General features: G+C 37.2%; 1 protein-coding gene across 2 annotated transcripts; it reads right to left on the bottom strand.

The window, feature by feature from the left end:
• Window positions 1-71,838: 71,838 nt before the first annotated feature.
• LOC131060360 (uncharacterized) lies at window positions 71,839-246,326 on the bottom strand. Of its 2 annotated transcripts, XM_057993539.2 has the most exons (10): window positions 245,852-246,325; window positions 211,968-212,042; window positions 166,139-166,192; window positions 165,750-165,828; window positions 165,532-165,659; window positions 165,057-165,140; window positions 126,768-126,851; window positions 111,375-111,526; window positions 92,650-92,800; window positions 71,839-72,467 (listed from the first exon to the last, which is right to left on the bottom strand). In XM_057993539.2, the coding sequence occupies exons 1-10, from the start codon at window positions 246,224-246,226 to the stop codon at window positions 72,003-72,005; spliced, it is 1,647 nt and encodes a 548-aa protein (XP_057849522.1). In that variant the 5' UTR covers window positions 246,227-246,325; the 3' UTR covers window positions 71,839-72,002. The 2 variants fall into 2 exon arrangements, with proteins under 2 accessions (XP_057849522.1, XP_057849523.1); XM_057993540.2 differs by lacking the exons at window positions 165,532-165,659; window positions 165,750-165,828 and having other exon boundaries at window positions 245,852-246,326.
• Between the last annotated feature and the right edge of the window lie 42,032 nt (window positions 246,327-288,358).

Below are 288,358 nucleotides of genomic sequence, written 5' to 3'. Positions count from 1 at the left end.
TGTTTGTTGAAGCTATGCAAAATGAATTTGAAATGTCCATGTTAGGTGAGTTGTCATTCTTTCTTGGTTTGCAGATCACTTAGACTGACAAAGGTATTTTTATTTGTCAAACCAAGTATGTGAGGGAAATGTTGAAGAAGTTTCAGATGAAAGATTGCAATCCATCTGACACACCCATAGTGATAGGGTGTAAACTAAGCAAAGATGTTGAATCTTCATTGGCAGATTAGACAAGATATAGATCAATGATTGGAAGTTGTTGCATCTTACTACTTCTAGGCCTGATATAATGTATGTTGTATGCATGGTAACAAGGTTTTAGGCTGCTTGAAAGGAAACTCAATTGATTGCAGACACAAGGATCTTCAAATATCTACAACATACAAAATACTTTGGTTTATGGTACCCTAAAGGCAAAGATTTTAGCTTACATGCCTATACAAATGTTGATTAAGCAAGGTGTGTTAATGATAGAAAGACCACTAGTGGTGGTGCATTATTTCTTGGGAACAAATTGGTTTCCTGGCATAGCAAAAACATGATTGTGTGTCATTGTCAACTACAGAGGTAGAATATATAGTTGTTGCTTCATGTTGCACTCAGCTATTATGCATGAAACAAACCTTGAAGGACATCAACATAGAATTCAAATAGCCAGTAAATTTGTAGTGTAAGTGTATTTTGAGGGAACAAAGGAAAAAGTAGATGAAGAAGGAATATCTTGTGTAGGGAGATTTTCCTTTCTATCATCATGCATATCCTCTTTGATGGGTTGGGAAGGATGATCCTTATCATCCAAGGCCTCATCTGTACTTAATGTTATGTGGGGAAATAGATTATGAATGAAATACATAACATCATCTTCTCTATAATTTTTTTGACGATTTAGATAGGATCTAGGAGAATAAGGGGATCTAGAGAGATTGAAACACCAATATTTTGACCTTGTCCCCCTTGTGCTAGGGTATGTGTGTGAGAAGAAGATGGTGCCATGTTGCTCTTCAGTGCTTTCTCTCATTTAGAGAGATCATTGATAAGACTATTATCTCTTTCCTAATTCACATTAGGTACCCTAAGAGAGGTACAAGTATTAGGTTTTTCATTAGCATCTCTAGGATTAGGATCTACAAAAAAAATTATTGCTGATTTTGGTATAATAATCTTGTCGTTAATGTCATAAGGATATGCATTGAAGGAAGCGATCAGTACCGAGATGGATAGGTCAACATGAAAAAGAGAAATTGAGATGTTTTTGAGATGCAATATAGCTACACATAGTAGATGTGCACCTTCAGGCAAGAACAATTCGAGCTGAACAAACAGATTGTGTGCAAAAGGAATAGACCTATGCATGTATTGGTTTTAACCATTTATCCCACATTGGCAATATGGTGACAGTATCAATTTTTTATACTAACTAGCAAAAATAGGTTAAGTGAGCATTGGCTCACATGCTTTTTGCCATCTGAATTAGAGTGTGTGTTGAGGTGACATAAACTGCCAGGCGCAAGATCGTAATCATCAGAACAAACTATCAAAAGAGGCTACAAAGTTACAATGGAACCATGGGAGTTAACATGAAATGTTAGGTACAAGATCACAGTGGTCAGGACAGACCGCTAGGGGAGGTCGTGATGTTGTGGTGGATTTTCAAGTGCATGATCGTAGTGGTTGGGATTAACCGCTAAAGGTGGTTGCAATGTTGCGATCAAACCGTAAACAATCACAACAAATGTCAAGATGCATCGTCATGGCTTAGAGTTAATAATGGAAAGTTATCCTGTGAAGTAACGAGAGACTCTCACATGTCACTTAAATTGCACTATTGTATGGAGAGGTGACACCATCAAGAAAGGCTTCTAATGAAGCAACCAGGTACCACGTATTGTGTTGAGGTCAATGAAGCTAGAAGGAATGGAGAAAGCGTAGCTTCAAAAAGTTTTATGATGTGATCAAAAGCCAGGTCGCCATGTTGCAACCCATCACCATGTGTCCTTGACAATTTATCTCCAATGTGACATAGATAAAGACTCAAGGAGATTGTGTTGACAGTAATGTGATGTGGTGTGTGGAACCATCACAAAGTCAATAATGACCAAATATTTTTGGTCAAATCATGAGGATTAACAGTCTAGATTTAAAGATTGAGAACTTGCTTTGGCACAATAATAGTGTTTTGGGAACTTGCACAAATTGACTTCAACAACTATCTATTGAATGCAATTGGACAATTACAAAATGGGGTAGATTCTCTATGTTGTGATGATAAGAACAAAATGCAAGTTGATAGAATGAACGATCCTAATACAACATAGAAAGTTGTACCGATCATGGTGTATGATAACAATGCAAACTATGTTTTGTTTAATCCATGATGAACTAAGTTTTGGCCGACTTTTTGGAGGTTAATATAGAGCATACAAATAGAATGAAGATTGATATAGATTGTGAAGTTATTGTTGCATTAAGAGTCAAAAGACCCAAAAATTATAGAGAATAAGAATAAAGTGTTGATATTGTTTTATCAATCTGAGCAGCGGAGGAGAGTTGCAAAGTTGAAAGGTTGTGAACCAAATTTCCGAAGAGATAGAGAAGAACTACAAAGGTTCTTATTTATTCATTATCTTACATCAAGATTGTAATGTTGTATGTTAGCGTAGGGAATTGGTGTCTCCTAAAGGTTGGTGCCTTCAAATTAATTGATTGTAAGGGGGTTCATGCTGATAGCCCTAAAAATTGATTGCATAAAATTTTCAAATTTTAGCCCAAAAATTTTATTTTCAAGTTGTCACTTATATCCTCTGAGAATAATTCAAGCCTTAGGGTTTAGGATTTATCGAGACTTCTTACATTCTTGTGAAGAAAACCCTAGAAAAGATATATTTCATTGTTACTTTTACCACTTAAACCAAGGGTACCCTTTCCATGAACGGGGCCATTTTATTCCCTAAGGTGAATATTGGTTAACCGGTTCGTAAAGTATGCTTTTCCTAAGTCATCCACATAACATCCCTATTACCGATCCCCTTCTAATGTTTTAAATATACGTGCTTATTTTTTCCTAAGTCCGGCAAATACTAAATACCCCGACCATTTGTTAAAGAAAGGATAGATCCAATGGCTAGCGCTTCCCCGCAATCCGAGATGTGAGGATTTTAATGACCACACCATCACGAGATGATGTCGCGTGTTATCAGGGAAACCGGAAGGGTTAGTAGCACAACGGGTCAAAAGCTTTGAAATACCAGTTTGCAGGTTGTAAAGTTTGGTCTACTAACAGTCCCATCAATTTGCACATGCTCAAAGTGAATGAGGATGATTTATCCTAAGGTAAAAGGTGCTTGAATTTTAAGTCTTGAAAGAGTTGGCGGGCAGTATGCAAAGTGGTAAAGATCGAACAGATCGGACGATCCTCGTATTCCCGCAATGGAATTTGCGAGGTGGTTATGGACTGCGGTATCACAAGATGATGTCATGTGTCCATGTCTGATCAGGAAGGCTTGCAAGGAGGTTGTTGACGGAGCTAGGTCGAAGGACGATATGGCGCTATCCAGTCAGGATTTTGCGGGTCCACATATACAGTTGGAAAGTCAAACTGCTAAGTTGGCAAGAAATGACCATTAGATTTGCCAAGTTAGATGAGATCTACGGCTGAGTTTCAAATGAGAAGTTTGGAGGGATTTTGGAGGCACTGGTTATAGCTCACAGGAAAGGGAAAAATGAATGGGATTTAGACTTGTCGATTCAGGGTTTGATTTGACCGTCAAAGATGATAGCTCAGAGATGTGAAAGGATTTGGATAAGATTAAAATTTAGGTGTGATGAATCATGAGTTCTCTGATGAATTCAAAGATTTGGTTGTTGCCAGAAATCCTGAAGTAGGAGATTGTACACTGAAAAGAGGAATAAGATCGGAATAAAATCATTCACATAAGGTAAACGCATGCCAGTAGAAAAGGAGTGAGCCTAGGAAATGGTGGTGACTTGATTTATAGGCATAATTGCTAGAATCCGTAGCTGACAGGTTGAGTAGAAGATATCAAAGTGATGATTCTTCACATGGATTAACACCACTACATTGAAAGGAATTTATGGTTATAAATTCACTAGGCAGATGATAGAATGGGTAGAAACAAATATAAGTTTTTTCATTTTTCTGAAGATAGTTTTTCATTTGTAAGAGGATGGTATTCAAACAGAACTATGAATGGAGTTGCTGTGTATTTTATGACACTGGATGGATGATCTTTCTCTGGTTTGACGTTGTTCATTGCTAGAGGGGATGCGAAATCTCAGGGGATTGCGAGAGGTGGTGTGAAATCCTTTTCTTTTCAAGAAAAGTCACCTAAGGCCTATTCCCCACTCTTACTCTGCATTTCATTGGTAGAGTGTTCCAAGAGGGAGCTCATGAGGATCTGAAAGAAGGATTTGTTCAGGTGAGGACCGACAGCCAGTCATCTCTGCAGCATCAGGGAAGCTGCAATGCCTTCTCAATAAATCATATTTACCCCCAAGTTCCTCGTTCCATTTTCTCTGATCTAGGGCATAAAGGTTGGAGATTTTCCTTTAATTTGGAGGAAAAGTCTTGTTTCATGTTGGGATTTGTTTTCCTTTTCAGGAAGATAAATTCTATGGAACACAGTGAGCATCTCAGAGTCCATCCAGGAGTGTCTGGGTGATATCGACACAACTCAAGTATTTTTGTTTCTACCAATAATCAGTTGGAAATTTTGGTTCCACCTCATCATGGGTGCTAGCATGCAAGTAAGGAATGATTTGTAACAAGAATTGTGTACAACCTTTAAGGCTCAGTTTTATTGATAAGTGTTTAATGGCCTAAAGCTTGTCACTCCCTTGTTTTCTATAAAAGGGAATTCAAGGCCATTAGTTATGGTCCAAATTTTTCTGAGAAAGATCTCTGTAAAATAGATCTTTTCTGCAGGGTTAGGTCCAAAATAGTTCTAGAGAGTCATAGGAAATAACAGGGACTGTAATGTTATTTTGCAGAGCGAAATTGTAATAGAATAGTTGCAGTTTCCCCTTTTCAAATGGGTCACTTTGTATTTGAATTTGTGGGCTATCATCTGATAAAATATAGCTTATAATATTAATCCAAATATAGTTTCCTAATCTTTACTCTCCTGTGTGTGATTTTATCTTCTTTTAAGCAAATGGGATCAAGGGTTTCTTTTTTTTATTGCATTGTTATGATGTATGTACTCTTTTATTCAATGCTTGAATCCAAGGGGTTAATTAAAAATTCTTGAATAAGATTACAGAGAAAATAAGGCTCGCCATAGGATTTGATAAGTAGTTCAGATAAAGGATCATAAGCAGAGTAATATTGTAAGGCATTATTATTTTAGGCAAGACCGGCTATTAGATGGTGTTTATTAGATTTTCAGCAACACTTTTCATCGACTCTATAGCCCAAATGAATAAGGCAATATTAGCTAGAAAATCTCATTAGGTTATCAGTTTTCCAATTTTATCTTCTTCATGATCTCAGAACGAATCTTATAAACAATTAGAACAATCATTTGCTAAGATTTATGTATTTTCTGAAAATAGTCTCACCATCTCTCATACTCCAGGTTAAGGTTGAGGATCACTGTAGGATTTTCCATCCTTGAGCATTCTCCCTTTCTATTGAGTTTTATTAATGAGATAATCTTCTTTGTTTGCAATAAGTTCTTGAATATCCTTACGAAGAGCGGGAAATTTTTACTAAATGGATCACCCTCCCTTGATTTGCAGAGCCTAAAGTACAGAAGGACCCTCCGTCCTTGTTATTGTTGGTCCAAGCCTGACACATATTGATAGTTGGAGGTGGCTCTCCATAGATATTTGGATGAAATTAGCTTGGTTTCTGCCCTGTAAGAAGTGTAAACTCGTCGTCCATTTGGAAACCAACAAAAAATTGGCAACTCTGTTGGGGATGAAATGTAAATAGTCTCTGGTTAAGAAAGATTTACTTAATATATTGTTGAGATTTCGCCCATAGAGTGAGGAATCTTCTTAATCTGTCCCTTGTTGGTTTGAGTCAATTCTTATAAACGTCGTTAAGAATCTAATGTAGTTCTTGTTATATAAAGAGTTCAGACCAGATCTATCTGTTTTTCAAGATTATGTGTAATACGTTACGATTATGAGTGGCGACTCTGAGACTCTGAGATCTATGCACCAGTGTGTGTCTCCTTGAAAGAGAACCAAGAAGTTTGCAGGAAGAATGAAGCAGATTTGAGCTCTTATGATGAAGTACCCCAACAAGTTGAGGATAGAATCAGTAGCGTCATTTGATGTTAAGGAAATGTGGTAGTGTTGTGTTGAAACAAATCTGACCTGTGAAGAAATTTTAGTTGTTTGAGTATTGGTCCTCTACAAGGAGGTGGCGACTCTGTCAAAAGATCGGTGTTAAAGATTTGAAGAAGTGAAGGTGATTTTGCAAATCCCAGGTTGAAGAAGGTAGCAGCATTTCCAGGTATTTAGATTTTCATGAGTCAAGCGTATTTTCATGAAAGTTGTAAAAAATGTGTTCTCTAAGTAGTGAAAGAAGCACTAAGGAAGGGAATGGTAGTGATTATTTCACATGCTCTTGTGATTTTATTTTCATCTTTTTGTATAAGATTAGATGGAGTATGTTTTGAGCCTTATAGTGAAATAGTTCAAGAGAAGAGAAAGAGATAAGGAAATGAATGAAAATATGTATCATATGTCTGCATTTTCTTATGAAATGTCAAAAATGGATATGCAATCTATGTCAAGTCATCATAGAGCTTTCTTTAGGGAAAGATATAAACCATTGAATTTTGATGGTATACAAGGTTTCCCAAATCCTTTTCCTGTAGGGGTTAGGGACCAATTACCAGGGTTTAATGGGAAAAAGTTAGAATCAACACAATAGCATTTACAAGAGTTTTCTAAATTAATGGAAGATTTTGAAATAAATTAGGAAGATGTTTTCATGAAGTTATTTGTTCAGTCTTTGAGGGCAAATGCTAGAGACTAGTTCTCCTACATGCCAATATGTTTTATCTCATCATGGGATGAGTTGAAGGTGGCATTCATGGAATAGTTTGGTGAAAGAATTGATCCAAGCTCTGTTATGAAAACATTCATGGACATTCAAAAAGAAGAAGATGAGATAGTACCTGTTTTTAATCTCATGTTTGCTAGGGCACTGGATAACATTCCTAGCAGTTACAAACCAAATGATGCAGTATGCCTAGTTATTTATTTGGTTGCATTTGAAGAGGAGGGGAATTATTTGCTAAGAGATAAGGAGCCTAAAACCTTACATCAGGCTTATAGGACAACAATGGTGATTGAAAACAATTTGAAGTATGGGATACCTATCTGCAAAGGTATATTATCCTAAGATGATAGGGTACAAAGCAAAGCATGAATCTGAAACAAAAGGACCATGTCAAGATTTTTATATTCCTATTGATTACATTAGCCTTGTTATTGATTATGATATGAACCAAAATGTGAGTGAAGAGGACTTGTCCCAGACAGTGGTTATTCCTCATATTGATGAAGAAGAGCCTAATGAGAGAATGCCTAACATATTAAATAAAGAGACGGATATGGTGTCAATTACTTTATTGAAGGACAACAATAGTGATTTTTCCAAGGAGAACACCTCATGGGAAATTGGTTTGCAATCTTGCGTTTCAGATAGATATGACAATGAGTATGAAGAATTGGAAAGTCTTATGTCTGAAATGGTTGTAGGTTTGCAGGACTGTGATAATAAAAATTCAGATGATGAGATACCATCAGTTTTTGATGAAAAAACTTGTGAGGATTGTATTATTGGGTGTTGTTCCAGTTCAAATTCTGATTCCCGATTTCTTGATAAACCTGAAGATGAGATCAAAAATAATTTCAGTGAAAATATCAATTCATTATTTGATGAAGATTCAGATGAAGATCAATTGGTGCTCTATTACAATATTTTTGAGAAGGGTCTTCATGTTATTTTTAACCCTTTATATGAAGAAACAAATGAGAATCTAGATATTATTGCATCAAATTCTAAAATGGAATATTGTGAAGATGAAGGTGCAATATCTAATTCAGAAGTAGGTAACATTGAACGATTTTCCCCTGTTGCTGATATTGTTGACATTAGATTGGAAACAAAGCAATAAAATGTAACATATGAAGAGGTCATTTATGATCCTTTCCTTCCCCTTGATAACAGCTTACTAGATATGATCAGTAAGAAGGAGGTTTCTTTGGAGAATCCCCATTTTAGTAGGCAAGTTGATAATGCAAAAGAGGCATGTATTTTTAGTTATATGCTAGAATATGAGATTTTCCTTTTCCAACACGATGATGTATTTGCAGAAAAGGATATTGGTTGCAGTTAGGGTGTGTGCTATATTGAGTACATAGCATATATGTCACAAGATTGCAGATGTACTAAATCATTGCACAGTTTTCAGGTTTTCAATAGTAATTGTAGTGATAAAGTTAAGCATAGTGGATAGATAGAACTAGCCAGCAAATTTGAAAAATGCTCTTCCACTTATGTTATTAGATTATATTTGATGCTTTCAAAATAAAATCATGTTTATGACAGAGGCAAGAAAAAGTTGACATTGGTAGATGGCTTTGAGCCATCACACTTGGTTTGATCCTGTAGGCCACAAGTGGATTGGGATAGAGAGGTTTTCTTTGACTCTATGCCCGATGGAGTTATGAATAAATTCCCTCTTAATTGCTTGTTCATAGACAATTTTGAGGTTCTACTTTTCTTAAAAGTAGTTGGTATCCATGAACATTAGTTAGGTTTGCCTTGTTAGTTTAGTTTCTTTTGTTGAAGTTACCCTATCTAGGTAATTTCTTCTTCGTCTTCCTGACAGTTGGTCTGCTTTACTCAAAGATTCAGGTCTCTCGCTTCATTCCTGAGAAATGAGCATCCCCAACTAGAGCCATTGATAGCCATGAAAATTGATTGCATAAAATTTTCAAATTTTAGCCCAAACTTTTTATTTTCAAGTTGTCACTTATATCCTCTGAGAACAATTCAAGCCTTAGGGTTTAGGATTTATCGAGACTTCTTACATTCTTGTGAAGAAAACCCTAGAAATAATATATTTCGTTGTTACTTTTCCCACTTAAACCAAGGGTACCATTTCCATGAATGGGGTCATTTTATCCCCTAAGGCAAATACTGGTTAACTGGTAAATAAAGTATGTTTTTCCTAAGTCATCCGCATAACATCCCTATTACCAGTCCCCTTCTAATTTTTTAAATGCTCGCGCTTATTTTTTCCTAAGTCCGGCAAATACTAAATACCCCGACCATCTGTTAAAGCAAGGATAGAGCCAATGAATAGCGCTTCCCTGCAATTGGAGATGTGAAGATTTTAATGACTGGCATCACGAGATGATGTCACGTGTTATCAACGAAACCGGCAGGGTTAGTAGCGCAACTGGTCAAAAGCTTTGTAATACTGGTTCGCAACTGGTAAAACTCTGTCTACTAATAGTCCCATCAATTTTCATGTGCTCAAAGTGAATGAGGATGTTTTATCCTAGGGTAAAAGGTGCTCGACTTTTAAGTTTTGAAGGAGTTGGCAGGTAGTATGCAAAGTGGTAAAGATCGAACAGATTGGACGACCTTGGTATTCTCGCAATGGAATTTGCGAGGTGGTTACGGACCGCAGTATCACGAGATGATTCCATGTATCCCTGTCTGATCAGGAAGGCTTGCAGGGAGGTTGCTGACAGAGCTAGGTCGAAAGATGATATGGCGCTATCCAGGCAGGATTTTGTGGGTCCACAGATACAGTTGGAAAGTCAAACTACTAAGTTGGCAGGAAATGACTGTTAGATTTGCCAAGTTAGATGAGATTTGTGGCTGAGTTTCAAATGAGAAGTTTGGAGGGATTTTGGAGGCACCGCTTATAGCTCGCAGGAAAGGGCAAAATGAATGGGATTCAGACTTGTTGATTCAGGGTTTGATTTGACAGTCAAAGATGATAGCTCGGAGATGTGAAAGGATTTGGATAAGCTTCAAATTCAAGTGTGATGAATCACGAGTTCTCTAATGAATTCAGAATTTGCTTCTTGCCATAAATCTTGAAGCAGGAGATTGTACACTGAAAAGCGGAATAAGATCAAAATAAAATCATTCACATAAGGTAAACACATGCCAATAGAAAAGAAGTGATAACCTAGGAAATGGTGGTGACTTGAGTTATAGGCATAATTGCTAGAATCCATAGCTAACAGGTGGAGTAGTAGATATCAAAGTGATGATTCTTCACATGGATTAACACCACTACATTGAAAGGAATTTATGGTTATAAATTCAGTAGGCAAATGATAGAATGGGTAGAAACAAATATAAGTTTTTTCATTTTTCTGAAGACATTTTTTCATCTATAAGAGGATGGTGTTCGAACAAAACTATGAATGGAGTCGTGTATTTTATGACACTAGATGGATGATCTTTCTCTGGTTTGATGTTGTTCATTGCCATAGGAGATGTGAAAGCTCACGGGATAGCCAAAGCGGGTGTGAAATTCTTTTCTTTTCAAGAAAAGTCACCTTAGGCCTATTCCCCACTCTTACTCTGCATTTCGTTGGCAGAGTGTTCCAAGAGGGAGCTCGTGGGGGTCTGAAAGAAGGATTTGTTCAGGTGAGGACCAGCAGCCAGTCATCTTTACAGTGTCAGGGAAGCTACAATGCCTTTTCAATAAATCCTATTTACCCCCAAGTTCCTCTTTCCATTTTCTCTTATCCAGGGCATAAATGCTAGAGATTTTCCTTTAATTTAGAGGGAAAGTCTTGTTTCATGTCGGGATCTGTTTTCCTTTTCAGGAAGAGAAATGCCATGGAACAAAGTGAGTATCTCAGAGTCCATCCAGGAGTGTCTACGTGATATCAGCACGACTCAAGTATTTTTGTTTCTACCAATGGTTCCACCTCATCACGGGTGCTAGCATGCTGGTAAGGAATGATTTGTAACAAGAATTGTGTACAACCTTTAAGGCTCAGTTTTATTGACAAGTGTTTGATGGCCTGAAGCTTGTTGCTCCCTTGTTTTCTATAAAAGGGAATTCAAGGTCATTATTTATGGTCCGAATTTTTCTGAGAAAGATCTCTGTAAAATAGATCTTTTCTGCAGGGTTAGGTCCAAAATAGTTCTAGAGAGTCATAGAAAATAATAGGGACTATAATGTTATTTTGCAAAGCAAAATTGTAATAGAATAGTTGCAATTTCCCCTTTTCAAATGGGTCACTCTGTATTTGAATTTTTTGGCTATCATCTGATAAAAGATAGCTCATAATATTAATGCAAATATAATTTCCTAATCTTTACTCTCATGTGTGTGATTTTATCTTCTTTTAAGCAAATGGGATCAAGGGTTTCTTTTGTTTATTGCATTGTTATGATGTATGGACTCTTTTATTCAATGCTTTAATCCAAGGGGTTAATTAAAAATATTTGAATAAGATAACAGAGAAAATAAGGCTCGCCATAGGATTTGATAAGTAGTTCAGATAAAGGATCATAAGCAGAGTAATACTGTAAGGCGGTATTATTTTAGGCAAGACTAGCTATTAGATGAAGTTTTATTATATTTTCAGCAAAACTTTTCATCGACTCTGTAGCCCAAATGAATAAGGCACTGGTATTAGCTTGAAAATCTCATTAGGTTATCAGTTTTCTGATTTTATCTTCTTCATGATCTCTCAGAACGAATCTTATAAACAATCAGAACAATCATTTGCTAAGATTTATGTATTTTCTGAAAATAGTCTCACTATCTCTCATACTCCAGGTTAAGGTTGAGGATCACTGAAGGATTTGCCATCCTTGAGCATTCTCCCTTTTTGTTGAGTTTTATTAATGAGATAATCTGCTATGTTTTCAGTAAATTCTTGAATATCCTTACGGAGAGCGAGAAATTCTTACTGAAGGGATCACCCTCTCTGGTTTTGCAGAGCCTAAAGTGCAGGAGGACCCTCCATCCTTGTTATTGTTGGTCCAAGCCTGATAGATATTGATAGTTGGAGGTGGCTCTCCATAGATATTTGGATGAAATCAGCTTGGTCTCTGCCCTGAATGCAGTGTAAACCCTTCATCCATTTTTGGGAACCAACAGGTGCTCCTTTGGATTTGTGTCCATAAAGTTTGGGGATTAGTGTCTCTTGAAGGTTGGTTCCTTCAAATTAATTGTAATTAGTTGATACATATGTGAGGCTGGATTTGGACAATAGCTCCAAGCGACATTTCTCACAGTGGTTTTTCCCATCTTGGGTTTTCCACGTATATCCTGGTGTTGTTTGTTGTGTTATTGATCTTCACATTCTTTTTCTTTATATGTTTAATTACTTATGAATGTGGAAAAGTGTTTTTAGAAGTGTTAAAGTATACACTGATTTAAACCCACCCCCATTCTCAGTGTATTTGTGTGTTCAACATTTATGTGGTCTACACATGTAATGCATTTTCCTAAAAATGTCACCATAAAACAACATGCATAATGGATAAAACCTTTGAAATTTAATTGATTAATAGGAAGCAACTTGGAAATTATAAAAATGTAATATGCGAAGTGCTATGAATGAAAAGAAGCAATGTGAAGTGAAAGAAACCATTATCCAACACATGGTTATGATAAATATGAGTGAAAGTAATGTAATCATATGTGAAATGGCAAATAAATCAGATCTATTAATTGCCATTATTAATGTTTAAAATTAGATCTAAAAATAGAAGTTACGAATTATACAACCCACAAATCAAATTAAACTAAATAAACTAGGGTTTTTGTGAATTTAACCTCTAAATTATGTAATTTGATTAAAATAAGATCTATGAATGCAAAATTGAAAATTTAAATGTTTGCAAATCAGATCTAAAATAATTAATCCAAATTAGATAACCCACAAGTTCACTTTTAGAATTATAAATTAGGGTTTGTGTGAATTTTAACCTCTAAATTTATGTAATTCACTTGAAAATTAAACTTGTAAATGTCAATTTGAATTTCAAATGCATAAACAATCAGATCTAAAAACATATAAAAAATAAGGGTGTAAGATGTTGGGTTCACCAAAATGTAATGTGGTGAAAATTAGGGTTTTCGCCACTAGATATAGTAAAACCACTAATTTTGCTTAGGAACCAATCAGACTAGGTAAAGATAGGAATTTGACAGATCTAAATTCTAATTAGATTCCAGGGGTTTTAGGTGTGCCTCTTCTTTCACTTGAGTTGATTTGATTTAAATTTATTGAAGATGTTGAAATTAGGTTAAATGTGTGTAAATTGAAACAATTATGCAAAAACTGTGAGCTGCAATCGTCAAACGAAGCCACGAACCTAGATCTGAGCAATATGTGAGTGTTTGAATCTATACCCAAAAGGTCAACCTGAATTGTCTAGACCGGAATGCCAGTCGCTCTAGTCCTCCGAACTTTTTGCCATCCAAAAGGAAAGGTATTTGTCTCTATGAATAATAATGATCTTGAAAATTACAACTCTATACCTATTTCCTGCACATAAAAAGAAAGGGGGAAGTGTTGGGAATAAGGGTTTGCCTAAGTCAAACCCTTGTTCAGGAATTAACCTTGAATGAAATATTTCAAATACTGAAATAAATAATGGACAGGTATACCTCAGATCTGCAATTGTTGATGATGATGCTTTGCTTCTTGAATGTAATCACATATATTGTAAGAAATGGCATGAACATGACAAAACCCTAATCACACACATGCTTGCATATGAATGATGTAATTTTTCTCCACAATGGTTGAATGAAGAATATGTAGCCTTGAAAACTCTAAAAAAATTCTCGATGATCAATGCTTCACAGAATGCGAGAATTCTTGAGCATGGATACTTAAAACAAATAGCTTGGAGTCAGATTGAAATGAATTGATCAAATGTCTTTATATAAGGGTATCTAGGTCATTTATTGATTAGGTCGACCTCCAACGATCATGCAGAGCCACGAAATTGAATTCCTACCAAAGTGTTAGGAACCTTGCTCCATTTCAAGATTGGGCCCAACTAAGAGGGACTAGGACACTAGGTGCTCTAGTCCTCAGAAAGGGACCACAATATTCTTTGCATTTTTGCTAGTTCCAAGATTGACTATCTCTATTTCTTCAATCAAGAGAGATGCTTTCTCTTACAATGGGGGAACCATTGTAGGCAAGTCAATTCCCCCATCCTCAAGCACTCAATCTTGGTTTTCACTAGTGGATACATCATTTCTTTTTACTTTTTTCATCATTCAGTAATGCCTCATTGAGATTTTCACTAAGAGACTTTTAGCCCTAGGGAGAAGGATACCCCTCCAGGAAGTCCAATAGTGGGTGTATATGGCATCAAAATTGGAGATAAGGAACATAACGAACCTAGATAGGAGATGAGAATAGGACATGCTAAAGAAAGGGCACAAACATGTGGTGTAAATTGGCCTAGTGACAATTTGTGATGCTACAGCCTCTATGAGTTTGATTAACTCCTTTCTCATTAATGGATCTATTTAAAGATTTATAGGCCTTTGTTTTTGTTTGACTAGTTTGCATCAAGATTTAACTCTATAGTATGTTGGGATAAACTAGGATCAAATCTTTTTAAACCTTCAGAAGTCCAAGCAAGTATATCTTGATATTTTTAACAAATTTTGACAAAGGTCTCTTGTTCATTTATGGAGCATACCTTTCCCAATTTTAGTAACTTATCCTCAACAACGACGACTAATTTGTAATCACATTTCTTCACAGACAGATTCATTTTCTTCTTCTTTAGATCATCATTTGAGTTGAATATTCCCTCTAAGGTGACTAGACCTTTAGGAAAATCATTGGAATTGAGCTGTATGATTTGATCTCTATATATTGGTCTTGCAACATAGACTGATTTTTAGTAGAAAATGTTTCTTTATTTTGCAAGAAATTGTCAATTTGTTGATTGCTTTGAAATACCTACAAATTTACTTGGTTGTTTGGGATGATAGACCTCACAATGAGATTGATGTGTTGCTCCTTGTTTGCAACATGCACTAGTATATCATACTAGGTGTCAATTGTTGCAATTCAATCAACATGCTTGTTCTTATTTCTAAGAATTCTTTGGATATCAAATGCCTCAAATCCTTCAATCAAATCCCACACTCTATGTTTGTATTATTTGAGTAGGTTATTTTTGGCTATGCTTTTAGCACTCATATGATTAGCAACCAACTCATTGTGTCTAAATATTTATAAAGCTGCGATCTTTCTCTTTTGTGCAAGTTGGAGAACTTGGATTAGAGCTTCAACTCAACTACATTGTTGGTGTAGCTAAAATGAAACCTAAAAGAGAAGTAATATTTCTCTTGATTGTGAGAAACAAGCATTACACCAACATCAACACCATTTTTGTTTCTTGAACCATAAAAAAATATGCTTCATAATCCCTTTTAATCTTCTTGTGCCTTGATAAGATTAGGAACAAGAGTATTCTCCTAATGAATGCAATAGGTGTCAAGCCTAGTTTCTTCATCTTCACTTAATGGATCAAACTGAAAAACATTGCCCCATTCATCTAGTAAACAATCATCAACCTCCTCCAAAAGAGTAGCAGGCTCACAAATAATGCATTCCTCCACTTTTTTGTGTAAGGTACAATTCATATTTATAGGATTAGGAATGTATGGTTCAATGTGATTTTTAGCAACAAGATCTACTTTTATGGTAACCTTTGTACCATATCTTGTTCTAAATAGCATGTGGGACCACTTTGAGGATTATTACCCGCCTATCTTAGCTGTTAAGTCTCTTGACAAACAAATGCCAACAATGTAGTTGTTGAAAGCTCTTAGATAGTACAAGAAGGCATGATTTAGAGATGGCTTCATCAGAGCAAGGATCACATCCCATTTCTTTTAGAATCTAAGGTTGAAATATCACATGAATTCATAGGGTGTCCTCTTGATGGTAATTAATTGTTAAACAACTAATCAATGATCATTTTTTATGTTCAAACTGCACACATATTTTTTCTCCTAACTTGTCCCAATTATGAATGTAGTTAGGTTGCAACCCTCTATACCCTTGTAAGTCTTTTCCTTTTAATGATGTGGCCAAGAGCCTAACAAAAACATCATCCTTAGTATCATTATGGATCTAAAAAATGTTTGCAATATCTTGAATGTGTTCTATGGTAGTGATGGTTGTCTCACTAGTAAAATAGGGTATTTTTTAGTGTAACCACAAGTATGTAAATTCTCTTGGCTAAAATGTGAGGATTGCCTCCATCAAAGGTTACAAAAACTTGATTTCTAGGGACAACTATGTGAAATAATGGTCTATTCAAATGAGTAATAGGAACCCTAGATTGTGATGATCTATTGAATGGAAGAGTAGAATGAGATCTAGGACATGGGGTGATTACAACTTCAACTCCTTTGATTGGTGATAATGAAAGCCTACTTCTCGTTCTAGAGTTTGAAAATGAAAGCTCTGAATACTAAAAATTACCACTAGAAGATGCACTTGTTTGAATTTTGGGCATGAAATCAACAACACGTCTTGAACAAGAGACCAAATTTGTCAATAGAGTCACCAAGTGCTTAAAGGGGAGACCTCTTCAAGGCCGAGATGCTAAGTGCAACACTACATACTCAACATACAAGTTGAAATTCTTAAGTTAGCACCATCCAATCAGTTCGTTGATAAAACAATTATAATATATTCCCATCAGGCATGCAAAAAACTGTTGTCACAAAAGTTTGCATAATAGTTGAGCTATCAACTCAGCAAACTTGTCAAACATGGAAGCAACCTTGGCGTGTGGGACCTTCAGAAAGGGGTTGAATCTCTAGAGAAGGTTGGCTTCCTCCCTGATTTAGGTGCAAGTGTTGAACCAACCTAACACTTCAAATTCTACTTTTAAACCTAATCTACCAACTTACAAGAGAAAAGAGAAGAGAGAAAATACAAAAACAAAATTGTTGATGCACCATAATAATAGATGTGCCTCTCCTTGCCCTAAAATGACATAAAGAATCAAACAAAATATCATGAAAATGCATTAAACTCAGTTTCATCACCTCTCACACGTATGTATGGAGGCTGGAGTTTAATGAATGTAAGGAGATTTTTCACAAACAACACTCAAAAAATAAGTTCACATAGCATATATGTGAAAAAATGATGAAACATGCACTTACTATGAAGGTAAGGAAGCATACACAACATAAAAAAGCTAAAGGGAGGCAAGAATGATGATTTTGATTCATTTAAAGGCCAAACACCAAACTTACAATTGTAGATATGTAAAATATACAAGTCTCTAAGAGAAGTGAAAGAGTAAAAGAAAATAGCTCTAAATAATAAGGAGAGAAACCTTAGATAATGTACAAGAATTGCCTTTATAGATCAGACATAACTTGGATTTTCAATCTAAGGTGAAGTTCGAATCTAGCTCTTACAAGACCAATCAACTGAAGATAATCTGGCAATACTCATATCCAAAATATAATCTTACATGTGTATCTAATCTCTTTGAAACAAAAAGAAAGCATGCAATAAATGTGTAAGGATGAAATAGGAGTTTGCACAATTTGGGTGACTCTCGGGGCTATGATAATGTGGTTTCATTGGAAATAGGGACATTTGTAGGCCATAAATAGGCATGACACACTATGAGGTTGCGTCTGCAGGCATGGCAGAAAGATATGATGTTGTCCTTCATATCAAGCCAGGAGAGAAGGTCGCAGAGGTCATTGGGCATTAAATTGTCATCTAGGTCGAGTCCTATAAAATTCACTATCTACCAATTGTCATTGAAAATTGGTTGTTGAAATGAGAAGCCTTGGTAGCTTGATCAACATTTAGACTAGTTTTGATAACCTCATCAAACTTTGGAGGAGGTTTCAAAACTTCTTCCCTTCTCTAACGTTATCCCTGAGCCTTGAAAATATTCTTCACAAAGAGTTGGCTACTTTAAACATAATCACTTTTTGCAAAATGTAATTGTTGCCTTCATAATAGGAGACACTATTCATTAATTATCACTGCTCCTCAAACTATATTTGTTTCTTTTGAATCTATATTCTTTGTTCCTCAAACAATAATTGTTGCTCCATATTATAATCATATTCGCTATTCCTTATAAGAAATCTTTGTTGCTTTCACTTATTCTTGGTCAATCTATATATATATATAAAACTTTCAATGTCTTTCAAACTTCAATATTGATGTGGTCAAGGTAGGGAGGTCCAATGAAGCACAATGCCGCCTTGCAGCCTAAAACATAAACAACATGAATAATAAAGCAAACTGGTTCACACAACACAAGATATACCCGGGGAAAACCCCTCAAAGAGCAAACCTTATAATAATTTAATGAATTACATATTCTCTTAGGCTTTATAGATGCTAGGCCGCAGTCCAGGGTAACAAAATGATTCAAACAACTCAATTTCTTGATCCATTAGATCATCTGCCTTCAACTCTATCTAGTGATTCAGAACTTAGTCTGCTGGACCAAAATACCTCAGCGCCTCCAGAATCTACATCTTTTTTATTCTTATCTTTCGTGGATTCCCCCCCCCCCCCCCCCCCAAATGAATCTCCTTACTTCCCCTTTATACCATTTGCAAGCCTCAACAACTTAATCAAGTTGGCCAAAATGCTCTAGTTTATGATGAAATGTGTAAACAAAAACACGTCAGCCAAATCACCAAGAACACCTCCAAAAATGTTTTGGACTTTGAGTGGATCTCCACGAACATCAGCCAAGTCCAAAACAACACTCCCATAGGATCCACAAGTCATGAAAATGATTTGCAACCCAATACCGAGACAATACCGGAATTGATATCTGTAAGAACAACACGGTAAGGACAACCAACACCAGAACAATATCGGAATCGATATCTCACCAGAATCAAATCCAAATGCCATGAAATTTTGAATATGTTTAAGTCAAGGATCTCTAGATGCTAAATCTAGATCCATAGCTTTTAATTTGTAAATATGAAGAAATGCCACAATCTCCAAGGTCACCTCCTTGGTAATCAACAGCTCCACGGTCAACTACTCCAACCGGATGAATTTCCTAGATGCCCCTGCATCAAATATATTTCTCATTAGTCTATCATCTTTGCTTTTTAAATCTTCCTTTGCCATGTTTCATATAAATCAAACTTCATATTGTATTGCCTTCTCTTAACAAATGCATACCAATGTAAATCGTTGTATACCAATATGTCTTTTTTGCCTCCAAGCATTGCTTGTTCTCTTCTAATCATTTCATATGTATGCCTTTGTCTTGGACACAAAACATGAAACAAGTGAGTCTTCATACATATGCCATATGTATTCTTTTTAATTCTTCTAAATCAAACTTCTGAAGGATTAGTGGCCTTTGGCCATCATGCTTTCTCAATCACTTATTTTTTGACATCAATGAGAAAACTTCTATCAGCCTTATTCTTACATCATTTATCATAACCTTGTTCGTTTACTTTCACATCAATCATATCCTTCTTGACATCAATAAATACATTTCCAACAATCTCCCCCTTTGTCATTGATGGCAACATAGCCTCTTTTAACTCTCTAACTCTCCCCCTTTCTATATCTCTCTCACTTTGACATCAATGGCAAAGGGATGTTCATCAATCTTTTGTCCATGAATGAATCATTAGAAACATTTCATTGTATAATCACATTTAATACAATAGGAATATGCATCTCCCCTTGTTGGAGATTCTCTAGTGCTCCCCCTATCAAAGATTATTTAATGCTCCCCTTGCTCTGATATTCATTTTTCTCTATTTCTTGATCCTTTGTATCCCGATTTTCATGGGTGACATACTTCCTCCATGGTTGTATAAAAGAGTTTGCATCTTCTTGAGTTTCACAAGTGAGGAACATACTTCCTCTATTCATCACTTTCTTATGCATTTTCAACTCTACCTTTTCTATCCATGGTTGTTAGATGAAGATCATCTTTTAGTATCTTTGTGAGAGTCTTCTCATCTTCAAGATTTTTGAATGCCACAACTAAATGATTGCCCTTTATCTTTATGCTATCTTCTCGCATGGGAATTTCTTCTTCTGTCATTTGCTCTCAAATGGTAACTCCCTATTCTTCACTCTTCAAATCCTTCAATCTCTTTATGTACATGGGTTAAGAGTATGCAATCCTTCATCATCTAGGATCTTGAATATGTAGATGCCAATTCATTACTTTCTCTTGTTGATCTATTACACAAGTGAGATCTTTTATGCTTTAAATTTCATTTATAGATTCCTTTCATGATTCTTCCTCTTGAAATCAATGTCATCATTCTTCTTATTTGTGTAACTCTTCATTGTTGTGACATTCTTTCTTTGACATTAATGGTGAAGGGATGCTCATCATACTTTTGTTTGTGTCTTTAAAGGGATCATTACATCAAGAGGAACTCCTTTAATGTGAAGTTGAAATAAGCAGCCAACTTTCCTCTATCAAGTGTATTATTCATTTATCAACACATGCTTGTCAAATGTAAATATACAAGCACACTTCTTTGTATTGTTCTTATCCTCTCTATCCAACTTTTGAAAGACTCTTTCATTGTCTTAAGTATTCTAGGCTCTTTATCATCTTGACAATGATTCTCCTTATCATTATATGGTAACCTTTGTAATATGTAGTTTGGTATTACCAAGTCATAGTCACAAATTCTCCCATTGCTGCTACAATATAGTTCTCATTTTGTCTTCATTTTAGAGTTGTCTTTTCTACAAATTTGAATGATAGTTCAATAATAAGCTCCCCCTAAATTCATGCTCCTCAAAATTGTGCATGAAGTGCATAATACATAGTCATAGTTTTGTCCTTTTTATTCTTCTCATTATCTTGGTCGTGTTTCATTCTTCATACCATAGTAGGTCTTCTTTTTTGTTTGTTCATGATGTCTTTCATCTTGTACTCTCTAGGTGGTTTCACAAAACCACATCTACAATGTCGTGGTGTTTGAAATTTTAATGAGAATTGGGGGGAGGCTAACATTGGCTCTGACTAGGGACTGGGACAGTAAGGGACCAAGACATGAACCTTAGGATCTCTGGTTTCGCAAATGAGCCTTATATCAAAAGGACCAAAACAGACACAAAAACGGAACCGAAACAACAAACCAAACACAACAAAACTTATGTACAAGACTTACGGGGGACTCCCGCTTACAATTGATATAACTTCAGATCCTGCCCATTGTAGGTCAAGGGAAGAGCAGTACCATCTTGATATGCTAACTTGAAAGAGTTAGGGCCTTTTACCTTTTGAATTGGAAATGGTACTTTCCACAATGATTTGAACTTCGTATGTGCACCTTTTGGTTCTCTTCTTCTGTCCCAAAGCAAAACCTGATCGCCCAACATGAATTTTCGTGACCTGGCTTTCCTGTCAAATATTTTCTTGACCCTCATTTGATGTTTTGTAATCCGGTCAACCAATTTATCCCTTTCTTCATCAATCCTCATCAAATGGATAATCCTCTTCTCCAGAGAATCTTGAAAATATACATCTTCAATAATTGTCTGTAACTTTGAAGGTACAAGTTCTAAGGGAAGTGACACTTGAGCCCCCATGTCATACACCAGTTCAAAAGGTGACATCCCTATAGCTCTTTTTGGAGATGTGTGATCCGCCCAAAGAGCTTCATACAGTCGTTTGTGCCAGTCTTTGAAATTTTCACTCACCAACTTCTTCATAATATTTATCAGATTTTTATTACTTGACTCTGACTGGCCATTACCCTGAGGATAATAATTTGATGAGTGAGCAAGAGATATCCCATGATCATAACAAAACAATGAAATCTCAGCAGAGGAGAAGTTGGTTGCATTATCAGCCACAATTTTTTGAGGAACTCCAAATCGAACCAGAATATTTTCTTTAAGGAAATTACAAACAACCTCAGAAGTTGTCTTCCACACTGGAATAGCTTCAACCCATTTGGTGAAATAATATGTGGCTATTAGTATGTGTGTATGTCCAACACTTGAGGTAGGTGACAAGTGACCTATAAAATCTAAACCCCACTGTTTAAATGGTGCATCAATAACAACCGGTCTAAGAGGTAATGCTACAAGTTGTGGCTTTCCTGTGAATAACTTACATTTTTCACACTTAGCTACCCAAGCATATGCATCCTTAAACATACTTGGCCAATAATAACAATTTCTCAAGATTTTGTAGGTAGTTACTGTCAATGAAAAATGACCACCACAAGCTTCATCATGAAAGGTTTTCAACAATGACTCTTGAAGTGACTTGTCTACACAGTGTGGGAAAGTTCCATCCAACCGCTTTTTTGTACAATACATTATCAAAACTAACATATTTGGCAGCCTTTAATCTCAGATTTCATTTTTCCCTTGGAGAGAGATGCTCTGGACAATCCCTATAAGTTAAGCAATATGCAACATCTGCAAATCAGGAATCTTGAAGTCCAACAAATTAGACTAAGGGCAGCTCCTCAGTCACTTCATTCTTACTTTCTGCAATTAACTTACACAAACCTTGTCCCCTCACTAGTTTTGTTGGTTTAATGTCTAGATTAAAATCTTGTATCTTAGACACCCATGAGGCCCTGTTATTGATTCCAATATCTCGTTGTGCTAAAATGCTTTTAACAGTAGAATGCGGCACATAGACTACTGCATGAGAATGAAGAATATAATACCTAAATTGTTTTACGGCTTTCACAACTGCATGCGCTTTCTTTTCCATCAAGGAATATTTCAATTCATGCTTTTTAAGGGGAACACTCATGAAAGATATTGGAACTTCTTCATTTTCTTCATTCTTTTGTAACAAAATCCCTGACATGGTATGTTCTGAGGCATAACAATAGATGATAAATTTTTTCCTAAAATCTGGATTAACAAGAATAGGTGCTTGAGCAATAGCTTCCTTTACTAATTCAAATGCTTTCTTTCCCTCTTCATTCCATTTGAATTCTTTCTTTTCACTCATCAAGTTTACAATGTACCTAGTGATTTCTACAAAATCTAGAACAAATCTCCTCAGGAAATGTACCTACCCAAAGAAAGACCCAACTGCATTTTTGTTCGATGGTAAACTTAATTGTTGAATTTCCTTTACTCTCTCAGGATCCACTCTAACTCCTTCTTTAGAAACGATGTGGCCAATTAATTTACCTTATATAACCCCAAACATCGACTTATTTGGATTCAACAACACTCCATGTTCCTAGTACCTTTGCAATACCTGCCTCAAGTCTCTTAGGTGATGCTTTCTCCTCTTCGAGAAGACAGTTAAATCATCAAGATATACAACAATTATTTTACCTTTCAGATGACCAAAAGATAAATCCATAGCCCTTTGGAAGGTGGCTCCTGCATTTATCAGACCAAATGGCATCCTATTATAGGCAAAAGAACCCTAAGGATTGATGAAGGCAGTTTTATGTTGGTCACTTTCTGAAACACTAATCTGATTATAATCGAAAAAACCATCAAGCATAGACATCATTTCTGAACCTGAGACTGTTTGTAAAATATGATCCATAGCAGGTAATGGGTAATTATCTTTGAGACTGGCCTGATTCAGATTCCTAAAGTCCACACAAATTCTTATCTCTCCATTTTTCTTACGAACAGGGACAATGTTGGCTATCCAGGTAGAATGGTGAATAGGGTACATAATCCTAGCTTTCAACATTTTGTCTACCTCCTGAAATATTGCTTCAGCTACTTTGGGGTTAAAATTTCTAAGCTTTTGCCGGAAAGGACTCATTCCAGGTTTGAGAGGGATGTGATGTTGAAATCTTCTTTCCCTAAATTTCTTCAGGTCATCATAACACCAGGCAAAAACGTCTTTGTATTCCAACAAGAGAGTGATAAACCTTTCTTTCTCTAAAGATGTGCAACATTTTCCTCGATTTATATACTTGGGGTCTTCCTCAATTCCAATGTTAACTCTTTCATAACCACTAGCATCTTCGACTACAGGAATCTGTTCATCTTTTATTTTCTTATAGGCATCATGACAATCAAAGAGACGTTCTAAAGAGACCAACCCTTTAGGAATTTTATTCCCCTTTAATTGTATTACCCCATCATTCATTTCTCAACCCTGCTTTGGTCAAAACTCTTTACATTCAACATCTGATCCTTCAAAGAATGTAGTAGTGAATGTTTCTACACAATGCAAGAGGTTGTTGATTTGTTTGTCATTCTCGAAGACCTGCCAAAATTTAGAATTATCAGGTACACTAGGTATATCAATTCCACTCGATAGGTGTCATTTGTAAACTCAAGATGAGGAATCAATAGAGAAGCCGATACTGCTAAAGAATCAACTTTGGAGTTTTGTTCTCTGGGAATGGCTTCAATAGAAAATGCATCAAAACCTTCAATTTTGTCCCAGACTCTATTTCGGTAATGCTTCAATCTCTCATTCTTCACATTGAACAATCCGCTGACCCGTTTCACAATCAACTTTGCATCTCCCTTAGCTTGTAGAAGCTTTACTCTGAATTTTTCCGCTTCAGCTAATCCCAACAACAAGGCTTCATAATCAGTGGCATTGTTTGTGTTCTTGAATTTAGGTTTAAAAGAAAAAGGAATGTGTATACCAGAGGGAGGAATGACAACTACCCATGCACCAGAACCTAATGTTGAACAACTTCCATCGAATTCCATCAACCATAGATTCTCTTCTGCCTCTGGTTGTGATAAATTCTCTACAGCTTCATTATCAGATAAGATCATATAATTTCCAAATTGGCATTCATGGTACAAAATTTGAGCCTTCGGATCATCAGAGGAAAAAACTGTGAACTTGGATTTAGGTTCAGGCTGCAAAATGACTCATTGTTTTCCTATGGGAATGGTGGCTTGAGACCAATCCATGTTTATCTCACCCCCTAAGTCTCTACAAAATGTGTGACTTAATAACATGTCGTAACTTGCAGGGATATCAGCTATTAAAATGGTTAACTTAATTATTTTATTTCGATGAGCAGCAAGGACCACTTGAGCATCTTTGATATGTCCTAATAAGGGTATTTGTTTGGAGTCCATTGAATAACATCTGCCAAAGGTTTTTGTTAAGGATAATCCCAACGCCTTAGCTATTGCAGATGACATAATATTATCTGATGCACCTGAGTCTATAATACAGTTGTTTAATTTGTGACCATTTATGAACAATGATATATAAAAAGGCTCAGGTTTTGATTCAAGAATAGATAATGTATCATCAGTTTGAAGGGCTATTATTTCAGGGATAACATCATGAGTAATAGGATGAGTTGACACGTCACCTTGGGAAGACAATGTAGCATTAATTGACTGTTGTACCATGTTAGCTTGTGATGCTTTATTTCCCTTTACAAACTTAACTGGCCTATGAAGTTCTCTGGGATTTAATTTAAGGTATTCAGCTGGTGTAATTGAATCCGGGAGGATTTACAAAACTCTACAATATCAAATGAGCCTTCAATCTCTAAAAATTTCATCAACTGGGGTTCTTGAGGCTCGTGATCATTATTATGAAGCCTAGAAACAATGTCCTTACCTTTAGAGTTCACAACAAAAGACGAAGAAGCACCCTGAGGTTTTACATTCTATTGATTCCTTGTCAATACAACACATGAAGGATCCTCCAAAGTAACCAAAATATCACCTCCTCTTTCTGAATTTGACTCGTACTCCAGGAAGTGAATTTCAAAGTCACCAAGTTGCCTAAAAGATTCTTCTTCGCTTAGTTCATTTGAAATCTCTTTAGAACCAATCAATTGTGCATAACGCACCATTTCTGGACAAGAATTACCATCATGATCATCAATGAGATGAAAAACACAAATATTCCCCTTTGGTGGTGGAGTTTCAATTGCCAATCTTTGTTGGATCGGGGGTAATTGCAAGGCTTTATTCCCAATTCCCATAGATTGATTTGTATTCCTCCTTGGTATGTCTTGGTAAGGTGATGAATAAGATGTACTAGCCTTGGGTAATTGTCTTTTGAGCATTATTACATCATTCATCAGTCTCTGAATTACAGGATCTGAAGAAGTAGAGGGTTGCACATTGGGCACTTGTACTTCTCTCTTCCATTTTCCTCCAGTGATCAAGTCATCCTCCAATTCAATGGCAAGTGTTTTAACATCACTCAAAGTTGCAACTCTTTGTCTGCAAATCAAGAAACTTATCTCTGAGGGCATAGAATTTATAAAAAAACATTTCAAGTTATCATCTGAGGGTTTCTAATTTGCAGGAATTTTATGAACAATTTTATCAAATTTAGCCACGAAATCTAGCATAGATTCCAGAATTTCTTTTTTTAACTGAGCTAATTGAGCCAAAAGAGAATGTTCATCCTCTACTACCTTGAACCTAGCTTCAAACCTAGTTTTCAAATCTTTCCAGTTTGTTATTACACTGTTTGGCAAATGATAAAACCAATCTGCGGTTGCTTCAGTTAATGTTTGTACAAACAACCTTACTACAACATCTTCATGTTGGACAGTTATTACACCACATGCAATATTAAATGCATTCAAATGTTCATCAACTATGACCTTCCCATCACCACTGAATTTAGGCAAATGATCTCTCGCTCCTTTAGGTAAGGCATTCAAATTCAGACAAAGATTCAATAGACCTACTGCGGCCCCCCAAGGATTGTTGGTTGTCATTGGAAGAATGATATTGAAAGGTGTTGGATTGATTCCACTGAGTAAGGCAACACCATGCAAGGTTAGGGCTTGACAAACCGAGGATACAGGGAGTGAAGGGGATGGAGAAGGAGGTCTACTTTTTGCTCGTCTCTTAGGTGAAAAGGACGGCTAAAAATCTAGGTTTTGCAATTCTTGAAATATAGAGTCAACGATTCCTTCACGCCTCTGAGATCTAGTATATCTTCTTGGCTCCAGCCTATTTACAATTCAAAATTTAAATGGCACCGAATAAACTCTTAAATATTGACAAACCAATTCTTTGTATTCTATAACCAGGCGACCAATCTTATTATTCGACTCCCCAGCAGAGTCGCAAAAAATCTGTTGGTTAACAGATTTGCCTTTTCTTTGATTTTTATATGTTTTTAAAATAATGACTCGTGCGTATCCTTCATGAAAAAGAAAATACACCAACAGTTGGGTGAACCGAGTTTAGGTTTACCCTCTACATAAGAGTGCAGCTCTTCATAAGATGTTCATTAATTTTTTATATAGATTACTCAAAAACAAACACACTTTTCATTAGAAAGCGAGAAAAGTTTTCACATTCATTTGTCAACACAAAATAACGCTACAAAATATTTATTAATAAGTGTAAAGCTCACAGACTTTACTCCTACACATATCCATTCAATATAAAACTTATTCCACCCAAAATGCTCCAAGTAGTGTAGATGTTGATCGATTCTCGCTCATGCCTCACAGGACAAGGGGGATCAGAGCCATTTAAACAATAATGAAGCACCTTTTAAACAAAATAAAATCAATGAATTCATAGACTAAGAAAGAACTGATAATGAAATAGCATATTCCGCACATAAGCATACATCCCAACAGAGATTGCTAATCTTTCAAACACACAGATTTGAAGATCGTATCAAAATATCATTTCATTCAAGTACCAAAAATATCTATATTGAAAATCCAAAAGAAAATTAAGTCTGTCTCTTTCAATCAAAAAATTTTGGACCTTTAAAAAGACTTTCAGAACCATATAAATAGCCGCCAGGCTATGATAGTCTGTTACAAATAAAACCAAAGTTAATCCCATAGTTAAAGAAGTTTAGTTTTTTAAAATTGAAAAAGCAATAACTAAACTAGAAAAGAGGCATGAGCCGCAAGCAACAGAGGCACGATCAGACTCCAACAGATGGCGTGGCTTCAACCTGTTTGTCTTGTGATGTGGGAGTACTTCGAATGTTCCACCAAGTGAGCTGAAGAGAAGTTTAGAATGAGCTAGTAATGTGAGAGGCCTATATGTAGGATTCATTGCTTCCATACCTCTTTCTTTTTGCTTACCTGTAGGACCTTACCCTTATGCATTTCCAGATATCGAAGCAGACAACCAACATAGATTCAATTCTTGCAACCTTTGAGAAATCTGCAATTGTCAAGGACTTTGCTTCATGAATCTGTTGTACTCGATCTTTGAAAACTTGAATCATCTCTGATGAATCCTCAAGCGTTTGCTTATCCTCTTTTAGAAGTTGAAGCTCTATGCATTTCATGTCTTTTTGCATAGTGTTAGTCAATTACTTCAATTCTTTTAGAAGTTTGAGGAATTCCTCATGTCCTTGTTGAATGATTGAGTTTCTCCACTCAATATTTTCTTTGCAAACAAAGAGTACATTATCATCAAGGTTGTGCATTGGCTTCTCAGCGAAGAAGTTCATCACTCCATATCTTTGAGTATCTCTCATCCGCCTCAACATAGCCAGCCATTTACTTTTTTCTTTCTCCCAAGCAACTATTTCTGTTTCTAACTCTTTCCCAACAAACTCTGCATTCTCGAACACTTTGATCAAATCAGAAATATAGCTAGTTCCCTGTTGTGCGATTGATTCAAGCCATTCGCTAAATATATTTGTAATCATTCAGCTCCTTTGAACTTGATCAAGTAACTTCTGGTTCATGGGCAATTTCGGATCGAATGATAAAGAAACTTGGGAAAGAGGCTAGGGATTTGGATTCTGGATAGCATTGATATACTGAGCCATCTATATTATAATTTGCTTCATCTCATTCTTGTCTTTTTCATCCTTCTAAGTCCCAGTGAGGATCCTTTTGGTTGAAGACTCCAAATGTTTAACATCAGGAGCCCGAGAAGTTGCCCCTAGATCAATCTTTTCAATGATAAAATCTTTCTCAGTGATATTCTCGACTTATCTACCGAGGGTCTGGCCACTTCTGAAACCAGTGTCCTGTTTGTTCATCCACATCGATCATGGTTTCTGTTTTGAGTTTTTTGGACTTTGAAGTCCTTCCCAGGCATTTGCTAACCATGTCCTCCATTGGGATTGAAATAGGAATTACATTCCTCTTTTTAGTAAGTGAGGCACTCAGCCACTTAGGAGCGGTGGATGTTTCCCTTGGTAATGGTGATTGTTGGTTAATGGTGATAGCAGCCATGGTATTCTCAGAATCCTCAGGTTGCAGGATTTCCTTTCCTTTATCTGCAACATCTGTGATGGGTTGGTACTGCATCTGAGTATCCATTTCTCCTTTAGTTTCTTCCTCAGAATCTAAGTCCACTACCAGTGAACTTGTCAAGATTTTCTGGTTACTTTTCCTACTACATGATCTGGTAACACAGGCAGAGGCAGAACCCACAGAAGACTCTCCTAGACTTGCAATTTTGGCCTTCTTCGTCCTATGTTTCCCTTCACCTGCAATATCAACAGAAACTTTAGAAGAAGGAAGAGATGTTTGGGAAGCCGCACAAGTTCGACCAACTTTCTTATCCTAAGGTGCAGGTATAGGCTTTTGTCTGAAGTGACAATCTTTCAACCATTTTTGTATTCTTTTGATCACATTAAAGGTTCTCGCATGAATGCTATCATCCCCTTTCCTATTCCAATCAATTTATGGGATAGGTTGTCCCTGTATCCTTTCATTGAACTCAGGGTCAACTAATTCCTCATCTCCATCTTCTTGCACCACAGAAACATTCATGGATAAGCCCATTGTGACAATTTGTTGAACCGTGAACCTTGACCACGGCCTTCTTCTAACTTCGAACTCATCAGCACATTTCTCCCAATAATCCTCCAACTGAGGTTCATGCCGAAAATCACTATCAACCTCTAAATTCTCTATAGCAAATGCCCGAATATCAAATTTGTATCTACAAACATACAATTGCAACTTGAACTTTTTGAGTTCATTCAAGGTTCAATGTGTCTAAAATAGATGCACAACTATAGTGACCAAGTTCTACAAGAAATACCACCCCGGACTTCCCTCCACTCTTTTTGTCAATGTATGATAGTTAACAACAAATTTCAATTAAAACATAACTATCCAAAACAAATCGGGGTAACCTGAAAGGTTCACCCTAAAAACCGCCAACTCGAATATAAGTGAACTAAGGGAATTGGATAAAGTAACTACCATAAATGCCGATGAATTCCATTGCCTCCGTTGTAACCCTCTTATTTGTGTTTCTTGGCAATTCGTAAACCAATCTCCCTGCAAAAATGTCATTCCATCTCATAAAATTATTTGCATATCTTTGTTCCTACATGTGAGGGTAATATTCGTATACCTTTATTCCATCAATCTAGGATTCATGATACGGTACATGCAAGCATATAAAACAAATATGAAGACATAAAGAAACCACTTGTTCCTGCAAACCTGTTCAGACTCTCGTGCAATCTTTCTGCAATTACCTACCCTCAATCCAGGTAGGCGCTTCCATTCAACATGACTTGGATGTAGAAGTACATCCAGTCTTCCCAATAGAAGGCATGGGCATTTCCTTTTAACCTATTCAACAGAATGGCAATGTCCCACACCTTTGTTATGAAGTGTTCTCTAGTAAGCGGCCTTGGCAACCTAGACCCCCCCTTTTGAATCTTCAATAACCAATTCCTGGCAATCACACTTTTATAAGTATTCTTCTTCTTAGAAAAGAATGAGTATGATGTGCCAATAGTCCAGTCCTCATATGAATCCTTATGAGGTATACCCATGGCTTCCATTACGGTCTTCTTGTCAATTTTTAACAGCACTTCGCCATTGATGTTCCTAATACACCTATGTTTCGCATCATACCTATTCATACATTCCAATACTAACTCTGGGCATGGTGCAGCAATGGGAAATGTGGCGGCCTCAATCAAACCACTCTTCACTGTTCTCTCCATCATTGAATTATGAACTGGGTTTTTGGCTCTCTCAAGAAAATCGGAGAGGTCCGCCAAGGCTAATGAGGTATCTCCCATCTCTAGGAGTGCACTAACTAGGCAAGAAGTGCGGCCTAGTTTTGGTAGAGTAGGCCTCATAATGGCCCCTCTCATTTTAAACAAACAATTATAGGAATGCAATGAATTTTTATAAACATCAAAGGGGAACGAACAATAGCTACCTTCCAAAATAAGTAAATACAACATAAAAGAGAATGAATGAAACTAACTTGATCTCAATAGCAAATTCTCGAAAAACTTCTTCGTGCAAATACAATACCTCCAATTTTCCTCACTTGCATTGCTAGTGAGAAAATTCTAGAAATAATTGCTAGTTTTCGCAACAAAGATAGACAAAATCACAATCAAGACTTATCTAGTTGTACTAATTAGGTAAGTTCGTGTGAGCTAATGCCTAATTTGACATATAGCCAGAATGCATTTAATTTCATATCACTCCATCACACGACTCATGAATTATCATGATTGCTTGTCATAATTGTAGAAACTAACATTTTGAATCCTCTAGAATATTCTCTTTTCCCACCGCCACATTCAATTTATGATGCATGTATCAATTCTACATAAAACTTCGGCCTTTAAGAATTTGAACTTTGAACCAAGAACCAAAAACCAAGAGGTTCAAAGATTCAAGTTCAATATTGAGAAATAACACGGAGCAATGCAAAACACTGACTACATGACAAGACAAATAACAGTTAACGAGCAAAGACAGAACCGACACATGACTGACTTTGAACCTTGAACCTTGAACCGGTTCAACGGTTCAAGTTCAATACAAACTGCAACAAAGCGCTCGCCTTACCATAAAACAAAGTCGCGACGAAAATTCTTTAAAGTGTGTTTTGAACTTTGAACCTTGAACTTTGAACCTTGAACTTTAAAAGGTTCAATGACTTGGGTTCAAAGAAAGGAAATATATGACCGAAAGAGAAAAGAAACACCAAAAGGCAACTTCTGAGTTTGAAATTTTAATGAGAATTGGGGGGAGGCTAACACATATAACATTATAATTCACTTGAGGAGGATATGAATTATAGTTACTACTAGTCCACCCATGTTGATTTCTATTTTTGATTAATCTACCATTATATCTTGTTTTCTACACTCTCTTGCCTTAAGTCAAAAGTGATTGCATGAATAGCAACAATCATAAAAGGTACTCTTGAACCTAGATGTATAAGCTTGTCTTAGAGGAAAGGAATTCTTGAAATTGTCCTTGTTAACTTTAAGAGTCTTTGTCTTCTTCCTATCTTCAGTCTTGAGAGGGCTTTTGAATGTGTCTTCAAGTCTTTTTGTCTTTCCTATATTTGTCTTCATAGGAGTCTCTTTAAAATCTTCTTTGATTGTTTGATTTCCTTCATAGCCAAGTCCTATATTATCTAATGGTGATCTTTGACTATCAATGATATCACTTAGAATTTTAGAGCTCTTTTTAAACTTGAGACTAGTATTTACTTTGGTAGTGGTTTCCTCTAAATCCTTCTTTAGAGAAGCAATCTCAAATTCTAACCTTTCACAATTTTGTTCCTTAAATTTCCATTGGGTTCTCATTTGTTCTTCAATTCTGCTCCCTTCTTCAATTTGAGCTTTTAGAAATATGATTATCTCTTTAGATTCGTCAAGACTTTGTACTAATACCTTGTTAGGTTCAACATTCTCTTGAAGATGTAGCTCTAGTTTCTAGTTCTTTCTAATTTTTTCAATCTCATTAATGGCATGCTAGAGTTTTTTCTCAAAACTCTTCTTATCATCATTTTCATCAATGAGTCCCAATCTTAACTACACACAAAATAGGTTACTCTTTCAGGGAATTCATCAATCTCAAAAAATGTTCCTTTTATCACTTCATCACTTGTATTTGGTGTTTTGTTGTAAATACCCTTCTTGGTATTTCATTTCCCCTTCTTTGCATTTATCATTGCCATATGTGCTCACTTGATATACCTTCAAGTTGTTAAACTTTTTCAAAAGAATCAACTATGATACCAATTGATGAGCACACAATTATATTGAGAGAAGAGTTGGGGGGGCGGTTGAATCAGTATAACAAGTGTTTACTTTTTTTAGCTTAATAGCATAAAAATCTAACTTAATCTCATAAACATTTTCATTGCATATTAGCATTCACATAAGATATCATGTAACACAAATAATACAAAAGATATACATGGAAGCCTTAAAAGTATTATCATGTAACACAAATAGTACACAAGAAAACCATGACAAATTAATGATTTTATATAAAATCTTTTTCTACAAGTTTGTAAGCATCAACCCCTCATTCAATTCATGAGAACTTTCTGACTAGAGGCACCAACCCATCATTCCAATTGTAAGCACAAAACTCACTAGAGACACTAACCCCTCATTCTCTTAAAAGCACCAACCCCTCATTCAAATTGTCTTCACAAGAACTATAACTTCTTAAAATTTGCTATTATGGTGACAATAAATCTGCCACAAAACTGCTTACTATCTATTAGTGTTTTGTACCTTCGGGAGATATTTTTCCTTAAATATATTCATCAGAAGGCAAGTCGGCCAGGTATTTCCCTGAGAGAATTAATCAAAGGCAAGTCGATCTTTCTCTTTGTAAAACAAAATATTATTTATTCTAGATCGGCCCTAGAAGAGAGGTCACATAACTTCCTATATAAAGGAGAAGGTGTCTCCACATTTGGACATAATTCACTCACTCCAATTCGCATCTTCTAGCAGCAACAACAGTTTGCCTCCTAGTGGCAAATCCAATTTTTGTAGAAGTGTGATCATCCATTTTGAGGAGAAGTGGCATATCTGATTGTATAAGACTCGACCTATTCTAGGGCCTGATTTTGTATGAAGACTTCTACAATTATTCTTCTGATTTATAAAAGAATATTATTTGTCAGGTTTTTCTCCCTCGAGTAGGAGGGTTTTCCCAAGGTATCTGTTGTGTTCATTGCTCTATCTGTTATTGTATTTCTACTTGCTTACATTTTTTATCCTAAAACTAACTTGGTATCAAAGCAGGTCTAAGAAAAGATCTAATCATATTTGTTTAAGCAATCAAGTAAACTTTTCATCTAGGACAGACCTTGAAGGCAAAGTATTGCATATCTAAGGTTGCAAATTATTTCAGACTTAAGGGCAGGTCTTTGAAGGAGAATTTGTGAGGAAAAAGAAGATGATGAATGGTGTCAAGGTAGAAGATAGGCTTTATGGAGCCTCAAACTTTCACTCTTGGAAACCCAGGGTACTCATTGCATTAGAGGAGAATGATCTTCTTGATTTCGTGCAAAGCGATATGCTCGAACCTTCCGATGATACCGAGAAAATCCATTGGAAGAAAAATGGCACGAAGGCTAGAAAGATCATGATAGACTCTGTGATGAATAACCTAGTACCGATCATCTCCAAGTTGAAGTCAGCTAAAGAAATGTTTGATACTCTAAAAGGATTGTATGAGATCAAGAATACCAATAGAGCCCTTGCTTTGAGACAACAAATTCACCATGTAAAAATGGATAAGGAAGATTCAATCATCTCATTATTTATGAAGATTGTTGATCTCAGAGATCAGTTGAGCGCTATTGGGGACATAATTGCAAACAAAGATCTTGTTATGTTGGCACTAAATGGTCTTCCCCAATCTTGGGAGCCCTTTATCCAAAGCATCAGTGGGATATCTAAGTTGCCCAAGTTTGATTGTCTTCGAGATGATTATATTCAAGAAGAGTCCAAGTTGGCAGCAAGAGGACTTGGGCGAAACTATCATGATGTAGAAAATCAAGTTCTTGCTACACATATTCTAGAGAAAGAGGCAAAGGAAGAAAGAGGAATAAAGACAAAGAATCAAATTTTGCCCCATAACCAAAGAAGAAGAAGGATCTCTCTCACATTGTGTTTCAAGTGTGACAAGTATGGTCACTTTGCTCGATATTGCAAATTTAGGTCTACACAACTTGTTTCTACTGCAGAAATTGCCATGGGGACATCTCAGAAGGAGCCAAGCACTAAAGTCGATTCAGAAGGTTTCTTATTCTAAAGTCGATCAATTTCTTCAAAGAGGAGGAATTAACATTCAGAGGGAGTCTAACAAACCAACAGAGGCAACCTTGGACGAGGAGGTCAGGAGGTTGATGCTAGTACTTGGAGCTTCAGAGGGAGTCACATCATCATGAAGATTCCTTGTAGTGTATATTTCTTTGAGACGAAGAAATATGAGGTGAAGGCCCTTATTGTGTATATTTCTCTGAGACAGAGAAATATGAGGTGAAAGCCCTTGTAGTGTATATTTCTCTGAGACAGAGAAATATAAGGTGCAAGCCCTTGTTCATCTCTAAGACTGAGATGAGACATCATGTTGAGAGACTCCATGATGACATCACATTGAGAGACTCCGTGATGTACCCTTGTACTTGTGTTTCTTTCCACACATGGGAGTAGCCATGGTGGACGTCATGTTAGAGACTCCATGACGACATCATGTTGAGAGACTCTGTGATGAACACTTGTACATGTGTTTCCTTTCACACATGAGAGTAGCCATTATGGACGTCATGTTGAGAGACTCTATGACAACATCACGTTGAGAGACTTCATGATGAAATTCTCTGAGATTGAGATGTGGCTTTTTTTTTAATGGGTGTAACCATTATGAGCGTCATGTTGAGAAACTCCATGACGAGGATATTTGAAAATACCTCCCTAGCTAAGAGGGAGTGTTAGTGTTTTGTAGCTTTGGGAGATATTTTTCCTTAAATATATTCATCAAAAGGCAAGTCGGCCAAGTATTTCCCTAAGAGAAATTAATCAAAGGTAAGTCGGCCTTTCTCTTTGTAAAACAAAATATTATTTAGTCTTGGTTGGCCCTAGAAGAGAGGTCACCTAACTTGCTATATAAAGGAGAAGGTGTCTCCACATTTGGACATAATTCACTCACTCCAATTCACATCTTCTAGCAGCAGCAGCAGTTTGCCTCCTAGTGGCAAATCCTATTTTTGTAGAAGTGTGATCATCCATTTCAAGAAGTGACATATCTGATTGTATAAGACTTGGCCTATTCTAGGGCCTAATTTTGTATGCAGTCTTCTACAACTATTCTTCTAATTTATAAGAGAATATTATTTGTTGGGTTTTTCTCCCTCAAGTAGGAAGGTTTTCCTAGGGTATTTGTTGTGTTCATTGCTCTATGTGTTGTTGCACTTCTGCTTGCTTACATTTATGATCCTAAAACTAACACTATCTCCTTATAAATCTGTCATAAAAACTTCTCACAATACTCTCTTCAAAATGCTTCATAAAACTGCTCCAAAGTCTTCTTTACCTCTGCATGAAACCCTCTTCAAAAATCTTCACAACTAGCCTTATGGAGTCGTTATAAATCTGCTTATAAAACTGATTATAAACCTGCAAATTATCTCCACTAATAGCTCCTCATCAATTTGGGTATATGCTTGATTCTCTTCTTTATTCACCACACTCTCTTCTCAAGATCTTACCCTCTTTTATATCTTAATACTTTCATGAAAGGATGCAACTCTTAAAAAAGATAAAACCCTTTGAATGGTCATATCTCTAACGAATCTTTTTGTATTCCTTACAATCACATCAACAAATAATCTTCTTCAAACTTTGCTCTCCATAATATATGTCTTCCACAACTTCCATCCGTTTCATACAATATTATACTTAGAACATTTTTCACTCATCACTCTTCTCTTCACGCACACCTCAACCCAACACTTGGTATGTTATTTATATCTTCATATTTCTCTCACGAGAGACCATGCTTCCTAAGAGATACATCTTCCTCAAACAAGTCAACACATTTTCATATACGCTAATCAAACATTAGTTGTATCCTTCACAAACTCAGTCTTTTAATTAAAACATGCACCCTTTGTTGTTCTAACCCAAGTGTTGCCTTTGCTTTTACTCCCTTACTATTTCATATCTTCTTTTCACAATCTATTTATACCTTTATATTCCAAGGAATGTGACTTCTTTTGAAGGACACGGTGTTTCTTAATGGAACTTCTCTTTTTGATAAATCACACCTTTTGAAAGCTTTACAAAATACATCTCTTCAACACTGTTTATTGTTTCTTAAAGCATTGCTGCATAGTAAACAAAGTGTTTACTCTCCATAAAGCATAAGCTCTACCTTTTAAAGATTGCTCCTCTGTACGCATTGCCTTCAAACAAAATCACTCTTTAATTTACTCAATTTCTTATGAACATTGTTGTGCATTATGTTTTAATCGTTTGCTTGTCTTTAATATAAGCAATGTCTTTAAACATAATCACTATTTGTAAACTGTAATCGCTGCCTTAATAATAGGAGACACTACTCATTAGTTATCGCTGCTCCTCAAACTATATTTGTTGCTCTTGAATCTATATTCTTTGTTCCTCAAATTATAATCGTTGCTCCATATTATAATCAGATACACAGTTTCTTATAAGAAATCTGTGTTGCTTTCACTTATTCTTGGTTGATCTAGTGTAGGTATATATATAACTTTCAATGTCTTTCAGACTTCAATATATTTCTCATTAGTCTGCCATCTTTGCTTTTCCAAACATCCTTTCCCCCGTTTCATATAAAGAAAACTTCATATTGTATTGCTATCTCTTAACAAATGCATACCAATGTGAAATTGTTGTATACCAATATGTATTTGCTGCCTCCAAGCATCATTCATTGTCTTCAAATCATTTCATATGTATGCCTTTGTCTTGGGCACAAAACTTGAAACAAGTGAATCTTCATATGTATGCCATATGTATTATTTTCAATTCTTCTAAACCAAACTTCTGAATGATTAGTGGCCTTTGGCCATCATGCCTTCTCAATCAATTCTTAATTGACATCAATGACGAAACTTCTATCAACCTCATTCTTACATCTATAATCATAACTTTGTTATTTGCTTTCACATCAATAATAACCATTTTGACATCAATGACAACATTTCCAACAGAATTCTGTGTGTACCATCAAGTAAATGTCAAAGAAGACCAACCTAAAACTTCTTTTGCTGATAAAATGGGGATCATTCATGTACATCGTCATGCCCTTTGGACTAAAGAATTCTCTAGAAATCTTCAATCATATAATGAAAAACAACTTGAAAGACTTCATTTATGACTTCCTAGGTATTTGGATAATTGGACAATATACAGGTTAGTCAAGAATCATATTTAAACACTTTGGACCATGTTAGAAGGATGTAGAAGTCTACAACTTTCCGTGAACATTAAGAAATGCATCTTTGTAGTAAAGTTTGAAATACTACTAGGGAATATCAATTGCAAAGAAGGTTTAATGAATGATCTTATGAAGGTCATAATTATCATGACTTTGCCACCACCTAAGACAACACCAGAGGTAAAAACCTTTCTCGGATATCTCAAATACCAATACAATTTTATCTAACGATATGCGACGATAACGACACCATTAGAAAAAATATTGAAGAAGACGACTAACAAAATAATAAAATGGACTGAGCAGTGCCAACAATATTTTGAAACACTGCAACAAAAGATTATCAAAACACCGATTTTAAAATTTCTAGATTGGGCAACCCCCTATGTCCACATAGATTCTTTTGGGATAGCCATCAAGGAGCAATCTTAGTGCAATCTTGGGGAAATAAGGATATCCTATTGAAGTTGCAAGTTGGAAATGGGAAATAAGGATATCCTATTGATTTTGCAAGTTGGAAATGGGAAATATGGATATCCTATTGAATTTGCAAGTTGGAAATTTTTCACAAGCTAAGAAAAACTATACCACGACTAAAAGGTAGGCTCTAGTAACATGGTTTATAAGAAAATTTAGAAATTATCTCTTATCAACACCATTCACCTTTTACACTAGCCATGAACCTTTGAAATAATTTTGAATGGACCAGTAATCTAAGAAAGAATATGTCGATGGTGGTTGTTTTAGGAGTTGAACTTAAACTCATGGTCAAGCCTAGTAGAAACAATCAATATCTAGATTACCTTTCCTGAATAGACACAGGCAACGAGCTTGATGAGCATGAAGAGGACCTACTCAACACAAGCTTATTCAAGATAACTACGGTTCCCCAAAAGCTTCATGATGTAGCTACATTACTCTCTATAGGTGAATATTCATTTGACATGTCATTGCAAGATGAACAACTATTATTGCGAAAAATTCTCGCACTCATATTAATAGAAGGAAAGCTATAATATAAGATAAGGAGAGATGACATTATTCAGTTATGAACATGAAAGAGAGGATATATTGAGGGAAGCACATGAAGGCATATCCAGTGATCGTAATTCAGAAGATGCAATCCCTAAGAAAGTAAAATTAGCAGTGTTATGGTTGCCTACCATGTATAAGGAGGTGAAGTGGTGTGTTAAACAATGTGATATTTGTTGAAGTTATGAATTACCTATCACAAGAGATGGAATTCCCTTAAAACTAGTCTTAGCTCAAGAACGATTTAAAAAATAAAATATGGACTTTGCTGGACCAATAGACTCACCGACCAAATTATCCAAAGTTGGATTCATAATAACCAGTGTGGAATATCTTACCAAATAAGTTGAAGCAGAACCCACCAGAGATTGTACAACAAAAACTTTCACCAAATTCATAACTGAAAATATCATCACTAGATGTAGGTGTCTGCTAATTATAATTGATGATAAAGGGAAACACTTTGTAACTAAAGTACTCTCAAACTAACTAAAAAACTTTATGATAACACATAACAAAAAGTACACCCTATCACTCATAGGGTAATGGGGAAATTGCGGTTCTTAATAAAATCATAGGAGTTACACTAACCAAAATGTGCCACAACAACAGGACAAATTGCAACATAAAGACACAAGTGGTATTATGGGATTACAAGGCTACCTAAAAACAATCAACAAAGTTTACCCCATTTGAGTTGGTCTATAAGATAGAAGAAAATTTACTCTTTGAACTTCATAATACGTAATTTCCATACCGCCTTACCCTCAATTGACCAATGATAAATTCTTGAAACAAGGAATTAAAGGTCTAGAGAAATTGGATTAACCTCAATAACTTGCAGTATGCCATCAAAATACAAAATGGAAAAGACAAGAAGCTTGGCACAATAGAAACCTAAGAAATAATTCATTCAAGAAGAATCAAATGCCTTTGCTTTATAACAATAAGTTCAAAAAATATGAAAAAATTAGAAGTATGATGGCTAGGTCCATACTATATCAATGACATCCTAAAATCAAGAGCACTAGAACTTCAAAAACTCGATGAAACAAATATATAATGCTATCTCAATGGAGCAAGATTAAAGCATCACTATCAACCTCCAATAAGTTCAAGTGATTTCAATGTCTTGAAGACCAGACAATTTTGAAAGTGGGAATGATGTTGGCAAAGAAAAGAACAGAGCAGAGATACCACACAACAAATCCTACTACAAACCATCGCAAAAGGGTTGTGGAGATCAAAGCTGACATGACACCTCAAGGGAAAAGTTGTAATTTATAAGAGACGTGTCCCAATAGGAAAACATATGTATACCAATACATTGAGATTCAACAACTGTATATTGTGTTAAGAGCTATTCATTAACTAGCATAAGATACAACATTGAATGTGCCTTCACCAATATCAATTAAATTTTCTTCATTTAATGAAATATAGGTGTTATTCACCATTAGGATTGGTGGGAATGAACAAGGCCTACATGTGAAATAGTTCTTTGGATGTGGTCATGTGATATGATGCTCTCAAATCAAGTAGTCACTTTTGTGATGTGGTGTTTACAAAAGAAAGAAGTGCCATACCTTTTTTCTTATCTTTGTTTGAAGTTAAGGATGATTGATGCATGAGCATCCAAGTCCACGGGCAATCATGCATCGCCCAAAAATGTTTCTAGTTTTATTTTTCAATTTGTTTTATTTTGGTCGAAATGGCATCTCACATCAGTAAAACGTCTCTCACAGGTTCAGAATTGCAAAATTTCAATCGGCATGGAATCATCATTTTAAGACTCCACCACAGTTTTTACGAAAACAATTATTAAAAGAGTTTCATAAAGTTTGACAAAGAATCCCCTAAGAAGAATGTTCTTGAACACATTTCACCAATAGTGCTGAAAGTTTCACGCCCATTTCTCTCTACATTTGGGAGAGAATTAAATGCCAGTCGTTTATGCTGGCAGTTTTATGGAAAACTTAAATTTACAAAATTTACGAACGCTAGAGCAAAATCCTTTGGAGGGAAGCATTGTAATATTATTCTGCTTATCTTGGTCAATTTTCAAGCAGGACAGAACTTCTGAGTAAAAGTTACATCAAATGTCAACTTCTGAAACCAAGTTGCGCACTTTCAAAACTCCAAATTAATCTGGCAAGGTATTATAGTGTAATGTACCCAACCGCACGGTACCCAAATTTACACCGCACATCACGTACAACTGTGATGTACTAGTGCTCTCATACGACACCATACCCGAGGGCAAAGTACCCAAGGAAAGTATACCCGAGGGCAAAGTAGCCGAGGGAAATACCCGAGGGAAGAACCCGAGGGCAAAGTACCCGAGGGAAGTATACTCGAGGGCAAAGTACTTGAGGGAAGTACTTGAGGGCAATTATCAAGGGAAGTACCCGAGGGAAGCACTCGAGGGCAAGACACCTTTGGCCCTCAATCAACGGCACTCAACACCCTTCGGCTCCGGATGTAAAGTTCCACTCGTACGAAAAGTAGATCGTACACTTCCAAACACTCTGTACGACAATGTTACTTCCACTTAAGGGTCCAACTGTAGATAATTCCTCCGTCAATAAGATTATTGCAAATACGGGAATGAATTGTCAACACACCAACAACATTGAATGGCGAAGAACTAGATATTTGTAATTATATTCCACACGGTAGAGATAGATCCAACAATGAAGTACAAAATGAAATATCAGAAATGATATCTCCAATGGCATACTAGGGTGGCTGCTAACCACCGAAACTACGATTACAAAATAGGGAGGATCTTGCACCCCCGAAACTGCACAGTGCCAAACTCCAACAAGACTCGCAAGTACAATGAAAATATAAAATTCAGCATGCCTACAACTATGCCAAACTCGGCCTTATAAATGGGCTCCCGAAAGTTTCCCGAAGGGTTACAAACGAGCCGACACCAAAAATTTTATAACTAACTAATTAATAAAAAGGGCTCGAAAGATATTATTAAGTACAGGGCCGTACAATAAACTATTTAAATTGACTATTTAATTATATTGGGGACATTATAGTCCTCCTGGCCCAAGAATTGCTTGCCCTCAAGCAATTGCAGAATCGGATGCTCCCAGATCTGTTCGCTCTCCCATGTGGCATATTCAATAGGCAAGTCCTTCCATCGGACTAGGTATTCCTTGATGGTGCATGACCTCAGCTTTTTCTCTCTGACGTCGATGATCTCTGTAGGCTCCAAAATAAGTTTCCCTTCATCATCAATGGGTGGAAGTTCCTCACAAACCATGACACCTTTGTCAAGGAGTTCCTGGATCATCCTCTCTATCTCATCTTTAAACTTCTTAGGGTTACGATAGGGAGTGGTGATAACAAGCTTGGCTCCTTCCTCCAACTCGATGGTGTGCTCAAAACCTTGGTGTGGGGGAATACCAAGTGGAATGTCTGCGAAAACCAAACTGTGCTTGCCCATCACCACCTGAAGCTTGTCATCATGGTAGTATGCATGTTGCCCACACAATGGTTTGGTTGAGACCAAGCAGTGTGCCACCCATCCATATGGTCGAAATTTCCCTCGCGCCGCCAGTGGACATTCCTCTTAGTACCACCTTCTTGCCATCCACTTCGAATGAGAATTCCATCCTCTTGAAGCTTTGTGTGAACTGGTCGAGGGTCTCCATTCATTGAATGCCCAAGATGATATCTGTATCATCCACCCAATCACAAAGAAATCATTTGTCACTATGTAGTTCCCCATAGTGATGTTGAGTTGCGGAACCAGATGAGTACATGACCATAGATTTCCTCCCGCCACCTTCACTTCGAACCCCTCATGCTCCTTCGAACGCAAACCCCTCCTAGTGACGAGTGATGAGTTGATAGAGTTGAGGGTGGCCCTGCTGTCCAACATGACTATAACCCGTTGCCCTTGGAATGTACCACGAACCCGAAACACACTGCACCCTGGAGTGCTAGTCAAAGCGGCAATGGCACCTCCCCTACGAACCAGTGTGGAAATTCTCTCTACACGATTTATGTTTTCTTTACCCTCATCCATGCTTTCTTTACCATCTTCCTCATTTTCCTCTTTGCCGCCAGACACCATTTCAATGCCTAAGCATCGGTGCCCTAGTTCCCACAGCTCCTTACAGGTAAAGCAGACTTTCCTACTCCAGCGGTACATGACATCATAGTGGTACATGACGTGCGGTGGAAATTTGGGTACTGTGTGGTTGGGTACATTACAGTGGTATCAAAGCTGGTGATTTTGTCAGCCTATCGAGTAGTGGATGCGAAACGACCTCAAAGTATACACCAGAAGGAGATATTGTTTTGTGGATAGAATGGCGGATCCCGACGCTGAAATCACGATTTTGTTGACGGAGCTAGCCAGGAGCCAAGGTGAGCTCAACGAAGCTATGGTCAAAGGGGAACAATGACAAAAACTCATGGAAGAGACATTGCAAAAATTGGCAGAAAGTAGAATAAATGGAGAACACAATGGACATGGGGATGATTCCGTCACGGGAAGGTCTAACACATAGCACTCATATTCTCGACCTTTAATGCCGACATTTCCCCAAAGAACAGAAGCTCCTCACAAGGAATGAGAGTCCACTTTTCAGGAGATGCAGAGGCAGCTGAGACAAGATTGGAGAAATGCGGATCTTGAGGGGGATATATCCTTCAAGGATTATGTAGACCTACGGATGAAATATTTGGATGGCAGGAGCAAGAGTCGTGGCTACTACAATGATGACATCAAATGGAAAATTGGCAAGATACATTTATCGTCTTTTGATGGGACCGAATCAACATCTGCACAAGCATGGGTACAGAAAGTAGATATCTACTTCCAGCCCGACCCAATGCCTGAGGATGAGGCGATCAAGTTTGCAATGCTTCACCTGGAAGGAGTCGCTCACGAATGGTGGCATCACAGTATGGTCACCCTCAGTCACAATCAAGTAAATTCATATGTCGATTTCACGAAGAGACTTATAGACCACTTTGATGGAAAAGATCCAAAGCTCAACTGAAGCAATCTGGATCAGTGGATTGTTACATCATAGAGTTTCAGAGATTGTCAATGTTGGTGACAAACATCTCGGAAAGGATACTAGTTGTGTTGTTCATAGATAGGCTAATGGAACCCCTAAAGGGTTGGGTCAAGGGTTTCAACCCCAACACACTCACTGAAGCGATTAAGAAGGCTCATGACATGGCCACGTCATCTTCTTCCTCCAAGAGTTACTCGCATGACAAACCACCCCTAGCCCCAAAGAAGCCATCATTGGATGAGGCCACAAGGTGGGGACTTAGGAGAAGGAAACTTTGCTTTACCTGCAAGGAGTTGTGGGAACCAGGGCACCAATGCTTAGGCATTGAAGTAGCGTCCAACAGTGAAGAGGAGAATGAGGAAGATGGTCAACAAAGCACAGAGGAGGCTAAAGAAAACATAAATCTTGTAGAGAGAATTTTCACACTGGTTCGTAGGGGAGGTGCCATTGCCGCTTTGACCAGCACTCCAAGGTGCAGTGTGTTTCAGGTTCGTGGTACACTCCAGGGGCAACAGGTCATAGTCATGTTGGACAAATAGGCCACTCTCAACTCTATCAACTCATCACTCCTCACTAGGAGGGGTTTGCATACGAAGGAGCATGAGGGGTTCGAAGTCAAGGTGGCGGGAGGAAATCTATTGTCATGTACTCATCTGGTTCCGCAACTCAGCATCACCATGGGGAACTACACAGTGATAGATAATTTCATCGTGATTGAGTTGGCTAATACAAATGTCATCTTGGGCATTCAATGGATGGAGACCCTCGACCAGTACACACAAAGCTTCAAGAGGATGGAATGCTCATTCGAAGTGGATGGCAATAAGGTGGTACTAAGAGGAATGTCCAATGGCAGCGCGATTTTGGCCAGATGGATGGAAGCAATTTTAAGACATGATGACATCGTCTGGGTGGCACACTGCTTGGTCTCAACCAAACCATTGTGTGGGCTACATGCATACTACCATGATGGTGAGCTTCAGGCTGTGATGGTAAAGCATAGTTTGGTTTTCACAGACATTCCACCTAGTATGCCCCCACATCGAGGTTTTGAGCACACCATCGATTTGGAGGAAGGAGCCAAGCCTGTTATCACCACTCCCTATCGCCACCCTAAGAAGTTTAAAGATGAGATAGAGAGGATGATCCAGGAACTCCTCGACAAAGGTGTCATGGTTTGTGAGGAACTTCCACCCATTGATGATGAAGGGAAACTTATTTTGGAGCCCGCAAAGACCATCAACCGTCAGAGAGAAAAAGCTGAGGTCATGCACCTTCAAGGAATACCGAGTCCGATGGAAGGACCTACCAATTAAAGATGCCACATGGCAGAGCGAATAGATCTAGGAGCATCTGAGTCTACAATTGCTTGAGGGCAAGCAATTCTTGGGCCAGGAGGACTATAATGTCTCCAATATAATTAAATAGTCAATTTAAATAATTTATTGTACGGCCCTGTACTTAATAATATCTTTCGAGCCCTTTTTATTAATCATTTAGTTATAAACTTTTTGGTGTCGGCCTGTTTGTAACCCTTCGAGAAACTTCCCGGAGCCCATTTATAAGGTCGAGTTTGACATAGTTGTAGGCATGGTGAATTTTATTTTTCTTTGTATTTGCGAATTCCAGTTGGAGTTTGGCACTGTGCAGTTTTGGAGGTGCAAGATCCTCCCTATTTTGTAATCGCAGTTTCGGTGGTTAGCAGCCACCCTAGTCTATCGTTGGAGATATCATTTATGATATTTCACTTTGTACTTCATTGTCGAATCTATCTCTACCATGTGGAATATAATTACAAATATCTAGTTCTTGGCCATTCAATGTTGTTGGTCTATTGACAATTCATTCCCATATCTGCAATAATCTCATCGACAAAGGAATTATCTACGATTGGACCCTTCAATGGAACTAACATTGTCGTATAGAGTGTTTGGAAGTGTACGGCCTACTTTCCGTACGAGTGGAACTTTACATCTGGAGCCAAAGGGTGTCGAGTGTCGTTGATTGAGGGTCGAAGGTGTCTTGCCCTTGAGCGCTTCCCTCAGGTACTTCCCTCGATAATTGCCCTCGGGTATTGTGTCGTAAGAGAGCGATAGTACATCACAGTGGTACGTGACATGCGATGGAAATTTGGGTACCATGGGGTTGGGTACATTACAGTGGTATCAGAGCTGGTGATTCTGCTAGCCTATCGAGTAGTGGATGCAGAACGAACTCAAAGTATACACCAGAAGGAGATACCGTTTTGTGGATAGAATGGGGGACCTCGATGTTGAAATCACAAGTTTGTTGAGGGAGCTAGCCAAGAGCCAAGCTGAGCTCAACGAAGCTATGGTCAAAGGGGAACAACGACAAAAACTCATGGAAGAGAAATTGCAAAAATTGGCAGAAAGTAGAACAAAGGGAGAACACAATGGACATGGTGATAATTCCATCATGGGAAGGTCTAACACAACGCTCATATTCTCGACCTTTAATGTCGACATTTCCCCAAAGAACAGAAGCTCCTCATAGGGAACGAGAGCCCACTTTTCAGTAGATGCAGAGGCACTTGAGACAAGATTGGAGAGATGCGGATCTTGAGGGGGATATATCCTTCAAGGATTACGTAGACCTATGAATGAAATATTCGGATAGCAGGAGCAGGAGTCGTGGCTACTACAACCATGACATCAAACAGAAAATTGGCAAGATACATTTATCGTGCTTTGATGGGACCGGATCAACGTCTGTGCAAGCATGGGTACAGAAAGAAGATATTTACTTCCAGCTCAACCCGATGCCTAAGGATGAGGCAATCAAGTTTGCAGCACTTCACCTGGAAGGAGTCGCTCACAAATGGTAAATTTTATATTTTCTTTGTATCTACGAATTCCAATTGGAGTTTGGCACTGTTGCAATTTCGGAGGTGCAAGATCCTCCCTATTCTGTAGTCGCAGATTCGGTGGTTAGCAACCACCTGTTGTGACCATTTCACACATCGCCCCATCGCAAATGGGGACCCCCTCTTTTTGCTTGTTTTTTCGCTCGTTTTCGCTTTCGTTTTTAGGGTTTTGCTAGTTAGTTAGTCGTCTGGATTTAGGGTCAAGCCTTAGGGTTTTAAATTTTGTCTTTTCAGGCCAGAGTCCAGTCGTTTTGAGAGCTTTTGAGCTTCCTTTTCTAGGATGCAAATTTTGAATGCAATGAGTTCGCCAAAATGATCTAATTTTCAATTGGAATGTTAATGCAGAGCTTAAATTTGTCTAAGTGTTGACAGTCAAATGTGAATTTTTTTGTCCGGTTGAATATTTTGACCAAATTTTGACTTTTTTGATTTTGATCCTGGGCATTGGAATTGATTTGTTTTCGCCTCGTGAAGTGTTAAAATGTGAAAAATCATGTTATTTTGGCCTGTAGGAGCAAAATCGCTCCTGTCCCTCAGTGAAGGACGGGAGCTCATTTTCAAATATCTCATCATCCCTATAGAGTCCAGACAAATTTCAAATTGGAAGTGATGGAGAACGGCGATATCTTTCCATTGAATATAAATTGAAGATTTTCATGAGCACAGAAATGCCTCCAGGAGGAAAATCGCTCCTGTCCCTCAGTGAAGGACCGGAGCTACAAATCAAATTTCGCCTTGTCCTTGCAAGATTTTGATGACTTAGCAATTTGAAAGGGTCCAAAGGAAGGTGCTTTACCAAATGAATATAATTTGAAATGCCAAAGGTGAAGGAGAATGACCTAGAATGACCAAATCGCTCCTGTCCCTCTCCAAGGGACCAGGGCGAGGTACCTTGTAGCACTCGTCCCTCTCCCAGGGACCAGAGCGATTTCCTTCATTAGACAGAATCCAGGCAAATGTCAAGGCAAGTTCACGTTCAAAAACAAGGGAAAACATGAGATGGACGCATTGAATACAAATTGAAGATTTTTTTGGACGTCCACAAAGGTCCTAAATGCCTAGTTCGCTCCTGTCCCTCAGGAAGGGACCAAAGCGATTTTGATATAAATGATTTTCTTGCAAAGTTACAGATGATGTCAAGACATGAACGAATGGAGTGGAGCATGACGAGTCCGTTGAATATAAATTTCGAGGGACGTTTCAAGGCGTCTTTAGCAAGCAAAAGTACTCAAAGGTCGTCACAATGATGAAATTCGCATCCTAGGACATAGATCGCTCCTGTCCCTCTCCAAGGGACCAGGGCGATGTTAGATGCATTGGTCATTTTGTGCAAGATTTACGTAAGAGCAAGATTTCATAAGGTAATACATGCTCCAAGGCATCGTTTGAAGATAAATGCGAGAGTTTTTCAACGTCCAAACATTGCCAATCAAGGTGAAAAGCTCCCATCGCTCCTGTCCTTTGGACAAGGACCAGGGCGATACTATCAATAGCACTCATTTTCCTTCAAGATCCAAGCTAGGCGAGGTTAGGTAAGGTGAAGGACGACGTTTGAAGGACATCACAACGAAGATCAAGGTTTAAAGTTGACAAGGTCAAGGAGAAAACATGGATCGCTCCTGTCCCTCTCCAAGGGACAAGGGCGATGATCCCTTTAATACGCCCAAAACTTCATGCGAGCAAATGGAATAAGCGCAAAAGACACGAACAAAGGATGTTATTCGCCAACAATAAAAGATCGAAGTTAAAAGATGCAAGATGGACGTGGAAACAAGAAGATCGCTCCTGTCCTTTGGACAAGGACCAGGGCGATGTACACTCAAAAGGCACTTAAGCACACATGCAAGATGATCAAATGCGAAGAACCTATCAAGATGATCGATTTTTAACGTGGAGATGAAGGAGTTGATTGTGAAAAAATGCAAAATCAGGACAAAAATGTTGAATCGCTCCTGTCCCTCTCCAAGGGACCAGAGCGATGAGGTACGTCCCTTTGTCTTCCAATTTTGGCGCCAAAAAAAAAAACAAATTTAAATTTCCTTAAATGCTAAATCGATTAAAAAATTGAAAATCCATTTTTATTTAGCATTTAATATGGCGTTATCTTTTATTAATTATTTTTGCCTTAATTAAAAAATCAAAATTTGCAAACGCAAGGCATTAATAATTAATTAATTAATTAATATAAAATCGAATTTAGAGCGCTCAATTAAGCAAGTCGGCCTTGTTATTTTATTGCAAATCATTTAAAATCATTTTTAAAAATGGTTTTATTTATCAAGTCGGCCTAGGGGATGAAAAGGTGCGAGCGCTATATATATGGGGAGTGAAATTTTCATTTTTCACATCATTTTTTTTATCCTTCATACGATCTTGAGGAGAAGCGAAGGTGATGCGAAGTATATCATCAAGTGTGGAGTGCGAATTGCGTTAAGGACCAAAGGTGGTGCAAATTTCATTCATCCAAAGGTGGCGCTTTATACATCAAGGGTGGTGCGAACTTGAAGACCTTCGTTTGGGCGAATTTACCAAGGGTTAAAGATTCTTGTCAAAGGCGAACTTGGAGATCCATTTAAGGCCACGCCAAAGGCGATACTTGAAGATCACATTGAAATCCAAAGGTGGCGAAGTCGATTTTGAGGAGACCACATTGAAGACTGTTTTACTCCTCCAATTTTCCCTAGGCGATCTTTTCCTTTTTGCATTTTAGAGTTAGCTCTCTATCGAGGTATGGCGATTTTAATTATTATTGCTTTATTCATTCATCGTCGTATTTCAAATTTTGAAATTTTGAATTTTGAATTTCTCAGCTCAATCGTTGTTTTTTTAGGAAATGATAACTCTAAAGACTTATCATGAGGTTTCCTAAAAACTTTATCTCTCTAATCAACGTTATTTATTGCAAAATCTAGTTCTTATAATGAAATGTTGTGTAGGTATGGCGACCCCAAAGGCGGGAGCATCCACCAGCCGCTCAGCTCTCATGAAAGAAGATCAGAAGACCGAAGAAGTGGAGACCAAGATCGTGTCGAAATGGAGCAACATTGGAGATACAAACTTGGGGAACTTTAGCACGAAGAAGTTTCGAGAGGTCCCTTACATTGGCAAGCCATCACCTGTCGCCCGGAGAATAATAGAGAGTGGCATCATCAAAGCGGCCGGTTTTCCTCCAGCTGTTCAGTGCCACGAGTTGATGATCGAGTGTGCCCGTCACTACAATCCACAGTCCAGGACAATTGTGTCCAATGAGGGAAACACTTTGGCGTACCTTTCAGAGGAAGCCATAAGTGAGGCTTTCCATCTTCCAGAGCACAGGGACATGATATACAAAAGCATTGAAGGAGCCAGGTCAGTGTACGATGATGATCCAGATGCTTGCCTAAGCATAATCAACAAGAACTGGCTACTTAAGAGTCGTCCCCGTCTGAGCAAAGTACCGAACACACCGCATCGGATTGATTTCCAGGAGGAGTACAGAGATTTGATTACCATGCTCAACAGATTTACAGGAGCACCTCATGCCTTCTATTTTGAGAAATGGATGTTTTACTTCATCCAGGTGATTGTTCAAGGAAAGGGTACGATACATTGGGCTAGGATAATTAGCCATTGCTTAGACGTACAGTTGAGAAGACTCAGGGCTACTAAGTCCTTCCACATGAGTTCATACGTCATTTATGCTTTGATCAGGAGTGTTGAGTACGCAGGACTACCTCACAGAGGAGTGATTGGAAGAGGACCCGGCGAGGTCAGAGCTTGTGAATCCTATACCTACTTGCATCATCCACCAGGGAAGAACTACAAGTTAGTCAATGATACTTTCACGATGAACATCACAAGGACGTTGCAAGGAGGGATTCACAACAGATTATCTCAGGATGCCCAGGAGTTCATCAAGAGGTATGGTGCTTGGTTCATTCAGTTTCCCAAGTTCACTTACATTAGAGTGCATGGATGTCCTTTACCTCCATACATGTTGCCGAGGTATCCAACAGACAGAATTGTGTTACTTGAGGTAACAAGGCAGTTGGCAGCATATGTGAAGGCATTCAGACACAGACACCAGAATGGAGTTCAGGTACCTATTATTTTGGGTAATTCAGTTGAGGTATGTCCTAATGTCTTAGCCATGGATGACGCAGAGAAGGAGTTAGCCTTGTATTCTTTTTCATCTTTTGCTTGGAGGAATAGTTTTGATCCACATGGACATTTAGAGGAGACGGTCGGTAGAAGATTTAAACATGAACACCAAATTGAAGATTTTATGATGAATCTCCTAGATGATCTCGAAGTGAAACGAAAGATACATTCTAGATTGCCTTTGGATTTCATCAGGAAATGCAGGATTTACAGAGTGGCCGACCAAGCTCAGGACAATGGCAGGCACATCCAGTCTTCATATGATAGAGAAAGCAAAACGATAAGTTTGAATTGGAATGAGCCCGAGGTCGTGGATTTAGATGATTTGATGGCACCAGTCTTGTCTTGTACTCGCAGATGGGTAGACGTTCAGCATCAGAAGTTGAGAGAACAAGGCATAGCTATGTCTTTTACTTTGGAAGAGAAACCAGCCGAAGGTGGAGCCAGTGTTAGTGAAGGCAATCCTAATCCTAGGAATTCAGGTGAAGGTAACCTTCGGTGTGCCAGTGAGGGCAATCTCCATTCGAGAGGTTCGAAGAGAAAGGAAAGATCAGAAAAGAAAGAGTCTTCCAAGAAAAAGCAAGGTGCCAACAAAGATCAAACACCAAGTACTTCTTCCAGACCGGAAAATAGAACAGTTCGAGTGGAAGAGTCCATGGAGTCGATGGTACAGAATGACAGACAGGAGGAAGGACAGGCACAGCATGTTTCGTCAGATGGATCTCTCCAAGACTATGATTTAGAAGAAGATAATGAAGTAACATCTCCTCCCAGACAAGAATAAATAGTACATAAAGAAATTCAAGTTCAAGAAACAAGATCGAATATCCCAGATTGGTTGAAGGAAAGATTGACTAAGGTGATCGTAATTGAGGACGAGGACAGTGCAATTGATTTAGAGAGCCTTGTTGGGCGTTCACATGTGATAACAAAGAAGAAGAAGGCTACAAAGATGTCCAAGATGATTCGAGATGAGACTGGATTTAGAAAACTGCAGATAGCTACACCGGCAGCAGATAAATATGAGGGTGAGATCCTAGCAGAGGATTATGATGTACAGACTATTGAGTTAGGACCATCCACAGCAGAGCAGACTTTAGATGATGCCACCGACACATTTGAGGCATTGAAGGACAAGTTTAGAGAAGAAGTGGAAAAGAATAGAAAGCTGGAGAGAGAGGTCGATGCATGGAGGACATATTTCAGTCACATCAATGAACCTTTGGGACGTCAGGATCCAGTTAGATCACCAGTGCAAGCATTGCCCCTTCAATCGATCAATGAAGCAGAAAGATTCAGGAACCTGGTCCAGCGTACATGTAGTTGGATGGATAGATCTCATACAGTGGCCATAGAGTTTGTTACAAGGATGGCGAAGATCACCCATCAGGCTATCCAAGTTCTTGAGATAATCCACAGATTGATGGCAACAGTAGCTGCATTCGCCCATACCAAGGACGTTGTCATCCCTGTCTTGAAAGTAATAAGACACACATCCAGAAGAATTTTAGCGCAGGAGAGGATCTTAGAAGGTGATTCTCACAGTTTGTTTCAGTGGTCAACCTTACTCCATATAAAGAGTGTTCTCTTCGAGGACATCAGTGTTAGATGTGGTCAAGTTGAGGAGGTGATCAATCCGATCCAGGACAGAGTATTTGAGGTACTTCGTACCATTCTTGGCAGAAGGATCGAGGTCGAGACAGATGTGGATATACAAGAATTTGAGGATAGAATCAAGATCATCTTTCGCAAGGACGCAGATGTTACAGATGAACAGTATGATCAGATGTATGCCACCATGCTCCTGATTGACAGAACGAAGGAACTTGAACCTACTTGGGACGCAGCTCTTCTAGATGCATTCAATCAGGTCATCCACTTAGAAGAGAGTATCAAGAATCTTCCCGAGATTCCAATCACAGAAATCGAAGGAATCGTGACAAAATTCATTGCATATGCTAAGAAAGAGAATTGGAAAGGGAATAAGATTCTAGATGAAAGGTTGTTACAGATGACATGACATCTTATTTCTCATTGGTTGATACCTCCTAGATTTTTGTGCCAAATTTAATATTTGGCTATGTATTTAATATTGTTCAGTAAAAAGGAGGTCATTTGTAACAAACCCTAATTAGGGTTTAGGTGTCATGATCTTGTCCGTTGATTTATTTTCAATCTGGACCTTTCATTGTAACTGGGGATGCTATTTATACCCCCATTTTTCATTTCATTTAAAAATAGTTAATAGTCGAAGAATCAATAGTTGATGTAATAGAGAAGAGAGATTAGAGTTGTAAGCAATTTTATTTTGTAGCAAGATTGAGTCTTGAAGAGAGAAATTCAAGCAATTGTTGTATATGATGACTTGGAAATCAATAAAATATTGAAGTTATGGTGTTTTGTTGCAAATTTCTTAAGTTATCTTCATGGTTGTTGGATGTACTTGAAGCACGCTCAATCAAAGTAGTTTGTTAATTTGAAAGACTAAGTGTGGGATTTGATATTTGGTAGGATTCGCAATCCAAACCACTAGCTTCTTGCTGATTGTAGGAACGCCTTGCGTGGTCGACTGGAGAACATTTTGAGTCCTTAACCTTCAAGCATTTTCGTATCTAGGATATGTACCTTCGTAGTAGTGTCCTTGGTCTTTGATGCATTGAACATCATTATTACCTTAGAAGATCGCACTAATTTCCGTTGAGTTGTTATCTTATGGCAAAATTGAAGTTGGTTGAGTCTTGCCAAATCTCATTTATGCTAAGTCGTTCATAGGGTTAGGCTAGATTAGACTTCCTTAAACCCTGTCCTTTTGCTATTTTTGAAAGTTCCTTTTTAGTTTAGTAGAATCTTCGAGCCTTTGGAATCCGTAAGACGCCTTGGAGGAAACAGCAAATCACATCATACCACTAAAAAGCTTGTCCACACGTGGAGACCCCACTAAAAGAACCTTGGAGTCTACCTAACTGATCCATTACGCGAATCTTCAGCAGTTAGAGACTATTTTCTCAAGAGAGGATAAGATGCCTATTGGTATTTTATTCTGTGTATGATTGTGTACAAAATACACGTCAACACCACCCTAGTCTGCCATTGGAAATATCATTTATACTTCATTCTCGGATCTATCTCTACCGTGTGGAAATATAATTACAAACATCTAATTCTTGGCCATTCAATGTTGTTGGTGTATACTCTGTGTTGACAATTCATTCCCGTATCTGCAATAATCTTATTGACGGAGGAATTAGCTACGGTTGGATCCTTCAGTGGAAGTAACATTGTTATACAGAGTGTTTAGAAGTGTGCGGCCTACTTTCCGTACGAGTGGAACTTTACATCCGAAGCCGAAGGGTGTCGAGTTGTCGTTGATTGAGGGCCGAAGGTGTCGAAGGTACTATGCCCTCGAGTGCTTCCCTCAGGTACTTCCCTCGGTAATTGCCCTCAGGTATTTCCCTCAGGTACTTCCCTCGATAATTGCCCTAGAGTACTTCCCTCGGTAATTGCCCTCGGGTATACTTCCCTCAAGTACTTTGCCCTCGGGTACTGTGTCGTAAGAGAGCGTTGATGCATCACAATGGTACGTCACGTGCGGTGGAAATTTGGGTACTGTACAGTTGGGTACATTACAGTGGTATCAGAGCATTAAAGGTTGAGAATATGAGCACTGTGTGTTAGACCTTCCCGTGATGGAATTATTGCCATTTCCATTGTCTTCTCCATTTGTTCTACTTTCTGCCAATTTTTGCACTGTCTCTTCCATGAGGTTTTGTCATTGGTCCCCTTTGACCATAGCTTCGTTGAGCTCAGCTTGGCTCCTGGCTAGCTCCCTCAACAAACTCGTGATTTCAGCATCAGGATCCCCCATTCTATCCACAGAACGGTATCTCCTTCTGGTGTATACTTTGAGCTCGTTCCGCATCCACTACCCGACAGGCTGGCAGAATCACTGGCTCTTATAATTCATTTATCTATTGCATAAATAATTTAGAAAAGTTTGAATTTATAAATGGACCCAAAAAAATCATGTTTGAAGCTAAAATGGTGTTGAACTGTTGTACTTATCCCAAGCTGGAGGATCACATTAAATAACTCCAAAAAAGAGCAGCAAAAGAAAATAAATGCCAACTTCAGTGGTGGTGCCAAATAAAGTAAATTAATGTTGGATTTTTAAGGCGGAATAATGCATTTCAAAATAGAGAAGATGAGATGCCATGCTTGGCTGGAAAAGAACAAACTTCAGAGCGAGTTTTAGAAATCAATTTTTTTTTCAGATTAAAACCAAAAGGTTATTATCAATTGGAGCAGAAAAGATGTCAAGTTTGGAAGAAAACAACAGAGTTTATAAAGGAATTGCAATGCCTTCTTTGGCCTAGGATATTACCTATTTTGGAATGTCTTTGGGGCAGATTTTAAAATAAAAAGGAATGCTTCTTGGTGGGTTTACTATACTAAACAAAGAGGATTATAATAGCATGAAAGTGAGCGAATATGGGGCATGGAATTGTGAGAGTTGTTGCCCATTATTGGCCTCTTAAATAAGCAATTTGAAATCAGCACAGTAGTACAGAAAAACAGGGAGGATACAGGGTATGACAATCATGTGGAAGTCGTCCATTTTGGGACTCTTATAACAGTTGCAAATTAAAAAAAATAAAACAACAAAAAGGGATATAGAGAAGAAAAGCATAGAATATGGAAAACAAGTTGCTGGTTAAGGGTGGAATGAATGAGAAAAGAGGGCAATTCTAAAGACAAAGAAAAGAAGAGGTAGCAGCAAAGGAAGGATGGATTGAGATGAGACATGAATAGCCTTCTGTTTTAAATTTTGTTTATCAATAATCAGTTAATAAGTAATGAACTGAATAATTTATGGGTTTGTGGAAAAGAGCTTTGTGTGAAATTTGAGTTTAAGTTGATTGGCTGCATGGGTTGACTACTCCATTGGAGTTACTTGATCCACGACTGCATCAATGATGTGGATGGAGAAGGGGAACAACCACCTATCCTTGGTGTAGGCAACTGAAATTGATTTTGTTTAAGAAGATTTCTTAACTCGTCAATTTCCTTTGTATAATATTAATGTTTTTCGTACCCAATTTTCTTGCAATAACTATATATATGAACCTATCATTATAATTTTCCCTTTTAAAGGGAAGATGAATTAATTGGAACCTTTGATTTTGGTCCCTTAGCTTGATCCTTGTTTGGTTCTTTGCTTTAGATTTTGTAGCCTTTTGTTTTAATGCAACAAGAGCTTGTGGTTTTGAAGACTTCAAAGTACCTATTTGAATTAGCTTGTCTAACTTCTTTATGAGAGATAGCAAAACACGTAAGTGAAAGCAAAGTGAAATGTGCACCAATACTACATTTTGTAAAATGAAAAATAGGAACAAATATTGAATAGTTATAAACTAGCTTGGATAAGAGACTCAAGACAAAATGTTCATCTACATGAGACACATCCCCAACTAGAGCCACTATTGGGACTCAAATCTATGATGTCTTTTTGTTTGAGTCCCTTCCTTCTTATGTGTCTTAATATTTTGACCCATGTTAATAACCAACCTGAGATATTATAGGTGGGTAATCTTGCTTGATTGTATGCCTCTAAATATTCTATCTTCCCCCTTTTCATGTATTAGTCAAATACCCAACTTGAAAACATAAATTTGACTATGCTAAGGTTGTTGGATTTTTGAGCCATCAAGGTTTCCCTTCCATGCCTATCTATTTGATGCATCCCTAAACCCCAATGTCTAATGGTTAATATTTGCCTTTGTGTTATTTAAGTGGTTTCATATTTTCCCTTCAACTTGTGTCATTTCTTCACATCTCTAATCTTTAAAGTCCGAAGGTTAAATTTCCTAGGTGTTATGTTTATCAACCCTTTGGACTGCAGTGTTCTTATTTTCCCGTTGTTTCTTGCATCTCGGATCCCGCAATCCTTGACATTTCCCTTAGCCTTTTCCGAATTCATGTAAATCTTTCATACCTTCTTGCTTTCCCTTACCTTTGTACCTTTCCATCCACCCCCGAGAGTCTGAAGCTCTACCATACCTATGCTAACATCATAGTCGCTTCAAACTTTCATGATTCCTCTTTCCCCCATCCCATTGGCAAGTTCTTTGATGGAGGCTTGAGATCTAATGATATGGTGCTTTGTTGAAAATGTGGGCGGTGGACATGCCCATGTCCTTGTTTAAACTTGTATGTGATTCAACAATTGGTTGATGACCTAATGCCTTATAAAATGTTTGTATTGGGGTATCAATGGTTTCCTTGCTTCTCTCCCAAGTCTGATGGTCCAATGAATAGGCAGTGCCCTGATAGTCCAATAGCCTTTTTCTTTGCTTTGTTAGGGGTCTGAGAATTTTAATGCTTCATCATTCGAGGTTTAGATAAAGAAAGAGCCAAATATTTAAAATGCAGTAATGGCCTAAGGGCATGCTTCTCCTCCATTTGCTCTGCCAACTCACATTAATGGCAATCCTCATCCAACTACCAAAAGTAAATGCAAATGTCCTCCATCGATCTATAGCATCCATTTGAGCGAGATTCATCCCCAATTGCAAATTTTGTGTGTGCTAAGTGTCATGGATTAGGGTTTCAACCTAGAGGTATATTTTGTGTTATGAGATTCAATTCTAAACAAGTCATCACTCCAACATAGAAGTGTTAGAACTCTCCAAGGCCTTAATCATTGAAAGGTATTTGCAAAAGGGTAGTAAAAGTTGCAAAAAAAAATTAAAGCACTATGGGATGTGTGTTGTAGATGTAATGTCTCCAAAATCAAAGGTACACATTCAAGGTATTTCTGAACATTTTTTAAATTCCCCTTAGCATGTTTGCTACCATGAATGTAAATCTTGTTTGAAAAAGAGGCAATGTTTTCATGCAATTACAACATTGTAATCACCATTCAATGTTTACATGTGATTTTTTGCAATTTGATTATGGATAACTATGGTTTGTCTATAACACTCATTTGATGTATCATTATGCTTAGATCATAGTTCAGTATTTCCTTTCATTGCACCCCCTCTATCAACTCAACTTTGTTACACAAATAGGCACCAGCCTTGGATAGTTTGGCCACCACTATGGGTTGGCTACCCAGCGAAGCGGAGTGGGCTCCTCTCCTCATTCTCCTCTCAAAGGTACTAGCTGGTCATAACCTGGAGTGGGTTGTGCAATTTCCAATTATGGGATTTGGGCAAGTGGGAACTTCTCTCGAGGTGGGGACTATGCAGCTATTGGTGGCGCACCATTTATCTATGGGTGTTAGATGGAGGGAGGTAGCCACTCATTAAACAAGAAAATCATTAGACCAAGAATTTTAGTTTAGTTCGGATTCATGTTAAAGAGAGAAGCCTTTACAAATATTTATGAGTCGTCCATCTTGCCTATGCCCTGCACTCACTACGAAGGCATCAATCGGCCATACAAAGGTAGTAGGATAACTAATTGATCTCATGCTCAATGTCAAATCTTTGGAGTTGTATCAACAATATGGGTTTAATTACCATCATCCTTACTAATCTTTCATTCATTTCAAACCTCTAGGAACACCCCCTTGAGTTTAAACCGAGCTTGAAGCGTATGAGAGATAATCCACTCTCATTGAGTTGGCCTTAAATCCTCCATAATTCTATGGATGAAGTAATGTCACTCAAATAATGGCAACCTTGGCATTTTGGGTGAGATTTAGTTTTAGGAAGTGGAACAACAGTTTTGGGATCCAATATGGGGCACAAAGTTGTGGGATGTAGATCTAGAGTGAATTGATTTGGATTTTTCAACTACCACACAATCTTGAATTTTTATGGTGTTGGATATCCGACGTATTTTTAGTGCTAGTGTCAATAGAGCTGCAAGTGGTTCTTCTAGCCTATTTGCATCATCTAATGTCAATGATGATGTCGATGTTGGCCTTCATGATGACAGTGATTATCAATTATATTAATTTGATATTGAACCAATAAACAATGAATTCAAAATATGTATCATGACATTCAAATTTTGACAAATTAATATCAAATTAGTATATTGTGTGTAATGACCACCCTTGATTTTTTTGAAATATGTGTTTGCAAGTTTGGAACCAATGTGAAATGGTTTGCTGATTGTGTGCTTTCAGATTTCATTTACAATGAAGAACATACATAGAACATAACGGTTGTAAATAAGATAGAAGCAAAGTGCATTTAATCAACTAGTTCACCATTTTTTCAATCTCATTCAATAAATTGAAATCAGATTTAATAAAGTGCAGACCTGAAAATGGATTCTCTGGAATTCACTTTAGCTTGCATTAATAAACTCCTTAACATTAAGTATTGCATCTATGAAACATTACATCATTAAAATACTTCTTATTAGAAGCCAATTCAATCATTCTTAGGTCTGATATAGAGGCAGATTCGGAACAATTGCCAACAAGGACTACGCCAAGTCATCAAGTGACTGCAATATAGTTCCAGGTGGCTGCTATGATATCAATATCACCTTCTAAACTTGCAAGCAGGCCTATAAAACCACTCAGAAATGAACAACAAGAAGAAATACTCTTGTTATGAATGTCAACAACTCGAAGAACCTGCAAGATTCTCTTTTGTAGCAATTTGCTGCACTTTTCCTTGGACAACTAGCTTCATAACACCTCCAAACTCTCTCTAATCACCACCAAATACCTCCAAACTCCTATAACCTCTTCACCCACACTAGACATCACAAATAGTGGATTTTTAGACCTCCAAATATTGCAGATTTAAAACCCAAACTGAACTTTCAACCCCTTAGAGTTATGAGCAGAAATATGAAGAACAATATCTCTGAAAAAAGCACACCAACACTCAGCAAAATCACCTAAACTTTACCAATCACTAACAACACTTTGAAAACACACCACACCAAAACCACAATACCCACATCAAAATATTGTAAATATCTTCATTTCCAAACCCCAAAATGATGACAAATCAAAACTCTGTGAATGCAAATGTGATCCTTGAAGTAGAATCACTTCTTCCGGCTAGGGTAGATCTCTCACCACCAAAACCAACAAACAAAGATGAGGTTTTTTGTCCTCACCTAGTAGAAAATAAAACCTTGGAAACAATCCAGCAGCACTTTGTTATGTTGTCAAAAGATAGATGTCCAAATGAGAGCCCAAGAGGTGATTATATAGGAGAGGGAAGGAAATTAGGGCAACCAAATTTGAAATTACTTTTCCCTCCAAGAAACCCCATGCCCATTCAAGAAACTTTTTTAATTTATTTTTATTTCATATGCCTCCCTTCCTAGGCATCCACTTTTGGACACTAAGATTTAGCCTTTGAAAAAGATAAATTTCTTAATTCATGGGATCCCATTAAGATATAAAAGGCCCCCCTTTGAAAATACCGTTGTGCAACTAGGCCAAAGGGTACAGGTCGTGTAAGTCATAAAGTGACAATATACGAGACTTGGGTGATTAAAATCAAAATATATTTCTCTGAACATAATAAAACTTCACCCAACGTCCAAATATGAAATATCACACTACTGGAGAAACAAAGGCTGGCCCAACTACTAAAATAAGACACTAAAAATAGCAATTGCGAAAAATATTGCGTCCAAACACCAAACTGAGATACACTGAAACTCGCTATAAATAGTAAGAGCTAAAAATTTCCACTGCTATAAATAGTAACTTACTAAAAATATTAAGTCTCAGACAAGTCTGAAATCACTCTAGAAAGTGTTGTTCCTCTCCATTAATCCATCTGAACACAATGGCAACATAAAAATACCCCTCCGATCCCATTGACACCAACTTCGAAAGCCAACACTAGATGCACTACAAGAGAAAGCCTCTCATGTATACCATTCCTCTTGTTGGATGCCCTCCAAAAGGGGTTATGAAGACCTTAACAAGCTCATTTGTCAATTCCTATGGACTAATTGGGAAGGAAAAATGGATTTCAAATCCTCCTCTTGGACACACTACATACAACCAAAAAATAAAGGTAGACTGTGTCTCTTGGACCCTAGGACACAAGGAATTTGTGTAGCCGCAAAGTCGATAATAAGAGTTGTGTCTGGCAATGAACAATGGAAAATTTTGGAAATTTTGGTGCAGCACTAAATAGAACTTGCTGATATGAATAACAAGTAGTGTCTTCGGACATGTAGTGTCGCAGTTAAAACACTTCGTTGGTGAAGTGGCCACCAAGGTTCAAATCCCTGATGGGCCACTGTGCTCACAAGGCCTTGTGCCTTCACTAGGTCGTTGTGCTCGCGGATTTGAACAAGTGAAGTGTGGGGATGAGGTCCCCCGTTTGTGGCCTCACTGGTTCATAGCTCCAGGTCAAAAGCGTTCACGTGGAGCCGGAGGGTGTCTCGTGCCAGCGTCACCGGTCACGTTAAAAAGTTTACCAAGCATAGTTTAAAAATAAAAAAACAAGTGGCAAAATGTGGGATGGCTGGACAAAATTTTATTAGACCCCTTTTTTCGTGTTAAAGCTTCCTTTCCATTGCAATCCATTTGGAAAGCTTGGAAACAAGTCTGTCAGTTTCTTGATTGGAGGAAAGATTCATTGTTGCATGGTTTCAGCTTTGCTAACTCCTCTATTTGGTGGAACCGGCTGATACATTATCAAGGGCAACCATTGGTTGCTATCTTTCCTAAACATGCCTATTATTTTTTCAAAAAACAGATAAGACAGTTTGAAGATATTTGGGACTTCAATTCTCTTGACTAGACCAGCTAGCATATTTCTAAAAATTCTTGTTGTTTGAATAACAAATTAAAGGAGTTCTTGGTTTTTGTTAAATCATTGGTTCCTATGGAACTTCTTCTAAAACTTTGCACACCCCTACATTATAATTTCTTCACGGACTAGTGGTGGCTTGAGAATTATCCGTTTGCTTGCTTTCCTTTGAAGAAGATTTATCTTAGATTGTTTTGGTCATTGAAATTAAATCCAAGACTTCATATCAAATGGAACTATAGATTGAAAGAAAAGAATTGGAGGAGCTCAAGTGCTCAAATTTGAAAGATTAAGGCAGAAGCAAATGCACAAATACTGTCCTGGAAAATCTTGCATCATAAATTACCTGTAGGGGAGATTAAATTATTTGAAATTACAATCAGTTAACTGCCCTTCTTGTTAGAGCAGGGAAAGTTTAAAACATATATTTTGGGACTGTTTGAGAACGAAAAAGAAATGGAATATCATATTTAATCACTTTCCTTCTATTTTTGGTTTCTCTTTACGGTGGAAAGAAGCACTTTTTGGTTTGAGATTTAATAAGAATGTGATTCTTGATTCTATGAGGCAATGTATTTTGTTGCACATTTGGAAAAGTAGATGTTCTGCAGTGTTTTCTAATCACAGTTTACATCAAGAAGTAGATATTCTAATGTTTTATTGTGACATTATGCTTCATTTCGTCTTTTTATGTTCGCAGCTGAAGAAGAAAACTTACAACAAACACTTGGATAAGATAAAATATCAGTTTCTGCAACTTAACGAAGGAGACATCAAATGTGCTAGACAACTATAAGACGTTTAAATTTCAAATGTAATATGCTACTTTATTTCATGAGTTTGGTTCAGCTCTATGTGGCTGGTTATAATTGAGTTCTTATACATCTGGACATGATAGAGTCTTGTTTTTCTATGCTGTGTTGGATCAGCTGGTTGTAACTCTTTATAGCAGCCCTTGTTGTTAAGGTTCAGTTGTAATTGTGTTTCCTTTTTCTGTGCAGTCCCATTGGAGTTCCATTGGACTGTGTTGACGTGTATTTTGTACACAATCATACACAGAATAAAATACCCAAAGGCATCTTATCCTCTCTTGAATAAAGTCTCTAACTGCTGAAGATTCGCATGAAGGATCAGTTAGGATGACTCCAATGTTCTGGTTAGTAGGGTCTCTACGTGTGGACAAGCACCAGTGGTATGATGTGATTTGTTGTATCCTCAAGGGGTCTTACGCTCCGAAAGCCTGAAATTTTACTAAACTAAGAAGCTTTTCAAAAATAACAAAAGGATAGGGTTTTGCAAGAAGTCTAATCTAATCTAACCCTAAGAATGACTTCATGCGGACAAGACTTGGAAAGATTCTACCAACTTCAATTTCGCCATAAAATAACAACTCAATTGAAATTGATGCGATCTTCTAAGGTAACAAAATGATTTTCAACGCATCAAAGATCAAAGACACTACTACGAAGGTACATATCCAAGATACAACAATGATTGAAGTTTAAATGATTCAGATATTCTCCAGTCGACCACACAAGGCGTTCCTGCAATCAGCAAGAAGCTAGTGGTTTGGATTACGAATCCTACCAAAGATCAAGTCTCACACTTTGCCCTTCAAATTAATACACTACTTTGATTGAGCATGATTCAAGTAAATTGAACAACCATGAAGATAACCAAGAAAATTGCAACAAAACACCATAACTTCAATATTTCATTGATTTCAAAGTCATCATATACAACAATTGTTTGAATTCCTTTCCTCAAACTCAATCTTGCTACAAAAACAAATTGCTTCTAAACTCTAATCTCTCTAATCTCTTGACTATCTCTATTCTCTATTACCTTCTATTACAAATGAAATGAAAATGAGGGTATAAATAGCATCCTCAATTACATTGTATGGTCCAAATTGAAAGTAGATCAATGGTCGAGATCATGACAGCTAAACCCTAATTAGGGTTTGTTACAAATGGCCTCCTCTTTACTGAACAATATTAAATGCATAGCCAAATATTAAATTTGGCACAAAAACCTAGGAGACATAAACCAATGACAATTAAGGTGCCATGTCATCTATAACAACCTCTCATCTAGAATCTTATTCCCTTTCCAATGCTCCTTTTTAGCATATGCAATGAATCTTGATACGATTCCTTCGATCTCTGCAATTGGAATCTCGGGAAGATTCTTCATACTTTCTTCCAAGTGGATGACCTGATCGAATGCATCTAGAAGAGCAGCGTCTCATGAAGATTCAAGTTCCTTTGTTCTTTCAATCAGGAGCATGGTGGAAAACATCTGATCATATTGCTCGTCTGTGATATTAGTGTCCTTGCAAAAGATGACCTTGATTCTATCCTCTAATTCCTGCATATCCACATCTGTCTCAACTTCGATCCTTCTGCCAAGAATGGTACGTAGTACCTCAAATACTCTGTCCTGGATCGGATTGATCACCTCCTCAACATGACTGCATCTAGTACTGATGTCCTCGAAGAGAACTTCCTTCATCTGGAGTAAGGTGGACCACTGAAGCAAACTGTGAGATCCTCCATCCATGATCTTTTCTTGCGCTAAGACCTTCCTTGATGTGTGTCTAATTACTTTCAAGACAGGAATGATAACATCTTTGGTATGAGCAAATGCGGCTACTGTTATCATCAAGTTGTGGATTATCTCAAGAACCTGGATAGCTTGATGAATAGTCTTCATCATCCTTGTTACAAATCCTACGGCAACTGTATGAGATTTATCCATCCAAGTACTCGTACGCTGGACCATATTCCTGAATCTTTCTGCCTCATTAATTGATTGAAGGGGAAGTGCCTGCACTGGTGATCTAGCTGGATCCTGACGTCCCAAAGGTTCATTGAGATGACTGAAATATGTCCTCCATGCACCGACCTCTCTCTCAAGCTTTCTACTCTTCTCCATTTCTTCTCTAAGCTTGTCCTTCAATGCCTCAAAGGAATCTGTGGCATCATCTAGTGTCTGCTCAGCTGTGGATGGACCTAGCTCAAATGTCTCTACATCATATTCCTCTGCTAAGATCTCACCTTCATACTTGTCTACTGCCGGTGTAGCTATCTGTAATTTTCTAGATCCAGTCTCATCTCTAATCATCTTGGACATCTTGGTAGCCTTTCTCTTCTCTGTCACTTCCTGGGAATGTCCAACAAGGCTCTCTAAATCAATCACATTGTCCTCGTCCTCTATCACGATCACCTTCGTTAATCTTTCCTTCAACCAATCTGGGATGGCCGATCTTGTCTCTTGTACCTGAATTTCCTTATGCACTACTTCTTCTTCTCTGGGAGGAGATGTTACTTCGTTATCTTCTTTATCTTCATCTAGCTCATAATCTTGGAGAGATCCACCTGGCGACCCTTGAGGTACCTGTCCTTCTTTATCATTCTGAACCATCGACTCCATAGACTCTTCTACTTCAAGTGTCCTTTTCTCTTGTCGAGAAGATGTACCGGATGAACGATCTCGGCTGGCCTCTTGTTTCTTCTTGGAAGATTCTCTCTTTCCAGGTCTCTCTTTCCTCTTCGAGCCTCTTGGATGGAGATCGCCTTCACTTGCACTTCGAAGGTTGCCCTCATTTGCATTTCTGGGATTAGGATTACCTTCGCTTACACTAGCTCCACCTTCGGCTGGCTTCTCTTCCAAAGTGAAAGTCATAGCTATGCCTTGCTCTCTCAACTTCTGATGCTGCACATCAACCCATATGCGAGTACAAGACAAGACTGGAGCCATCAAAGCATCTAGATCCACAACCTCGGGCTCATTCCAATCTAACCTTACTGATTTGCTTTCTCGATCATAGGATGACTGGAGATGTCTGCCACTGTCCTATGCTTGGTCAGCCACTCTGTAAATCTTGCATTTCTTGATGAAATCCAAAGGCAATCTAGAATGCATTTTTTGTTTCACTTCAAGATCATCTAAGAGATTCATCATAAAATCTTCAATTTGGTACTCATGCTTAAACTTCCTACCGACTGTCTCCTCTAAATGTCCATGTGGATCAAAGCTTTCTCTCAAAGCAAAGGATGAAAAAGAATACAAGGCTAACTCCTTCTCTGCGTCATCCATGGCTAAAGCATTAGGACATACCTCAACTGAATTGCCCAATATAATAGGTACCGGAACTCCATTTCCATGTCTGTGTCTGAATGCCTTCGCATAAGCTGCCAACTGTCTTGTTACCTCAAGTAACACAATTCTGTCTGTCGGATATCTCGGCAACATGTATGGAGGTAAAGGACATCCATGTACTCTGATATAAGTAAACTTCGGAAATTGAATAAACCAAGCACCATACCTCTTTATTAATTTCTGTGCATCCTGAGATAATCTGTTGTGAATCCCACCTTGCAACGTCCTTGTGATGTTCATAGTGAAGGTATCATTAACTAACTTGTAGTTGCTTCCTGGCGGATGATGCAAGTGGACATAGGAATCACAAACTCTGACCTCGCCCGGTCCTCTTCCAATCACTCCTCTGTGAGGTAGTCCTGCGTACTCGAAGCTCCTGATCAAGGCATAGATGACGTATGAACTCATGTGGAAGGACTTGGTAGCTTTGAGTCTCCTCAACTGTACGTCCAAGCAATGGCTAATTATTCTAGCCCAATGAATTGTTCCTTTACCCTGAACTATCACCTGAATGAAGTAGAACATCCACTTTTCAAAGTAAAAAGCTTGAGGTGCACCTGTGACTCGGTTGAGCATTGTAATCAAATCTCTGTACTCCTCCTGGAAATCAATCCTGTGTGGTGTGTTCGGTACCTTACTCAGGCGAGGACGACTCTTGAGTAACCAGTTCTTGTTGATGATGCTTAGGCAAGCATCTGGATCATCTTCGTACATTGACCTGGCTCCTTCTATGCTCTTGTATATCATATCTCTGTGTTCTGGAAGATGGAAAGCTTCACTTATAGCTTCCTCTGAAAGGTACGCCAAAGTGTTTCCTTCATTGGACACGATCGTTCTGGATTGAGGATCATAATGACGAGCACACTCGATCATCAACTCATGGCACTGAACTGCTGGAGGGAAGCCGGCCGCCTTAATGATGCCACTTTCAATTATCCTCCAGGCGACAGGTGATGGCTTACCAATGTAAGGGACATCTCGAAACTTCTTCGTGCTGAAGTTGCCCAAGTTAGTATCTCCAATGTTGCTCCACTTTGACACGATCTTGGTCTCCACTTCTTCAGTCTTCTGATCTTCTTTCATGAGAGCTGGACGACTGGTGGATGCTCCCGCCTTAGGGGTCGCCATACCTACACAACATTTCATAATAAGTAACTGGATATCGCAATATATATCATAAATTAGAGAGTAAATTTTAGGAAACATCATGATAAGTCTTTGAGTTATCATTTCCTAAAAAAAACGATTGAGCTAGGGGAATTCAAAATTCAAAATTCAAAATTTAAGCTATGACGATCAACGCTTCAAAATCAAAACAATAAATCCATATCGCCATACCTTTCTAGAGAGCTAACACTAAAATGCAAAATAGAGGAATTCGCCTAGGTAAAAGATTGAAATTAGATGGCCTCAACGTGATTTCTCTTCAAAATAGCAACTTCGCCACCTTTGGGATGTCCTTGGCGTGATCTTCCAATGTCTTTGACAAGTTCGCACAAATGAAACTAAGGTTCGCACCCCTTAGATTGATGTTTACGCCTTCCCCTTGCTTGAAATGAAATTCGCACCACCTTGAATACAATTCGCACTTCCTTTGCCTTCCTCAAATCGCATGTGAAATGGTAAAATGATAATGTGAAAATGAAAATCTTCACCAACCTTTATAAGCGCTCACACCTCAATTACCACTAGGCCGACCTTGATAAAATTAGGCAATTAAAAATGATTTTTTAAATAAAAAAACAAGGCCGACTTCCATAAACCAATTAATACCAAGCACTCCATTTGATTTTTAATTAATCAATAATTAATTATTAAATGCCTTCGTTTATAAATTAATAAATTCAATTTTTTGACAAGGCAAAATAATAATTAATTAATGATCAAGCGCAAATTTTAAATGCCATTTTTAATTAAATTTTCAAATTATCGAATTTTCTAGCATTTAAATAAATTCAAAATGTTTGTTTAGCGCCAAAATTGGGAAAGTGGGAAGATTCAAACCTCATCGCCCTGGTCCCTGACTGAGGGACAGGAGCGATCCACCAACTTGGTCTTGATTCTTGCAATTTTGACGTTCAAAATCTTCATCCTTACGTTGAAGTTGGCGTTTTTGCTAGGAATTTCAAACTTGAGTGTCTTGCCTGCGTGAATGAGTGCCTCTAAATGTGATATCGCCCTAGTCCCTTGGAGAGGGACAGGAGCGATCCCTATTCTTTTACTTGAAATTTTCCATTCTTGATATCAACTCCACGTTCATTACCTTTCAAGCAACGTTTCAAACCCTTTGCAACTTTGTTTTGTCATGACCTTCGAAGGATAACAAGTGTTTTAGCCAATATCGCCTTGGTCCCTTGGAGAGGGACAGGAGCGATCCTGGTGTTTCCCTTTGATCTTGCTTTTTAAATCACCAATAAGGCAAATAATAACATGGTTTCTTCGTCCCACACTTGTCTCACTTGACTTCTACAAGGCGTATTTGATGTTGGGAGGATTATCGCCCTGGTCCCTTGGTGAGGGACAGGAGCGATCCTCATGTTCTAGTCAAAACTCGCCATCTTCCAACCTTTGTTCTTCGTTCATTGCCTTCCAAACGACGTCCTTAATCTTGTGCGATCCTGCCTTGTCTTGATTTTGAGGAAAAATGAATGTTTTAATAAAAATCGCTTTGGTCCTTGTCCAAAGGACAGGAGCGATATAGCTTCCTTGTTCAAATTGGTATTCATTTGACGTTTAAAACCCTTGTATATCATCTTGTTAAGACGCCTTAGACCTTGTACGACCTCGCATAACCTTGACTTAACGTGATTTTTGAGAGATTTGGCCAATATAGTCAATATCGCTCTGGTCCCTTGGAGAGGGACAGGAGCGAATTTCAAGGTTTTGAGCTCGTCCTTGCCTTCTTCAACTTGCCATTACCTTCATTGGGTAAAACGTAGTCCCTTGATCCTTCTTGACTGCTTAATACTTGGTAAACTTTCAAAATCTAGGCATTTATAGGAATTTCGCTCTGGTCCCTGACTGAGGGACAGGAGCGAACTTGAGTGTCTTGGTGCAAATCCTTCATTTTAGTGGTCTTTGTAACTTCGTTCTTGATTGAGACGCTTTAAAACATCCTCGCCACCTTGTACTTCGTTCTTGGAGTGTCCTGAACTTAGGTAGAAAGCAAAATAATCATCATTTCGCCCTGGTCCCTGACTGAGGGACAGGAGCGAACTTGCTCTTGTAGGCTTCATCTCACCTTGCTATCCTCAAAAATTATCTTCAACGGTCTTGTTATACTTCGTTTCACTCATCCATGCCTTGGAATTCATTGTAACTTGGCAAGAAAATCATCTAAGGCAAAAATCGCTCTGGTCCCTGACTGAGGGACGGGAGCGAACTTGGGCATTTGGATCCCTTGTTGGTGTTTGGTAATCTTCAATTTGTCTTCAACAAGTTCAATTCACCTCCTTTCTTTCCTTCAAACGTAAAACTTGCTTGATCTTTGCCCAGTACATGCCCTATGAGGAATTTCGCTCTGGTCCCTGGGAGAGGGACGGGAGCTACAATGGATTTCGCCCTGGTCCCTGACTGAGGGACAGGAGCGATTCTTCCCTTTTGGTTCATTTTTCTTCATGACGGCACTTCAAGTTATATTCATTTGATAAAACACATCTCCTTGGACCTTTTTAAATCGTCAAGTTGTTAAAATCCTGCAAGGACGAGGCGATGTTTGATTTTAAGCTCCGGTCCTTCACTGAGGGACAGGAGCGATTTTGACCCCTGGGGCATTTCCGTGTTCGTGAAATTCTTCAATTTATATTCAACGGAAAGATCACGCCTTTCTTTACCACTTCTACTTGAAAAATCATTTTGATCCTGCAGAGACAGTAAGATTTTTGAAAACGAACTCCGGTCCTTCACTGAGGGACAGGAGCGATTTTGCTCCTACAGGCCAAAATATCATGATTTCACACGTTTAATCACTTCACAAGGCAACAACAAATCATTTCCAATGCCCGGGATCAAATATCAAAAAACTCAAAATTTGGTCAAAATTACTCAATTGAATAAAATTCACATTTTCATCATCAACACTTAGACAAATTAAGACTCTGCACTCAAAATTCCAATTGAAAATAGACCATTCTGGCGAATTCGTTCCATTCAAAATTGCATCCTACAAAAGGAAGCTTAAAAAAGCTCTCAAGACTGACTGGATTCTGGCCTGAAAAGACAGTAATGGAAACCCTAAGGCTTGACCCTAAATCCAGACAACTGACAAACTACCAAAACCCTAAAAAGCAATGCGAAAGGCGAGCAAAAACGAGCAAAAAGAGGGGGTTCCCATTTGCAATGGGGCGATGTGTGAAATGGTCACAACAGACTGCAATTTGTTTTTATTGTATTTATTCCTGCTTTGATCAATACAAAAAAAAACATGGGGACATCACATTGTATTTCAAAATTGTAATATTTATGGTAGTTTTGCTTAGCATATGCATAATATGTTGTCTTTTAAATTTTAATCTTGTTTTTAGGTGGCAAATATGTATATATTTACTATTTTTATGTATTTTTTGTACAGAACTCTCAAACATACTCCCCAAAAAGAATTCTACTATGACTGGTGTACTGTACCCACGTATTTGTACCCATACCTATACCTGATTCTTATTTGGTATCTTAGCATTTATTTCTTATGTAAAGTAAGCCACATAATGAAATCAAAATCACCTCCAAAAGGATAATTCATGGCAAATAAATCCCTCTTATTCTTGACCTGGTTTGATCTATATATTGAGGGGTTTATGCAAAATATCTGTCTGCGCTCCAACTATTGGTTTCTTCTGTTCACTGATTTGCAAATTATGTTACCTCTTATCCTTAATATTAGGGTTAGAATATTAGAAAACTTTCATGAGCTTTTGTAAGTTGGGAATTTAAAAATCTAAAAAGGTGAAGATCAAACTTACTTTTTTAAAAACTGAAGCTGCTCATCTATTAATTATTAACACCAAACTAAAGAAAAATACTAATAATTTTCCAATTCAAAAGGTTAATTTTTATTTAAATCTACACAATTATTAATATTATACCGCAGAAGCTCCAATTAAACAAGAAAACCATTTATTTCAGGTGACTTAATTTTTTTGGTAAGTGAATATTATTTGAGTTCTTCTAAAGAAAAATGAAAAAAAAAATCTACTGACAAATCTTAACGTGAAACTAACAACAGGATTTCTAGCACTACCAAGAATTTTATCAGCTTACAACAGGCCTTGTTCAAGTTTTCAACACCAACAAAACAAAAATGGGAATTATATCAAAATAGGTGAATCATCCCCATGAGGGACCAACATTTTGAGTTTCATTCAGTTGTGTCTATGGGGTTGAACACTAACGCATACAGTAACTTTGTTAGGATGATATATTTTGGTTCAGATTATGTTTAAACTTTAGTTTAGTATTACCCTTGAAAGTGGAAGCATGATTAGCTCAAACGTATTGCCTTCGCCTTTCAGAGATGGTGAAGGTAATTTTTCATTAGTAGTGCCTTCAAACATATTTATGTATTTCAATCAAGCAAACTCTTTTGGGTTATAAACAGTTGTAAAGGTGGATGCAGAAATTTCCTAATTCTTGAACCTGGCACAATATGAGCATATAAAAATCTACTTTCAAAAATGCAAATAACAAATCAAGTAAAGCTTGCTAACTCCAAATTATTCATAAAAAAATTTAAAAAGAGTAGATTAGTTATGATACAGGCATTAAGCAGAAAAAACTCCCACATTACAGAAACCCCACTATCGTTTAGATTTAAATAGGGCCATCAATAACAGTTCATCTCTTAACTTTTTCAAAAATATTTAAACCAAGAGGCAATGAAGTTTACTGTATTTGTCAGGTTGACCCAGATTTGTCTCCCAGACCTACTTTCCATTACAGATTTGCTTGAAAAATTCTGAGAGCTTGCTTCATCAACTGGGTTACTTATCTTTACACTGTTTGATTTCCTTGCAAAAGAGCTATCACAATTTTTTATTTTGACAGGCTCCCTTAGTTCAGATTTATCTTTCAATCTTGCTATCTCTAGAGCCTTAGAGCAAACTGGGAAACTATGGTCTCTACAGGAATCAATAATTATTCCTGAGCCTAAACAGATACTTTCCTTGTAAAATGCTGCAAACTGTCCTACTGCAATTCCTTGATCATCTTCTGTTAGCTTCACAATAGCAACATCTTGTGCAGTACCATTTGGTTTGGAAAGGTTTCCTTTCACAAGCTCAATATTACACTCGTATAATTTTGGGCCATGACGCACCTGAACAATTCAGAAAACTCATAAGAGGACATACTTTTACTGCTATAAAATCCTTGTACTCTATTTAGTAAGCCAAGTTGAGAAATACATCCATTTCTTTCTAACATGATTGCAGGTGTGTATGCAATACACTGTACAGAGAATCTACTTGGATCATCATAATTGTATTTCCTATCTATAGAATATGGTAAGACTCATGAAAAAAACATAATAAATGTTGTTTGTTCAAACAGACAGGTAAGGATTAAAAAATATACATCACAAGCATAAACTTACAGGATGAATAGAATCTGTTATGGAAACTGTCATTCTATAAACAAATAGCAGTAGCACTGCCAAAACCATGGTAATCATGTTTGTACGAAAATGAAAGGAGGGTTTGGATAAACACAGTATATGTATGAGAATAACAATTTACAAAAGAAAAGTTTATGTCAAATATTCAAAGCATGGAGTCTATAACCAGCCAATTTATATAGAATTGTCAATATAAAGCAATAAAAGTTTATGGAGGTTAAGAGAAAGTGAGTCCCTTTGATCCCTTATTTTAGAAAAACAAACATTTTATATGTATGCCCTCCCCACAACGTGTGTGTGTGTGTGTCAACGTAAGATGCTGTCCAGGGGACAGCTCCCCTAAATTTGATAATATAGTACATAGCCTCACAATGAGGTGAATCATGATATACTAAAATTTATTCATCTGAATCACATCCTTCTCTGGTGTTATTGTGCATTATGTACAAAGAGCCTTTGATCAGCTCATGTAATTTCTCTAATTGTTGCTGTGAATAACAAGGAAAGGTTGTGGCTTAATAGGCCTTTAAAATCCTCTAGGTTGCTTTTCACCAGTCCTGTGGTCAATAGCCAAAAACACTCTGGACAGCTCCCTTAAATTTGAAAATCAAATATTGCATAGCCTCACAATGAGGTGAATCATGATATACTAAAATTTATTCATCTGAATCATATGTACAAAAACCCTTTGATCAGCTCATGAAATTTCACTAATTCTTTGTGCGATAACAAGGAAAGGTTGCGGCTTAATAGGGCTCTAAAATCCTCTAGTTGCTTTTCACCAGTCCTATGCTCAATAGCCAAAAAACAATCCTAGGGCTTGTTATTGTCCTCAATCAGCTCTCTCTATATATATATTATATATAATCAAAGGGTTTTTGCTACCATGAGCAAAAAATATTGCTTTAATTGAACCTTAGAGATGTAACACTTCCATAGACCATAATAGTGAGAAGATGAATATTGAGTTAAAACTGCCAGATTTTTTAACAAAACATTTCCGACCACTCAAGCAGTCAATCCATCATCAGGATGTATCAGTTTATTTAGTTACAGAATAGAATGGCTGATATAAATAATTCTTGTTGGGTACATGATTCCTGATGAGACTCAACAAAGAAAAAATTAAAATGCAATGAATTATTAAAACTAATAAAAGATACTTAGCAGTTGTGACATTAACAATCATACAAGCTCAATCCCCTGAGTTGAGAGGGGTAGCGTTCATGTTATAAGAGCCCTGATAGAGATAATAGGTTGGGTTTAAGTCACAAATGGAGACACATCATTACCAAGATGAAGATAACCCTCTCAACTTAAGTAATTTAGCCTTCATATTATTAATTCACTTGTCACTACTAATAATTTTTTCGTACCACAGGTATGCATCTCGGGGATCTGGGCAATGTCTTGAAGATGGAGGCAAAAGAACCCTACTGCATCTCATTAAGTAAACAGAAATGTCTGGAATATCCCCTATTTAAGAATGCCTGGGGCCAGTATAGTATACGTGATGGTAGGACATTCCTAGACATCAAACTCATTTATAGGAAAAATAAAAGAGGTCTCTAAAACTACATTAGGAGGTTGAGAAAGGAAGAAAAAAATTCAGAAGTTGCTAAGGAGGAAATCAAAAGCAATTAAAGCTCTCAAAACTAGAGTCACAAGTCAATTATTATAGAACAAATCAAAGTTTGACAGCTTGTACTTGGCAACCCAAAAGTTGGACTTGACTGGAAAGACAGCACGGACTGAGCAAAAAACTTGGCTGGGACTCAGAAAAAAAAACTGTAGTTTTACCAAAAAGAAGAAAGGAAATGAATGCAGTTAGAGAACATAAAAGCCTAATTTGACTATCAATTTGTCATAATTCAAACATTACACATCTCATATGATCTTCAAATGCTCAATATTTGAAATTTCATTATTCATACTCATAGTTTCAAACTTTCGAATGTATAAGAGCATCATAAGTTTATAAATGTCAAAATGAGAAAAACAACCAAATACAATCTACATCTTCCTCTTTCTCCTCCTAATGTAATTCAATTTGTCAGGCCTTGGACTAAATGGTGCTACAATATCAAAATAATGATGAATTGTTTCTTCAACATTATCTTTTTGGATCTCAAATGCTCCTCTTCTCCTCTCCTTCCTATCCTATTTTGCTGTTCAGACTTGTTTTGAACAAGATTGGACAAAAAAAAGGTGAAGAAAAAGTCACTTTTTTATGGCTTTTTACCTCCTAGCCGCACCCAAGCGGACCCAAGAGTCCACACCCAAAACACAGGAGTCCGAGTCTGGAACTCGAGGAGTCCTAAGGCGAAACTTGGATGAGTACTCCCCAGAACTCTTTCGGACTCGCCGCGGGAGTCAGTGGCAAGTGGACACAGCTAGAGATGGGACTCGGGAATCTAGAGAGTTTTGGAGAGTACTCGAAGATTCTTCAAACTATGGAACAAATGATGGAACAGAATCAAGAGAGTTATATCATACAAGATGAATGTAAGGATGTTTTGTTTAGAAAGGATATTTGATATTTCACTACCTTATAGCAAGTGTATATGCCAACAAAATGATAATAAGGTTGAAGAAGGGAAGGTATTACTTGTTGAATGCAAAGAACCTAAGATGGAAGAAAATACGCCAATCCATGAATTACCTAACAATCTTCCCAAAGGTGAGTCATTCTCACATGAATTTAATTTTATGTCGATGAGCATGCAATTGTAAAAAAAAAAATTGGTTGATCCTAATTCAGAAATCTTGATTCACAAGGATGATGGCATTGAGACCATCAATCTTCCAAAAGATGAGACATTGCCATATATAATTGATTTTCATGAGCACACAACTGAGGAAAATGTTTTCATTGATTCTAATTCAAAACTTTAGAGTAATAAAGATGATGGTGTTGAGATCATTGATCCTCTCTTGAGTGAGTTGGTACTGTATGTAACTAATTTTCAGACTAGGCATATTGATGAGAATGCAAGTAAAAAAATTGTTTGCATGGATGCCACTAATTCAGAAATTACAAATCAAAAGAATGGTTGAATTAAGGAACATCTTTCAGAAACTTCTAAATCAATAGTAAAAAGTAAGTACCTTGAGTATTCTTATGATTATGGTTCATAGGTGTAAGAAATCGATTGTTAAACCAGAAAACAATTCCAGTTTCTTTTCGATTCCACTGACCCTGAAATCTGAACCACTTGATGCTGCACAATCGGCATGAAATGAGTAAGTAGTAGTTTAGCATTGCAGATTCCTTTTCCCATTATTTCCCAATGAGTTGAAAGATCTTCACTCTGGAAGGTGATATACGGACTAGCAAAATGATACTTGAACATTCAAATTTGCATAGCACTATGTGGCAAGAGTTGCTTCACTCGACACAAATAGGATCCCAACTCTATGGATATTACCGTATAACTCACAATCTTGGCACTGCGATATTGAAGCATCTAAGTTTCCAATTACAGGAGGACAAACAATTTTGGGAAGAGTGGATTGTCAAATCCCCTTTTCAAAATAAAAATAATAGTATTTTAAGTGGGTCAATTATTTCATTTTCAAATAAGGCCACTTAAATATTATTTTAAAAAAGTGTTATAAACACTTAATTTAAAATATAATTAAAAAGGGGGCCATTGGATGTAATTTAAATGTATTTTTAATACTCGGAGAGAAAATGAAAAAAATATTTATTTCTTTTAAATAAGCACCCAATGTAAAAGGCCTACAAAAGAGAAATCAAAGCTCGTTATTTGGGATCATTTTTCATCTTCATTATTTTCAAATTTTTGAGAATTTAATCTTGGATTTGAGGACGAAAACCCTCACATCCTTTAGGGCAATTCTCTCAAGGATCACATTTGTACTTCAAGTGGGATAATTTGGACTTGCAAACAAATTTACAACAACATTATTGAGAGTTTGAATTTCATTCATATATTGTTAGTTTTCAATATTATTCCTGTTGTGAAAGATTTATTACTTGTGGAAAAGTTTAATATTATTTTTCCTAAAGCATGCAAAATATTATTTGCTGCTCTTGATTATTATTTTACCAACAAGGAGGAGGTTCGGAGCTGCCATGCTTAATCGCAGCATTTTGTAAGGCTGTCTTACATATTTACAAAAGAGATTACAGCAATTAATATTCTTTGGGTGTTGATATACCCACTTAAGTCATTGCAACTTTGTTATGGAGGAAATCACATGGGTTTGATAGGATTTCATATCATTGGGTCACTAAAGAATACTTGATCAAATAGAAGTTCACCCCTCCCCTCTCAGTATTCCGGTTATTCAACAATTGGTATCAGAGCCAAGTCCTTTAGAAGAGTCTAACCACTAAAAGGAGATCCGGAAAATTGAACTTATGGATTTGAACGATGATTTGAGAAAAGCTCTCGAAGAACTTGAGGCAACAGAATCTGAAAACAAAGATCTGAAGGAGAATGTTCAACTAGCAAATATTCTCAAGTTTTACATCTAGTGTCAATTAAAGTAGCAAAATACTCAATATCATTTGATATGTTTAATTTCGCAATTTTAAATATTAGGATATTGTTGATAAAATCTTTGGGGGTATTTGCAGGTAACTTATGGTAAGTTAATATTTATGAATTTTAGTGCGTATACATGTGTAAGGGGTTTGGTTAATATTATTTTGATTAAGTTAAATATTGTATATCGGAGCTATGAATTGGAGATGGGTTTTACTTTAGAAAGGACCCCAAAATCTTATACAACAAGATCAATAGGAAATGGAACAAGGACCAAATCCAACAATAGAACAATCCTAAAGGAAAACAAAACTTGTCACACAAAAGGATACAGAAACCAACAAAAACAACAGGGTTGGCAAGACCAGCAAATGCTTTTGACTGGAGCAAAGAATTGTGGGCTAGTTTGAAAAGAATTCAAAACCAACAACAACGCCTAGCAGAATGTCACAGCGGTCTGAAACCAAACTTCAGTAAACCTCTCAAAAGAGGAGAAGGTTGGGGATGGAATGTCTTTCCATCTTTCAAGGGAGAATTCACAGCATTATGTTTTCTTTTATCCTTGCATGGGCGCCCTTTACCCATATGAATGTGCTCATTTTCCATGGTTGCTAACACCTTCAGATCCACAACATGATAGCCAAGGGCTGTCCCAACTACCTTTGAAGAAGAATTTTCTCAGGTTTTACATCTAGTGTCAATTAAAGTAGCAAAATATTCAACACCCATGACATATGTGAGCTAGGGATGAACAATGAAATCTACAAGGGAGAAATGGACATGGAAGAAGCCTTTAGATTTCCATCTTTGAGTATCTTAAGGGATGACATAAAGAACATAGACAAGATGGATACTGTTGTGACCATTTCACAACATCACCCCATCAAAATGGGGACCCCCTCTTTGCTTCAAGTCCTGGAGTCCTTTAGCATGTCATCTCTTGCAAATTTGAGTGAGTGAGGCCAATGTCGTCATCTATGGTGGCAACAATTTGAATGGAAGGTGTCAAATTGAGTATCAGTTTGAGCATGACAAACGAAGGAAGTTCAATAGATGCATCCCTTGGATGAAGTATCACCAATCATGTGAGATTTCCTTGTCATCCAAGAGGTTTAATTGCTCTTGATTGAAGGACAGTTTGTAAAGGCAAAAATTTATCTAAGTACATGAAAATTTCCATTACCCTTTGACTGGAGCAAAGTCACTTCCTTTGCTCCCTGGCAGGAACTTCGCTCACTTCCTTTGCCAATGGAAGAGACCAATATGACTTATTTTACATGCACGAAGGGGATGGAACACAAAGTCTTAAGCATTTCTAATGCTTCGCCTTGCATGGAACCTCGCCTTTGTTCATTAGAAGGATTGAATTAAGGGAATAGTACTGAAAGTGCAAACTTCCCTCACTTCCTTTGCCAAGGGAAGGGAGCATGGTGACTTCCTTTGCCCTTGGAAGGGAGCGTTACCACTTTCTTTACCAATGGAAGGGAGCGAAGTGGCTTCCTAGGCATCTTTGATGATAATTTGATGAATCTTTGCACATGGAAGACTAAAACCTTAAGGCTTGAATTGGCGAGAAGGGTCAAATGGACGAAAAAAATTTCAAAGAGCAAGCTGGATGGCTACTTCGCTCACTTCCTTTGCCAATGGAGGGAGCGATGCTTGCTTCCTTTGCCATTGGCAGGAAGTTCGCTCACTTCCTTTGCCAATGGAAGGGAGCGATTTTCTCCTATAACCACGCCCAGCAGCAAAAGCAAACCTACTTTGCCGCTAAAATTTGAATTTGAAAAAAGAAAATCTGTTGAAAATCAATCAAGTCGGCCCTATAGGAGATAATGTTTTTTTTTTGCAAAATCTTACCAAGTCGTCCTAGGAGGGAAAAGACACACCTATTTCTTTGATGCCTATAAAGATTAGTCATTTGAATCATCATTTCAAAACATTTTCCTCCTCCAAACAGTGAATTCTCCTTCTAAAGTGCAGAGCAGCGAATTCTAAGAGCAGAAGTAGCAATCATAATCAGCAAGGGAAGCGATTTTGATCCTAAAAGAAGCAGATTTGGTCATCAAAGGAGTGATTTCATCATAAAGAAATAGAAAATTGAAAAGAAGTAGAGCAAATTTCATCAGGTTTAACGTGAATTCAGTCATCCACCTTCAGCACCAGCGAGCTTACTAAGTATTATCAATCACACCTTTTGAATAGAGGCATCAATATAAGGTTAAAATCATCAAAAATCGGAGGTACGTGCAAAATACAATTGGTGCAGGTCTGTTTTATGCTAATTTTTTATCATTTTTATTAAAATTAGACCTCTTTCATGTCATAAATTCAGTAGGTAAAGTGCAGATAGGCATACTGAAATAAGGAAATTGGTAATACTAAGTCATGCGTTTTCAGATTTTCTTAAGCTTTGCATATATCTTAATCAACGTTAAAGGCGTTAATTATCGTTCCTAAATACTCATAGACCTTGAAGCAATAGTTTGCATGCTCTTCACCATAACCCTAACTTAGACAACTCTCGTAGGTGAAGAATGGCAGCAAAAGTGGATCCGGCACACGTCAAGCACTTATCAAGGAAGATCAAAAGGGTGAAGTGCTGGAGACTAAGATAACCTCCCATTGGAGCAATGTGGGAGATACCAATCTTGGAAAATTTGATTTACAAGCAAAGCCACAGCGACAGCAAAGAAGATGATGGACAGTGGAATCATTATGGTAGCTGGCTTCCCTCCTGCTGTTCGATGCTACTAATTAATGATCAAATGTGCCAAGCACTATGATTCCCACACTAGGACAATAGTGGCACCCAATGGAAGAGTGCTTGCCTACCTTTCAGAAGCATCTATCAGTGAAGCCTTCCACCTGACTGAGCCAAAGGACATGATCTATAGAAACATAGAAAGAGCTAAGGCAGATTATGAGGATGATCCGGAAACGTGTTTGGGAATCATCAACAAGAATTGGCTATTGAAGAGTAGACCCAACAAGAGCAAGATGCCCAGAAGGTTACATAGAGTTGATAACAAGGATGAATTCACTCTACTCAATCGAATCGTAGGTGCACCTCAAGCATTCTACTTTGAGAATTGGATGTTCTTCATAGAGACGGTCACTCATGGCAAGGATACAATTAATTGGGCAAGACTTATCAGCAATAGCCTAGATGTACAACTGAGGAGGCTCATCTGCACTCAGACATTCTATATGAGCTCCTATGTCATTTACTCTCTTGCTAGGAATTATGAGTATGTCAGATTGGTGTATAGAGACATAGTTGGAAGAGGACCCAGAGAAATAAGAGCTTGTGAATCATATACACAGTTATACCATCTGACTAGGCAACATTATAGAAGAGTCAATGATGCCTTCACCATGCATATCACAAGGATTTTACGAGGTGGAATTCATCAACGGTTGTCTACGGAAGCACAAGCATTGATCAAGCAGTTTGGTGCCTGGTTCATTCAATTCCCGAAGTTTACCTACATAAGGATTCAAGGATGCCCTTCCCCTCCTTATATGTTGCCACGCTATCCGACGGATAGGGTAGTGCTACTCGAGATGGTAATGCAGTTGGCGACATATGTCAAAGCACAAAGGCATAAACATGGGCCCAGCATTGCTTTCCCATTTCACTTGGAAATTCGATAGAAGTTTGCCCCTCTCTACTTGCAGTCGATAGTGCCGAAGACAAATTATCTCTCTATTCACTCGCACCATTTGCTCCTAGGGATAACTTTGATCCTTATGATAATATAAGGGGAGTTGCTGGGAAGAAGTACAAGCATATATGGCAGTTGGAGGACTTCTAGATGAATGCTCAAAATGATTTTGAAGTGAAAAGAAGGATGCACTCTAGGATACCTCTTGACTTCATTTGGAAGTGCAAAGTCTTTAGTGTTGCTGGTCAAGCGTAGGATAGTGGCAAGTGTCTCCAACCCACCTACGAAAAGGGAAACAAGGAATAAAGATTAATTGGGTCGAGATGGAGGTCACAAATTTAAAAGACTTGATGATGCAAGTCTTGGCCTATACATGCTAGTGGGTAGATGTCCAACATCAGAAGTAGAAAGAACAAAATGTGCCATTGACATTTGACTTGGAAACAAAAGTGGATGATGAAGAAGATGCAAGCGCAAGTGGAAGCACTTCTCAATCAACCCACTCAAAAGGTTCCAAAAGAAAGGAAGATCATGAAGAAAGAGAATCATCAAGAAAAAGACATAAGTTAAATTCCGGTCATCCCTCTAGTACTTTTTCCAGGTGTGAAGAGGAGATGAATCCAAATGAAGGACATGAGAACCAAGGACTTGATAAGGGTTTGAGTCATGAGGTGAATGAATCCATGGAATCCACAATTCAGAATGATAGAAGTGAAAGGCAAAATAAAGGAAAGCTATCACAAGATCAAGAAGATCTCGCTGCTCACATTCAAGTAAGTGATGAAGATAAAGGAGAAGATAATGATGAGAAAACTTCCCCTTCTAGAGATGAGCAATTGCCTGAGAAAACACAAGTGGGAGAAGGAAGATCATCTATCCCTGCATGGCTTAGAGAGAGGCTTGCCAGAGAGGTGATAGCAGTGGATGAAGAACCAGTAGGTGACTTGGATAGTCTCCTAAACCGAACTCAAGAAATCACTGAGACGAAGAAGGCAACCAAAATGTCTAAAGTAATAAGGGATGATACAAGTTCTCGAAAGATACAAATCGCCACTCCCATGGTTGATAAATTTGAAGATGAAATCATAGCAGAGGAATATGACATGGAAACTATTAATTTGGGTCCACTTACCACTGAGCAAGCATTGGGTGATATGAATGATTCGGTAAAGACAGTTCATGATATGCTTAGGATGGAAGTGGAAAAGAATAAGAAACTGGAAAAAGAAATAAGTGCAGGGAGAAATTACTTCCAGCAATTCAAGGAACCATAAGGCAACATGATCCATCAGTTACACCACCACCATTGCTTCCTTCAGAATCAATGGATCATATGGAGAAGATAAGGAATTCAGCATGGCTAATGGATGCATGGATAGACAAATCCTTCAAGACAGCAAACAAATTCATAAGAGATGTGATGAAGACACTTGATAGAGTTATAAAAGTTATTGGGAGAACTCAAGCTCTCATGGAAGCATTTGACACGTTTGTCTACACTAGAGACATCACTATCCCAGTCTTGCAAGAAATGAGGAAGACATCTAGGCAAGTCTTGGTGAAGGAAGGGATAATGAAGGATGGGACATCACCGAGCTTTCTACATTGGGGAAGCTTGCTTCACATGAGCAAGGTCATTTATTAAGATATCAGTAATGGGTGCAATCAAGTTGAAGAAACCATTCACCTCATTCACGATAAGATCGTAGAAGTGGCACAAATCATTCTTGAAAAAAAGATAGATCCCGAAATGCATATAGAAACCAAGGAATTGGAGGAAAGAATAAAGGTCATCTTCCATGGAGCAGATGAGTAGATCACAGAGAAACAATTAGATGATATACATGCACTCATGGTACTTGTTAGCAAGACAAGAGATCTTGGGCCTAGATGGGATACTACCATCGTTACAGCCTTTGAAGAAGTCATCCATCTAGAAGAGCAATTGAAGAACCTACCAGCAGCTCCAACAACTGAGATTGAATGTATGATGACCAAGTTCATTGAATATGCCAGAAAGGAAAAGGAAAGAGGGAACAAAACTCTAGATGACAGCTTGATGTGATCCTATGTGGCAATTCATTTTAGTATTGGAGGATGCTTCCTCATTATTTGTGCCAATTGATGTCACTTTCTCATTGGTTGCTATTTTGATGATAATTATCTAAATCAAGGTTGCAAAACTCTGCGCGTCAGAGGTATACTCACAAGCACTCACGAACCCTAAACAGGTGCGAGTCACTTGCAGATATACTCGGTGCCGAGTATATGAAAAACTCATGGCGATTTTAAGAGGAATAAATCGCGGAAAATCACAAAAATAGGGGTAAAAAATCGGCGCGAAAAACAATATTAAGTTTTAACTTTAACAAAAACATAAATGCGTCTTTCATTTTCATTAAAAAAACGAGCGATGAAAGGCAGAAAAGACGACGCGACGAGGGTACAAATCGCAGGGCTTTTGATGCAACGAAAGGCGGAAAAGATGCGTGCGACTAGGGCACATCGATTGAAACAAGATTGCAGAGCAAGTTTTTTACGAATTTTTTTCAAACCAAAACAAGCAATTCGAATTTTTTTTGTCTACGATTCTGTTACAGTTAGATTAAATTTTAAATTATAATATAACAAATTATAAATAACAATTAGTGTTAATTGTTAACTATTATTTAGAAATAACAGTAATATAACAAATTATAACAATTTAAATTGTAATATAACAAATAATTATATTACAATTTAACAATGTTAACTGTTAAGAGTTAATTTGTTAATTGTTATTAACTTAATATATTTAATTTGTTGTAAATGTGTGTTTTTGAATAATATTTATAAAAAAAATGTATTTTCAAATGTTCGATAAAGTTGCCGAGTTTTGGCCAGTCCCAAGTTCTAAAAAAAAATTGGCCTTGCCGAGTCATTGCCGAGTCCGAGTTTTTCAACCTTGATCTAAATAGGTTTTTGATTGTATCAAACCCTAATTACGGTTTAGGTGGCAAAGTCTTAGCCCTTGATCTTCATTCGATCTTGACCATTCATTGTATTTGGGAGTGCTATATAAACTCCACTCATTTCATTTTTATCAAACCCTAATTACGGTTTAGGTGGCGAAGTCTTAGCCCTTGATCTTCATTCGATCTTGACCATTCATTGTATTTGGGAGTGCTATATAAACTCCACTCATTTCATTTGTAAAAAATTAGAAAGATATTAGAGATATAAAGAATAGGAAAGATAAGAGGACTTGAAGAATTGTTGCTATTTTTCTATTGGATTAATAAAGACATTGAATTTGTGGTGTTTCTATTCAATCCTTGAAGCTTCTCGCATGGTTATTCATTTTCTCAAATCACTCTTTCGAATTAGTTTAGGTACTTAAGATGAACGGTGTTATGTTGTGTTGATTCACGGTGAAACTCCTAATCTATACCACTAGCAATTTGTTAATTGCAAATTAGCCTTGCGTGGTCAACTAGAATCCTTGAAAGCACTTTAATTCAATTGCTATTCAATCATTGATATGCATTTAATTAATGGTGTCTGTATTTGGTATTGATCTAAAATTCACCTAATACCCTTAGAAGATTGCATTAGCCTTTGTGGAATAGTTTTCGCATGTCTAAGCAAAGACTAATTGAGTTTCACCAAAGTCATCCTTTATTCTTGCATTCTTAGGCATAGCTTAGTTTCCCTCAACCCTCATCTTGTGCACTTTTTTTATCAAACCAATAGATGTAGTAGTAAATAGAAGAGCTTTATTGCATATCATTTGTAAAGCATTCCTTCAAGTTAAGATATCCATCTCTTAAGAAGCACGTGTACGGCCCCTTGGAAGAACAGCAATCACAACGACCAACTGTGCTTATCCACACATCGTGACCTGACATTAGGAACCTTGGAGTCTTCCAATTGATCACGAAGTTTAGCATTTGGGAGGACTTTGTTCAAGAGAGTATAAGATACTTTTGGGTATTTTATTATGTGTTTGATTATGCCTAAAAAACACATCGACAAATACCAACGCCTTTGACCATTAAATTTACTTTAAATTGGTTAATAGTTTTAAGCATTTTGGCCTTCATCCCTTTTTCAGGATACAGATCACTAATTGTTAAGTTACAAAACTTAAAATGTTACATCTACATTGATTGAAATCTTCATCTTCATAGAAATTATCTAGGGTCATAACATTTGATGAAGTAGAAGCAACTGAAGATTTTCTGACCATATAATTTAGTTAAAGTATTAGAGAAATTCCTTGGAATTTGCGATAGAATGTGAATTTTTTTACTTTTCACAATTACACTTATACTTACTGTTGACCTTTAATGTGTGACCTTCTATGTTCTTGACCACTACCCAAAGTACTACTTTCACAAAATCTTTTATCTAGATCCTCACTTGTAATGTCCCCTTTTGGGAGTAATCCTAAATCTTGCCCTACAATCACAAGTTCAATTAAAATAAGAGACATAATATAGTTAGAATTATATCTTTACCAATAAAATGTCTTTATCAAGATAAACCCTAGTTTAGGCTCTACAATCATGTTAAGCAATATTTGAAATTAAATTCATAAGACCAATTATTTCTATTAGGGTTAGGGATCCAACAAATATAGATGCATATACATCAATAATAATCTTAATCTATTTAGATAAATCATGCAATAGCTTTTTGAACTTTAGAAACCAAGCATCAATAGTTCCATTTTCCATAATCAACCATAGAGGGTTTTGGAGAGGAAAACCACAAAAGGGTGCCCAAACACTGTTCAGCCCAATTAAGGCCTAGAGTGCACAACATCCAACTAAGACAACTTGCCCCTTGGCCCACAAATGGCAGGAATATCCAACTAGGACATGATAGAAGAAGAAAGGTTGTCCCCTCCAGAAGATGCTGAAGAGCTGAAGCAGTTCAAGAAAGACTCCCTCAAGGCTAGGAAGATCATAATTGAATCCGTCAAGAATCATCTTGTCACTGTCATATCAAAATTTGCGTCTGCCAGGGAAATGATCAAACACTTGGAAGGCATGTATGAAGTCAACAACCTCAACAGGGCTCTTGCTCTAAGGCAGCAGCTTCTTCACATGAAAATGAAAGAAGAAGGCTCAATCATAGCCTACTTCATAAAGATCAATGAACTAAAGGACAAGCTAAGTACTCTTGATTGTCAAATTTCAGATAAAGATCTTGTTATGATTGCATTAAATGGTCTACCTGATGAATGGGAACCATTCATTTGTAGCATTGGTGGAAGAGCTGATCGTACCAACTTTGAGCGTCTTCAATCTGATTGCATTGAAGAGGAATGTCGAATTGAGGTAAGAGGAAAACTCAAGAACTCTCACAAAAATGATAATCATGTTCTCTTAGCTAAATCTAGGAAATGTGGACATTGGAAGAAAGAAAAGAGAAGCAAAGATTTTAGATCCTCCTCCTATGATCCAAGGAAGAAGTCAAGAGATTCCTCTCACATTCGTTGCTTTATATGTGATAAGTATGGTCACTATGCCCGAGATTGTCAGAATGATCCCAAGGAAAGGGAAGCCAATTTATATGAAGTTATTGAACAAAGTGAGGATTATCTTCTTATCTCTGCTCTATCAAGCAATGTCCCTACGGACAATAATACTTGGATAATTGACAGTGGTGCCTCCAGACACATCTCAGGTTTTCGTGAGCATCTTTCAGATCTGATTGAAAAGGATACCAACCTTCATGTGGTAATCGGTGATGACGCTAGATACTCGGTAAAAGGCTCTGGCAGTACCTCTTTAAAACTAGATTCTGGTATTTCCTTACAACTCTGTGATATCCTTTTTGTACCTGGTATTAAAAGAAATCTTATTTCCATTTTTGCCTTAGAAGATAAGGGTTTGCAAATAGCATTTTCTGAAGGGAAGGTACTTGCTTGGTCTAAGAAATTTAATTTCAAAACTGGTCGTGTTATTGGAAATAGATGTGATAGTTTATATAAGCTTGCAGCTAATCCAATTCAAGCTCTCATCCATGAGGCCCCTGAATCATGAGAGCTATGGCATAGAAGACTTGGTCATCTACACTTTCAAGCTCTTCCCACTCTCGGTAAAATGGTTAAAGTTATGCCTAAACTTAGTTTATCTCATGATGATGGTTGTAAAGGTTGTGCAATGGGTAAGAATGTAAAGAACCCTTTTCTTAAAAGTGACAGTAGGACGAAAGAAAAGTTAGAACTTATTCATTCAGATTTATGTGGCCCTATGTCTGTAGCATCTCCTAGCGACTTCCTTTATTATGTTATCTTCATAGATGATTTCTCTAGGAAAACATGGATTTACTTTATTAAATCTAAAGAGTTTGAAGAAGTCCTAAACAGATTTAAAGAATTCAAACCTTAATTGAAAACACTACAGGGAATCGAATTAAATGTTTAAGATCTGACAATGGAGGTGAGTACACCTCAGGTAGTTTCTATGATTTTTGTGTTAAGGCAGGGATTAAGAGGGAGTTCTGTGTTCCCAACAATCCTCAGCAAAATGGAGGTGCTGAAAGAAAGAACAGGACCATTGTTGAAGTTGCAAGAGCCATGATTCATGATCAAGACCTGCAACCTTTTATATGGGCGGAAGCATCCAAAACAGTAGTTTACATTCAGAACAGATGTCCTCGTCGTGCTCTAAGGGATGTAACTCCTGAAGAAGCCTTTACAGGAGTCAAACCTGACATCAGCCACCTAAGGATATTCGGAGCCCGGTGTATGTTCATGTACCTAAAGAAAAACGAACCAAGTTGGATCCCTCTGGAAAGAAAGGTATCTTACTAGGATATAGTGAATCTTCCAAAGCCTTCAGGATCTACATTTCACGTCAAAGGTATGTTGAGGTAAGTAGAGATGTAACTTTTGAAGAAGATATTGCTTTCAAAAGATCTAAAGGTTCATTATCTGATAATAATGATATGGTGATTGAAAATCAAGATTCAAAAGTTGATACTAACCCTGAGATACAGAAGGAGTCCACTAACCTTCCAGATCAGGAAGTTCAGGATGACCCAGCAGAACCCATGGACTCTACAGATATACCTCGGGATATTGTGGTCTGCAAGAAGAGACCACTTTGGGTAAGAAACACGATTCAAGATGCTGAAGGATTTGTTGCTCCCAGAGGAACCTTTAGAGATAGCAGGAGACTCCAAAATCACACCAACTACATTTCCGTGATGTGTAATATCATTGAGTTTGAACCTCACAATGTCGAAGAAGCCATATCCCATCATGCTTGGAATCAGCCATGGATGAAGAGTATGGGTCTATCATCAAGAATGATGTCTGGGACATTGTACCCAGACCCAAAGGTAAGTCTGTCGTTTCTTCTAAATGGTTGTTTAAAATTAAACATAATGTTGATGGTAGTATTGAAAAATATAAAGCTAGGTTTGTAGCTCGTGGTTTTTCTCATAAGGAAGGAATAGATTATGAAGAAACTTTTTCCCCTGTTGCTAGATATACTTCTATTAGATCTATAGTAGCTTGTGTTGCAGCCAAAAGTTGGGAGCTGCATCAAATGGACGTTAAGACAGCCTTCCTCAATGGTGTCATTGAGGAGGAAGTCTATATTGAGCAACCCGAAGGTTATGTAATCCATAAAAGAGATTCTCATGTTTGCAGGTTGAAGAAAGCCTTATATGGGCTCAAACAGGCTCCTCGTGCTTGGTACGAAAGAATTGATAAGTACTTACTATGTTTAGGATTTTGCAAGAATGATGCTGATGCTAACATTTACTTGAAAATTTATAACGATAAGATGCTTATTTTGGTTTTGTATGTGCATGATTTATTTCTCACTAGTGAAAATAAATTAATCATAAGATGTAAGAAGGAATTAACCTCAGAATTTGAAATGAAGGATTTAGGTGTAATGCATTACTTCCTAGGGTTAGAAGTATGGCAAAAATCCAATGAAATTTTTCTAAGTCAAGGAAAATATACTATTGATATTTTGAATAGATTTAGAATGATGGATTGTAAACCCATGTATACTCCTATGGAATCTAACTTAAAGAAGTTAAGTGTTTCTGCAGCTAACTCTGATTTTGCAAATCCATCTGAGTATAGGCAGTTGATTGGATCCTCGATGTACCTAGTCAATACTAGGCCAGATATCTGTTATGATGTGAATGCCCTCAGTCAGTTCATGAGCTTACCTAAACTTCTTCACCTGGTTGCTGCCGAGCACATTCTAAGATACCTGTGTGGCACTATTGGTTATGGGCTGAAGTATTCACTTAATACCTCAATCTTATTGGAAGGCTACTCAGATTAAGATTGGGTAGGGAGTGTCAAGGACAGGAAAAGTACTTCAGGTATCTGCTTCAACTTGGGCTCTGCAGTGATCTCTTGGGCATGTAGAAAGCAATCTTCGGTAGCATTAAGCACTACAGAAGCTGAGTACATTGCAGCATCTATTGCATCCAGAGAAGCAGTGTGGCTTCGCAAGCTCCTTGTTGGATTATTTGGGCAAGCTACTGGTCCTACCACCATTCGTTGTGATAATCAAAGCTGTATAAAGATGTCAGTAAATCCTGTGTTCCATGACCGGTCCAAACATGTGGAAACACACTATCACTTCATTCGGGATTTGGTGCAAAGAGGCACCATTCAACTAAAGTACATTAGCACAGATGAACAGGTTGCAGATATCCTTACCAAACCTTTATCCAGAGTGAAGTTCGAATACTTTAGAGACAGACTTGGTATTGTGGAAAATGGAACCCTGATTGAGAGAGAGCTCTGATCTCAGTGACCCTACCTGCTGCACTTTGATCATTCTTTGCTTGTGTGCAAGAATGAAATGTGTCCAATCTATGCTTGTGTGTTAGATGGAAAATTGTAATTATGTAAAGACCCACTTGTGTATTACACTTTCTATGCTTGTGTGCTAGAACCATCCTGTGCTTGTGTGCTAGGTGGTAGATGTAATTCTATGCTTGTGTGCTAGATCCATTCTATGCTTGTGTGCTAGATGGAACTCTAAAGGTTCAGATTATGTATTCTCTTCTTCCCTAGTTAAGAGGGAGTGTTGTTTGTAACTAGGCAAGATGGGTTTGGATTGCCTTAAGGCAACATCTGAACCCATATAGGACTGGGTCCTATCCTAAAGGGGTAACGTGCCCCCAAGATAAGCTCAGGCCCTATAACTTTCATGCCACCCTAAAATGCTCCACGCCTCAAATAAATAAATTGGCGCCAAAAGGAGGAAGGCCGACTTGGATTTAACAAAGGTTAAAGACTCATATAAATAAAGTCAACTTGCAAATACAACTTCACTTCATATCACATGCAATCAAGGAACTATCTCTGCAATTAAAAGGTGCGAAACTTGAAGAGGATTGTGCAAACTTGTCCAAAGGATATAAGGCATTTTTGGTGGAGACTTGGTGTATCTAGAAGGGCAGATCTGATATACAAAAGAGGATCGGATCTGGAAAATCAAGGAACTATCTCTGCAATTAAAAGGTGCGAAACTTGAAGAGGATTGTGCAAACTTGTCCAAAGGATATAAGGCATTTTTGGTGGAGACTTGGTGTATCTAGAAGGGCAGATCTGATATACAAAAGAGGATCGGATCTGGAAAATCAAGCTAAGTATTGTATTTGTAAGTTGACTTTATTTATATGAGTCTTTAACCTTTGTTAAATCCAAGTCGGCCTTCCTCCTTTGGCGCCAATTTATTTATTTGAGACGTGGAGCATTTTAGGGTGGCGTGAAAGTTATAGGGCCTGAGCTTATCTTGAGGGCACGTTACCCCTTTAGGATAGGACCCAGTCCTATATGGGTTCGGATGTTGCCTTAAGGCAATCCGAACCCATCTTACCTAGTTACAAACAACATTTGTGACACTTAAATATATGAAAAGCAAAAAAACATTTTATTTTTAATTTTTATTTTATTTTATTTATTTTCTCCTCTCATGTACTCAATTAAATATTTTTAATTATTTAATGCTAATTATATATTCACTTCCACCTCTCAATTGCCACTCACTTTGGAGTTTAATCAATCGATTATGTCTATCTCCATCATGCAATCAATTAACTTTGTATTTATCTCAATCTAATATTATTATAATATTAATTATGGGCAATTGAAAGTGTCCCTACATAAAATCCACTTTTTTTCTCAAGAATAAGAATACGAATGAATATAAAATAAAAATATAATAATAAAAATTTGGTACTAAAAGCTTTTCTACTTTTGGAAAGAGTTTAATGGAAATTTAAAAATATAAAAAATAATAATATATTAAAACATAATAATATAATCATATTTTAATAATAATTTAATATTAATTACACTATCATAATATAATAATGACTTAATATTAATTACAATATAATAATATAATATAATTTTAGGTGGAATAAATGAACAAAGATGATATCTTTCGGTGTACTTTATCTATATTCTTCTAAAGATAGGTATGCTAGTTTACTTAAGAGTGATTTTATTTTACTTTAAAACTATTTAAAAAACATTTTATTTTTATTTATTTAAGAGTTATTTCACAATTTTTATGTCTTTTAAATATATGAGGATTGTTCTTCAGTTTTCATGTACACAATCATGACATACACTCTGTGCCTTGCTGCCACTTTAGTATGCCTCTCGGCATAATTAAAGTTATATTTAAAGTATCTCATTCAATTTTCCTTACTGAGTGAATGGAGACAATGAAAATAAATTTATTTATTTCAAGTAAATTCCTACATATATGATACCCTTAGTTCAGAAAAAATGCTTCTTGATTGGTAGGGTCTACATAGAAGTCACCAACGATAAAAATTAAATTTGTCTTTTTTTTGGACTAGCTGGTAATAATAACATTAACTTTAGTTTTAATTATTTGCCTTTTTTTTCCTACTGCACATGCATAACCCCCTATAAATTTCCATGCTATAACCAAAAAATTTAAACAAACGACATTATCTATAAATAAATCTGCTGATAAATTGTTATGGATTTTCCATGTTTTATATGTTCTATCTATATAAATTTCTGAATTATTTTTCCCTGAACCTTTTTGAAGGTTCCAGATTTCAATAATTTGAACCGAACAAATAGAATTTCATAAACCTGATAACTATGTTATCCACAAAGGTCCAAAAGTGCTCACTATTTTCTTTTAGAATTGTCCGACAAATCCCCTTAACTCGGCAAATTCTCCCTTGAATATTATCAGATCTTGCAATGGTCTTGTTATTGTGAGTGATGGTGATGTTGGTTTTCCTTCTTCTCTTCGAACACTGATATGAACATATGATTACACCTTTCCTGGCTTGGTCCTCCTTTTGCTCGATTATTTATATTTCTACTTATATTTTACTGCTAGGAGTTACCTGCTTGGATTTACCTCTTCTTTCCGTGATTTTGTTGTTTAGAGTTTCTAGCTTTAGCCATAGCCACTTTTCAGTTTCTGGAGTTTTCCCCTATCATATACTGCTGTAACTGGATACATTTTATAGTTGTATTGACCTACTTTGGTCACCTTTGGATAAAATTAAAATTTCTTTTCCTGAATAAAAATAATTTCTTTCACCCAAACAATCATACTAATTTGTAACAAACATGAATCTTACAATGTCACAGCAAGACAAGATCAGAAAAGAAATCCCTTGCCACACTAGTTAAATAGTGACAAACTACAAAATATAGTATGATAAGAGTACCTTGCATTGTAGCTCATCAAAACTATCTGGGGTAGCACCTAAAATCCAGTTTAAAGAGCCAACATGAAATATGCGCCTTCGCTTATCAAGAGAATAGTAATTTCTTGAAACAAACACAACATTGTTTTCAATGTCTTTTTCAACAACATACCTGCAAACACCATTGAAAGAGAATTATTCTATAGAAAGTTTATTTATGCCAACAATTATAATAAAAACTCAAAACAAGTACATAAGAATCAGAAATAACAACTGTCTAAGATTATAAAGGGAAGTATCTCTTGAAGATCGAAACCAGCACCAAGTACTTTCAGGCACAATTATTCAGCTTTACCAGGATAGAAGTAGCATCATTTGAGAAAATTGGTGTATTTTATAATAGAAATCTGTACGTATCATCTACTAAAACGAAAGCTATCTACATGCAAAAAGAAATATTGTAACCAGCAGCATTTTGCGTGCCATTGTCATACGAAAACAACAGAGGTTAATGAATCATGATATCATATGACAAGTGTAAAAAATATTAGTGATGTGTAAAAAACTTGAATTCCAATTAGGCACATTGGGCAAACACTTGAACAGTTCAATATTTTCTGTGATTGAAATATTGGCATGGCTCTTGATGGTAACATAGAAATTGGTAGAATTTCAACATAGGAATAACATTAATTGGCATAGTAACTACATATCTGCAAGGAAAATCCAAGCACAACTTTTTAGGTGTTTCTTGAAGTCTTTCCTTTCATCTAGAAAGGCAAAGCCCTTTGGCAAGTATAATTTCCACCTTGATGAAAATCAAGTGTTTTCCAAAACAAAATCCATTTTCAAACAAACAACAAAGACCTGAATGTTTTTGCACCAAAGTGGAAGGAGCTTCATGTGCTAACAAACCAGATAGCCATATGCGCTAGTTAGTTAGAAAGTAACGAAATTTTTATTTCCATTTCTAATGATATGGATGTAAAGTGCACCAACTCATCACTTTGTGCCATGAGTTCCCTAGTATCCCCATTCGTTGACCTCCAACATTTCCCTTATACTTTTTAGGAGTTAGAGATGCAAGAATACCTTTGACATAATACATTGAAGCATGTGTTATGATGTGTTATGAGGTCTCCCCAACATTTCACACTATATTACTCTTTCATGTTCACAAGTTCCAATCTATTCTTGCATGCCATGAGGGATGAATTCCTCAAGAACCCCAATCCCCAACTCCCAATATTTCCCTTCATGTATCCTTTCAAAGTCAGTGATATGGAGATACCTTAATTTCCTTGCTTTGGGCATTAAGTATGGAGTACTCCCAATCTCAAATCCCCAAGAAGTGGGTCTTCTTTTATTTGCCACATAATTCCAAAGTTCTAAAACTCCCCAAAGTGTGGACAAGCAAATTGGTAGACGATTTCAAGGTTCAAGAACCTCTGAAAACGCCGACAAGGTTCACTTTGAGCCCAAAGTATCAACTGAAAACTTTCAAAAGAAAAGATGTGGATGAGTTCATAAGTTAATAAGCTAACCAATTTGTCAATAAGTGGTATAGATTATGTGTTATCCTCGCTGCAACTCTCAATAATTTCCTTCATATGTCATTTTGAAGTTATTGATACGGGGTATTCCAATTTACTTATTTTTGGCATGGCTAATGAGGTATCTCAGACCTCTAATTTACAACATGCCCAAAACTCCAAAAGTTCTACATATGCACTTTTCACTCCCACCTACCTCCCTAAATGACCCAAGTCACCATTAATGATCAAATTTAATGCCGTAACTATTCCAAGAGAGCTTTCCTACCCAGAAATAATTATTCATCTCAAGGGACAAATTCAAATGTACTTACAACAATTGAAGACGAAGAGGGCCATGCCACTATTAATGCAATGATTGGGTTTTCCTAACATGAATGCTTTCCACACAAGCTCCAAGCCACCACTTAAGCAAATTTCATGGGATCTCAACTTTTTAACTTCATCTTTGAGTCAACTCCCCACAAGGATTGAAGCAACCAAATGAAGTGCTATAATTATGAGTTCGTTTGACATATCAAAGGTCAATCATTTCTCCATTTACATATGACTACAATGTCGAAGAACTTCTAGGGTTCCAAATCTTACATGTCTAGTCACAAAAAGAGCAACTCATTTTGCAAATCATGAAAAGGTAGCTAGTATATAGCAGATGTTTGAAATTGAATGTCTCCTTGCCCAATTGTAGATCTTCAAGGGAACTTCCAAATGAAGAAATGTGACAAGTTCTTCCTAGCTTAGGATTTTATCTCGCAACCTTTGTTGTTGTGAATGTTATATTGAATTGAGAAGTGTCACAACACTTTACTGCACAACACTTTACTACATTGTAGATATTATTTGTAATAGTCTTTCCAATATCACATATAGATTTTTGCATGTTTGGAGAGAGATTATTAAGCATGTTCAGTAATTGATATCATATCTCTTGTAATTTTTGTGTTGTTTCGTTTAGTTTTACTATGACTTTGTAGCCCAATATAAGGCATTAGTCCTAGAAACTTTGACCATGCACTCAAAATGAACAATATTAGTATTTAGTGGTTCGTGGTAGGAGTTACTTAATATGCACTTCATGATTCAATATCTAAAGCAAGTCATAACAGTTATAACTAATACCTTTGGAGAATCATGTCTTGCATATCTTTATTAACTTAATAGAGGTCATATGTGTAAATTGCAATAGATTAGTCATTGGCGTAGTGACAAATTTTGGGGCCAATGTACAATGGATACTATTGCAATTTGTTTACTTGCATAACTTCAATTGTGTTCAAATTTTGTTAAAGGCTATGTCTAGGAAAATCCTTCTAGTTGAGCCCAAAGCGAAGAAGAGATCATCCACTCTCATCAATTGGCCTATCGTCACTCACATTTTGTTGATGAGTTGATCAATCCACCCTCAGGATGGCATTTCCTCAACCATAGAAAGTGATCGATTCCCCTTGATTCTAAGCAATGATATTGGGACCAAACTGCTACCACCAACCATAGTTCAAAAATAATCAAAGAACAATAAATAAAATCCAACATGCAATTCCATAGATCCAAAATGAAATGCCCTCCATCAACTACCAAGATGACTATTGACCAAGTGACAACATAAAATCAACAAGCTCAAGGACAAAGAATACGGAATGGGGTCACTTGCTTTAAATGTAGTGAACTATACAAGGAGATAAGAAAGAGACTTGTGGTTTTTGTGGTGACTCCACAAACGATTCATTTAATTTTCCAAGAGCAGCACAATACCATAAGAATGGCCAAACACTAACAAAGAGTGAGGAACTCTCAGAGGCAAATGCAATAAGAGGAGCAAAATTAATAATGAAAATTCCAAAAGAGAATCCACCAAATGTCAAGAGATTCCAAAGGATAGATGTACAGGATAGGGAGGAAAAATAAGAGACTTCCTTTCTAAAGGAAGAACAATTAGAAAAAAAATATCAAGGGAGGAAAAAATGTTGTGTAGTAAGGTTATAGCAAAGTATAAGAAAAAGAAATGTTGTGTAATATGGCTATAGCAAAAGAGTACAAAAAAGTACATTAGTGATTCCGATAGTTTTATCATTTGGATTCATTTCCTTGGTGTCATCAGAAAAGCTAATAGTCTCAAAAACTTCATTGGATTGATCTAAATTTACAACCAAGGTTTATGTTTTGAATTTTCCATCATGCACAATCTCATCATCTATAGATGAATGCAATTCTATGAAGTAATTATGGATCTCTGTCATACATACTATTGTCACAAAAGTTTGCACCATTGTTGAGCAATCAACTCAACAACCTCGTGAAACATGGAAACAACCCCGAAGTGTCAGACCTTGCGCAATGGGGTTGAATTTTCGAACAAGGACGACTTCCTTCTCAATCCATGTGCAGGTGTTGAACCAACTAAACACTCCAAATTCTACTTCTAAACCTATCCTAACAGCTTGTTGAGGAAAAGGGAAGGAGGATATGCTAAAATGAAAGGAGGTGATACACCAAGATGAGAGATGTTCCTCTCCCCAGCTCGAAATGACACAAAGAACCAATCGAAATAACCCAGAGATGCACAAACTTCAGTTGCATGAATGATCCCAAACGCATGCATGGAGGTTATAATTTGCTAAATGTCAAAGGGGAGAAGGTTTCCCACAATTCACACTCAAAAACAAATTAACATAGCATATACATGAGAGAAAGACACAAAACATACACTTATAATGAAGGTAAGGAAACATACACAACATGCATAAGTTGAAGAGAGGCAAGAATGATGATTTCAATTCATTCTCAGTCCAATGGCCAAATTTACAATTGCAGAAACGCAAGAGAATATGCAAATCTTCAAGAGAAGTGAAAGAGCAAAGAGTAGCTCAAGCCAGTAGGGGGAGAACCCTTTATAATGAAGCTTAACAGCCTATATATAGCAAACTGGAAGCAAAGGAAAGACTAATGGTCAAGGAGAGAAAACCTTGACCCTGGCATACACAGAGGAATGTCAGTCAAGGAAGGCAAGGAAGTGCACAGGCCTGACATGGTGTGCATGCAATTAGCCTAGCCATACCCTGACAAGGCAATCCCAAGAAAAAAGGTACTTCTAGAAGTTGGATTGCCTGACATTCCAAAGTCAAAGCATGAAGACCTAACATGAAGGCCATCAAGTAACCATAATTAAGCATGGCCCTAGACTCCACTTGATGGCAATCTTGCATAAAAGCATTAAATGTACCCATGTAGCTCCATGAATGAAATAGACCAGCCACAGGGGTTGATGGAGCATTAAGAGCCTTGAGTGTTGATCAGATCATTTGGAAGTGTCGCAAGTTAACGGAAGTCGGATGTCGGGCCCTGCTGTAAGGGGAGTCATGAACCCCGAAATTTTGGGATTTTAGGTTCAAGGAGGAAAAGGCTTGGAACCTTGGAATTTCGGGATTTCGGATTCAAGGAGGAAAAGGCTTAGAACCCCAGAATTTTGAGATTTCGGGTTCAAGTAGAAAAGCCTTGGAACCCCAAAATTCCAAGATTTCGGGTTCAAGGAGGAAAAGGCTTGGAACCCCGGAATTCTGGGTTCAAGGAGGAAAAAGCTTAGAACCCCGAAATTTTAAGATTCTGGATTCAAGAAGGAAAAGGCTTTGAACCCACCTCCTGACAAGACAACACTAAAAATTTCATGATTCTATTGGTTTTGTCCTTATCAACTGGGGCACCGTTGGTCCATGGCACATATCTCTGATTTGTTCTCACTGATAGGGCCAAGGGTGTCATAAAATGACACATTTTGGCGACCTCTATGGGATGCTTGCCTACTAAGAAAGAAATCCAAAAGCCTTAAGCATCCATTGGGCACTGAGTCACTGGAAGGACCCAAAACATGTGCATGCCAACACTTGGGGGGAAGCTAGAAACTAGAACATACATTCTCTTCAGGAAAATTCAACAGGTGCAAAAGCACTTATGAAGGAAAAACAACCTCTGATCTAATATTTACATTGTCATCAAGACCCTCCTTAGAAGCAAGGCTTGAGATGAATCCCATTCACCAGGATTGGAAGAAATTCACCATCAAACCTAGAGAGATGAAATGCATTGGCCTCCTTGCAACTAGTGATGACATACGGACCACTCCAAATAGCATTAAATTTGGAGTGTCATCTGGTTTTGGCTCTATCTGCATCCCACTCGAGAACTAGATCTCCCTCTTTGAAGACCCTACTAGTAGCCTTTTTGTCAACACTCCTTTTGACTTGCTCTTGATGAGCCTCAAGCGTATGCATTGCCTAACTTCTAACCTCTTCCAGCTCCATTAGCTCCGCTAACCTTACTGTCATGGCATCAATCTCTCTTAATTCTAGCTAATGTGCTAGCTCAAGAGAGGGTAACTCTAGGGAAGATGGGAACCTTTCTTCTTTCCTGTATACCAGCATGAAAGGGGAGTGACCAATCGCCCTCTTTGGTGTGATCATGTCAACCCATCAGGCTGTCCTCAACTTAAAATGCCAAGACCTTTGTTGTCTTCAATTGTTCTTTTGGTGATCCTAATGAGGTTTTTGTTGGAAGATTCAGCTAAACCATTACCCTAAGGTTCATAATTGGATGGTGTCTTTAAGTATATACCATGCTTAATTGCCCAAGAATTGATTTGGGTTTCAACAAATGCCTTGGCATTATTTGATATGATGGTGGAGGGTACACCGAATCTCGTCATAATTCCATCAAGGAATTCCAACACTAAGGCCTCTATGGTGTCCTTCAATGCAACTACCTTTGTCCACCTGTTGAAGTAGTCTCTAGCGGCCAAGATCCACTTGTGACCAGCACTAGAAGGTGGATTTATCATGCCAATGAAGTCCAAATGATACAGAGGTACAGGTAACACAAAGACAACTCTAATAACAATCAACAATCACAAGGATAGGATGCTTATGACAGCAAGACTAGTTCATGACTTTTCCCCAAAACCCTTCTTTCAAGACCTATCTTTGGATTCTTAGACATATGATGTATTTGGTTCCATCCAAATCATTCCAAAGGCTTGACACATGACATAAATGTCTTCCTATCACTTTCCAATAGGGAATCCCAATCACACTTCTATCTTAGGACCTTTTACCCTTGTTTGACAAGTAGAGATGAGAACCATCTTGGGGTCAATGACCAAACAACTCACAATCCGCCTTGGGTTTACTATTCACAGACTTTGGAGAACCTTATCAATACTTATTATGTGGATAACAACACTTACAAACATGATTTAATATGACAAGAAAGGAAAAAGATGACTGTCCTCTCCTTGGCACACCTAGTCTCCCATGACAGTCCTAGGGCTTGGACTTTTGCTGAGCACACAAACCATTCAATGCTTTATGAATTTGGGGTCCTCCCTAAACCCTTCACATCCTTCCACAGCCATCCACCCTCAAACCCTAGCATTCATATCAAAATTTTGCCCTTTTCATGCTCTTGCCAGACTGATACATACAGATATCAGTCATACTGTCAATGTTTGGCACATGCAACCCTTGTCAAAACAATCTGAAACTTTGGAATATGAAAGAATACATATGTATAGGTCTTCTTACAAAAATTTAGCATTTTCCACCCTGTAAAACAAAAGATATTACATTTTTTCCCTCTCGGGTAACCCTAGGTAGGGTTTCAAATTGTTTTTTGAGAAAAATGCAATAACTTTCTCAATTCTCAACGGATTTGAATGAAACAAAAAACAAATCAAAGTAGATTCACCAAACTTTCATTCCCAATTGGTCTAAGATCATTTAATGCACCGTACAATCCGTACCATTTGTTGCAACAGCCTGCAAGTTCCAGAAAAAACAGTCTTATAGGGCTGCCTATGGTAAAATGGCAATAACTTTCTCCAAACTCAATGAAAACCACCAAACCAATTGCAAATGAAAGGTGATTCACATGAGAACCTTTTCCAATCAGTATCAGATCATGAAATGGAAAATACAGTCTGTACAAGATGAAATAGCAGCAAAAAATGTGATAAATGTTCAGAAATTTGTATTTTCCTTCACCAAAATCTCCTATACAAGTTCTCCAACCCTTGGGGTCGTGTGAAAAGGGCTTATGTATGCCTTACCAATTAGTTTCTCACCCCCAACCAACCTACAACTGCCCTTTAACAACATATTAAGAAGTTGTCATTACAAGTTAAAAGTTGTCATGACAACATTGACAACAATGACAACTTTGTAGCAACTTTTACATCTTCTAACCAAATGACCCACAAACTTCCAAAATGACTCCAAATATCATTAATGGCCTAAAATGACCTTATTAACATGAAACACCACAGAGCAAGACAAAAAATCAAACTTTGACTCTTGGAGGCATGATAGGCCTATGGGTGCTACTACACTACTAAACCCCATTGTGCAAATGGCTGGTCCACTTGAATAGAGTAGAGAGGAAGAAAAGCTAGCCTTTTCTTTCTAGAAAATAAAGCACATTTCTTGTATTTCTTCACCCATCTATGTGAGTCACCGAATAAGGTTGGCCAGTAATAACCAGCCCTCATTATTTCGATAGTTATAGTCCTTGCAGAGAAATAACCCCCTAAGAGCCATCGTGAAATTCTTCTGATAATCTGTTGACTTGATTTTGCTCAATACATCTTAACAAGACTCCATTAGAGTCTCTTCAGAAAAGGGTGCCATCTACTAAGACGTAGGGGATGGACTACAACCTGAAGTTTCTTCTTTTGGTCCAACCTAGACCTTGGCGGTATCTACCTTCCATTAAGAAGGTGGTCATATCGCCCACCCAACTGACATAAGTGTCGTTGCTAATTGGTTGATCCTCTTGTAACACAAGGGTGACCTCTGAAGGAGTCTCAAAAGATGAGACAAGCTGTTCACATAGGCCCCTGCCTCTTACAAGCTTTGTGATCTTGATGTTGACATTGTATTCCATGACCTTGGTTATCCATCCAGCCCTCTTCTCACTGATGTCCTTGTTTAGAAGGAAATCCTTGACACTTGCATGTGGAACTAAGAGTTGGATCCTATTGTTAGACAACATGTGTCTAAACTTCTTCAGTGCTCTTACAACAATGAGGACATGCTTCTCTACATAGCTATATCTAGGCTCATAATCCTTTAATCCCTCATTGAAGAAGGCAATGGGTTGCTCCAAATTATCATTGTCCAGTTGTGTTAGGACAGCTAAGATGTTGGATTCTCCTCTGAAGGTATAGAGGATAAAATCCTTTTCATGGTTAGGATTAACAAGAGTAGGGGCCTAAGCAATTTGCTTGCTTAATTTCTTCAAATCCAACCTTCCCTTCCTTAGTCTAACTGAAAACCAATTTTTTCTTTAGCATAGAGGTGAGGGGTTTTACCATGGTGGCAAGGTTGGGAATGAACCTCCTCACAAAGTTGATCTTACAAAGGAAACTTTGTAATCCATTCTTATGACTAGGGAGTGGAAGGGAAAGAATAGCCTCCACTCACTCTAGATCAATGGCTAAAGCCTTCTTTAGATACAATGTGTCCTAGCAATCTTCCTTGATCATTAGCAAATGCACATTTGCTTGGGTTCAAGAACACACCATATTCCTCACATTTCATGAACACCTACTCAAGCTGACCAAAATGATCAGCTACATGCTTCAAATAAACAGTTATATCATCAAGATATATAAGCACAAACTTTGCTAATACACCCCTAAAAGACATGTCCAATTTCTCTTTGAAATGTGGCACCTGCATTCATTAGCCCAAAAGGCATCTTACAATAAGCATAGGTACCCTACTTAGTAGTAAATGCGATCTTGTATTGGTCTGACTCTTGGACCAAAATTTGATTGTAGCCTGAATACTCGTCCAAAAATGAAAATCTTTCTAGGGCACTGACCCTTTGTAGAACTTGTTCCATGGAGGGAAGGGGATAATGATCCTTAAGGGAGGCTCTGTTGAGATCCCTAAAGTCTACTCATAGTTTGATTTCCCCATTCTTCTTACTTACAGGGACAAAGTTAGCCACCCAAGAGGAGTGTTTGATAGGGAAGATGATATTGGCTTCTATGAGTTTGGTTAACTCATTTCTCATAAGTGGCTCAATTTTGGGGTTTACTAGCATTTGCTTTTGTCTAACTGGCTTTGCATCTAGGTTTAGTTCTATAGTATGCTAGGCTAGGATAGGGTCAAAACCCTTCAAATCTTCATAAGTCCAAGCAACTATGTCATCATATCTTTGACAAAGCTCAACAAAGACTTCTTGTTCAGTTGAGGAACATACCTTTCCCAAATTTAGCGGCTTGTCCTCAATAACAACTAGCTTATAATCACCCTTCTTTGTAGCTAGGTTCATTTTCTTCTTCAGTTAATCATCTGAGTTGAAAATGCTTTCCAAGGTAACTAGACCTTTAGGCAACTTGTTGGAGTTGAGCTGCATGATCTGATCTCCATATTGATCTTGCAGCATAGGCTGGTTTCTAGTGGGAAACTCTGCTTCATTTTGCAAGAAGTTGATAATCTACTAATCACTTTTTAACACCTTCCAATTTGCTTGATTGTCTGGGATGGCAGAACTTACAACAAGCCTAATGTGTTGTTCCTTCTTGCTTGCAACATGCGTTGGTATGTCAAATTGAGCACCCACTACTACAAGTCTATCAACATGCCTATTTTGACTCCTAGAAACACTCTGGATGTTGAAGGTCTCAAATCGTTCAATCAAATCCCAAACCCTATGTTTGTATGACTTGAGTAGGTTGTTCTTTGTTATGTTCTGAGCTCTAATATGATTAACAACCAACTCATTGTCCCCAAATACTCACAGTATTTGATCTTTCTCCTTTGTGCAAGTTGGAGGCCTTGAACTAGGGCTTCATACTCAGCCACATTATTGGAGTAGCCAAAATGAAGCCTAAAAGACAAGAAATATTTCTCCTACTCAGAAGAAACAAGCAACACACCAGCACCTGCACCATTCTTGTTTCTTGAACCATCAAAAAACATGCTCCATAACCCTTGTGGGTCTTCTTGTGTCTTGATGAGGTTAGGAATAGGAGTATCCTCCTCATGAATACAACAAGTGCCAAGCCCGGTCTCCTCAGTCTCAACTAATGGATCAAACTGAAAAGCATTGCCCCATTCATCTAGCAAGCAATCAAGGACCTCCAAAAGAGTAGTAGGTTCATGGACAATATCCTCCTCCCTTTCTTCACGCAAAGTGCAATTCATGTTTATAGGGTTGGGGGTGAAGGGCTCAATGTGGTTTTGTGCAATGGACTCTACCTTTATGGTATCCTTTGTACCATACCTTGTTCAAAATAGCATGTGGGACCAATCAGAAGGCAAGTATCCACCTATCTTCACAGTGAAGTCTCTAGACACATAGATGGCAAAGAAGCAGAGAGGTCGATGACTGATATGTCTTGCAAGACAGTGCAATCAAGGCATGCGTGCAAGGCTAACTTCAAATTTTTAATAATCACTACTATCTTAATAGAAGTGTCATCCAATTGGACAACCCCCTTAGTCATAGGTTCATATTCTATACCAAGAAGGTCAGCTACCTTCTTAGGCATGACTGAACTACTAGCTCTTGAATCTATCATGCAATTGTGAACTATGTTATCTCCTATGATTAAAGAGAGATTAAAGGGGGGAGGCTTACTGATCTTGCTTGAATCTTCTTCCTCCCTGGGTTGTACCAAACTGGTGGAGACTGTCTTCTTGCCGACTGTTGCCTCATCACTTGATTGGTTGATGTCCTTCAATGCCTCCTTAAGCAAATCCCTTTGAGATGGGATGGAGAGGGCCTCCCACATAGTGACATTGAGATTGGCCTTCTTCATTTGGTCAACTATATTGAAAGGAACACCAGCTGACTTTGAATGCCCCTTTAAAGCAACAAGGTCTATCTTTGTTCTTGGGGCGACCTAGGGCTCCTCTTGCCTCTTGCTCCCTTGAATTGTATTTTGACTTGTATATTAGACAGCGACTTTGGGCATTGGAGCTTGGGCTGATTTTGAAGGTGAGGCGCCTTCTACTACTTTCCTTTTTGACCTAGTGTATTGTAGCATATTGTCACCATTTGTCTGGTTTATACCACAGAATTCCGCCTCTTGCCAATTGACAAAAGCGGAATCTCCTTTGATATGAGCTTAATTGCCAACACTTGGCTGATTTGGGTAAAATATTGTACGACGAAGATGGTTGGATCATTCTACACTACTAGAGCTTGGACATGTTGTGACGTTTTCACACATCACACCATTGCAAATAGGAACCCCCTTTTTTTGCTGAATAAACCAAGTCTTTTCGCAGCAATCCCTTCGGCCTACCCGGCTTTCAACTATTTTTGATAAATGTAAGTTTGGAGCTTGTTTTGTCTATTTTAAGGTTTTGCCCTTAAAACTTAGATTTGAGGTTATTTCCTTAGGATTTTGGAAAATTTGGACATTGCAAGGAAATCACAGCCCTTCAAGGCAGCTACTAGTGAAATTTGAGCAAATTTTGAGCACTTGCTATTTTTAGTAAGTCTTCTTTTAGTTTCACTGCATCCCGAGTTGGCCTAATTTTGCCTAAAAACAAACTTACTATTTTTAGCAATTTCTATTTTTAGTGTCACCCTGTCCCAGTTTGCCCTAATTTGATGTTTGAAAGTACTTAATATTTTTAGTAAGTCTATTTTTGGCAAGTCCATCTCAGACAATGGTCAGGACTGAAGGCACAGCATTCCTTAAAATACAAGTCCAAATTCGGAAAGTTGAAAAAGCAAGCAGTTGATCAGAAAAATGGCTAAGCATGGAGTTCATTCCTGAAATGGAAAGGATATGAAAATATTTCTAAGGCAAGAGAAATCCACTTCATTCCAAGAATGGCATCCAAATTCAGATGATGAGCAACAATGGACAAGTCAACGAAGAAAATACAAACTTCATCAAAATTCTTTTACCATGACAAAAATCAACCCAAGTCGAATAGGTTGCCAAAAGGAGGTCATGGAGGAATTCCCAATTCTTCAAGAATTCTTCTTGCATAGCAAAATCTCACCCAACGCATGATGTTGGGCGCTTAAGTGGGGTCAACAACGAATTTTCCTCCAAAGTTGAAATTCCTGCACCAAGGCAAAATAGCGCCCAACCTAGGAGAGGAGTGGCAAACAAGGGTAAGGAAGGAATTTCCTTCCAAATGAAAAAATCTTGCACCAAGTGAAATTAGCGCCCAAACTTGGAAGAGAACGCTAAAATGGCATAGAGGAAGAATTTTCCTCCAAGTGAAAAATTCCTTCACCAAGTGAAATTTCCACCCAGTACTGAAGGAAGGCGCCAAACAGGGGTCAAGCAGGAAAACATTCAAGTATCAAGAATTCCTCCTCCATAGTCAAATGGCACCCAAGGCAGGAGATGGGCACAAAATCAAGGTCAGAAAGGAAAACCCAACCTAGACAAAATTCCTCCTCAATTGAAATGTGTTCAAATATAGAGGTAGGGTGTGGAAATCAATATATGGAGGAATTTTCTATTTTTTCTCAAATTCCTTCACTTCAACAAAATATGCACAAGGCCTTGGAAAGCATGAAATTTGGCTAAGGCATGAAGAAATTCATTCCTCACGTGCAAAGTAGAATCAAGGTCAAGGTCGAGCGCCAAAATAAAGCAAAGGAGGAATTTTCCTCCTTATAAAAATTCCTTCATCATGGAGAAAATGATCTCTAGGAAAGGAATGGGTGTGCCAAAATGACATCAAGGAAGAAAAGTCTAATTTTCCAGAATTCCTCCACTTCCTAGCAAATGCGCTCTAGGATAGGTAGAAAATGCAGAAACATGGTCTAGGAGGATAATGTCAATTCCAAAGAAATCCTTCACCACCTTTAAAATGTGCCCAAAGACAAAATAGAACACGGAATTCAAGGCTAAGAAGGAAAATTTCAAAATTTCAAGAAATTCCTTCCCCAGAGAAGAAATGCGCCCAGGGTGAAGAATTTCAAGGCAAGAGAAAAATTGACTAGGAGAGAATTTTCTCTCTCCAGAATTCCAAAAAAGAAAAAATTCCTCAGACATGGAAAATTGGTCAGTTGATGGCAAACACCTTCCTTCGGGATGAGATGTGCACAAGAACACAGGAAAAATTCCTTCAAGCCAAAATCTCTCTAGAAAGAATTTCTCTCTCCTGGAATTTCAGACGTACAAGATTCCTTCATTAGTGAACAAAATTGTTAAAATTCTTCCAAAACGACATCAAGATGGGAGAAGTTTTTCTCCTGTTGATGTTATAGCAGCAAGAAATATCTTTCCCCTGACTATTATCTTTAAAAATATCTTACTTATCATTGACTTATCCTTAACTAATATTTAATTAGTATTCATCTCATTAGAGAGGGAGTGTTGATCAGATTTGTTTATCCTAATTGCACTCTTGTTTTGACGGGTTACCTCGTTTAGGGTCATGTCCCTTCATATGCTTTAGACGGATATATTATTTGTTCGATTCAAGAGTCATAGAATAGAGCGATAGTAGTTGAAGTATATACTGTGTGTATCCACAATACTCGTGAAGGCTCTATTGCGTACACACTTGTATTGCCCGTGAGAATATTGTTGTGCACATCCGAATCATCTATGAGAATTACATGTTGTTCTTAGACATGCATTAAATTTGGATAATCAACATGGTATCAGAGCCAGGTTCGATAATGGGGGTTGAGGAAGATTTTGTGCCTATCGGTGTTACAGATTGCAACGGCAGATTTGTTGGCAGCTTCTGAGTTCTTAGACTCCATCATTAAATTCTGAGATAAAGGAGGACATGTACAGCAAGATGAAATCCCTGGAGAGACAATTGGAGTTCATCGTTATACAGGAGGAGTATGTGAAGGAAGAATAGAAGAATCTAAAGAGGGAGCTTCTGAGAGCGCAGGAGGAAGTGAAGCGGATACAATCTGTGCCTCTAGTGATTGGGCAGTTTATGGAGATGGTAGACCAGAATAATGGTATAGTGGGCTCCACAACAGGCTCCAACTATTATGTGTGAATCCTGAGCACCATCAACAGGGAGGTTCTTAAGGCCTCCGCCTCTATCGCTCTGCATAGGCACTCCAATGCTCTCATCGACGTCCTGCCGCTCGAGGCTAACTCCTCCATTTTGCTTCTTTCGTAGTCCGAGACGCCCAATGTGACTTATTTTGATATCGGTGCATGCAACATTCAAAAGCAGAAGATCTGCAACGCAGTGGAGTTGTCACTAACACACCATGATCTTTATAAATAGATCGACATTGATCCTCCCCACGGCGTGCTGCTCTACGGACCGTCATGCACTGATAAGACCATGTTAGCCAAGGCCGTTGCTCACCACACCATTGCTGCCTTCATTCGCTTGTTGGCTTGGAGTTCATGCAGAAGTACCTTGGAGAGGTATGTTTGCCTCATTTCAGAAATACAAATTGAAAAAACACATAAATGCTTTTAAGAAATTAGATGTGTCTTCGAGAGACATGCCCTATCTATCTTTTAGAAAGAATTTAGTGCCTAGTTGTGTGCCAATCTTACCCCATTTTAAAATACTTGGAATTGAATTTGACATTACCAAACCCTAATTAGTACAATAGGGCGAAATTTTTTTGTGCATTCAATTAAAAATAAAGTCTGGGTTTTGGAAGCACCTCGGAAAGTTGATATATGCCCCTTTGCCTGTATTGAGGGGGATTCATTCTGGTGCGAGGTGAATGTAAGAGTGATTTTCACTTCGATAGAGGTGGAATTGAAGCGCCTGGCCGACGCCTTGCAGCCATGGGATTGAGTTGGTGGCTGGAGACATCTCTCGAAGAGGAAGAACCCATACAGATTGTCATTACGATCAGTTTCTTCGAAGAGGAGGAAATAAAATTCAAAGGGAGTCTGACAAACCAATAGAGGCAACCTTGGACGAGGAGATCAAGAGGTTAATGCAAGTACTTGGAGCTTTAGAGGGAGTCACATTATCACTTGTTAATGCATTTTTCTCTGAGACGGAGAAATTTGAGGTGAAAGCCCTTGTTAGTGTTTATTTCTCTGTGACGGACAAGTATGAGGTGAAAGCCCTTGTTAGTGTATATTTCTTTGTGACGGAGAAGTATGAGGTGAAAGCCTTTGTTAGTTTATATTTCTCTATGACGAAGAAGTATGAGGTGAAAGCCTTTGTGATGCATTTTTTCTCTATGACAGAGAAATTTGAGGTGAAAGCCCTTGTCTTTCCACCCTCTGGGAGTAGCCATGGTGGACGTCATGTTGAGTGACTCCATGACGATGTGTTTCCTTCCACTAATGGGAGTAGCCATTGTGGACATCACGTTGAGAGACTTCGTGATGATTCTCTTGTACTTGTGTTTATCCACCCTCTGAGAGTAGCCATGGTGGACATCATGTTGAGTGACTCCATGATGATATCACGTTGAGAGACTCCGTGATGGGCACTTGTACGTGTGTTGCTTTCCACGCATGGGAGTAGCCATGGTGGACGTCATGTTGAGAGACTCCATGATGTTATCACGTTGAGAGACTCTGTGATAAACTCTTTTCCACAGATGAGTGTAGCCACTATGAGTGTCATGTTGAGAGACTTCATGACATGGATATTTGGAAAGATACCTCCCTAGCTAAGAGGGAGTGCTGATGTTATAGCAGCAGGAGATATCTTTCCCCTTACTACTATCTTTAACTTTTACTAATATCTTACTTATCGCTGACTTATCCTTAACTAATATTTAATTAGTATTCATCTCATTAGTGAGGGAGTGTTGATCATATTTGTTTATCCTAATCGCACTCTTGTTTTGACGAGTTACCCCGTTTAGGGTCATGTCCCTTCATATGCTTTAGACAAATATATTATTTGTTTGATCAAAGAGCCGTAGAATAGAGCGATAGTAGTTGAAGTATATACTGCGTGTATCCACAATACCTGTGAAGGCTCTGCTGTGTGCACACTTGTATTGCCCGTGAGAATATTGTTGTGCACATCCGAATCATCTGTGAGAATTACATGTTGTTCTTAGACATACATTACATTTGGATAATCAACATCTCCAATGTGTAAAGAGGACATTTCATTGTTGGAATTCAAACTGGAGACTGTGCCAAGTGTTTCCGTAGGAGAAATGGAAGCCGACATGGCCAGATTCATTGCATTCGCCATAAATGAACAAGATAATGGTCGTCCATTTTTGGACGAAAATCTATTAATTGCATGAAGGCATGGTGGCGCATTTATTGCCAGTGGACACTTTGACCGTGTGGTGGCTTATTCAATGCATGGTGGCGCATTTATTGCCAGTGGACACTTTGACCGAGTGGTGGCTCATTAATGAATGTTGGGCGATTTTGGAGGTAGTGGTGCATTTAATGCATGTTGAGCGATGTTGCATGTAATAGGGTATTTAATGCATTATGGACGCCATTTTTAGAGCAAGGAGCAGTTAATTGGTAGTGGATGTGATTCCTTCATTTATGATTATTCCCACTACTTGGCGTCATGGTTGGGAATCTTTGGTCAAACCCTAATTAGGGTTTTGCATGCTTAATCTTAGCCATTGATTGGTTTGTAATCTCAACCATCCATTTTCCTCTTGAAGACCTATAAAAAGGGGTCACCCCTTCATTTGTAAAGCAGGGGGAGATTGTATGAAATTGTTGCAATAAGCTATTGAAGTAATAAATAGTGATATATGCTCTCTGATGGTATACACTTGTGTTATTTTGTAGCTTGCCTGGTTTCACTTTCCTAGGTTTAGATTTATTTCAAGCATTTAGATGAACAAAGTTGATTGCAAAGTTTCAACATGGAGATCGCTTGCTCATACCTTTTGTTAATAGATGATTTCTATTGACAGTGCAAGGTTGGACTGAGCTTTTACATGTGTGCGCTTAATCTAAATTGTTGGATGAACATTGTTCTTTGATGGTGTTCATCAATGGTTTAAAATCTCTCAAACACAACCTATGAAGATTGCACATGCTTTATGTAGTTGTCTGCTAGTGGCGAAGTGAAGTGTGGTTGATCTCATCCGAATCATTGCTATCTATTGAGTTCTTGGATTAGGGTAGCTTCCCTAAACCCTTTCCCATTTTACTTTCAGCATTATCCAATTTAAAAGTCCCTAAGAAAAGGAGTTATTTCATTGCCAAATCATTCGCAAGAATATCCTTGAAAGCTGTAAATTTGTCTAAGTCTTCTTCAAGTGTGCATAAGTCCCCTTGGATTACCAGCAACATCACCATACGAGTCTATATCCACAATAAAGTCACTAGTACACAATTGGAGCCTTGGAGTCAATGTATGATCTTCTTGAAATCTTAGCATATATCTAATTTTGATCAAGGAAGGATAAAGTGACCGTTGGAAAACTTTATTCGGTGTTGGTGTGGTCACAAAACACCAGCCAACAAAATTGGCGCTAGGAGGGCGGAACATCAAATCGTTCATTTTCACAAGTGAAGAAAATCAAGCTAGCCGGAACCAATATGAGCTTTCAAGTGCCAAATCAGAGATATGTCAAATCTTTTTTATGTCAGAAAATCCAAAATCCAAAAAAAAAATCCGAAAATAGAAAATCAAAAAGAAAATTTCTCAATGGATGGGTGACCGTTTCATATTTCTTGCTATCAGGACAGTCTCCTTGTGATTATCACTCAGATTCAAGAAAATTTTACATGGCTTGCACTAGAAAGGTACATAGTATATACAGAATATATTAAAGAATTCATGTATTGAACAGACAATAAATGAAATAAGATAGGTCAATAGATAAAAACAAAAACAGAAGTGAATACGATTAAGGTACAAGGGGTGTGTTGATCAGAAAGCACCTATGTATCGCAACAAATAAACAAAAAAATATTACTAGTTAGATTCAGTACATTAACATGCCTGACTGGTTGACTGAAAACTTAACATCTTATTCAGTGATGGCTTCATAGAAAACTTTAAGTAGCAATTTCATTCATAGCCATTATTATTCATGGTTTCTTCCCATCATGTACCCTGAGATATTAAAATTTTGATTTCCATCTGAAACTAGAAAACTATATGCAAAAACCATACAGGAACGTTTAGGTGACAGTTGAACATGAAATGACTTACAAAAAACTAAAGCATGTGAAAGATTCATCAAATAAACATTTCTGTATTTCTTCATACCTCGTAGAAACAACACTAATTGAAAAGATCTTTCAATATTGATAATTCTTACCAGGGCCCTCCAGGAAGACGGAGTCCTTGGCGTTGCCCAATTGTGTAGAACCAGAATCCTCTATGTTTCCCAAGAAAATCTCCTGTCTCTGCTTCTAATAGTATACCCTCCATCTCACCAATGTGTTTTGAAACAAATTCACTGAACTTTACCTGACAAATTCAAGTAAAATTTAGGTTGCAAACTAATTGACCAGAATATAAGATTACTACATATTTAACAATTTAAGGTATTACTAATTTCACCCAGTAGAAGAATTGGTGGGAATAGGCTGAAAAGAATCTAAGAATGCGTGGAAGACACCTCCTAAATATTGGATTGAGGTCCTCCTAAATATTGGATTGAGGTCAACCTCAATGAAGCTACAAAAGAAGATCCAAGATTAACAAGAGAGGAGTTATAGAGATAACAATGAACAGTCTCTGTTTCTGTTTTCAGTCCAACTGGGCATGGAATCAAATAATGAAGTAGAGATGGCTCTCTTAAAGCAAGGTTATCATATCTGAATAGATTCTGTTCAAATCTGAATGAATCTGGATTTTTTTGACTGATAGAACCTTTTGTGAATTTCTTGAGAACTCCAGGTTTCTGATTTTTCTCTACCACCCAAACAAATCAAACTAGGTAACTATGCTTATAGAAAGAATAAGAATGGCTAAAAGGAAAGAGATGGTTGAAACATTTGGTTAAAAAAGGGCAGTGTAATGATGAACAAATATGTAATATTGTGAACATAATCCTAGGTTATAGTATATAAGTTAATAATAATATTCAAATTATCATTACCAAAATTTGTTTTCTTGAAGAATCTGAACAATCATCCTAAAGATGAACTGAACAGTCATCTTGGAGATGAACTGAACAGTCATCTTGGAGATGAACTGAATGATCATACATTGTTGATAAATATGTACCTTGCATCTCATTTTGATGAATAGAACTTTAGGTTTGTATTTTCATTTCATTTTTGCAGTCCATTTCCTGACCTAACAATGGTATCAGAGCCTCAATCCGTGTTCAACTACCCCAAGTTAACTCAAAGCAGAGGGGGAGGTGTTGTTGGACTAACCACAGCATCTTTGGAAACTGATCTTGCGGACTAACCACCATCCTCGGAACAAACCACCCACTTGAGATAAGAAGCCAGGTTTGGAAGTCCAAATCCATTAGTGGTATCAAAGATTAGGTTATATTTCAGACCATTTTCAACATTCTCCCTTTTTGTAATCCTCTATTTTTTGGCAGACCATTCTGTTGTCACATGAAATTGCACCCTGTCGGACTGGGTCTACCATTCCAATGTCACAATGGAAACAACCTCAATGTGTGGGACCTTTTGCAAATGAGGTTGAATATTTGGAGAGGGCCAGATTCCTTTGTAATCTATATGCAAAGTATAGATGCAACCCAACACTTAGAAAAATAGTCTAATCCTATTCTGTCTATTTTCAGAGGGAAAAGGGGAGAGATTGAGAGAGAATACATGAAAAGAAATGGGGTGAGGATGCACCTAGATTAGAGTTGTTTCTTCCTGCTCAGAGTAGCACAAAGAATCAATCAAACTACCAAAAGAAACTTACACAATTTTCTATTATACGAGATCCTAGGAGTAAGCATGAAGAATAGGGTTTGGCAAATGCTAAGAGGGAAGAGAGTTTCCACAGTTAGCTTTCATAAACAAGATTAACACAGCATACATACATAGAAAGTAATAAACATTCATTCACATGAAGGTAAAAGAGCTTTTACACAACATATCATCATGGAGAAAAGGTAAAATGATAGTTTTTGTTCATTCAAAGACCAAGAGCCAATTTACAGTTGAAAAAAATGCCAAGGAAAATACATGTATCTGCAAGAGAAACTTGGGAGAACCATTTGTACAATGCGCACAAAAGTGCCTTTTATTCATCAATTGAGCGCCAGAAAAGATACGGCATGAAAAAGGGTCAGAAACCCCCATGAAATCAGCTACCAAAATCAAAAAAATGGACAACCCTCTGACCAAAAAAAAAAACAATGACCATGACTGCGAGTAGATCTTCTCTACAAGACATGGGGGAGAATAAAAGCTGCTGTTTTGCAGCCTCAAGCCCAAAAAAGATGTTGTTGGGGGTATTTGGAGCAATAAATTCATCTTGTGCACTTGGCTTTTGCTTCAGGCAAGTTCACTACCATGACCGTTGGCAAATTTGAATCCTGATCGTTCGTCCAGCTACTAGCAGGCTATCGGACAATGTTGCGGGCTCTAGACCATTTGTAATGCAAGATTAAAACCTAGCCGCGGATGAGAAAGATCAATGACCAGCAAATTGTCCTACAAGCCCTAGTTGAAAAGTATTCACTTAATGTTTTGGCCAATGAGCACATGCCAAGGTGTCAAGAATGACACACGTCATAATAGCATGCCATCACGCTCGAGAGGTAGGTCAATCTTCCTGCTTCTACAAACATGTGCAAACTTGCCACATAGATCACACTTTTGAAATAATGGCTTGATGCAGCTGATCAGTGCTTTCATAGGTTTTGAGAACTCTATCGGGCTCTGAAAGAGTTTTTTAAACCTTGTTAGGACACAACAAAGGTTTCAAAACCATGAAGTTTAACTGACAAGACTAATGACTTAGAGAAAAAGACTTTATGTTAACTTCATCGAGACTTAGAAGGGTTGTGGAAACCTTGTCGGGGCCCAACACGAGTTTTGAAACCACAAGACTTTTCTGCAACTGAAGATGGCCATTTTTTGATTTCTTTCAAGTGGATTCTTTACTGAAACCTAGAGGAGGAGAAAAAATAAACACTAGGGGCACATCTGAGCAAGATAACCCATTAGGATTTCTCAAATGGTTATAATTGATAGGTAATGTGGTAGCATGAAATGTCAACAAATTCATCTAGGGTTTTAATAATTTATTGGAAGTACATTTCAAGTTGTATAGAGTCAAACCATTGTTCACCATTTTTGCCTTGCTTCCTCTTATTTCTATTTTCTCTATTTTCCCTCATACTCTTGTTGTTCACCAGTAATTTTGCACACCAATGGATATGTTTCCCTACAATACCAATGTACCTGCTTGCAATATTCCACATTCATGTCACTTGTTTCTAAAATCTCTAGGTGCATTCCACTTGTTTCTAAAATCCTTCCTTCATACTTGCAATCCCTAGGTATTATCCATCATTGCAAAAGCAAGGAATACTTTACCCAATTCATGGTTCCCATGGTGAGCAATTTCAAAGCCTTGCAGATCAATACTAGCCAGCTTCAATTCTAAGTGAAGCAGGAAGTTAGGGTTTGGGATTTACACAAATTTAATATGAGACCGAACTGTAGTTCCATGAGCTCAACAAGAAGAGACTCAATTTCTTTTGGGGCCTATTGAGTTATCTCTATAACTATTGTACATGCCGCTATTTGCTTTTGGCCAGGAAAATCAAGATATGGCTGAAAATTCATTAAAACGATAGATTTCCTTTTTTCCAAGAGAAATATTTTGTTGAATATATTTACTTTTAAAATTCTGGAGCAAAAAAGTTTTTCTGGAAAAGAAAAAGTGTTTGTTTTGGAGAATATTTAAAAGATATTGCTTTCACTATGAAAAAAGGGGGGAAATAATTCTATTTGAACGGATTTTTTATTATGAATTATTCAAAAAATAAAAAATATGTTATTTAGGTCCAATCAAAATAAATTTTGCAATCTAAAATCATATTGCAATGTTCAATATATGTACACCTTTGGTTCATATTTAGTATTTACAATTAATATCATCACACTTGAACTATCGTATCCAACATCTAACATAACTACAATAATGGTGTATGAGGCATTGTCCCTATAAATTGCTAAGGAGAAACAAGTACACAATTTTTCATTTTCTCATTCCCTTTGTTACCCATCTATGAACTACTGTTCAACAACAAAATTTGCAGCAAGTCATCAAAAAAATATATAGGAAGCTTGTGTAATGCCCATCCCATTTGCTTTTCGGCATTTCATACTTTTATATGTGGATTTGGCTTTATGCCCATGGATGGTTTCTCCTGCAGTTGGATGTGAATCCTTTTTGTGGTGCTTGGTCTTGCTTTGGACTCTTCAATGTTGCAGTGTATGTGATTTCGAGTATTTATTTTATGCTCAATTTTGGTATATGTCTATGATCATTCTAGACCAGTAATGTGATGTATTGTTGCATGGTGATTTGATTATGTTGCTGCATTGAGATGCACGCTTGCATCCATGTGCCTAGATGATTGAGATAGACCTATGATGTGACTCAAGATTGCCAATTGAGAAATGTGGTTGTAAATGTTGATTTGATTAAAAACTAGAATAGAATAAGTGATGTTTACTACATCAGTTGATTTAAGAGTAATGAATCATATTTATGTTATTTTGATTTGCTGTGAGATATCATGTTACTAACGGTGTTATGATGTTGACCCAATTCGGGGATTATAGTATGTTCTCAGTGTTGCAGAGGTAAAATATTGATTATGTTATTTAATGTAGTTAATTAGATGAAATTGTTATTATGTGTTTAGTTGATGATTAGATGTGAAAGGGATGATATTGTATCACTCATTATGAGAAGCATATGATGTTAAGTTTCCCCATCAACGATTTGAGTTGAGTATTTATATATATGTATGAGCAGGTACACTTGATGTGTGAATGTTTTAGAGACTACAGGTACCAGGCATCAACTCCACCTGGCTTCACAAGTCTGAGCATGCCTACATTCGCCAACAACAGTTAACAAGAGATAGCACATTGGCCAAATACCCAAGCCTAAACCTGCATTCCTTGATTAGGGCAATCTTCCCTAATTTTGCTATTTTGATAATCTTAATTATTTTATGGTTTTGAGCCCCGACTACCGCATTTGGTAGCTTTTGGATACCTATTTGTCATGTTGAGTCGACCCATAATGACTGTTTGTTCATATTTCAATAGCTGGTCATTTACCGCATGCATTTATGGTAATTTTATATCATGGAGGTAAATGAATATCAAATGTGCATTGAGTTATGTATTTGAATTAAAGTTATTTGAGTGATTTTATATTTTGGGGCTTTTGAGGGAATTAGTAGTCTTATGAGTTTAACTTGTATTTTAAATATGATTTTATACCCCTCTTATAATGAGCTTATAACTTAGAATTTGGCTCATTCTTTATACACTTAGTGTATTTTTCCATGTTTGCTCCCAGAACCCTCATGGCAAATTGGTGTGTTGATGGGCACGGATGATTTTGGAAGGAAAATTTTGTGGGTATGGAGTTGATCTAACTAGATTGGGAAGGTCATTTTGTGGCTCAAATCTTGCACCCATTGGTGGAGAGTGCGGAATGCAATTTGAGTAGGAAGCTTCTCTCCAAGTTGAGATAGGAGACTCCAATCTCCTTCATGTCTTTCAATCCAATCTTCTTGAATCATTTCAATGTGTTTAATTACAGTTTTAATACACCTTTGATCAATGAAACCCAATCTCTTAGGTGCTTGATAGATAGATTTATGGTTTTGATTGTGGGTGTGGGAAATCTATGTGAAAATGGGGCCTCTTGGGAAATTGTTGTCAAAATCTTCATTGGATGCTTGCAAGAGTGTTTTTATGGTGTCTTTGAGGTGTCATGAGGCCCCTCTCTAATGGGTTTTGGAGCCCTAGTGTGTCTCCCAAAGCCAAACCCCTCTCTTGACCTAAAATGGTGCATCTACCATACAATGGCGCATCTAAAAAGCTAAATGGCGCATTTGATGAGGATTGGTGCTTTTGATGCTCAAAGTGACGCTTTTGATGCCCAAAATGACACCATTGATCACCAATGTGGCACCTTTGATCAATTTTGGTCCATAGATATTGTTTGGACCCGTTAGGCCTATAGGTTGACTTCCAGGACCTGATTGACCCTAATGAGAATGCAATATGATGGTTTTGACATGGTTTTTTATGTTGTGGCATGAAGAATTGTGCTTTTATACTTGATTCATGATCAATTCGGATCCATCTTTGTGCTCATGTGGCCTTATGATTTCTCCTTGAGCTATGGCTCATTATGCACCATGTTCATGACCTCTTGTGATGCTAATATGATGAAAGCATATGTATTTGTGCCTTGGTCTCTTCATGTATGGGCAATTGATTATGTTTATTGATGCTTGAGATGATGCATTGATGTGTGTATGTTGAGTTGCAATGAGGTTGTTATTGTTAGTTGACCTGTGCCTTTTCAGGTGCACTGATGTGTTAGCTCTTGTTATGAGTAATTGAAAGTATGCTTGTATGCTTATGGAAATCATGATATGTATACTTGTATCATCTTATGTGATTGTACTTCATTGTGTGATCATGTGGATCCGATTCTCTTGGTAGCATGACCAATTGAGTATGCCTTGTATTGGGTGATATGGCATTGTGTAAAAGAGACATATGATGTTATTAAGAATATGATAAATGGAACATTGCAATATGTTTTACCTTGATATGTCATTCAATTGAATGGGATGAACTTAGGTCTAGGGACTATAGTGGGTCTAGGGAGTGGCTCCCAACATGCACCTAGCCCAAAGTGGTACGCAAGCAATCATGTTGGGAAGTTTCTTAATCAAGTGATAACTTAATAACAAACTTGTGATGGGATAAAACATTAATTAAGATAATTGGTGCCCCAAGCATGCCTTGAGCGCTAGTATGAGGCTAAGGATGACTTGGGAAGGCATGCCCGCACATGGAGCGTTGGGACTTGTCTGGAGAGACATGCCCGCTCATGTAGCGTTGGGACTTGCATGATCATCATACTCGTCCGTATGAAAGAATGCTGGGCTCCGTGTGGTACCTCCTCACGAGAACACATGATGACACTCCCTACACTAGCACTCTAGTATCTGGGTTTTGATAGTTGAGTAGCACCCTATGGATTTATTGTTGTTGGATCTTTTGGTTATCTCGTTGTGAAATATTCCGTATGGCAGATTTGGTGTTGCTCTTGGGGGTGCCTCCTTGTTCTTATTATCGTTGACTGATGATGCTTCCTCGTACTTTTGGTATCTTACTTTTTGATTTGCTCTAGCACCTTCTTTTACTTGATTGTTCCTCTTTGATGTGAGAGATGCATTGTTGGCATTACCATCTTGATGTGGTTTATGACTTGTTTGATGTTATGTTTATATTGAGCATTTGCTTCATGGTTGAAGCATGTGTAAGGCATTGTTATCCTTGTATCCTTGTATGACTATTTGGGTCGCGTGACTATCTCCACGAGCACGAGAGGTGGACCTAAGGGTACCACATGGTTGGGTGGCATTGCCAACCACCGTTGGGGATCGAGGGACTTGTTTCGTGACTAGCTCAACAGATGCTACCTCCTTCCTCAATAGTGGATTCTTATCTTCCTCTTCTCGTTCTTTTATGATGTAATCATTTGTAAATTGTATCATGTGATGTATCAATGATCATGTTTGTAATGGACACTCCAATTGGAGATGGATGTATACTTAATATCGGATATGTATGGATATTGCCTTACATGCACCAGTGTCCGAATCGAGCAAGATGTATGGTCTCTTATGCTCCTTTGACCTTGGTGTATCATGATGCTATCGTAGGAACATTTCTATTGATGTTTTAAAATGAACATAGATATGTTGGTTTGGTATAGGAGGTTGATTTAGTCATCTCCTTGTTGGTTTTGTGTAGGAGGTCGATTTAGTCATCTCCTAGTAGGTCATGAGTGATTGGCTTTGTCTTGGATGCGTTGCTAAGGTAGTGTTACCTCCTATCTTCGCACTCATTGATTTTTCTTACATTGGAATATTCATGCTGAGATAATGTGTGTTTAATTCAACATAGTTAATTCTCTTAAATTGTTATCTTTTTGCTTTAAGTCTATCTCGGCCAATGCATCTTTATGTCTAAGTGTTCACGTCTTTGAACCTTTTGTTTGAACCTGGAGTTTAGTTCAAGAGTTTATCGGTTCATTGGTTCATCGAGTCTTTGTGTGTATTATGTCTTAGTTGCGGCAAGTCTAACTTGTGCAAAATAAAAAAAGCTCATGGGGAGAATGAACCTGACCTTTGAACCTTCGTTGGTTCAAGAGTTCAATGGTTCAATGGTTCAATAGTTCCACATTCAAAATGGAAGCATTGTAAAAGCAGAGGCCAAAGGAGGGAAATGACCGCTATGGAGGAGAATATTCTGGGAATCTCGGCGATTTATTTTAAGGAATTCTCACTTAAGGAGGTAATCATTTTCTTGATGAGAGATCGCGCAAAATGTTTTGTAATAAAAGAATGTGTCAGAAGTGTCACTTCAGTGGTAAACTCCAAACGAACGAATGAGTTGCAGTAATCATGAAACCGAATTTTTTGCCATTTATATCGATTTCAAAAAAGATTTGTATCTTCATGAAGAAGTTAAATTAGGAAGGGAGTAGGTTCGGCATTGGAGGTAATTTTCTCATTTCTCAAGATTAGCAGACACTCAGTTGCATGAAAGGTGAGTTAAAAATCTTCGTCGTCTCTGTCATTTTTGTGCCTCAAGGAAGAAATTGTTAATTTTGTTGTAGTAGTTGTAGTGGGTGTCATTGCAGTCTGTGTTAGTGTGCTGAATTTGAGTGAAATTTGAAAATGAGACCCGTTCCACCAAAGTTAGGGTCAGAATCGGGTCTCAGTTATTCTCTCCTAGAATTTGGGGACACGTCCTTAGCTCATGCTGATTTGGATAAATTTTTAGAAATAGCTAAGAATCCCTCTGGTTCACCCATGATGGAAAAGATTGTGGATAGTGGGTTAATAGAAGCTACTGTTTTTCCTCCTGCTATACAGTGCCCTGAATTAGTGCTCGAGTGCATGAATAAGTATGACCCATAACACAGATGTATTAGAAATGCAAATGGGCATGTTCTATTGAATGTAAGAAAGAAATTGTTATGACTGTTTTGAAATACCCTCCTAAGGAACCGATGAGGATTGGACGATAACCACGTCTTATGGATTCTTCTCAGAAAAGAAGACCCGGTATAGAAGTGTCATAGCCAGGAATTGGCTCTTGAAATTTCAGAAAGGTGGTTCTAGATTACCCAAGCCCTTAACCAGAGAGCACTTGATCAGGGAGGTAAGGGACATTGTCATTTTGCTGCACAAGGTGAAAGGGAGCCACCAGGCGTTCTATTGGGAAGACTGGATGTACTTTTTCATTCAAGTCATATTAGATGAGAAGCGTTATATAGATTGGGTAGAGCTAATTATTGCAAGGTTACATAAAGGACTCAGTAACTGCCTCAGGAGTAAAAAACTTCTATATGTCCTCATATTTGTTCTATTGTTTGGCGTGTGTCAGGCCTTGGCCCGGTTTGTATCATGAGGAATGGGTTGATGGAATGAAAATTTATGATTATGATCCACACCTTCAGCTACAGAAGTGCCATGAGGATTTCCAGAGGGTTCATGATATGTTTGTAGGGAGATTAATCTATGAACTTCAAGGGAATGTAAACAAAAGATTATCTAATGAGGCTATACAACTAGTGAGCACACATGGGAGTTATTTTATTCAGTATCCTCGGATCACTTACATCAGAGTTAGAGGGTTTGAAGGAGAACCGTTTGAATTACCGGGGTTTTCCCTTGATCACTTCGTACTGATTGAACTTTGTAGGCAATTTGCTCACATTGATAAGAGGACACTAGCTAGACAAGATTCAGGTGTTTCTTTCCCAGTTGAACTAGGTTATTATATTTGCCATACTATTTCTGATGCGTTGAACTTAGAGGTTGACTTCAAAAAGCTTAACCTTCAATACTATACAGCTCGACCTAATTTTGACAGCAAAGGCTATGCTCAGGTGCATCTAGCTCTTAAAGAAAGTTTTTCTCACATCTCACAACTTGAGGCCTTCTGGGAGGATTGCGGAGATGAATTTGAAGGAGGAGAACATTTTCTAGGTTCACGGTGGATCAAATTAATACCTTTCATCTCAGAATGAATGTAACAGGGGTTGTAGATAATGGCGAGGATTTGATTGATCTGCAGTATGTTGAGAAAGTACAGGGTTCCCCAATCCCTACGATAGGATGGGATAAGAAAGAGGAGGATCAAATTCAAATGAGAACATTCCTTGTTATTCGCAAGATTGAGCAATGGTTACGGAAGCAAAGACTGGGAAAGCTAGTAATCAAAGATTCTCCCGTTCCAGTTCAAAATGTTTTGTCTAATAAATTTGTTAAAACTTGTGTTGCAGGTGGCACCAAAGTTAAAGTTGAGGCAGATACTACCAAAAGTTCGAAGAAATCCCTTGTAAGCCAGCTTCCAACCCATGTCACCAGATCAAGAACCAAAAAAAAGGGCAAAAAGATGCCAGAGAACACAATAGTGGTTGATTTAGAAGGGTCCCCAGAGGCTGGGAATATAATGGCAGAACAAAACATTGAGATGTCCACCATGGAAGTTGGTGATACTAAGAAGCCTGAAGAAGTAGGCATTGGAGGTTCATTGATCTTAGCAAATGTTGGTGTTGAACAATCCCAAACAAAGAAGGATGCAGGTTCCAACGGTCCTCATTGGTTAGACACTGCTCTCAGCAGTAAAAAGAGAAATGTGGTTCCTGTTTTAGTTCCCATTGAGGATATGGTTAGTAAATGTTTGGGCAGAACTCCAAAGTCCAAAAAGCTGAAAACAGTTTCAAAAATGGATTTTGACCAAGATACTGGCAATTGGACTGCTGAAATAGCTCATCCTGTTTCAGATAAAGAAGTAGAAAATCCTTCAGCAAAGGATTTCATTGTTGAAAATATTAATTTAGGCATTGGATCACGAGTAGCTAATGTACACCATTTGAAAGCTTCCACAAAAAGAATTATAAGCAGGACATGGAAGGACGAAAGGGATAAATAGGATCTCAAGGAGACATTGAGGCACATGGCTGAGTATATAGATGCTATTCATAATCCCAATGCCCACTCAATTTCACAATTGCCCATGTCATTTGATCCTAAGTCACCTGCTAATCAGAAGCTCTTGGGTTAAATTCAAAAGAGCAAGATGGTGACAGAAATCTTCCTGGAATGGTTGAATGGGATCACTCAATCTGGCACAGAGTACTTCAAGAACCTAAGCACAGTATATGAAAATGCCATAACAGTAATGAGAGAGCTAGAGACAGAAATTGCTAACTGGAAAAAGGAGGAAACCAAGTGCAGAGTTGTGGTGGCTCAAATGAATGATGTGCAAAAGTATGGCATTATGAAGTTTTTGTCAGAAAAACCTATGCAGGTCTTGGATGATAATGTTCTCTATGTGTGCAAGAAAAGCATTAAGTGGCGTAACTCTGTAGTAGAGCAGGGATGTTAAGAGTCTGCCAAACTGCAGAACAAGTTAGCTCAACTTGTTTTATCCATGCAGAATGACTTGAAATGCATAGGAATCAAATGTCTGAAGGAAGATGGAAAAACAATAGAGAGTTTGGAAGTTATCACCCAATCCTTCGAGGTAAAAATTAATTATGTTAGAGAGGCAAAAACTCTAACAACATATGATTTATCAACAATGGCGAAGATTGAGTCCCTCCTTTTTCTATGCATAGAACACCTGGGAAGTCACACGGATATTGTGGCCCAAGTCCGGCGAGACAAGGAAGTGTGGCGTCAGAGGATTGCTCATATAGGACTCCCTAACTATGTTGTTATACAGAGTTTTTCAGCCGCTCATTTGGATTGGAAACGTGTCAACATTGCAATGTAGAATCAGCCCGAGGACCCCACTCCATAGCTTAAATCTCGACCGTGCAGGCCCCTTTGAAGTTATTTGATGATGAATTTTAGGACAGTTTTAGAAATTAGTTTTTTGGTTATGTTTCAAAACTGAATCTTGACTCAGGGGCAGAGTTATGTAACTCTGTGTTTCCCTAAACTGCAGTTAGCCAATTTGTGGCTATATATATATATATATATATGTTTTAAAAAGACTGTGAAGGTTCGAGAATTTTGTGGCTTTCAGACTTGATATACTTTATTTTGCAGTTGCATAATGTTTTGAAAAGAAAACACTCATTTATCTGTGAATGAATGAAAGTGAATGTTTTGGAGTTTCAAATCTGTGTGTTTGATGAATGAAAATGTTGGGGTTCATTTCTATCAAAATAGTTCCTTGTTTCTTTAAGAAATGTTATGCATTTGATGAAAAATCTAGTCTGAAAGTTTCCTTTGAATGAAAGGTGTGATACATAACAAAGTCTGTGAGCTTTGCTGTCTGTGAACTATACTTTTAAAAATCACGTTTACAACAGAGTGATGTGTAAATGTGGGAATGTCTTTCGTACTTTCTACTTAAAAGTATATGCATAGTTTATTTTCTTGTTTTCATTCATTGAAAATCTAAGAGGGAGCTGTACCTCAGAAAATTCAAAGGGAAACTTTCATAAGTTTACCCAACTGTTTGGTTACTGTTTTGTTCTTTAAAAGGGCAATAGAGTTGTGATTATTTCATTTTTATCTAAGGACAAATTTGTTAACTAACAGGTAGCGATGTTAGGAAACCCTTAGAGGTGACTTGAGTTATCTCGGTTGGTTTTCCAAGAGTTTAGACTTCCACATGTGCTTAGTTGGTTAACGATTAGTTGACTTAATCTTGAGGTTGAGCGTTATACTTGTATATGCAATGCATGTTGACATTTTATTACTTCAAAACAAAAACAAAAATCCATGCATTTCTTGTACATTTTGCTCTTATCCTCCAGGGTTTCTTGGCAGGGCATTACAGCTTGTACATTTGAAAGGATGAACAAAACAATGATGAATATGGTTCAAGCAATTTGTATTTCAAAGGAGTAAAATTACACTTCTGAGCAAAAGCAGCTCAAAACACAGCCTATCTCTGCAAAAAGTCACCTTCAGCAGCTCTTCAAATGAACTCCACATGAAATTTGGTTTGTTCGTTTACCATTAGTGCAGCATCTTACAATTTTTTGATACCCATACCATGCATTCATTCCCGAGAAGAAACGGAACAAGTTGGACCAAAAGAGTCAGAAATTCTTCCTTTTGGGATATTTAAAATCCTCAAAGGCCTACAAACTGTTTAATGAGAAAAAACAACAAATTTATCATTGCAAGAGATGTATTCTATGAATCCACGAAGGACATAGCTAGCATTGATGGACAGTTAAGTAGACTTGAGAAATTTGCAAAATTTGATGTTTTTAAGGAGAACGATATGGAGATTCCAAACATGAAAATGAAGCTTCAAATCAAGAAATTGATGCGCCAATTGCTCCATACGAAACACAAAATGAAGCACCTCTTGTTTCACAGAGAACCAAAAAAAAAAGATTCAAAGATGAGTCACGTAGGCATTGAAAGAGAGATTCTAGTGATTTAGTATCTCAGGACTGGAATAAGTGAATATATCTGCCTTCCTGATGGGATCACTATTCTAAACCGAGATCTTGAAGTGAAACTGATTATTGTAATCCTGAGAAAAAAATTCGAATTTGAAATTACTTATTGATTCACATCAAGGAGTATTTAGTTAGTCAAAGAAACATTAGTGTGTGAAACAATCAGACACTAAAGGTAATGTTTAGCTGCATGCTTGGATGTGCTGACTTCATTATCCGATTCTTCAAAAAAAAAAAGTGATCAGAATTTTGAGAAATCAGTACAGAATTTAGGAAATTGTAGATGAACCTGTCGTAGATCCATGCATGGCCATTTGTCAACAAACTTTCTCCAGTGCAAAATCACCCCATGAATGAAAAAGGCAACAAGTATTTTATCTTCGTTGTGGATCAAGTTGAAAGACAACTCTTTGAATGTCAGAACAGGTAGACTAACTTGAATCTCATAGTACCATACGTACAAAGATGAACTGACTTCTGTTCTCTAGGTGCATAAAATGAAGCCAGCAACTACAGTCATCTATGGGAATGGTTTGGAAAATCCCTCTCCTTAGTTAATAACTTGACACAAACAAGCTTGTAACTAGCTCAAATAGAAAATTGCACTTTGTATTAGGTTAATATACCTAGGACTGATAATAGGCCCAATTTTAATCTGAAGAGAGGTGATGTCATAGTGGTATAGTTCGGACTGTAGAGGATCGTGGGGATCTGACTAGGCAACTCAAGAATTATGCTTATAGATTTCAACTCATACCATGACTGGCATCCAGCTTTGATAGGCTAGGACCATCAACAAAATTAGTAGGTGGAATTCAATCTACAACAAGATCCATGGTGCAAAGAGTCTGACTACTTAGACAAACCATCACCAAATCACTGTCAGTAAATCCTGGATTCCAAGAAAGGGATATCTAACTCCTCCAGTCATCGCATCTAACATGGCAGAGTCTATGAAGCATATAACAATTAAATGCCTCAAATTCCACTAAGATCACTACTTGAGGACTCTTTTCTTGGCTTGAATGCTATTGGAGAGCATAAAAACAATATCCTTTCAGCATGATCTCTATAACATTTCAAAACCGCAATACCAAAGCTCACATACATATAACAGAGTAAGATAGGTGATGGTGTCAAAGAAGTGGAACTGAAATCTGGGCTGATCTCTATAACATTTCAAAACCGCAATACCAAAGCTCACATACATATAGCAGAGTAAGATAGGTGATGGTGTCAAAGAAGTGGAACTGAAATCTGGCATCTCAAGTCTCAAGTTGATAACACCATCTGGAAGAGCATGAACAGTTGTGAACTCAATCTTAATTCTGAAGCCTAATTCATGACAAAAGTAGGTCCACTAAAGAAACCTCAACATCGGTGTATGGGTAAACCAATTTGTCTAATTCATCCTTACAACTGAAGGTAACTTTCTTCACTTCCTTTCTAGATGTACTTACAAATTTCAGTGATTGATTTTTGTTTTGCTCTAATTTACTTCCAAATGGCCATATCCTAAAGACACTTTAAGTTTAGGGAATCTAGCTGATGCTAAAGGCATAGAACTGCATTAGTCATCAAGATAATGTCATAGGCCAAAATTTATTCCTTTGATATTTTATTATATCTGATAAATTAGCATCAAGCATTATAGCTTGCTTTCTAAAAGAATAGGATACAGTGGGCATCGACACTGCAAGAGGAAGTAACATTATTCACTTTCACTTAGTGTGCAAATTATCTCAATGCTCTAATCAATAAATGCTTATTAAAATGGCAGATTTATGAACTTATGTAATAAATTTCTCCTCTTGCTATCAATGCTTCCACACGCATGGTTGGCAAGCTTTCACAAATCATATGGTCCCCCAGTGCTTATGTCTTAAGAAATTCTAAATGGAAAGACCTGTTTGTTGGAAATTAAATAATTCTGTAGGTAGTGAAAGTTTTCCTGGGATTGAAACAAAATATGAAGCACTAAATAGTGGCAATCAACACTAACCTTGCCCAGAAAACAGATTCCTTGTGAATCCTTCCTTTCTTTATTTGGAAGACCCATTTCTGCTGCAAGTTTACGCACTTCTTCCTGCAACAAAATACAGAATCAAAAAAACCTTTATGAGACAACGATACCGAAGCAGAAACATATTTGCACTCTTATCTCCAGGCCCACAATACAGTAAATTTCAGCACCTAAAAAAGATTATTTCAGAATAGCAATAACTTCTTAATCCAAACAGTGAAGGCAGCGAAGGCATTTTATTCAAACCAGATTATTTACACTCGGTCAGAAAGCGGCTCATGAGTGTCAAAGCTGTCATTTCTCGTTCAGAGAAAAAAATTATGAATTAAATAGATGTATGGTGATGAAAAACTAATTTCAATCATACTTTGGAAAATAATAACAAGTATCGGCCATATAGCTATAAGCCTATAGGCATGTAAGGTGGATAATAAAAGAGCTGGGGTTTGATAAAGATCTAATGATATGAGCAGAAGAGAACTGCTCCCAACACAGTGAATTAAGAAATCAGTTTGTAGAGACTAAGGATGTAAAGAAAAGCATGTAGTCAATGAAACTGAAATGCATATCAGGACATAAGGTATATTTAATGAGGAAGTGCCAAAAGCATCTCTGAAGAAATACTTCTAGGACCATAATTAAAAAAGGAAGCAAAAAAGAATAAACAGAGGTGCATAGATACAATAGACTTGTTTCATGCATCTAAAGTGTGGCCCATGAAACAAGTATGAAGGTGCATTGATCACTACATAGTGACTAATCAGATAACATAGTTGGATAATAACTACCCAAAGCCAACAATCACTTAATACATAGTCGGATAACCAATATTATCAAAACATAATAATAGACATTGCACACTGACTACAGGGTCCCAAAAATGTAAATCAAGAAATATGAGGAAACAATAAAAAAAACATAATAAAGTGTGCAGCAGATAACCAATTAAATTAAAGTAGACACAAAAGGATGTGAAGCTAAAAAGTTGAGTTGAATGAGCTGTGACACATGAAAAGAATACGCTCACGAGTCACAGAAAACATAGCAGAAAGAAAAGGAAGATACAATTAGAAAGCTGGCTAAAATTTTGGGGATATTATCCCCTAAAACTAGGGTTGGAGTTGGGGCAAGCAGTATTAAATCTATGAAATCACCCATTAAATACTATTAATTAATCAGACCCATGGGGCTGCCACACTAGCTAATTTCTCTGCTCCAGCTCTTGGCAGACAGCATGTGTATTATGCCCCCCACACAATTATTGACTCAGCCATCTTTTGAACACGACAATTGGATTCAAGCACAAAATGAACAAGGCAAGGAAAGCTATTGGAAACTCGTGGTATTATTCTGATTTTCCCTCCAATACAATAAGATCCCTGTAACACCAAGCAATGGTTAATGACAATGGTATTCATGGTCTATGGTTCAATGCCTCTGGTTATAAGGCATTTTGAGTGAAAGTTTTGGATTTATGTTATGAAGGACGTTAGCAAAAGTAATTGAAGAGCATGAAAAGGTTGCACCATAAAATTAAATATGGTGTTAATATAATGTTGGAAGACACTGAAAATCATGAGTACATTAAACTGGCTTTGAACAAGGAAGCCCGTCACAAAATACATAACATTTTAAGACCATCCTTGGCCCCAACTTAGTAGAGCCATACCAAACAAAAAAAGCATGTTTAGATTACCATTACACAGTTTTCCTTGACCTTACAGCAATCTGTTGGAAAAGGCAATTTTAGAAAGATAATCTGCTGGCAAAGTGTTTCTTCCCATTCTAGAAAAGCTAATGGCATTCAAGTTTTCGAGTATGCATTTGATGAAATATTTTGGAGAACAGCTCAAGAGGTAAAAGATATATAAGAGACTTCAGTTAAATCTTTCTACTTAGTGGATTTAAACAAACCTCCTATGGCTTACATTTGTGATGCTATGGTCAAGAATGTAATTAGTACTTTATATTTGGTCAAAGTTAAGTTACTGGGTTCGGCCCCCTAGACCCCTGGTACTAGTCCGGTACAATCCGGGTTCGGGGTTCGGGTTCGGTTCGCCTGTGGTTCGAACAGGATTCGTGCTTCACAGGCCTGGTTCGAACCAGGTCGAACCCAAGAGGACCCAGGGTCGAACCCAGAGGTCTGACAGCCCAAAAATGGATTTTTTTTTTGCAAAATTTAATTTTTTTTGAATTCCACCACATAAAAAATTAAAATTCCAAGAGAGAAGCACAACTCTGTACAAAAGAACAAGTCAGAAAACACAATTCCCGTACGGGAGAATGCACCTTGATCAGAATTTTGACTTCTTTGGCCTTGTTCCTGACGTCTTAAAAAAGCAGAAAAATGATGCACGCCATGGAGTTCCGTGTGGGTTTGAAGGTTGTAATTTGGTGTTGGCGGCGAGGGCGCTGCCCCTCGACCCCGCAAGGGGCTCTGCCCCTTGACCCCACTGGGGGCGCTGCCCCTTGACCCTATTGGGGGCGCTGCCCCAAACCCCCATTAGAGAATCCATTTAATGATCAGACTTTAAATTGTTGAAAGTTGAAACAATGATACTTGAATATTTTATCATTTTGATATTAAACTTGATGTATATGATGCTGTTATGGTATGATCATGATGCTATGATTACAAGTTTATGTTGGTTTTGTTGTTTATATGATGCTATGTGACATGCTAATCTTAATTCATGCTTATAGGCTGCATATATATATATAATTTACTTGTTTTTGTACTAACGAACCCAAACCCCTTTTCAAAATTTTGCCGTACCGGCATACCCGGTTCTTCGAACCCGAACCGGTGCCCGAACCCGAACCGGTAACTTAGGGTCGAAGAAAACAAATATCAGCCTGTGTGGTATGTCAAGCAAGTGGCAGTGGCAGCTTCATTGGTCCCTCAAAGCCACATGCATTTGGGTTGTCACCATGATAGGACACAATGAATTCATCAACACAGTGGTGAAGACTCAATGCCAAAACAAGATGACTAGTGTTGCCTGAAATAGTAGTGAAAATATTGTCAGGTTTGGAGTCATTTTATGATGTATCCAAATTGTGAGGTAAAGAGTTGTATCAATGAATCTCCAACCTTGAAGAGAGAAGTTCTTTCCAGATGGAGAGTATAGTTGTCATAACCCCTCTTTGGACATTGGATTAAATAAATACGATAATTAAAACATTTATTAATTAACATTTAATGATATTGGAAAATCATCTCATTTATGAGACTTCACGATTTTCCTCTAATATATGATTATTAATGTTTATTATTTGTTATGATTATTATTTATTATTTTATTTTAATGTAACGTTCATATTTCAATTATTAATATTATATTAACTATTAAAGAAGTTTTACCATAAAATACTATTAAAACATAAAATAGATATATTGAATATATTACACTTACCATATAACGTGTTATTTAATAAATATAAAATATAAACATGAATTGTCAAAATACATTATAAGTATTATTTGGAATAATATCGTATTAATACAATGCCATTAATAGAACCAATATACAATATTACAAAGAGAATTCAACAGTGATCAGAATACTAATACTAAGCATCGATCAAAGCATCAACTAATATCGGTATCATCCAAGGGTGATTTAGAATGAAGTTGACTAATCAATTAGTCGTAATTATTTAAGATGACCACTAGAAATCGAAGCACTAAGGCAATCCTACCGTTTGGAGTGATTAAGCAACATTGATACTGTAGGTGTTAATGATACCGATGACAATATTGATCACAACCATCGTAAGGGAAGTATCTATGTCTGCAAATGCATGAACGTGGTTGACAAGAATGCGTTATAATTATTTATTAACGATTCAATCTAACAAGATTCCTTAATGGAATCATGAGATCACCGTAGGACATAGGATTAATTCCTAATACTAACAATTCGATGAAGTCAGTATGATTATGAATATCAATTAAATCGATAAGCATTAAAACAACAAATTACGCGAGTCATTACAAGCATCGGCAGTTATGAACAAACCGATTGTTATGTAGAAAGACGTTGGAAGGGGACATGTCTCCTTGATCTCGAAGAGGTGCGACTATTCAAGGAAGAAGTTATATGTGATCGTGGAAGTTTGTCTCTTATAAAAAGGCCATTTTTGGATCGCTCCTAGAAAAAATTACTTTGGGCATACTATCGGTTGCATAAGGAACAAAGTCACCAGTTAGGGAGGACACCATATCTTATTATACAGGAAGAAATACCATGTGGGGCCTTTGTGCTGACAGAGATATCAGAATTTAAGGAAGAAGACTTCAACAAAAATTCAGGCTTTTTAATATTAGAAGAAGCTTGCCAAAGTGCTTTGTGGGTCCATCCAATAATTATTCAGAATATTATAATTGAAGAATCTTCCAACAGTATTTGCAGAAATGGTTGAAGATTTCACAGCTTTTTTGTGTTTTTAGCAGCAGCTCCACTATGGAGAATGGGGCCCACTTTTAATATATCAAGGTTGAAGATTTCACAACTTTTTTGTGTTTTTAGCAGCAGCTCCACTATGGGGAATGGGGCCCACTTTTAATATATCAAGGTTGAAGATTTCACAACTTTTTTGTGTTTTTAGCAGCAGCTCCACTATGGGGAATGGGGCCCACTTTTAATATATCAAGGTTGAAGATTTCACAACCTTTTTTTATGTTTTTAGCAGCAGCTCCATTATGGGGAATGGGGTCCACTTCTAATATTTGGAGATATTGATTGTGTTTTTAATTTCAACACCACTTAAGCTTTTACAAGGAATTTGGGAATCTATGTTTGTGATTTAAGCAATCAATATTACCAAAGGGTTAATAAATTTTTAAGAGGAGTCAACAACATGCTGAAGAATTTTGTTTGGGTAAATCAGAGAGAGTGCCAAGATAAGTTCTACTCTTTTTAAATTCAATATTTTAATGAAATGTGTTCAGTTTCAATAAAGTTATGTTTATTAATATATTACCATTCTCATTTTAATTTGAAATTGATGTCTCAGGACTAAATTATTGCAAGTCTGAAAAGGGGACATTACAATAGTACCAGGTTTCTGACAGTAAACACCAGCCACCATTGTCAAAAATTCACTACCAACATCTGTGAATCTCAAAAACAGTCAATAATTCCCACAGCACAGAAGAATTGTAAGTTATGAGCATGATCAAGGATTCCAGGCTGCTTAATGACTTTCAAGCCCAAGCTCCACATTGTTAAAGTTCAGTAAGCCCACCACTCAAAAGTTGAGAAGCTTCTTGAAGGAGAAAAGATCAGACTTGTGCTTAGAGGATAGTCCAAGCTCAAAGCCTCAGACATAACTTGGAAACTTGAGAGATTACAGTTACCACAACACCCAGGCTCCAAGCCCAGCACAACAGTAGACCCCAGACCAACACTGGAGCTGGAAGTTTGCTCAGAAGCCACCATCAACTTATTGATGATCCATATCTCATGCACCTAGATCTATGCAGAGGAAGAAAAAAAGTTCACCAAAACTGGCTTCACGCATGAGTTTTGCAAAACCTTATTTCCGAGAATCCTTGCACTGTAACTGATACCAAGGGAGTTATATGGGACAGATTGTTAAGATTCTACATAAATATTGTTACAGCAATATGATTTTTTTCAAATATCTTCTCATATAGTTGGAGTCATCATAACAAATTACTCTGATATACTGATAACTCTTCAAAATTTTGCAGAACTGTTCAGAAATGCCCTCTATCTCTCTGCTGGGAAATCTGCAAACATCATAAGTTAACTCAATTAAGTAATTCTGTGTAGAGCAAAAACATAGTTTTCACCCTATACAAGTGAATATACAAGTTAATGTTGATTCTATCCCTGCAAACAGATTGATTAGTATTCCAGCATAAGATATTTGTGGTCATGAATAATACAGACCAAAATGCATGAATTTTCAGTTTAAGTAACAATCAATCAACTAAATTTTCCAATCATGCCTCATATGCAGACTTTCAAATTGGGGTGGTTTCGTTCCTAAAACAAATTAATATTTCAGCATAAGATATTTGTGGTCATGAATGACACAGACCAAAATGCAGGAATTTTCTATATATTTCGTGTCAAGAACCTCATCCCTTAAGCAACCATCAAGCAGCTAAATTTTAAAATCATACCTCATATGCAGACTTATGAATTCGGATGGTTTGATTCCTTCAACACCAAAGGTGTAGAAGTCACTTAACTGCCACTTATCATAATCTATCTTAAGTTGCCAAATCAGAATCCCAATCAGGTACGAGTATGTGGGTATTGTACATATTAGAATATTAATTTATTATCATAGGAAAATATAATAATGTATATATACACTGTTGAACAACAGTTAATATGCTGAAAATAACTTAGCAAAAATAAATCGCATAACACAGCCACAAAAGAGACACCAAAGATTTTTATATGTGGAAACCCAAAGAGGGAAAAACCACGGGGAGGGTTAACTCTCAAGATAATATAACCAGTTATATGAGATTACAAAACAAGCTCACTCCGAAAGGGCTCACTGCCTGAAGAGCTTACTACTCAGAATACAAATGACTTACTGTCAAAAGGAGTGAACTAAGAAAGTTGCATCTACGCATGCATGAAAACAATTCCAATTAAAGCTCTAACATCTCACTCTCTGCTTGCAGCAGATCCGATTAAGAATCTCTGCAAAATGCTTCCCCAACTTTTTGTAATACTTTGACTGTTTGCAACAAATCTGATTAGGAACCTCTGCAAATCACTTCACCAACTCTATGCACAATTCTACTTATACCGAACCAACACTTCAAATCTATCGCTTACCACTTCTATTCTTTGCTCATACGCTTCCACACACTTACTCACACGCATACACGTATATTCATTCATACACACTTCTCATCGTAAAGGGATCATGTATATATATATATATATATATATATATATATATATGTATATCAATTTGGAAATACATCGAGTCGGCCTCTAAGATATTTGACAAAAGAACTTTTTAATGACACGCTACCATCAGTGGAGTAGAATATCAATATAGATCTTCAAGGTCAGCCAAACCAAAAAAGAACATATCCTCAAAGCACCAAAACAACACGCTACCATAATGCCGCAATTACCAAAGCACAAAATGGAATAACCAAATCATAGCTAAGACCAAAAGTTTCAGAGCGCACTAATCATGATCCAAGTCAGCATCACATGATTCAAGACGTGAAAACCAAAACACCAATGAATGTTACCAACAATCAAAGAAACCAGAGGAAATCAAAGCACAAGAATCTGCTCACCACAGCATATCTAAACATACAACTGAAACATGACATCCGGAGAATAGCTTCCAAAGCACATGAACAAATGTCACAACCAATGTTGGCGGCATTATTGTACACGGGAATAACATTAGTTAATTATGTGTAATTGTTTTGGTTAGTTGGCAACCGAGGGGTGGAAGTTGCGGTGCGACGGTTGGCGCTCGCACCCCCTCGGTACCCTTTTATACTCCAGAATGTAACTTGTAAAACACACTGATTATGAATAGAACATCTGATATACTTTGTCTGATATTTACGACATTATTCTGCGTTATGTTCTTTATGTCTTAAGTTATTCACCCGAGAGGGCAAACATTTAGCGTCGTTGCCTAGACGAACTCGGGAACGGAAGACACGAATGGCGCACAGACACAATGGGCCTACCCGTTGGTGAAGTAAACTCGGAGGCCGACGACGCGCGGACAGAACTTTACACAGGAGAAGACACGACAACGTGAGAATTTTCAATTTTGCTCCAGGTAGCCATTCAGACATACGTTCGACGAGAAGCGGCGGAGGCAGAAATCCCACCAAGTGTCGTGTGGACAGCGCTGGAGGTTAGCCCGGCAGTAAACACCGTGCGGTGGGAGCCACCGAAGGCCACGAGAAAAAATATAAAACGCCGCACAAAAACAAGACACCCGCACACCGCCGAGGAAGGAAAGAAGACGCCAAACCCCGCACACCGCCGAGGAAGGAAAGAAGACGCCAAACCCCGCACACCGTCGAGGAAGGAAAGAAGACGTCGAACCCCGCACCACCACGCCACCACGCGACGCGAAGGGTAGAGCACGAGCCGCACAATCCCACGCACCGCACAGCCCAATCAAAACGCGCAGCAGCCAAAGGAAAAAGAGGGAGACTAAACCGCACAATCCCACACAGCCAAGCCAAACGTAAACTACACAGCCACAGGTAGACCAAGCAGCTGCACGAAGAAGGAGGTCGTTACGAAGGTACCTAAGCCGGTACGATTGTTTTACAGGAACCCAGTTATACAGAGATTCATGGATTCAGTAGGGAAAAGAAGTTGGAAGAAACAGCTGCATGCTTCTTCCAGTACCAGCCAGAGGGATAGGGGTAGCAATATCAGGGTTTTAGCTTTAGGAGTGCGTGTTGCAGGCGGTACCATGGATGCCAGCGCTCGGCAAAAACAAAAACAGAAAACACCACAGGTTGCCGCAAGTGCGAAAATCACAGTGACGCCACAGAATATTACTTTTGAGGGCCTGAATGGGTTGGAATGCCGAAAATGGTGGCAGGACACCCCCGATAATGACCTGTTAAAGCAAAACCTCTAGAAGGCACAAGTAGAGTGGGCTATTCGGATGCCCGTGTTCCCTATCCGGGAGTACGAGGGTGCCCTACGCTTCATGGTGGACACCTTCGACAGGCATACATGCACCAGCACGTTTGAATACCTCCGGAGGGATGTCACCATATCCTTCAAAGCAAGGGATTTCACAAGGGTATTTGGCATTCCGGGCAGCCAAGGCAAGAAAATAGACTTGAAGGCCAAGAAGATGACACAGGAGGAGAAGGAGCGGTGGATTAAATTAGTCTCCCGGAATTTGACCACAGCGGAGTTGGACAGCGTGGCTAGAGCCACGAAGAGTCGCGGAATCCGTAAGACTTTTGTTGCGGAGGGCCACTGGAGATGCATTATGGATGTCATCAAGAGCAGATTGACAAGGTCGGGTAGGGCATCGGACATTGCCCTCCCTCAGATTATGCTGATGAATGGGCTGATGAATGGTATAGTATATGACTGGGCAGCGTTACTGGCAGAGCGTATGTATGAGTTTTTGACACTCCAGCATCGCACATATGCCTCATTACGCTATAGGGTTATTCCTGGAGGCCACGCGGGAAGTAGTGCCGGAGGACGAGTTGGAGGTACGGCCACAGGGACCGTTGACAGCAGGAGAGCCTCCAATACATTATTGGAGGCACTTGGACATTGGGCACTCTTCCGCGAAGCGGAAACGGGCGGTGGATAGGGCCTCGGCCTCAGGGGAGCCTGACAGCGGGAGGGAGTCCAGCAGCACGGAGGATTCGGAGGAGGGAGATGAGGAGGACAATAGCAGCCAGGCAACGGAAGAGCCTATACGAGTCCGGTTTGCCCCACCTCTGTTACCAATGGGCACGACTGTGCCAGCATCTGGAGTAGGCGACACTTGTATTCCGGCCTTCGGGCAGAGCCATATGCCTATTACACTTGGTCCCCTCCAGCACGAGCACCAGGGAGCACCGCCGGGCCCAACCACAGCGGCACTTACCGAGGACATGGCAGAGTCAGGGACGGAGGAGTCACCGCATCAGATAGTGGGCGTTGAGGAGCAGGGGCCGACGGAGGTGGAGGATACCGAGCCTCACGTGCGGTTGGAGGTCGTGGGTAGTGACGCTGTGGTGACTGTTTCGGCTTCGTTGTTGGAGGAGCCGACGACAGCGAACCATCCACCGGTCACGGAGATGCGTGCTGACCTCGAGGCTATGCAGAGCTGGCTCACACAGCGATTTCAAATGACACTGGCACAGCCGGAGGGAGCTGTTGTATTCTCACCGTGTCAAGAGACTGGAGCAGAGGTAGTCCACTTGGATGACTCGTCAGGGGAGGCACATGGACTCACAGTGGGAAACGAGGCGAGGGAGGTCGCCTCTGCTGGGCAGGCACCAGGAGATGGTGCACCTTCGGTGGCGGAGGCGGTACCTTCACAGCAGGATACAACAGTAACTGTTCCACCAAGGACTTCACAGCCTTCGACACAGACGGGGGAGGATGTTGAGACCTATCTCGCTGACATGGCTGATATGGTGACGAGAGGTAGGCGGGTGGTGGCCGCCGCCCAGACGCAAGCATTGCAGCAGGTGGTGGTGGAGCTAGAGCAGGTCCTACAGTTTATGCGGGTGGGCTGCCCGACAGCCTTTGCTACCTGTTTTGAGTCTCAGGGGTGGCCGACTACAGAGACAGAGGAGATGCTCCAGGCTTGGAGGCTGCGCCAGCCCGTTGTGGAGAGTCGGGTGACGGCAGTGGTCCGCGAGATCGAGCAGGTCTACCGGGATGCCTATTATACATTGAGGCGTACACAGCATGAGTCTGCAGTCAGGGAGGCTACCCGCGTAGCATTGGAGAGAGAGGTGGCCAGTCAGCAAGCCTCATGGGCAGCCGAGAGGGCGCAGTTGTTGGCACAGCTAGAGATGGCCCGCACAGAGACGGCTGAGACCCGGACAGCGAAGGCCGAGGTAGAGACTCGTCTGGCAGCCGAGCAGACACAGTTGGTCTGCGTGACGGAGGCAGTGGATACAAAAGAGAAGGAGTTGTTGGAAGCCGCACACATGGTGAAGATAGCTTTAGAGAAGGTACTGGTGGCGGAACGGGATGTGGCTGCACGTACTCAGCAGGTGTATGAGCTCCGTGCTCGCTTGGCGACCCAGACACCGACTTCTCACACTTCTACTTCAGGGACGCTTACTCAGCCCCCTCCCTAGTCTTTCAGATATATTGTATAGGTTGCATTATCTCCAATTTTGTAAGTCGCCTGGAGACGACTTTTCTTTTTGGAGGGGATGATGTTGGCGGCATTATTGTACACGGGAATAACATTAGTTAATTATGTGTAATTGTTTTGGTTAGTTGGCAACCGAGGGGTGGAAGTTGCGGTGCGACGGTTGGCGCTCGCACCCCCTCGGTACCCTTTTATACTCCGAAATGTAACTTGTAAAACACACTGATTATGAATAGAACATCTGATATACTTTGTCTGATATTTACGACATTATTCTGCGTTATGTTCTTTATGTCTTAAGTTATTCACCCGAGAGGGCAAACAACCAACACCAAAAAATCTCACAACCATACACTCATAGCCTCATGATTGTGACAGCAACAACATCAGCAACAACAAGGATCATGCAATCTATAACATACATACCTATCTTCCACTGTCATTTATAATGTCCCTACTAGGTTTAGGCTTGTTTTTAACCATAATTAATCTATTTCAATATACTTATGACTTGAACTACATTGATTAGGAGACAAAACCCTCTTAACATAAATCCAATCAATGATAACAATCTTTTTTTTCTGATATTGGATTGATAATTCAATCTGATTTATAGTCTTAGATTTATTTGTTCCGATCAAATCACTATTTCTATATATGTATAGATATAATTATATAGATATATATATATTCATATACCTTTATCTATTCTCAGATATTATTAATATATATATTACTGCAGAGCAGTCACCCGTATTGCAGTAAGTTATAATTATTATGTCATTATTAATATTCATAATATTATTAAATTCTACATAGCACATCAGCAGTCTTCTATATTATACATACTAAGCACGTCCCTATACATACCGCTAAGGACAAGGATGTTACTGCCTGTAACTTAATAACAGTTCAGTTCTGATCTGATCGATGGCACAGACCATATATAATAATTCCCAATCTATTCAATGTTGCCAATATTATCTTTCTTTCCTTTTGTATATGCAACTAACAATGCCAATGGAAATCACTCCACGTAGAGCAGATTTCCCTGGATAATTAGGAAAGATCCTTTCCCCCTGAATGAATGATTTGATTTGTCTTATATAACTCTTCACAATTGAATGGTTGTGCTCTTTGAGAGCTAAAGAGCATGCTTCGTTAAGGGATCGTGTCACTTCATTATTCCAATTGCATCTCTTGTTTACTATTGTTATCATATAATCCATTATCGGACTCCATTAAAATCACATGATTAGTTGTTATGTTTAATGGATGATATTTAGTTATCATGAGGTCTTCTTATTATGAATCTCGTTGGTATTAATCTCCTTTGTTAACATAAAAATGATCTCTGTTAACGGTAATGCAGATTATCAAAGGTTTACGCCTTAGTCTGGAATGATTGTCTTCAATCGTTATTTACCACAGGTATCTCTAGTTATTGATCCCGTATATGATATCTTTGGATTGGGATGGATCCTTTCATATTGCTATCCAGTTATCGATTAGTCAATTCAATATTCTTGATGTTTATTTGCTATTAATAATACTTCAGCGATCTTGCACTTTGACCTGTCGATGAAGTCAGATAACCATTCTGCAAATTGCTCCACTCGAATTATCACTCCGTACAATAAAGTATAAATAGATAACCGTGAGTGTTGTCCAAGGTTCGGTTTTGTCATATCAATGAATATCGGAAGAGTTGGCTTTCAATATTATCATCTATAAAGATAATAAAAGGAGCTTTCTCTTAGTTATTTAGCATATGGATGGGGACGTCACAAAGAATTTTCAATATAAGGATTTGTTGCAATATTAATTTATCTTTATTTGAATATTTCAAGAATATTAAATTAGTAATAAATATTAATAATAATATTTAATAAATAAATAAATTTCAAATAATTATTTATTCGTAATTATATTAATAATAATAATAATTGTTTTATTTAGGATATATATATAACGATCAAGAAGGGGTCATGACATCATTACATACCTATCTTCCACTGTGTTGCAACTCAGCATATACAACCTTTCACATATCAATCTGCATATACTGCATCTCTCATATTAATCACCAACATCACACATACCAATCCGGAGCACAAGATTTGAGATCAAAGGCAACATAGATAAGTAATTCTGATAGTCTCTCATCATACACTTGTCTGTAATAATTGGTTGTAATTAGTTAGTTGAAACTACCATCTATTTTGAGACTATAACTACTTTCTATTTTTAGCATAGGTTCAATAATATAATGTGATGCTCCTAATCTGAGAAAGTGTGTTATTTTTTCTCAATCTAATTCATAGTTGTTACCAACATTGGTATCAAGTCCAGATAGTGTCAATTGTATGGAATTTGAAGAAAGCCAAGAAAAGAGAAGATCAAAAAGCACAAGGCAAGTTCACAAAGGTCATGTGAATAATAGCGAGCATTGTTTGAAGTTGAAAGCTGAAAATTTGTAAGTTGCAGGAAGAGAGGTCAAAATTCTCAAAAAATTGTGAATGCAAAAAGCACTTCAGGTCACAGGCATTCAAAGCCACCAAAAATATCAGAATCATGGATCTACTAAGCATCCAATCACAAGCATTATTCTCTAAAAGTCAAAAAAATTGCGGGGCACACAAACATATTGCAAAAATCAGTAAAATACTAAAATCATAACATTTTTCTCTAAAAATCACATTTTGCAATCCTGCAGGGAATCACAACAGGAATGAAAACCAGAAAATTGCAATTTTTAGTCATGAGTGGGAGTTTTTTAAGATGCTAGAGCACATTTTCTACATTTTTTGCACTCACAATTTTTGCAGACCATTTCCAATTGCAGTTAGGCTTATTTGATATGTTTTTACCAAACTAGGGCATGCATGTACTGCTACCAAATTATGGGTATTTGTAAAAGTTCAAAAATATTATTTAATATTCAGTCTCTAAAATGGTTAAAATCTACATTCAAAAATTTTGGAAGTCCACATTTTTATTTTGAGCTTTTCAGAAATTCTAGAGGGTTGAAAAAGAAATATTAAGGATCAAAATTTATTTTCTAGGACAGTTTATTTTTATTTCTCTAAATTTAAGTTGGAAGTTTTATGGGTCAAAATTAAGGGGTTGCTAGGGTTTGAAAAATGTTGGGAAAAGTTTATTTTCTGAAATTGCCAAATATAATTATATATGTTACATATACAAAATCTAGTCTTACCGAAGGCATAGAAACTCACTGGATATTTGGAGTCACAAGTTAATAGTTATGTCTGAGTATTGGGAATGCGACAATATCTTGTTAAGCACAAAAACTAACAGTAGGAATCACCTAGTGACCACAATAGACATCATAGAAAAGCCCTATCAATTCTCAAGATGTCAAACTTAGATGATTGTGTCCCTAGACTCCAAAGCATTAGCTTTGCACATAACTTGTGTGATAGTTTCAAAGATAAATATCATATCTCCAAGAAAAGTAGAGTCGTATATATGAAGAATTAGTTATTTCAACAATAAATGCATGAGGGGGGATCACTGTTAGAGCGTTTTTATAAATCTAAGATCTTAGGGACTTTTGTGGTCTAGTTGATAAAGATATGATTGCCGTAATGGTATAACCATTAACAGCTTGCCACCCTCCTTTGAGACTTTTGTAGAGTCTTTAATTGTCACATCCCGTTTTGAGCCCTTTGAATTATCTTATATTTTGTTCTGCACTCTGTTTATGATGTCAAACTTGTTCTATGAACAATTATGCTATGATTGATGATTCAGCTTTAGATCAGATTGATATAGTTAATTCACTAGCATGTGATGATTAATGAATGATTTATATTATGTTTAATGATATTTTTTGACGCACTAACTACCTCCTTGGTTTGACGAGGTGGATGCAAGAGAGTTTTTACCCCTCCTGGATGAGGGAAAGCATCACCAAAGAGAGGGAAGCAGATCCAAAAGAAAAACCAGAGCCATCATGAGGCTGAGAACACACACAAACTGTTTATCGCATGATACAAATGAATATGGACGTTTGCCTTAAGCTTTTTGATTGATGTGTACTTGGCTGTCTTTATCTTATGAGTTGCATGATTGTAAAATGTTGTGTAAACTACTCCTCCATAATCGATGTTGTATGTGTTTGTTTTTGTCAAAATACTATTTTGTAAAGAGTAACTGTGGTTGTTTTTGGAGGAATTGTCATATTCTTTTCATGTAAGAAAAATGTCTTCTCTTATTTGATCTATGTATATTGGTGAGTATATAAACGAAAAAATATTTATATACTCTAATTCAAAAAATTGATTATCTCAATTAGAGATAATTATTGAAATAAAAATAATTCTAATAAATTCAAACATATATATATGTAATATGTGTGTGTGTATAGATATATATACACACACAAACATGTATATTAGCATGTGTGTGTGTATATAACAGTTATTTAAGATTGAATAGTGTTATATCTATAATGATCTATGTGTTAACAGTTATTTAAGATTGATTGGTTATATCTATGTTGATACCATTGAGGGTGGCAATAAATGAAGAGTACTTAGGAATTTATGATAATGTCCAAGGATGAAAAACTCTTACTTGGCAATAAACCTTTTGGCCCGAAATTTTTTAAAAATCGGGACTCGGCATAAAATCAGGAAAAAATAGGCAATAAATCGACAAATTTATCGAACATTTGAAAATATATAATTTCTGAAAATATTCTTAAAAAAACACAAATATACACTAAATTTATAGAACATAATAGCAGATAGTATTCGTTTTGAATTATATAACTCAGATGCATTATAAATATTAAATATTATAATAAATATATAAACACAAGAAATAATAAATATTATATATTAATAATATATATTTTCTGCATTATAACTATGTAATTTCATTTTTATATATTTATATTAAATAAAATAATTACTAATAAATATAAATAAAATTAATATATTACATAAATCATAATATCAACAAAATATGAAAACATGATATAAGTCAATAATATAAAAAACATAATCATAAAGTAATGATATTAAGCACGTAATAAAAAGTTAAAAACAAAACATCGGGGGCGAGAAGGGTTATTGGAGGGCTTGAAAAAAGTAGAAAATGTTTTAATCGATTTTGCCTACTGTCGAGGTCTCTCCTGCGCGAAAATGTTCAAGTCATTTCCGTGGGTTGAAAGTATTAACCATTTAGGGTTTTTTTTTTTGCACTTTCCACTTAAACATTTTCATATTTTTTAATGCTAACGAGGTAATGTCGTTTTAATCGTGATTTTCAACGATTTTTTCAATCAAAATCGTGCGATTTTTTCTGCGATTAAATCTTTTAGGGTTTTGAATTGGGAGAAATCGCAATTTAAACGATTTTTTCCCGATTTTTTCATCTATGATAATGTCCATCAAACTGATAACTCCACGAAGTGGAGAGTGAAGTGATTGTTTTAAACACTAGTTCACACTATTGGTGATAGTCAATGCCATGGAAGGGCAAAGGAAGTGACTGTCAATGCCAGGAAGAGCAGACAAAGTGACTATAAAGGTTCAACTTTGCTCATTGTGAAATAAAGAGGGTCTTGATTGTTTTTGGGAGAAGGGCAGTATGGAGGCTCTCGATGGACATGCTGAAAAAAGAGGAGAAATAACAAGGGCTTTGGGAGAAATAAAGCAAAGGGAATAAAAAGATGAAGGAGGGTATCATGGAATAGAAAATTTCATATTCTACGAGCTAGGGTTTAATTTCTAACTGTCAAAAACATTCTATTTTGAGATTATTATTATTAATTCAATTCCTAAGCCTTTCGCTAAACCTTTGTTTAGGGATCTAGATAGGTTGGTTTATAAGCCTATCAGATTGGAATGCGATAGTGCTTAATTGATTAAAAAAGCCCTTTGGCTTTGTTAAACAAGTGTGAATATGTTGATAATATAAAAGCCATTCAGCTTTGTTATATAAGTGTGACTATGTGCCTAGTTTAAAATCCATTCAACTCAATCACACTAGCATGACAGTGTTGTCTTAGCTTTCAAGTTTTCCGACCTTATCATATAAATATGACTATGTTGTAGATTTATAGCCACTTGGCTTGTCACATAACCATGACAATATTGTTTCAGTTGAAAAGCCTTTCAGCCTTGTCTAATACTTATGTCTATGTAGGGATTATTGAAAAGCCCTTTGGCTTTGCTAGTGGTAAGTTATTGTCTAATTACAAACTTTTGTTTGGGTTATTATGAAGTCATCTCAACAAATTTCAGTCTTTCGACCTAGTCAAAGATATTAACCGTTATACTCGATCTTGTAAATATATATAGAAATTTTCTTTTAGAAATTCATAGGTATCAACCCACTAGAGGCACCAACCCCTCATTCTATTTGTGAGCACCTTTCCCACTAGAGGCACCATCCCCTCATTCTATCCGTGAGAACCTTTCCCACTAGAGGCACCATCCCCTCATTCTATTCGTGAGTGCTTAACTCACTCAAGGCACCAACCCCTCATTCTTTTGCAGGCACTGTTAGAAATTAGGACCTTAGGATACTAATCTAATGCAAGGGCATCTCTCTCCCTCTCTTTACTTTCAATATTTCTTCTTTGATTTTGGTTTACTTCTTTGTTTTGGTTGCATAAAACAGGCCTTGTGCCTTATACAGTGAATGTAATGCATTCATGGTCAAATGGAGTTATGGGTACTTTGGGCCTCAGCAATGTTATGATCTTCTTGTTGATTGGGTGTAGTTACAGACTTTTGTTCACCTTAGCGACAGGAAGCCTTCAGTACGGCAATTGCTTGGGGACTGACAGTTAGTCGGTTGATAACTGATCATCTTTTCTCCTTCTTAAGGCAGCCTCTTGGACGTGAGTGGGGGTTGGTCAGACTTCACAAAAGTAGTACAAAGGAATCGACAAGAGGGAGGCTGACAGTAAGGAATCGATAGTTCTGGTCGATCAACCCTGTTAGGAAAGAAGGTTGTAACAACCTATCAAAAGGGTTGTGTTTTTGTTTGTTAGACAGATCAATTCCTTGAGGGATCGAATAACTTTGTAAATGTTGGAGCACATAAGTATGGAAAAACATTTGTGTTTCATTGTGCTTTGTCTGTGTTAAATTGTAAGAACTATGCTAGGTATCTTGTCATAATTGGAACAGATTGTTGATGTAGTTGTTTCTTTGGTTAAATCTTGAACTTCCTATCATTTTCGCCCTTGTCATTTGATTGGAGTTCCTGTGTGTTCTTTATAATTTTGGTGATCGGCAAGGCATGCCATCATAATCATTATAAACAAGATATAAAATAAATGCATTGAGAATCATACACCATAAATTAACACATTACACAAGATATACATGGAAAAAACCCTTTCAGGTAAAAAACCCCATAAAGCATCATTTTATTAAAACATTAACAAATGTAGTCTCTCATTACATAGACTAGAACCTAAGGACATGTTGTGACGTAGTCACACATCGCCCCATTGCAAATGGGGACCCCCTCTTTTTTTTGCTTTTTGGAGTAGGGTTTTTGGTGTCTTAGCATTTTGGTCTCCGATCTCTAGGCCTTAGAAATGAGTCAAGTTTTGTAAAATTTGGAGGAGTCATCAAAGTCTAAAAAGTGAAGCAACGATTGAAAGAATGTGTTGATACTATAGATGGGCTCAGATAGGTCGAAGGAGTAAAATCATAATTTCCTATGGTCAATTCTGACAACTTTCTTTCTTACGAAATTTTGCTTTTTTTTTTCTAAATTTAGAAAGTTTTGTTTTTGGCATTTTGGGGCCAATCCGAGAATCTGCTTTTTCGGCCTGTTTTTTCTAAAAATAGAAAGTTACTTTTTGCTTTTTCCAGGGACATGGATGGTTTCAAGGTCAGAAGAGGTGTCAAGTTGGAAGAATTCATCCAGAGCAAACCAAGTATGGAATGGCTTTTGAATCCAGAAGGTGTATTCCTGAAAAGCTAGTTAAAGGCCTAGAATCAAAATCAAGAAATTTGTAATGTCCCCACTTCAAAATAGAATTTAATAATAAATGATAATAATAAAATTAACACATGAAAAATTAAATTAAAATATAAAATAATAAAATTAAATATGACTAATTAAAAATTAATTAAGTTAATGAAAAGTCAAAAGACATGAAAGGAAAAGTTATGACTCCCTCAACAATGAGATATAAAAAAGAGAAGAGAACCTCATTTGAGAGGGACGATAAATTGGAAATGAGAAGTGCAGATCTGATTTAAATAATAAGTGCAGATCTGATTACGAAAGGTTGTGTCCCTTTCAAAGGGTAGAAATAATGAAGAGTTGCACTCTTTCAAAGGGTGCTAATGGTGAAGGGGTATGTCTCTTGCCAAAGGGCATACATGATGAAGAGGTGTGACCTCTCCCTCATATTGAGAGATATAAAGGTAAGGAATCAAAAACATCTAGTGACATCACCATGGATTAGAAAGGATAGCTGCGTAGGCAGAGGCAAGAGAAAGGGGGAAGATAGCAGAGATACCGAAGGTACGTATATGTGTGTGGATGTGTGTGCCACACACACACATATAAATATACTTGTAGTTTTGATAGTTATGTCATGATTATTATAATGTGTAGGTTTAAGAATTATGTCATGATTATTATAATGTGTAGGTTCCAGAATTATGTCATGATTATTATAATGTGTATGTTACAAAATTATGTCGTCATTATTACAATGTGTATGTTATAGAATTATATCTCAATGTGTATGTCACAAGATTAAAATTTAAATAATAATGATAATATGAATTATAAATTAGATGATATTGATAATATGAATGGTTATGAAATGTTGGATATCAATGAATGACAATAACGTGATTATATGATGGAGGCTATTGGGAGGAAATCCTGGTAGTCTAATTCAAGGATTATGATAATCCCTGGTAGGCAGTATATACTGAATATCTATATGCATATATGTATGGCTTGGTTGACAAAGTTCATCCAAGAAGAGACGGATCTGGCCGGTCCTCTCTGGTAGACTTGGATGATGAGATGGCAAGGATTTGATCATATATGATTGTCTTCCTTGGTATGGCTTGGGTGTAAGAAATTACATCCAAGACAGGAATCGAATTAACCTTCGATTTCCTGGATGGCTTGGGTGTAAAAAATTACATCCAAGACAGGAATCGAATTAACCTTCGATTTCCTGATATGGCTTGGAACCAAGACGGGATCCAAGAAGGCGAGCTTCACAGCCACCTAAGGACATGTCCCAGTGCTGCACTCGTATCCTTTATAAGAGTTGAGGTTAGTGTTAATTAAGTAATTGAACTTTAATTGCAAATTAGATTAGTTATGTATATATTTTTTGTTATGTTCTAACAATCTGTTTTGCAAGACAATGATCTCTAACTAGTAGGGACATTACAAAATTCCTTGTTCAAATCACAAAGGTCACCTGGAAAGAGGAAAATTTCAATTAAAGATCAAGGCATGGTGAAAATTTCTTAAGACTGGATGAAGTCCACCCATGCCATGATGAAATCTTCCTTGGCATCAAGCGAAGTCCGCCTAGGCATGATGAAATATTCTTTGTGCTAGGATGAAGTCCGCCCTACAAAGAGGTAAGAAAAGTGTTCAAGTGTCGGCACTTTGAAAAGAAAAGTCTATAATTATCGGTTAAGTGTTAGTGCTTGGAAGAAGGAAAAGTTTGAGATTTTGGTTAAGTATGGCAGATTTCCAAAGCACCTAGCAACTTTGGCCTACCTCGTGACAAAGTTCCTCAACCTCATGGCAAGTTCGCCCTAGGCAAGGGGCAAAGTTCCTTATGACACCATCAAGTCCGCCCATGCCATGATGAAATCTTCCTTTTGCTCACACCAAGTCCGCCCAAGCAGACATCATAAGTTCCCTATGAGCATGTCAAGTCCGCCCTATACTAAGGGAATCTTCCTCGACGGCAAGCAAAGTCTGCCCCCCCCTTTGGTAATGTTCCCAAACTCAAGGCAAAGTTTGCCTAGGCACATAGAAATGTTACTTGAGCCATGATGAAGTCCGCTCTTGATAGGCAAAGGTAAAGTTTTGAAAAAAAAAAAAGAAAATAAAGCACAACGAGAAATTTGCCCAAGTTAAGGAGAAGAATTTGAAAACTTTTGGGCAAAATTGGAAGTGAAAAGATTAAAACATAAAAAAAGCTAGGCACATGTAAGAATTCACCTAACTCGTGGAAGAGAAAAGTTTGAAAGTTTTTGCAAGATGAAAAAAGTAAATTCAAACAAAAAAAAGCTAAACACAAGAGAGGAGTTCGCCTAAATGGAGAGAGGAAAGAAAAGGGAATCAAAGCAAGAAGTTTTGGAAATAAAACAAATAAAGCAAAGAGAATTCGCCTAAGGAAAAGAGTTTGGAATTTTTGGATTGAAACACAAAAAGCTGAACACGAGGAATTCGCCAAAGTTGAAAAAGCTTCTAGAAGGAAGCAAAGAAGGAAAATTGCCATAAGTTTTAAATCAAAAATACAAAAAAATAAAGAGGTTCGACTTGAAGAGCAAATTATGACCGGATTCATTCCAATTAAAACTCATTAAAACAAAAAACGATGCAAGGCAAAATTCAAACTTCCTATAAACATCAGCCATGGCAATTCATTATTCACAACTCTCTCCTCGTGCTTAGGAATTTGAACTCTTCCAAGCATCTTTTCCAAAGTTTCTAGGAAAATTTGAGGTGTAATTGCAGGTTCTAAACAATTCTAAGGAGGAATCCAGGCATTTGAAGACAAATCAAAAGCAATTCTTTGAGAAATTTCTTCAATTCTTTCAGGTCTAAGCATTTTCAAGGCAGATTCTCATATTTTGAACTTCAAATTCCTTCTCTTATTCTAAACTTTTGATTCTCAAACCTGCACAAAGGTTTCCTTCACAAATTCTTCGATTTTTATTAGAAAGCCATGTTGAATTTTGTGCTTTTTCGATTTCAAAGGCAGAAATTTCCTAAATCAGACTTAGTTTTACAAATTCAAGAGTTTTTCCAAGTCTGATTTCAATTTTCAGAATGTTCCTAAGTCTGATTTTCATTTCTAAGTCGTTAATCAGACATTAATTCCATAATTTCCAAATTTTCCTAACTCTGATTTTCGCTTTTCAGACTTTACTTAGTCTGATTTTGGACCTGATTTCAAGAATTTAATTAGAAAATCAGATTTATTTTCTGAAATTCACCGAGTAGACATCAAGTTTATTTCTTCTAACTTAGGAATTTTCATATTTTCAGATAGTTGATGCCAACTCAAGGAGGAGTTTCTCGGAAAGTGCAGATAAAGTTCAACAACAAGGGCCCAAAGTTGGATTCCAAGATGCAAACAAAATGGAAGAAAGTCAGTGATATTGACCTTGGCCATGTTGATATCGAAGATTTCAAGAAGAGGATGTACGGGTTAGATGATTGCCTACCTTCACCACTTGCATGTAAGATGATGGGAAATGGAATTGTCCAAGCAACTGGATTTCCTCCAACTATGCAATGTTATGAGCTGATGGTGGAGTGTGCAAAACATTACAACACTTAGGAAGGACAAATTATAGCACTTTATGGCAAAGTACTGGCCTATCTTGGAGAAGACACCATCAAAGAGGCACTTGGCATTCCCAACAACCACTCTACCATGTACCAAACCAAGGAGGAAACCTTAACCGTATTTGAAGCTGATCCTATCGCCTGCACTGAGAAACTTAATAAGCAATGGCTGCTTAAACCAAGACCTCACTATACCAAAGTTCCTAAAAGGCTTGGCCGGACTGATTTCATTGAAGAATATGGAGACCTCATTCTTTTGCTCAATAGGGCCATGGGAAGTCCTCAAGCTACTTCATACGAGCCCTAGATGTATCACTTCATCAATCAAATCACTTTTGGTGTCAAAATGATTAACTGGGCAAGAATAATTAGTAATTACATTGATGAGCAGTTGAGAAGCTTGGAACAAACAAAGTCTTTTTAAATGGTCATCTATGTGCTTGCATGGTGTTACAAATGCAAAGGATTGATTTGCAAACACGTTGTGGGAAACAAAGATGGTCAATTCAAGGCATGATTGCTATCCGCACTTGCATATTCAAGAGAAATCCCACTTCAAAAGAGTTAATGATGCATTCCTTATGTACATCACCAAGACACTTCAAGGAAGCACCCATCAAAGATTGACACAAGAAGCAAAAGATTTGATAAGTAGATTTGGGTCTTTGTATACAATTCCCTAGATTCACATACCTGAGAGTCCAAGGATTCACAGGATGCCCATATAAGCTTCCAAAATTTCCAACAAACAAAATGATCCTACTGGAAGTCATTAGGCAACTTGATACATTTGCAAAAATCCAAAGAGCCAAGCAAAAGACAGGAATTTCCTTTCCCCTTGTCATTGGAAAAATGTTAGAGTCATGTCCATCAACCCAAGCAGCAAAAAGTGCAGATGTTGAGTTGCAGTCATATCCATTCTCCTTCTACCGGTCATGGTCTAACTTTGATCCCAATCGCCATCTTAAAAGGGCGAATGGAAGAAAGAAAAAGCACAAGGGTGATCTTGAAGATTCTTGGGCTAATGTTGATGATCAATATGAAGTAAGGAAGAGAATGTTGTCAAGGCTACCAGTCAACATGATCAAAGCACTTGAACTTTTCCCCATACCAAATCACCTAGAGGATGATGGAATTTTCACCCAGCCACACTATGGGGAAGAAAAAGATAAACCTCTTCTTGCAACAGATTGGTCCAGACCTAAGCTTTCAGATTTGGATACATTAATGAGACCAATTATGAAAGTTACAAGGTGGTGGGTAGATCAGCAAGTTCACAAGCTAATGGAGAAGAATATCCTCTTCACCTATGATGTGATGTAAAACTTGGATTTTGGTTCCTCAGAGGATGATGAAGTAACACATGACACAGGAAGGCCAAGAAGTGGAAATTCCATGATGAAGAAGGACACAACAGAGGGTTCAAAAAGAAAGAAGAAGAAAACAAATAAAGCATCTTCCTCTATCAACACTTCCTTGGTTGAAGAAGTAGGGTTGTCCATAAGAAAGGGAAAAGCTCCAATTGAAGATGTTCAACAAATTAAAATGGAAATGCCTCCTCCAGTTCAAGAGGAACAAAATGTAGAACCTATCCAGCAGCAAACTATTCCTGATAATCCAATAACAACAATGGATGTGGACTTGGAAAATATTGAAGTTGACATTTTGGAAGATGGTTTTCAGGAAGGAATGATTTCCGCACTCAGGGGAATTGAAGAAAGTGAAGGGAATGATGAAAATAAGGAAGAAGACAATGGCATTGAATAGTCAACAATGCCAAGATGGTTGTTGAAAAGAATGAAAAAGAACTATTATAGAAGTCCAACCAGTGGACAATTGAACAGAGTTCCTAGCTAAGCTGAACCGGCCTATGGAGAAGAAGAAAGCAAAGACATATTCCTTAATCAATAGGGATTGCACAGGACCCATTCAGTGCAGATGGTTGTTCCAAAATTTGACAAATCCAAAGAAGACATTGCCCTTCAGGAATATGAGCTAATAAATGTGGACATAGGTCCTACCATAGTTGAACTACTCGCCAAAACTAAATCTCGCCAAGGCCCGAAAAAAAAAACTCAGCAAAAACTCAACCAGTACTCAACAAAAACTCGGGAACTTAAATTATTGCTCAAATTTAATCAGAAATGCATTTTTTTTGCAAAATTCAATGAGTAGATGCATCCAATGAGTCAATAAATGAGAACACAATAGAAACAAGTTGAGTCTAGATATATTTAAATGCAAAGTGTGTACAAAATCGCATCCTCGTGAGGAATGTTGGTGGCTGGAATCAAAATAGTAAATAGTTTTTGTATAACTAAAAGTAAATATATCATTACAATTACATCTTCCTCTTCCTAGCTCTAGCAAAAACTAGGGGAGAGGTAGAACTAGAGGGTCTAGTCCTAGAAGTTTGCAATGGGCGTGAATGTGCCTCCTCGCTCGGTATGTCTGGCTCAGGCTGTGGCTCGTCCTCCATCCTGGATGTGGCTCTGCCTCTAGCTTCTCCTGGCACTGGCAATGACTCCTCATCCTCATCCTCCTCAATGTCATCCAAGTGTGAAACCAAATCCACCCTCCTCCTCCTCCATAGCCTGCCTCTCCAAACCAGTGATGTCATCCTCTGTAAACAATGGAGGTTGCTCCTGTGATGTCCAATCACTGTAAGGATCTATATCATCCAAGTCAAGTGGACCAACTGGTGCTTCCTCTACCTTCTTTATGCACAACTGAAAATTATATTGCACAAAGACAAGGTCATTGAGGCATTTTTGCGCTAACTTGCTCCTCTTCTTTGTGTGGATGACTTCAAACAAGCTCCAATTACGCTCACAACTTGATGAATTACAAGGCTCACATAAGATTTTGAGGGCAAATTTTTTGAGATTTGGGGAATTTCCACCCGAACTTTGCCACCAACCATCTGCAAAATAAAATATTGAAAAGTTAGAAAGCAAAGAAAAAGGCGAGAACATAATTTATCAATCACTTTAGACCCCAAAATTCAAATGGCAAATGTTATACCTAGGGTTTGAGTGGTTCTTCCTCTTATGGCCAGCTCTGAAGAGAATAGCTTACCCCTTGCTTCCTCATAATTTTGGAGTTCGGCTACAACGAGGTCTCTCACCCCAACCTCAGGTATCATCCTTTGAATGCATGTAGTGAGGCCCTCCATGACCTCTCCATTAGGATCTGAGTAAGAAACCGAGAACTTAAAATGAGGGTTGAGGAACTACCCTGTTGCATGAATGGGTTGGTGGAGTTGATTGTTCCACCTCTTATCAATAATTTCCCAAATTGGATCAAATTTGAGTCTATCCCCCTTGTAGTAATTTTTGATAGACTCCTTGGCCCTATCCATGGCCTCATAAATATACCCCATTGGGGTTTTATCCCCATCTACCAAGCGGAGAACTCTAACCAAGGGCTTTGACACCTACAATTGAAAAATACAAATTACAAAAAGATTAATTAATGAAGTTACAAATTAATAATGAGAGACTTGAATCAAGATTAATTAAAAATTCAAGTTTTGAAGTTACCTTCACAATCTCTACAACCTTTTGTGCAAAATGGTTGTCGAAGACTATGCATGCAACACCCTCTCCTTCAGCCTTCTTTGAATAAGGTGAGTCTGATTTTTCTTCAAAAACCACCTCAAATCCGCTTCGAATCTGCCTCAAATCTGCTTCAAATCGATGGAAATCAGTTTGCAAGTGTTTGGAAGACTATTTTTCCCCCTCTCAACAAAATACAAGTTAAAAAATGATGAAATGAATGTGTTTTTTGACGTTTTCGGCCTTTATTCCCAAGCGGCTGAATTTTTAACATAGAATCGTTGAGTTTTTGGTAAAAACTCGGCGATTTTTTGCCAAAAACTCAGCGAGTAATTTCTGTGAGTAAAAGTGGCAAAAACTCGCCGGCCATAATTACTCGCGATTTTTTCACTACTCGCCGAAGGTACAAGTTCAAGAGCTGGATGATTCGGTCAACACCATCAAAGAAAGGCTAAGGAGAGAAGTTGAAAAGAAGAACAAACTCAAGAAAGAAAATGAACAACTAAAACGTTGTATCCAGCACTTGGTGAATCCCATCAACAGAGAGGAGGCAACAGTTGCTCCACCTTTGACTCTTCCACAAGAATCAATTGAAAATTTGAAGGAACGAAGATGGCAAACCAGGAGGCTAAGGAATGGATTGTTAAAGTTGCAAATAAGGCCATCAAGCTCGTGGAAGAATTGGCACAAGTATATGATCAAGTCTCTTTATGTACAAAATCCAATGCATAGCTAAGTTTTGGGAGGATTTTCAAACTGTTCATGAGAAAACAATCCCATGTCTAAAGGTACTGAAAGGAATCCCTAAGCAAGATTTGGTCAATGGAAAGGTGATTGATAATGGGGCATCATATGAATTCGATATATGGTATCATGCCTTGGTGGCTAAAGGAGAAGTCTTGGAAAGGATGAAGAATGATGGTGCCCGAATTGAAGAAATAATCAAGGCCATCTAAGACAAGGTCTTCGTCATAGTTGCCAATGTACTTGAGCAAGAAACAGTCTGAGACAAGGACTTGGAGGTGGAAAACTTGAAGGCCAAATTTCAAAATAACTTTTCCACTGCTGCAAGCTCAGTACAAGGACAATATTTCAGCAAGGCACCTTCTTTCATGTCCATTGAAGGTGGTTTTCGAAAGCTGGAAATTGATTGGATAAACACCTTTGCCACATGTCAAGATGAGATGGACTTGATGGAGTACAAAATTGAGACCTTGCCAAGTGTCCCAATGGAGGAGATGGGTCCCATAGTGACTAGGTTCTTCGAATTCACTCCTAAGGAAAAGGATAAGGGAAACCTACTTCTAGAAGAAAGCTGGATTAATTAGTTGGTCATTTCTTATTGGTCCATATTGGATAGCTATGCCAGTTTTCCCTAGTTAGGTTTTCTATTTAATCTTGGCCATTGATCTTAAATCAATTCAGGCCATTGCTTTGTAATAAGGGTGTCTATATAAACCCTCATTTCATTTATTTCACATGAGAGACTTTCGATAAATTGTTGTAGTGATACTTCTTAAGTGCTAAGACATAATTCATTGTTCAATTGTTGGTGAATCTTATCTACTTTTGCAAGTTAACATGGTTTCTTTGCTCTCATTAGAGTAGGTTTTATTTCCAAGTTATTAGATTGAATGAAGGATTTGATGGAATTACTCAATGTGGAATAATGTGTTCATACTTTTGATAATTGGATGATTTTCAGTTATTGTGCAAAGTTAGCCTAAACCAATAAAGAAAACTTAACTTCTATTGCTTTATTCATTGTTCAAAATGTTGGTGAATATGAGTAATATGACAATCTTTTGAAATTCCTTAGAAGATTGCACCGTTCTTGTGTAGTTGTTGAATTTGGTGAAGCAAGGATTGGTTTTGATTCTGTTGGTGTAAATGATTATTCATCATGGATATTATTACACCTTACTTAAGTTTACTTAGGAATTGCATTTCATAGTAGTTTGGGTATGAGACACTTGGGTGTTTGTGCCACATTGGGATAGTGTGTGTAGGAGAATTTCCACCTTTTATGGTGTAATTTTGTTACTACTTTATCATATCCACTTATTGTGGAGTGATAATTCCACCTTCGGTGGGTGATCCATCTCATGTGGAATATTTTATTGTTTGTCCTACCTACCACACCTATTTCCTACCTACCCTTGTTTCTTATTGAGCCACATGTCATGTTTGTGTGCTCACATATCCATATAGCCTTGCCTATATATGCAGGCTCATATTCACTGTATGTAACAACTATTGAACACCTATTGATCTTTTAATCATCTATCTATTGATGAGAATACGGTTTATTCTTGTCCTATATTTTGTCTCTATTTTGTACATTTCATTGAGCTCTTGATCTTGGCAAAATCTCACAGATTCTGCATTTGCAATCTCTGTCTCTCAAGTTCATAGGATTAGCTTAGAATTAGAATTATCTTCCTTGGCCCTCATCTTTTGCCCTTTTTTCCAAATATAAGTAGAAGTAGTATTGAACTAGAACTTATTGAAAATTGTTCCAAAGAAAAAAGTAAGTCTGGAATCAGTAAGATCTTTAGATCGACTAACTCCATGGACAATTGTGTAAGTCCCCGTTGAGATTATTAGCATATCACAACAAACCAACTGAGACTATCCGCATGAATTTGGAACCTTGAAGTCATCTCCATGATCATACAATCCATATGTTTAGCACGTAGAAGATTTTGATCAAGAGAGAATAGGATATCTCAAGGTATTTTATTCTGAGTTGCGCATACATAAAAAAACACACCAACAAGACACTCCTCCAATACTTCCACATGGCCAATAATACCTCTTGTGTATAGTGATACAACTCACCATAAAGCTCCAAATTCACACACCTCTCATATGACAGAGAACCTCCTTAAATATAGGAGGAAGGGTGAATTCATTAGTCACACCTTTTCAATAACCCCCATTCACAAATAATTAATAATCTAATAGTTATTAGATTATAATTATTTCAAATGGAATATGCTTAGAAAACATATAATATATAAGGTTGTATAACCTTATATTGGAACATTATATATATATATAAGGATGTGACCCCTAATAACATTATATTATAACGTTCCCCCTTAATGTTAATAGAAGAGCACATCTCAATTTCCATAAAAGAAAAAAATGAAGTACCCCAGTAACGTAGGTCTTCTTTGGCAGTGATAAACAGAGACACAAATATATGCCAACATGATGATCATGCATTCCGAACTACATGAAGGTCATCTTGTCATAATTTATAATCCCAGTGTTTTAAAAATGATGCTATGAGATCTTAAAAAATTATATTAGAGTTGTGGTCTCCTCAAATCAGCCTCTCCCCAGGTTCATTACATAGTGCATGTAGGACTTAATACAATGCTTTTACAAGTGGAAGATTTACAAGGAGAAGAATTTAGAATATGCCCACAGGACTTGAGCACAAATGTGCCTGTAGGACTTACTAATGCCTACCTGCAGTATTTAAAACAAAAAGATTCACATATGCCTACCTGCAAGCTTAAAGGACTTACTAATGCCTATATAGGTCTTATTTCATACCTATTAGGACATATGCCTACCCGTAGGATTTAAAACTACGATTTGGCCACTAGGTGGTTTCATTGACATGCACACTCCCCCTCAATGAAATCGCCTAAGGCCAAGCATTATTTAGATTTTGAGCATACAATGCCTAAAGGTCTTATGCTTATTAGGTCCTACATCTAGGATTTAGCAACTAGGTGGTGCCATGTACACTCCCCCTAAATGGCATCACCTAAAAACCAATCACTGTAAAGAGGATTTCAAAGTGATGGCTGAGTCTAATATATAGAATGTGCCCATGATCTTCAATGTGCTTTTCTCTCTTTAGAAGTGATATTCTTTGGAAAGAGAAAAAATAATTTTAAGATGGTACTTTTACATGTATTGAATAGGAACTATTCCATAAATCTTCAAGGCCATATCAATTCTTTTTGGACTATTTATCTATTTGGATACATCCTTTTCATTAGAATACAATGTGTTATAAAGGGGTTGAAAATAAGATTTACTGTAGTATGCCATCATTTAAAAATTCATAAGGAATGACATAATAGGTCATCAATGACACTACACTATTTGAATGAACTATGTAAAAGTCCTTAACTAGACATAGCTATAATATATAATTTTTGTTGCATAATGCTTGGGATCTTATTCATGCTTCATCTACTTACATTATGAATTTTATTAAGTTGAAAAGTTCCCAAATTTAAAGTTATATTTGTTATGTCACAAGAATGTACTATCCTTGTCTACTTGGTTTTCAAAAAATTATTTTTATCTTGATGGTACCACCAAAAGTAAAGTAGACAAACTTTCTAATGTAGGGCTAATATGTGATGAATTGTGATTAATCAAAGGAAACTATAAGTTCCTTGTGAAGTAGATCAGTAATATGGATATCATATTCTCTCTTCCCAAGAAATGAGATCTAAGTTAATTTCTTATGATTATCGATTATTCTTTCTTAGATGTATGGTTCATCAACTAGATCCTTGAGAAAAAGAGATATATGAAGTAGGTATTTGTATATAAATCCATTAGTCTTATGAGAATGACCCTAAACAAAAGTGTCAACTGACAAATGTACTCAACGGTTTCTTTATACTTGAATGTAATCAAGAAATTTTCTTGAAGAACTCATAAAATCTATCACAGATTCTGACTTGTGTTAATTTTAATTTTACAGGCTTTTCCAAGAGAAGAATAAAGGTAACATGCCATCCATGCGACTAGATTTCTTATGGTCGGAATTAAGATAACATTTTCATAATCCATTTTAATGTTTCATGAGATCCCCTCCATGTAAAGGCAATTTTATATTGAAGACCCTTTCTTTTTTTTGTATTGTGAGCCCAACACAATGCGAAGACAGTAAGTTTGGAATACAAACTATATTTGAATATAGAGTCTTTTGAATCCATGTTGTAATGTTTGTTGTCGCCTCATCAGTTTACCAATTAGAAGGGGGTGTCATTGAAGGTAGTAGTTTAGTAATTGTGATTATGCTAGAACTTATGGTTTGTACATATACAAAAAGCAATAATACTATGAAATTTAAACGCTTTGTTGTCAACGTTTTCAGATAACACTTTCAAACGGACTTGAATTGTATGTTTTGATGTTGAAGTGATATAGGCAACTAGAAGCACATGCATTTGGCCTTTTGCCATATTATCAGTGTTTGGCATATGGCATGTACTGTGTTGTGTACAAAGAAAGTTAACACAATAACTACTGTGAAATTTGAATGATCTTTCTGTTAAGATTGTCAGATGGGAAAGTGAAGACATGAATTCTTTTCTCCATGTTGGAAGTGATTTTGACATCCTGAAGCACACAAGGTATGAAGAGCACACAGTTATACTGAGAGGGGTGGTGAATCAGTATAACAACAAATTTCACCAACTTAAACTTTTTCAACTTCAATTACATGTATGTAACGTATCTTCTAAACATATTCATTGCTTATCAACATTCATATGTGATTTAACTAATATGAACACAAGTAGAACACAAGATATATACGTGGAAACCCTTACGGGAGAAAACCACAGTAAATCAATGCTTTTATATATTTCTTCTTTTACAATATTTGTAGGCACCAACCTACTAGAGGCACCAACCCATTGGAAGCACCAACTCCCAAATCTGATTTTGTGAGCACCAACCCACTGGAAGCACCAACTCCCAAATCTGATTTTGTGAGCACCAACCCACTGGAAGCACCAACTCCCAAATCTGATTTTGTGAGCACCAACTCCCACTTCTAAATTTGTGAGCACCAACCCACTGGAAGCACCAACTCCCCAATCCAGAATTAGTGAGCACCAACCCACTTCATATAAATTTGAATTCCCATCTTGACAATGTTGCTATCTCAATTGATGATGGACAGTTTAATCTTTCATATACTCCTTCCTCACAAGCATATATTCTTCTTCATAAAACTGTTATATTATCCTCCACAAATCTGTTATGATTTCTTCATAAATCTGCAATAATTCTTCTTCAAAATCTGCATTAAAATCTTTCTTATAACTGCTGCAAATTCTTCCTTAAATCTGCTATTTCAGTGTTGTCCCATACACAACATACACTCTATATCTTTTGCACAAATTCTGACCATGAAAGTATTTACAAATCTGTTGTAAACTTCATTATAGACTTCTTATATAAATCCTTCATGATTCTGCAATTCTCATCGATCTCTTTGGTGTATATGATGGTAATCTTCAATGCTTACACACAACTTTCTTTTTCTCCTTACACCCAACAATACTTGTGTCTGATTGTATTTTCAGAATAACACACCATACACTACTGTCTGAGAATTCTTTATTTTCTGAGTTATAATCTCAGAATTATTCTCTCATACTTCTGAATTTTCTTCAGCATATACATATCATACTTCCCTCTGTCTAAATATATTTTCCAGAATTATATCCTTATATCTTCTTTTCAACGAACCTTGGTGTATAAGCTTTTATATTTTATACACATATACCACGAACACAGTATTACCCTCTTTTTCAGATTATTTCCTCAGTATCTTACATCACACACAACTCGCCTTACACACTTAACATATTCTTCATACAGATATAACAATATTCCTCCTTATAACATTATAAATATTCTTCTGTTTTTCACTAGTCACACTTATTTTTCCAGCATATATATTTTCTCGCACAATTTCACAAGAGGTGTGAACTCTTTCCAAAGAGTGATCCTTATTCAAAACAAATTACACTTTATTTAATATCCTCTAAAACAAATCGCACCTCTTCATACATATTGTTGCCTTGACCAAATGGGTTGACCTTTTAGAAGCTTGTTTATATTATTTAAATCGCTGCTTCTTATAATGCCTATTAAAATAACCAATACCTTTTCATTAAGCGCTGCCTCAATAGGATTTGTTAATGCTTTTAATTTTAAATTCAAATCACCGCTTTGTCTTTGCCTTTGAATAAGACAAAATAGATTTTGTCTTTTAGGAAAATACTTTTGCCTTTATTCACAAGATAAAGAGATCGTAGCTTTCTATTTTTACTTAATCGCACCTTTTACAATTTCACTTATTTCCAATTTCGTCTCATGTGCAATTTGTCTTATTCTTTCTTTGTCTTATTCATTTTTTTGTATTGCGTTGAATTAAGTCAACAGACTCCTTGGCCATGTCAACGTATCACTTGATGAGTCGGTTGTGTAAGACATATATACACATGACTTGATTATTATCGGGTTTCTTCTAAACACGATTTTTATTATAGACGTATCTAATAAAACAAATTAAATTGCAATCTCCTTCACAAAATTATTTTTTCTGTTTCTTACATGTTCAATGTAAGTTTGAATCAAATCATATCTTCTGTTTCTGCAAAGTGCTGGGCATTCTGTATCCATTGTTTGAATACTCCTTCTGTAGATATCGATCATACATATAAGTTAATACACCAGTATGCATCATTGCTGTGTGAGTCCCTTTTTGATATGCTGTCGTTGATACAGATTGAGACTGTATTATAATCAAGCCATACACAGATATACATAGTCATTGATAAGTCACTGATACACAGTTTCTGAGAACATTGTGGCTTTATCACTGCACACAGTATAGATTCATTAAATAGCTGATTGCTGCTGATAATAATCCTTTGTTTCTGCTGCATATTCATATCCTGAGAGGATGGCTTTATAGTATGAAGTTATGAACATACTATAAAGTATAAACCAATATGTAATGTACAACATACTTAATTTGATATGTGTAAGTCATACTCAATTTGATCATCATCAACCGGCATAATAATTCAAACTTGTATAAGTAAACAATCATCTAAGCATCATCCAATATGTTCATCATCCTCCAAATTCCTTTGACATCAATGACAATATTTCCATCAAGGTATGTGTGATTGGTTTTCACTCTTTTTTAAGTGTTAGGTGTATGATCAGAAGAATTGTATCAAACTTGCTAATGGAAAATGGTTTTAAAATAAAACAACTTAATGAATGGTTGGTGATGGATTTTGACATAACCAATGTACCAGCCACATGCCCCAACACAATTTTAGAGAAGTATTGTTATGGATACACCCTTGACTGGCATTGAGCAAAGCCAAATTCTGCAATATGTGCTAATATTATTCCTAGCCTGTTTAAAAATGGGAGTGCTAATAGTACATGGGCATCCATTAAGGCATAAACGATCGAGAAAGGTTGTCAAATGTTACAGTTACAGCTGCCTTTGAAGGGCATTGCAAATATAAATTTTCCTTCTATTATGCTTTGATTGATGTGTGTACCCTATTCTAAGCTTCCACATTTGCATGAATAAGGAGGTTGCTGGCATAGATTGTTGAAATTTTGTATTACATCTAACAATTTGTAGTTTCTAAAACCTTTTCAACAAATGCATTTTGATAAACAGTTAACCCTAATTGAATGACGGTTAAAGTAGGTTTATCCTACTGGCTGGCAAGATTAAGGCTCTGATAGCAATTGTAATGTCCCCTTTTGGGATATTGCTGATTTCTTTACCTGCAAACAGTATTAACTCTTGAAATAGATGTTAGAGTCATCAATGATTAACAAATCATGACCAAAACATAGTACTATTCATATTTAATTCATACACTATAACAACATTAATAATGAGATCATCATAGCATGGACAATATTTGGTTCAATCTGTAATAAAACCATCTCCAAAGTCAATCACATAGTGAGCCTCTAGGTTAGATTGTAGGTAACAATATTGAGGTCGATCCTCCCCAATATTGCCCCAAAGCCAAGAGGGGGGCCTAACCCCGCCTTGCTGCCCTTAGAATGCATCATGAAGGGTTTGTTAGGAGCTGAGAAGGGGGCCTAACCCCACCTTGCTGTTCCCGTGACCCAGGAAAGGGACCTAAACCCACCTTCCTGCTCATAAGCCACTTAGAGCCAGGAAGGGGGCCTAACCCCACCTTTTCTGCTCGTAAGGGCCATTCAAGGCCTGGAAGGGAGCCTAACCCCACCTTGCTGCCCATGAATCCTAGCCCCTCATGTGGACCTACCTACATCATTCCCATGACCTAACAATGCAATTGCCAAAGAGTAATAAGATGGTAAAAATATACCTCTTTGATATCAACAAGTAATGAATAATCCTTATTAGGAATGTATCTCCAATTTCATTGTTTTGCATTCACCTTGAACGAATTCTATATCTTAGTTCTACTCATATTGGGTGACTTATCCCAATAGATAAATTGTTCCTTTGCTGATTATTATATATATGATATTACTCCTTGATCAATTGCTGGATATGTTTTTTGATCTGCTTATAACATATTTATGTGTCTGCGGTTATACTCAGAATTCTGCTTTTAGAATGGACTAATATCCTATTTTCTACCTTCCATATCCTTTTATACTTTCTTATTTTATTGAGAAACATCTCTTTGGAAAGAGACATCCATTTAAAGGGTCACGATTCATCATTGCTGTCTTATTATTTAAATCAGATCTGCCCTTCTCATTGTAAATTAAAAAAGCCTTTTCAAATAAAGTTCTCTTCTCCCTTTTTATACCTCATGTTTGAAGGAGTCACAACTTTTTCATTTCATGCCTTTTGACCATTCATTTAACTTAACTAAATTTTAATTATTTTAATTATATTCTTTTATATTTAATTTTAATTTTATTCTTTTATATTTTAATTTTATCATTAGTATTTATTATTAAATCCTATTTTAAAATGGGGACATTACAACCACCCACAGTCTAATTTGAGACTATAGCACAATATTTATAGTATTATTACAAAAAATATAACACAGAATGATTACCAAGATATTGGATATTGAATTGAGGAGCAAGGTCTCTTTATCTATATGTGTGTGTGTGTCTTTTGTACAGACCAAAAAAAATTAGTCGGATCCACAAACTTGAACCAAATCTGTACCAAAACCGGCAACTTGTAAATTTAACATTTTCATTGAGGCCACTTTGAAATTGCCCATGGCAAACATTATCTTACAATGTTCCAATGGTCTAATGTTGGCTCATCCTATTAGTTTTCCTTTAGGTATAGTCCATCCCATCCAACGTCTAATTTGAGACTATAACACAATATTTATAGTGATAGTAAGTATTATTACAAAAAATAGAATACAGAATGACTACCAAGCTATTGGATATTAATTTGAGGAACGAAATCTGTTTAAATAAGAGTTACAAAGGCTTTATCCATAAAGGATAAGAGTGACAACTAAGAAAGCAAAAGGATAAGAACGACAAAACTTGGATAATAACCTGAGACGAGGAAAGGAATGGAAACTGAGTGAAATAACATATAAGAGAACCAAAAGTCATTTTTGCATCCAATTAGTAAACTCTTGGCAGGCATCAAGGATGTGCTGTAAAGGAAAAAAGTATTACTCCTTAACCACATCTCTGTACAGCATATCTGCTACACATGCTCTTAAAACCACAATCTTCCTGAAAGATGCCGACTAGGAGATGACTTGATTCTGATTTGTTTTGTTTCAAATTCAATCTTTGACCAGCATATTGTAGCTTGGGGTTTTGAGGAGGTTTTGAGGAGGTTTTGAGCTTGCATGCGTTTTGGGGGTTTTTGAAAGATAGAATGAAGAATGCAATTTGGAATTCTAGGTAAGAACAAATTACAACTACTGAAACTAAATTTCAGAATATCTGATTTACTATCAGCAACTAATTAAATGCAAAGAATTGAAGAATTTCAACACTAACATCCCAAATTGGCCTACCAGGAGTCCAACGCCTTGCCTGGAGGGCTTCTTTATTGACTTTATTGAATGAAAATGCTGCTACAGGAGCTTCCAATGTACACCAACTGCTCCAACATGTCTTATTCCTCTAAACAATAATTATCAAAAACAATTGAATGAATAACTAACAATCCTAAAGCTTATTCTAAAATCTTGCCAAGAGAGATCATCAAATTGACCCAATTTTCCTCTCTAATTCGCTGATGTAACTCCAGTATGATGCAATCCTTCCAAACAAACCCTTGACTTCCTCTTATAATCTGCTGACAATGAATTCTGAGCAATAAATCTGAACTGAAACCCTTCCAATTATTTCTTTGGCATCCACAAGTAAGATGGAATGGTACAGCCAGGTCTAGGAAGTACAGCTGGCCCAAAAATGCACAAATTTCATTAAATTCAGTCTCCTATCCACCCAGATCTGTCAATCAGACTCCTATGATGTTGCTGCTACCAATCAAATGCCTGATTCAAACCCCTTGAGGACCAAATATGGTCTTTTATGCAGATCGATCGATGATTGATGAAAGGGTTTTCATCCTATCATCAAGAGATTGGAGGATTTTGTCCCCAATCTTGCTCCAGCTCTCTGCAAAATCGTTGCAGACCTGAAAAGTAGTTTCTTCTTCAAAATTAAACACAAATCAGTGGTCCCCAAAATGCACGTACCAAGTCTTTTAACTCTCCAAAGCCAAATTGAGCTTCTAGAGGCATCTTTTGAAGATTCCTTGGAATCTTTCTCTCCCATAAAGCGCCCAGCCTTGAGGGTGGATTCATCATGGTAAATACTAAAAACCACCACCTTTTAAGTTATAAAAATCGCCTAGAGAAGAGAGCAAGGTAACTTTTAAAATAAAGTTACTTATTCCAGAATAAATTATAAGGTACTTTTTAAAACACCATTTAAATAAACTTTTTCTATTTTTACAAAAAGTAACTTTATAACATGATATTATAAAGTTTATTTGATATAAATCCACTCAAGCCCAATTTTGGCTAAGTATAAACCTTTTGCACCCAAAATCACCCCCTGTCCACTAGATTCACCTGCGGAGATGGCTAACAAATGAATCTATAACTCCTGAGTGTTCACTAGAAAAATGGCGACATTACAATTCCTCTCCAGACATTATTATTTACCAACTAGGTCTAATGAGAATGCAAGGAATTGAACTAAAAAACAATAATAAAGAGACAACCACCCAACAATAACCCTCTTCCTGTAGCTTTATGCGAAGAATAAAAGATTCAAAAATAGAAACCATTGAAGAATCAGACCCATGATCCATACATCATTCTAATAGCATTGCTTTAATCTTTTCCCAATTAATAATAGTTAATAAAATACTGAGATATATATTAGCAATTTATACACATAATAAACATCTATTAAAATTGAATAATGATACCATAACACATTCAATCATATTTGATAGTTGTGGCTATGCTTAACTGACCTTTGTCAGGCAACCAAGAGGAAAGAGTAGGCATCGCAGTTGAGCCTGTGAAAGGTGACACAGAAAATATGTTTGATCTTTTATCTGCAATGCATAACCCAGAAGAAATTCAATTGGTAAGTCTGGAGCAAAAGAGACTGACATTCAACTTTGGTCTTTCATAAAAACTAAATGGATAGTAATAGAAACTAAAGTTTGGATTATGAAAGCATTACACTTATGTTTAATGAAACGAATATATACCTTATGCAAATACAATTAAAAAAATAAGTAAATTGTGACTGAACTGAAATGTGGCATGAAATTATGGAAAATAGCAAAACAGGTATCAGTCTTAAATGAAGTCCAAGCAACAAGACACAACAAAACACATATGCTTTGCCTTCAAACCAAGTGAATCAAAATTTGAATACCAAGAAAATGGATACAGATGGTAATATAGAGAAGAAAAAATATTCAATCCTATGCAATTGACCTTGTCGGCAGATAAATGTAGAATGGACATTAAGGTGTCAGAGTCTCCAATTTGATGTTCCACGTGTGCATAATGCCCAGATGCGACATAGTCAAAGTCCATCTTGTTAATGAAGTCCATGAAAGCACCTAGAAATATCAAAAACAATCAAAAAACACTTTTCTTTCAAGTAATCAAAATAGAATATAATAAGAAAATATATAGGTAAAATTGCATACCAAACTTGATTCTTGTGTTGCACAGAACATCAGGATTAGGGGTGCGACCACTTTTATACTCAGAAATGACATAAGAAACCTGAAGCCATATCAGACATCTCAGGCATCTAAATAGTCAAGGAAAAAAGGAGGTGGAAAGCATAATAACAAACAATGGGTGGAAAAGAAAGCATTAACATAAGAATCTAATAACAGGAGTAAGAAAGATAATGATAGCTTAACATATAAATATTAACCATAAATGAAATAAGAATCAAATATCTTCTAGATTTCGCACACATAGTTGGATAAAGCCCAACCAATGGCTCAATATCATCTGTCCAAGTATAAAGGGAAATATGTTAATCATATTCATATTCTTAAGATACTAAGTAGAGGGAGGTACCTACCACATTGCTCCAATACTCATCAGTCAAATGCACAATCTGCAGATCCACGCCAACCTAGTCCACAAATAAACAAGTTAGCTAACTTTCATGAAATATCTTAAGGAAACAAGCATTCTTATTCAAGATTTTGTACTGCATGGAAACCTCTCCATATTGATATCAATCTCAGCATTTCAACCAAAGAAGGGAAATGGACAATTTTTAGAACCACTAATGCAGTGGGTGAGAAATAAGGGATATAAAAGGCTCATCACCATAAATTAGACACACAAAGGGCAATGTAAGAATTAAGCACAACAACAAGTACATGAGGAAGACCAGACAATTATTGGCACTTGGAATGTTCAAACAATGGAAAATAACATCGGAATCCTTTAAGAGAGCAACTATAGAGACCAAAACAAGGACAGTTGTATGTTGCATTCTCCTCGCAAACAATACCTACTAATTCTTATCTCCAGACAAGTGCCAGTAAGTGTTATTCCCAGACATGATTAAATATTATATCATGCATGTGTAAGCATAAAAATATTACTATTAAAAATCATATATAACAACCACATGACCAATCATAAAATGATAAATATAATTTTTCTATGGTTCAATAATAAATCTTTATGGGAACAAATCCAATGTCTTTCAGCATAGTGTTGACTCTTGTTGAGTCCTAGTCCAAGCCAACCTCAGCGAGGCTACAGCTTATAATTGCAGACCTACTGGACCCACATTTGGGACTCATAAGTCTCCAGGGTCAGTATTCAAGTGAAAAACATTTATTAGGACCTAAGGAAATGAATCAAAACTGGACACGATATGCAGGTATGGCAAAAATAATTACAAAAAAATATATAAAAAATCATAAATATACATACATATTTACATTATGAAAATAGGAATTAAGTTTAGGATACCACATAACATGCATATGCTACGCAAGACTACCATAATATTACAAATACAATCTACTAAATTGATGTCAATTTATCAAACTCAAAAGTCATAAGGGATATTCATTATTCAATGTTAATAGAATCCAATAATTACTAATCAGTGTCACTGGGGTCTTCATCAAGAGCACCACCACCACCATCATCATCATTGACATTAGATGATGTAGGTAGATTAGAAGAACTAAGAGCATCCCCAACACAATTTCAAGAATCACTCTACAAGATGGGGAAGCAAGAGGTCTCTGTGACACCCTTCCTCTGTTCAGAGGATAACCTATTCTAAGGACAACTATTGCATCTCCTTCCTCCCAATCTTTGATATATTCTATTATTTTACACATACACCATTCTTTCCTAGACAAGCTTTGATTCCCATCCCAGGAATACCACACAAATGGACTTTAACTCAACTAGTAAAACTTTGACCACACCCACCACATGTCCAAATGTATGTTCCAACAACTATAATCTGCTCTATCATTTCTAAATGCCTCCACAAACGTGAAAGGAGGGTCAATCTTGAAGTGAGGTTGGCTCATGTAGCTAAAACTGTCATTGTAATCACTAAGACAACAAGTTTGGAAAACAAACATTGAACAACAAGTTTCATAGTCCAAACAAATAAAAAATTCAAAATAAAACTTAAAAAAAATTAAAACCTTTTTATTAAAGGCTAAAGCATTTCATTATTTAAATTTTTTTTCTATTAAATATAAGTCAGAACCATTACAGCATAACAGCACAGTAAAAGAGTCTCAAAAGCCCACGAGGGCAAAAAGTCAGAGAATGGTCAGTATCCCACCCCACTGTAAGGCATATACAACAGCATCAAAATCGGTGGCTACATAAAGTATGAGGAAATACAAAAAGAGCAACCCCCGGCTGAGCATATACATCATATACAAAATCAGAAAATAATATCTGCCCCACAATATCTACCCAAGCTGTCCATCCTTGTGGACCTTCATTCCATCTCAGCTCTCTGCCCCATAATATAGGATCAACCTAGGGATGTATCACCGGGACTACAACTGGCATGTCTAGCATAGGTTCCTGTCCGTTTTTGTTCTGCTGTGCCTGCAAGTCCCTCATAAAGTTCGCCAGTCCTTCGAATGGAGATCTTTCCTCAAAGGTCCTGCTCCATGAGAATCCATGCGAAACTTCCCATGTGAAGATTCTGGTATGGCCATCTGTAGGAACTTTTCAAACTTCCTCCAGGCAAATCGCATAGTCACTGTAACCTGCATGTCAATTTTATACACAATGAGTCTCCTCAGAGACTCAGTAAGGGATCTATCTCTGCCATTAAAAAGATTGTCATTCCTAAAAGTCCGAATAAGCCATAGAACTTCAAGAGAAAAAATAGACCAAAACAAATTTGCAGCTTTTGTGAGGCTTTGAACACACCCAGTAACTACCTCAGAAATCACTATGTTAGAACCAATAGAAATACCAAAGATATTCCAGACTTCCTTAGCAAATAAACAGTCAAAAAAGATGTGCTTGAAAGTTTCAGGCATCTTACAACAAGAACAAATAGATATATCACCATCGGGCTTTCTAATGGGAAGCTTATGCATCAAAAATAACCGGCAGAAGGCTTTTTTCTGAAGCTCATTAGGTCTCTTCCACAGATTGGCAAAGGCCCTCTGCCAGAACACGAGATCTTGACCCAAACCCCAGCAAGATTCAGTATGGGAGAGGATGGAGTTATCATTGGTGAGGACAGCACAAACAGACTTGGCTTTGACTTTAGGCAGAAAGGAACCATTAGGCCACTGGAACGAGAGAAATCCGGACTCATCAGAGTGGCAAGGCTTAGGCAGGTTGAAAGGGGAACAAGCATCTCTAAGAATGGTGTAGGTTCTGCGATGGGAGGAGGGAACCTAAAAGTTAACCATGAGACCATTCCAGCTTATAAGATGGCCGTCATGGAAGATATCAACCAGGATATTAATGCCTTTTGAAGCCCAAACTTTGGTTGAGCATCATTGCAACAGAGCAAGGGGTTTGTCATTGTACCTCAAATTCCACCAAACTGAATGTTCACCACATATCTCCCCATTTATTCCACATACACCATTATTGGAGATTTGCTTCCTCACAACCTCCCAAGCCTTCCATATTGATCTAAACACAGTGGATCCTGAAGGCCTAATGTCAAAGTGCCCTGCAACAATGTCACGGAGTGGAAGTCCTTTCCACACCGAACCTTTCTTAGGAGTGGATCGAGCCAGATTATGTCTAACTAGGACCTTCCAAGGATCGTTCCCTTGCAATGATTTAAAGATCCATTTTGATGCCAAAGAGATGCCCTGCCACCTCAAGTCTTTAAGGCCAAGGCCCCCCGCCTCCTTACTTAAGATACACCATTGCCACTTCACAGCAGGCTTCTTTTTTCCCCCTTTTCCATCAGACCACAAAAAGTCCCTAATTTGTTTCTAGATGTGACAAAACTGATAGTTACTGAAAAGCCAAGCAGAGGTATAATAGATATTATAAGAGGAGAGGATCTTTTGACATATCTGCACCCTCCCTGCTAGTGATAGGAAATGCTTGTTCTATTTTCCCAGCTTCTCGTCAATCTTCTCTTCGATCCATACCCACGTTGCTTTCAAATTTGGCTCGATGGCAAAGGGAATCCCTAAGTATCTTAGTAAGTGGTTTGGTCCTCCCCAAGAGACCGAATATTTGCTGCACCAATAAGGTGGGTGAGCTTCCCAGCCTAACAAAACTGATTTAGGCCGTGAAATCTTGCTCCCAGAAGCTTCACAAAATATGTCCAGCTTTGACATGAGAGTGTCCATATTATCTTGATCAAGCTTTGTGAGGATGGTTGTATCATCTACAAATCGAATGATGGAGAGATCCTCGCCATTGGGTAGGGTGAGACCCTGAACTTTATTAGAGGACCCGCAATCTCTCATTAAGTAGTATAAGGCATCCGCAGAGATGACAAAGAGAGCAGGTGTTAGAGGACACCCCTACTTGATAGACCTAGAAAGATCAAAGTATTCAAACTTACTGCCATTAATCTTTACACATGCCTTAGCATCTTTCATCAAGACATTCACCATTTTACAAAAGTGATCAGCGAAACCAAAGCTTTCCATCATCATTGCTACAAAACTCCACTCTATTATGTCATAAGCTTTCTCAAAGTCTAACAATAGAAGAGCGGTGTCTTGTTTAGACTCCTTAGCCCAATGCATGGCTTCCCAACATGAGAGTAGGTTCTCTAAAATATATCTTCCCTTGACAAATCCGGTCTCAGTAGGGCTGATTACTTTGGCCAAGATCTTGTATGATACATTCAATAGAGTAATGGACCTCCAATTTTTTATTTGGGTTCTATCTCCCTCCTACGGAATCAATATAATGAGCCCTTTATTAATCTCATCCCCTAAAGTACCTTTAGCAATAGCCTCTTGATACACCTGCAACAGATCTCCCCCAATCCAATCAATGCATCCTTTGTAGAATTCAGCCGACAATCCATCTGGTCTTGGGGCTTTACCATTGCTTAGGGCCTTAATTTCCTCTAAAGAGAGCTCCTTATCCATCAGCATGGCATCCTATCCGTTTAACTTCTTAGGAATGATTCCTTTGATATAGTCCCTAGCCCTAGCTTTCTCCATCAGATTATCCTCCAAAGAGAAGAGGTTCTGATAAAAATGGGCAAAAGCTCTCAGAATGCTAGTCTGATTAGATAAAATTGAACCATTTTTGCAAATGTTGTCAATACCAATTTTGGCTTCTTTGGCTTTGAGCAATTGGAAGAAATATTTGGAAACCTTATCCCCTTGTTCCAACCAATTGATTCTTGCTCTGGTTCTTGCTCCCTGTATTTATTTATTCTGAATCCTCCTCAAGGAGTCCTTAGCCAAACAGATAGCCTTCTGAGCCTCTACATCATGAGGATTATGCTGAACTACCTCTTCTGCTCTTTGGAGGGTGTGGTGAGCATGAGTCTCCATTCTCCTGCCAACTTTGGCCACCTTTCTCCCTACTGTTTGAAATAAGGTCTTCCAACTATGAACATTTTGGGACCACTCCTGAATGGGGCTGTTGCAGTTATTAACATGTTCATTAAACTGACTGATAATGAAGGAAGCCTGCAACAATTCTTCCTCTTCTAGCAAGCTAGAATTGAGAGCAAAATTATCATTAAGGCAAAATCTCCTAGGGGGGAGGTTACTATAAGAAAATTGAGCCAGGATAGGATGATGGTCCGAGAGAGTATAGGGAGTGACTCTCACGAATGACCCCTCCTAGTTCTTGAGGATTTTGAAAAAATCTTTTTTAAAGTAAAACCTATCAAGCCTGCAGTAGATCCTCTTGTTGCCTCTTTGATAATTACACCAAGTGAACCAAATATTTTGGTCTTCTCTATTACAACTTGCAAGGGGATCAATAAGTCCAAGCTTCCCCACCATTCTATTCCAAAAAAAAACATTCCTCCCCTTTCCATTCAACCCTACTACCACCTAATTTATCCCTAGATCCCTCCACCATGTTGAAATCTCTACCAACAATCCAAGGATTATCTTCCAACTCAGACATCCAATTCCATAGTTCAATCTTGTCCTTATAGTCATTAGAAGCATAGATGGAGCATATACCAAATTCCACATCATTGGTTTTCAAAATAACCCTCACCAGCCTATTACAAGGAGAGCATCCCCATCCAGAGACAAATTTGGACCATCTGAAATTGAGGAGAATAGCAGCACCCCATTTACCCTGTTGCAAGGTGTGTGCCCTTGGTCTCCTTGTGTTGTGCAGCGCAGCACTTGGGTTTGTGACATGGCTTAACCGCCTCTTGTGGATTCTATAAGTCTAGTGGTTGTATCGGGCATTAACAGGTCGATCTTTTGGTGCAACGACAACCGCACTTGTAACAAGTGGTATCAGAGCTTGGTCACAGGTTCAAACCCCTTGCTTGCGCTGGGGGGGGATTGTTGCAAGGTGCGCGCCCTTGGTCTCCTTGTGTTGTGCAGTGTAGCGCTCAGGTTTGTGACATGGCTTAACCACCTCTTGTGGATTCTATAAGTCTAGTGGTTGTATTAGGCATTAACAAGTCGATCTTTTGGTGCAATGGCAACCACACTTGTAACATACCCTTGGTGTGTTTAGTGGTAAAAAATTCAGCCTCCCTCCAAATACATTTCAAGTTAATATCAAGCCAAAAATCCATAGCCTTAAGCCCTTGGAGAAGAAGATCAATGTTTTTTATACAGATTTAAGAAATCTATTCACCACGTACTTCCAAACTGGGGTCTCCAACCCCCTTACATTCCATGAAGCAATGTTTAGATCCATAGGAGTACTTAGGGATTAGTTTCCACAGGGAATTTAAAACTGCCATAACACTTGGGTAGTTGCCCTAGGGGGGCATTATTAGATGATTGTAGAGCAATTGACGTACTAGGCCTCACTCTCTTTCTTTTGAATTCAAAGGGCTGATCAGCACCCAGGTGGGAGGTATTTTCAGGTTTTTTAGCTTTCTTATGATTTTTAGATCTCTTTTTCTTAGCAGCTTTATTGATTCCAAACTTTTCCATTGCCACATCAACAAGGCTTTCACCTTGATCTCCTTTAAAGGGGACAATGGCCCACTTGGCCGCTTTCTCCTCATTCAAACCTACACTACCCATGTCCACCTCCATGCTATCACCAGTAACCTCTTCAATTGAAGCCCCAATGCTCAAGGGAGGCACTTCCTTACCCCTATTGGCTCTCAGGCCATAACTAAAAGGAGGGGTGCAGGATGCAAGGTGTGATGAATCCATGAAATCAATCTTAGAATTATTATCAGCCTCTTGTTTATCAGGTTTACTCTTTTTCGGAGAGCCTCCCTTAAAGCACCCAAAGGGTTGTGCATCAGGCCCTTCCTTAACTATTGTAGCAAGGGAGTCGCATGTGGTGGGCAAGCAAGTCTTTGGAGGATTGTCCTTCACATTAGAGGGGGTCTCTTGATATTGGGAGTGCAAGCACCCTTAATCTTCATTCCAGAATTTACTATCTGTTGGACCCTATTTCGGGTTTCATTCAGTTTCTTAACTTTTCCAGAATGATCTGTTGAGCATTAAGCTTCCCCTTTTTTGGAGATTCCATGGCCCCAGCCGAAGGGGTGGGAGGCAGTAAAGAGCAGTGTTCAGGACGAGTTGCTCTTCTAATCTCAACACTAAGCGCATCAAGTTTCTCAATAACAGGGGAGTCAATATTAGAGATCTGCAAGGGAGCAGAGGGAATCACAGACTCAACCATCGAGGGGGACCCTGAGGAATAAGATTAGCTCCAGAAGGAGATGGAGAAGGGGAATGCAGATTCAAAGGGGGAGGAGGGCCACCCGACATAGGAGCAGAGGGAGGCCAAATGGAGTTCAGAGGCGACTTGCTGGGAGTATCATTTTTGGCATGCTTCTTAATAAGAGGACAATTTTTCCTTATGTGCACTTCCTTCTTGCAGAGAAAACAGGCATTAATGCCTCCTAAAAATTCAATAGGTCAAGAAATAGATTCATTGATGAGTTCAATTTTGAGATCTTTCGGAAAGTCCTATCCAGGATTTAAGGCCACCAACATACGAGCATCCTGATGTGAGGTTTTCACACATCGCCCCATTGCAAATGGGGACCCCCCACTTTTTGCTTTCTAGGTTGTCTTAGAGTCTTTGCTATTAATCTGTGCATTGAAGGAATAGAGTTTCTCAGGTAGCTAGAGAGACATTATGTCAGGTTGGTCTCATGAGTGGAGTGAAGTAGGACATCAAGTGTTGCAAAAATGATTTTAAGATTAAACAAACTGTGACATCAATGATTTGAATCTTACCTAAGGATGTGTACCTTGCTCCCTCCCTGGAGCGAAATTTGCCCAAGTACCTTGACCTCGTACCTTGCTAAGGACATAGACTCCCGTACCTTGCAAAGGTTCTAGAGTGAAATTTCACCAAGGTCATGTCCTTGCCAAGGTCCCAGAGCAAATTTCCTCCATAGGTGTTTTTAAGGGTCGAATTGATGGTGCTTTTATGTGGAAAGATTGGAAAACTTGAACTCAAAACCAACCAAGTGAAAGAAGATTTCCAAAGTCATGTCCTTAGAGAAGTCTTAGAGCGAGTTTGGTCCAAAACATGTGTGTACCTTCTGAAGGACATAGTGCGAACTTAGACTTATTGATGTACCTTCCTAAGGGTCCAGAGCGAAATTTTGCTAAGTTAGGTGAATTTGTTCAAGCATGTACCTTGTTGAGATTTGACATCAAAACTAGTAAGCCTTGTCCGTGGAGAGGTCCAAGAGCGATTTTCAAGCCATGTCCTTGGAGAGGTCCTAGAGCGAACCTTGACCTTGTCCTTCCAAAGGACATAGAGCGAACTCTTCACCTTGACCTTGTCCTTCCAAAGGACATTGAGCGAACTTCTTCACTTAACCATGTACCTTGCTCAAAGCTTTGGGCGAAAATTTTTATCAAGAGATATGTACCTTGCTTCAACATGGAGTGAATCTTATAGACCTTGTCCTTGGGAAGAACATGGAGCGAATCTTTTAGACCATGTCCTTGGAGAGGTCATGGAGCGAAATTTCTTACTTGACCCTGTCCTTTCTAAGGTCATAGAGCGAATTTCTTACTTGACCTTGTCCTTGCTAAGGGTCCAGAGCGAATTCTTCTTCAAATGATGTACCAAGCAATGATCAAAAAACGAATTTGTCCAAGTGAAGATCAAAAGCAATAATTTTGTTTACCAAGACCTTGTCCTTCCAAAGGACATAGAGCGAACTTCCTTCTCTTGACCTTGTCCTTGTAGAGGACATAGAGCGATTTCCATTTTTGAGTCATGTCCTTGCTAGGACAGAGAGCAAATTTTATTTTAGGTCCTGTCCTTGCCAAGGTCAGAAAGCGAATTTCATCATGTCCCTACCAAGGTCCTAGAGTGAATTATTTCCAATTGATGTACCTCTCGAAGGTCTTGGAGCGAATTTTAATACAAGGTCACGTACCTTAGTGTTGTAAACTTTTTCACACGTCGCCCCATTGCTAACGGGGACCCCCTCTTTTCCGGCTTGTTGCGTTGTTAGGTTAGGGTTTTGGCTGCTTAGTGGGCAATTTTGCGTTTCCCGTGCCCGAGTCTCGGAGTTTTGATCATGCCTAGTGTCGTCTAGGGTTTTTGAGGTTATAGGATCAAGTTGCAAACGTTGATATTTTAATGATCCTAAATTTTGTCTAAGTGTTAACCTTTTGAGCGTTAACGCATCAGTGATTTTAAAGTGCCAAGGTATTCCCAGACCTTTTTGGAGTTGTTTTCTCGCTCCTAAGGTATTATTTAAATTGATTTCGTACTTTATCCCGATAATTTCCTAGCATTTCACTCATCTTTTGGAAAATTTGCCTAAGTCCAATCTAATTTTGAAGTTTCTAAGTGATTTTGAGTGGTTAAAATGCCAAATTCTTAAAGGAGATTCATATTCCAAGGGTTAGAAGGTCAAATTCCATGCTAGAGGTGCCTTTCCCCTCATATTCCAGACTACCCACCCTTTTCCCCCACTCAAAATCCACACTACACATGGGTTTCCCCTGAAATCCATATTGGCTATGATTTTCCATCACTGTTTATCTATGCTTGGATCGATTTTCCCCTGGAAGTGCTAAAATTTGGCTTAGTGTAAAGATTTTTCCAAACTGCCATCGATTTTCCACCTGGAGTGCAGACTATAGTGCGGACAACGTTGAGGATGATTCCATGCCTGGGTCAATTTTCCACCAGGATGTTTTATGACAAGTTAGTGCGGATTTTTGTGCAGACTCTCAATCCATACCCAAGTCAATTTTCCACTGAGAGTAATTTTTTGAGTTTTAAGTCTGGATTTTCATCCAGACTGAGGTCGATTTTCCACCAGGGATTGTTTTTTGCAAATAAAGTGAATTTGGAGTGTGGATTCCTTGTCCAGACTTCCATCGATTTTCCCCTGGAATGTTTTGTATGCATTTTGATGAAGTTTTGTATGGATTTTTGTCCAATCTAAGATCGATTTTCCCTTGTGGGGATTATTTTGACATTTTAAATGGTTTTAAAGGGATTTTTTAATCCTACCTTAGGTCGATTTTCCCCTAGAGGCTCAATTTGGACTTAAAATTGAAATATTTAATAAATGAGCCCCATTTTTAATTGTTTTTAAATGATGATTAATGATCATTTAAAATTTTAAAAGCAAAAAAATTAAATAACTTGCAATAAGCATTTAATATTTTAACCTTCTAGAAGCAAGTTGCTTTCTACCAAACAAGTATATAACCAAGTGTTTTATCCCACATTGCTTGTGTGGTGAAAGTGAGAGGCAAAAGCAAGTATAAGAGAGGAGTCTCCACGTGTCTCCATGAAAGGTGATTTTTCTACCTCATTGACAAATTTTGGCTGTGTGTTAAAGTGAAGTGTTGGGTTGAGGATTCTTTCCTCCTCCATTTTTTCCAGCTTGGTTATCCATTCCCTTGCTGCCATTGAAGACCATTTTCAGATTTGGCAATCTTTTCCAAATTTGGCGATTTTTCCAAGTTTGGTGATTTTTGGTAAAAGGTGGCGATTTTTAGTGCTTGAGAGTTTGGCAATATTTTTTCCTCCATTGCTGCTTCTTGTTCCAGACCTCCATTGTTGCTGCCATTGAAGACATTTTCAGAATTTTAAAATGGCACCATAGCTGGGAAATTTCGATTTGCATTTGGAGGTGTTTTGTGGCATTGTTTGGGCGATTTCCTTCACACTTGGTGGCTGCCATCATTCCCAGCTCGCTGATTTGTTTCAGATCTGAGGTTGTCTTCAGATTTGGACCTCCATTATTGGCTACATACTTAATTTTCAGACTTTAATTTTTATTGCCCAGCCAATTCCAACTTAGGCGATTTGCATTTGGAGGTGTTTTGTGGAGTTTTAATGAATTTTTCAGACCATTTTATCGCTGTTGCAGGTCTGAAAACTCCATTGTAGGCAGTTGTTCTCAGAAATCTTCATTTCCAGCCACCTAACCACTTTGGCGATTTTGCTTGGAGCTGATTCCTTAGTTATTTTCTATCATTTTCAGGGATTTTTCACTACTTTGCAAGGTGCCGGTAAGTCTAAAGTAATTAATTTTCAGACTTGTCCTCAGAAATTTATTTTTTACCAGCCACACTTACATTCCTGGATATGATTGTTTTCATCATCAAAACTAATTTTTATCAAGTTATGCATATTTTTGAAGGATTACAACATGTTTTAAAAGTCTGATTTTCAGGTTGTCTTCAGATTTGTTGACCTCCATTGTTGACTACGGAAGGTGTCTTCAGACATACTTTGTGTGAAAACACAACCTTTCACACCTTTCCTTAGTCATCGTTGATCCGGTATACTCCTTTGCATTTTAGCTTGCATATTTTCTAAGAATAAGGAGGTATTGATGAATTTTATCAAAGGTTTTCATGCCCTAGCGTTGTCATACTTTGAATCTAATTGTCAAAATCTACCAAGAGCATGGATTATTTTCCTGACTTCATGCTCTAATTAGCTAAAATCTTTAGAAAGTTGGGAATTTTATCAAGAGCATTATTTATTTTCCTAAGTCTAACTTCAAGCTTCATACAAGTACAATGTCGAAGTCCGGATTTAAGGAAAGGAAAGAACTACTGAAGATGCTGGAGACTGGATTCTATCCAGAGCCCAGGATTTCATCCAGATGCAAGGAGATCACAGATACAAACATGCATTTCCTAGACTTGGATCAGATGCGACAACGGATGTTCGGAGTCAGACATCAAGTTCTTTCCCCAGCATATTCAAACATTAAGAAGAGTGATATTTTTTATGCCGCTGGATTTCCACAGTCCATACACTGCAGTGAGCTTATCCTGGAGTGTGCACGATGTTATGATCTGCTCACGCGAATGATCAAGACTCCTAAGGGTGTTGTTATTGCCTACCTTGCTGAGGATGTTATTGCGGAGGTGTTTGGAATTCCACGCGGAACAGACATGAGGGATGTGACCGAGGATGAATATACAAAAAGATACACGAAGAAGATGGGTGTATGCAAGAATTTGATAAACAAAGAGTGGATGATTGAGCCTAGGTCTCATCATTCCAAAGCTCCCAAAACTCTCATGTGCATAGACTTCAAGAGGAGTATAGCGACTTAATATTCCTACACAACAGAGTGATGGGGATGTCGCAGCGAGCAATATTCGATGGATGGATGTTCTACTTCATCCAGGATTGTCTTAGAGGAACATTAGTAAATTGTTCTAAGATTATAAGTGACAATTAGGACTTTCAGTTGAGGAATGTAGAGCGATCCAAGTCTTTCGCCATGACTTCTTACCTGGTATACCTGCTTGCACGGGTTGTTTCATACAGAGGATTAATATGCAAAGGTGAAGTCAGGAATGGGCAAGGACAATTCAGGAGTCATGAATGCTACCCCCAGCTGAGCATGTATAGAATTGAAGACTATAAGAGAGTGAATGATGCATTCACTATGTACATCACACGGATGTTGCAAGGCGGAATTCAAAGAAGATTGTCCAAGGAGGCAACAGAGTTAATAGAGAAAGATGGATCGTGGTATATTTAGTTTCCCACTTTCACGTACCTTAGGATTCATGGGTTTCAATCTGAACCTTACAAACTTCCTAGGTATCCGACCGACAGAATGATCTTGTTGGAAGTGGTGAGACAGATTCTAGAGTTCGATGTCATTCAAAGAGAGAAGCATAGGACAAGCATGACATTCCCTATTTCAGTTGGGAAGACGTCAGAGGTTTTTCAGTCTGCCATAGCCGCCAGCACTACGAGTGAGGAGCTTGCATTCTATCGATTTGCTACATATAAGAAAAGAGAAAGATTTGATTCAGACAAGAAAGTTGGAAGGATCAGGGGAGAGAATTTCATTCACAAAGTTGACATAGAAGATTATTGGGCCAACCTAATGGACAAGCAAGCAGTGAAGAGAAGAATGTGGCCCAGAATGTCAGTGGATTTCATGAGGAAGTGTGGACTTTTCCTCATTCCTGATCAAGTGTTAGATAACAGAGATCATACGCATCCACGGTATGAGAGTGAAATGAAGAAGGCAATCCTATTGCCTAATTGGTCAGAGTCAGAAGAGATTGACCTGAATGTATTGATGAGAGAGGTCTTGAGTTTCTTCCGTGCATGGATAGATATACAGATGAATAAATTAATTGATATGGGTGTTCCCTTCACTTATGAAACGACGAAGTCGAAAGAGTCTACTTCTGAGGATGATGAAAGGACTGTCAGTGATGTCAGGATTCATGCAGACGAAGAGAGTCAAGCTCCCAAGAGAAGGAACAACACACCAGGAGAAATCAAGGCCAGAGGGAAGAAGATTGAGGAGGTGAAGAAGAAACAGAAGACTATCATTCCTCCACCTATCATTCCTTCACCACCTCTCAGTGTCTCATCAATCAAAGTGATTGAAGTAACAGAGCAGAAGAAGGAAACCCAGCAGTGTTCCAACACAGTGATCCAACCAGGGAATACTCAGGAGTTACATGCCACAGCGACATCTGCGCCTCCGAATGAGAGTGATGATCAGCCAGGATCCCCTACTGTCCTTTTGGAAGTTAGTTTGGAAAATGAGGTATATGATTGGACCAGGAATAATTCTGATGATGATGATGATGATGTTATCTCGGCATTGAGAGGACTTGATCGAGAAGTATGTCTCGATGATGGTATGGAGATGGCCGCTATTCCTAAATGGTTGATGAGAAGTATGGAGAAAAGTAAGAAAATGATAGAGGTACAGCCTATTGATGACATTGATGACCACCTAGCTAAGAGTGTTGAGGAGAAAGAACCCAAGAGAGTGGAGATTTTGTCGCACATAGCTAGAGATGAGACAGGAATGCAGATTGCACAGATTGTTGTTCCTATTGCAGGCGTGACAGCGAACATTGCTGCTCCTATGGATTTCCAGATCACTTCAGTTGCCCTTGGTCGTACATCGAAAAAGCAAGAATTTCAAGAGGTTGGTGAAAACCTCAAGGCAATTGATGCAAGGTTAGACAGAGAGATTGCGAAGAAAGAAAGGTACAAAGAAGAGAATATCAGACTTAGAGAGTATATTGCAAGGATAAGGCGTGAAAATCCCACCCTTATTTCCCCCATTGCAGTTGACCATGGGATGCATTCACACTATGAGGCAGCAAGAAGTACACTCTCAGAGGTGGAAAAGTGGTTTGAGAATACAAGAAAGCAGGCAGATGATTTCCTTACTCAGTTTGTCCATGCATATGATAGGACAACAGGGCTCGCATTCATAATCCAGTATTTGGAGGGAGTTTGGGAAGAATTCCAGCCTATCCAAGAGAAGACTATTCCACGCCTCCGGGCTTTGAAGAAGATTCCTAATTCCACCTTGGTCAGTGAGAACATTGTACACAGTGGACACAAATACGATTTCCATGCCTGGTATTGTTCATTAGTCGTGAAGAAATCAACTTATGAGAACGCCCAGTCGGGTTGTATGGAGATGGAAGGATTGATTCAGGACATTTGGATGAAGATCCTTGCCTCGATTGAGGAATTATTGGGTGTCGATGTTAGTGATGCAAGTGGTTTACACTTAGCCGAATTAAGAGACAAGATGAAATTTATGTATTTTTGGCAGTTGGACTCTTTGAAGAAGAGTCAAATAGATGACCTGGTCTCTTTGTTGATTCATGTTCATAGTTCGCAGAAGCTCATGCCAAAATAGGAGAACACTTTGAGTTTGGATGCTTGCTCGGATTCATTGGACGTGATTGATTTAGAGCAGGATACCTTGCCTAGCATTTCCATGGAGAAGTTAGATTCAGTATTGGCTAGATTCTTGGAGTATGCTAGGAGAGAGAAATGCAGGGAGGAATCTTCTAGAAGATTCCCTATTTGATGACTAGGTATCTTTTTATTGGGCCATATGTAGGTGGTGCCATTTTTTATGTAAACCCTAATTAGGGCAATTCTAGGGTTTTGTTGGCATGATCTCGATCGTTGATCTTGGATCAATCTGGGTCATCCATTTTGTAAGAGACTCTATATATGCCTCCTTGTCTCTCATTTGTAAGGGAGAGTTTTTGTAGAATTGTTGGTATATGCTTCAGCTATTTGAATCATAATCATTGTTCAATTGTTGGTGATTTTTCTCTTCAAGTGTTGTGTTTGCATTCATGGTTCTCAATTCCTCCAAGTTAGATTAGAATTTTAGATTCGAATTTATTTTCATGTATGTTAGATTGAGTGAAAGATTTGTTGAATTCATTTGTGTGGAATCCTTAATCCATACCACTAGCCTCTTGTTGCTGGTAAGTGGGCCTTGTGTGGTCAACTAGAAATTTGAGTAAGCTTAACTTCAACTATTACGCAGCCTTTGACAAGCATCAACTTGGATGGTGTCAACAATTGATGGGGATAGCCTGAAAATCTTTAAGTATACCTTAGACGATTGCACTAAACTTGTGTCAATACCTGTTTGTGAGACCTCGCCTAGTTTGATTCCACTAGATCCATTCATCATTTCCCACATTCCTAGGCTTAGAATAGATTTTTTGACCCTTATTCCTTTTGCCCATTTTTTAGTAAGAAGTAAAATCCAGAGCCATATTGATAAATCTTAATTTGTCAGCACACCTATTCCGCATCATTCATGATAATCCAAACATTTGCGTAAGTCCCCAAGTGAACACAGCAATTCACATCGACCATTGAGTTACCCACTCGTCAAGACCTGACATGTAGAAACCTTGGAATCATTTTAGTTGATCTCATTCTTAGCATCTGAGGCGATTTTGCTCAAGAGAGGGTAAATTACCTTGGTATTTTATTCTGAAACATTATGTGCATAAATAACACATCAACACTTAGAAAGGACAAAAAGCGAAATTTCATTTTAGGTCCTGTCCTTCCAAGGGACATTGAGTGAATTTCATTTTAGGTGCTATCCTTCCAAAGGATAGAGAGCGAATTTTGTTTTAGGTCTTGTCTTTGCCAAGGTCGGAGAGCAGAATTCTTATCAAGAGTCTTGTCCTTCCAAGGGTCCTAGAGCAAATCATGTGTGTACCTTGCCAAGGACCCAGAGCGAAATTCCCAAAGGCAAGCATTTTGGCGCTAATACATAATTCAAATTCAAATTGCTAAGAAGAAGTTTGATCTGTTAAGTCGGCCAGCATCAAGGAAGACAATTTATTTTTGTTTGTATTAAAACAAGTCAGCCTTATACCCAAGAGTCACATCTTTACCCTAAACCGCATATAAGAGAGGTCAAAAGGATCATTTTAACATCAACTCAAAACACAACTCCTCTCTAAAGCGAACTTTATCAGCAGGTCAGCGAACTACTCCAATCATACAGCGAACTTCATCAAGCATTAGCAATTTTCAATCAGCACATAAGCGAATTTCATTAGAATATATAGGCGAATTGCTCCAGCAAGGGTGAAATAAAACATTAAAGATACAGATCTGATGTTTTTGAAAAGGCGAATTTATCATTGGAGCATCAGGTTGGAGCAAATTTGCACAGTTAAGAGACCTATCAACCAGCAGATTTCATCATTAAGATACCCCAGATTCGCCCTAGGATATTAAGTTCACCTTCCAGACAGTGAATTCACTGATTATTGTCAGTCCTTTGATCAGATTTAGTGAAAAATCACATGAAATCAGAATGAGAGATCAGATCAAAATAGAAGTATGAAAAGGTTATAAATCATGTGTTGATGCTTATTTGTTTATTTTGCAGAAAATGAGGAAAGAAATGGAGAGAATAGCGTTGGAGGAAGATCAAAATAAGTGTCCTAAAGAGAAAATGTCAACATCAAGATCAAGTTGCAAGGAATATATCTACACCAGCATGCAAAGGGAACGCTTCATTCACAAGCACAAAATACCTAAGAGGAATCTTGATTCTCACCACACCCTGGAGGCATGAAGATATCAAAGGAGTGTTAAGGAGAAGTCATACAATCACTCCAAGGCATGAAGAAAACAAAGGAGTGTTAAGGAGAAGTCAAACAATCACTCCAACGCAAGCAAGCAATGGTGGAAGAAGGGCCCAGCTACATCAATAATTCTCATTATCATCATCATATTGAGCAACTGAATAATGTTGAGTATCAAGATATATCTCTCAACATCCTTTCATGGTGATGAATCAAATCAAGTCTACAAAGTGCAAGATTGAGGCGGCATCCCAGTCGCTACTCCACCAATCAAAGAGGTCCACATCAACGCGTCTTGATTCAATGAACCAAGCTCACCCATGGATGCACAAACTCCGATGTACCTACCCTCGATATCTATTGGACCATACTCACTGAATGTAATTTTCTCATTGGCTAAGGAAAGTTTGTTATAACAAACCTTAATTAGGATTTCATTGTAAAATCTTGGCCATTGATGGAGAATCAATCCTGGCCGTTCATTGTAAAAGAGCTCCCTATATAAAGCTCAAGCTCTTCATTTGTAAAGGTTAATAGTGAATAGTGTTAGAATAGTTGGTTAATAGTGAAGAGAATAGTGAGTAGCTAATAATTAGTGAATAAGAATAGAATAGAGAATAGAATAGAAGTAGATTAGGAGAGGGAAGAATTGTTGGTATGACTTGTAAATGAGATACTCTTTTCATTGAAGTTATGGTGAAATTTGTTATTTCAACAAGCCTCATGGTTCTACATCTCAATTTATTTTCATGTTGATTAGATTGAATGGAAGAAATTGTTGAATGAATTTGTGTGGAATTCATTTTGTCCATACCACTAGCCTCTTGCTAATTGTAAGCGTGCCCTACGTAGTCAACTGGAGCGATATGAGCTTAACTTCAAATCGTTATACATCCATTTCTTATGCATTAACTTGAATGGTGATCAATGTTGATGGTAATGATTTAAACATCTTTGAAACGTCCTTAGAAGATTGCACTGAGCTTGTGTCAAATTGTTTAGTTTGATGGTGAGACCTTGCCCAGTAGGATTCTAGCTAATCATTCAACTATCTTCTTACATTCGAGGTCTTAGAATAGACTCTCTCAACCCTTTCATTTTGCCCTTTTTTTCAATTCAAGCTAGTTTAGGACAAAGAGCATCACCATATAGCAACATCAGATGATCAAGTTCCAGCAAATCAAGCATTCAAGCATTCCAATGTAAGCCCCCTTGTGATTCCAGCATAATCACATCAAACCAATGAGCTTATCCACGCATAGTGACCCTACATTCATGAACCTTGGAGTCTTCTCGAATGATCCTTAAGCTCATCTTCAGCATCCAAGAGATTTTGTTCAAGAGAGGATAAGATACTTTTGGATATTTTATTCTGTGTTCGCATGTGCCTAAAAAACACATCCATATGCAAAAGGAGCGAGGAGGTTTCATCCACCCTAATCACCCTCCCAAGAGGTTCCATCGCTTTAGGGATAACGTTCCACAAGTAGAGGGAATGTTCTTGATAGTGATCCATCTGGGCTTGACAAAGCCAGTATTTCACCAAAGTTGGTCATAGGGTCCCAAGATAGGGCTCTGAAACAACTCGACCCGATAGCCCAGTATTGCTTTTTCACCACTTCTAACTGACTACTAGGGTTGTTAAAGAAAATCAGAAAAAGCCCTCTTTGAATCATACGACAAAGTGAAAAAGAGAACCCTAGTTTCTTCACCCACACATTGTGCAACCAAAGAATTCAAGTAATTCCTAGAGGGGTACCTTGGAAATGTCCAAAGCTGCCAAAAAATTGCAAATTGTCTAAGCCATTCTTTTCTGAAACTATAACACTGGCCATTTGGGCATTAGGAAAAACAATCAAAGAATCGGCAGAGAGCCCCTTACCTCTTCCTCCTCCACCATTCTTGCTATCATCTCGTTGGTCCTCTCTCGTGAGAAATTTGGCGCCTTCTGGAACAGCAGACTTCCCTTCAATCGCCAATTTAAATGTCTTGGGCCCAACATCTCTCGCAACAATATCCGGTGAAGTGCCATTTGCAAGCGGGGGTGAGCCCATAAACAACCAAAGCTAAGCAATTAATGCAAACTTGGCCAACCAACCTCAAGCCTATGTGAGGCAAGCTGCACACGAGCGACCGACCACCTCATACAGTCCTTGAGATCGAAGCTTGCAAGTTGCAGAGCCATTTTCCGATGGATCATTATTTAAAAACTTTAACCACCAACACAAAAGAATGAAAAAAAAAATTCCATTTTGGTTTCGTATTAACATATCCTAGGAATTTGCAAAATTCTAGATCATTTGTTTAGCAAAATGTAGTTTGCAAGCGATGCACATGAATTATTTATTTTGAATTCCACTTAACAAACATAGGTTTATAAAATTACAATCAAAAGCAGCAAAAATGAAATGTACCTAGCAAGTAACAAGATCAAAGTAATAAACCAACAAGGTTGCATATTCATGAGTAGCAAAAGCAAAAGTATACTTGGGCTAGATAGACAACAGTCATGACATAGTAGATTTCATATTAACAACAACCGATGATGAGAAGGAATAACATCAATAACTGGTACCGAAAGCAATGTGGGCAAGTCTTGTGCAAACCCTAGCCGCATCTAGTGTGGCTTTATCCTCCTATGTCGCAGACTTTGATGAAGAGAAGGGTGACTCGGACATGGAAATGAGGATTTTAATTCTGATCTTACTTGGGGATTTGAAGGGTGAATGGGTCGACGAGGATCTGTCGAAGATAAGAGTCACATCGTAAGAACCCTAGTTGCAGCGACCATGAAGATGCTATCGCAAACAAAGAGGATCGAGATCAGACTAATGCTTGGTGGAAGGAGAAGACGAATGTCCTTTTTCTTCGTTGACCTTCGGATTCTCACCATTTGATCGGGATGGCAATGGGGTTTTTTTGGATGATTTGGATGAAGAGGAGGACAAACTCCTGGATATCCTCTTGGAAGCTTGTTTCAAGGCAAATAAGCTTTCTACAGAGTCTATGGAGGTGGTGAAGAAACACACTATTATACTGAGAGGGGGGTTGAATCAATACATTACAACTTTTCGCTTATTACAACTTTAGCAATCAAAAAGCAATAATCAAAAGTAAAATCTACCAACAGAGAACACAAGATGCACACACAATTTTACGTGGAAACCCTTGCAGGAGAAAACCATGGCCAAATATTGCTTATATTTGAATCTAGTTACAATTTCGTAGGCACCAACCCACAGGATGCACCAATCCACTCCACTAAGCACCGACTCAACAAGAGACACCAATCTCTTTGAATGAGAGGCACCAACCTCCCGGCCTCTCAAAAAAAAGGCACCAACCTTCAAAATATAGTAAAACAATTTGTTTGTGACTACTTGGATCTGCCCTAAACCATCTTTAGAAATCTGCTCACTTCTTGACAAAAATCTGCCTTAAAGCTCTACTCCCAAATCTCCAACTCATATCTGCATATGATCTTCAATAAATGCTCATAAATCTGAATTGAATCTTCACACAAATCTGCTCTATATCTGCTCCAAGAATGTCTGATTTTTGCTCATAAATATGCTCTTTAAAGTCTGATTTTTACTGATAAATCTGCTCTTTTTCTGCTCTAGATCTGCTCATAAAATAGGAAAGATATTCAATGAAATGCTTGTGTAATGAGCCTCCAACGAATCCTTAGTTGTACACCTTCAAATGCCTCTTCACCAACAGTTACATTTCTTTAAAAAAGGATGGCCTGAAGAGCAGGTAATAAATATTTAATTTGAATTTGTTTCCCTCAAAATGGCTGCCACAATCCATGAGATCAGCCCAAAAAGTTTACTTATTTTTTGTTATTTTTAAGACCCCTTATCAAAGGTCGGCACCAGCAAGAGATGATTTTAATTTCAATTTTAAAACCCAAAATTAGGAGTTAATCATGGAGGGTTGGCCTCACACAAGGCAGAATTTATTGCAAAAATTATTTTTCTTTTTTCTTCCAAAGAGGGATGTCAACCAAAGGAGAACCACAAATATCTATGTCAAATTAAATTTATTCCAAAGTATGGCCACCAAGATTCAACTACAAACTCCTTCCTTGACCTTTGATATCAATGACAATAATTTTCCAACAATCACTGATGATGAACCGTTTTTGCATCTAAGAAAAGGGTCTCTTCCCTTCTTCGGATGTTTTGTCCTCCAAGATCGAAATGTAATGTCCCCTTCTCGTTGATGTACTTCCAGTGGTCCATTGGCCTATTCCTAAGACCCGTAGGCTATGTGGAATGAAGAATTAGGGTCAAACATTGATGAGGTGAGAAATTACTATTTTTAGTAACTCAGGGGTTGGCTGTTTTGGTGATACTGTCCTACTGAGCTTTCCATGCTCTGTCACTGGGTGCGAAGATCATGCTTTTCGGAGTAGTAGTTCATGACTTACTATTTTTAGTAAGTGGCAGTATGGAGTGTTTCTATTTTTGGCAGTGGACAAGGTCCTGATCTTGCAGCAGTTCAATGGTCTTCCTTGCTCAGCGTCATCCTAGTTTTTGTTAATAATCAGTATTGGAGTCATAAGTGATTTAATTAAATATTATTTCCTTATCCTAAGGTTTAATATTTAATTAATTTTAATATTTTTACTACTGATTAATGAACTTTGGAAATTGTGCGTAACATGATGTCTCCTAAGTGCTAGGCGAATTGTTTATGTCTGGAAAGGGGATGCCAATTTTAAAATGGGAGATGTTATTTTATTCAACAAAGTTTGCTAAGTCATAAATCGTGGTCCTTGTTGGGTAGGTGTGATTTTTGACTTGAAGTATGGCACCACCTTTGGGTCCACTTGGGTAAATGAAATGCAAATGGGAAAGATGAATTTGGGCATATTTGTGAGCATTTGCATTTGAATTTGGTGGAGTAAGAAGTTATATAAGAGCCTTGGGCTCTCATTTTGGTATCTTATAAAATTGCATCATTATGCTGCCGGATTGGCTATTGAAAATCTGAGCTTCAAAGTGTGGCTTCCTAGCTAAGTCTCAGTTTCGTACTTGGAAGATAGTACCTAGCTGTGTCCTTGTATTTCCAGTGCTGTTGGTGAGTGAGTTTTGCAGATTGTGTAGTGTTTTGTGTGGGATTGGAGTGTTTTCTGGTTGCTGGTCGCAGAGTTGCTGAAACTATATTTTGCTCATACCTCTTGGCCAGGCAATTCTATCATTCTGGGTACCGGCTCATTCATCTTTCCTGCTACTGGCGATTCATCCTGTAAGTTTTTGGCACCTTGCATTGAGTATGTAATTTAATAATGCAAATCAAAATTCTTTGGTTAGGCGCTGAGTTTAGGAGGTGCATTGGGATGTGTGCCAAATAAATGAGGGTGTTTGATAGCTTCCCTTGGGTTTGTTTTCATTGTTGCTGGTATAGTGTTGGTTTAGAACTGTTTTGGGGTGAATTGGGTGAGTATTGAGAGAGATATGAGTGTTTTAGTGGGTTCATAGGCTGCTGGTTATGCATTTCCAGCCTACAGTTTTGATGTTAGCATAATTTCATGTTTATTATCTTTGATGTTCGGCATTACTATTCTACTCTCACTCTCTCTGTTATTGTAAGGTTAAGTAGTAGTACTACTAACCCATTCTGGCTTGTAAACTCTCGTCCCGTTGAAAAGTGGAAGAGGTTGGCTTGCCGCCTATATCAGTTAAATTGTAATTCAGTCCTCCCGCTGCATAAGCGGTCGAGTGATGATTCGTTGTAATGGTACTCCTGCTACATAAGTGGTCGAGTTGAGTTTTTTGTAATTCAATCCTCCCGCTGAAATATCGCAGTTGAGTGATTTGTATCTGATGTATGTTTCTCTTGGCTGGTTCACCGCCAAGTTTCTTGCTTTCCCGTTGGATAAGCGGAAGGGGCTGGCTTGCCGCCCAGTATTGTATTCACTTTATCTTTTCAGCAGATTTGAGATCTAACGATCCCCTATTCACCGTATGCTCTCACCTTCCCATATTGGGCACTTGGTGATCAGAAAGTGGAAGGGTTGCATTTTTCAGCAAGCTTTGATTTTATGCTTTCTAACCTTAACGGGTTATCTGTTGGTTTATGATTATTATTGGTCTTAAAAAACAAAAAAAAATATCCGGGATATTACAGAACACAATTTTGTGGATTTGTCGAAGCCCATGTCTTCTACTCAGGAAGAGATGTAATGCCCCACCAAGGAACCCTAGAGGATAAGAGCAAAATACACAAGGAATGCATGGAAAAAAATAATTGAAGTAATAAAGTGTCATCATGCATAACATATATAATTACAAAGCTCAATCCTCAAGATAAGATCAAACTGCCAATAATCAACAACACACATGCATTAGCCTAAAAACTCGAAACTACCAACAAAGGAGGGGAAAGGTCTCCCAAGCCTTAAGACGGGGTCTAAGAGGTGTTTAGGGTCACACATGACCATCCCCAAAGTTGTCAAGCTTGATAGAACATACAAGACAAACTGCTATGACTTAGGTGTCACGGATGGGCTCTGATGAACCCCCAATTGCAAATGGACGCCCCCGACACCATCCAAACTCACTCAAAACCCCTCTAAGAGTTTCCTGGTGTTGCTACCTTTGCAACGCATCGAAAACAGGGTCAAACGGGCAAGAAACTTGCACATGTAAGGACACTGGAGAAAACCAACACAAGTGTCTTGGACACTGGAGCGAACCTCCACAAGTGTCTTGGACATTAGAGAAAACCTGCACAAGTGTCTTGGACACTAGAACGAACCTTCACAAGTGTCCTGAGAGGACACTAGCATGGAACGCAAGTGCCCTTGACCCGCACATGCGTCCCTGGGACGCATTGGAGTCTTCCAGACTGGTGAACTTGCACTGACATCCCTAAGATGCACATTTGTCCAAAATCAAAGAGCTTCCCAGTCAAACTGTACGAAGCCCCAGACACTCTAAACCCCTTGGTCAAATCGAAAAATGCATGCATTCTCAGAATTGGGAGAAAATGACAAAATGGTGCGAAAATGGGTCAAGTTGAGTGACACTGGGTCACAGAACAACTCCTACAACACAAGGCAAGTTCGATGGAATCATTTTGCCACAACTCAAACCACAACTGGCACATATGGACACAAAAGAGTCCAACACAACCAAAATCTACAATTAGACTCCAAAAAAAACACTCACCGGGTGGTTCCAGTTAAGCCCAAATTGGCTCTAGAGGGCCCAACCATACTAAGGCTAAATCAATACAAGACGACTAAATCAATCTCTAAAACTATAAGAAACACATCTATATCATTTTACGCACCAATGGAAGTGTTCCTATGATAACCATATAAATACCATGAATTGAGAAACATACAAAATCATACTTGATGGCCGATTCCAACACTAGTCCACGTAAAGATACATCAATTCATTACATTAAGTCACAAATTACACTCAACTTCTCTTGCAGTGATCAACATACAAATCATCCATGATTGCAATGCTTAATACCATTTTACAATTATTACAACTTTGCAAGGAATGAATGAAGGAGAAGAACTAATGTTGAGGAAGAAGAACTCTTCAAGCCACTCACGATCCAAGTCCTTTGATCCCCAATGGTGGTTGGCAATGCCACCTGACCATGTGGAACCTATAGGTCCACCCCACCGTGCTTGTGGAGATATTCACACAGCCCAAACAATCATACACACATGCAAGGGGAGTAATAGGCTCACACAAGAGCAAACATGGAGCAACACTCAACATGAAGCACAACAACAAAGGAAGAATCATAGTGCCACAAAAAGGTTGGAACACCAACAATGCATCATTTACAACATAAAGCAACATTCAAATAAGAATCGGTGCCCGAGCAATAATAAGCAATATCAAAAGGGAGGAAGCATCCTCATATGGCAACAATGAAGTCAAGGAGGCACCATCAAGAGCAACATCAAACTTGCCATCCGGCATAGATCACAATTAGATAACCAATTACTCGGCAACAATAATTCCATAAGGCACTACTCAAATCTACAGGGCTAAGTACATAGAGAGCAAGAGTGGTGAGTGTCATCGCATAGCTCAAAGGAATGGCTCACGCGAAACCAAGTAGTCCTCTCATACGGACAAGGAAACTTGATCATGCTAGATCAATGCCCCACGGATGGCCAAGCCTTCCCAACTTATTCTTAGTCTATACAAACACTCAAAGCATGAAAGGAGCATCCACTTAATCATATTTAATGTGTTATCTATTGGTGTACGTTTTATCATATACAGAACATTAAAATAAAGTACCCAAAGATAATTTATCCTCTCTTGAACCAAATCACCGTGTATCCTAAGATTGCTAGAAGATCATATGGCGATTCCAAGGTTTCTTTTGTTAGGTCTTGGTTTGTGGATAAGCTCAATGGGTGTTGTGATATGTTGGTAATACACAAAGGGGACTTACGCTTGGATTGTTCAATTCACAATGAAGGTTTAGACAATGAAGCTCTATCATTTGGGACTTGGATCATGAAAAACTAAAAAGGAGACAAGGGTTTAGAAGTTCTAATCTATTCCTATGAATTCAAGAGACGGTATTGACTAGGTGAACTCAATAAACACACTTTGCTTCGCCTCACTTAGGACAACTACACAAAGTGGATGCAATCTTCAAGGGATGTGCTTATGATCGGAAGTTTAAACATACACAAAGGAAAGCTCAGACTAACATTACACAATGAACAAAAATCAGCTGTCCATCGAAAGTATGAGCAGAGATACACCATAAATCAATACTTATCAAATGTTGCATTCGTCTAACCTACATGAAATAAAATCTAAACTATTGTGTTGAGGAAATTGAAAACCTTGCTAATCATTCAGATAAAAGAGATTACAAGGCCTTCACAGAAAGCACACAAGTAATGTATTATGCAAAAATGACCTTCTTGCAACAATATTTCAAAAACCTCACCACATTGCAAATGAGAGGAGGCAACCTTATATAGGCACACAGAAAGTTTGAATGGCTAAGATCAAACAATGATCAAGGGCCCAGATTGAAAGATAAAACCCTAATTAGGGTTTCCTAAAACTAACTACCCCTCGACCAATGAGAAAATTACATTTGGGGACACTTGTCCTTCTTGCTAAATATGAACCAATAATAAAAATACAAGGTTGTTGCATTGTGAAGTGTGCCCTCTAGAAGCTTCTATGAATAAGTCAGGTTCATTGAACTTGGACATGTCGACTTGGAACAATCTGATTGATTGGAAGATGACGAGGCCCCACCTCAGCGTGTTGGATGTCTTCCTTGAATACTTCAATTTGTGTGAAGAAATTGTTTAAGTATGGAAATTTGTTTCTTCTTGTCACCATCTGATTCTGATTGGGAGCTTGTCCTTAATTCTTCAGGAGATGAAATCGTTCAAGAAGTTGTCCTGACTGCTCCAATAGGTTTGGGATTATGGATGACATTCCCCAAGAAGTCTGAAATTCTTTTTATCAAGTATGGGGACTTTACTTTCTTGCTGCCTTGAGATTCTTTCAAGTGCCTCGAATTTGGAGAATTTCTCTATGCCTCACCACAATGGAGGAAATTGTGAAGTATTTCCCATACTTAGCCAAATTTTGGCCAACTTCATACTCGGACGAACCTTGCTTGTGGACTTGTCTTTAATCCGGAATTTGGCTTGAAACTCCATTAGTGCTTTCTGCGATGATCCCACCTCAGCCATCATCTATGATCTACAAAACCAAAAGAAAATTAAGTTAAGATTCTAACTTCGAGTGTAAATTTTGAAGGTTAGCAGCTAAGTGTAACACAATTTTACTTTCTCCAACACTTAGCACTTTAAAGGGGATTTTTCAGCACTTGGATATTCTGAAAATCTCAAGAAAAACCCTTGAATATAACCAAACTCAAGAAGCTGCATGTCTGATTTCAATCGAAAATCAGAACTAAGTCTAAGACAACTTGATTCAGATCATACTGACTTGTTCACAAGGCAGAAAATGAGAAAGAAGAGAAGGAAAATCTGTTGGATTCATTCTTTCTTTTTAAAACTTTGAAGAAAAACCAGGTTGAGAACCCAATACTCTGCCCATAGAATCCATTTTCACCTTTGGAAGAATGAGGAAGAAGGGAAAAGAAGCTGCCAAGAAGGTAAAATCAGAAGTTTAACTCAGAAAATTAATGAATTTGCCCTCCAATCAATCAAGGTTCTTCCAAAATCTGTGTGAAAACTCATGGAAAATGGTTGAAAACTCAGACTTATACTTGAAATTCTCTTGAAAATCTTCTTTCAACCTGCAAAACTCTTAAAAGTTCTCTCAAAATGTCCTTCGCCTGCATAAAACCTCTTAGAAACTCTCTCCACTTGCTATCCAAAACTCGAACTTCATGTGAGAAAATGAAAGAATGAAGTGTATTTGTATTGAAGTTCAAATTCTTCATTTAGAAACTCAGAAATCTCTTTAAAATTTGTTTCTATTTAGTTCTCAGTCCTTCGAATCTGCAAATAAAGTTTCCAATTTGATCTTCAGTTGACTTGTCATCTCTATCAAGTTTGAACTCTTCATCTTAGCTCAACGATGCAAGTTTCTAAATCCATTTCCAGTTGTGGCTCAAACTTGGTCCACGATATTCTTTTTTTTTTAACTTTTTAATTCTTCCTTAGTTCGAACTTGGATGGTGAATCTTTGCTGACATCATCCAAGAATATTCTCTTTTTCAACACTTAGCAAGTATCTTTGACTTAGGCGGATTCATCTTAACTTGTTTCCAATTGCAATCAAAGCTAGGGCGGACTTCATCACATTCAAGAACTGCTGGTTGCAAGGTAGGGCGGACTTTGTTGATGTTATGCACCAAGTGTATGCTGATGTAGGGTGAACTTCTCCACACTTAGGAACTTCATTATCATCCATAGGGCAGGCTTGGTGAAGAATGTGCACCACTTGTTGTCTCTCTAGGGCGGACTTTGAGAAGGGCATGACCATGCTTCCCTACCATGAGGGCGGACTTTTCTCTTTTCATGCACCACTCAATGCATAGTGGGCAGACTTTACCAACTTTGTGCACCAAAACTTATGGCGGACTTTGTTCTTTATGTGACCAAGGAGGGCGGACTTTACCAAACCTTTGCACTTTTCCCACATGTTACTTCCTTCACCCTTGGGCAAACTTTCTTAACTTCATACACCTTATTCTCAATCAAGGGCAGACTTGGTGAACCTTAGGAACCATGGAGAGCAGACTTCATAAACTTCATGCCAAATTGCTTGCTTGCTAGGCGAACTTGCCTTGACTTAGGAATCATCTTCATGTCCTTGGGCGGACTTTGTGATCATTATGCACCTTTCCCATCACCTTCAAGGCGGACTTGAATTCCAAGAACCAAGGAGGGCAGATTTTATCACTTCCTTGCACCATGAAATCAAAACTTCGAATCTTCATAACTTGTCCAATACTCCTCGGATTGCCTTGAAATTTGAAAACCATACTTCAATCATCCCTTGAATTCCTCATGATCCCTAAAATTTAGGAATTTGGCTTTATCGAACAAAACTTGAATTTCGGAGGAATTTGTTGATCATTTCCAATGTAATTCAAAGCCAATAGTGCAAACACTAGATCCCTTTTCCAAAAATAGAAAAAGCAAGCATCCCTAAAAAATAGGAAAAACTTTCTAAAAATAGCCACTTCGGGGATTGTGCTGAAAATGCCAAAAACAAAACTTCCTAAAAAATACGAAAAAGAAAAAAGCAAAACTTTCCAAAGAAAGTTGTCCAAATTGACCAAAATCAATTGTAATCTTCATCCTTTGGCCTTTCTAGGCACTTTGACGGTGTTTAGACTCTGTTCTAATCATGACTTGCACAAATTGACTCACGACTTCAAAACTAAGACCATTCAAAACTGACAAACTTGGCAATACTAATGTCGGAAGGTCACAAGGCTCTAACAAAAACCCTAGAAAGCAGGAGGGTCCCCATTTGCAATGGGGCGATGTGTGAAAAAGGTCACAACATTATCCCAACCCAAGTTTTAATTAATGTTTTCACTTGATTACCAAAATGCTCAAAGAGTTACCCTGGCAGCCCCTTTGTGCCCTAGAGCTCATTGGACACCACTCCCATCATTGACCCTATTACCCACCCTAGGCTCAATGAAGTCCAAAACATGAAACCAAACGATAAAGATACCAATTGCAAGTGAATTACTTTCATCAATTGAGCCCAAAATCCTTCTTGCACCTCAAATAATCACATTTTCAATGCCATTTTCACATACAACATAGCATACTCAATTGGCCATAATACCAAGAAAACAGATCCGAATCAATCCACTAATAAAATTTACTCACCTAATATCATGATTCTACAAAATAAAATAAAATCTAAAACAACAAATTCCAACTTTCATCAAATGCCCAATTTTGGCTAAAAACCAATCATGGAGGCCATCCACCATTGATGGATCTCCAAAAAGCTTCAAAATTAAAACTTAATGAATCAAAAATATGGAAAAAAACCATTGATCTATAACTACACAACACTCCAAAAATGCAATAAAATTCATGTTTCATCCTATTAGAATCAGAGATCACGGAGAGGGGGGGGTGGATCAGTGATCTACCGGAAATCAAATCCACAAACTTATTCTTTATCCACCGGTTAGCAATGCATAACAGAAAAGAACATAAACATGCAGTAAATAAACCACAGATCCACAACACCGGAATTTTTATGTGGAAACTCAAAAAGGGAAAAACCATTCTGGGGTTGGAACCCACAATATTCATATACTATGGCCAGGAGTACATAAATATTACATAGATGGGGAATGCACTTGCATTCAGGCTCACTGCTCAATTACAATTGCCCAGAAGGCTACAACCTTCAAGGAAGTCTCACTGACTTACAATTTGATTACAATGAGGAAATACAATGAAATGAACTCTCAAGTAGGATCTGACTATGCAAGAATGAGTTCCGGTTAAGCATTGAATCTCTGACTATCTTCACTTTGCTAAATACTCTATTACTGTCTCAGTCAGCTACCGAATTGTCTGTGAATCAAATGCGCACGTGAAACTACGCTCAATTGCACCAAAACTGATCACCACAATTATATTTCTACCGAAAACCAATTGCCAAATCGATCTTATATATACGGTCTTAACATAAAAGCAATCTCCTTCAAGTCGGCTTCAAGAAGTGTAACGTGTAGCTTCAAGTCAGCTTCAATCTCGAACAAAACATAGCACCAGACCAAAAGATTATAATCACATGCTTCCTAAGGATCTTCCCTTTCACTGAGATCACAAAAACAATCACCAAAAACACCGCAATCATCGAAAATCATTCTGGATCAAAACATTACCGAGATACCCTATTTTACAGGTTAACTCTAGCTTCTGGATAAGATGAATCACGACCGCTAGATCGAATCTCCAAGAAGAGTTGCCATCAATGACAACCCTAAACCATAAATCAAGCATCAAAGATCACCGATGAGTGTCAATTGCCAACAATCTCCCCCTTTGGCATTGATGGCAACACCTGTGAAAAATGTCTAAGTGTTGAACCTTGTGAAACCTGTACACCGGATCAAGAATGAAAGAATTCTAAGGCTCCCCCTTAGATCAACAATCCAAAAATGTGCATCAAAAAACTGCACACTCTATACACAATTAGTCTGTACATTTTTCACCTTATCTCTCCCCCTTTGACAGCAATGCCAAAAATGGGGTGCTGCCCAAAATTGATATACAGATGACAAACATTTTACAAATACTTGAAGAGGTCAGCATAAACAGTCTTCAAAAATCCCAGGTGAGTATCCCACCCACTCTTCAGGTTATCCAAAACTGTGATAAATGCATTAAATACAATAGCATGAAATTCTAATTCTCTCAAATCTAATGGTATAGGTCGGGGCATTTCCTTCATACAGTCCGCCTTATTACTTAGCATAGTATCTAACCGGATGGAAATCGGGATCCAAAGTTCACCCACTTTCCTCAAAACTTTCTCCTTATCCACTTGAAGGCTTGAGATCTGATCATTTAAGGCTATAATATGTCCTTCAATACTTCTGGTTAATGTTACATTAGGGTCAAAAGATTGAGAAATACTAGCAAGCTTGCTCTGGCAGACAACTATCTATTTATCAATATTAATAGTGAACTTAAGCAAAATGAGGCAAGAATTATACAATTTACCGGCTTCTAACAATGTGTAAGAAATAGTCTAAATTTATCCTAGACACTTAAACTAGAAGATTTAGCACCTCCTGCCGACTCTACCAGCCCCATGTCATTCCCTTAACTGTCCATGGTCAGGACCTCGTCATCATCAGAAACAAAAAACTCCAAAAAATCCTGATTATACCTGGTTTTTTGCAAATTGGTCCCACAGGAAATTTTTTCCCCAAAAGATCCCATCTTTTTTTTAAATCATACTGCAATTTTCAACGATTTTTTTGCATTTGAATCGCATCTAAAACCTTTATCAATCTCCTGCCAGCCCTCAAAACCCATGCAATGGCAAAACATTTTACTAATACCACAATAGTACAACATTTTTCGGGCACAACTACAAATGAAAGCTCATCGGTACATTTATAGAAGGTGCAGCTAATTGCAAACTTGCAAGGAGTCTGGAGGTAGTGAATTTAAGCTAGAGGTAGGCAAAAAAAAATTGTAACACTGCTGCAAATACATTCTATAACTTCATGCTATAAAAATAGTATTTACACAGCATTCAACCAACACATAAAAATAGATAAATAATCTATTTAAATAAAATTTTCAATGTGCAGATCACAAGGATCTTTCAATTAAATTGACAAGATGAAAAACATTAAACTATTTTATTTTGGTGGGCCTTTCATCCAAAGAGATAGTATTTTACTGTTATATTTCAGCTCATTATTTGTAATTCATATTTTGTGTCTATTTTATCATGGTTTAATTTATCTATATTCAAATGTTAGGATTTCTACCAATACTGTCAATACCCAATCACACAGTTTAAATTTGTGTCTACTTATCTACATCAAATGTCCTCATCATTCTTGATTTCCTACGCAACTAAATTGTTATTGTGAAGATCTGTTGGTTATTTGGTCCAAACAACATTTGATGGTCTATCTTTTTCTACAATGGTAGCATTGTGAATCAGTTCTCTGGAAAATCCATCTTCCTAGCTGAATGGCTTAAATTTAATGCTAATTTAGGCTCTCTCTCATATCATTGCTTTGCTTAATGAATATGAAAATACCATAGTTTCATTTATTTATCTGGTCTCATTACTAAAAGTGAAGAGGTAATGGTATGTGTAGATCATCTTTGTCTTCATAATATTTTATCCTTCTCTCAAGTTGTAGTACAAATTCCCTTGTCTGCATAAAAACAACAGCCCAGTATTGCACCAAGATGTCCAATCTTTGTGACATCAAAATCTTGGTCATTGCGATTTTGTATGCTTATTTTCAATTTTGATATTATGCATATTTGTCCTAAAATGTGTTTTGTGTTTATCTTCTACTTCTGCTTTATATGAGTCAGTACTTTGACTAAGTTTGAAGGTTTGGTTTAATAGCAAAGCTTTTGAATGCAACTTAGTTTTGCATCTTGAATCTTTAAAAATGCTTGATTCATGCCTATTTGACTATACCTGTTATGAGAAATGGTTTCACTTTTATCAATTGATTAGATTTTTATTTGGATAAATGTTTTTTTCTTTTATCCTTCAGTGATGCAAACATGTTTATGGCAGTTGTTTTGAGTCTTACTAATTTTTCTAAGGTTTCAGATTTTGTTATGATGGTGCAATCTCTATTATTAAACATTCTTTTGATATTAATAATAATTTGGAATGCAGTTTAAGACTAGAGGCTAATTCACATATCATTCAATAAAATCTTTTATTGTTAACTCAGCAATAACTTCATCAACTTCACATGGAACTTACCAAAGAATCATTTACTAGCAAAGCTTACATGCTACACTGCATTCTACTATTTCAAGCAAACTTTTCATTTGGGCAATTCATGGGCTAAACTCTATTTTATTTGCTCTCTATAATTCTATGCTCTGGAAATGCCTTTAAATTTCAAAAACAAGTAGTTTTTGTCTCTTTTCTACAAATTTTTCTGTTTTTTTTAAGATCTTTTTCCCATTTAAATCCCAATTTTTTCAAAAAATCTTATACTTTTAGTTTTTTAATTTTTTCCCCAAAAGATTTTTGCTGCTATGAGATTTGCAAGAATCTGAAACTATTGATATAGCATCCACGAGAAGAAACAACTTCAAATTCTTGGCAATTTCCTCAACAGTCTGTTGCAAACACAGTTGACGTTTTTCAATTGCGTGCAAGTGACCTAGCGAAAAATCCAAATGAGCCTCTGCCTAGTGTAGCACATCCCCAATCTCATCATGAATCAATTAAGAACCAATAACCAAAGATAGAACCAATGCACACACCAAAGACTGAGCAGCATCGAATGTATTCCAACACCCATGCATATAACCAAGATCCAACAAAAGCTTCACTGAGGCAAGGGGAATACAACCCTTGGTGCCCCATCCATCTACTTCGCCAACACCCGCATTCTTTCCATCCAAAACCTAAGCCTAGGGTTAATAATCTCTTCATACAGCATAGCCATAAATCCCACCACTGCCTCCTCCCCATAAATCCTCCTTTTTCACTTCTTAGGCACCTCATCCACCATTATGCCTTTCCCCTCAGAATTATTAACCCCCTTACTACCCACACCATGTACCCTAGCTGCCAAAGCCATTACCAAGAGAAGTACCACGCATCATAGCTCACACATCAATATAACAGCAAACACACAACTGCCACTAAAAAGAATAGACCACCACTGTACAGTCCCATTATGACACTGTTGACGTGTATTTTGTACACAACCAAACACAGAATAAAATACCCAAATGGTACCTTATCCTCTCTTGAGTAAAGTCTCTGAATATTGAAGATATCGCGAAAAGGATCAATCAGGGTGACTTCAAGGTTCTTCGTTGTAGGATCTCTACGTGTGGATAAGCACCAGTGGTCGTTGTAAATGTTGTTTCTTCAAGGGGTCTTACGCACTTTCTAAGAAAGCTTGTCCATGTCACGCTCTTTAGATCTGCAGGAATAGGTTTTCCTAATACTAACAGATTCTCAAAAAAGATCAAAAGATAAGGGTTTCAAGAGATGAATACTAATCTAATCCTAAGAATTAATTAATGTAAGCTAGACTTGGTAAGATTCTACCAATTTCAGTATTGCCAAGGAATTACAACTCTACTGGAATTGATGCGATCTTCTAAGGTGATTAATGATTTTCAAATCATCAAGAATATAGATACTATCATAAAGATACATATCAATATTTCAACAATGATCGAATGTTCAAGCAATCTCAATATCTCCAGTTGACCACACAAGGCGTCCTTACAATCAGTAAGAAGCTAGTGGTTTGGACATGAATCTCACCAAAGATCAAGCACAACACTTAGTCCTTCCAACTTAAATACTACTTCGACTGAGAATGATTCAAGAAGATAAACAACCATGAAGATAGCCACAAGTATTGCAATAAAACACCATAACTTCAATATTTTATTGATCTCAAAGCCAAATGGACAACAATTGTTCAAAATTCTTTCTTCACTACTCAATCTTGCTACACAATAACTTTCTTCTCTCCAAAGCTCTAACTATTATCTATTTCTCTATCTTCTAATTTCTAATGATCTAATGACAAAATGAAAATGAGTGAGGGTATATATAGCATCCTCAATTACAATGAATGGCCCAGATCGAAAGAAGATCAATGGCTGAGATTCTGACACCTAAACCCTAATTAGGGTTTGTTACAAAAAGTTCCCCTTTTAGATGAACATTATTAAATGCATAGCCAAATATTTAATTGGCACAAAAGTCGAGGAAACATAGACCAATGAGAATTAAGATGCCACATCATCCTATAACAACCTTTCTTCTAGAACTTTGTTCCCTTTCCTATGCTCCTTAGCATATCCAACGAATCTGGACACAATTCCTTCAATCTCAGCAATAGGAATCTCAAGAAGATTCTTCATTTGTTCCTCCAAGTGAATGACTTGATCAAAGGCAGAGAGAAGAGCCGTTTCCCATCCATGTTCGAGTTCTTTGATCTTCTCAATCAAGACCATGGTAGTGAACATTAGGTCTCGTTGCTCATCTGTGATGACATTCTCATCTTTGCAAAAGATGACCTTGACTCTCTCTTCCAACTCTTGGAGGTCCACATCTATCTCAATCTCGATCCGCCTGCCAAGAATGGTACACAACACCTCAAACACCTTATCCTGAATTGGATGGATGACACCTTCAATTTGACTGCATTTGGTGTTGATGTCTTCGAAAAGAACCTCGTTCATCTGGAGTAGAGCTGACCACTGTAGTAGGTTGTGAGTTCCTCCATCCATTATCTTTTCTTGTGCCAGGATCCTCCTTGGTGTTTGCCTGATTACTTGCAGGACCGGAATGATAACATCTCTAGTGTGAGCGAAAGCGGCTACAGTTATCATTAGATTGTGGATAATCTCAAGGACCTGGATAGCTCGATGGATTGTCTTCATCATTCTTGTTGCAAATTCAACAGCTACCGTGTGGGATTTATCAATCCAAGAGCTCATAAGCTGAACCAAGCTTTTGACCCTTTCTGCTTCGCCAACTGATTCAAGAGGAAGTGCCTGCAAAGGAGATACTGTTGGATCCTAACGTCTCAAGGGCTGATTGAGATGACTAAAATAGCCTCTCCAAGCACCGACCTCTCTCTCAAGCTTCCTATTCCTTTCCATTTCTTCCTTAAGTTTGTCTTTAAGTGCTTCAAATGAATCAGTTGCTTCTTCCATTGCTTGCTCAGTAGTGAGTGGACCAAGCTCAAATGTTTCTAAATCATACTCATCTGCAAGAATCTCACCCTCATACTTGTCCACTACTGGTGTAGCAATCTGCAATTTCCTAGATCCTGTCTCATCTCTTATTACCTTGGACATCTTGGTGGCCTTCTTCTTTTCCATTACCTCCTGAGAATTCCCTATGAGGCTTTCTAAATCAAATACATCTTCTTCTTCTTCAATTACGATCACCCTTGTCAGTCTCTCTTTTAACCAATCCGGAATGGCAAATCTTGTCTCTCTCACTTGTATTTCTTTAGGCAATGGTTCATCTTCTCGGAGAGGAGATGTCGCTTCATCATCATTCTTCTCTTCATGTAGCTCATCAACTTGGGGAGATTGACTTGATGAATGCTGAGGTGTCTGTCCCTTTTTAGGCTTATCATTCTGTACCATGGACTCTGTCATGTCCCCTCCTTGATCGTTATTTATAATCTAAATGAAACAATTATTATTATAAACTAATATAATCAACAAATGATTATTTGAAATTATTAATATTTAATTATTAAATATTATTATTAATATTTATTAATAATTAATTATTAAATATTATTATTATTATTCACAAATTAATATTGAAAATTATTATACAAAAATTATTTAGTAATATGTGAATCACATTTTATTATTAATAGAATTTAATATTGTTAATACAATTAATATTACTAATGCAATTTAATATTGATACTATTAATATAATTTAATACTGTTAATACAACTTATACAACTTATACTGTTAATATGATATAGGAGGCATGTATTAACATAAAAACACTATTAATTTAGTATAACTTAAAGGTGCCAAAATGACATAATGATGTTAATGTAACCTGAAACTAATACAGATCATGAGTCTTCAATCTTAAGAATAAAAACTTATACACCTTCCATCGCTCAAAATCATCTTATGCTTATTCGATTAAAATAAGAACTAGAGTAAGATGTATGATCAAGGTCAAAAAAAAAAAATATTTTAAGAGTCACGATGACAAAAAAATGATTGCAAGAGTTATATATAGAGAGGACACGACTTCTCCCATCTAACCCCCTTTCGTAAATATTTAAGGGAAATAATAAGTTTGGAGGAAGGCATCGAAAGAAATATTTTTATTTATTTATTTCAGACCACAGTAGCAGAACTTTCTCACACTGCATAATAAGGGATATTAATCCACCCAATTACAAGGTAAAGACCCAGAAGCACAAGGTTGAATATTCAGATACAATGCCAACCATAGCAAGAATATAAAGACTAAAGTATACACGGAATATAACCAGATAATCATATAAGGATATCATCTGCGATCATGGAATAGATGAGAAATAATTAAATATAGTCTTTGCTCATAAATGGAGGAGACGGGGGGAAGAATATCGGATGCTGGCAGTTGCTGGGCTATCGAACTGGTAAGCAGTTTCTCAGTGGTACGTGAAAATAAACTTACATTATTTATAATATGAAAACTCCTTTCTTAATAATAATTAAGGTAACATGGTTAGAAGGACATAAGCTACACTAAATATATGCTGGGAAATTACAATAACAGCAGTAAATAATATAATAATAATATGAATGATTAATTATTAACAGTGACAGCAGAAATTAATATAATATAAGGAATTCACATCCTAATTTAATAGTAGAAAGAATAATAATATGATATGGTAAATCAAGGAAAAAATAAGTAAACTATATAGAGAGAGAGAGAAATTACATGAATATATACACAGAAAATAATTAGTAATCCATTGAAGATTATAAGTAGAGAGTACTTAACCAGATTTACATTGACACTAAATGCATCAAATATAAATAAATAAATTTATCAAAGAACACGACTACCAATTAATTTAAGTATATCAAATAAGAATTAAATCAAAGATACAAATCAGAGGTTCATAAATAAATAGGTAACAGGATAAATAAATAATTGATAATTTTTGTTAAACGAAAACAGAATGTCTTAAAACAATCCTTAAACATAACCAGTTCTGTATTTTCTATTCTCCAAGGGAGATGGGTGCTACTAGGGAAGGGCAGAGTAAAACCACTTCAATTAAAAGCCCCAAGGGTGAATGGACTAAGTTCCGGTAAACTGGATCAATTTTATATTCCAATTCTCACTCTAGGTTCGAATGGTTGTCTCGGGATTAAATTAAGGGAATTATCAATTGGGGAGATATATCGGTGCTTATAAAAATGAAATTATTATCAATTCAGATCAGAACTATTATTAATGTCACAGGCAGGACAGGCTTATTTCCGATGGCATGCATGGTGGTGTGATTAATATTTATGCTTAGTATATGAACCCCAATAATTTCTTTATGCAGAATAATATTAACAGTCTGAAATATGTATTATAGGAATACATAAGTTCATGAAAGTGGCAGACCAGATCTGACATGCGTCAGATCTGTCTCCCACTACCAGCCACTGAATATATCCATCACTAGTAATATTTTAGGCAGCAGTAGTAATAATAATAGGTTATTAGGAAATATTAAAATCATTGTCAACATATATATATATATATATATATATATACATAAACATATATATATATCACTAAGGAATAATATAAAAGTTATTAATAAGGATATTTATACAATAACAGATATTAATACAACAAATATAATTAATGTAATATCTTTTAGAAACTACTCTGCAGTAACATATAATAATCCATTAAACTCGTAATAAAAAATATGTAAATGATTTATAGACGAACTGGAATAAGATTAAATTATCTAGTACTTGATAGACTAAAGAAAGAATATCACAGATCTGCTTCATGTTAAGATAGCCTTGACTCTTAATTAAGATAGTTTAAGTCATCAGTACTTTGAAATAGATTAATTATGGTTCAAATCGGCCTAAACCTAGAAAGGGACATTACAGACTCCATAGATTCATCAACTTCAAGTACCATCTTCCCTTGACCTTCTCCTTGGCTTGCCTTCTTTTCATGTCGAGAAGATGTGCTTGATGGGTGATCTCGATTGGCCTCTTGCTTCTTCTTGGAAGACTCTCTTTTCTCAGGTCTTTCTTTCCTCTTTGCACCTCTAGGATGAGAAGTGTTCTCACTCACGCTTGCTTCTCCTTCTTCTGGTCTTGCCTCCAAAGTAAAAGTCATTGACACATTATGCTCTCTCAACTTCTGATGGTGTACATCTACCCATCTGCGAGTACATGATAAAACAGGAGCCATCAAGGCTCAAATCCAAAACCTCAGGTTCATTCCAATCTATCTTCAATGCTTTGTCTTCTTTGTCATAAGATGACTGGAGGTGTCTACCGCTATCCTGTGCTTGATCAGCTACTCTATAAACTTTGCATTTCCTGATGAGATCTAAGGGTAGCCTGGAATGCATCTTTCTTTTAACCTCTAAATCACTTGAGAGATTCATCCAAAAGTCCTCTACCTGAAATTCGTGTTTGTACTTCTTACCAACTGTCTCCTCCATATAACCGTGAGGGTCAAAATTCTCCCGCGAGGCAAAGGATGTGAATGAATATAAGGCCAATTCCTTCTCTGCATCTTCCGAGGCTTGAGTGTTAGGACAAACTTCAAGTGAATTCCCTAGTATGATGGGCACTAGAATTCCATTTCCATGCTTGTGTCTGGACACCTTTGCATAAGCTGCTAACTGTCGAGTTACCTCAAGTAGCACTATCCTGTCTGTCGGATACCTCGGCAACATGTAGGGAGGTGAAGGACACCCATGAACTCTGATATATGTAAACTTTTGAAACTGGATGAACCAAGCACCATACTTCTTCACAAGTTCTTGTGCATCCAAAGATAGTCGATTATGAATCCCACCTTGCAATATCCTAGTGATGTTCATCGTGAAGGTATCATTGACTAACTTGTAGTAACCTCTAGGAGGATGATGCAAATGAACATAAGAGTCACAAACTCTCACTTCTCCGGGTCCTCTTCCGATCACTCCTCTATGAGGTAGCCCTGCATACTCGAAACTCCTAATCAAGGCATATATGACATATGAGCTCATGTGGAATGATTTAGTAGGTCTTAGCCTTCTCAACTGCACATCCAGACAATGGCTAATAATTCTAGCCCAATGAATCGTTCCTTTTCCTTGGACTATCACTTGAATGAAGAAGAACATCCACTTCTCGAAGTAGAAGGCTTGAGGAGCCCCTGTAACTCGATTGAGCAAAGTTATCAAATCTTTGTACTCCTCCTGGAAATCAATCCTATGCGGTGTGTTGGGAATCTTGTTCAGGCGAGGACGACTTTTGAGCAACCAATTCTTATTAATGAGATTCAGGCAAGTGTCGGGATCATCTTCATACATTGATCTAGCTCCTTCTAGGATTTTGTAAATCATATCTTTATGTTCTGGAAGATGAAGAGCTTCACTTATAGCCTCCTCTGAAAGGTAAGCTAAGGTGTTCCCTTCCTTGGATACGATCGACCTTGATTGTGAGTCATAGTGGCGAGCACACTCGATCATCAGCTCATGACACTTGACTGCTGGAGGGAAACCTGCCACCTTGATGATGCCACTTTCAATTATCCTCTTCGCAACAGGTGATGGCTTGCCAATGTAGGGGACCTCTCGAAACTTCTTCACATTGAAGTTTCCCAAGTTGGTGTCTCCGATATTACTCCACTTGGACATGATCCTGGTCTCCAATTCGTCATTCTTCTGATCTTCCTTGATGAGAGTTGGGCGACTAGTAGATGCTCCTGCCTTTGGAGTCGCCATCTTGATACCTACACAACATTTCGAAATTAGTTCCTTATACCTTGAAGTGTAGAAATCAAAATTCAAAAGAAAGATTAAAGATATTAATTAGGAAACTTCATGATAAATCTAGAGTTATCATTTCCTAATCAATCACTTGGACTTTTCTAAAAAGGTGTCCAAAAAAAACAAGTCTTACACAAGGATGTTAAGATGATTTTGCCATACCTCCCCTTGAGTATTAAACTCTAAGACCTTTGAAAATGGTGCAAGAAAAAATGAACTTCGCTAGGCAAGGTTTAGATCATAGCCCTCTCTTGGATGAATTGCGCCTCCTTTAGCCTTCAAAAGAATAGATTCCACCTTAGTTAGCCTTCAACACTTAGAAGAAATTCGCTCCAAATAAGCTCTATTTCACACCTCCAATCAGCTCTCCAATTTCGCACTTAAAAGGATGATTGAATGAATGATTAAACTTGATCAAAGCATCCCTATTATATAGAGCGCTTACCCCTTGCTTCCTCTAGGCCGACTTGGCAAAAAGGAGGTAAAAAAATATAAAATCTCAAAAAAAGGGGGGCCGACTTGGCAAATAAAAACAAAATAATGCCTTGAGCGCTCACCAATCAATTTTAATTTTAAAAAAATTAATTTTAAATGCCTCCAAAGTAAAAATTTGATATTCTCAAGGCCTAAAATTAATTATTAAATGCCAAAATGCTTTTAATTTAATGCGAATTTAATTTTAATTTTCCAAATGCCTCAAATTTAGCAATTTTGGCGATCTAATGCAAATTGGAGAATATCAATTTTTAAAACAAGGCTTAATGAAATTTCATGATGATTTCGCCCTGGACCCTGAGAGAGGGTCAGGAGCGATTTTTTGTTTTTAGCCTTGAATACTTTGCATCTTGATTTGAAAATATCCTAGAGGGTAAATTGATATCCAGTTAAGGTGTTGTACTTCAAATTTTGACATTTTGCATGAGGAAAATAGGTGGAAATGTAGATTTCGCCCTGGACCCTCTCCAAGGGTCAGGAGCGATTTTTCTAATTTTTGGTTGTGATCCACCTTAATTTGATTGTTGAACCCTCATCGTTATTTCCAAGATCTATTTCCTTGCACTATCAAGTTAATTCATCAACAATTTTGAAGGAAATGATGTCTTTAGAGGAAATTTCGCCTTGGACCCTCAGCAAGGGTCAGGAGCGATTTTCCATTTTTTGCTCAAAATTAGCATTTGTTAATGTTCAAAATCTCTTCAAGACATTTCAAATAGATCTTCTCACTGGCCTCCAAACTTAGCTCTATCAAATTTTGGAGAAAAGGTGTGATTTTGAGGCTTTTCGCCTTGGACCCTCAGCAAGGGTCAGGAGCGATTTTTTCATTTTTGACTATAAATCCTCATTTCCTTATCAAAACACCTCTCCATCAAGCTAGATCGTGTTAATGCCTCCAAAATAAGCAATAAAATCCTCTTTCAAGTTTTTTCGCCCTGGACCCTCAGCAAGGGTCAGGAGCGATTTTTGCAAATTGGGCTTAATTCTCCATCATTTTTCATTGAAATTTTATTCATCACCTGGCAATGTCCTTTCTTTATCCATCTCACCCAAATTGGCTTTGTTGTTGCAAGGTAAAATGGGAGTTTTCAAAATTTTCGACCTAGACCCTAAGAGAGGGTCAGGAGCGATTTTTGCTTTTTGGCTTAGCATCATCAACTTTTCTAGGCAAATCATCATTCATCATGTTTTTGAAGGGCTTTTCTACCTTAGCACAATCTTGCCTTAGCACAATTTTGAAGGAAATATGTTGGTTTTAAGATTTTCGCCCTGGACCCTCAGCAAGGGTCAGGAGCGACTTTTGCAAATTAGGCATATTCCTTCATCTCTAAGTCTCCAAATCACCTCTAAGGCATAACACATTACGTCTTTCTTCTGCCCAAGCGAGATTTTGTCTTAATTCCACACAACAGGGAGGGTATTTTGGAAATTCACTCTAGGCCTTCAGAGAGGGTCAGGAGCGATTTTTGCAATTGCCTTCAAAATCCTCACTTTCAACGATCCCTTTTCACTTCAAAACATCATTTCAAGCTCGTGTCTAGGCTTAGATTCGTTCAAACTTGGAGAAAAATGTCCAACATTAGGTTTTTCGCCCTGGGCTCTCAGAGAGGGTCAGGAGCGATTTTTCAAACCTGGCTTGCTTGCTTCCTCGTTGATTGTCCAAGTTATATTCAATGGGTAAAACACACTTGCTTTCATCTATTCCAATTATAAAAATCACTTTGACCTTGCAAGAAAATGTGCCTTTTGAAAATTTCGCTCTGGACCTTCAGAGAGGGTCAGGAGCGAATTTTGCCATCTAGACCAAAATGCTTCACTTTTCATCATGAAATGTTTTTGCTAAGGAAGATTTCATCTTGTTTCACGCTATGAATAAAAATTCATGTCCAAGAAAGGTCCAAAAATGTGCATATAAAGAATTTCACTCTGGACCCTCAGAGAGGGTCAGGAGCGAAATTACTCCTCTTGGGCAAAACTCCTTCAATTCATCATCTTCAATCAAGTCTGGATACTTTATCAAGCTCATTTCATCCTCCACCATGCCTTTGATATCTCAATTTGACCAAACAAGGTCAGGAATGACTCCAATAAGTTTTTTCGCCCTGGACCCTCAGCAAGGGTCAGGAGCGATTTTGATGATTCCAACAAGATCCTTCATCATTTCAAGTTAAAACTCCTTCAGGCGGGTGGAGAAAGTCATTCATTTTCCATTCATGTCCAACACTTGGTCTTTTTTCACTACAAGACGAGGGAAATCAAAATTTCGCCCTGGGCCATCAGCAAGGGTCAGGAGTGATTTTTCCCTTAGCCTCCAAAATTCATCATTTTTCATGCCTTCAAATCTTCAAAAGCATCAAGTCACGTCCAATCATCCTTCCTGGAGACCCTGCACAAAACAAATTAGAAAAGTCAGTGACAAATATGCCTTAAATAACATTTTCGCCCTGGACCCTCAGCAAGGGTTAGGAGCGAAATTACCCTTTCTGGCTAAACCGTTCAAAATTTAAGTCTCCAATCACTTCACAAGGCAGAGTTAGGTTATTTTCAAGGCCAGGAACCAGTTAGCAAGCCTTCTCAAAACAAGAATTTGTGTTTTAGGATGAAGTTCGCCCTGGACCCTCAGGAAGGGTCAAGAGCAACTTCTCCATTTCAGGCATCATCTTGCTTTCAAAAATTCAATCAAAACTTCCCCAGGCAAGGACACACCAAAATCCTCTTAAAACATCTCAACACTTAGCCAAAATTGTGAAGGAAATCCAGTCTACAAGGATTTTCGCCCTGGGCCCTCAGCGAGGGTCAGGAGCGAATTTGGCATTATCAAGCTCTTGATCTATTTCTTCACCTATTCAACTTAGCCCACTAGACCCACTTTCTTCACTGACTGTGTTTAACTGACTTAGACCAGGAAACAAACTGGACCTTACCCTAAAGACCTTCAATCTAGACTTAACCTAAGACCTATTTGACTCCCCTGACAAGCTTACCTTATTTCAACAATCTCAATTCTTCAGGAAGACACTTAACAATTTTCCAAAATTTGACTGGACTTAGCTTGAATGACATCAAAAGGAACCCTTAAGGTTTAGCCCTAGCCCAGACAGACCACTCACTCACTCAAAGCCCTAAAAGCAGAGAGAAGAACAAGCAAAACAAAAGCAAAAAGAGGGGGTCCCCATTCTAATGGGGCGATGTGTGAAATGGTCACAACAGACACCCATACCAAAACATTTATGAACTTTCCATGACCCTGTGCCGCCAGTGCTGCCCATTATAAGGCGTGATTTCTAAGCTGAATAACTTTGCCTACGCACCATTTAGATTATCTTCTTGGAAAGAAACTGGGTAAGGTCAAGCTGCAGCCCTGGTATTAAACCAAAATGAATTATAATGCTGTTAATGGGATATACTGATCTACAGCCAGGTAATCCCACAAGACAGACCTGTAGCCCTGTTATTGGCCCAACTCTAAGACTAAACTATACCACTGTTATTTGGTATAACTATAATTGAATTATTATTATTCCTAATCCTCAAAGATAGTCAGAGAGATGATTTAGTTAAAAATCCCAGATTAGTGAACCTTAAATGAGAAGAATGTCAAGGAATGCGTTGAAATGGCTTTGCAATGATCCTTCTCTATATTATACCTTCATAGTTTATCGCTATCTATTTGCATGAGTCTCTCTTTTCTTTCAAATACATGTATCGGGAAGAAAATAACCCATAACAAATGAAATGTGAAATATCCTACAAATGGAAGACAATTTCATGTAATAGAACATCTACCCCCAGTCTTTTCATTAGTCTTTAACAACCATTGCACAATAAATGTTCCTTTTTTCGGTACTTTTCTTTAAGTTTATAGAAATGGTTGCAACTTGGCAAGAATGCATTCACGCCCACATAAACTTTGTCAGAAGCAATTTAGATTTTCACTGTCTTATTATTGTACATGAACCAAAAGCTCTTTAGTTACCTTGCTATTTTATTTCTTTGAGATTCTATCTCATTTAAATTTTTTATTTAAAGTCGGCATAAGTTTATCTGCTTCAAGGAGCAGATTTTCCAATTAGTGAAAGGGGGTAAGTTCAAAAAAATGTTCATACAGCCTAGAAATTTCTCATATAAGCAAAATATCCTCCACAGTCAACAAACCAATAGAAACAACTGTTTTCAGATTAGGATTGCATTTATTAGCCATCAAGATCCAGATAATCATTTTTTCAAATACAGAAAAGGCAATTATGTTCACAGATATAAGAATGAATGCCAAAAGGTGCAATGGTAAGAATACTTTAGATAAAAAAAACTCATTCCATATGCTAGGATGCATGCCAAAAGACTTTATTATTCCAGAATGGTAGAAACCCAAAAGTTACATTTTCTGCTAAGTAAAATAATAGATTCCAAGAAGTAATAACTTTAAAAAGTTATCATGCCAATAGTGGCATGTTGTGATGGCTAAGTTGATGTGTTGTTGTTCTTGCCATCAAGGTTCAAGCCCCACCGGTTCATAGCTCCGGGTTAAAAGCGTTTACCCCTTACAAAAAATTTTAAAAAAAAAAAAAATAACACTTTAAAAAGTTATCATAGCAAATGATGTGTTCACATAGAAAAGTTCTACAAATATACAAATAGAATACACCACATTGCAGAAAACTACCAGGAGAAACAGCAGACACCTCGTCACAAACAGCTTTGGCATATGTCAGATCTTCATCCCATGGGCATGCTGACCAAAAGTTCTCAAAGTCATCCTGCAAATATTACTAATTTCATTAATATCTTACAGGATAACATAACTTTCATGGTTTTGGACAGAAACTAATTTTATAGATTACAAGGAACAATGATACTACAAAAAAGTGTTTAGTGATTGAATGTATCAGAACATTGTAACTGGTAAATCAGATATTTGCATACTGTGTTGTAGAAATCTTAATTAAGGTCTTAGAAGTACAAATTTGAAAATCAGTTGCAAAAATACCTTCAGCTACAAAATAAGAAAATAAAAGATAGGACTAAAGAAGAACGTATTCGATCAATAAGACACAACATGAAGTTATCTATAAACCCCAAGTTGAACCTCATATTTCCATGAATCATTTAGACCAAAAATTTCCTTACTGATGTTAATTTATGCACCTTTTACAGCCTTAAACATTAAATATTTGATTGGTGTAATTATATTGTGCACTAGTCTACTTGGTTATCATTTTATAAATTTATTGGTATTATGAAAATGTGCACATATAACAATTCCGAGCAACTATTATGCTTCCAGGAAACCAGAGAAAGGAGACAGCAGGGATTCTCATACTCTACATGCTGCACAGTCTTCATTAAGTGTGAATAACAAGTCTTACAAGTACACAACATTAGTATACACCTTGTAGGAGGAATTCATGCAACAAAGAAAACTATATTAAAGATAGTTTTAAAGTCACACTGAGGCTATCCTTTTTAAACCAAAAGAAAATATTCATAAGACAATTCCTTTTAACAAAGGATTCACATTATTCCCTCCCTATCGAAACAAAATTGTCGTCAATTTCAGTAGTTAATGTACAAACTGCTGCTTAAGAGAGGATTGAGATAACAACTTTGCCAGTGTCACCAGGATGCCTTATTTATCAAACCAGTTAGGTGAAACCTTTTGGAACTGTATAGCCAAAATAATTTATCCAAGGAGTGGAGAGAGATGGTAAGATGAAGCAAACTGCTTAAAACATGAATTCAAATAAAAAAACTTGTTAATGAAAAGCCATCTCATAATTGAACTCTGTGTCAATGCATTCACCGAATTTTTAGCTTCAAATTCGTAAATGCTCACCTTAAATTAATACAGCGGAAATATGAGTTTGCTTTTATTTTAATAAGGTGCTTTTTTAGGGTTCCAGCTATTTTGTTTTATAAATAATGCAGGCTGAAGCTGAAGTTGGTCCGTCGCGCAACTGAAGCTGGCCATGCCTGTTTGTGCTTCGTTTGTGTCTGTTTGTGCTTCATTTGTGTGTGTTTGTGCTTATGTTCATGAGCTCAAAGCTGTTCGTGAGCCCCTGCCCAGGCGCCACAGGTTTCCCCCGCAGTGCTGCCATCAGAGCTCAAAGCTGTACGTGATTTTTTGTCAACTTGCCCAAGTAGGCCACTTATTCTTTTCTGTTTCATATTCAGTTTTGTATTTTAGGATTTTTGTTTTGTCTTTTTAGGTTTTTGTTTTTTTCCTTATGTTAAATATTTATGTCATTAATATTTATTATTATAATTTTTGTGATTCATATTCACCGTGAAAGTGTTATTAAGTTAAAGATTTATGTTATTAATATTCATCATTATAGTTTATGTTATTCATATTCACCATGAAAGTATTATTGTTTTTTTCCTTACCGGGTGAGAGTTTTATTATTTTATAATTTTAATTTATATTAATTTTTATTAAAATATCAATATTTAGTATATTTAATTTATCATTATTCTATTTTACTTATTGATCTGTCAACTAGAGTAAAATATTAAATATTAAATAGTATTTTTTATTTTTACTTGTTATTTGTTTTTAATTTTAAAAACTATATATTAATTTTTGCTTTTATAATTATTGGATATATTACTTAGATTTTAAAAAAAAAACTATCGAATTTTTTTTCCAAATTTTTTGTCCTTGCCGTACTTCATCCAAATTTTATGGTTGCCAAACTCGAATTCAAATTCGAACACGTGACTTAGATTGAACTCATCTCATTGAGAAGCCATGTCAAATAAAAAGGAATCACTATGCTAGAAGAATATATGCCCTTGTAAGAAGAGGTTTTAAAATGATGAAATGAAAATAACTCAAAAATGATAGAGATATTCATCTGAAAAGAAACAAGTGCTTATAATTTTGGAAACTAACCCCTGTGAAGTTTCAGCACAATCCAATAACTTTCTCTTACAGGCATGAATTGCAAGTTGATAGCATGCATTTTTAGCCTTGACATGTTTGTTAGAACTGATTCTTAAAGTGCAATAAGTAGGATAATAGCAAAAACAGATAACAGAATATTACAGGAACACCCAAATTAGGTATACGTGCAAATAACAGCTATAAATCTTTGAGGCTCGGATTTGCCTGATGCACGTGGCTTGTGGGTGATCATGTGCATCCCAAGGGATTAGTCTCGCCTCAGCTCGCCCCTTCCTAGCCCCAACTTGACAGTAAGTAAGACCAAGGCAAGGCAGGCTGCAGGCTGGGCTGGGTCACGGGGATACCCAAGTTAAAATAAAATAAAATAAAATAACAGCTATAAATTGCAATGGAAAATGATACCGCAATACCAAAAGATGAGTCTATGGTGATTGTCAAATATCGCACCCTTGAGATACCTTTCCATAACCACAACAATAATTAATTAAAATATGACTTTAGGCAGCTTAATCATAATCAGGTCGCTTGGTGATAACTAATCAACCCAAATACTGAATAAGCTACATACACTATCCCTCTTAAAAAATCAGATAAACACCCATCTGTTGGTTCAGTCTTGCATTGGGGAAGAGTGTTTTGTGCAGATTACCCTGCATGAACTTGCTCCAATTGTACTTGCCCTTGAACTGTCATAGCCTTCTCAAAGACCTTACTAAAGTCATCGTTGACTTGATCTTCCTAGGCCTATACATTAGACGGTTCTTCATGATGTACCAAATCCACAGATCATTATACCTTGGTTGATCCTTTTGAACTTGCAAACCATGAGACTAATTAGATCTTGATGACAATGGTTTGCCTCCTTCATTAACACCATGTAGGTGTGGCATTTGAATTGTTACAATAAAATGAACCTCAAATTTGACGTACTCTTGAGGTGGATTCATTCAATTGGCAAATTCATATTTTCTTTTTCATATGCTGCCAATGAGTGACTTAATTTCTAAAACCCTGCCTTCAAGTCATTGATCATAGGAATTCTAGGATTGTTTAAGCAGCTCATAATGGTTGGAAATCATCATTTTGAATTGGATAGAAGTAGTTCAGATAGCAGTATACATTTTGAATAGAGCTCAAACCAGGACAATGACTACCAAGACACCATATGAGCTATGGAAAGTAAGACCGACTCAAATCAGGACAATGACTACCAAGACTGCCAAGGCATCTTAAGTTTGATTCCAGATCTGATGAAGGTATTTTTCGTGGGTATTCTATGACAAGCAAGGCATATAGATGTTATAACAAAAGGTTGAGGACTGTGGAAAGTGTCAATGTAAGTGTTGACGAGACAATACAGTTAACTGATGTTCCGGATGAAGATGACAATGATTATTTAGTCCACAGTGAAGATGAAGGTGCAAGAAGTGAGTCAAAAAATACAGTTGCAAAGACTCTGGCCAAGAAAGTCCAGAAAAATCACTCTAAAAATCATATCATGGGAGATGAACAAATACATTTTCCCTAACTACCGAAAATTGAACCAAGCACTTTTGCAAAGGCAAGCAAAGAAAAAGGTTGGTTAGAGGCCATAGAAGAAGAGTTAACTTAGATTGAGAACAATGAAACTTGGGAGTTGGTTTTGAGACCTAAAGACAAGAATGTCATAGGTACCAAATGGGTCTTTAGAAACAAGTTGAATGAAGATGGAAAGGTGATTTGGAATAAGGCCAGACTTGTATGCAAAGGATATGCTCAAGTTGAGGGAGTTGATTTTGAGGAGACATTTGCTCTAGTAGACAAACTAGAGACAATCAAAATATTTCTAGAATTATTAGCATTTAAGAACTTCAAGGTATATCAGATGGATGTCAAATCTGCATTTCTAAATGGAGAATCAGAAGAATAAGTCTGCATTGAACAACCGGAAGGATTCCAGTATACAGACAAACTGGATTTTGTGTACAAGTTAAAGAAGGCTCTCTATGGACTCAAACACATCCCTAGAGCTTGGTATTCAAGATTGGATAGATATCTACAACAGCAAGGATTTAAAAGAAGTAGTGCAGATGGCAATTTGTACATAAAAATAGATGATGATCAATTGTTGATTGTAGTTGTTTATGTGGATGACATTATCTTTGGAGGTAGTAGTGATGCAATGTGCAAAGGATTCTAGAATGCTATGCAAAAAGAATTTGAGATGTTAATGCTTGGTGAGTTGTCTTTCTTCCTCGATTTACAAATTTCTTAATCAGAAAAGGAAATATTCATATCTCAAACCAAGTATATAAAAGAGATGTTGAGTAAGTTTAAGATGGACGAGTGCAAATCAATAAGTATGACTATGGTTACTGGGTGTAAACTAAGCAAAAATGATGAATCTGCTCTAGCAAATCAAATCCTTTACAGGTCCATGATTGGTAGCTGCTTGTATGTGACTGCATCCAAACCGGATATAATGCAAGCAATGGGGATTGTAGCTAGGTTTCAAGCAACACCTAAGGAAACTCATGTCAAAGCAACAAAAAAAAGATATTTAGCTATCTAAAGGCTACAATGGATTTTGGTTTGTGGTATCCTAAGAGTGAAAGCTTCACTAACTACATACACATATGCAAATTGGGTCGGAAGTATACATGACTAAAAGAGTATAAGTGGTGGATCTTTCTCTTTTGGTGATAGTCTTATATCTTGGTTGAGTAAAAAGCAAGACTCAATATCCCTATTTACAATAGAAGCGGAGTACATTGCAGCAATTTCTTGTTGCACTCAAGTTTTATGGATGAAATAGAATTTGAAGGAGATGAAAGTAGAGTTTGATAAAATCCAGTGTTACCCAAAAACGTGTTTCCACCCTAAAGGTACATGTTTCAAAAACGGTAATGGTTTCAGGTACGGGGGGGCGGCCGGAAACATTTCCAAGTTGTCCCCAATCAAGCAAAATTTTCGGAAACCGTCTTGGAAACTCAAAAACGGTCAACAATGTAGTCGGAGACCATTGACCGTCCCCTAAACAGCTGGGGACAGTCAAGCCATCCCCCGACCGTCCCGGGGACGTGTTGTGACCTTTTCACACATCACCCCATTGAAAATGGAGACCCTCCCTTTTTCCTGCTTTCTAAGGTTTTTGTTAGAGCCTTGTGACCTTCCGGCACCAGTACTGCTTTTTTTTGTCAATTTTGAATGGTCTAAGTTTTGAAGTCATGAGTCAGTTTGTGCAAACTAAGGTCAGAACAAAGTTTAGACACCGTCAAAGTGCCTAGAAAGGCCGAAGGACAAAGATTGCAATTGATTTGAGTGGAATTGGACAACTTTCTATTTTTGGAAAGTTTGCTTTTTTGCTTTTTCCTATTTTTTAGGAAGTTTCTGTTGAAAAATATAGCTAGAATCGGATCCTAACCTGATTAGATTTTAATGTTGCCTTTGGCAATTAAAATTTAAAATATATATTGTGATAATTAGAGCGATCAATTATGTAATTGGGCTGGGCCCAAACTCATGTAACTTGTAAATGGGGTAGGCCCAATTTGGGCGGTAAAACACATATGTATTTGAATATATAAGTATTGTTTTTGGCGGCAAGATACAAGGCCGACTTGGGAGATAAGAAGACTTGTGCCTTGTATATAACAAAGGCATATTGACGCCTTACAACATAATCACAATCAGTGAATGATCTCTGCATATATGCAATCTGCCATCAGCGAATTTGTAACATTGATTGGTGAGCATAACGAACTTGTTATCCGCAACTTAACATCAGTAATCACTGGCAAATATACCTTGCACTTCAGCGAACATGATTGGAGATTGCCGAATTGTTACTTGTCATTATTCGATCAGCATATACTTCAGTTCCGGTTGGGTCGTTGTATTGTGGATTACATATGTGCTGGGTGTGGATATTGAATAAGTCTGCCCCTACATTGATCCCCTAAAAGTTCCAGATCAGATAAGTTTATTTTCCATGCTCTAAGCGAGCTGAATTGTACATGTAACACTACCGATTATAATTATTTTGATCTGGATCTTTGTTGCTGTGTTTTTCCTCCAAGAGGGAGGTTTTCCCAGGGTAACTTTGTGTTCGTATGTGTGTGCATTTGTCTATTTCTGAGTTTTGTTAATTCTGATCACTAAAATTTTAACAAAATTAACAGTTTCGTTTTTGGCACTTTAAGCATGATTCCCGAAATGGCTATTTTTGGAAAGTTTTTCCTATTTTTTAGGGATGCTTGCTTTTTCTATTTTTGGAGAGGGGATCTAGGGTTTGCATTATTAGATCCAAGATTCACTGAAAATAATTGTCATATTCCTCCGAAATTCAAGTTTTGTTCAAAAAGGCCAATTTCCTAAATTTTAGGGATCCAGAGGAATTCAATGGATGAATGATGAGTGGTTTTCAAATTTCAAACAAATCCGAGAAAAATTGCACAAGTTATGAAGATTTGAAGTTTTGATCTCATGGTGCACAAATTTCACCAAGTCCGCCCTCCTTGGTGCCTAAAATGAATGAAATCCACCCTTGGTTGAGTATAATATGCATGAAGTTAATGAACTCCACCTTCACCTTGGTGCACGAATCTCCTCAAATCTGCCTTTGTACAAGGTGCATGAAATCAATCAAGTCTGTCCAAGGGATTTGGAAGTGGCATGAGAAAGGTTCCTAAGTCAAGGCCAGTCCACCTAGCAAACAAGCAATGTGGCATGAAGTTGATGAAGTCTGCTCTCCTTGGTGCCCAAGTCAAATCCGCCTTGAATGAAACAGGTGCCTCAGCATGATAAAGTCCACCCTCCTTAGAGTCATAAATGTGATGAAGTCCGCCTTGAAGCTAGATAGGAGTGGCATATGTTTTGCTAAGTCCGCCCTATGGAGAGGTTGAGTGCACAAGATGAAGCAAGTTCGCCCTAGCATGATGTGTGGTGCACAAACATTACAAAGTCCGCCTTCCTATGTAGGGAATGAAATCAATAAAATATGCCCTCATAAGATATTTGCTAATTTGGGAAGAAAGAGGGTGATGTCATCAAGATTTATCTTCAAAAGTTTGAACTATGGCTGATTTAGAAAGTTTTTGAAAAGAGAATATTGAGTTCGAATTGCAACTGAAAACCAATTTAGAAACTTTCATTTTGAACTGAAATGGAGAGTTCGAACTTGCCAAAGAGATGACAGTTCACTGAGGTCCAATTTAGAAACTTGCTTTGCAAATTCGAAAGACTAAATGTCCAAGTTCGATGTATGGAGGACAAATTAGAAACAAATTTTATAAGATCCTTTGTGTTTCTAATTAGGAAATTCGAACTCTAATACAAATACCTTCTTCATTATTTCATTTCTTCATTTGAAGTTCAAACTTTCAAGAGCAAGTTGAGAGTGTTTAAGAGAGATTTTGTGCAGGTGAAGGACAATTTGAAGAGTTTTGCAGGTTGAGGTGATCTCAAAGGAGATTTTTAGATTTTCAACATTTTTCACAAGTTCATACACAGATTGAGGAAGATTCTTGAAGAACAAATTCACAATTTTTTTAAGATAGACCTTTGATTTTCTATCTTAAGCAGCATCCTTTCTCTTCTTTCTCATTTCTGAAGGTGAAAAATGAATCTTATAGGCAGATTATTGGGTTTCTTACCTGATTTTTTTAAAGTTTTCAAAGAGAAAGAACAAATGCAACGAATTTTCCTTCTTCTCTTTCTCATTTACTGCTCCATAAGTCAGTTAGATTGAACTAAATCAAATTTTCTTGGACATAGTTTGCTCTCAGGTTCTGATCTTTGATTGAGATCAGACCTTGAACTTCTTGAGTTTGGCGATTTTCAGGGGTTTTCTTAAAATTTTCAGAATATCCTAAATGTTGAAAAACCCAATTTTAAAGCTAAGTGTTGAAAAGAAAGTAAAAAAATCATGATATACTTAGCTACCAAACTCCAAAATCACACCTAAAATGCAGATCCTAACTTGAATTTATTCATTTCTTTTGCAGATTTGGATGACCTCTGAGATTGGAACATCACACAAGGTCAGGATAAAGTTCCAAGTCGACAAAGATTCCCCTCCGGAATCGAAAATGAACTCCAAGTGGAAACAAGTGGGACATACAAACCTAGGACACAGAAACCTTTGAGAATTCAAGAAGCGGATGCTTGGCAGAGACACTCAATTACCTACAGCGATAGCAAGGAGAATGATGCGGAATGGTATAGTGCAAGTTGTTGGTTTCCTTCCAATAATGCAATGTACTGAATTGTTAGTAGAGTGTTCCAAGCATTATAACCCAAAGAATAGAGAGATAGTAGCACCTAATGGAAGGATTCTCACAAATATTGGAGAAGTAGCAATTAGAGAGGCTTTCTGTATCCCTGAATACCACAACACGGTCTACATGACCAAGGATGAAGCAACCTAGCTATACAATGACAACGTAGAAGAATATGAGGCTAATATCAAACATTCATGGTTGGAGAAACCTAGGAAAGGTGTTTCCAAGCTACATAAGCTCCTTGTGAGGTAATATTTCAAAGAAGATTATAGAGAACTCATCGTTTTACTGAACAGAGTCATGGCCAGCCAGCAGGGTGCTCCCTTCGAGCCATGGATGTTAAGATGATTAACTAGGCTAGAATCATCAGTAATAATTTGGATGATCAGTTGAGAAACTTAGAGAAGAATAGAACATTTTATATGAGTTCCTATTTGATCTATTCTTTAGCCAGGACATACAGATATAGAGGCCTTTTGTGTAGAGGAGCTGTTGGAAATAAGGAGAACTAGTTCGTTGTCTACGATTGTTATCCACAGCTACACCTGGAGGAGAAATTTCATTTGAAAAGAGTTAATGATGCATTCCTAATGCATATCACAAGAATCCTTCAGGGAGGTCTTCATCAGCGACTCTCTCAAGAGTCAAAAGATTTTATTAGCAAGTTTGGGTATTGGTATATCCAATATCCCAGGTTCACCTACTTAAGGATCTAGGGAATCTCCAGACAGCCGTATAGACTACCCATGTTTCCTACAAACAGAATGGTACTACTTGAAGTAGTAAGACAGTTGGAAAACTTTATGATTGTGCAAAGAAGGAAACAAAAGACAGGTGCGTCTTCTCTCAATATCAGAAATGGATTGGAGACATGTCCATCAGCCCAAGCTGCTACACGTGCCGACAAGGAGATTCAATGGTACCCATTCTTTCAATATCAAGCAAGAAGCCATTTCGATCCTTTTCATCGAAAGAAACAAGTTGATGGAGAAAGGTTTGAGCATAGACCAGATCTCGAAGATTATTGGGCTAACGCAACTAATAGCTTCGAGATCAGAAAGAGATTTTGGTCCAGGATCCCGCTGAACTTGATCAGGGCATCCGAGGTATTCCAAGTGGCAGACTTGAGGAAGACAATGAATATGAGCAGCCACATTATGCCACCCTAAAGAATGAACCTTTTGCTCAAGTTGATTGGATAGAATCTGAAAGAGCTGACCTAGGTGATCTTATGAGACCTGTGATCAAACACTCCAAATGGTGGGAAGCTCAGAGAACAAAGGAGCTCAAAACAAGGAACGTTGTCTTCACCTATGATCTCATGGGGACTGATGAGTCCATGTCTTCGAATCATAGGAGTACATCAAGTAACCCAAAGAATCCAAAGAGCATTGGGTCAAGGAAAAGAAAAGAGCCCACTGAGAATTCCATAAGGGCTAAAGGAAAGAAAATCACTGGAGATGCAGATGTGAGCAGAATGCATAGGTCTAGCAAAGGGACTCAAAACAAAGGAGCTCAAAACAAGGAACGTTGTCTTCACCTATGATCTCATGTGGACTGCTGAGTCCATGTCTTCGAATCATAGGAGTACATCAAGTACCCCAAAGAATCCAGAGAGCGTTGGGTCAAGGAAAAGAAAAGAGCCCACTGAGAATTCCATAAGGGCTAAAGGAAAGAAAATCACTGGAGATGCAGATGTGAGCAGAATGCATAGGTCTGGCAAAGGTCATTCAACTATAAGCGCTACATCTACTGCTCCAGTAAGAATTGAAATTGATGAACAAGAGCAGGATAGTAGAATGGGAAATAATGAGACAGAAGTTACTCCTCTCGTAATTGAGGAAATCATGGAGGAAATGGTTCAAGAACCAAGTCAACCCCTTATTCTCACCAGAGTTGTAGAAGTTGAGAACCCAAAACCTCAGAGAGAATTCCTCGATGGCATAGTTACTGCACCTAAGGAAGTTGAAGATAGTTTTGATGAGTGGCATGGAACAATCAACCATCCTGGATTGGTTGAGGGAAAGAATGAAAGCCAAGGTTCCTAAGGAGGATCATCTGGTAGAAAACATAGTAGCATTCTTGGCTGAATTGAATAAACCAGCTGAAGTAAGACCACCTAAACCAGCTACGAAGTTCTCTTTGATTCAAAGAGATAGTGTAGGGTTCAAATCAGTACAGGTAGCAGTACCAAAGGCAGGAAAAACTCAAGATAGCATTACTCCTGAGGATTATGAAGTCACTACTATAAGTTTAGGAAAGACCACCGAGATTCAGGAAGTCCAGGAATTCAATGATACTTGCAAATCCATGGAGAGATTGAACAAAGAGGTTGGAAAGAGAAAGAGATTGGAAGCTGAGAACGAACAATGGAGGAAGTATGTTCAACACTTTACAAAACCACTTCATCGAGAAGTACCAGTTGCTCCTCCCGCACCTCTTCCACTATAGTCAATGAAGGATTATGAGGATATGAAGACTACATTCAGAGAGGCCAAAGGATGGACTTTTGATGCCTCAGAGCGTGCTGACATACTTGTTGCAAACCTAGTATCAACATATGACTCCACCTCTTCCTTGTTGAGCTGAATCCAAGACATAGCTGAAGCTTGGGAAGATGTTGAGGAGATTCAAAACAGAATAATCCCACTCTTGAAGACCATCAGAGGGCTTTCTCAACGGGATTTGGTAGATAAAGAAGTTATTCAGTCAGGGGATAGATATGATTTCAGCACTTGGTACTTTTCTTTGACAGCCAGAGTTGAATCTTTGAGGAAATTCGAAGCTAAGTGTTTAGAGATAGAAAAGACTATCAGAAGTATTCAGGACAAGGTCTTCCTCGTAGCAACCAAGATATTGCAGCAAGATGAAGTGCGAGAGAAACATTTACGTGCAGAGAATCTGAGGGCCAAAATTCAAGGAAACTTCTTCAAAGTTTTAAGGCCAATTCTCAAGGATGATCTCACCAGGATTTCGAGATTCTTACTCATTGATGAGAACTTCTTGGCATAGGCAGCTAATTGGGAAAACACTCTCACCACATGTACTGATGACATGGACATGGTTGATTACCAAATTGGCAATTTGCCAAGTGTCACCATGGAGGAGATTCAACCATTAGTGTCCAAATACATTGCATCTACCGAAAAGGAAACTGGATGCCCACCTCAGTGAAATTAGCAGCTACGCCACTTGTCTCCTTTTCATTTGTTCAAACTGTTAGAGATTTGGTAAACCCTTTTTAGGGTTTTGATCTTTCAATCTGGGCCCTTGATCGCTATTAGATCTCAGCCATTCAAACTTTTTGTGTGCCTATATAAGATTGCCTCCTCTCATTTGGAGAGTGTGAGGTTTTTGAAATATTGTTGCAAGAAGCTCATTTTCAGATAATACATTACTTGTGTGCTTTTTCAAAAGGCTTTGTAATCTCTATTATTTGAGTGATTAGCAAGGTTTTCGATTTCTTTGACACCTTAGTTAGATTTTATTTCATGTCATTAGATTGAATGAAAGATTTGATAAGTATTGATTCGTGGTGTAACTCTACTCATACTTTTGATGAATAGATGATTTTTATTCATTGTGCAAAGTTAGTCTGAGATTTCCATTTTGTGTATGCTTGAACTTCCGATCATAAACACATTCCTTGAAGATTGCATCCGCTTTGTGTAGTTGTCTTAAGCAAGGCGAAGCAAAGTGTGGTTTATTGGGTTCACCAAATCAATACCTTCTCTTGAATTCATAGGAGTAGAGTAGAATTCTAAACCCTATCCTTTTTATCCTTTTTTAAAATTCCTAATCCGAAAATCAAAAAAAAAAAAAAGAGAAGGGCACCAATTCAACAATTCAAGCGTAAGTCCCTTTGCATATTACCAGCATATCACAATGCCCATTGAGCTTATCCACACATCAAGACCTGACAAAAGAAACCTTGGAATCGCCATATGATCTTCTAGCAATCCTAGCATACGCGGTGATTTTGTTCAAGAGAGGATAAATTATCTTTGGGTACTTTATTCTAATGTTCGGTATATGATAAAACGTACACCAACAGGACGGAAGGCTATTTCTAGCGGCCGGAGGCATTAAAAAACAAAAAAAATTATAAAATCTATTTTTTATATTAAAACAGCGATATTTTTTATATCAAGTGCAGCGATAATCAATGGAATTAATAATTTAATTATTAAATTATTACATTAAATTTTAATATCACTATTAATCAATGGAAGCAATATTCATATGAAATATGATATCGATATTATATCATATCATTTTTTATATGATATCAATATAATATCAGTTTCACATTTGATATTTCATATTTGATACCCAACAAAATTTGCAAACTAATAAAGAATTCAAATTGCAGCAGTAACCCTAATTTTGTTAATGCATGATAGCTTCGGTAAGATAAATGATTGAATGAGAGATAAATAAAGTCTCTCATTCAATCATTTATCATATCGATAACTATGATAAAACCTTCAAGCAATTAATTCCTCTTTGATAGCTATTCTACATTTGCATATAAATAACCTATTCATTGATAATCATACTATATATTTTGTTTATTTTCATCGATTACTAAATCTTGCATTTCAATTTATATCGATTAACATAAATTAATGATAAATAAATGATTAATGAAAATACCAATTAATACCGGGTTGCATATGATATATCGGGTGGCATAATAATAAAGGCTACCGATAGTTATCGGGTGTTAAGCCTACACCGATAGTTATCGGGTGTTAAGGCTAACATTGTGCGAACACCGATAGACATCGGTTGTTATAATAACTCCACACCGATTGACATTAATGTTGAAACATGCATTTGTTTAGTATAAACAAAGAGGCACGATCAAGTAATGTCTTGATCGGTCATGACCGATCAAGGCATTGCCTAATCGTACCCCATTTGTTAATACTTATATTGAGTGGCATTTGTGAGATAGGACATAGAAAATATTAAATTCTCCTCTCACCTGTCACAAACAAGAAGATAGTCAGATTCATACATTAAGGCAATAAGATATAAAACAAGATTATTTAATAGAATATAACTTGCATATTGAATGTAAATTGAACATCATTTACATGGTATCAGAGCTATAGTTAAATCGAACTTGAGGCTGTTCAATTTTACGTAAAAATCAAATCAAGTATATATTCAACATCACAATCCTATCAATGGCTAGCGTTGTCAGATTTGAAGACAGACTCGCAGGGGATGACGACTTTTCCGCATGGAAATTCAGAATTCAAATGATTCTAAGAGAAAACAAAGTTGAATCATTTGTAAAGACTGAAACTAAAGAACCTGAGACTGAACCTGATCAAGCAATTTGGAGAGAAGGAAATGATAAGGCTATCAAAATCATAGTTGATGGGCTAAGGAACAATATTATGCCCATTATACAGAAACACGAAACAGCCCTCAACATGTTCAAAGCACTTGAAGACGCTTTTGAGATATCCAATGCCAGTAGAACCTTGGCTCTAAAAAGAGAGATAAATCATATAGCCATGATAAAAGGAGAATCAGTCAATGCCTACTTCATGCGAATATCTACCTTAAGCGATGAACTGGCAACCCTTGGATATGAGATCCAAAGCAAAGAATTAACCTTCATTGCTTTAGATGGGTTGCCTAGTATCTGGGAAACGTTCGTCCAAAGCATCAGTGCAAGGGATAACTTTCCAAAATTCGATAGGCTAAAGGCTAACTGTCTCCAAGAGGAATCAAGGCAAAATAAGAAAGGGATCAAACAAAAGAATATAGATGAAGATCTTCAAGTTCTAAATACGAACTCAAACAAAAAGGGCAAGTAGAAGCAATTCAGAAAGAGAAAGTCGTCATGGCAAGAACTCCTTCAAGAAGGACCTCTCTCAAATTCAATGTTATAGATGTGACAAATTTGGGCACTATGTTGCCAAATGTCCAGAAAGAGCTAAACAAGCCACATTTGCCAAAACAGGAAAAACAAAAAGGGAAGAGGACTCCGAGAAGTATGTGCTCTATTCAGCACTCACAAATCAAGCATCAAACAAAGTGAACTCCTAGGTGATTGACAGTGGCTCATCCAGACACAACACAGGATTTAGAGAAGTACTAGACTCCATGAAAGAGGAGAATGGAGGTAACCATCGGAGATGACTCTACACACCCTGTCAAAGGAATTGGAAACTGCACCATCAAACTAAAGTCAGGTGTATCATTACAACTTAGAGGAGTGCTATATGTTCCAAACATTAAGAGGAATCTTGTCTCAATATCAGCACTGGAGGACAATGGATACAGAGTAACCTTCATGGACAACAAAGTGTTGGCTTGACCAAAGAACTCATCCATCAAGAAAGCTAAAACAATTGGTCAAAGACAAGGCTACTTGTATGAGCTATGCACAGAGCCCAACTTAGCCCTAATTCATGGAACTACAGATGCCAATGAAATCTGGCATAGAAGACTAGGCCACCTAAATTTTAGAGCTTTATCATCAATGGGAGACCTTGTCACAGGTCTACCTAAAGCAATATCATTCAGGGGCATGCATAGGATGTGCCCTAGGTAAAAATACTAAGGGTGCTTTTCAAAGTAGTACTAGGAAAATAAGTAAAATCTTAGAGTTAGTTCATTCTGATGTATGTGGACCTATGTCTGTAAATTCATTGGGGGGATTTCTATATTATGTAATATTTATTGATGACTACTCTAGGAAAACCTGGATCTACTTTCTGAAATGTAAAGAATCAGAAGAGATCCTTAACAAGTTTAAAGAATTCAAATCACTAACAGAAAATTACTCAGGAAACAAAATTAAAACCCTAAGAACTGATAATGGGGGGAAATACACATCAGAATTATTTAAAGAGTTTTGTAAAAATTCAGGGATTAAGAGGGAGTTAACAATACCCTACAACCCTCAACAAAATTGGATAGCAGAAAGAAAAAATAGGACAATCGTTGAAGCTGCCAAAGCTATGATTCTTGATCAGAATCTAAATATCAATCTTTGGGCAGAAGCAACTAGCACTGCTGTATATATTCAAAACAGATGTCCTCACTCTCATCTTGAAGATAGACCCCTGAGGAAGTCTTCACTAAAACAAAACCGGATATAAGACACCTTAGGATTTTTGGATGCCCTGTCTATATTCATGTACCTAAGGAGAAATGATTAAAATTAGAACCTTCTAGAAAAAGGGGAATCTTTGTAGGATATAGTGAAACCTCCAAAGCCTACAGGATATATATACCTGGTCAAAAGTATATTGAACTAAGTAGGGATGTGATGTTTGAAGAAAACTTAGCCTTCAAAAGAGCCCAAAGCTCTCTAGATCCTGAAGTCTATATCCCCAATCCTAGCTTAGATAGCGATCCTACTCCTAAGCTTCAGAGGGAGAATCCTGAGGAAACTATGAGTGAAACTCAAAGTCCACCTAGAGAAAATCTCAAGAAAAGACCAATATGGGCCACCAAAACTGTAGAAGAAGCTCAGAAATTTGTTGCTCCCTTAGGAACCTTTAGAGAAAGAAAAAGGCCTAATAAATTCACTAGCTATGTTGCCCTTATGAATGATCTCTCTAAAGTTGAACCAAACAATGTATCAGATGCACTTGAACATCAAGTATGGAAGGATGCTATGTCTGAAGAGTATCAGTCCATTATGAAAAATGATATTTGGGAGATTGTTCCTAGGCCAACCAAGAAATCGGTGGTTTCATCTAAATGGCTTTTTAAAATCAAACATGCTGCAGACGGCAGTATTGAAAAACACAAGGCCAGATTTGTAGCCAGAGGCTTCTCACAAAGGGAAGGAATAGATTATGAAGAAACTTTTGCACCTGTTGCCAGGTATACATCAGTAAGAGTTGTATTAGCCATTGCAGCAGCAAAGGGGTGGAAGGTACACCAAATGGATGTTAAGACAGCTTTTCTAAATGGTGAGATCTCAGAAGAAGTCTACCTAGAGCAACCTGAAGGTTTTGAAATTCATGATGCAGAGTCTCATGTGTGTAGACTCAAGAAAGAGCTCTATGGGCTCAAACAGGCTCCCAGGGCCTGGTATGAAAGAATTGACACCTATCTCTCAGGACTAGGCTTCTCCAAAAATGATGCAGATCCTAATCTCTACTACAAAAGAAATAAAGGTGAGATGCTAATATTGATTTTATATGTTGATGACTTATTAATCACAGGAAATGATCACCTTATAGATCAATGCAAGAATGATCTATCCAAAGAATTTGATATGAAGGACTTAGGACTCCTTCATTACTTCCTAGGATTGGAAGTATGGCAGAATTCTGACAACATTATACTAAACCAAGGAAAATAGACCTTGGATATTTTGAAGAGATTTGGAATGCTAAACTGTAGACCCATGACATCTCCTATGGAAACCAACTTACATAAACTTAAAGAAGCAGCAGCAGAGTCACAACCCACTGATCCTACTCAATACAGACAGATGATTGGGTCCCTGATGTACCTGGTAAATACAAGACTAGATATTTGTTAAGCAGTTAATGCTCTAAGTCAGTTTATGTGTGAACCGAAGGAGATACACCTAGTTGTAGTAAAACACATTATGAGATACCTACAAGGTACCCTAAACCTTGGTCTCAAATATGAGAAAGTTGATATATACCTACACGGATTTACAGATTCAGATTGGGCTGGAAGTGTGACAGACAGGAAATGCTCAGAAACAACTTATAGATCAAGTATACATCATAGAGAAAAAATCTGACTAATTTGGTTTGTGTTGATGTCCTAGCAGCATTTTGTTGTTTGTCATCAATGACAAAGGGGGAGATTGTTGAATATATGTTGTCATTGATGTCAAAGGTGTGATAGAGGTATGATGTCTAAGATGTCAATAGATCAATGAGAATTCAATGTAATTGCTTCTGACATGACTCGTCAGAGCATTTGAGTTCCTGATTAGCAAGTTATGCTAGATAACACTCTTAATGTTATCATTTTGCTCCGGTTTGAGTCGTTCCTGTTTGAATATCCTATATGGTGTTGTCTAGAGGTATCTACAGTATGCTTTTGAGATTTGTTGCTTAGAAACAAAACGTGCATTCAGTTGCACTGACAAAGTGTTGGGTTCCACATTCTGTTGCACTAAGAGTTTGGCCTATGGTTTGGAAGTTAGGTATTCAGGTGATGTATTATATTCCAAAGTTTCAATGGTTGAGCTTCAGCAAACAAAAAGTTTGAAGTGACATGTCATAACCCTGTTCGCTATTCTAATCAAATAAATCCAAAAAATTGTCGTACTCCATAAGACTTCACAATTTCTTGAGTAACAACCAACCAAACATTCGATCCATTAATCAGCATACCGTTAATAAATGTCTTCCTGGGAGGGAAGGATTGAGCAAAGAAAGGCAAGAAGACTTAGATGTTGGCAATACCCCTCATGTAATCGACAATTTGTTAAGAAGAATAATTAAAGCAAAGTAACAAGTCAGCAATCCTTGGAAGAAACACGGGACAATGTGAAAGGAGCGGTTGTGTATTTTGAAGAAGATGTGACTCTTCATTCCATTTGAAGAGGTGTGTGAGGCAAATCAATATTGGCATCAAAGGGGGCACAGAATGAGAGAAAGAAATCAAGCAAACATTTTGGAGAAGAACATCAGTGGCTTCCAGTAATCACGGCAATCAGTAAAGAAAATAATATCCAAATCAGACATGTATGGGCAGCAAATACACAAACAAGATCAGACCTCTAACTGATCCATTTCAGATCTGTTATACCAAGCATCTAATAGTCTTAACAATTACTCTTGTGGATTTAAATCAATGCTCATCACGTTTGAAAGAGGTATTTTACTTGTTAACGATAAACCCTAACCCTAACTCATCTCTTGCTCTATTGCAATTGTCATTCTAGGGCAAATTCTAGTGTAATCCCAATAGGGAACATTGCATGACAGTGTGTTCATTGTGCTTGTTGGCCAACTAGGTTGATGTTCCAGTGTGATGTGCTAGAGGATTGTAACATGTGCTAGCACGAAGTAGCATGTTGATGTACATTGTGGCCAGTGGTGCGTGTGTTGGGTGATGCATAGCGTGTCCCTTCTTCCGAAGTAATGTGTGGTCTTTTGCATTGAGCCTACTACACGTTGGTGTAGGGTTATTCTTGTGGCTGACTTGCAAATGCAATAATCTTGTTCTACATCGACATGTGAATGTAATTATCATTGTAATTCATATATATAGTTGATCTAGGTTCATTCCTAGTGTGGTTCTTTAATGTGAATATTTGGGAAGTGTAATTAATGTGCAAGTATGTGGGTGATGCTACGTGAATAGTGCTGATGGGTGTTTTATGACCACACCAACACAGAATAAAAATGTCAAAGACACTTTATCCTGTCTTGAGCAAAATCGCCTTTTATGCTAAGATTGCAAAAGTTCATAAAAGTGATTCCAAGGTTCCTACGCGAACTTGCCACTTTATGATGAATATAGCTCGTTTGGCATGACGTGTGTTGGTAATCCAAGGAGAACTTACGCTTTTGTTGTTCTTCACTTCTCTTGATGTTATTGCTGGAACTTCATCATCAGATATCGCAGGATTGCGATGCTTCTTCATTGAACGGACTTAATCGGAGCTGAAAAAAAGGACAAAAGGGAAAAGGTTAAGAAGTTCTAATCTACTCCTAGGGACAATGAAGGTAATGGATCATGCTCCAATGGACGAATTCCTAGTAACCAAGTCCTGCTTTGCCATGCTCAACAACAACTCCACAAGAACTGGTGCAATCTTCCAAGGATCATGCCAAGAGTTTTCATATCACAATGAACACCATCATAACAAACAATGTACATTCCATGATAGAAGTTAAGCATCCATATAAAAAAGGTTCGGCTAACTTTACACTGCAAATAGAAATCATCTAAGTGCAAAAAGTATGAACCATTGAAATTCATCAAACATTGTCACATTCTCCATTAACATCAATGCACTTCTAACAACATGAGAAGTCAAAGGAACACCATGCAACAATTTGAAATAAACATGAACCCACTATATCTTCGATCTTACAACAATGTCTTCTCCTTCTACTTTGCTTCTACTCTAAGAGCTCTTTATTTCTAATGAATTACAAATGAAAAAGCATGGGCTTTTTATAGAGATCCTTCCACAAATGAACGGCCAAGATTGATTTGCAATCAAGGGTCGAGATTACAAGATGGAACCCTAATTAGGGTTTTAATTTAGCTTTTGTGGCACAAAAAAGTGGGGCCAAGTCGACCAATGAGAAAATTACATTTGGGGACACTTGTCCATCTTTCGAATATAAACCAATAATAAAATATTATCAGCACCTTCTAGAAGCTCTCTTGGATAATTCGGGTTCATTGTATCTAGTCACATCGACTTGGAGACATTTAATTGGTCGGAGAAGGTGACGGAGCGCCACCTCAGCATGTTGGACGCCATGTAGACCCGATAACTCATCGCGAAGAATATTCCATTTTGACTGATTGTGATGAAGTATATTCCCAAATCGCATCGTCTGGACTAAGGTTCTAACTTTGATCAACTCTTCTAAAATTATCCTTTCCTGATCATTTTCTTCTTTCCACATAATTGGATTCGAGAATTCACCTTCTTGGAATGGATTGGACTCTCTTGTCAACAATCTTGTCATTCTTGAAGTCTTTCATACTTGAACTTTCTAACCTTTGATTTTGGATTTCCAGAGGAGATTCTTCCTTCTACATTTGTACATGAACTTTGATCTTTGAGGTGAACCTTGAATGCCTTGAACTGGATTAATGAATTTTTGATGCCCTTTTTCACCCTTTGACTTGCCAAATGCCACATTTTATCAAAGGCATTAAATTTCGTGCCTCATGTCATTTCTCCATCTTGGGCTCATATCAGACAAGTGGCAAGATTATGAGTTTGGGCGCCAATTTTCATGATGGACTCTCTTTCCTAGAGTGCACATGAGATGAGTAGGAGGATTTTCTCCTTGGCTTAGTTAAATTTCCATGTCCTGAGTACTTGAGCGCACATTAGGCCTAGAGAAGGATTTCTTTCATACTTTAGCCAAATTTATCATTCCATGTCTGCATAACCCTTGAGCGCACTTGGAGAGGGAAGAAGGAATTCCTTCAATGCCTTAGCCAATTAGCCAAATTTATCATTCCATGTCTGCAAAACCCTTAAGTGCACTTGGAGAGGGAAGGAGAAATCCCTTCAATGCCTTAAGCCAATTTCTTTAGTCTCTATATCTGAAGAATGCTTGGGCGCACATCAAGCCTAGGGGAGAATTTTCTAAACACTTAGCCATTTTGCCATTTCCAAGACTTGGGCACATTTGGGGTCTGGAGAAGGAATTTCCAACACTTACTCGTTTTTTACACTTTCCAAGATTCCTGGCATGCTTGGGTGCACTTCGGAGGTAGAGAACTTTTGGAATTTTGGAAAATTCCTCCTTGGAGGAGAATTTGCACTCTTTTGCGCACTTTTGGCTTGGTGAAGGATTTTTTTTCTCACGAAAAATTCCTCCTCGAAGTGGATTTCCACTCTTGGGCGCACTTTTGCTTGGGAGAAGGAATTTTGTCCTCGTGGAAAATTCCTCCTCAAAGTGGATTTTCCACTATTGGGCACACTTTTGGCCTAGAGGAGGATTTTTTCATTTCGCCAAATTCCTCCTTCAATGAGAATTTGCACCCCTAGGTGCACTTTTGGCTTGGAGGAGGATTTTATCTTCTGCAATTATTCTTTTGACATTCTGCATTTCATCTTTGATCTACTAGACTTGAATCTGGATACTTGCTCCACTTACAGTCAAATGCTCACATGTTGCTAAAAATAGCAACTACTAAAAATAGAAAGTTTTGTCCAAACGTGAAATCAGGCCAATCGGAGCCACAATGAAACTTCCTAAAAACAGACATTGCTAAAAACATAAAGTTCCCGAAAAATGCTCAAATTTCACTAGTGGCTTCCTTGAAGGATTCTCTTTCTATACTTAGCCTCAGATTTCACTATGCTCAAGGTTACAAACTTCATTTTTAAGTTTGAAGGACAAAAACCCTAAAATCGACAATGCTTCCAAACTTAGCCAAAATTTTGGCTGATTCTCTTTCATTTCCTCATCAGTTCTCAAGGTTATCTTGACACTTAGCCAAATGTCCATCAATACATTCCTCTGACTATGCATTCTTTCTTCTATTATTGCAATCTCTTCCTTGGACGATGATATCACCCACTCAATGATGTTGTCCTCTCAGCATCCAAAGTCTTGCTCCCTGTAATGTACCTAAAGAACGATAAGGAAACGTTATGAAGTACAAGTGTCAATCAAGTTCATAGTTAGCAAAATGCAAAGTTTGAAGGATAAAGCAATAAGCACAATGCATTTCTCAATACATTAAAACCCTAATTCTCAACTTGATGACAATATTAAGACTGTATCCTGTCTAGGCTATATGTTCCTTAAGAATCCATTCCCTACTTAGTCACTTCATTACTTCCAAAGGCCAGAATCCAAACCAAAAAGACCTTTTTATTCATTCCTTAGGGTTGGGAGATGACACGGACTGCAAAAGACTTCGTTTACTCGGTGAAAAGAGGGGGTTCCCATTTGCAATGGGGCGATGTGTGAAAACGTCACAACAAGTAGCATCTCAATTATTGTGAAATTTCCTCTAAAGATCATATGCACTATGAGAGGGAGTTTTGATGTTGATGAGATCAGAAAGTTGTTGAGTAATCAACCTTGAAGGTACACAATTCTTATCTCTTGTATTTTGGTGAGATTGGTGTCTCATAGGCTGAGTTGGTGCTCAAATCTTGAATTTGGGGATTGGTGTCTCCTGTAGGTTGGTGCCCACAAATGTATTTGGGGATTGGTGTCTTAGTTGGTGCCTACTTCATATTGTAAGTGATCTACTTTTTTAAGGCTGGATTTGGGTAGTAGATCCAAGCAGCTAGCCTCATTGTGGTTTTTCCCTTTTGGGTTTCCACGTAAATCTGGTGTTCATTTGTGTGGATGTGTGTGTGCGTTGATAAGTTGCTTTATCATTAAAGAAAAATTAGTAAATGTTACTCTGATGATTTGAGGTTCATACTTGGAGAAGTTACTAATGATATCAATGTGTAATCAAGTTAAAATTGGCATATATCGATTCATTCCCCCCCCCCCTCAATATATCAGTGTTCTCTTCAATAAGGATGACTTTTAAAGTTAGGTCACATGTTCTAAAATACAACAGGCAAAGAAAAATTAAACAAATTAAGGTTGATGTGTTGTGCCTCGAACCCTTTATAATTCATGAAGTCTAGAGAAAGAAGATTTTTTACTTTGAAATTTTGATGCAACATTGATTAAAAATGGAGTAATAGTTCTAAGTTAAAAATATCAGCTAAGACGAGAAGCCATAAATATAATTAATTTTGAGGACTTCACCCAAGCTTTATCATTAAATAAAAATTAGTAAATGTTACTTTGATGATTTGAGGTTCATGCTTGGAGAAGTTACTAATGATATCAATCTGTAATCAAGTTAAAATTGGCATATATTGATTCATTCCCCCCCCCACCCCCTCAATATATCAGTGTTCTCTTCAATAAGGATGACTTTTAAAGTTAGGTCACATGTTCTAAAATACAACAGGCAAAGAAAAATTAAACCAATTAAGGTTGATGTGTTGTGCCTCGAACCCTTTATAATTCATGAAGTCTAGAGAATGAAGATTTTTCACATTGAAATTTTGATGTAACATTGATTAAAAATGGAGTAATAGTTCTAAGTTAAAAATATCAGCTAAGACGAGAAGCCATAAATATAATTAATTTTGAGGACTCCACCCAAGCAATCCAAACCTCCAAAATGGACTCAATTAATGATGAAGGTAGAAGTAAAGATACAAAAATTATTAAATTTTGAATTTCGAGTCTATAAATTTGTGGTCCAAATGAATGTTACAAAGAACCATATATGCATTGCCTAAATCGATATGAAATTCAATTCACAAGACGAGCAATGGACCCCACAAAAGCCAAAAGAAAAAGGGAAAGTATTGAAAGGGCTATTGGAAAAGATGTTAAGGTAAAGGAATTTTTAAATAGGTTGAAAATATTCACACCATACAGCCAAGTATAGATCATTCTACCACACAGCATGAAAATGATGTTATTTTCTTTGACACTATCATAAGCCCTGTATGATTGGAGAATTCTTTCTTCTATTTTATGATACCTACAGCACATCATTTTCAACATACAGTCCACAAGGATTAATCAAACATTACAAGATTTGACTAATTCACTTGCCTTATATGGATTCTTTTATTGAACAAGTGACAACCTCTAAGTCTGCATTCTTATTTCCTAAGGAGAAGCTAACTAGGTTTGGACAGCCACAAGATATTCAAGGACCACAAAAGGGAACAAATACTTAATGGGGTTCCAACAAATGTTTTGTGGTGGAAAACTCAAGATTTGAAAAGTCAGCATTAATAATGGGAGATAAAAGGAAAAGTGCACAAGTTAATCCTTCTTCACATGGGTTGAAAAAATGGAAGGCTGAACATTACAAGGCTTTTGAAAAACATGGCACGCATAGAGAAGGTTTGAAAGTTTCCAGTTCCACAATTCTTCCAAGACCAAAGATGGTGCAAGATACATTACAAGATGCAACTAGCACCATAGTGCAATGAAAACAATGGTTTGTTCCAAGCAAAGGAGCAAGTACTATGAACACCATCACTTGGGAGAGTCTCACTACAAACAAATGGAAGCCATGATGGACAAATAAACCAAATGATCACCTACTAAAGGCTTCCTTATCTTCAACGCAAGTAGATAAATGCTAGAAATGCCTTATTTTGGTGTCAGGGACTTGAAGCCTTATTTGGTTTGAGTAGTCTCAAGTTATGACCAAGAGAAGAAAGAATCTTTTGTGCAATATATGGATTGAGAGGTAACAATTGCATACACACGTACAAACTTTTCTAGGGTGTTTGGTGTACCATGCACAAGGCCTCTATTCAAAAGACCAATACTAACATCACATAGGCACAAAAAGAATTTGCTGTCCAAACACTTTGTAAACAAAATTTGTCCAGCAAAGAATTTAATAATGTGTGGATTAAAGGCAACTGTAGAATGAAAAAGGATTTTTTGGCAAATGAAGAGTGGTGTCACATCCTGGACCTTACGAAGAGAAAATTAATAGGAGCTAATACGGAATATAACATTGTAGTATGTATGATCAACTACATGATAAGCCTGTATAATTGGGCAAAACACCTCCCTCATAACTGATGAGATTCTCTCACAAAAACACAAGATTTTATATGACATAAAATGTATTGGCCTATTTATGCAGCGTACATGCAGGCTTTAAATTCATCAAATGGCTAGTTATAGCCAGATATGACACATGACTCCACTTGGCCATCCATCTTCAGATGAAAATTTCTCAACATCTAGTCAGTCGAAGTGATGGGTAAAGAACTTCCAAAGGCTATGTGTAATTCAAGAAAAAGGAAACTAGCAATAGTAAAGTTGAAATCTAAACAAGAATCTCCTCCAAGTTAAGGGGAATGCAAAGAAAAAGAAGAATTAAGGGGAATTCATTGTAGTCCCTTCTAAACGTACTCGTAGTTCCAACCACAATTTCAAGACTCGATGAGTACTCTACAAGACTTGCCAAGCTCGTGAGTCCCTAAGCTGGCTGCATCAAGTCGATAAGACTAGCATGCCGAGTCTGGCCAAGTCTTGGAGAATACTCGGCTGAGTCTTGTTCCAAGACTAGCCATCCTGAGCTCAAACTCTTCTAACGCCTAGACATAACAACCACACTTTTTAATGAAATTACATCATTTTTTGTCATTTTTTGCTCTTATGGGCTTATTCACACAGCAAAGCAATGGCATAGCAAGAAGACAATTTGAAAAGAGAATTTTTATGGATTCAAAATTGATCAAATCATCAAACAAGTAACTATTATTTTCTTCTTCTTTTTTTTTTATTTGAAAATCAAAAAAATTTGAAATATTAGGGGAAATACTATCAAAAAATTCCATTGCCCCTCATCCCTTATTTCCTAACACTTTTAGCTTGTATTTGCATTCTTTTTTTTTTCATTAATGCTTATCATTTTGCCTGCTGCTGATTATTTTCTGCTATATATTAATTATTTACAATTTTGTTGTATTACAATCTCTTGTTCGACTTTGAAACTATGAAATTTCAAATTTTGAGAGCTTGAGGATCATATGACATGAGTAATGTTTGAATTATGACAAATTGATAATCAAATTAAACTTTTAGGCTCTCTAAATGAATTAATTTCTTTTTGTGTGTAATTATGAGGTTTTTTTTGGCCAAGTCCTGGGTCAAAGTAGAAAATTTGGGCTGCCAGGTCTGAGTCCTAAAACTATGGTTCCAACCAATGATGAGTCCAGCCAAATCAATGAGCGGCTAAATCTACCTGGGGCTCCTATAGACACAACGAGCTTTCCCCCAATAAGTCCCATAGAAGACATAGAAGAGCTTCCTCTTGAGATAGAACATCAATAAAGTATGTAGAATAAATGCAACTGTAATGTTTTGTTAGCAGCCAACTATTTTGTTATTACTTGTCAGCTTTGGCTAGTTGCTTTGAGTAGTTGTAAATAGTTCCAACAGAATTGTCCTAACTGACAACCGTGGCTTCCCATTTTAAGTTGATCTCTCATAGATAAGGACATGTCTAATCCTTGGCTGATCATCTCTGTTCTACTTCTATGCAAAGAACTTCAAATGAATAAAACTATACATCTATTACTCAATCTACTCTGCATCGTGTTTTATATTCATTTATGCAAGTACTAGTCTTATACGATAAAGGAGTAAACATGTGTTGCATCTGCTACTTCATTAAGTTACACATTTACAAATTCTTTGTTCCCAAAATATCTTTGTAGAGAGAGAGAGAGATGTTTTATCTACTATTTCATTTTAGATACACATCTTATAAATTATTTCTTCTCAAAATGTAACCATAATCATAAAGATGTATTTTGTCTCCTATTCCATTAAGTTACAGATCTTAAAGACACGAGCTATAAGTTCAATGTACAAACGTGCTATAAGTTCAATGTACAAAATGTTAAATGTTGAATCAAGCAAACCACCACATCCAATTCTAGGTTTGCTGTACTCCAATTAACAAGGCCAGGTGCAAGTCCTAGGTAAATCTAATAGAAGAAACAGTCCTCAATCACAGCATCTAAGCCTGAGGCCATTCCCTAAGGAAAATTTGCCAACCAAATATATAAGTGTGTGAGATAGTGAACTTTGCATACCTGTGCAATTTCCCATTTAGTTTTGTACCTATTTTGAAGAAATACCTTGATGCATGTACATATCAACAAACAGTGCAATCCTGTATGGAGTCGGGCTCATTCCCCTAGCTTTTACCCATCCCTATATACACATTTAGTCCCCACCTTATCCCCAAACACACATACTCCAATATGTTCATTTTATCCATGCATTTATTATATTTTTCCATGCACCTATCCAAATGTAGCTATTATAGTCCTCAATATGACTATTTGCCTATCCAGGGTCATTTCTAGAGTCGTGTTGTCAACCCTATGGTTGCAGACTTAATCCTTGTTTTTCTAAGATTGAAATTCAAATTTTGGCCTACCGGCCCCATTTGTTTCCCATTCTAAACCAATTAAATAGACGTTTTGTGAAATTTGATGTTATGTGCTAGTATTTAAAGGAATTCATTAGCATTCATTTTACATATCTGAAATCCACACATGTTCTCTCATTCTAGAACATTAAAGAAGCAAGCAATAACAAAACTGTTATCACAAAAGCTCGCACCTTTGCTGAGCTATCAACTCAACAACCTTGTGAAACATGGAAACAACCCCGAAGTGTGGGACCTTGCGCGAGGGGGTTGAATCTCCAGAGAAGGCCGGCTTCCTTTCCAATCCAGGTGCAGGTGTTGAACCAACTCAACACTTCAAAACTAACTCCTAAGCCTATCCTAACAATTTGCAGAGGTAAAGGGAGGAGAGAATGCTTGAAATAAAGGGAGGTGATGCACCAAGAAGAGATTGTTTCTCTCCCTACCGAAATGGCACAAGGAACCAACTGAAAAAAACCCAAGAGATGCACAACTTCAACTACATAAGTGACCAAAACGCATATATGGAGGTTAGAATTTGCTAAGTGTCAAGAGGGGAGAAGGATTTCCACAAGTCACACTCAGAAAACAAGTTAACACAGCATATATGGAGGGAAAAACCACAAGACATACACCTATGATGAAGGTAAGAAAGCAGACACAGCATACATAAGTTGAAAGCAGGCAAGAATGGTGATTTTCAATTAATCATAAGGCCAAAAGCCAATCTTACAGTTGTAGAAATGCAAAAATAATTACGAGTCTTCAAGAGAAGAGAAAGAGCATGGGAAAACTCAAGGCAGCAGGGAGAGAACCCCTTACAATGAGACTTAACAGCCTTTATATAGAAAAATGGTTACAAGGGTGATCATGACCCCTACATGTCAGTCTGGAAGTGCATGCACTTGACTTGTACATGCAAGCAACCTAGCCATACCCACAAAGGGCAATCCTGAGAAGGTGGATTGACTAACCTTCCAAAGTCAGTCATGACATAAGTCACCAAGCATGGCCCCGTACCTCCCTTGATGGAAATCCTACCAAAAACATTTAATGCACCCTTGTGGCTCCACAAAAGAAAGTGCACAAGTCACCAAAACTGTCGGAGGATTAAAAGCCTTGAGTGTCGATTGTTAGATTTTAGTAATCAGATTTGCAATCGCTTAACATATAGGTGCAGAAGTAGATAATATACAGTAACAGAAATAAAGCACATAAATAGAGATGCACACAACACAAGACTACCCTGGAAAAACCTCCCCCTTGGAGGAAAAACCCAGCAACAACAGATCTTCAAATCTGATTATAATAGGCAGAAATTATAGTTACAAGTCTGACCTTGCTAAGGCACAATAACAGCAGATGACAATAGATAGAAACCGACTTATCTCAGTCCTTCGAATGCAAGGAAATCACAAGACAATGAATTCGCTTTCCTTCGATGATGGTTCACTGTGCTTCTATGATGATATGTTGCGCTGCCCATCAATGATGTTCACTGTATTCATACAATAGATGCACAGCAGATGGATTTCACCCAGCAGATGTAATTTGCACCATACAATGACAATTCGCTGTCCTCCTAACTGAGTTTGCAGACCTTCAAGGATAATTTGCACAGCTAGAGATTTCGCACCTAGAGCAGATCTGAATCGCACTTTTGGAGACGAGGTATTTTGTGAACTTGCTTGAATAGTTTCCTTCCAAAATGAATTTGTATTTATACAAGGTAGAGGGAATGCATATAGGGTCGGCCCAATACATTTTGGCGCCTAAACTCACTTTAATTCACACGCCACATAATGAGGATGGGTCCACACATTAGCCCACACGTTTGGTAAATAGGTCCATGCGTTTTGAACATTATATGTTAGGAATATAAGGGAAGTAGGGCCCAGCCCTATAATGATCCGAACAACATTGGAATAGGGCCCAGCCCTATTTGTTTTACATATTAGATTGAGATAGGGCACAACCCTATTTAATCCTAATGGATTCGAATGTTGCCTTTGGCAATTCGAATCCATTATAAATATTTTCCAAACTAGTTACAAAACAACACTCCCTCTTAACTAGAGAGGAAAACAATTACATAATCTGATTTTCATGGACATTATCATGACATGAATAATTACAATGTTTAAGATTAGGGCCCAGCCCTAATAGTACAATCAATATGCAATTGCAATAAACCTTTACATGATCTTCTCTTGCAATGCTTGTACAGGATGAAGCCAACGCTTAATAACTTTACACTTTCCTGGGGACCTGCATGTAACACCATGATCTTTCATCATGCACATCCGCAGAGGATGACAGAGACCTTTCCATATGCACACCTGCAATAATTAATACTCAAAGATATATATAACCATAAATCATGCACAACCGCAGAGGATACACAAGCTTCTTTACTGAGAAGAACAACCTATCACCTTGTACGCTGCAGAGGGTGAACTCACTTTGCACTCCGCAGAGGGTGAGAAATAACTGCCACCTTGCACTCCGCAAAGGGTGGAAGGAACTGCCACCTTGCACTCCACAGAGGGTGGAAAGAACTGCCACCTTGCACTCCGCAGAGGGTGGACTCACCTTGCACTCCGCAGAGGGTGAGCGAGCACTGCCACCTTGCACTCCGCAGAGGGTGAGCGAGCACTGCCACCTTGCACTCTGCGAGCGAGCACTGCCACCTTGCACTCCGCAGAGGGTGGATGAGACATCCAGTGTATCATAGAATATAACCAGAACACTTGTTAGTTTCAAGATAGAATAAAGGAAAACATTTGCAATAATCAAGTAACACATTTATCAATTCCATCATTAGAGCAAAAGATCACAATGATTAGAAACCAACAATAAGATTTTATTGAGATAAAGAGTATATCACGAGACTCCCTCTAAAACCCTATCTAGAAGATAAATCCACAACAAATTTCTGACTTAAAGTTGGAACCAACCTTAAATCTAAAACAAAATTTAACTAAAGGATGGATCAACAAACCAATAGATCAAAGGAGGAAATCTTCACAATTGTGAGGATTTGATACTTCATTTATGTTTGCATCTTCTTGCTCATCCTGAATTTGACAATCCCTTGCAAAGTGGCCACACTTGTTGCATCGGAAGCAGCGGATGTGGGATAAGTCTCTTGGTCTTTTCTTTGAAGGAGGGGTGGAAGAGTTGAAATCTTTGTTTCTCTTGAAATCATTCTTCTTCCAATGGCTACCTTCCTTCTTAGCCAAGAGGACATGTTGCTCATCATAAGGGTTCTTAATTTTTCCTTTTGCAGCCAGTCGAGACTCTTCTTGAATGCAAACTCCCATTAATTGATCAAACTTAGGAAGCTCAACTCTAGCACAGATTCCTTGAACAAATGGTTCTCGAGAGGGAGGAAGACCATTTAGGGCATTCATAGATAAGTCATTGTCTTCAATGCTCTTCCCAACGGTGGCAAGCTGATCTCTCAGCTCAAAGATTCTCATGAAGTAAGCAGCAACAGGTTCTTCTTTCGCTAATTTGATGTAGGAGAGCTGATTCCTTAAAGCAAGGATGTAGCTGGTATTGTTGACTTCGTACATCTTTTCCAATGTAGAGAACATCTCCCTGGCGGACTTCTTCATGGAGATAGATGAAACCAAATGATTTTTTATGGAGTCTATTATTATCCTTTGAGCTTGGAAGTCCTTCTTCTTCCAATCTTCTTTCTCACTTGCACCCTCGGGTTCCTTAGCATTCTTGCTAACATATTCAGCAAGATCATTCAATGCCATCATTATCCTGACCTTCCAAGAAGAGAAATTTGTGTGACCTTCCAACCTATCTTTAGACCTGATATAAGAAGCCATGGGGACTAAACTTTTGAACAGCAGGTTAGAAGGAAGCACAAATCTGATTACAGCCTCTATACAGACCTAGGGCTCTGATACCATGTTAGATTTTAGTAATCAGATTTGCAATCGCTTAACATATACGTACAGAAGTAGATAATGTACAGTTACAGAAATAAAGCACATAAATAGAGATGCACACAACACAAGACTACCCTAGGAAAACCTCCCCCTTGGAGGAAAAACCCAGCAACAACAGATCTTCAGATCTAATTATAATAGGCAGAAATTATAGTTACAAGTCTGACCCAGCTAAGGCACAATAACAGCAGATGACAATAGATAGAAACCGACTTATCTCAATCCTTCGGATGCAAGGAAATCACAAGACAATGAATTCGCTTTCCTTCAATGATGGTTCACTGTGCTCTATGATGATATGCTGCGCTGCCCATAAATGATGCTCACTGTATTCATACAATAGATGCACAGCAGATGGATTTCACCCAGCAGATGTAATTTGCACCATACAATGACAATTCGCTGTCCTCCTAACTGAGTTTGCAGACCTTCAAGGATAATTTGCATGGCTGGAGATTTCGCACCTAGAGCAGATCTGAATCACACTTTTGGAGCAGAGGTATTTTGTGAACTTGCTTGAATAGTTTCCTTCCAAAATGAATCTGTATTTATACAAGGTAGAGGGAATGCATATAGGGTCGGCCCAATACATTTTGGCGCCTAAACTCACTTTAATTCACACGCCACATAATGAGGATGGGTCCACACGTTAGCCCACACATTTGGTAAATAGGTTCATGCATTTTGAACATTATATGTTAGGAATATAAGGGAAGTAGGGCCCAGCCCTATAATGATCCGAACAACATTGGAATAGGGCCCAACCCTATTTGTTTTACATATTAGATTCAGATAGGGCCCAACCCTATTTAATCCTAATGGATTCGAATGTTGCCTTTGGCAATTCGAATCCATTATAAATATTTTCCAAACTAGTTACAAAACAACATCGATCACGCCAGTCGAAAGGAAGCCCGGAGACTTCGGAAGCTCGGACTCCCGAAGTGAGGAAGACAAAGGAAGGGGGAAGGAACTTCGGAACCTCAGGGTTCCGGAGTTCCGAGATAGAGAGGAGAAGAGAAGAAAAGGAACTAGAGAGAGAAGGCAAAGGGGGAAGGAACTTCGGAACCTCGAGGTTCCGGAGTTCCAGAGAGAAGAAGGGGAGGGAAGGGTTCCGAAGTTCCCGAGAGAAGAAGGGGAGGGAACTTCAGAACCTCGGGGTTCCGGAGTTCTGGGAAAGGGGAGAAGAAAAGAAGGAACTTCGAAACCTCGGGGTTCCGGAGTTCTAGAGAGAAGAGAAAAAGGGAAAGAAAGAGAGGAACTTTGGAAGCTCGGGGTTCCGGCGTTCCAAAGAAAAGAAGGAATAAGGGCTAGGAGGGAACCTCGGAACCTCGGGGTTCCGGAGTTCCAGGGAACTGCGCAAAGGAACCTCGGAACCTCGAGGTTCCGGAGTTCCGGGAAAGGGGAGAAGAAAAGAAGGAACTTCGGAACCTTGGGGTTCCGGAGTTCTGGAGAGAAGAGAAAAAGGGAAAGAAAGAGAGGAACTTTGGAAGCTCGGGGTTCCGGAGTTCCAAAGAGGGAAGAAAAAAGGACAAGGAACTTCGGAACCTCGGGGTTTCGAAGTTCCGGAGGAGGAGGGAGAAAAGCTAAGGAGAGGAGGGGCTAAGCTAGGGAAGGAACTTCGGAACCTCGAGGTTCCGGAGTTCTGGAGAGACTGGAGAAAAGCTAAGAGAAGGAAGGGAGTTCCCGGGGAAGAGAAAAGAGGGCCTAAGAACTTCCGACAAGGCAACACTTCAAACCATGATTCCACTGCTTTTATCCTTGATCAACTGGGGCAGCACTGGTCCATGGAACATATCTCTGATCGGTTCTTACTGATGGACCAAGGGTGTCATAAAATGACAACAAAAACATTTAGGTTTGGTGCACTAAAAGGAGTAAAAAATCTGCATACATCATTCTTTTAGGAACCTTGTTTGCTATCTTCAATTGTTTAAGCATATCTTTGAGGGTTGAGATAAAAGAATGTATTCCTTAATGACACAAAAACAGCACTACCAAGCTATTTTTAAATATTGCCAGTCTACAGATGTCAGAAAGGACAGAAGAAGCAGAGGCAAACAAAGCGAGTAAAAGAGCAGGATAAAAAGTTGTGCAGGGTCAATTTCAAACTCAAGCAACAAGTCTGTGGTTGCAGACCTGACCTAGATTGGCAGACTCGACCCCAGGCAAATCACAAGCTCAGTGTAGAATCTAAGACATTTCACTAATGGAGAGATCATATTTTCAGGACAGGAACAGTCAAGGTCGAAAGTCATCCACCAACAGCATCAATTCTTTGGTCATAGAGCCATGTACTCCTATTAGTTGCATTTAATTTTTGTAGCTTAAAACTTGATATCAGAATACACTAGCCCACAGCTGTCATTTTTTAATCTAGGTTAATTTATGATTGTGCGGTTGCATCTTATTGGATTAGCTTAGATTACAAATTTAAGGAACATTTTCCAATTCAAATTGTTTACCAAATTCCATTGAAAACGATTATTAATATATATGATAAAAAAAACTCTTTTGGCTTGAGCTTATTATCCCTTGAGTCATAATCCTAATAAAAAAATTAGCTTGCGAAAGTGCTAGTCCAGTCCGAGACAAAACCTGATGGTCCGGTAATCACGATATAATTTTACCCAGCATCACCCTACATTACAAATGTCAAAAGACAAGGTGTTTCATCGTCTATTTCATTTACGTTATACACCTTTTAAATCCTTTGTTCCCGGAGAAGCATCCTCGTAAAGAGAAAATCGTACCTGGAACCAGATTTTCAAGTAAAAAGCAGTGCACGAATGGCCTGCAGCGCAAAGAAGCCTGAGAGCCACACTGCTGTCCACTCCTCCGCTGACCAATACTGCAACTCTCAGTGGCTGCTGCTCCTTCCCAGCCAAGCAGCACTTCAAATACCTTTCTTCAACTTTCCACTGCGAAACCCTGGCCTCTGTTGCGGACGAGGAACAACATATCTGAGACAAATTTGCAGTAGCAATTGGGCTCTTTTTAATTTTTCTGCATGGTGTAATATTCACGGAATTCGATGGGATGTGTTTTGGAAAGGATGGGGCAGGATGATGTGAGCATTTTACATGAAGAGACAGGCGAAGCCCTCGAGTGCCTTGAAGCAGCGCCATCCTCCTCAGCCAAACATGGTAAACCTGTACTTGCAGAGTTCACTTTATCCTGCTAAGGAGAACCAGTCACTCCTTTTTAAGTGCATGGAATTAAATTTATCGCTATATTTCTATCTTGCAGTGTTCTAATATTTTTTGTTTTAATTTTAATCAAATAAATTATCCTATTAAACAAGGACAGCCTCCTGTCAATAATTCAATAGTGTTACATATCTATTTAGAGTTAGGAATAGTGTTAAGAGTAGGTGAGATTAGTAGTTTGATATTGCATTGTGAATTGATATATTTTGATATTAAACTATTATATTTTGATCTTAACTACTTAAGACTTGAGAGTAGAATGGAAGACAATAGGTGTCAAATTGACTTAGGGAAAGAATTAGGTTCTTAATATAAGAGCCAACATGACATGCAAAATATTACTGCTCTTTGTGATAGATAAGCTGTCTTAAAATGATGGATGGGTAGGATTATTTGCTTTATTAAAATATCCTAGAGTGATGTCTATTTTTAAATGTCTCAGGCTTACAATTTTAAAGTTTTATACAAGAGTTAGTGAGTTATAGATAGTTAGAAGAGAATCAAACTGAACTTATTAGCAAATTAAAATTTTGTAAAAGTGAACCAATCAATCACATATGACTTAAAATTTGAGTTAAGACTCAACTCCAAGGCCTCATATGTAGAGTATGAAAATTGTTTGAATGAAGGTTAAATTTTATTCTTTAATGTCAAAATAAAAATGTGAGGTTAAGAGAACCAAATCAATAGAAATTATAAACTAAGCCAACATATCTAAACATATCTTAAAAAACAATAGTCAAAAATATATTAAAAAACTTCATTCTCCAATAAGTTATATATTGTATTTTAAATAAACTATTAATTAAATAAAATATATAATAAAAAGTAAATTAATATTTTTTTCCTAGTGTGTTAATAATTATTACTCATCATAGGCATAGTTTATGTGTTGGTTCAAATCATTAAATTTGATTTCTTCACAATCAAAATAAGAAATGACTTTGTAGTGTAGGGCTTAAGTCATAAGATTAAGAGGCATGCCATAATATTATGCAATCCTATGTCTCACTTTAGCCTATATAATAAATGATTCTTGTCGATGGCCTAAATAACACAATGTAACAAAGGCTAAATGTTTCTACCTAACCTACCCTAAAAAAAGCAAGGAATTGTCAAATATATTCAAGTGATGACAGTGCTAAGTATCTAATGGTCAATGAGGTTTGTTTGTTCAAAAGGCCTATGGATTTTTCAATCTACAAATTAGGAATGTGTTTAAATATATTCCTACTTTAAAGAACCATTAATATCCAACTTGTACTAATAAAATTCACTAAGTCCAAAGATCCATTAAACCATTAATCATTAATACTTGAATCAAAAAACTAACAATGCAAAATTATGAGAAAACTTTCAATCTTAAGCATATTCATCAAAATCAACCACCATATCCTAGTATAGGTTGAAATGTAAGAAAATAAAGGTAAATGAAAACATGCTATTTTTGTGTATTTAGAAAATAAAATGTAAATATTAATAAGAGATGGAATTATAAGTAAATATTAATTAGAGGAGATGGAGTTATAAGTAAATATTAATTAGAGATAGTATATAATATATATTTCATTGAAATATTTATAATTATTTTATAATAATTATTTTTGGCATTTGATTCTGATTTTAATTCTAATTAATTTTCTTAATCTTAAATTTAATCCTCACAAAATTAATAATCTAAGTATTAATGTAAAACATAAATAAATAATTTAAAAATAAATAATGAATAGGCATTAAAATGATGTTGGTTCATTTTTATCATATAAATTTTTTTCATTTTTTTTACTATATTTTCTATCCATTCTACTTAAGAATTCAAAAATTATATAAATTTAAAATATATTTTCATATATGAAGAACATATCTCCACTCTAATCGACTTTAATTTTAAATTAATAATGCAATATTAAGTTTACTAATTTTTTATTTTTAACTCTACAATTTTAATTTTTTACTATCATTAATTTCAATCCCTGTGAAAAAAAAAAAAAAAAGGTGTTGGCTGCGTAGAATTAAAAAAAAATGCAAGTATTCACGTGAATGTTTTACATGCCTACAAAATGAAAAGATGTATAAATAGTCACTTCTGGGGCTGTAATTAATTAATAAAATATTTGTTATCTAGTTAATGGAATGTCAATGGACCAATAGCTGGAGACTTTGGTGATGTCATATGTCCTTACTTCATTTAATTTTAATGTCTTTGTTGTGATTAATAATGGGAAGTAATCAGAATATTAAATGTACTTTTAATTCTGTATAAAAATTTAATATTTTTTGTTGACAAAAATTAAAATTTATACTTACAAAAATTAACATAGACCAATCATATGATAAATAAATCATGTTTTAAATATTTTTTGTTAAAAAAATTGCATGTTAACTTTTAAAATGATGGAAATTTATTTTAGTTTTACAAAAATTTAAAAATTGATTGATTAGAAAGACAATAATTAATAACTATTTAAGTACATGGTGAATGCATTAGTACTCTGCCAATTTTTATGCGCTTTTGGTTGATATCATCTTGCAAGACAATTGAAACGTTTACATACATAAATTTTCTTGTTAAAAGTGATTTTTTAAATAAGATAGAATGTTCTTTACTTAATAAATATTTACTTAGTATTTGATATATTTAATTTTATTTCATTAACTAATCATTTAAAATTTCTAATATGAAATGATTTGCATGCAAAAAAAGATTAAATTAGAATTGAAAGTTAGCTTTAAATCTAGATTTTAATCTTTTACTTATACCAAAATTATAATTAGTTGTTATTGATTTATTTTTTGATAGAAATTTAATTTAATTTAATTTATTTGTATTTGATAATAAATATTTAAAAAATTTAAAAATTACAATCTATTGTAATTTTAAAATTAATTGTAAGCTTAAAAATATTGTGGTGATTTGATTAATAATTTTAGATCCAAGAATACTTACAAATTTATAATAATCCTAATCATAACCCTTATAATATTAAATTATGGTTTAATTCTAGCCAAAGGTGCACACATAGCCAAATTAAAAAGAAAAATTCATAATTACAGTTAAGTTATTAGACACAATACAATGTCTAGAACATGTCTTAACTAACTACATTATGTATCATTTAAGATATGATAAATCTTAAGGTCAGGATTTGGATTGTGATTCAATTAATGTTAGCAATGTTTATATTTTTTAGGTATATGTTTTATTAATATTTTAGATCTAGTAAATTAAAAATATATAGTTTTTTAATTTAAAAAATTTATTATAAAAAAATAAATTATTATTTTTATTAATTATTGGATTTTCGTATATTTGGACTTTGCATTTAGTTTATTCTATTTTTATTTTTATTTTGCATTTAAGTTTGAAATTTACTTTTAAGTATTTATCTCCTTTTACGAAATTACAAATAATAATTAAAAGTTATTTTAGAGTTAATTTAATTTATAATTATATATCTTATTAAAATTTTAATTTATTGTAGAACAGTTATATTTTGAATTTTTCTTTTAATTCATCTCTCCATCACTCTCTATCTTTGTATTTGCCCTCTCCTTCTTTCTCTTTGTCTCTCTCTCCATCTCCATATTTTTCTCTCTATGTCTCTCTATCTCTCTCCCCTACCTCTATCTCCTTACTTCTTCGTGTATCTCTATTTATCTCTCTACCTATCTCTATCACTCCCTCTTTCTATCCTTATCTCTCCCTGTCTATACCTCTCCCTCTCTCTCCTCTTTGTGCTACTCCCTCTTTCTATATCTCTTTATTTCTTTATCCTCTATCTATCTATCTCTCTAAATATTGTTCACACACTTCTTGTTACTCCTCCCCATCTCTATCTCAATATCTCTCACACTTTCAAACACACTCCTTATTTCTCTCTCTCCCTCTCCCTCTCTATCTCTATCTCTCCCCCCTCTCTCTTCTTCTCTCTATTGCTTCCTTTATCTCTCTCTTGCTCCCTCTAGCTCTGTCTTCCCATCTCTTCCCCTCCCTCTCTATCTATGTATCATTATATCTATTTTCTTTTTTAACGCATGTTTGGATCCCTATAACTAAATGCATAGTTTATTTTAAGCTATCACTTCTTGATTGGGACCTTGGTTGCACAAACAACATCAATTTTTAAATGGCCTACGAATTGAACTTACGCACTAAGCAAATTATGCAAAATACACCAAAAATTTCCCTAATTGACCTTCCACACTTTTTCGGTGTACCCATTGCACACCAAAGTGTGATTGCTAGTCATTTAGTTTTGGGTTTATTTTGATAGAATAATTTGATAAAATTACTTATCAATGAATGGTATCAATATATTTGATTCTATTGATAATCATTTCTATACATTTAATTCTACTATATTTATAACTAGCAATTGCATCTTAGTGTGCAATGGGTACGTCGAATAGGTGTGGAAGGTCAATCAAAGAAAGATTTAGTCTATTTTTTGCATACATTTGTGCAATACATAAGGTCAATTGGTTGGCATGATGTTGTTTTTGCAACAAAGGTACCAATAGAGAAGTGATAGCTGCAAATCAATAGGGATCCAAATGTAGTTGACATAAAACCTTTGAATTGAGAAGATAATTATGCTCCATTGTTGACAAGCTCATGTTATATTCACTGAAAAAGTTGAGAAAATACAACTTCAAAGATCCCAAGAACACCTACAAGCAATATACCTGTCACAAGAGAAGAATGGAGGCAAAAAGCAATAATGGCTCTGAAGAAAAAGATTATCATTCGGAGAGGAAATCAAATAAAAAAGTACAACACAATCCTTATAAAAGGAGAATATGCAACCCTAAAGATGTGCAACCCTAAAGAAACCCTAAAGGGATAAAGTGTATTTAATAACTATTAAATGCCTAAGTTTAGCTTTGTTGGCTTGATGATGATTGTAATGAATGACTTCATGTGTTGTCATTGATGGAACATGTACACACACATATGTTCACATTGTCTACAGGTATTACTTCTAAAGTTACTTGTACTTCAACTGGTATTGAAAGTTTATTTTATGATAGTTTATAGAGTGTCAAAACGGTACATGTAGACAACCGATATATGCAAGAATGACTTGACACCATCTTGAAGATTCAGCGGAGACCGTCAAAGAAGCAATGGAGGACAATCGGTTTACATGTTGATAATGGTTAACTCTAACCGGTATCGGTGTTCCAACCAGTATTCATTTATTGTGTGATGAGTTATCACCGGTCATGATGAGTTACCCCTAACCGACAAATTTTGGCCGTAATTTGTGATGAGTTATGTTAGATTGTCTAGATACACTGCACCTAGGAAATTGTGATATGATTTCTAAGCCGACATGAAATCTAAATGTCCATATAATGACATTATGATGAACTATTTCTTATGAGATGATTTGATGCGAAGATAGAAGTGCTATATTGTTGAAGGCATTGCAGAATATGTTGGTGATGCATTTTTGAGTGCAAAGAAGAGGATCTATTCAAGCAAGTTGTGCTACTTTTAGATCACACCCCCAGTTGTTTTCTAATCATTACAACAGTCAAATCCCCTAACCGGGTAAGGTCTAACGAGCTTCATTGTACAAATCCTTTAACAAGGTGATCCATTAGTTTGGATTTTGAAATCCTCTACTGAGGTTACTCCTAACAAGGTATACCTCCTAACAGAGCTTTGGGATCTTTAACAGGATTCGCTCCTAGCATAGCACTTTTGTAGACCTTAACCGGTCAGTTATCTATTACTGCAAATAGCTAACTTGTGAGTCCCATCTCACTGTGGTTTTTCCCATTTGGGTTTTCCACATATAAACACTTGTGTTATGGTGGATGCTCTACTTATTGTGGATGCTTTAATATCATTTTTGATTGCATGCATAGTGTTTAGTAAACTTGTTAAGTATCTCAACCGGTCAGTGCTTAAAGTGGTGTTGTTTTTGTTATCATTGATTCATCCCCCACTCTCAGTGCTTTATAAGTCTATCAAGCTTAAGAATAGAGTATAATAGACTACTAATTAAATAAATAATTGTTAGCTAATACATGATAACTCTAACACCCCCCTTAAGATGAACTTAGGGAGTAGCTAAAAAACTAAATGCATGAATCAAAAAAAGCAACTACATGATTGATGCAGTCAAGGTAGGGAGATCCAATGAAGGACAACCCATCCTTGCAGCCTAACACAAAAACCATGCAAGATATATTGGTAACCAGTAACAAGATGCTAGAAATAGCAGAAAGAACAACCGGTAAAACCACATAATACATAGTCGGTAAACAATATGAACAAATCTTATTACAGTGTGAAGAATTATAAATGCCACATGTTGGATAGCAATCCAGGATATAAACAATGCTTACAACACAGATATAAGATCCGCAGATCATCCATATATCAGATCGGCCTCTGGAAACAATCTGTCGGTTCTACCCTAATTCAAACCTCATTCCGAGCTTAGTCAAATGGATCAGAATCTCGCCGGATCTACATCTTCGCTTGATCTCTAAACTCTGTCTTCGATCTTATAACTTTTGTCTTCTCAAATGATTCGTAAACCTCCATTTATACCATACGCAAATAATTACGACTTAATCAAGTCGGCCCAAAGACCAACCAGCTCATGAAACATGCAACTATAACATGTCGGCTCAAATCACTAAGAATAACTCCAAAATGCATAAAACAATGTATGATCCTCCAGGAACATCGAACTCGGCACAAGAAACATAACTCCACGATCTACAAGTCACAAAGATCAATCGCAACCCGATCCAACCTCGTTCAACACACTATCAGACTAACTGGTAAGAACATATCAACCAAGCCAATACCGGAATCGATAACTCACTGGGATTAAACCCAAATGCCATGAAACTCGAACACAGGGGAATAAACCCTAAACCACAATGCTAAACACTCAAACAAGAAGAGATGCCATGATCTCAAGCAATTCTAATAAAAAACTGCCCAACTGGTAAGAACTAGACTGGTGCTCCTACATCAATGATGAAGGCAAATTTGGGTCCCAACAACAAAGCCTGGTGAGGTACCCAAGTACAAAAGATCTATGTAAAGCAGAGAAATAGAGAAAACCACGTGGGAAAAAAACTCTACTCCAACAAGAGATGAAAACTAGTGAAGGACTGAAGAAGCCTCCAAACAAGAATGTTCCAAAAGATAGGAACAAAAGAAGAGCGAAAGAATCACTGAAGCATGAATAACCTACAAACATTGTCGAAGAATAACTGTCGATCTGAAGAACCTCCACTGAAATAGAAGATGATCAGGTAGAGAAGATTGCAATCTGCATGAGTTCCCTCAAATAACACTACTCGAATCAAATGACAAACAAAGGCAAACAACTAAACTCGAGATACAGATGGCAAAAACACCAAAGTCTGAAGAGTTGATCAATCGAAGATGGAAGCTTGCCTCCAAAAATAGGAATGAAAGAGTGTACTCCAACAAACCAAGGAAGCATTAGAACCAACAACCAATAGGAGAAACCCCCCCATAATGCTGACAAGGGAGAGGTGACAGGTACACTGAAACTGAATGCCAAGAAAAATTGCATGACGAAGAACCAAGAACAACGAGAGTGCAGCAAAAGTACAAACGCATATAAAGGCAAGTGTCATGGAAGGAACACTCACTTGACACACATCATGAGGCTAATGTTGTGAAAGGAATACTCACTCAAAAAAGGTAAATGGCAAACAAGGCAAACTTGAAACCCCCTCCCATGGCACTTTAAATGGAGTGTGAGTACAATAATGCACAAGATGTGCAAGATCCCAAGCATGCAAGGCATAGTGGCACTTTATCTCAATGCGTTTGCAAAAAGGAAATGCTTACAAAAATGATGTATACAATGCTCGTAAAAGATAAAATGTTGGAAATATAGAAATAATAGACAAAGATGAGTCATCCCACATAAAGAAAAGGATCTTAGGAGCTGAAAACATCCAAGATATTCACTAGAGTGCATAAATGCAAAACATTGAATAAAATATACCTAGAACTGAATTTGGAAAGAAGACCCATACCACTAGAAAGTGCACAGAACCATCTTTCCAACAATATCTCGTGTGCCAAAAACAGAGTCTGGATGCTCAAGATATGCCTCCCGAAGTGAAAAAAAGAACTTCTAGCTTTGACATTAAAAAAAGACATCAAAACAGCAAAAAAAAGAAGAACAAACCTCCATATGTGAAGAAAGCTCAGAAAGAGCTTTTCGACGTCTATTCATTTTCAAAAATCCGACTCCATTTGCCCAAGTTATGACAAAAAAACTATCCCTATCAAAAGGCTTCCAAGAGAAAGAAAAAAAAAAATCTCCATGGTGGTGCCTGGGCAAAGAGGCAGCTTACAGGTGAGTGGCAACGGCTTTGAGGGAGGCTGGAGCTGTGGCTGGCAGCATCGACGACTCTAATACCATGTAGAAGTTGTGGAAATACATATATCTGTCACAAGAGAAGAATGGAGGCAAAAAAGCAATAATGGAGACAAATACATATAACACTGAATAAAATGTACCTGGAGTAAAATTTGGAAATTTTTTTTGCTCTAATACCATGAAGAAGTTGAGAAAATACAACTTCAGAGATCCCAAGAACATGCAAGCAAAATACCTATCATAAGAGAAGAATGGAGGCAAAAAGCAATAATGGCTCTGAATAAAATGATTATCATTCAGAGAGAGAATCAAATAAACAAGTACAATGCAATCCTTATAAAAGGAGAATATGCAACCCTAAAGATGTGCAACCCTAAAGGTATAATAGACTAATAATTAAATAAATAATTATTAGCTAATACACGATAACTCTAGCATTCACGAGAGAGAGAGAGAGAGAGAGAGAGAGAGAGAGAGAGAGAGAGAGAGAGAGAGAGAGAGAGAGAGAGAGAGAGAGATGCAATGATGGAGAAGAATAGATAGAGAGGTGTAGAGGAAGAGGGAGAGGGTGAGATATAGATAAATACAAACAGAAATACAAAGAGAGAGTAGAGATATAAAAATAGAGATTGAGAGAGGGATAGAGAAATAAGGGGAGATAGATGGAGGGAGAGAGAAAAAGGGATATATGGTAAGAAAAAGGGAGAGTCAAGTAAAGATGGAGGGTGAGAGAAAGTTATGAGAGAGAGAGAGAGGGAGATAGATGGAGAAGAGAAAAAAGAGATATGGTAAGAAAAAGGGAGAGTCAAGTAAAGATAGAGGGAGAGAGAGATAAAAGGAGAGAGGGAGAGTGATATGTAGAGAGGGGGAGAGAGAGAAGAGGGGGTGAGAAATAGCTCAAGATATCTCTCTTTATATCTTTTTTATATTTCTTTATGTCCCTTTTATTCTCTCTATTTCTCTTTTTCTATCCCTATTTTTTTATAAATTAATTTTTTATAATGTATACCATACTTCAATTAAAATAAAATAAAATAAAAATTATATTAAAATTGTTAGCGCTAAAATTTTAACTTCTATATTAAAAGCCACAAGTAAAACAAAATTTATAAAGTTAAACATTACAAAAGTTAAAAAGTTAAAAATAAAATGAAACCTTTAATATATATGATTTTGATTATATAATTTTTTAATTATTTCTTTTAAAGTTTGACGATTTTAATGTAAAACATTATTGAAGTTGTTTTTTAAAAATTTTGTCAATATTTTAAAGGAAAATTTTTAAATGAAAATATTAATAATAAATTCTTTTAAAAAATAGAATAATAATAATAAAAATTTAATGATATTCAAATTAATATAAATTTTAAATATTATAAAAGATTAATTTAATGATATTCAAATTAATATAAATTTTAAATATTATTAAAGATTTTCAAATCAAAGATCAAATTTTAAAACCAATCACTTATTGAGAAAAAAAAGAAATTTTTCTTCTAATTATCTAAATTACTTTATACAAATTAAAATTTTCATTAAATTTAAATTTAATGTATTATTATATGTTAAAACTACTTTATAACATAAATTAGATAACAAAATATTAAAATAAAAAAGTGAATATACTAAATTTTTTATTTTTTTAAAAAGAAATTAAGTTTTTCAATATTCTTTCTTTCAATTATTTATAATATTTTATAAAAATTAAAATTTTATCTTTAAATTTGATTTAAAAATATTGTAATGTGTAAAAAATATGTTATATATATATATAAAGAAAAATAAATATATTTAATATATTTTTTTTAAATATGTAAATTATTTTATATAATTTCAAATTTCACTGATTTTTTTTCTAAACATCTAAGTTATTTTATATAATTTTAATTTTTTTTGTAAAAAATTATTATATAAAAGTTTCCTTCAGATAAGGAATGCCTTCGACGTAATTACATTTACTCTAATATAATTTTTATAGTAATATGTATTATTGTTTCTCATGTTCACATATTTATTCTTTATCTCAATATTAGTACTTTCATATCTTGAATTAATCATGTGGCATGCAGGATCCATCCCACACCATGTAAAATTGACCCATATTCAAATTTTCAAATTTAAATCTTTGCCTTGATTCTCATGTATTCCAGTAGTCATTATGGGCTAACAAGGTACTTCTTTGTATGATTAGTTCCTATGTCTTTATATTTAAAAGCATTCAATATGCATCATTTTCACATCAAAACATTATCAATTATCATTTGCATGTAATTTGCACTTCGAGGAGAAATCATTTTATGAATTTTTCAACTTAAAGCATGTAATGGGGAGAAAATTAGGGTTTCACCAAAAGAATGTAGTAAAACGGCCAATTTTGCTTAATTACCATCACATTAAAGAGAGATAGGAATTTGATATATCTAAGCCTAATAGACCAAGATTCTAATTATATTTCAAGCCTCCTCAATGGGGCTCTTCTTTCCCTAAGATAGAATTGTGGTTTTTTGAATTGTAAAGGATTAGGGTAAAATAGTGAATTGTTGAAGAGATCGGGCATAAACAGTGAGCTACAGATGTCGCATGGAGCCACAAACCTGGATCTAGTCAAAGGAAAATGATTCAGATTTTCTCCGCAAAATTCGGCCTAAATTGTTGGGACTGTGGTGGTGGTCACCTTTGTCCTCCTAATTTTCTATCGTCCAAAGGGGAACTTGTCTGTCTCTGTGAATCTTATCACTCCTCTGAAACATAGCTTTGTACATGTTCCTACATATAGTGAAAAAGGGAAATTGTTGGGAATAGGGTCAAAACCCAGTTTAAGAATTAACCTCGAATGAATAAATGCAAATGCTAAAATAAATGCTAGAAAGATATACCTTAGATATACAATTGTTGATGATGATGCTTTTTTCTTTGAATGTAATCACATATGTTGTATGAAATGGCATGAACATGACAAAACCCTAATCAGACACACATGTTTGCATATGAATGATGTAATTTTTCTCCACAATGATTGAACAATGAATATGCAGCCTTGAAGATCTCTGAAAATGTTTGATAATGAATGCTTCATGGATGCAAGAGTGTTAGGAATTGATTGCTTAGATTTGATAGATTGTTTGGATGAAACTAGGTTGATCAAATGTCTTTAAATAGGGTTATCTAGGTAAATTACCGATTAGGTCAACCTCCAACGGTCATGCGGAGCCATAGAGAAAAATTCTCACCGGAGAGATATGACTCCTAAACCAATTCAAATTTGGGCCCATTGAGAGGGACCATGGCATTGGGCACCATGGTCCTTCTACAAAAGGGACCAAAACAATGTTGAGAAACTAGTGTCTCAACCTTGCATTTACATAAGGTTACTATTTATAGTATTTTTTTGTTTGGGCACAAAATGGTTCAAAATTTTCCCCAAAGCTTCGAATTGGCTAGATAAGCATGCCGACAAATTTTTCGTTGCAAGGTCATAGCTAGATTTGAAGATATTAAAGTTTCCATTTTTTAAGATTGCGATGAAAAGTTTAAATTTAATTTTCAGGACTTTAGAGGCTCTGAAATGTCTTGAAAAGTGGGCGTAACTAGTGTAGTGAGTTATGAGGTGATAGAGAACTTCGCGATCTTTTTGGTGCTTCAAACGATTTGTGAATCAGACACTCAGTTCACAAGTTATGGCCTCTGAAAATTTGGTCTCCTAAAATAGGAAATATAAAAATGCATCAAATAGATAAATGAGTTGTAAAAGGGAGGAGCATGTGTTTATGTGTGTTTTGACACATCATAGGGAATATAGATTAAAGATAAGGTCGGTTCCACTTTATTGGGTGGGTTTAGCCTATGGTTTTGTAATACTGTTTGACAATTTCATGTATTGTATCTCCTATATATGAGGTGTGTGAGATAGAGGTTGTGTGTAAGAGTCTTATAGCTATTGAGTTACCTCTAAATCTTTGGTTGGTGGTACTCTTGTGAAGAGATTGCTCTGCAAGTATATTGTAATTTGTTATTGATTTATGAATAATATATTGAGCAGTAATCATGGCCCTGTTGGTTGTAACCTTTGGCAAATGAAGAGCATGGTATAAGCCAAGATGTCTAAGAAGAGTGATATCCTCAGCTATCAATTTATGTCGAGGATCAAGACCACTAGGCCTTGTTTGTCTACAACAAAGCACATTGAGTGGCTCCTACAACATAAAAATGATGAAAATGTCAGACATCATACTCACACGATAAAATTTTAAATCATGCATGTTAAAAAATCAACATATTCAATAAATGCGACATAGCTATAACACATGCAACACATTAATGACTTACGTGAAACATTTATCAAGCATACGAGACAATTATGACTTATGCGATACATATATCACTAATGCGCAATTGATAATCATTTGTGACACAATAAGCATGCATGTGACACAGTTAGACGCTTACGAGACAATTAACACGTTTGCACAACAATAAAGACGAATGGAAGAAACGATATATGAATAAACAACATTTAAAATTTTGAGCTCTAGAAATTTTTTTGAAAAAATGGACAAAAGAGGAAAAAACAAGCAAAAAAATTTGAACACTTACCATGCCTCCAATGTCAGGTGGCCCCTAGTATGAACATAGTCGCTCAGATAGGTGTAATCATGCTCTGTAGCCAACCATGATGCTCAAATAGTCGCAAGAAAGCTCTAGAATTGCCAAGGAATCTATGAACTCAAAAGAAAGCAAATGAGCAAATGAAGGGGTCAATTTTCTATTTATAGCTCAAAATTAGGGTTTTTCTTTCTCCAACGGTTGTAGTCCCCCTAAATTTCAAATCACTTGTAGGCAGGTCAAACGAACTCGAAATTATGCAAAATTGGAAACTATTACTCACTAGCATTGTATCGTTAAATTGGTCTCAGTTCCATAATTTTTTCAACCAATTTTTTGAGAGGGCATATTTACACCCTAAGTGTCACCGAGGCATCTACTGGGGCATAAATTTTTAATTTTCTTTGAAACAACGTCATCTTGACATTGTCTCAAAGAGGGACAAATGTAGACAGCTAAAAATGTCTTATTCGTCATGTACTAATTATTCGTCTAATTGATTAAATGATTCTCTAATTATTTAATTAAGCTAATTAATCTTATTCTTCTAAATTCATATTTCGTCATCATATTACTAATTATCCTATTTCTATTCTATCCTCATCAATTAATCATTTAACACTTTTTCTAAATATTAATTAAATATTAACTATTTAATCAATTGTGATTTAATTCTTTTAATTGAATAATCTTCATTATTTAATTCAATTCAATTTCTAAACAATTAAATAGTTTCTTTAAATTATTTAATTAGTTAATTAATTCTTCAAATCCAAATTCCAAATCCCCAAATTCTAGTTTCATTTATTCTTCTAATTCAAATTCAAATTCGAATTTCCCCAAATTCTAATTCCAATTAATTTTAGTTACATGTGCATTTCAATTTCATGATTTTGAAAATCAAAATCAAAGACATGCAAAAATCAAATTGAATTCCTAAATCAAGTTCGCATGAATTCAAAGATCAAATAGAATTTAAATTCAATAATCCAAATTCAATTCTCATGCAAAGATTAAATTGGAAATCTAATTCAAGTTCGGTATCAAGCAAATCAAAATTGAACTTCAAATAAAATATCCTACAACACATGCTAAATTTATAACTAATTGATTAAATTCAATTAATTGATTAATTAAATCATTTTCTCAATTATCCTCGAATCATTCTTTTTATATCTAAGAGCCAACATCAATACCCAAAGAGGAGAAGAGCAATGGAAGCGACATGTGATCATTGAATAGGGAATTTTGATTGAATATTTTATATCCTTATTGTTATATCGCATACTTTCATTGATTTATTTAGAATTCTTTAGCTAGAATAGGGATTCATGATTTCCTTATTATTTCTAGTTAATTATGATGAATTTTACTGATAAACATTTGGTGAACCCGACATGAATCTATAGTTGACTATCTTCTGTGTTTGTTTGTTTATTTGTTTGTTTTTATTTATTTTTTAATGTTTTTGCAGGTTGCAGGTTCTTGTACGGATTTTTGGAGATGCGGTTAATTATTTTGCATTCCTCCAGACCCTCCATCGCATTCGACTTGACAAAAATTTGCATATGCCTTGACAAAAATTCATATACGTCTTAACAAAAAATTGCAATCACCCAAAAGTCATTTTGCAATCATCCTTAAGATGATTTGCATTCGTCTAAGTTAATTTTCCATTCATTTAGATTAATCATTTAGGGTCGTAATTCTATCTTATGTGTCACCCCATCATTAATTTGTCAAATTTTGAAATAATTACTTTCATATGCTGTTTAAAATACATGACATCTTATGGTATGCAAAGTAAGGTTTAAAATTTCAAGTTCCAAAAGGACAACAGAGCAAATAAGACAAGCAAGACATTATTAGCAAATGCAAATAGCAGAGAAGAGAATCCAAAACTTGGAAGATTAAATTGCCTTATCTAAATACTATAATAGGGTACAAAAGTACATTATGAGATACGATATGGTGAACGAAGATGAAATAATGGTTAATGTGATTCTAGACTAATTCTTTGTTTTACAGGTTCCTTTATTTATTTTTAGGTTTTCTCTTTTGCATGTTGCATTCGTCTAGTTAGAAATTCACAATCATTTAGACAGTAATTCACATTAAGTTTGTCATTAATTCATATTCATCCTGATAGGGTTTCACATTAATTTAAATTGTATGTTGCAATCGTTTGTTAAAATAGGAAGCATTCCGTTTTTTAGTTTTTCTGTTTCTCTTTGGTTTTCTGGTTTTACTAATGTTCTGTTTGCAGTGTGTGGCCAAAGAAAATAGGGAAGGATCAATCAGTCCAAGATCTTGTGAAATTACTGATATGTTTTGCAAGATCTCATAGACTTTAACTCACTTCTGGATTTGGTGCTTAAAATTGATGTGCATGATTTCACTTTTGGATTTGGTGCTTAAAATTGATGTGCATGATCTCAATTTTGGATTTGGTGCTTAAAATTGATATGAGATGCAAGTAAATTTGACATGCAATACAATACTCACATTTAGACATGGTACTTAAAATTGACATGAACATGCGTATCTCACACCTCAGTTTTGGGTTCTAAAATAGACGTGAATCTGGATTTTAATTAGACTACATCACACATTGCAGTATTTTAAAGAAAAATAATTTTTCTGTGTCTGGAGTGGTCCTACTACTAACACACACTATCCTCTCATCTGACTTTCGTGGACCTGGGTACAAGAGAAAAGTGTTAGCAACACTCGAATTTTATTTTTAGTAGTGAGGGGTATCTTTGACTGGGATTTCATCACCCCATAGAGGTGCTTTGAATTGGGATGCGGTGGGGATATCATCTCTCCCAATGTACTCTCAAGCAAGTTTTTTGAGCCGCTATATAAATATACTGGTCAGGCGGTTGAAGTGTTGAGTGAATTTGACGTATGTGGGGGCCTTCCCTACACCAATAAGTTTAACTTAATCCTTATGTGGCTTGCTTTGAGAATATATCATTGGATCAAGATCCCTCAAAATTACACTAAGAACCAAATTAGTAGCCCAAATCCCACATTTGATAATTTCGGGAGTACGGATCGTACCCCATAGATACCCTTCGTGTACCTTGCATTATGAGACAAAAATCCCTCAGTGATAAGATCTCTAGATCTTCGGGGTAAGAGAAATTGGCATGCCCAAGAGGTGTATGTCGTTGAGTGGAGCCAGTGCTACCAAATTCTCTAGCCATCCATCTTGTTTTGATATTTCGTAAGGGCCTCATCAAATGGTTTCAAATTTCTAGCCTAGGCTTTGTCTATTGTGTTTTTCTATGTATCGCTCATCTTGAACCAATATTGAGTCAGTTATTGGGCTAGTTCAAGCCCTTCACCTTGCGTTACTCCGATTCAGAGAGTCTATCAGAACAAAATTCTATTGGCCAATACTCATTTGTACACAATGTTCTCAAAATAAATAAAAATTGTCACTCAAACAATGTTACGTCAACTAGTTCATCTGAAACACAAACATTACAAACAAGGTCCAAAACATTCACAGCAGAAACATCTTACTACTTGCGATTATAGGTTTACATAGAGTCCATAGGTCTTACATAAGTCCTTGCATAGTCATCATAATATTGGTACCAGTCCTTACATAGTCCTTGCATAGTCCAAGTATAGTTACCATTATAGTCCTCATATAGAGTTCCCATTTACGTCGTCCTAATCTTCATATAAATCCTTGCATAGTCTTTCCATAGTCCTTATGGAGTCATCATTTTCAACCTATTTATGCCATCATAAGTCTTAGCATTATCTTTATAGAGTCTTCATTTATATCCCAATTGTGTCCTCATAATCTTTGCATAGGCCCTTGCATAGTCATTATTATCTTTTCATTATTCCTTGTCTAGTCTCCATTTACGTCTGTCATAGTCCTTCACTAGTTGTATAATCATATTAGGTCATAGCATGAGTCAGCATGGGTCTACCAGGTGATGATTCATTACCCTTTGAACAACCTAATCTAGTGTCAAACGATGGTCAATGATAAATTCTTGATGGCTTAGATAACTTGGCTTGGGAGTTAAAAACAAGAGCCCCTCAATACATAGGAGTTGAGTTTGAGATAGGTCAAGAGTATAAGAAGGCCCATAGAATTGATAGAGAAATTGCACAAGGACTTCTTCAAGAAAAACTTGAGAGGCTAACATTACAACAACATTCTCAACAATCACCTCAACAAGGTCTTCAATAACTCCCTCGTCCTAATCCACAATAGAGTGTTGGTATAGATTGCATACTTTATAGTCCTCTAGTATTAAGTCTTGCACTTACATCCTAGGAGCACTGTAGTAGTGCATCATAGTGTTCTTAATGCTTGTCACAAGGTCGTAGAAAGTAAAAAGTAAGATGGATCCAAACAGTGACTCATTGTATAACCCTACATGGAATATGGACATATCAAACAGTTAACCCAACAGACAATTGAACTTTAACAACATGCCAACGATACAAGAAACTCAATAGAACTTGATACATGAAGAACTTGAGGCCGCTCAACAAGACTCGCATGTCCTTATGATCCTCAATGCACTTATCAATCATGACAAGAGTAAGTATCTCTCCCTATTATTGTAAAATGAGGCTGAGTTACCCCAAGATTTTGATGTTACAACAATTTTACCATCAGGGGTTACTTTGATTCAAAATGCTAGTCAAACATCGAATGTATCACAAATTCAAGTTGCAGCTTCAAGTTCTACACAAAACGCTACCCAAAGTACACAAGTATCATCCACCCAAGCAATTATAGTTCCAATTAATAGCTCACAAACTGGCATGGCATCATCAACTATAAATGAACACACAAACATAGGCCAGTGTCACTTCTCAAACTGCATCAGTTGTATCAAGTACTTCCACACAAGGTCAAACATAAACATCACAAGTTTCAAATCTAACAAATGCAACACAACCTCCAGTTTCCCATTCAATGGGTTCCACGTATAGTCATTAGAACATAAATCCAGGTACCGCTACTACATTTGGTATAACTCAACCAAATATTGGGTCACAATTTTCTTATTTCACACCACCTAGCAGAACCCAAAACACACAAAATTACAACTATGTTATATTTCAACAACCTCCCATCTATACTACCATTAATCCATTTGTTGGGAATATGTATGCACAAAATGTACCATTAACTCAAATAGATATCCTTGCTTAACAAGTCCAAAATATAAAACAATAGATGACAAGTATGCAAACCAGCTATGACAAGAAAAACTATACGATGTGGGACTTGCATCCACATCCTTTTGATCACACACTATACATGTCAACTTTTCCTCCTCACTTTGAAACACCTAAATTTGACCAATACTGAGGAAAAGGAGATCCTAGGGATCATATCAGAGAGTTTTTACGACATATATAGAGGTTGCATATGAAGATACATACTTAACGAGATTGTTTCCCAAGAGTCTTGGAGGTTCATCTTGAGAATGTTTCTCACATCTCCCACTGAAGATTACATCATGGGGTGAGCTAGCATAATAGTTCATAGCAAATTTCTCACACAACATTGATACCCTGGTCACTTTGATGGATTTGTGTTACATGACTAAAGGAAAATGAAACCTTTGCATCCTTTCTACAATGGTGCAGATCTCTTTACCGCATATGTCAAAGTCATATTCTGAAAATCGAGCAAGTTGACTTGTTCACAAAAAACCTGATACCTCAGATCGAGTATCCCATAAAAATGCAGTATCTTACCTCATTCAAACAAATCATAGAGAAAGCCTTAAAATGTGAGAAATGACTCATAGAAAAAGGAATCTTGAAATATGGTGGTTTGATTAACAACACCAACAATGACAAACCAAGGTTTTGGTCTAGGAACATGAATGTAACCAATGGCGGTGTTCTAGATGCTCATGTAGTAAATAGAGCCCAACCAACAATATTATTACAAGGACCAATTCAATCACCCTTCGAAAACAAAAATCAGTTTCAGGAGAATAACAAAGTTTCAACAAATGTAAATGACATACAATCTACTAATTCAAGCATTCCAAGAATCAACACCCTAAGAAGAAACTACACGCCACTAAGAGAACCTATTGAATTGATGTTAAAGAAACTAATATAGACTAATGTGATCACTTTGCCTGAAATCAAGGTATATGAACTCGGTCCTTTCAAACCAACTTGTTGCAATGGAAATGACTTCTGTGACTATCACCGCACAAAGGGCCACAAGACATCAAATTGTTACAAATTGAAGAACTTGATTTGGGATCGTATAGACCAAGGAGACATCAAAATAGACACCAAAAAATGATCAACAAATAAAAATAATACTATCTTTAAAGATCCTTTTGTTAAGCATGACAAGGGAAAAGCTTTTGGTTTAGGAACACAAGACAATACTACAAACTATACAAAGGTCACATATGACTACACCATCAATGTTATTAGTTCAAGAGAGGAGATAATTGCTACCATCACTATGAATCCAAGAGATAGAGATTGTGTAGTAATCACACATTGATCAAAAGTTACCTTACAAGGGGTGCCACCTAATCCTCCTTCAACAACAAGAAATTATAATGTGTTTGATCAGTTGAAGAAAACCCTTGCTCAAATATCACTTTTTGAGTTGCTACAAATATCTCCAAATCACAGAGCTATTCTAAATAAGGATCTTCAAGATTCAATTGTGGCACGAGACATAGATGAAAACACTTACCAATCCATGGTGGGAAATTTGACTGCTTCTACTAGTATTGCTTTCACATAATGAGATGGTCCTACAAACAGGCCTTTACATAATGATCCTTTACATTTAGAGGCATATATACATAAGAAAAGGGTTAGAAGAGTATTGATAGATGGAGGAGTGGATCTCAACATATTTATACTCAAATTGATTAAAGCATTGAGCTATTTCAAGTTTCATATTGATTCCACAAAGAGAATAAACATCAAAGAATATAATGATGAGGAATGCTCGTCAAAAGGTGTGTTATTCTACCAATACAAGTAGGACATATTACAAATGATGTTACATTTCAAGTACTGGATAGAGAGCTTGATTATAACATGTTGCACGAGTGCCCATGGATTCATGCCATGAGGGTCATACCATCGACATTTCATCAATGCGTCGAATTCCCAGATAATGTCGTTGAGATCACCATACATGAAGATCCAAACCCATTCCAACATTGTAATTACTTGAAGGCAAGTGTTGATAAACATGTACCTATTAATCAAGCATCTTCGCTCACATCATAATTTGAGTCATTAGCAATCACCGAGACAAAGGCTTTTGCACCTCATATGCCTAGGACCTCTTCTTTGCAAATCAAAGAAGTGGGATGTGGGGAGTATTCCATTGCAAAGGCACCAACAATTAGGCAATTATCTCTCTCTCCAAGATCTTTTAGAAAACCTCAATCCACTCTAAGTAGACAAGACAAAGGGAAAGAGATAGTTAGATATTCAGACTCATGTTTATTCATTAGATGGGAGATTTACAAGATGAATCTCTTCTATGAAGATGTGAACCAATGGATATACAAAGAAGAGGATGACATGACTATAGTCAAGCTTCCTTTGGATCAGTATGGAAATGGTTTCAAAATGTTGCAAAAACATTGCTATGATGGCACAACGGGATTGGGACCACAAAGACAAGGAAGAATATAACTTGTTTTACCTCAAGAGAATCCAAAGAATCAAGGTTTGGGATACAAACACATAACACATATACTAGATATATCAATATCCCTACACATGATTCTAAATCAGAACCACAAAGCAATTATTCAATAGTGGTGCTTGTCCCATCATCTCAGATAAGTGAATTAATTGAAGGTGAACCTATTGAAGAGGAAATTGTTGATAGCTTCCAACTCTTTACCCAAGACACTAATATAGAATTATCCAACAATGTGGAACTTGCAGCATCTTCACAAGCTAACATTGTGACATAAATGGGTCTAGCACTAGCAAGTGATTCAGCTATAGAAAGACTATAACACCTTATACTAAAAATGAGGGCTTTCTCTACAACAGAACAAGGATCTACAAGTCATAGAAATGTCCAGCTATTTGTCAATACTATTGAAACTTCCCTTTCTCCCATTGAGGAAGGTGATGAACTAAATGAAGAATGATAAGACATTGAGACATACATTGATAGCATAACTGACTCTCATGATTATGAATTCCTGTCTACTCATAGTTGTAGCCCATATTCAGGATTTAGATCTTATGACAATCAACCACCTATGAATGATGGCATCACATATGAAGATAAAGAATTAGATCTCGTGTCAATAAAGTATGTTTATGATAGTCGAGCATGCATGATATCAACAACACCTTATACAAAAGAAAGCAAGGATTTATGTCTTATCCATCCACACTTAATTTACTGGGGGTAAGAGGAACCACCACATTTGGATTGGTTTGAAAATGATGAAGCTATAGTATAATTCTTGGGGGTCAGAGATGGATTTCCCTATGATGATCATAAGGCTGGATTTACAATAGACTTGGACCGGACAATACACTTTGGAGAGGCAAGTTCCTCTACTTCACAAGATCTTGATAAGAATGATAACACTGGTAAAAATAAGCTAGACGATATCCCTATTGAGCAAGAAAATTTTTTATTACTTGTGGAAAAAATAGAAGAAGTCAATATAGGAGAAGTTGAAATCATACATAATATCCTCTTGGCTGAGTCATTAAATCATGAGGAAAATGATAAGTTCATTTAGTTCTTCAAACAATGCTCGATCAACTTTTCTTGGTCATATGCATATATGCTAGGGCTAGATCCAGAGCTAGTATTATATCACTTGTCAAATTGTTACCAGGAATCAAGCCATGCATTTAGAAATTCAGAAAGATGCATCCACAAATCACATTGCTGGTAAAGATAAAACTACAAAAGCTACCATATGTGGGATTCATAAGACCCATTGATATGTAAAATGGATATCCAATTTAGTACCAGTGACTAAAGTCACTGGGGGCATAAGAGTCTACACGAATTTTAGAGATCTAAATAAATCTTGTCCCAAGGATGATTTCCCACTCCCCAATATCGAAATAATAATTGAATTAACTACTAGGAATGAAATGATTTTTCTTATGGATGGCTTCTCGGGTTATTACCAAATCAGGATTGCGCAAGAGGACCAACACAAAATAACATTCACCTGTCCATGGGGAACATACTGTTGGCATCCAAGAACACCAAGAGGGGGGGAGAATCAGTGTTCTGTCGGAATGATGAAATTTAACCTTATTAACACAATAACTCAACAACCGGTAACCATAAAAGCATATAACAATAAGTAACAATGCAACCACAAAGATGAACACCATAACACTACACATTTATACGTGGAAAAACTCAAAGAGGAAAAACCACAGTGGGATTAGAGACCCATAATATTTATCCACTGATCAGATTAATGAATATTACAATAAGCGACCTACACATGCAGGAAGGCCAACAACCTAGAGCACACTACTCATCACAAAAGGAGGCTCACTGACTATAGAAAACATCAAACTACAATCTAGAATGAAGATTGAACTGCAAGTATAGCATCTGCTATGCCTGAGTATAGTTTCGATTAAGCTCAATACCAAAGGTCTTAAACCTCTTCCACAAACCTAACTCGATCACCTATGATCGACCAAAACCTCTACATATGATTACAACATTATTTACATACAGATAATCCCATAACCATCCATCCATGATCTACAAAGAGATCTTACATCATATTTATACCAACCCAAGACCTAAACAATTAGGTCAGCCACCTAAAAGACAATACAATAGATCTGTTACATAATCCTGCAAACCAATGACAAACCAAGTCAGCCTAAGACCAAAACAACATAAACCAAACAATAAATCCAATTGGTGACGCATCGAGAACATCAACCAACACATTACATAAACTGATCCATAAACTAGTAGAATAACACCAGACCCAAAATAGGTCACCATAAGCCAAATGAAACACCACAAACAACTGGAACACAAACATGATAACCATCAGCATCCTGATAACCTTCTAGAAGCCACACCAAAACTACTTATTGGATTCACCAAAAGATCTTTATCAAAGCGACGTCGGTTAAACCCTTACCAGTAACCAAAAAGTCTTACTAGAGTAAATGATAGCATCTGGATCATCAAATTCTAAATGAACTGAAAGTGATACGCATTAGGAACACATGAATAACCAATCCAAACCAATTCCAACAACCAGACCAAACCGGAGACAAATCTCCAGATCAACATCAAAGACCAACCACTCTACTGGAAGTCCGTAGACAACAAAACAACTAGTGTTGATATCAATAAAAAACATCAATACAACACATAATCAATTCCTCCAAATTGCCAACAATATTCCCCTTTGGCATTGAGGGCAACACTAGATGTGAAAAACATCCAAGTGCCAAGAAATTCCAAACAAGTCTCCCCCAATGGAAGACATCCAACAATCTCCCCAAAATGATATGACAATGAAGTTCTGAAACAATTATCTTTGTACCAATTAACCATCCATAGACTTGAACCAAACTCCCCCAATGAGATATAATCACTCTAAAATTTTATTCCTCCTCGTTGTTCCAACAATCTCCCCCTTAGACTAATATCTTTGTTAAGCTCTATTTTTCACATAAATATATCCCCCTTTGATATCAATGCCAGAAATCTGACATAAACATAAAAAAAAATTCAAAAAACCTCTGAACCACACAGTTGACTACTCCCCCTGAGTAGTAGCACCAATACATCAATCCAGAATGAATAATAATTATGACAATACATGTGAAACTAATGCCAATCAACATCACTCAAGTTTCTACTAGAGGGGCAGAAACTCCCAATCTGTCTCTGAAGTACTCAAATGATTTCTTAGGCAAAGCTTTAGTGAAGATATTTGCAATATGCTCTTTAGTGTTCACATAAACTAGTCTGACTTAATTTTCTTCCACCTTCTCCATCAGAAAATTATACTTGATAGAAATGTGCTTTGTCTTAGAATGAAATACCAGATTCTTTGATATCTCAATAGCAGTAGAGTTATCATAGTGAATAACTACCACTCCATTACAATCTACCCTTATTTCCTTCAACATTTTCTCCATCCATAGAACTTGTGTACAATTAGTAGCAACAACCACATACTCGACTTCAACAGTAGATAAAGAAGTACATGACTATTTCTGCTGATCCATGAAACGAGTTTCTTTCCAAGAAAGAAAACTTCACTGGATGAGCCTATTTGTTTACCTATATCTCCATCCCAATCCACATCTGAATATGTTCATAGTGTAAAGTCATCACAAACCAAAAACCATACTTGAAAAATCTTTGAAAATATCTGAAAATTCTAGCTACCGGAGCAAGGATTCAACATAATCAATTCCTTCCTTCTGAGAATATCCTTTGTAAACCAATCAAGCCTAGTTCCAATAGCATCCAAGTCCATGTGTTGTCCTGTTCTAACTGATCCAATTTCCTCTTCCAAGGCTTACATCCAACATTCATCCTTACAAGCTTCAATATCTGATGTCAGTATAATTAAAGAAATTAAGCATACCTCATCAACTGCCAACCTTCTTCTTGTCATTACTTCTTTGTTCTTGTCTCCAATGATCTGATCTTCTGAATGATTTAACCTTACATACCTAGGAGTCTTCTAACTTTCTATTTCTCTTCTCTGATTTTCAGTTACTGTTGAATTTTCTGATACTGTTGGGGTAACTAGTTCAACATTTTGTTTCGGTACAGGTGCTACTGGTTCAGTTATGATTATTTCCACTTCCGGTTCTCTCTCATAAGTTCTGATTTGACCTTTGTACAACTCATCCACCTTGACATTAGCACTTTCCACAATTCTTTGCAATCTCTTGTTATAACATCTATATGCTTTGCTTCTATTTGAATAACCAAGAAATATCCCTTCATCACATCTAGGATCAAACTTTTCAATTTACTACCAAAGATTCTGAAATACTTAACTGTAGATGTATGACCAAACCATAACTCATAAAGTGACTTACCAATAAACAAAACCAGATCCAAGATGCAACAAATCTTCGCTGATTAACCTTCAAACTAGCTTCTCCAAAGTGTGAAATAGGCTTTCAAACTACTACCAGGGGCAATGCAAGATCTATCATCAATTTGCCTCCCCCTAAGGCAAATGCCTTAGTTATTGGTTGAGTTTCTTGCCAGTGCAGAAACATTTTTCTTTGCCGGTTGAGTAACTGGGGTATATGCTTCAGCCGAATGAACATCTGGGGCATTTGATTCTGTCGATTGAACCTCAGACTTCATAACTCACTTCTTCTAATGCTCCTTCTTAATATCATCAACCTTCTACTTCCCTTCTCATTAGATTTATCACTTCATGTCGGTAGGTTCTTGCTTCTACAAAATTTAGCAATATGTCCTACTTTGTTGCATGCATAGCAAGTAACATTATTCTTCTGAATTGCCTTGTTGTATCCTTGACTATTCCTTGACCTGCATTGATTAGCCATATGTCCAAACTTTCCGCATGCATGACATCCAACATTTATTATACAATCTTTTGTCCTATGACCATACTTTTTACAATTTGAACACCAACCGAGAACTGCATTATTATTTTGATTTGCTCTATTCCTGCATTGACTTGCCATATGACCAAACTTATTACAAACAAATCATCTACCATTAAATTTATGTGCATTGGGTTTCCTTACTAGTGATCTCTAATTCCAGTTGTCTGGTGGATTCCCCCGATTTGCAGTGCAAAGCTTTCTCCATGTTCAAATCCAAGACCTGTAGTGTCTCCAGTGTCTCTTTGATCCTTCAATAAATCATCAAGCTTAATAGAACTAACCTTGAACTTACCTTTGTACTCATTTGCAGCATCCAAATCACCTCTTAGGATTATCATCGTTCTATCTAACTCTTGCTCTTTGTTTTGGGATTGTACCAATTCAGTTCTCAACACATGATTCTCATGTGCCAACCTAATGCATTCCTCAGATCTGCCTTTTAGAGATAGAGCAAAATTTTCTTCATTCTTCTTCCGGTCTTCAATCTCCTTAGACATCCTCATAGTTATAGCTTGCATCTCATTCTTCATGACACCATTCTCCTGACTCAGCTTCTAACATAATTCCTTTAAAGAATTCTTCTCTCCATCATCCTGATTTTGCAATTGATCACAACGTTCCTTCCTTTTAGCTTGGGCAGATGACAACCTAGCCTACAGAGTAAAGCTGAATTCCTTCGCAGATCTCAACTCATCTTGTAGCTTCATATTCCTCAACCTTTCAGCATCATAGTCTTCAAGTGCTATTTGAAGTTCCTTCATCAAACTTATCTCCATAGATTCCAAATATAGGATCTTCCTCAACATGTTAGACTTACTCCGAGGCACCAGGCTCTAATACCAATTATTGGGATCCAAGAACACTGAGAAGGGGGGGGTGAATCAGTGTTCTACCAGAATGATGAAATTTAACCTTATTAACACAACAACTCAGCAACTGATAACCATAAAAACATATATCAATAAGTAATAATGCAACCACAAAGATGAACACCATAACACCACAGATTTATAAGTGGAAAACATCAAAGAGGAAAAACCACGGTGGGATTAGAGACCCACAATATCTATCCACTAATTAGATGAATAGATATACAAATCTCCAGATCAACATCAAAGACCAACCACTCTATCAGAAGTCGGTAGACAGCAAAACAACTAGTGTTGACATCAATGACAAACATCAATGCAACACATAATCAATTCCTCCAAATCGCTAACACATACTATTGGAGCGTCATGCCTTTTGGTCTTAAGAATGCTGATGCAACTTATCAAAGAGCTACGACGATATTATTCCATGACATGATACATAATATCATGGAGGATTATGTTGACTATCTACTTGCCATATAAAAAATGAGAGAGGGTTACCTTAATGTCCTTTCTTAAATATTTGATAGATTGGAACAATACAATATTAGATTAAACCCAAAGAAGTGTGTTTTTGGTCTCACAATTGGCAAACTTCTAGGTTTCATGGTTTCTAACAGAGGAATTGAGGTAGATCCAACAAAGGTCAAAGCAATTCTTGAAATGTCATCACCATCAATGTTCAAGCAGTTAAGGGGATTACAAGGAAGATTGCAGTCCATAAGAAGGTTCATTGCATAGCTAGTAGATAATTGTCACCCATTTAAGCACTTACTCAAGAAAGGAGTCACTTTTAAATAGACATATTAGTGTCAAGAAGTGTTCTAAGCTTTAAAAGATTATCTTTTGACTACACCAATGCTAATTCCACCTATTCTAGGCAAGCCTTTACTATTGTATATATTAGCAACAAATTCATCTTTGGGAGCCCTCTTGGCGCAACATGATGACCAAGGAAAAGAAAGTGCAATATACTATATTGGTAGAGCACCTATTGGATATGAGCTTAATTGCACTCCCATATAATGAGCCTGTTTAGCAGTGATGTTTGCATCCCAAAAGCTTAGACACTATATGCTGAGTCATAAAGTTCAACTCATTGCATGCTTTGATCCTCTTAAGTACCTTTTGAGTAGGGCAGCATTAGCTGGATGATTGGCCAAGTGGGTCATGATTTTGAGTGAGTTTGACATAGAAACATGAACAAAAAAGCAATCAAAGGGAAAGTTATAACATATAATTGGTAGAAGCTCCCTTACAAGCTAGTCACCCTCTATTAGTAGACTTTCCTAATGAAACTATGTTCACATTGGTAGCATCTACCACTTGAAAATTTTACTTTGATGGTTCTCACACAAATCATGGAGCAGGTGTCAAAATTCTTTTCATCACCCCTCAAGGGGATTCGATTCCAAAGTCATTTAGAATCAAATTTCCATGTACAAACAATATAGTTGAATATGAGGCCCTTATCATAGGACTTCACACTGCCATACGGTAGAGGATAACAGAGCTACATGTTTATGGTAATTCCTAGCTAATTATCAACTAACTCAATGTCAACTATAACACAAAAGATGATAAATTGATGTCTTATAAGAAGATGGCTGACAATTTCAAGCAACACTTCAGCCACATCACTTTTGAGCAGATTCCAAGGATGCAGAATAAGGCACCCGATGCAATGGCTACATTGGGTTCTCTCCTAGACATGCCCAAAAATGAAACTCGGTTCGATTTCGTAGTAGAACAATCAATGTTTCTGACATATGAGATTCTATCATCTGAATATGTGTGCATGATTTTGCATCCTGAATCCCTGTGATATAATGACATATACACGTACTTACATCATCAATATATGTCTCCGGACTTATCAAGAAATAAAAGGAAAACTTTGATTCGCCAGGCATCCAAACATCTCATCATTGTTGACACATTGTATAGAAAGAGCCTTGATGGAACACTTCTTTGATGTATTAATTTTGAATAAGCACAACTTGCCTTAAAAGAGGTACATGATGAGATTTGTGGTGCACATTTTAGTGGCCTTGCACTAGCAAAGAAACTATTAAGAAGTCGATATTATTGGCCTACTATAGAAAATGATGCTTATAAATATGTAAAAAAATGCAGATAGTTCCAGATACACATAGATCTAATTCATGCACTTTCTTAGGATCTTGAACCTATCGCATCACCATGCCCCTTCTCATGGTGGGGACTAGATCTTGTTGGTAAGATTAATCGTACTTCTTCCAATGGACACAAGTTCATTCTTACCCCCATAGAGTATTTCACCAAGTGGGTGGAGGCAATCCCTCTAACATACACAATTGGTAAGAAGATATAAAAATTCATGCTTAACTATATCATCTACAAATATGGAGTCCCAATGTGTATGGTAACCGATAATGGGGGTCCATTCAAGAATCAAGAAATGCGTGAACTATGTGATCAATTCTAGATAAAACAAACATTTGTAACTCTCTATTACCCATAGAGTAACGGTCAAGTAGAGGAAACTAATAAAACAATACTAAAAATCTTAAAGAAATTTGTCAATGAAGCAGGACGAGACTAGCATCTACAGTTGAATCAGCTTGGTCTATGGTTCAGAAGCTATTCTGCCAATTGAGATAGAATTACCATCGCTAAGAGTCTGCATGAAACACAACATATCAGAGGAAGGGGAAGACTACAGAGTTGCAAGACTCCAAGAGCTATAACTATTAGATGAAAAGAAACAAAGAACCTTGAATCACTTAAAAGGCTATCAAAACATACTAAGAAGAAGCTATAATAAAAGAGTAAGGCCAAGAAAATTTGAGGTGGGAGATCTGGTCCTCAAAGAGAATGAAAGGAACCTAGTAGAGTGAGACAAACTAGGAAAATTTGAACATAATTGGCCATGTCCTTTCATAATAACAAGGTTCATTGGAAACATAGTATATAATTTGACTACCATGGAGGGAGACACACTCCCTGATCCTATGAACAACTTGCACCTTAAACAAAACTACACCTAAGGGTTGGGTTTGTTTTAGGTTTTATCTTGTAAAGCGGAAAAATCGAACCCTAGTCGTTCTCCCCTCCCCAACTCCGAGGAGAGAGAAGGGAGAGTCACTAGGGTTGATGGTTTTCACTTAGGGGAGACTTTACATTCAAAAGAGGGGTTGAAACCCACAAGATCCAATCCCACACAATGCGAGATTGGATTCTAAATGAGTTTCAAGGGTTGTGATAGCAAGGATACCCTCTTTTGTAAAGAAATGTAGATAGAATGATTGAACTAAGAATGCATGTAAAGTAGGAAAGATTCACTTATAAATAGAGATAGGGATATGATATGAAGCTGCGGACCTGGAATTAGCAGTAAAATGTCGAGATGGCCCTGTCTTGCAAATTTGAGCAAAAGTTGACAGGACGATGGTGCCCGGCGTGCACACGGTCCTCTGAAAAATCCGCGAAACGAAGGGGGATCTGTTCGTCTCTGCACAAGGATTTCAGATCTCCAATTTCAGCCGCGTACCTGCAACCTACACACAGAAAAGCGAAGACGATTGGGGGGTTAGGGATTAGGGGTTTGCCCTTAGGTCAAACCCCGGTTTTGGAATTAACCAAGAAATGAGAAATGCTTGTAAATGTAATGTAAAACAAGTACTAATACCTTGTTGTAAGGATGTTTGTATCCTTATATACGAAGGTATAGATGTTGTTGTTTGTTGTATGTTGTATGTTGTATGTTGTAATATGTGATCTCCTCTTCAATGGTTGAATCCTTGTCTTGAATGCAACACTTAGCCTTGAATGGAGACTTAGAATGATCAATTGCTTGAAGGAATGTTTGAATGCTTGAATGCTTGAATATCGTTTCCACGTCTTGTACACATATGTCCTTCCTCCTTCCATCTACCAAAATGGGAGAGGAAAAGTAGTTTTTATACTTGCCAATTAGGGTTAAAAGACTGATTTTCCCGACCTTAGGCCGACCAGGAAATGTTATTTTCCAATTTGCAAACAAAAAGGCCCGAAGTCCCATAGGAGACCGGGCCCAAAATAGGGCCAGGGACTAGGGCGCTGGGCGCTCTGGTCCCACCTCCCGGGACAACAGGGTGCAAGGAGGATCAGGCCAGGGTGCTAGAAAAATGCAGTTTTTGATGTCATGAGCAAGTTTCGGGGTCTCCATTCAGGTTTAGTGTTGCGTCGCCATCGTGAAGACCCAAATGCGGTCGAAATTGCAAGTGTCGCAATTTTAGGATGCTACATTTAGCCCCCACTTTAGCGGGAGTATAAGCGTACACCAATACTTCTGGTAAAGTACAAGGAAACAACATTGAAAAACTTTCACCACATCAAGGAGGCAAGATACACCAAGCCCCCAGTGGACTAAGGATCTTACGACTTCGATTGACAAAGTAAAAGGGAAGATCACGAGGGAGAACCATGACTGTCAGTAGTAAGGTTCCCTCACTATGAGTCATGCAAGAAAGATATCAAAAATTTTCAAGGCAAAGCTAAATTTGTCAAGAAATTTTCAAGTATCTTGAAAAGATATGGACGGGATGTATGCCCCCCTACGTTAAAGCGATCGCACACGCCTCACCGGGGGTGATTGCTTTAAGGTAGTGATACATATAAGAATGAGAAAGGAGCACGTTATCACAAGGATTTAGCCCCCAAGTGTGAGATAAGCCCAAGGATCATAGGCACAAAACACAAAGCACAAGGTGACTTCGCTTTCCTCGGGGTCAGTATGCTGTATGATAATTCATGTATATCATATGTATGTATGCATAATTGTTCTTCATTCCCCAAACAAGGAAGGTCACCTAGAAGAAGGGAACACATGTGTCTTTTGAGTCAACATGAGAGAGATCGAGAGATCTCAATGCTTTGCATCGTCCTCAAGTAGACAACACTAAGGATGACAAATAGAAGAATGAGAATAACATATAGAAGAAGTAACAAAAGAGAGGAGGAGAGAATCTGCTATGCTAATGAACTAGTCTAGCACGTCATCTACCCCCCGATCTTGCTGATCAGTATTTCGAGAAGGTAGGAAACACGCTAGAGGAGGAACATCCAACACAGCAGATAGAGCTATCACAAGATCCAAACAAGGGCTACGTTCATATCCCAAGCCGCGGTGTTCTTGTCTAGGAGCTAGGATAAGTGCTTTAGAAAATTCATTAGATAAATGGTTATCAATATCAACAAGTTCATATTCACTATCAGAAGCAAGAGAAGTAACATTTTCATCATGAATAACATTTTCATCTATATCATCATCAAGATTTATAAAAATAGGATCTTTAACTCGCACAGGATCAAGACCATCATGCATCTTATGTTTAGGAGATTTCGGCTCAATCGTCGGCTGAGGAGAAAATGGAATAATGCTTGTTGAAGGTGTTTTTGGGGATTGCAAAGTTTGAGAAGCAGCTGCCTGAGCTCTAAGACGACGCTTTCGTCGGCGTTCACGTGCAGAACGATTTCGTCTAGTCTTAGTAGGAAGTTGAGAAGATTGAGGAGGAGGAATGTTCTCATCCTTATCACTTGGGTGTTTAGGTTGTGGTTTCTTAGGTTGAATAATAGGAGAAGAGAAAGGTCTCTTCTCTCCATAAGAGGAAGGAGGAAGAACTGCTCCATATAAGGGAGGAATATTTGGTTTAGGAAGGAGACCAAGTCCATCATGACGAGGAGGTATAGGTCTACTCTTAGAAAGTTTATTAGACATAGGCATAGTCACATCCATAGGGATGGGTTGGGAATCTTCTTGAGGAAAGACATTAGTTTTATCTTTCAAAGGAAGAACTTCCTTCTCAAGAACGATAGGAATATCAAGTTTGGGTGTTCTAGGTTCACTTAGAGATAGGATCATATCTTTTTTCCACTTTTGATAAGATTTGAAAAGATGATCACTTCGTGGAGGAAGAGACTGGAATTGTTTAGGCCAAAAGTAATCAATAGGAACGCTAGAAGTTCTTTCAGCAGGTTTAAAGAGACTATGATTGATAGTAACAACTTCACCATTATGGGGAAATTTCAGACACTTGTGAATAGGAGAAGCAATAGCTTTCATGGAAGATAGCCAAGGATAGCCTAGCTTCACACGAAATTGTTCGGATGATGGAATAATAGCAAAGTCCACATCAAGGGATTTGTTATGGACCTCAATAGGTAATGTAATAGAACCAATTGCAGGAGAAGAAAATGCATCAAATAGTTTCACAACCACATTTGTTTTGTCATAGATCACTTGATTCAATTGCAAAGTAAAAAGAAATTCTTCAGTAATGATATTAACCATGCACGAAGGATCAATAAGCACTCCACGGCAAGGTGTATTCTTGACTTTTGCAACTATATATAAAGGACCATCAGGTGCCCTGATAGTTTCACTAGAATCAAAGGTGATGGAAAGTTCTTTAGGGATTTTCTGCTGCTCTACAAAGTTAATCACATTCGGAGTCATGGACACAAGATCATCAGGTGAGACAGAGGAATCAGTAGTATCAATCGCATTAGAGGTATGAGAAGGCAATGGATCAGTAAAAATCTGAAGATTTTGGTTAGGAGGAGCTACAGATGTGTTGCCTTTATCATTCACTCTAGAAACAGAGATAGTATTATTATCAATCAAATCTTGAATTTTACCCTTTAAAGCAAAACATTTTTCAGTATCATGCCCAGGTTGACGATGAAATTGACAAAAAGATTTGTTATCAAAATAAGGTGAATTAATCTTTGCAGGATCAATTTGCCTTATAGGAGGAAGAGTAAGCACATTTTGTTCCAATAACTTATTCATAATACTATACAATGATTCATTCAAAGGAGTAAACTTTCTTTCTCTCTTGAAAAACTTAGAAATAGGAGACACACCTGATGCTGCATTCACATTGTTGTTGATGATGTTTTCAGTGAATTTAATGGACTCTCTGTTCGGTTTAAACTTCCTAAATGGTTGTTGACTACTATCACCCTTATCACTCGGAGCCATAGGATGTGATTGTTCCATTTGACTCACAGTCAGTTGATAATTGTGAAGAGTTGCGCACAACTGTTGGAAAGAAGTAAACTCAGAAAACAGGAGTTTTTCTCTAATGTCTTTTTGTAAATTAGAAATAAAGATTCTTTGAATATCATTGTCAGGCACTGGAAAGGAAATTTGCGCATACAAATGCTTATATCTACCAATGAAATCAGTCACTTTTTCTTTAACACCTTGTTTGCAATGCATTAAATCAATCAAAGTAACTTTAGGACTTATATTGTTTTGAAATTGTTGAATGAAAGCATTTGCAAGTTGTTCGAAAGAAGTAATAGAATAGGAAGGCAACGAGCAATACCATTGTAGGGCTTTGTCTCTTAATGTTCTAGTAAACAGTTTTGCAAGCAACCTTTGGTCATAAGCAAAATCAGTACATATTGTTTGAAAGGTCTTAACATGTGTTAGAGGATCACCCTTACCATTATAAAGCTCCAAATGCGGAATTTCAACATGTTTAGGGGGGATAACTCGAACAATGTCAAGAGAAAGTGGGCTCACAACATCAAATGTGGGCACACTAAACTTAGATTGATTCATAGAGGCAATTTGTTGCTGTAAAGAAGAGACAGTTTGTGCAAGATTGTTAATGGTCGCTTCAGTCGAAGAGTTCATATTAGATGTGTTAGATTGTGATGGAGGTGTTATGTTATTGAAAGAAGGTAGAGAGTAAGGTGGTGGGAAACTATGATAGTTAGTCATAGGGGATGATTGGACAGGAGGAACACTACAAGGAGGAATGGAAGGGTTAAATGAATTGCCCCCTTGCGTCATGTTTATTTGTGGAGATATAATAGGCACACTCATTGAAGGAATGAATGAAGAAGTCGGATTGAATGAAGGAAGAGGGTTGATTGAAGAAGAGGGATTGCCCCCATGACTGGTGATCATAGGAGGAATGTCTTGTATTGGAGTAGTCATTATGTTTGATGTAAAAGTAGGTATACTAGCAATAGGAGTCGTCAAAGGAATAGAATGATTGACTTGAGTAGGAGGTTGTGTATAACCCAAAGTTTCGGCACAACTTTTCATAGGCATCACATTTGAATCCACAATGTGTGCAATACCATGCAAAATATCAATTCCATTCTTATCACTTTGAAGCATACGTTTTAGACCCTCAATTAAAGGAAGAGCTTGACTATCAGGGTATTCTTGAGACATCCATTGTCGAAAATCGTCAAATTGGTTATCCAATTTTGAAAGTTGTTCTACAGAAACCTCATGGAGAGCTTCTTCATCATTAAGAGGATTAGAGGAATTACCCATGTCCTCGTTAAAAAGACCATTCAAATTAGGTTCCATCTCCTTAGTAATTAAACCTTGGAAGGACTTAATTCTAAGGCTTCGTCTAACGGGAATAGTGTAAGTAGGACTTATTGTTGTAAAACTCATGCACTAAAGAGAGAGAGAAGATTTTGAATTTTAGAGGTAGAAAATTTCAGTAAAGCCAGCCAATCTTCTAGATTTAAGCTGTTAAATACAATCAGGACAATCTCTCGAAATTTCAGAAAAAATGTCCGGGACCGTGGCGCTCGGGGTGCACACGGTCCTGGCAACTTTTTTCGAAATTTTCAGGGATGAAAGTTATGATGATTTTATAGCTAACTTGAAAAAATTGAGTGATTTTACGATCTGTAGATAGGCCAAATTAAAGTTGCAATCTCAAAATTGAACCCTACCAAGATTGTCGAAAAATGCAAAATTTGAATTTTGAAAAAGAGAGGGAAACTGAAATTTTGAATTTGATGATTTTAGAGGGAATACCAACAGCAATGCAAGTTTTGAAATTTGAAAATTGACTCAATTTCACGCAAAATTCAATTTTGAAAGCGGAAATCAAATTTGTTGTAATTAAGCACTTAATTTCAAAAGTCACAAATTGCAAAAAATTTGGATAAATCACTGAAATTTCGAATGAATGATAACACACTTTTCAGATTTAGGACTGTAAGAAACACAATTTTGACACAAATTTCAATTTCAGCAATTTTTGAATGATTAGAAGCCTCAATCTAAGCAATCACTAGACCAACGTTGACTGTAATTTTGAAGGTGTTAAAATTGATAAAATCAGCCAAAATTCTGATTTTAGCAGAAAAATACAGTAAGATCTAGCTCCCGAAATTTCGAAAAAAATGTCGGGGACGATGGCGCTCGGAGTGCACACGGTCCTCGCAACTTTTTTCTAAATTTTTAGGGATGAAAGATATTATGATTTTATTGCGGAATCCAAAGTTACAGCTAATTTGGAGATGTTTTGATCAGTGAAATTGTCGGACAAAGGTTGCATCAAGAGGGTTTCAAAAATTAGGGTTTTGACACTTAACCACTTAATTTTCAGAATTAAAGCACAAATATGAATTGATAATTTGTAATAGAAGGGCAGATCTGAAACAAGCATTAACAATTAAACATTTCACAAGTTTAATTACTAAAAAGAAAATTTAGGGTTTTTATGCAATTAACCTCTAAAATTTTGCAAAAGATCAAACATGGAAATGTAATCAAGGAATCCAATTTTCAGATCTAACTATGAATAATCAGAAAGGATGTTCACGTCGGGTTCACCAAAATGTAAAGCGGAAAAATCGAACCATAGTCGTTCTCCCCTCCCCAACTCTGAGGAGAGAGAAGGGAGAGTCACTAGGGTTGATGGTTTTCACTTAGGGGAGACTTTACATTCAAAAGAGGGGTTGAAACCCACAAGATCCAATCCCACACAATGCGAGATTGGATTCTAAATGAGTTTCAAGGGTTGTGATAGCAAGGATACCCTCTTTTGTAAAGAAATGTAGATAGAATGATTGAACTAAGAATGCATGTAAAGTAGGAAAGATTCACTTATAAATAGAGATAGGGATATGATATGAAGCTACGGACCTGGAATTAGTAGTAAAATGTCGAGACGGCGCTGTCCTGCAAATTTGAGCAAAAGTTGACGGGACGATGGCGCCCGGCGTGCACACGGTCCTCCGAAAAATTCGCGAAACGAAGGGGGATCTGTTCGTCTCTGCACAAGGATTCCAGATCTCCAATTTCAGCCGCGTACCTGCAACCTACACACAGAAAAGCGAAGACGATTGGGGGGTTAGGGATTAGGGGTTTGCCCTTAGGTCAAACCCCGATTTTGGAATTAACCAAGAAATGAGAAATGCTTGTAAATGTAATGTAAAACAAGTACTAATACCTTGTTGTAAGGATGTTTGTATCCTTATATGCGAAGGTATAGATGTTGTTGTTTGTTGTATGTTGTATGTTGTATGTTGTAATATGTGATCTCCTCTTCAATGGTTGAATCCTTGTCTTGAATGCAACACTTAGCCTTGAATGGAGACTTAGAATGATCAATTGCTTGAAGTAATGTTTGAATACTTGAATGCTTGAATATCGTTTCCACGTCTTGTACACATATGTCCTTCCTCCTTCCATCTACCAAAATGGGAGAGGAAAAGTAGTTTTTATACTTGCCAATTAGGGTTAGAAGACTGATTTTCCCGACCTTAGGCTGACCAGGAAATGTTATTTTCCAATTTGCAAACAACAAGGCCCGAAGTCCCATAGGAGACCGGGCCCAAAATAGGGCCAGGGACCAGGGCGCTGGGCGCTCTGGTCCCACCTCCCGGGACAGCAGGGTGCAAGGAGGATCAGGCCAGGGTGCTGGAAAAATGCAGTTTTTGATGTCATGAGCAAGTTTCGAGGTCTCCATTCAGGTTTAGTGTTGCGTCGCCATCGTGAAGACCCAAATGCGGTCGAAATTGCAAGTGTCGCAATTTTAGGACGCTACATATCTCCTGCATTTACATATCATTTTCTTAGCACTACATTGCATATTTGTTTTTCAAGATGCATCATAGTTGCACTTTCATAAGCATATTTTCATAACTTCATCCTAATGGCATATAGTTTCCGCATTTACATGTAGCTGCATCAATAAAACAAGGCAATTATCTCAATTAAATCACCCATCTGCACATGAAAGAAGAAAAGGTAGTCTCATTTCTTAGATACTCGAATGTGAAATTTTTGGAACTATAAGGTCAATCATTTTTAACATCACCTTGTGGTTAGGCTTTGTCCATGGTTGGGAAGAAGTTTCACTGTTGAGACCAAGTCTATCAATTGCTATATCTCACACATTAATCGTTTGCTATAAATCATTGTAGAAACCTAGTGGATCATTTGGCTAGTGAAAAATCCAAAATTCCACTTCATTTCCACTCTAAATGTCACACCCATGTAAGTTTCATTACCTACAAGCCAATGCAAAGAAAAAAAAAAGAGCTATGCCTACTTACACATCAAAAGATCAAGGCAAAAGAGCAAAGATATATAATTGAAATATCATGCATACATGTGCAATAAAAAGCTTGGCTATGGGAACATGCGAATAATTCCATTAGGGCTATGGATGCCTATCGGCAATGGAGCAATATTCAAGAGATTATAGTGAATAACCTCGTCGGGGCTGTAGATGTCTGACTGGCAGTGAGGCTCTATCCAAGATGCTTTTGAAGTTAGAATAAGTTACATAGCTAGTCACATAGGATGCTAAGGGTCTCCAATGATCATAAGAGCTAGAATAAATTCAATTTCACACACATAGGCAAAATAAGACCAAAAGTTTTAGGAATCAATGGGGAATTTTTTTCGCGTCTCCATTGACAAATCTTAGTCATTCAATGTGTTAAAGTGAGTGGTCCAAAGGTTCTTAACAATTGAATGAACGCCTATCTCTTAAATGCATTATACCTTCAAAACAATCAATGTGTAACACAATGATAAAATGCAAACAATCATCCTTGTCCAAATAGAAAATGCATTTTCATACTACACATCATGTTGCATAGCATAGTTTCATATAGAAAATTTTATAGTTTCCACATGCATTGTGTTGATCATTATTTCATAGCAAGCCAGTACATCGGGGGCATAGCTTAAAAAATCCCTAAAAAGAATAAAAAGTCATGAAAAAAAAACATTCAAATATGATCTTGAAAAAATCAACCAAAAACATTTGAATATGATCTTGAAAAAAACACAAAAAATCGAAAAACAATTAAAAAAAAAAAAAATTGCAATAAAATGTCTTGCAAGAATCAAACACCCTAGCAAATATCCAACAAATGCTTTGCATGAAGTTAACAAAGGATACAACTATCTAATCAACATCTACAATCAAATTAATTAAGTTGTCTTATCAATCGTATCAACTATCCATATCAAGTGATCATTATCGTGTCTTAAACAGAAGAGGACACGCTCGAAATCAGACAAGTCAGTCTTAAATGGGGTCCACATTTTCTGAGATTAGACATTATTAACCATCACATCAAAAAATAAAAGAAAAGGCATAGATCAATATGGCTGCTACATTTTGTCCTAGTTAGTCTTTATCTTTTATCATTTGGCGACAGGTCATGTTTCTACGCTACTCAAGGATGTCTACAAGTGACTAGAGGGGCTAGGATGGGCATGATCCTTTTCTTTGTTTTTTGTTTTTCGTGTGAACCAATAAAGTTCTGGGCAATAGTGTTATGGGTGTCTGTGATAAGTACATTTGCTTTATGAATGCCACACATACCTCGACTCCTAACATCATACCCAGAATGGAGGGTTCACTCCTTGTCTGCAAAGTGTTTGTTTCTACAATGAGATATCTTTACATTTTGGTTCCTTGTACCATGGTGTGAAAAGCTCCATTGTTACATAATAAGGCTCTGTGATGAATATGTATGGTGCTATGAATAAAGGCACAAGTTCGTGTATCAATCATAAACAATTATTCTCCTTTTTCATCTCACTCTTTCATCATAGTTTTGCTAAATCTTTCTCCTCATCATTCTCTCATTTTTCTCTCATCAAATTATTTTCTATCATTTCATCTAAACATAATCTTTCATCAATTTTTTTTCTTTTCTCTCTTTTTTCTTACTAACATTACTTCTAGGAGTTAATTGGGACAAGTGGTAATATAGTATTCTCACATATTTCAACAAAAAAGATTTATTCATTTAGTTACATTCATTGACTAAATTTAGTTGCAATTACATATTCATTTAGGTGATTGCATGTATCATTTAGATTCATTATCATGTAATTCATAATCTATTATCATAATAGTTATATTAGGTCATTTAAGTGTGTCATAAAATTGCATTATCCTATTGCATTCATTATAGAATCAAATCATTCATCATACACCATGAAATAAGCATATAGAAGCATACATAGAAAGGTATCATAGAAGCATATAGAATCATGCATCAAAGCATATAGAATCATGCATCACATAAATATAACACCTGTATATATATATATATATATATATCTCAAAAATGAAAAATGTGTCAGAATACATCAAATTCGCAAAGGCTCTAGTAGCATAATGATAAGTGTCTCAATAGAAACTGCCTCTCTCAGTAGGTGGATCCTATCCACTAGATCCTGTCCCAAGATGTCCCGATGGTGCTCGGTGTGGATCCATAACTCCTCCACTACTAGTCCTGCGAGATGTACATCTGCTAGACCTACTCTAAGACCTATACTCACGATAGCTAGGTGCTCTCTGACCCTCAGGAATGACTCTCTCGTAGAGCTATCTATAATACAAAGCCACCTATGCAACATAAAAAATCCTATCTGCTTGTGTCCGTGTGTCTGTACCTAGACCAAACTGTTAATCATAAGCATCCATGACTAACTGAGCTCTCTGCACAACATCATCCCTTTGAGAAACAACCTTATCTCTCTTTGTCACCATAGTTGCATACTCCCTTCAAAACAAAGCCTGATCATCTTTGTGTCATTGCTGCTCCGTGGCTACTGCATCCTCCAGGATTTGTATATGTGTTCTAAGGATTCGTAGATCATCGGCATACTCTTGTCCATCTACCCCCTGACCTCCATCTCCACCACCTTTTCCACCTACCAGTATAATAGGTGCATCCTCTAGCTCTGACATATCAATATCACCATAACTATCTCTTTCATCATTGTTAGATGATCATGGAGTGGAATCATCATCACTGCTAGAATCAGTGTCTCCATTGATGTACACATCCTCCTATCCACCCTCCTCATCCTCACCTCTGTCATATCCGCCTTTGTAATCTCTGCCTCTGTCATCCCTGCCATCCCCTCTATCATCTCCCTCATCCTCAACGTCTCCCCTCTGTCATTTCCGCTATCGAATTTGCTGCAGTGGAATAGGAACAGTCAGATCACTAAGAGGAATAGGCCTATGTCTGGCCCACCATGTGTCATACTGAGGTGTAGTGTCTAGATCTGCAACCCCATCCTCCCATTGCCACTATACTCCATGTAAAGAATCAAACTCAACAAAAGTAGCATGTGGCTGGATAAAGGCCCCCCAATCAGAGAACTCCCATACAACCTGGGAAAAATAAGCTATAACATCAGGGACACCCTATACCTCTCTGAATTGTCTGAGTACTCTCCTTGGGAGGTGTAACTCTATTTAATCCTCTGACTATCTATAGTCCATCCTATCAGGTATCTCTATTGTCAACAAAAAGTCAAATGTTGTGCGTCATCTGCCCAACTGGGGCAATCCAAGTATGGTCTCCAAGTGAAATATTGTAATATATCAATATGGTATCTCTAGTATAGGATGTTCCCTAAACCCCTATGTCTAATACTTAGAGTCTACCTGTAAGCATAAGGCTCCTCGACCTGAAGCTACACATGAACAACTGGTCTAAATATCGTGATGTGCTCCCATGCCCTGACCCAGAGCAAAGTAATGCCACAACTGATAGATCTATAGGTCAAGTAAACTATACCATGCATATGGTAGTATAACATGGTGAGTATGCAAGGACCCCATGCGTACACATATCTCTCTACGATCATACCATAGATAACTCTGCCCCATCCAACTGGGAATCCATGACATCGCCTATTAGGAATAAGAGGTCCTGCTATCAGACTACACATAATCACTGTCAGATCATCGTAGTCTAGTTGTCCTCAAGGTATCTCGTACTGACTTCTCATATGGAGATTATTCTCCTTGCACTCAAATAACTAACATAGAGCTATAACACTTGCTCGAGGATCATAGACTACTCGCTCACCATGTATTGGGATATGAAGAATACACCATACATCCTCTAGTGTAATTGATGACTCACTAGTAGGAAGATGAAATGAGCACGTCTCAGAGTGCCACCGCTCGACCAAAGCAGTAATCATGGCCCTGTTGGCTGTAACCTCATGCAAATGAAGAGCATGGTATAAACCAAGATTTATAAGAAGAGCAATATCCTCAGTAATCAACTGATGTTGGAGATCAAGACCATTGGGCTTTGTCTGTCTACAACAAAGCACACTGAGTGGTTCCTGCAACATAAAAATGATGAAAATGTTAGACACCATACTCACACGACAAAATTTCAAATCATGCATGTTAAAAAATCAACATATTCAATGAACGCGACATAGTTATAACACATGCAACAAATTAATG

The sequence above is a fragment of the Cryptomeria japonica genome, chromosome 4 (assembly GCF_030272615.1).
Source record: "Cryptomeria japonica chromosome 4, Sugi_1.0, whole genome shotgun sequence".
Lineage (NCBI taxonomy): Eukaryota > Viridiplantae > Streptophyta > Pinopsida > Cupressales > Cupressaceae > Cryptomeria > Cryptomeria japonica.
The sequence above is the reverse complement of the archived record's forward strand: the minus strand, read 5'-3'. Positions and strand labels throughout refer to the sequence as shown.

Coding starts and splice junctions, on each gene's coding strand:
- LOC131060360 (XM_057993539.2), bottom strand. CDS start 246,226: ATGGCGCTGCTTCAAGGCACTCGAGGGCTTCGCCTGTCTCTTCATGTA. Junction 212,043..245,851: donor ACTTGAAAATCTGGTTCCAG/GTACGATTTTCT, acceptor TAATATTTGCAG/GATGACTTTGAGAACTTTTG. Junction 165,141..165,531: donor TACATTTATCTGCCGACAAG/GTCAATTGCATA, acceptor TATGCATTGCAG/ATAAAAGATCAAACATATTT.